Genomic DNA, 288,358 nt, shown 5'->3' with positions numbered 1-288,358 from the left:
TAATAAAGGGGCATTTTAAACTACTGCATAGTCATAAATTTGACAACTTAAGTAATGGACCAATTTCTCAAAAACCAGAAACTACCAAAATTCAACCAAGGTGAAACAGACAATCTGAATAGTCCTATAACCATTAAAGTACTTGAATTCATAATTTAAAAACACTAAAAAAAAATTCTGCAGGCCCCTAGTCTTTCACGGGAGAGTTCTACCAAATCTTTGAATAAGAATTAATACCAATATTATATAAAACAGAAGAGTAAACACTTGCTAATGCATTTTATGAGACTAATATTACCCTGATACTAAAACCACACAAAGACAGTAAAGACAGAGATAGAGAGAGAGAGAAGAAAAATACAAACCAATATCTCTCATGAACTTAGATGCAAAAATCCTTGACAAAATATATTCAGATTGAATCCAGCAGTGTATAAAAAGAATTAGACATCATAATCAAGTCAGGTCTATCCCATGAATGCAAAATTAATTTACCATTTGAAAATCAATCATTGCAATCTAGTGTATCAACAAGCTAAAGAAAAAAAATCATATGATCATATCAATTGATGCATAAAAAAGCATCTTGCAAAATCCAATACACACTCATAGTAAAAACTTCAGCAAACTCAGAATAGAGGGCACTTTCCTCTATTTGATAAATATCATCTACAAAAGCTTACAGCTAACATCTTACTTAATATTGACATACTGAATATTTCCCCCTAAATTTGGAAACCAACTAAGCATGTCTTCTCTCCCCACTCTATCCAACATAGTCCTGGAAGTTTTTGCCAATGTCATAAGGCATGAAAGAGAAATAAAGAGCATAATGATTGCAAAAGAAAAAAAAATAAACTGTTCTACTTGCAGATGACAAGACAACCTGTGTAGAAAATCCTAAGTAATCTGAAAAACAACTCCTAGAACTAACAAGTAAGTTTAGCAAAATTGTAGGATAAAAAGATCAACAAAAAAAAATCAATCTGATTTCTAAATAATAATAATGAACAGGGAGAAAAAAATTAGAAACACAATAGCATTTAAAATTACCCCCCAAAATGAAAAGATTTGTTTTTTGTAAGATCAGAGTTCTTTAGCTATGAAACAAACCCACAGCATGAGGATTTGACCCTGGCTCTGACATTTATTTTCTTTGTGATCTTGAGCAAGCTGATCTTGCGTTAGTTTCCACATTTAACATGGAATTAATAGTATTGCTATCAAAGTTATTGAAATGATTATATCACTCAACAGATGTAACTCACTTAGATGGAGGTCTGACTCCACAGTGTTTGTTAATACTACTTCTTAAAACAGTTCAAAACTTCCAGCCAAGTATAAGTAAGTAACCGTTGTTCTACTAACAATCCAGGCACTCACAATCACATGAATTAACATGCTTCTTGTCTTAGTAAGCCCTGGCTGCCATAACAAAGTACCATAGTGGTGGCTTAAACAACAGACATTTCTTTCTCATAGTTCTGGAAGCTGTGAAGTCCAAGATCAAGGTGCCAGCAGATTTGATTCTTGGTGAGAGCTCTCTTCCTGGTTTGTAGACAGTTGACTTCTCTCTATGTCCTCACATGGAGGAGAGAGAGAAAGCTCTAGTCTCTCCCTTTTTTTGGAAGCGCACTAAGTCTATCACAGGAGCTCTACCCTCATGACGTCATCTAAACCCAATTACCTCCCTAAAGCCTCACCTCCAAATACCACAATGTTGGGAGATAGGACTTCAACATATGAATTTGGGGGCACAAACATTTAGGCTGTAATATTTCCTAATCCAGGAGGCTTCCATTGTCTACCACTCCTTACGAAAAGTCTGCTCATTATTCAAGGCTTTGTTTAACAACTGATACTCCAAGAACTGGAGTCAATCTGGTTTCCTACATCTATCTCCCTTTCTGTTAATTAGTCCATTAATAAATATCTTTCAAACAAACCACATGTATAGGACTAAGTAGACAGATATCTATATAAGAGAGACATAGTACTTGTCATTCAGATCTATTTGGGAAATATATGAGAGGAAAGAATTATAAAACAATGATACACCATAAAATAAAAACAATTGACAATGTAACGGAATCACAAAGGAAGTGTAATGATGGAAGCTGGCCAGCGAGATTCCCAGAGAGGGTAATTTTTGTGACTTTGAACAATCCCATAAGGCACACATGCATATACTCAACGTTTAACATAATCAATTTAAAATATGATTATGTGAGAAATATATTTTTAAAAAGAAAAGTTTAAAGAAAATACCTTACTCATAAAGTGGATATTGTTGAAGGATCTATGTGCCAGAGTATTGTCATGTAGGGCCACAACGAAAAGGAGTTTGCCAGGGGTTTATAAAGCAAACTTTTCAACTATGGGTCATCTCACTGTTTATCACAATTAAAATCAATTAAATTAATTATCCTAAATATAGTGAAGTCAGTTGAGAAAAACATAATTGAATGCATTGACAATTAGAAAAGAGACTTCCCCACACTGATGTACACTCACCTTTAATAAAATGATGTGGAATCTGTTTTACTATAACTTAGAAATAGCCAATGTCTTAAAATATAAATACACACTATCTGAAGTAAAACATGCATCAGCCAAGAGTAGTCATCAGTCAACTTCCCCATTTACAGAATAACAGGGAAAATGATTGCCTTAAACTATAACTTCCAGTGAGGTTAACATTAGTTTGGGGACGTCATTTCATGGTCATAAAACGTACACTTTTTTTTTTTAATCTGTGGAAAGACAAAAAAGGAGTAAACAAAAAGATAAAGAAAATTAAGTGGATTGATTCTGATGCATAGGATGGACAGGTATCTATATTCAGGTAGATTTTTTTTTCCAATATGGGGAAATATTAAAAAATCTAATATGAAATACCAATTCAGTAAAAAGACCATGAAACATATGAAAAATATTGTTATTGATCCTTTGAACAAATAAAATATTAGTCCAAAACAGTCTCTGTTCCCAGTGAACTTCCTGATTGGCAGACACCTACTCAGAGCCCCTCTATTTCTGATTAGACTTAAATGGGTGAGGGTGTTTTACGCACTAAGGACTCCAGAGCCAGAAGGGCTGAAAAGCCGGAGGGGCAGGGAGAGTTGTCCTGAAAGTGGAGTCTGAGTGGTCTTTAAGGATGAGGGTTTGTACATCTGTTTGAAGGTGGAGAAGGCAGTGGGACCTGAGAAAACAGTGTAAGCAGAGGTTTGGAGACTCAGAAGTGATCGTTCTCCACAGCAAAGGAAAAGTCTGCAAGATGAAATGTTGTATGTAACTATGCAAATGTAATCAGTGGAGCTATTTCCGGAACTGTGCCCACAGAGGAACCATGTCCACATTTACACAGGTGTAGGGCAAAGAGGTGTAAGGAGAAGATTTTCATTTTACTTTTTGTTTCCTTTTGTTTCCTTCTTTACAAGATATCTTAAAATATTCAAGATTGATTTCGCAAGCAAAGAAAAAGGTCCAAACAGTGCCAAATCTATTTTTTCAGAGAGTGTCTTCATGGTGGACTACAAAATCTGTTACCAAGAAGTACAACATTCCAGGTATATATTAGAAAATAAAAAGGAAAAATGCGTAATATTGGTGAGTCAGCCAAATAGCATATGTTAATTTTTTCTAGAAAGATAAATATGATTCTCAAAGCAAAAGACATTTGAAAGCAGTGCTAGCAGAAACCACCACAGAGTGTCTAGCACCTGCATAAGACATCTCTAAAGGTCACCAGTATGGGTTCCTCTGTCCTTCTGGGTGTATGAAAATCTACTCTTCCCGCCTTCCTTTGGATAAGTAGGACGGTGTGATGACTTCTGGCCCTTGCCCTGTGAGTAGAAATGATATATGACTCTTCTAGGCTGAGGCACTTACTGCTGTAAGACCCTCCTGCTCTGCCTCTGTCCTTGCCTCCATAGCCCAGGAGGCCGCATGTTCCAGAAGTTGTGGCTACAAGGTGGAGGTGCTTCCCACAACCTAGGTTCCTGAGCGATTTTCTGGAAGCCAGCCTCCCACCTCAATCTCTTGCTAACCCTCCATGACTATGTTTCCTGGAAAAAAAATTATTATGATTTGCAACTAAGATTTGGGGCTTGCTTTTCACTGAAACAGAACAAAAACTCTCTTGACTAGTATAACAAACTATGATTAAATAACATGCAACTTTTAAATAATTGTTAAAATCTATCCCTCATAATAAAATTATTTTCCCTAAAATAGAGGAACATCATTTGTACAGATAAGCAAACTTTCAAATGTTGAGAAGTAATTGTGGGGGAAAACTGAGATGCATAATCACACAATTTCCACTGTAACTATGTAGTTGGCTTTTCCTTATTTTATAGTAATATTTCCTTTATTTTACGGAAGAGAAAACTGACGTATGGCAATGTTAAGAAAGATTTGTCAAAGTTCACATGGTTAATAAGGAATGAAGTCATAGTTAAAACCCATACTCCATTTACTTTTTCTTATTATACACACTACACCACAGGCAGGGGGTCTAGAAAAGAAAAAAATCCTCTAATCGGAGTTAACATCTCTAAACATAGTCTCTTTAGACATAAAGGTATATCTCCCTGAATTTTTAAATATTTTTTATATTTTATATATTTTTTAATTTATATATTTTTATAATTTTTAAATATTTTTAGAATATTAATATTAAATAGTTTATAGTTTAAAATCTTGAAATAGCTTCAGTGCTTTCCATGTATATATAAAGGTAGATAAATGCATACACAGATACGTATACATACTGCACTTGAAAGATTAAAATAAACTATAATTTTCCTTGTTTTTTGAGGGATTGTTTTTACTATTTTTAATCTTTAAAAGTACCAGTATTAAAAATCCTGCATGTTCCACGTGTCATGTTGGCCCATATGAACACTGATGGTTGACTCATTTGAATAATTCATCTGTCAACCCAATAGAAAAAGCATGGTTTCTGGGGTGAGAGAACCCTGAATTTGAATGTTAGCTGCACCATAGTCATGTGATTTGGGGCAAATGACTTGGAATCCCTACGTCTCAGCTTCCTCATCTGTATAACAGGATAACAATGCTTATTTGAAAAGATTGTTGTCAGGACTAAATATCACATTTTTTCTTTTCTTTTTAACAAAAGAATTTACATTGTGCCTGCCTCATGTAGGAAAGTAGAAACTGTTTGAATTAGGCTGTTTTCAAATTTGCTTAAGAGAATGGACAGTGTTTTAAAGTCCATTATTTAGGAACACTCTTGAAATGTTGATTTCGTGACTCATCATCGCAACTGTATCAGAGGAAATTGGATAAAAAGTATCCTCTGTCATCTCTAATTGCTACTCCATCCTTTTTGCATATTTATAATTCCCATGCAAGTGTTAGCGATTTTTCAATAGACAATACACAACAATCTACTTGTGGTGAGGCATTCCTTCCTGTTCAAAGGAGTGTTTTTAATCAATTGCCTTTAAGTGAACATTGGTAATCCTATAGATGCAGAAGATGGATAAAACGGCTATATGAGATTGTGAGAACTATTTTTCCATTTAAATTAATAAAAAATGAAACAATTTTTATCATCCACCAAAACCCATGGCCATTAAAAAATTATTATATGCTGAGATTTTGAATTAATGTTCAAACAGAAGAGTTGACACTCTTTAAAAGCAAGCAAAACCCTTTTTGGAGTTTGGAGACTGAAGACAAACCTACCTTGCTCACTAGCTATGAAACCCTGGGTAAGTCATTTATCTTTTCTGAGTCTCTGGGACTTGAAAAGGAAAACAAGGTAATGCTATTTCTACTGCTCGTCTCACAGCCTTATGCATAAAGCACATCTAAGGGCTTTGCCAATTAAAAGTTATTATACAAATATGTATGTTTTTTTAATCTGTCTAGACTTTGGGCACTTTTATCATATTTTCCTGTACCAAAAAAAAAAATATTAAAAGCATGGGGTATTATAAGCAGATTTTAATTATTTTCATTTGATATCCAAATTGAAAATACAAGTTTTATTTTCAGAGGACACTGCTTTGGCTGCTTTGGTTTGATAATTTAACTTGACATAAAGTATAATGAACTTCAATGGATATTTGTTCTTGCCCCTACATTTTCTTAGTACTTGTAGTTTGGAAATTCTCCCTTATTTTTTTTTTTTGCTGATAATTGTCAAAAAACCTCAGTTGTACTGTGGCATTTTTTAAGAAAGTAAGACGAAAGGGTGATTGATTTTCATTTTCTTTATTTTAGGGGATGATTATGACATGAAATTATTTCTGAGCCATGTGGATAAAAGAATTGAGAAAAATAAGGTGCTTATTTATTCTAAGGCTGATAGGCGAATCACCTTCCTGTTAAGTACTTGGTCATAACTCGGATTATTGTTCACATATTGAACTTTTATTTCTAAGATAAAATTTAATGAAAGTGGCTTTGAAAAATAATTTTCATTCTCCATCATTTTCTATTATTCTAATCCAAATCCTTTTTGCAAGCCATAAATATGGAATTCTCATGTTCAGATGGCTGCTTTTTGTGTTTAGGGGACTATATTTGAATACTAAATTTTATCTGAGCTCTGAGCTGACAATACATATAAAAATAGCACAGTGAACTAGTTCTGAATTTAGGAAGAGTATATAATTGTGCTTCCATTTTCTTCTTGTATTATTCAAATTGCCATATTATATAGACAAAGTAATAAATTTTTAGTTGAGCTTATATATTTCAGCAAACCTAAAGAATTACATTTAGAGAATGAGGATGAGACACTGAAAATCAGACTTGAAAATCCAGTCCTCCAAAATGTCTTCAGAAAAATTCTTTGGCAAGCACTAGCATGGCTTTTTAAAACTTCAGAGCACAGGTTTACAAGTCTCATACGAAACCAAGTCCAAAGCTGCCATTGCAGAAAGGAGGCATGCATGAATATACAGGAATCTAGTCTTCTGACATTTTCTGCCATCAGTGGTCATTCAGGGGTGTGATGTGGTCAAAATACATTTGGTATAAATCAAGAAATGTAAATTTACTTTTCGCAAAATACTTGTTTATTTTGTTTATTGCAACTGCACTCAAAATCACTCTCTTTACTTCTCTTATAGTGTGAAAATTGTCTATTACAGCACACACTTCAAGAGAAAGCAATATAAACAAGCAAATAAACAGAAAGCAGAGCTTACTGAAAATCTGTTGTACTGGTGGAAACAAGAAGCCCTGAAATGCACATAAAGGATTCTAAATAAACCTGAAAGAAGGTTTGCTAAAGGCCGTTGATACATGACAGAAAAGTAGGTGTAGCAGATTTCCTCAAGAACTTTAACTTGCTAATTCTGAGACTGAAACATCCCACATTTTCTGTAAATATGTAATTGTTTTAATTTCCAAATGTTAATACTTTGCTTTAAAAGCAAAATTCTCTGGCCTGCCTGGTGGCGCAACAGTTAAGTGTGCCCCTTCTGCTTCGCCGGCCTGGGGTTCACGGGTTCGGATCCTGGGTGGGGACCTGGCACCGCTTGGCAAGCCATGCTGTGGTAGGTGTCCCACGTATAAAGCAGAGGAAGATGGACATGGATGTTAGCTCAGGGCCAGTCTTCCTCAGCAAAAAGAGGAGGATTGGCAGCAGATGTTAGCTCAGGGCTAATCTTCCTCAAAATAGATAAATAAATAAATAGAAACAAAATGCTTTCCAAGCATGCCCTACCCACAGCAGGCACTCTGAAAACATTGTTTGATTGTTGGGTAGATTTCACTTAGGGGAAATCAACTAGAGGTAAATAGATTTCCAATGAAATGATAACTTCTTGGCAGGAAAGAGAAGATTGAGAGCAGAGGTGTATGGATCCTCCTGACCCCTCACCTCCCTCTTCTTTGGAGCACTGTTATCTAATGCCAGTGACTACAAAGATTACATTTCACGGACACGTCTTTTGTACTCTAGACCCATGAATCCAAGCACGTAAATGATCTTAGATACACTATTTCTCAAACTAAATATCCAAAACCAAACTCTCAATTTTCCCAGGCTAGTCATCATTTCCTCTAGTTTTTCGACTATCACTAAGTTTCATACTATTTGCTTGGTTACCTACACATAGAAAATCTAGGAATCATTCTTGGCAACTTCATTCTCTTTATCTCTTCATAAATCCATTATCAGTTGGCTGATACGTCTCAGACATATCTTAAATTAGTCTACATCTTCTCACGTCCCATCACCTTGGGGTGGGCTGCTTCCACTTTCCTTCAGCACTCAGATTAAATGTCAAGTGCTTTTCTTGATTACTTTAAATCAATGGGACCCCCTTGTTATTCTCTCTTGTAGTGCCCCGTTTGTTTAATTTCTTGTGATTATGAGTCTGTAATAATTTTCTTATTTGTTTACTTTTACACATATATCCTTCCTGGCTTTTAAGCTCCATAGAGGTAAAGCCCTTGTCTATTTTCTTGTTTATCTAACCCAAAGCCTGATGCACAGTTTGCACATGGTAGCGTTTTCTGAAAAACAGGTATGATCTTTCTTCATCCATGTTTTGCTCCAAAAACTCCCCTACACTCTATAGACAGAGTAAATGTTGAAAGAACAAATTGGATCATGTCACTGTCCTTATTCTTATTTATGCCACCGTATGTTGGGTTTTCTATTTCTTGAAGGCCTTGCCACTAATAGAGTAAACGGCACATCCTGCAGGAAGCCTCTTACCCCCTGGCTAGATTAGGCCGTTCTTCCTCTCTTCGCCCCATTGTATGGCACTTTGAATTTATCTTTCAAAGTAATGATTTGAGTTGTAAGTCTATAATGCCTTTGTTATTTGTATAGTGTTCTTGCTCACTGAGGGCAAGGACTGTGCTGGTTTTGACCATCAATATTTCCATTACTGCAAGCTCCATGCCAGATATGTAGGTATAAATGAACAATTGTTGAAATGAGCTCATGGGATTTTTAATAGAACTTCAGGTAAGATTCTTTTTTCCTTCTGAAGATAAATTTTTACTTTTTAATTTGAACATTTGTTACACCTGATTTTATGGGCACCAATTATTTACTGTATTCTGGAGCCACTTCAACCTACTATCATCAATTGTCGTTTCAGCTTAAAGAGGTTGCTTTTGCTATTTCTTTTGAATGATGTTTGTAGGTCTCCTCCTGATGAATTTCTATTTTCCATAATGAGAAATACTACTTGAAACCGCTTTTATTTTTATCACTTATAAATGCTTCCCAAGTGTGTTTTGTAAGTGCATTTTCTCCCTTTAGTCCTCATGTTAACTAACCTTTGGGGTAGACACTGCCTCTATTTTAGAGATGAGGAATTTGATTCTTGAGATGCAGCTAACTGGGATTTGGACCCATGTAGGTGTGACCGGACTCCTAAGTTGTATTCCTTCTCCGTATCCATTCTTGGGGTTAGACTAGGAAGCTGGAAAAAGTAAGCTCTTTGAAAGATTGAGGTGTAAGCCACGCTTCCCGCACCACACACAGGAATGGGAGGGTGTTCTAGTTAGCCACTTTATTTCTTTTCCTGTTTATGTCCATTCTTGGTAGTTTGCACAGCTGCTTAGTTCTTGTTATCCTCTGCAGGCAAATCTAAAGAAGGCTCTTTGGGACTGACAATGGTATCCCTACAACGCAAATATGATACCCAACAAGAATCTCTACAAAAGTCTCCACATGGGCAGGTAACATGTCAGGAAACACTCTCCCCCTCCACAACCTTCACACAACACGTATTATGGAGATGATAGAACAAAAGATCCAAGAAGGTAAAGAAGGCATGGCAGGTTGACCACAAATTTATCAATTTCTTATGTTGAAAGTCTAAGTCTACTGATGAGCAGGGTTAGGAGCCACATAGCAACTGTCTTCTCATCATTGTAATCTTGCTGTCCTATTCATGGGGAGACTAAAGGGGATCTGTTTGGAGTGTTTGAGAAGGACAGCAGACTGCAGCTGAAATTGTTGCAACTCCTGTGATGGTTAATTCTTTTTGTCTATTTGACTGGACCATAGAGAGAGTTTCCAGATTAAACATTATTACTGGGTGTGCCTGTGAGAGCGTTTCTAGATGAAATTAGTGTTTAAATGGATGGATTCAGCAAGTAGATTGCCCTCCCCAATGTGAATGGGCATCATCCATTCTGTTGAGAGCCTCAATAGAACAAGAGTCAGAGGAAGGTAGGATTCATCACCTTGCTACCTGCCTGAGCTGGCACATTGGTCTTCTCTTGTCCTTGGACTAAAATTTATGCCATTGGCTCCCTTGGTTCATAGTCCTTTGGATTCAGATCAGAACTATACCACTAGCTTTCCTGAGTCTCCAGCTTACAGATAGCAGATCCTGGGACTTCTTAGCCTCCATAATTACATGAGCCAATTCCCCATAATCTGTCTTTCTCTTTTCTTCTCTATTTATATTTACAATATTGATTCTGCTTTTCTGGTAAACCCTGACTAATACAAGTCCCTTCTCCATAAAATTAGTTGAGAGGTTCAGGGTTAAACACCATGTACTTAGTTATGCAAAAATCACACAACAGAATATGAAGTAGATAACTCTATAGAACATGCAGTAAATTCATGTTCAATTTGGCAGTGTTATAAAATTACTAGATAGTGAAAGAGGAGAGGCATATTATATGATAATCTCATTTAACTCAGTAAAGATTCAATGGGGGCAACATCAGTTCTTTTGTGCAAACTGAAGAATATCTCTAGCTGTTTAGTGCAATGGACATGGGTCCAGCAGTGGACCTCTAGGTTCTTGGGACTCACTGGCTAGTTTTCATACTCCAAGTTTGTTTGCTATTCTAGAGCTTTTCGTCAGCGTGTGAAAACCTTTCTCATAATGAGTAACATATTTTGTAGATATCTGGAAATAATATTGAAAATTACAAAGTGCAAAATGTTTCCTTGAGTAGAGTAGTGATTTTTATTTTCAGATAAGTGAATTGATGCCTATGTCAGTAACCACAAGAAACTAGTTGTAAGAGTTCTGGTGAAGTCACCTAGATTTCTTGAGTATCAGTTTCTTCAACTCTTAAATGAGCAGACCAGTTAATACTAGTTCTCTTCCATCTAGTTCCTTTTATGTTTCAAAGATTAATGTCAAAATGAAAACTTCATACTAAATACAAATTTTATATTATACATACATTCTTGATATTTTCCTTGACAAATTTGATTATGGTGTGGTAGGCAGCCTCTAATATAGCCCCAGGCTTTCCCCCTCCTGGTCTTCAGGCCTGTGGATAGTCCCCTCCCACTTGAGGTTGAGCTGGACCTAGTCACTCACATCTAGCTAAAAGGATATGGTACACGCGATGTCACTTCTTAGAATAGGTTGCAAAGAGATGTAGCTTTCAGCCTGGGGTCTCTTTCTCTCCTGGTCTTTATGAGGGATGCCAGCTGCCATGTTGATAGCTGTCCTATAGGGAGGCCTACATGTCAAGGAACTGAGAGAGGCCTCTTGACAACAGCCAGTGAGAAACTGAGACCATCAGTCCAAAGAAGGACAAGGAACTGAATCCTGCCAAAGCTACATACTCCAATCCCTGCCCAGTCTTCAGATGTGGAAGCCCTGACCAACAGCTTGTCTATACTTCATGAGAGACCTTGAACCAGAGAAACCCAGCTCAGCTGCTCCAGGTTTCCTAACCCGCATAAGACAATACATTTAAATGTTTTAAACTGTTAAATATGGGGGCAATTTGTTACATGTTGGTAGATAACTAATAAAATCAGGTTCGTGCATGAAAAGAGGACTTGGATCTGTCCCATTCAGTGATTTTATTCCAGGACTAAATTCTGAGGAGAGGAAATAAGACACAGACAGAGGTGCACAGGTTTCCTAGCTCCTTTGCCATTGGTTTTTCTATTATCTCAAGTAGAAGCTGATCGATTTCTCTTTCCAAGGGCTGTGAATAATTTATTACTGAGCATTTAAAATATCTATACACATGAAATATAGATGTAGTTTCTTCATCCACTGTGTGCTATGCACTGTGTGGTTTCTGGAATACGGTGGTGAATTTAGCCCAGCCTGAGTCTTCCAGGAGCTCATAGTCCCAGGAAAGAGAGAGAGGGGGCAATTGTAGCACCAGGATAGAAGGGCAAGAACAGGGAGAGTATAGCGTAGTATAGGGTGCTAAAACGTAAGGAAGAGGAACCCCTCATACCTTCTTGAGGGAAGGAAATTCACAGAAGACTTCCTGGAGGAGGAGGTCAGTGAAATGAGGTTTTGAAGAACGAACATTTAGTCACATTAAGGAAGGTGAGAGCTCTGAGAGATTCATGTCTGAAGGGTTATGTGCACACAAGCATGGCCCATTCTGGAGAGTTCAAATAGTTCAGATGGATGATGGAGCAGTATGAATGACCAGATTGAGAAATAAAGAAGGTTCAGCTTATGAAGAACCTTGTATTCATTTATGTAGAATTCACCTGAAATTCAAAGGCAACAACTGCAAAGACCAGAACCAATAAGTGTGACAACTGGTCACAGGTAATAGTATGTGAGTCAGCATTGGCTACTTGGAAAGACTCTTCTTGGGAGTGCTCAGCAGCCCTGTGACCAGTGAAGGCAGAAAGCCGTGCTCGTCCAGGCTCAGCCTTGTAGGAAACTATGAAGCAAGGACAAAGAGCTAGGAGAGTTCAGGTATTGATGAAAGAATGATTGAAATGACAGCCTATTGGAAGTCGTCAGAACAGGAAATAACTTCAGAGAGGAATGAATCAGTGAATAAAAAACGATGATGGAGGCTAGGGACTAGAAATCTTTATGAGACAAAAGAAGAGTTATGGTGGGAACAGATGAGTGAGAACGTCAAGGCTAGGAAGTCATGGTCAGAGTTTGAACTTCCATAACTATTTTAAAGTTGAGTTTCAGATACATATGTAAATAAAATCAGTATTATCTCACATTAAGACTCCTTCGTATCAGATTGCATTTAATTTCATACAAATTGTTTCATGTACACTAAAATAATAAGAAATGTGTTCTGCTCCTGTAATGCACAACTTCCATTATTCTGATGGTTCATTTGATTCATCTTCAAATTCTGAAAGGTCATCCTGAAACCTAAAAGCAATTTGATAAACAACCAGCATTTGAGAATGAATATTAAACTAATGTCCTGTGCATTGTTCATATTCTTTGACAGTGTGTATAAATTTTACTTTTTGTCATGTCGTTTAAGGTCTGTGGGCAATGAATTATTTGTAGAACCTAACCATCCAAGATTATTTTCCTTTTTAGGATTTCTTCTGTCATTAACCCATTCAAATGACTATTCACCAGCTGAAAGAGAAAATGAATATCTGATTAATATCTGTTGATTAATGTTGTTCGCATTTATTATGAGTTTTTTCCCCATTGACCTAGCAGACATGCATTATTCCATACTTTTGTTTTATCACATTCCTCTAATTTTCTTTGCCAATCAACTTCCAAGTTCAGAATCTACTAATATTCATTGGCAATATTGCAATAACTCTCTACTTTTGTGCAGAAAATTTTTCCTCACAAAAAGAAGTGGGTAGGTGCTCCATGCTCAAATAAAGTTGGAAAGCGCTAGGTTAAACTCAGTTAACTGAATAACTTTTAATGTTCATTTTGAACTTCCAGATATTAAAAACTATGCTTTCCAAACTTATTTTGTTGATTTCCTTTTTCAATAAGATTCAAGTGGGTCTAGAATTCCCTGGGGATAGCTCCTTGAAAAGCTGTCCTAAATGCTTTTTCTGACTACATCTTTTCCCCACATCAGTCCCCAGTTTCTCCCTTCTAAAAAGCATCTACAGTTCCTCGCTGCCTATAGAAAACTGCTGATACTATTTAGTAGACATCTACAATTTGACACAATCTTCCTCGTGTTCAATCACATGCCACCAGACACCCTAGATTTCAGCCACAGTAGTCAACGTTCAAATACTTCATCAATATTCATACAACCCTACATGCCACTTCCTGTCACTGGAGTGACTTTTCCTAAATCCAGAGAGCAAACTCACACTCAGCCTTCCATTTATGGCGCAAATAATCTTTTCCTCTATGATCCCAATTTTCTTCCCACTTTAGAAAAACAATCCAAAGTTTTAATTTCAGACTACAAAACCCTTAAATGTCCCTGGCTACCTCTCCAGCCACATTTTCTAGAAATCCTCTTTCACCAGCACAACGTCCCTTCTCATTTCAGACCCTTTTACTTTTATTCCCTTTTCCTAAAATATTCTTCACCGCTTTGTTTTCATTCTACCCCCCTTCACTGCATTTAGTCTCCCCAGAAATACTTCCTCTTCTGAGAGGACTTTCTTTCTTCCTCCCTATTAAAATTGCGTCTTCTTTCTATCCCTCTCTCCTAAACATCTCCTTTACTATTATTATTGATTAATACCATGTTTTATTTGTTGGCTTATTGTCTCCCCTACAAGAACATAAGCTCTGTGATGGCAGGGACTTGGACTTGTGTTCAATTTGGTTATCTGTGATCTTTCCACCATGGAAGAGCTTTTGGCCTAATGAATATTTTGGAAATGAAAAAACAAATAAGTGATTCAAGAAACTACAAATTAGGAAAAGTAGAAACCACTATACTAAACTTTCCCCTTACTGTGGTCCATTATAATATAGAGATATGAGAGACAGAGAGAGAGAGAAAGACAGAGATCAATAGATAGAACTTGTACTGGACATTTGAGGACTTTCTTGCTACTTGACATCTATTAAAATCTTTTTCTAGTAACAGCATCTCAACTCATTTTTAGTATTTCTTTTCCATTATATTCAGTGTTGGTATCAATCAAATTGGCCCGCCCCACTCAAGCCAAGATGTGGGCATCTGAGCCAAATCAAACCAATTGGACTTCCTCTCACAAGGGAAACAATCTTGAACAGAGTGACATCTGGAATGAGAAAAGAAATGGTTTGGCCTGATTCATCCCAGTGAAGGAAACTCTTAAAGTTGCCCATGTTTCTGACCAATTTTTCAGCTGTAATTGAAACCTGTGGATTTATTGTACGATAATTGCTACTTTACTAATCTAACTTAGGATAGTTTTTGTTGCTTGTAAAGCAATGACCCTTCTAGTTGTGTATATCTATCATTATTGTGTATGTTCTTTCTGCTTGATACATTGAGAACTTTGGGTGTGGAAAATGCTGTCTTCATCTTCAAAGATATTCCATTTGTTTCTGTCCAGTGATGTATAATAGGCTCTTAATGACTTTGTGAATAAAAACAGTTAAATAAATCGTCACACATTCATCATTTATATATCATCATATATACATTTAGGGTAAAAATAAAGTTATTCCAGAGGGGACCTTTAAATAATTTTGATAAAAATGACAAAAATAAAGCTAAAAGATTCTGAAATAAATTAATCATCATTTATTGAGAAAGGGATAATGTGCCTATAATATTTCATAGCAGATAAGACCTGGGTTATATTTTGTGTCCTTAGTCTCAGTAAATATCATATTTTCTTTCCCTATCAGAATTTCTTAAACGGAGAATTTTAATTATGGAAAAAAACTTCCAAATTGATGAGGTGGGTCATATGGATAGGTGATAAATTAAACCATGATGTCCAAATATTATATTTGAAGCACATCTCTTGCACACAAAAACTGTATAATTTTGGCAAAGTACTTAAATCTCTAAGCTTCAGTTTCCTGTACTATAACAGTTTTCAATAATGTTCTCTGTCTAAATAAAAGATATTGTGGATTAAATAATATAAAATGCAAATAAAGCACTGACCAGAGGCCTTGATATTAAAGAAAGCTTTGTTAATGGTGAATTTATGTATAGAAGGTATATGATATTACAGAAATGCTGCGCTCAATTTCTGACAATTCTATGGATTAACACTTTTTTGATAAATGTGTACAGTCAGTTTTTAAAACATCAATAGTTTAGATGTCAAGTATACAGAAAGCTTTTAGTGTTCTTTAGAATATTAAATAAATTACTCAATTCTATGTTGCATTAACTTTGCTCCCACCTTGGTGGTTGCAGTTCCATGAATTTATGATGGAATTAATATTGGTCTTGGTTTGTATTTTATTATTATGTGATTCAAGAAGTTATGGGGCATCAAAAGTACACAAAATGAGATATGGGATTATTTAAAATACTGTGCAATTCAGAGAAAAATATGTTCCGTTATTCTGTAATCTCAAAACATAATCGTCATTTCATATAAATCCTGTCAATTCAAAATATTCCAAGTTATTGTCCTACAAGTGAACATGATATTAGAAAAGTAACTGTATAGTTCTGGAGGTTTGACAATCCGTAGCCAATTTTGTGTAATTTTGCCTTCAAACATTCTCAAAATTTTCAAATGTTTTGGGCAATTCCAAGTTGCATTTTCCTTAAAATATAAGTAGATCATAAAAAAGTGATACCTCAAAATTCTTATTTAACTGAACACTTCATTTTTAGATTGTCATGGCAATACATTTATTGCACTTTGATTATGTGTTTTCTCTGATGCATTTATTTACGTATTATTAACAATTGTGAAAATATGATAATAAATTGCTGCCCTTTTGGGTATCAGGTTTATATATCTAACAAACATAGCCATGTTTCCTTTTGAAAATCCTACCATTAACTCACATTTAGCATTTATTAAAATCAATCATCTTACCTTCCATCTATGCCCCATATGTTCTCTTCAGTCAATGAAACAACTACTCCCCAAGATATTTGTCCATGAAAACCTTGAAATCTGGCACCCATATTTAAATCTTACCATTCTCTAATTGTCTATATTCAGGAAATCTTTTAACTCATTAGTTCTTGCCTTAAAATCTCTCTCATGCTATCTATTCCTTTTCTTTCTAGAATCCCAGCTTTTTAAATAGCATTTCAGCTGTTCTCCCAGATTTCAGTCTTTTCTACTTCCTATTCTTTATGTTTACCACTACCAGATTCTTGCCAGAGAGTTTTCATCAGCTTGCCTTGTTCTCAATATGAAATAACCCGGAGCCAATTCCACCCAGGTTCACCTCCCTTCTCTGATTATGGGGATCCATAATCTACATGCAAGGGCTCCCAGGTCTGCTTCTCCCTCTTTCCCCTCCACGGAGCCTTGATCCCAGGAAGATAAGACCATGGAAGGTCCTGGTAGCATCTGAGCCATCAGGCCTGTCCCTCTGCATACTGTCCTTTCTGAGCCTACGTGTGCCAAATCTCACATTACCTCCCTCTCAGACCCAGCCCACATCCCACCAGCTCATATTCTCCTGCTTTACCTAGCTCTGCAATTATTTAATTGAATCATGGAAAAGCATTTTTTTGCCAACTCTAAAATTCTTAAGATGGTTTGAATGTCCACACGACCTCAAATAAGCATATTAATAATTCAGTGGTATATTTGTGGTCTTTTTGCATATGTATACATCTCTATTTTCTTCATGACCAAAATTGTTATGATTGAATAGAAATTTCTTGCGTACTGATTTGTTCTTTTCTTTTTTAATAATACACTTACTATTTCCCCAGCAGTTTTAGGAATGGCGTGAGGGCTAATGCTTGTTTAATGGCTTCTATGTGAGAAACTGTATACTATCTGTTTTATAAAGTATGAAATTTCAGATTCCTAAATGAACATTAGATATCAGTGACTATGACTATTAGAGAGTTTGGTGTGACTAATATAATTAGGCAAAAGAAAAAAAGAGAAGCAGAGATTTCTTTTTAACCTCCAAACTGAAGCATTTTACTCTTGTTTAAAGACTGCACAGTTTTAAATTTGAAATTTTCACAAATAATTTGCACAAATGTTAAAAATTAACCCAACCAATATATGATAATAAAACTGGTCTGAAATCATATCACAGATTTCCAGATTTAGATCAAAGTGGTTTACATAGTAAACCAAAATGAAGGAAAAATTGATACAACTTAGAAACTTTAAACTCTGATTCATTCTTATGCTTTCTGCTTTTCGATTATATATGTCTTCTATCACTATTTCTATACCTTATTTTCATGAATAAATTAATACATAATTTATATAGTTTTGACCCCTCCCCTCAAAAAAAAACATAATCAGATTTTTCATCAATTACAGCCTTGTGTATGAGACTTTATGGGGTTTTAGTTGTCTTCATTCATTTGCTTACACAACACAGAGGGGGACTTGTATGCCATGTTGTTCTACCCCATAAAATTTTAAATGATGCTCTTCATCCATCATATTAATAGTCCAATTAAGAGTGCATAGCATGCTGTGGTTCTACCTGATTTACCTCCCCTGGCAAACAAGTGTACAATATTTCTAGTTAGATTCACTATATTAAGATTATTGGGGAAACTAAGATTTAAACTCACAGCCTCCACTGTTAATAATGCTAAATATAATGTTTTCGTGCAGCAAGATATGTATACAGTAATCTTTATCAGCAGTGCATCTTATACATGAAGAAACCTGCAACAAGGTCTTCAGAGATGATATGAAACTAATTCGTTCTTCAGTGCTAATTACAAACTATTAAAGATGTGACATTTTCCAATGTGTCTAGACCTTTCATAAGGGTTTTGATAACAGCACTAAGTCAATTGGTTAAAATACTATCATTTGTCTACATGACTCTCTTTCAAAGTAAAATGTTTCACATTATTAGGCAATGGGGTAGTCTTCACAAAGCTAAAGCTTAATCTAAGTAATGAGTAACATTAATCAAAGTCCAACAGGACTAATCAGACTTCAAACAATGCAACCATTTAAAAAGTTTGCTAATGAGTGTTTCAAGTGGAAGTGAGTGATTTTATTCTTAGGTAAAATATCACTATTCATGAGCATCCACTGGAAACATTAAACGCTAGTAGAAAGGCCACTGCTGCAGCCTTCCACAATTAGCTATAAAAACTTCAAGAATGGTCAGGAATTGAATATATTTGCATAATATGCAATTTTAGTGCCCAGTGGATTTCTGAATAGGCGTCACCTGTCAAACTTCATCTTAGGTTAGCATAATGTTTTTCTTTAGCCACTGAGGGAAGTTGAATCCATTTTGCATTACTTTTCTGTGTTTAGCATTGAACAAACAAAAAGAAATGACAAAGTTCCAAATAAATTGAGTTGGAATTTGGCTAAAGTCGGAAGGAGAATAAGATACAATGAGAGGTGGGGAGTAATTGTGTCCAAGTGTTTTCTGCCCATTATTTACTTACTCTTGCTTTCATCACTACGGTAGGAAAACAGTGCCTCCCCCACAAGGTGTCCCTGGACATTTATGAATATCCCTGTTCCTTGAGAATATGTGACCTTACATGGCAAAAGGGACTTTATAAATGTGATTAGATTAAGGATGTTAAGATGGAAAAATTATGCTGGATCATCCAAGTAGGTTCAATGTAATCAAAAGGGTCCTATTAGAGGGAGGCAGGAGAGTCAGAGTCAGAAAGAGATCTGAAGGTGCTACACTGCTGACTTTGAGTGTGGAGGAAGTGGTCACCAAAGATTACAGGCAGTCTCCAAAACCTGGAAAAGGCAAGGAAGGAGACCCTCCCCTAGAGGCTCCAGAGGGAATGCAACTGAAGACATCTTGATTTTATCCCGGGGAGAACCATTTCAGACCTCTGACCTCTGGAACTGTAAGATAATGAATTTGTATTGTTTTAAGCCATTGAACATATGGCAATTTGTTACAGCAGCAATAGGAAACTAATAATAGCACCCATATTGTATCAACCTTTGTGTACATTATCCAACTGAACGTCTTCCATTTGTATCTAAAAAATCCCTTTTATTATCACCATGATCTTCCTCAATTATCTTCCTTAAACAAATGTTTGGTGAGCACCTAAGGGTACTTAGCATTGCACTGTGTTGAGGAGAGCTTGGTGGTCCATGTGTTCAGGCCTTAGGAGAAAGGATAAATCCATTCTTGTGGGGAAGTCATCAAAAGTTTTGTTGACAGTGATTATTGCTGTTGTTTTTACCATTCTCCCCTTCTTTCAATTTCATTAAAAATATTGCCAAAAAATCTTTTCTGCAAAATGAGTACTAAACACCTCAACTTAGTGTTCATGGTCCCCCACATCGTGCTTCCAGCTACATGGTTCACTGCATGTTATAAACACACTGAAAATACTTCAAAAACTAGAAAAGCACATGGTCTGAAACAGAAGTTTTAGGTACGCCTCTTTTCGTGAGATCAAGCCCATGTGGATATACAGTGAATTCAGTTCAAGAAGTGTTCTGATCATTCATTTTTTACAGGAGTGCAGTTTATTTGAAACTGGAGACACTGAAAATCCAGGAACCTTGATTATAACATATAGTAGCCACTTTGGATGCTCTTCTACAGCCACAACTCCAGAGCAGCTCTCACCTCAGTCTGAATTGCCTTTTTCCCACCGTCCCCATTAACCACACACTGCAGAGTTTAATATCTTTAAAATGTCTTTGATTTATACTGGCTCAGTCAGAGACCTATCAAGGGTTGCTATGAGTTCAGTGACTGATGAGTATTTCCTCTTAAAATCAATGGCTACTCTTCCACATCCAGGATGAATTGATTAGACATCACTGATGTTACTGCTCCAGTTCTAATTAGATCATTATATCTTAACTAATAAAGGGATCTACCTATGAATGCCACTAGAGTACACGATCTGGGTCATCTAGCCATGTCAGGGCCTCACTAACTCTCCATGGATATGCTTCCTCATCCTAACAGTAATGACTATTTTACTTCAACGATCTCCATTATATAAAAGTTTTCCTAGGATTCTTGGAGGAAAGCAATGATTCAAAATGCTGAGTTAGTCGTTAATGCATTAAGTCACCAAGAGTTCCTGGTTCTCTCCCTTCTTGCTTTATGGTAGGATTGCACCACAGAAACCCTTGGAGGTCTTGTAGGTTTATGTCGCAAGGTCTAGTCAATAAGTTTTGAGCAGGTTTCTGGCTTGAGGGTTCTGTCCCTCAAGTATGATGACTGATCATGTTCAAGATGATGCCTCATCCATCAGCCAGAGTATAGTTCCCAAGATATTTACGCAGAATGGCCCATTTCAACTGCAAAATATACTGAGATGCATAGGTGATAGAATATGTGCTTTTCATATTCATTTGTTGCGAAAATAAATGATGAAAAACTACCTACTAGGAATTTAGAAATGCATCACATATTTCTATTTCAAGGTAAGCTATATATGCACTGTAAACACATTTATGGACATGAGGAAAATGGAAATGCATATGTATGAAAGACATTATTCAACCTTGTAGAGAATGCTTAGAATGTTCATGTTTAACAATCACTGGCAAGATTCTATTGTCCACCAGAAAGATTTGGCCTTCATTGACACAATGAAAGGATCATACACCTTAGTTAATAGCTGTCCAGGAGCTCTTTCCCATGGAGCATGGTGTAACTCTCTGAGACTAAGTTAGCTTGAGAGACTCCATGTCTTAATCCTTCTCCCATCTTATTCTCTCAGTGTGCTTTGGAGAAATGCTTAGAATTGCATGTAGGCAAGCTAATCAGTAACCAGTAGAAAGAATGGCTGAGAGCAGAAAATTTAAGTACTCTGCCCAAACTGTTCCTTCTCTTCCCACTAAAAAGATAACTAATATTTTCTTAGATTCCTTATGAATGTTGCACTCAGCAGACTTGAAACCTTTGTCTATAGAGAGGTACCCAATGGTCTGTGGTCATCCAGCACCTGACACTCCTAAGCCCCCTCCCCAAGCCTGTTTGCCTTATATAAGTCATTTCCAAATCAATTCCACTTTAAGATTTTTTTTTAGGGCGATAGTCCACCATCTTCCAATTAGCTAGCTCATCACTTAATAAAGTTTTCTCTCTCCACTGCTTTGCCTCTTGAAGGATTGGCTTTTGTCTTGCAGTGAGCAGATCAAACCCTTGGCCAGTATCATTTCCAAAATTCTATTCTCAATATACCCTCCTGGACTAATCAATGTTAAATGTCTAACTATTCCCTTGAATCTTTAGCATTTTGGCTATTCCCTAACCACTTCCAGTAAGGTATGTCCTTGTCAGAAAACTTCTAAACAAATCTGCTGTCTTCTTTATTTCCAACACCAAGAGCAGAAACTCATGATCTCCTCTATGATCTTTCACCACTTTGCTTGTTTTGCAGTTAGCATGATAAAAATAAAGATGACACTTAAGGAAGTTAACTAGCAACTGAAGTCAAATCCCCCACTTTGACATTTTCTCAGCCCATTCACTCAAAATATATTCATGGAGCACCTATGGTACCAATATCAGAGAGGATTAGAATTGGGAGATGGACTTTAACTTCCACTGGCCAAAAATATCAAGTTTCCAAAATAAGACAGACTAACTAACCTCATAAGACACAGATTGCAGAAATGAGAATATTTTTTATTGACTTACCATTAGAAGTATAGCTATCTATGGGCTGAAGATGGTCAAATTCTTTATTCAGAATGAGCTTCCCCTATATGGTAGACAACTTATCATCAGGGTGGTTTATGCTGAGCCAGATTTAAATGGTAAAAGTTGTACAATAATAAAGGCTCATACTAACAACTGCAATATATCCATCTGCCCAAAAGTGAGAAATATGCTGAGCTGAATCAGCAAAAAATAGATGAATAGGGCACCCACATCACTGAGCTCCTGAATAAAAGTGGCTGAGTTCTCTCCCTGACACCCTTTCTTTCCAAACACCAGGGTCCAAATTCATCTCTCTTCTTCTGCAAACACACTGCTTCTTCAAACATAGATGCAGGATGGCTGGGAAAGAGGATCAATCTACACACAAATCTTGACTTGATCTTGACTTTGCTTGTTCTGCATTTACCATAGAGGATTTCTGCTTTTGTATTAATAATAATATCAGCAGCAGCAGCAGAAGCATCATCAATGCATGTTAAAATTGTTGATAACATTTGTTTAAGTCCCAGAATCTTAGAAAACTAGCTCTATTTAGATGTTTTAGGGCATATTTTGCCACCCTTTTTCTCTCTGTGGAATACAAATGCCATTCTAACATAGCCCTCTATTTGTTCAGCTTTGGACTAGACTTCAAATTTTTCACAGCCAAAAATATATAACTTTTGCATACTACAAGTGCTAAATAGAGGTTTGTTATTTTAAATTGAAATGGAAGAGCAACACCATCAAAATGGTGAAATAGGAGCTTTCTGCCATTTTTGGCTCAAAGAACACCAATTTTGACACTCACTTACTGAAAAAAGTGCCTTTATGGAAGTCCAGCAGTCCAGTGAAAAAATTCTAGCACACTGATGGAGCAAAACAATCCAAATTTGAATACATTGTAAAGGGTAAGAGGAACAGTTTCACTTCCCCACATCACCCCTTTTCCAGGATGGCCCAGCTTAGTGCCAAGAAAGATTTTCTTGGGCCAGGATTTCTCTTATGTGGGAAAGCAAGAGTATGTGTGTGAGCACTTATCTTCCCCAGGTACGTGGGTGCTGCCAAAGAGACCCACTTCTTTCTGGCTCCATCCACAAAACTGAGGTGGGTTGCACAACTGTAGGGTGGAAAGAAGCTGGGAGAAAAACAGCCAGGGCTCTCAGAGGGCATCAAGGTGTCATGGATCCAACTTACTTCTTAGTGGACTCCGTCAGGAAGGCTGCCCAGGAGCCACCAGGGAGATCTTACCTGTAGAATCCTCCACTGTCTGACAGGTACCCACGATGTTCCACACACTTCACTCACACACACAACCCACCTTGTGACTAGCTCCCTGTGCATACTCCTGAGGAGAGCAAGAGTCAGTCCTTGTAGGTGGCTAGTGAGTATATGCAGAAAACCAGCATATGGTTGTAACCAAGGATACAAACTTGAGAATTCAGAATGACCCAAGGGAAAGTAAGTGGAAGGCTGTTAGCAGCTGTCCTGGCTTTGCAGAATCAAGAAAAGACATATAATCTTAAGAGCCCACCCCCCAAAAAGAGATAAGAAGAGGTGTGAAGTGGGTGTATGTATAGAAAATGTCTGAGAAAGCCTCACAATCCCTAACAGGACTTTAGAAGGTATTTCTCTCATGAAATCAGATAGCAAAGACTGGAGGAGGTGATTGTTTCTTCAAATGTGAAGATGGCAACATAAGACTTCGAGGAACATGAAAATCAAGGGAATATGACACAACCAAAGGAATACAATAATTTTCTAATAACCAACCCGAAAGAAATCAAGTTTCAGCATTTTCTTAACAAAGATTTCAAAATAGTTATTTTAAGGAAACTCAGTGAGTTTAAAAAAAACACATAAAGACAATTCAATGAACTCAGGAGGACAATAGACAGATAAAATGAGAAGTTAACAGATATATAGAAAGCATAAAAGGGAACCAAACAGAAATTCTGGAGCTGAAGAATACAAAAAATGAAATGAAAAATGCAACAGAAAGCATTAACAACCAACCTGATCAAGTGGAAGAATCTGTGAAGTAGAAGACGGATCATTTGAAATTATCCTGTCAGAGGATAGTAAAGAAAAAAAGAATGAAAGTGAAGAATATCTATGTGAACTGTGGAATGCCATCAAGAGAAGCAACCTGCAAATTGTTAGTCTCAGAAAGAGAATAGCTGGAGAAGGGAGCAGAAAGTTTATTTAAAGAAATCATGGCTGAGAACTTCCAAAATATGGGCAGAGATTTGGACATAAGTTCATGAAGCTTATGGGTCTCCCCAAATTTTCAACCCAAAACAATCTTCTTCAAGACAATTGTAATAAAATTGTATAAAATCAAAGACAAGGAGAGAATTTTAAAAGCAGCAAGAGAAAAATCTCTTCACATACAAGCGAACTCTCATCAGCAGATTTATCCACAGAAACCTTGCAGACCAAGAGAGAATGAAATGATATATTCAAAATGCTGAAAGAAAAAACTGCCAAACAAGAATACTTTACCCAGCAAAGCTGTCCATCAGAAATGAAGGAGAGATAAAGACTTTCCCAAACAAACAAAATCTGAGGGAGTTTGTAACCACTAGATCTGCCTTATAAGAAATGTTAAAAATTCTTGAAGCTGAAGTGAATGGACACTATTCAATAATACAAGAACACAGGAAAATATAAAACACACTGATAAAGGTGAGTATACAGTCAAACTCAGAACACTCTAATAATCTAATACAGTGGTATGTTAATTACTTAACTCTAATATCAAGGTTAAAAGCTGAAAGTGTTAAAAATAACTATAGTTACAATAGTAAATTAATGGATACACAATATAAAAAGAGGTAAATTGTAACATCAAAAACATAAAATGTTGGGGGATGAGTAAAAGTTTAGAATTTCTGTGTGTGATCAAAGTTAAGCTGTTATCGGCTTAAAACAGACTGTTTTATCTATAAAATGTTTATGTAAACCTCACAGTAACCACAAGGCAAAAACCTACAGTAGGTAAACAAAAGAGAAAGAGAAGGGAATCGAAGCATACACACCAAGAATACTCAATAGGGAAAGAATAATGTCTTCAAATAGTGTTGGAAGAACTGAATATTCACATGAAAAAGAATGAAATTGGACCTCTATCTCACATCATTCACAAAGATTATCTCAACTTAGATTAAAGAATTAAATGTAAGACCTGAAACCATAAAACTTCTAAAATAAAATATCAGGAAAATCTCCTTGATGTTGTTCCCAGAAACTACTTTTTGAACATGACAGCAAAAATTCAAATAAACAAGTAGAACTACATCAAACTAAGAAGATTCTGCAGAGCAAAAGAGATAATTAACAACATAAAAATTCAACCTACGAAATGGGAGAAAATATTTGCCAAGTATATATTGATAAGGGGTTAATATCCAAAATATATAAGGAACTCATACAACTCAAAAGCAAAAAAAAAAAAAACAAATAACCTCATTAAAAAATGGGCAGAGAATTTGAATAGACATTTTTCCAAAGAAGACCTGCAGACGGGCAATAGCTCCGTGAAAAGAGACTCAACATCACTAATCATCAGGGAAATGCAGATCATAGCCACAATGAGATATCACCTCACACCTGTTAGAATGGCTATTATCAAAGAGATAAAAGAAGTGTTGGCAAGGACATGGAGAAAAAGCAACCCTTGTGCACTGTTGGTGGGTGTGTAAATTGGTACAAACACTATCGGAAACAGCAGGGAGGTTCCTGAAAATATTAAATATAGAACTATCATGTCACCCAGAAGTTACATTCCTAGGCATTTATCTGAAGAAAACAAAAACACAAACTTGAAAAGAGAGGTGCACCCCTACGTTCACTGTAGCATTGTCCACAATAGCCAAGACATGGAAAAAACCTGTGTCCAATGACTGATGAATGGATAAAGAAAACGTGGAGTATATATAAAACGGAAAATTATTCACCCATAAAAAGAAAAATATCCTGCTATTTGTAACAACCTGGATGGACCTGCAGGGCCTTATGCAAAGTCAGATAGAGAAGCACAAATGCTAAATGAACTTACTTATATGTGACATTGAAAGGAGCCAAACTCATAGAAACAGAGAGTAGAATGGTGGTTGCCAGGGGCTGGAGGGAGGAGGCAATGGGGGGACGTTGTTCAAAAGGAGCAAACTTCCAGTTATAACATGAATAAATTCTGGGAATCTAATGCACAACATGGTGATTACAGTTAAAAATACTGTATTATACACATGAAATGTGCTAAGAGAGTAAATATTAAATGTTCCTACCACAATAAAAGGTAATTGTGTGAAGGAGGTGACAGATGTAACTAACCTCATCGTGGTAATCATTTCACATGTACATGTATCAAATCACCATACAGTTCATCTTCAGCTTACACAATGTCATATATCAAATATATCTCAGTAAAGCTGGAAAAAATTTAAAAAATAATAAAATGGATTGATCTAAAACATGCAAAATTCTAAAATTGCAATCATTTGCCCAGTTTTAAATGGAATAGTTATAGAAAGGAAATATTATTGGGAAAACTAAATCAAGAATACAAATGGCACCATACATTTCTGGATTTCAGTAATAAATGAGTAAGTAAATATACAGTAATGAAATGAATATAAGAGAAGAAAGCAAAATTAAATGTCACCCGGGTCTTTCCATATTTTTCAAGTTTTGATAATTTTGGTGCTGATATTTCCCTGAGCTTTGGAAGTTTGTATAAACTATTTTAAGAAAGTAAGTATTACATCATCTTGAACCAATGCGCTTATCTTCTGACTTTGTTAATTGCGTGAATAGTATTCTAACAATAATAAACAAAATAATGTGAAAGAGATATAGCCACCAGAAATACCAGTTCTTTTACTTTTCCAGTGGGTGCATGCACTTTAAACATTAAAAGTTGTGACATAAACTTTTGTCGTATTTTTTCATTTGGTATTATATCAGAAATGTGCCCATGTTAATGTGCAGTCATTATAGTGCTTAATAGTTTCACAATATTTTAAGTACTCCATAATGTTATATCATATTCATGTATCATAAATCACTCACTTAATCTCCCATCTTTCAACATGGATTTTACTTCATTTCCACTACATAAATATTTCTGCAAATTATATATGTGTACTATATATTTTCTAAAATTAAATATCTTTTGAGAAAACTCTCCAAGGAAAATAACTTTGGGGTGTAAATTGATATGTTTCTTATTTTCTACTTTACAAATACAATAATTTATTCATTCTTCCATAGCTTATCATGACAATATTTTTGTCACTGCAGTATTTGCAGCACTAGTAAATTTGCCACACCTTTCATTCATGCATGCTTCCCACCTGTACCCACCTGGTCCTTGAGAACGGAGTCTTCAATCAGTTCCCTTAACAATTTCACAGGGAAGAGGTAATGATCCCAGCAGCAAGGTGGAAGAAGGAGATGTTTACCTTCAGTTCTTAGCTCCTACTCCTAGTGAGGGTGTTTTAAAACTTACTTCTTGGAATGACTGCTCTGAGAAGAAGCATGTTACCTTGAGTCTCAGTTTCTAGGAGTGGGAAGATCTCTTCTGAACATAAAGGTATTCACTCTACAAGCCTTTCTGGGAAGACTAAGATCTTGTAAAAGGAAATGAAGAATGCAAAGACAAGACAAACCATAGACTGGAGATGAGAAGGGACCTCCCTGTCCTCTCTCTTAGATACAACACTAAATGCACAGGAAGCAAAAGCAAAAATGGACAAGTGGAACTACATCAAACTAAAACCATACTGCTCAGCAAAAGAAAGAGTTGACAGAGTGAACAGGCAACCCAAGGAATGAGAGAAAATATTTTCAAACCACATATTTGATAAGGAGTTGATATCCAAAGCAAATAGATAAACTCAATTAAAAATGAGCAAAGGATTTGAAAAAATGTATAATTTTTTCAAGTAGAAGAATTAACCTACTCTTTCTTTTATTTGATACGACTGTTTTAATATTCAGTGATTTCATTTTTTATTTTAATTCAGTTATTTGGAAATATGTAAATGATCTGTTTTCAATTTTTATGGCATCTTTTGACATTTATTTGTAATTTTTTCCATTAATTTAAAACTTATAAGTGTCCATCCTTTCATTTATTAAAGAGAAATCCATCTTCCCCAGTAAAACAGAGTAAACATTTCCTTTAACTTTAGTTTATAACATGTGCTTTGTCATATAGCAAATCCAGAGAGAAGGAAAGAATGTTGTAATATTCCTTCTATTACAGTTTTGTCCCATTGATCTATGTGTCACATTGTTCATGTTCACTTATATCACATTGATTAAATTATTGTTTTATACTCTGTTTTAAAATCTGATAGGGCTGAGAACACTTCATGATTTGCATACTACATATACACATATAAACACATATAATGTACATGTATATGTGTGTATATATACGTATATTTACTTTCTTCTGTTTTTCCCAAGACGTTTATAGTCATTTGGTTGATTACAAAATAGAGCCTCTTGGAGTTTGTACAAAGGTATACATATATATGTGCATGTATATGTATGTATAAACATGCATATGCATATATACATATATATGTATATGTACATAATTGTTTTGTTTTACTACTATATTTTTCTTTAATGCTTGCATTAACTTTTATGTATCTTTATTCACTAAGATCCTCTTATGTATAACCAATGTAACCAAATGAAGTTTGATTCTTTTCTTCTACAAGTAATGTATATCTCTCATTACATATATTTCTAAATAATATTGGCTTCTATTTATTTTTAACATTTCATCCTTGCCTTCTAATTAATTATCATCAGATGCATTAATGCACTTGTATTTCAGCCATCGTATTTTTTCCTGCTCTCTGGCTGCTTATTTTCCTTAATACCCAGTTATTGTTTTACGCAGGAAATAAAGCAGAGCCATATCTTACTGACAGCTATGTTCTAAAATCAAAGAATGAAGCAAAAAGAAGAGACAGTCAAAATAAGTCTAAAATACCCTCTAAATAACACATAAAATAGATGGTACATGGTTTTGTGAATTATATCTCAACCCATCCAAGTAGCAGCAAGCTGACCATCACTAAACCGGGTCACCACTGCCAGGCAGAAGACGGAGTCACTCTGGGGCCGGCCCGGTGGCTCAGCGGTTAAGTTCGCAGTTCCGCTTCTCTGCGGCCCGGGGTTCACTGGCCCGGATCCCGGGTGCAGACATGGCACCGCTTGGCACGCCATGCTGTGGTAGGCGTCCCACATATAAAGTAGAGGAAGATGGGCGTGATGTTAGCTCAGGGCCAGGCTTCCTCAGCAAAAAAGAGGAGGACTGGCAGTAGTTAGCTCAGGGCTAATCTTCCTCAAAAGAAAAAAAAAATTAAAAAGATAAAAGAAGGAGTCACTCTGGCTTGACAGTGGCACAGATATTTCCAGAGATTTTACTCAGTTAATTTAGAGATGATCCCTCAGTTTTGCTCTTTCTCTCTATTTCACCCCCCATCCTGGGGGGGTGAGTAAAGAACTGGTGTTGGTGGTGGGGAGGTGGGGAGGGAATTGATGGAGGAGGATCATGGGTAAGTGGCGGGGAGGGGATGCCTCCTGCAGGCTCATTCATCCCAGTGTTTTCAGTGCCACATCTCATTCCTGCGCATCAGCAACCTGCTGACTAACACCTAGGTTAAAACCTCTCACTAAGTGATGGTTCCTACTTTATGTTCAGTGTGTGTTTGCCCCTTTTTATGTCCTTCTGTGATTTTTCTGAGCTTCAGGGAGAAAGCAGAAGCAAACAGGTATATGCAGTCTATCGTATAGAACTAGCAGCTTCTATCTCCATCTCATTCCTTCCTTGATTCTCCAGTACTTCTTTCTCTCATTTGCTTTTTGGTCTCCCTTTTTGCCTTATTTCTCTCTCTTATTTGCAACTTTCATACTATTTCTTTTCCTAGTAAAAACTTTCTTAAAATCATATTATAGAAGCAACATCTTATCGCTAGGTAGGGGGGTGGGTTATGTGATATGGAAATTAGTTAATTTATTGGTATCTTACCACAGTGTAAAATAACTTATGGTTCAATTTCTAAAACATCAATTGCCAAATGGGAAAATAGTCAGATTGTTGTGAAAAATAATGGAGAGAAGACAATATCCAGAGATGAGTTTACATCTGTTAATTACTACGTCAATGCTCATCAGCCAAAGACCACCAGGAATGCACGTGTCGTTGATTAAGTTGGGTTTGTTACTCTTTGCTGTGAGAAGGAACATACACTATGGGGACCTGTTAGAGAGATCCAGAAAACAGTTATTATATTTATTGTAGATTGGTTGTCTTACATGATTTTGCTCTAGACTGGCTGCTGTCAAGAAATAGGGGTTGTTGTATGAATGAGGATCTTCAGAATTCTTACCTAGAAGGGAGGAAAACCAGACCAAAGGTAGACTCCTAATTGGTAAAGAAGCAAACTTCACTCATAGTAGCTAGGAGAGGATGTATGTAGTCACTTTTTTGGCCTGGGCAATGTTCGTGTTTTACCTATGTTGGGCACTGTTACAGACTGTCTCGTTTTTGTCCTGACCAATAATGGTCATAGGGCAGCCTTGTTCAAATGTTGATGTTCTGTGAAACAGGAATTCACTATAACCTAGCTGTGAGTGCCAGACAGGCCATTTCATAGCACACCAAGACCTCGCTAAATGGATGCCTAGCTCCTGGATGCCAGGGGCTCCTATTCTCTCTCTCTCAACTATTTCAAAAGTTCAAAAATACATATTTAATATAACTCAATTTATTCCTCTTTCTTCATTCAAAGCCCTTCACTAAAATGATTGAGTTGATTATATTTGTCTGCTAGGGCTGCCATACAAAATACCACAGACTGGGGGGCTTAAGCAACAGAAATGTATTTTCTAACAGTTCTGGAGGCTGGAATTCCAAGATCAAGATGTCAGCAGGGTTGATTTCTGGTGAGGCCTCTCTCCTTGGCTTGCAAACAGCTACCTTCTGCTTGTATTCTCACACGGTCTTTTCTCTCATACAATCTTCCTCTTCTTACAGGGAGCCCGGTCCTATTGGATTAGGGCCCCAACCTCAAGACCTCATTTCACTTTAATTACTTCCTTAAAGACTCTGTCTCTAAATACTGTGACATTGGAGGTTAGTACTTTAACGTATGAGTTTTGGAGAAACACAAATCAGACCATAACAAGGATTGTAATTTTTGTCTCGTTTTAATTCCTAAAATAAGAATGTTTTACTAATAATCAAAAGACAAGAGCAGTTATATTTAGGTGCTAATACAAGACAGTGGAAAATTATAGTCCAGTAAAAATGGGCATAAAATCTAAACCAAAGAAATCTGATTTATAAACAAGTAGACAACATGAAAGTCCAACGAAATCAAAATTCTAAACATAGAATACATAAATGTAACTATTTCTTTTGTAAAGTGATTCAGAAGTTCACTTTGGAAATAGGCCTTAACATCTCAATCTGCTTCTGCGTCTACTAGTAGCAGGCTTCCTATGGACCAGGCATTTGTAGGTGTAATGCGTCTATCACTTAACCCTTTCTCAGTGACCCTCGTATTTTATAGCACTGACAGCTGACGAGACATTTCCAAGTGCAAACGTCTAGTACACGGCAGAGCCAAAATTTAAACTCAGTATTTCTGGCTGCAAAACCACATCCTGCCAATTGCACAGAGAAACGTGCAGACAGGAAATTAAAAACTGTAAATAATCTTTTGAAAAATTTTAATCCCATAGGAAATGGATACATACTTTTATAATTTTACCATCAGAATTAGACATTATCACCATCTATAATATTTTTTGCCTTCTAAATAGTTGATACACTTGAAAAATGTTATGGAATATTAATACCTTCATATCCTCAAACAATGTCAACTCCTCTAGTATTTGTTACCAATGGTACAGTGACATTAGAATTTTAAAATCAATATTTTGAAGAGTCTAACTTGATGTCATAAAGTTAGCAAAGAAATAGTTATAGCACTTTTCCCTCAAATTGCTTTTGTTCTCATTAGAGAAGAAATGTGTTTTTTTAGATGAAACTTACCCCAGAAAATCCTGCTAGCCTAACGCAGCATCATTTGCAATTATCTAGTAAGATGCAGGCCCCAGATTAGGCAAAAGGTAGTATGATTCAAGTTTTCTGGGACTTATAGACGTAGCTTTCTAGTACTTTGAATGATGTTCCACATAAAATACGGCCAATTTTCTGCAATTACCTTAAACACAATACTATAGTTCCTTATTTAACATGAGATTACAGATGCAATGAAGAGTGTGGTCTTTGGATCAGAAAGACCTCAATTTGATTCTACAAGAGTTTTGGGTTTTGTTTTCCATAGAAACGTACTTTTGGAGAAAATATTTTTGTTTTTGTTTTTGTTTTTGTTTTTGCAGAAGGTTAGCTCTGAGCTGACATCTGCTGCCAATCCTCCTCTTTTTGCTGAGGAAGACGGGCCCTGAGTTAATATCCATGCTCATATTGCTCTACTTTATATGTGGGACACCTTCCACAACATGGCTTGACAGGCAGTGCGTAGGTCCGCACCGGGGATCTGAATTGCCAAACCCTGGGCGACTGAAGTGAATCCTGCAAACTTAACTGCTGTGCCACCAGGCTGGCCCAAAAATAATTTTTATAAGCAATAGTTTCTACATGTGTAAAATGAGTTTAATAATATGCATCCTTCAAGTTTATTGCGAAGTTTAGATGAGGTTGACTCCTAATAGCACCAGCTCAGTAATTGGCACTTAGGAACGTCTATAGGGCAGATAATACCTTGTCTTCATTTTTGTTATCTGCTTTATGCTCTATTTCTTCTTATTATCATCACTAGTATTGATTCTCCACCTTTATTCCCATTTTTATCATCACCATCATCATTACTACCATCACCACCATCACCATCATCATCCATCCTCTATATTAAGCTCTCATTCTGTTCTAGGCACCATGCTTAGCACATCATAAACAGAATCACATTAATCCTCACAACACAGAAATGTCATGAAGTAGAACATCCTATATGAGAACATCAAGATCAGAGCAGTTCATTATTTCACCCGAGTTCCATAGCTTGTTTGCATAGATTTCTTCCCTTTGACCTCAATGCTGGAGTATCCCAGGGTTCTAGGATTGATCCTTTTCTGTTAGACTTCTCTATATCATTCCATCACCTATCTTTAGTCTCATGATTTTATATATCTTTTGTACACCAACAGCATGTATGTGTATATATACATCTCGGCCCAAATAATTCACATCAACTTCAGACTCATATTATCCAACATCTCCTTTGGGATATCTAATATATGCATCAAATTTAATCATGTACAAATAAACTCTGAATATCCCCCTCAAAAGTCAACCTACCCTCAGTTTTTCTCATTTAGATTAATGGCAATGCCATCTTTTGATCGGGCCAAAAATTTTTGACTCTCCTTGATTCCACTCACACCCCATCCAGTCAGTCAGCAAATACTATTGCTTTAATATTCAAAAGATACACAAGGTGTGACATTGCATGGCTAGCTAACAAATATCTCCTCTAAGCCACCTTGTATTTCTTCTACATAATAGCAACAGCTCCCTGCTAGTGTCCCTTTACCCTCTCCCCTCCCTCCACAGTCTGTTTCCAAAGCAGTAGCCCATGTCACCCTGTAATAAAGTACACTAGTTTATGTCACTGTCTGCTCATCACCTGCCCACAGCTTCCCATTTCAAACAGAGTATAAGTACATTTGCGTTTTTTAAGGTAAAGTTGTCTAGAAGCCCTAAGTCATCCAGCCCTCGCTTAACTCTGACCTTGTCGTTTACTTATCTTGCCATCACCAGATCTGTTCTTGCCATGCTGGCCTCTGCTGTTCCTAAAATGTGCTATTCCTCAAATACGTGGGCATATTCCCACTCAGACCTTTGCATTTGCTCTTTCATCTCCTCTTTTCCTGAATATCTGCATGGTCTTCTTCCTCACGCCCTTTTAGTCTTTCCTCACATGTTCATTTCTCAATGATGATTTTCATGACCACTATATTTAAAGTCCACATCTGCCCATGCAAGCATTCCCTACCCTACTTCCAACTTAACTTTTCCACAGCATATATTACTTGTTAAAATTTCTATAAGTTATTTATTTATGCATTTGTACACTTTCTCTTCCCTGCTATACTGTGAAGACCTGGGGTAAGAGTTTTCTGTCTATCTTGTTCACTAGTGGATCCAAAGAATCCAGAAGAGTGCCTGACAATCAACAAATATGCTTGAAATAAATGCATGGTTGTTTGTGCTGAATACTAGCTGAGGAGTTACTGCTGACATTGACACATGGGAAAACCACTGCAGGAGTTAGAGGATGCAGCAGAGCCATTGGATACATGCTCTGGAGAGATAGCTGTGAGGACAGTGTAAAAGATAGATGACTATGGTTAGAAATTGGAAGTCTGGAGTCTGGATTATCATGCTATTGCAATAGTCAAAATGAAAACATACAAGGACATGGTTTAAGTCCAAAGGTGCAAAAACAAGAGTAGATTCAAGTGGTCCTATGGAGGTATTATTAAACAATTTGGCAAGTGGTTGGAAATGAAATATCAAGAATATGGAAGAAGATGCAATCATGGTATAATTTCAAATCTTAGAGATATTGAGGTCAGTACTGCCATTAACAATAATAGTAAGCAACCAATCCATTAATCAATGAATCAAAGGAAATGTAGATGTGGAGAACAAAGACGAATTCAATATTAGGCAATTGTTCCCTACATAAAACAATTTCACCCTTCAGAGGACATAGAGAAACGTCTGGAGACACCTTTGATTCTCATCACTGAGGTAATGGAGGAATGCTACTAGAATCTACAATACACCTATGCATCTACATCCTACAGCACACCAGGTTTTGTATGGTCCAAGATGGCAATGGTTCTGAGGTTGAGAAACCCTAGTACTAGATATGTTCAATTTGAGATACCTACTATGCATTCACATAAAACCACTCAAAAGTCAAATCTAGAATTCAGAAGAGAGATTCTTTCCATTAATATAGTTAAATATTTGTTGGATATGTGTTTCTGATGGTAGTTGTGAGAATAGTTAAAATCATGAAGAAAATGCAGTTTGAATATGAAGTCAAAGCAAAACTTTAGCAAACATACTTATATTTACATGGATAATGAGGGAAAGTAAGTCAGATGGAAGGACAGAAAATTTGGATGAAATGCAGGAGAGAGATGGGATAACAGTTTGAGAAAAAAAAAGTTGAAGAAGACTTTTTAAATGGCAGGTGAAATTATATGTTTGTTTCTTTGCTTGAGAAATAAGACTGTAATGAGGAATAGGCAAGATACAAGGCACAGTTTGATCAAGTCTCCAAGTGTCAAGACCTGAGTTACTGATGTGCTGGTGGTACCATTACTCTAAGTGAAGGAAACAAGAGCAGAAGTAGTCACCAGGGTAAAACTCAGGACAGGAAGAGAGACAACATAGGGTAGAACAAAAGAATCCTACCGATTTGGGTGAGATGTGCCCTCTTTTGTTTGTTGATTTTTATCTCCTTGACCCTGTGTTTCCCCATCTGTTAAATGGTGATAAGTAATACTGCAGGTCTGTGGTCAGAAACAGATGGGATGGTGTATATGGGGTACCCATTTCTTTCAGATCCCCTCCCTCATCTTCCTCTTGAGTCTCCTTTTCGTCATGCTGTCTGGGGAGATCTGGCTGATGGCAGCCACTGGTGGAAGATTAGAGGAGAGGAAGAAGGGAGAGGTTGGGATATTTCTCCTCCTTCCTCTTTGTTTCTGGGAGAATCTCCTCCAGGGTTCCAACTTTTGCTATACTCCTACCTCACCCTCTGTAGCTTCAGCTAATGCAGGGCAGCTATGTCCTCCACTGCTCTGGCACCTGGGCTATGGGAACACCCTGTCCTCTCACTCGCCCTCACCCATTCCTCGGCAACATCCGGGCACCCTGGAACACCTTATTGTGTGCTGTTTGGGTTCTCTGCTTCACTGTTCTGCAGACCATCACATGGATTAAGCTCCCTGCTTTGTGAGACTCTGACTAATACTCAGGCAACTAATAAAATGATGCCAAAGTCCTTTTTCGAGTGTATTGAGTTGGAAATATTAGCAGTAAGTCCATGTGAGGATGTGTAAATTATTGAGTGCTTGGCTCAGCTTACATTTAAGTGCCTGAAATCAGTACAGCACTTAATCATCAATAAATAATGAATTCATCCCTGAGTTACTCATGTTTTATATTTATTATTTTCTGCTAAAGAGAAGCCAACAAATTGTTTAAAGTAAGAGATGATCTTTTTGTATATAGATTCACAAAAATTATACCCCTTAAGTTCCCAGTGGATTTTGGAATCCACAGGCAATATTTTCAGCCACTACAAATTTCCAGTTCTTCAAATGATGTTTTTTACAAGAGCATTCAATAAAAGCTAAGGGCAGAATGCACAATTTCCTGGGGAAAGTTGTCTCTGTACATGTGTAAATTGATTAAGTCTACGAAAGTTGCTTTCTGATGCTGAAACTGAGTATGGTGAGGCTCTTCAAAAACCATGAGAAATTGCAAACCTTTTCATGTTGTTCTTAAGAATCCTTTCTGGGGAACCAGAAAAGCAATGGAGTTGTTTGTCAGCACAAGAGCCGTATATGTAGTCTTAGCCAATTTTCCTTCAAAACTATAATTTTGTTTGGTCTAATTCTTTTATTTCAGGATTCTTAAAATAAAAATAGCCCCAATGAACTCTTTGAGAAACAGGACTTAATTCTTATGCTAAAGCCAAAATATGAGTGGAGAGGTTTTCCCCAGGGCCTAATGTGATACACTGCTCCTCAAATTCTGGTTTCCTCCGGTCCACAGCTCAGAGAAGTGCCCCATGATATTTAAATAGGAAGGATCCGCCCAACGCAGAGAGGTAGCAGGTGCAGCACCTCACAGTTGGGACCTACCCGAGCCTTCCTGGATTCTGGTACCTTACCAAAACCCTAGGGTTGGGGGACACAGGGGTAAAGTCAGAAGTTCTCAATGGAAATGAAGAGCAAAGGAATATTTTTTTCTTTTTCTTTTTAGTCTCCCAATTTAATTGGAAGTGTGGGGCCTTAGGTATTATCCCAACTCCCAGCACCCCCCTCACAACAAGTAGACATTGAATCTCTCTGAATCTCTTTGCTCATCTAGAAAATGACAATGAGAGAAGGGTCGTACCCACTTGATCACCTTCAGTGAGAAGCAAATATCGTGTAAAAAATACTTTCTTTCCTAAACAGTTTTCGAAAGCACAGTCAATAGTTTTATGATACCAAAAGAGAGTCGCATTTCGGAGGGATCAGATTTTACAACACCTTCTATTTGTGAGATTCCGCTTTCCTTACTGGCCCCACACCCAGGTAACCCTGATGTCCTGTGGTTTGCTGCCTTTCCCACACCAGTTATGGATCTGATTATGCAGGGCAGATGATTACCCAGTTATGGTTCACGGGTCTTGAAAAGCAGATTTAAAGATCACGGAACTACTTTGTTAGCTGTTTGTCACCAAGGAGATGACGGCGTAGCATTAGGCAGCACAATTAACAGTACACTTGATAAGGTGAGATAAAGCGTTTTCACTCTGCCTGGGCCAACACTCGATTTTAGCATCTGTGATTTTCCATTATAGTTGATTAAACGAAAAAGAAAGAAAGAAAGAAAACTCTGCTGAGGTCATGGCAGTTATTTGTGATTGCAGGTATTAGTGACTGTATCACTAATTGAGAAGAGAAAAGAACCCTGAGACCACAATTAGGAAAGAGGAGGTGGTGATTTAAATTGCTTTCCGGCGGCACATTGTGGGAGTGGGGAGATTCATGCCTGCCATGGCATATTACTATGCTCCTGAATGGGTAGCTAACATTATCCCTGGAAAATGGAGATTAGCTTGTTGTGTTGCCTGCAGGAGCAAATTATGTCCCAGAGAGAACCACCCATGAAAAAGAAGGCCTTGGCACTGGAGGTGCTTGATTTCATTTTTCTTGAGGCATTTGCGTGGTTAAGCCAGGCTGGTGAAATCGGCACAGAGCAATTCTATATTTCTTCCATTATGCTTCAAAGCCATAAGCCATCGAGTCCAGCAACGCTTCTGCCCGGCTCCTTGTCTTGGTGACTGATCAGATGCCCTTTATAGCTCATCCTCCCCCATGCCCATGGTGACTCTAGCAGCCCTTGCAGCTCTGAGGAGAGGCCATCCCTCTGTCCTGGTGAGTCTCTTGGTTATTCCACTAGTGCTCTTAATCCCTTTAAGCCAGGTCTGTCCGAGAGAACAGGAGCTTACGTGACCAATGCAGCTTGTCAAGTCTGCTTCACTGCCCAGGGACGTGGACCAGGGCCTATCCCAAGCTTAGCATGTACCTATTTTAATCCCGATTGACTCTGTCTTACTTATTTATACCTCCACCTGTCCTCACTCTTCATTTCATCTTCTCAGGGGCTCGCTAGTTTTTCACAGCAAAAGAGGTCTTCCCTGGCCACCGGCGATGGCTTGGCCTCTGCTGCGCATTGGCTTCACAGATCCTTTTCCTATTCATTCTCCACACCCTGCCCACCTTCCCCCAGGCTCTTCAGCCTGGGCCCTGTCTTTCCAGACACCCCTTCTATGCACAGGGCTCACCTCACATGCAGTACCAAAGTGGGGTTCTTTAGACACAAGCAGTTTGACCATGAGGACTAAACTGATGCAGTGGCAAATGTCCTGACCCAGGAGCTGGGGAGTCTGAATTCTAGTCCAAGTTCTGCACCAGATCACCTATGCACCATGGGGCCGGGCACACGCTCTGGCAAAAAAGCATTTCCCTCAACTACAATAATGAATCTCTAATGTCTCTTCTAGCTCTAAGGATCCTAAATTCTCTATCCATAGACCTGGAGCTGAGAGCAGGCAAATGCCGTGGGGGGTCCATCAGCTGTGGAAGAGGGATGGGACTTTCAGGGCAAACTTGTGGGGACAGTTTGTGTTGTACTAGCTCACGTCTCTGTCACCAAGAGGATAAGACCCAGCCTCTCAGCCCAAAAAAATGGAAACTCAGAAACCACTTAAGAAGCTTTTAACTCTAGCCCACTGGGGTGGTTGGTAAAGAGAAGGGAAAAAGCATATCCCTGTCTGATGTGGTTGTAACTACCGCCCAGCAGGGCCCTCCCAGCAGTCCAGGGCAAGAAAGGGAAGAGAAAGAAGAACAATCATCATTTAGACAGGAGAGGGGGACACCAGAATGCACACACTGCAGGTTGGAGGGGAAATGCAGAGGCTCCAGGGTGTGTGGTGACCAGGCAAAATTAGAAATTGTGTTTGAGGGGAGAGTGGAACCTCAGTCCCACTGTCAGCAGAGTGAGGGGACCGCAGAACCAGAACCAGAGATCTCTGTGAGGAAGAAGGGCACAAAGTGAATGGAAACTGTGGATTCAAGGCAGAGCTTGTGAAGCTAGTGGAGTCTCCTGGCAGAAGGCCCACAGCCCAGCTCTCCCACCTGCTGGGACAGGACCTCTGTCCGAATCAGCGTCTCCATCCCTAAAATGAGGACGCTAAGGAAACCCATGTCAGAAGGTCTTCTGAGGATGAAACAAATTAGTCGGTGTAAAGTCTTTAGGGAAACAGCTGACACAGATCTCTCAGTCATCATTAGTTCTGATCATTTCTGAGGACCCGGCATGCCTCTGCAGGCTGTCAGCCAGTAAGCTCCAGGTCCCTAGCCTGGTCCTTTGGAACCTGAATGATGCCCCTCTCTCTGTGCCGTCTGCTGTCTCTTGCTCCTTGCTCTCATCTCTTTTAATGTTCTACCTGCCCTCTCTAATTCTTTTCTCCATCCAACTCAGTGGTTGGTTTTTCTTTTTTTCTTTCTATTTTCCTTTTAGTGTCTTGGGGCACTTTGAGAGTCCGTTGAAAGCTCTGGACCTCCCGTGAGAAAGTTTGCATATGCAAATATTTACAAAATTGACATATGCTAGCATTAAAATTTTTCCCACTGACCTATTTCCTATGATTGCTAGATGGATTTGCAACTTACTGTTTTGGCTTTCATCTTCCTCACTGACTCAACTCCCCTCTTTCTCTATAACATTTGCACCGTCACCATTCACCCAGACAGGGGGATCCTGTAACACCAATGTGCCGTCCTGTAGGCATTTGACGTGTTGTTAAGAAAATGTACCTCATCAGGACACATACCTGCTGCCGAGTGCACAGAGATGACCCCTTCCCGCCCTCCCTAATGGTACCCTTCCTCTCCAGACGGGACCCTTCCCTCCTGTCTTGACTGAGATGAGCAGTGTTGTCCTGTCCCGAAAACCTGACCGTAGAGCAGAATGTCTTCATCGGCAGATGGTTTGATTAAGCGTCTGTCAGCAGGTGAGGTTCCAATGCTCATTACCAATAACAATTAAAACCCGTTTGAAGAGAACACTGGTTTGCAAGAGAGAATTCTAAAACCTTGTGATAGTAGAACTGAGATAAACAGTAACAGCTGCTCTCAGAATAACATTCATACTCATAAACCAAACATTTTCTATTGTAAAAATCATTATCTTGAAAGGCCCTCCTGATAGGCCTTGTTTGCGTGAAATCCCCATAGCACATTTAGGGTGCTCCAATGTTCCTCTCACTCTCACTCCAGCTTTCTTTCTCAATCTCTTTTACTGTTGTTAATAATAGGGTATAACTTGTAAGGCCTTAAAGAGACCATTATTGCATTCATATCGTTGTTTATGCCAACAGGTGCTCAATTTTGTTAATAAACATATATCTTAGAATTTTACCTCTGAATTTCATCTTAAATTTGCTGTCATCTTTTCTTATCACATAGAATAATGATGGTCTAAAGATCTTTCGTTTCCTTTTGTGATTTTGCTTATTTTGAAAGAGAGTATTCAGCTTTAGAGTCGCCCAGACAGCTGGATTTGTTGTATTTTGACAAACAACTGCACACAATATTGTATCATTTCAGAAACATGGTTTCCCTCAATTCCAGAGTATAGCTTACACAACGGTCCATATGGTGAAATCGATCCATTTGAAGAGCAGCACAATAGTTTGTGGATAGCCAGATGCATTGAGCCAGTTCAGGCCAATTAACACCAACTGAAATGCCAGAGTCCTTTGAATTGTTAGTCAAGCAAATGCCATGTTTCTAGTGGCTTTTGATAAGCTGAATTAATATAGCAATTATACTCAGGCTCTTGGGACTCTTCTGTTATTGCCTTTGAAACAGAGACAAATAGCTGAATTGCCCACTCAGATATGCATTTTAATATCTGCTCTTCAACATTAGACCTAACTAATAGTCTTAGCTAAGACTATAATGACTAGCGCATAGCCAGACCATAACTGATGGGACAATTATGCTTTTATTTTGCTTGGGTTTTGGATTTTTAAAGATTTTTTCCTCCAAAATTGCTGGTTAAAGATCAGCTATAGTATCTTCCGTTCCTATGGAATTTTACTCCACTTGTAACCTTGACAGCATCAACTCAAGAAAAGCATTCCTAATGGTGAAGAAGTAGATTCTTAAGCCACTATCAGCCTAGATTGTATGTTTTCCCCTGGAAAGAACAGAGTCCAGGGGTGTCTCCTTGGTGTAAATTTCTACTTCCTTAAGACTTCTACTTCCTTAAGTTTCTACTACCTTCTGTTAGGAGGGCTGACTTTGGTGCAGCTCTTTCATACTCTTGGACTTACCCATTCCAGTCTTAATTAGTAAAAGATAAGGATAAACACAAGAATTGGATTTCTCTTTTTTTGCTTCCCTGATCATAACTACTCAATCACTTCCCCACCCTCGGTGAGCATCCTTCCACTGCCCTCTTACAGTTGTGGGGTAAGGGATGGGGATCTGATGGCAGCTCATGGGCAGCCTCTGTCCCTCATCATCCTGATCTTTCAATTTCCCTGTAGTTTTATAATATCAATAAGAGTTGGGGAAAATATAATAAAATAGCTAGACAAAATTTTTAAAAAGTGAACAGAAATATAGTGGTAATTAGTTATTCCCATATTTGATAATAAAATTGTTCATAAATAGATGCATGTATCTAACGGCTTCATTTTTTTCTAATTTTCTTCTGTTTTTTCACCTTCTAGAACTGATTAGCTAACAGGAAAATGCACATATAATCCTAATTTTAGGGCGACTTTGAAAATAAATGTAAAGCATTATGCTCACTTCACATTTGTGTTAATGTTTAGTTCAGCCTTCGAATGACCTGATTTTGTTCCCCAAGCAGAGCTGTGGTTATGGGGCTTATGATCATATCAATGAAGTACACAAGGCTTATAGGCAGTAAAGGAATCCAATTTTAGGTAAGGATTTTTGTTTCAACAACAACTCAGATGTTTAGTGCCAGGTCAGAGAACATTTCCAGTCAGGTATCTCTAGCCTGGACCCAGGTGCACTGCTTATTGCATGTTCTTGGCAATTTGACCTTCTACAATGTTGAAGACCTTCATTGTCTATGAAATAATGCTAGTGAGACCATCTGCTAATGACCAATTACCCGTTTCAAGGAACAATGTGTGGCTCATTTTTGGAAATCTCTTAAGAGGTACAGAGCCCTTTTGAGAAATCAGCCTCAAATATGAACACCTTCAATGTAGGCTTTTTTGCTGCCAGGGGTATTCATTAGCACTAATCAAGTCTGAAGTGTCAAATGATTTCTTTTGTCAAATATAATGCACCATTAGGTTTTTCCATGAATTGATTGTAATCACCTTTATGGTGAACTTCAGTATGTAATTTAAACATAACTGTTGTCATCTGAAACCTTGCATTTTCAGGTTATACAAATCCGCAAACTTCTGTGTTCCCAAGTACAGAGACACCAGTGTTCCAGGTTCTGGGGACGTAAACCAAAATCCATCCATGGATGAGATGAGACAAAAGACATAAAGTATCTCATTTCCAGAGCTCATCTCAGGCTGTGAGAGGAAGGATCATCAAACAGAAATATCAAGTAAGAATTATCAGATAAGTAAGAAGAAACATAGATTCGTATAATTTTAGAACTTTGAGAAATCTTAGAGACCCTCAAGCCGCTGCTTCTCAAACTCACTCTAGTGACGGACTTGTTTTGCTTTCTATTTTATTTAATTGTTTATGTTTAATTTTCAACCTCAGTCCTTCAATTGCAGGGAACTGAATTCTGTCAACAACTTGAGTGAGCTTGGAAGAAGGCCTGGAGCCCCAGATGAAAACTCAGCCTGGCTGACACCTTGATTTCAGCCCAAAGAGCCCCTGAGCACAGTACCCAGCTAATCCTCACCTGAACTCCTAATAACTTGTGAGCTGATCTTTCTGTAAGCAGAATAACCATCTACTTGGATGTAGGATACTAGAAAGTTGTTAAGTTTCTAAACATGCTCAATATCTGTATTTGCAGTTTTTTACACACAAATAACGAGTATTTTGAGGACCGACGTTTTCTGTAGACCTCACAGAGAAGTAGTTTCAATTTATTCTTTTAGAGAACTGAGGCACAGAGAGATTAACAAAGCTGACCAAAGCTGCTCAACAGCCTTTCACTGCCAGGGCCGAGTCTCAGTGGAGAGAGCATACTATACCCCTGAGTGTCTGCATGTATGATTTCATTTCATCTTTAATCCTATGAGGTGGCTACAGAGATGAGAATTTTATTCTGAAAGTATACATCTAAAAATGTTAAGCAATTTGTCCAAGCCTCACTATGGAAAGTGGGACCCAAATCAGGTCTTGGAACAAAACCCTATGCTTAAAAATGCTTAAAGGAAGTCAAGTAAAATAAAGAAAGAGAAGATGCTCTTGGATTTGTTATGATGAGATTATTTATGATTTTACTGAGTTCTTTTTCATGTAAGTGGATGTATTAGTTTTTCTTTGAAGAATAACAAATTACCACAAATTTAACAGCTGAAAACTGCACACATGTATCATTTCACAGTCTCTGTGGGTCAGGAGTCCAGGCTCACTTTAGCTGGGTCCTGTGATCAAGGTCCTACTGGGCTGAAATCAAAATGTTGATCAGGGCGGAGTTCTCATCTAGAATTCAGGGCCCTCTTCCAGGCTCATTCTGGTATTTACAGAATTCAGCTCCTGTGGCTATAGGACTGAAGGCCCCATTTTCTTGCTGGCTGATGGCCAGGTCCTAGAGGTACAAGCCCTAGCTGAATACCTTCCATCCTTACCTATGTGGCCCCTTTCTAGACCCTTCACACTCCCAGTCTCTCCTTTTCAGAAGTCATCTGGTTATGTCACCTCACCCATAACATCTCCCTTTTTATTAACTCAGTCTTCAGGAGTGATATTTCATCCTATTCCCCGGTTATTTAGAGAATTTGGTCACCAGGGGCAGGAATCTTGGGGCCATCTTGAAATTCTGCCCAATACAATGGATCTGTTAGATACGAGATCACACATCACTGAAATCTTTGTCCACCTCCTTCCAAACGTTGCTAAAGCAGAAACTGTGGGGTCCCTACTTTTGTCTTTGTCTTATTAGTATTCTTGTGCTTGCACTTCATGTGCAACTAATGTAAGCATCTGCTGAGTGAAAGCATTTAAATACATGGAGCTACTGTACAAGGTCCTTTGTGACCCAAATCCCATACTAATTGCTATCAAATAACAGAAATAAGTGACCAATTATACTATAGTATACTGGAGCATATGCATTACAATATTGATAGCATATGAACTTTGTGGACATATATGATGCTTAAAAAGTCATAAAATTGCCTGCACAGTTCATACTTTATCCAAATTTGCTTCATTTTGATCTAAGTGAATATTATTTTCAAATAAAATAGCGCCTAGAAATTAAGGAGCACCTGTGATGTTCCAGACACTGTGCTAGCCAAGAACTATTTTAGCACCACCCTTCATATCAACCCTACAAGGCAAAGCTATATCTACACATGACAGCTGAGGAATGTAAGGTCCACGGATCTGAACTAAGTACTCAAGTGTGCGTTTGAATCCAAGCCTCTCTGGTCTCAAAGCCCAATCCCCATATCCCCTCACTGAAAAGACGGCTTTGAGTTTCTGTAGCTCTGTGTTGCTCACTGTCCACTTGACCCATAGATGCATAGCTACATGGGCAAATGGGAAGTATGTGAATGATTATTACACACACCAGAAGTCCTGTAGTCAATGAATAGCTTTTGTTTTTGATAATTAAAATACACACACAAACACACACACACACACACACACACACACACACAGCCTTCTCTTTTCCACCCGCTACTACATCAGAAAACCATCATTTACTAAGGACCTTCAAATCAAACAGTTCTCTGTTTCTCTATGATGAAAAAAATATCAGGTTTCCTACATTTATAAGCTATATTCCTTCCCTAAAATATATATGTGTCTGTAAATAATAGATAGCACTGGACTTTAAGAAAGAAGAGAGAATGACTCATATTTTCTTTTTCACAATAAAGTAATGAGCTACAGTTCCTGGTGAAATACATTTCACAGAAATGCTTTGTAGAGGATAATTAAGGGGCTTGGGGAAAAAGCAATATGAGATAAAGTACAGAGAAGTAGCAGAAAATGCATTTAGATCAAGCCCAAAATGACCAACCTGTGAAGAGGCCCAGGGCCCAGGTGCCTAGCTGTGCTTCTAGAAATGCAGATCTCTCTTGCGCGCGCTGGAGCTGGTGACTCTTAGAGGGGAGTCTTGCTCCCCTGTTTTGTCTCACTCTTATTTTGGGCTCATCCCTAACTTCTGGATTAGGGCAAGGCCTTCAGAGCTGACTCAGAGAAAGTCTGAAGAGAAGGGAGGGTGACAGTTGGATCAAAGTCTACAGAAAGGTGAAGTTATTTTTCAGGTATATTATGAATTGAACTGTTTTTCCTAAAAAAGATATATTGAAATCCTAACTTCTAGTACCTCAGAATGTAGTTTATTTGGAAATAGGGTCGTTGCAGATCTAATGAGTTACCATGAGGTCATACTGGAGTTAATTGTTTAGGATGAACCCCTAACCCAATATGTCCCTATAAAACCTATATATAAAACCCTGTAACCCAATGGTGTCCCTATAAAAAGAGAGCCACGTGAAGACACAGAGAGACAATGATAGAACACTATGTGATGAAGACGCAGGAACGGAAGTGCTGCCGCTGCAAATGAAGAAATGCCAACAGTTGCCTTCAGCCCCTGGAGCTGGAAGAGGAGAGGACAGATTCTCCTCTACAGGTTTCAGAAAACAGGGCCCCACTGACACTCTGATCTTGGACTTCCAACCTCCAGAACTGTGAGACAGTACAATTCTATTGTTCCAAGTCACATGGTGTAGGCGACTTTGTTGTGGCAGCCCTGGGAAACTGACACAATTGAGTGCAGTGTTCGGGCCCCAGCCCCACCCCAACTCCATTCAACAACTTTGCTCTCGACCACAGAGAACAGTGTGTGATTCCATTAAGAGGGAAAAAAACAATCTTCCTGTCAGCATTTCCTACAATATTTAAAGGACAAGAGAGCACTTTAGGGGTAGATAAACAAGAGGGAGAGTTGGGATTCTCACCTTCATCCCCAGATGACGATCTCCTGGGCTCATTGAGGGAGGACAGATGGAGAAGGACATTGATTAGAACAAAGAGGACAGGGGGCCCAAAAGAGAGGCATGAACCCTGCACAGAGAAAGGACATGTTTGCAAAGGGCATTGAGAAAGGCAAGGACTGGGATTGAGATCCACTGAGACTACATGAGCTGCTGCAGCCTGGCTGCCTGAGCTGCTCTTCCCAGCTGGGTTTGGGAAGTTGGCACCTTGCTCTTTTGCCAGTGCTTCATCTGGTGACCACATGGCAGGGCTGAAGCCTGCCTGTGCTCTGAAGTTGTGTGAGACCCCTCTTGAACCCAGGCAGACAACCCTCCCGCTCCCTGAGAGTTCCCCAGGACACCCATAAGTCCACAAGGAATAAGGTAGGACCCGACAACTGTTGAGTGGTGGTGATAGGAAAGCATGAAGCCCCACTTGACTGAGGGAGAGCAGACCAGTTTGTGGTCCCAGCACAGGCTGGCTCAGTGTGCCGCCTATTTTCCCAAGCTTTAATGACTCAGGAACACAAGAAAACTCATCTGGAAACCTGGGGCCATCTACGAAAACAGGCAGTGACTACAGGAGAGAGATAATAGCCCGGAGAACTGTTTAAATTCAGCAATTTTGGTGTTTTTCCCACTGATGCACATGACTATTTCTGCTTAGTAATTAACAAGAAAACTCCCCAAACAAATAACGTTCTCTCTTCAGAGGTAGCAGAAAATGGTTTGTCACTGTTGGTTGCCCACCCTGCAGGGTTCCAGGGGCCAGGTACCCCTCCACAGCTCGCAAGTCAGCAGGGTGGCTTCTAGGAGAGTTTTCTTCGTTCTTATGAGATTTGAAGGGAGAATTTTCTGGGTTTTTTTTTTTTGAGTTTGTGGGAAATTTCATTTTTATTTCCCATTACAGATTTTAGATTTATAGAAAAGTTACAAAGTTAGTACAGAGTTCCCATACACCTGTTTCCCCAATGTTATCCTCTGACAATACCACAGGACGTTTGTCAAAAGGTAGGAACTAACACTGTGAATGACTATTAACTAAACTCTAGGGTTAATTCTGATTTCACCAGTTTTTCCACTAATGTCATTTTTCTGTTCTAAAATCCTGTCAAGGATCCCACACTACATGCAGTTGTCACATCTTCTTTGGTCACCTTTGATCTGTGACAGTTTCTCCATCTTTATTATTTTTCATGACCATGACAGTTTTGAGGAGTATTGGTTCAGTATTTTGTAGACTGCCCCTCAAACTGGCTTTATCTTATGTCTTCCTCATATTAGACAGGGCATATGGGGTTTTGGAAAGAATACCACAAATGCGAAGTGCCCTTCTCATCATATTATATCAGGAGGTAAATGATATTCCCGTGATGTCACTCATGATATTGACCCTGATCAACTGGTGAAGGTGTTTGCAGGTTTCTCCACGTAAAGTAGGTATTTTTCCTTTCCTTGCTCTGTTCTTTAGAACTGAGTCACTAAGACCAGCCTAGAAGAGAAGAGAGATTTACCTTCATATATTGTTTGGAATTCTTTTGTGAGGAGAACTTTCTGTTGTTGTTGTGAGAGGAGGCGATGCCTGGAGTTGCCCCTGCCATGTTGCCATCACTAGGGGACAAAGAACAGAAGATAAAACGCAAGCAGAAACTTGAAAAAGGTCCAGGTTCCTCATGACATCATCTAGCCACTGAATTCATCCACCTACCTCATGTTAGGTGTGAGCTTTTAAATATTTTTAATGTTCCAAGCCATTTGAATTGGCTTACCATGCAGCTGAAAATACACCAGCCTGTGGGCACTTGTAGGGACCTCCTTGGTCAGTCCTGGAGGGAAGCCTGGCAGTACAGTGCACAGGAAGTGCTTACAGAAGAGGAGTAACAGGAAAGAGTAGCCCAAAGGAGGAAGAAGGACTCTAGGAACCTAAAAACGTGGCGTCTGGGTGTGGTCTACACTCCCATGTTCCAGGGCCAACTGAGTCCTCAAAGCAGAGCACACAGAAGGGACTTATTGCCACATCAGTGGCAGTCACACGTGAGGTGCCATTGCTAGGCACTGGCTTTTCACTAGAGTGTGGAGAAATCGTGGAGAGAAGAGGGCCCTGGGAAGGTAGAGAATAATGAGTAATTTCTGAGCAATGCAGATCAAGGCAGAATGAACAGGAGAAACTCTGAGATGTTCTGAAAAACCGTAGAACTGTCTTTCAGCCAACACCCATCTTGACAGTAATGATTCCAGAATTAGAACATGGCACCTCTCAGTGAGCGCCCTCAGACGCCACTTTCTGGCTTCCTGACAACCACAGACTCTACGGCAGAGCATCAGGAGTAGATTCATTAGTGACAGTCCTACCTGAGAGGCTGAAACTTTTTCTAAAGTTTTTTCTTTTTTCAATCTTGTTTTCATTAAGAGTTTATTTGTTAATCTGAAGCAATTATTCTTCAAGAATTGTGCAGAGTATATCTTAAGAGAAACACTTGATATTGCAAGGTGTTTCTAATTCTTCGCTAAGTACTGTAACTTCTTCAAGAATTCACAAGAACTGAAAGGGGCTAAGTTAGATCAAATAAATCTCTGTATAGAAATACCTAAGAAGCAAATAAGAGAACACCTCCAAATGTCAAGACTTCTTCTCAGGAAAAAGAAAAATAGGAGTGCTCAGAATACCAAGAGAGGGGACAAAGCAATTATTGGTGATGAGAGGAGGCCAAAGAAAGACGAAAACATGCAAGTTGTGCCTGGAGAATACATGGATTTCTCTGAGATAAGAGGGATTTCTCTTCTGCTTTATCCTTTTACATCTCCTTAAAATAAGAATAAAAACACAGAGGGGAAAGCTGACAGAAGTTTTTATTATTTAATTAGAAATGTTTAGATCCTTTAATTTTCAATTTTCCCAAATGGCACTTTTTGCAAATTACAAAAAATATTATGTAAAAATTATGGTCTTTCTTACAAATGCTTTGTTCTCTGCTGACACTCTATTAATAATTTTTGAGAGTGAACCATTTTGTGCTTTAGAAATACTATCCTACAAGTTGGAAAGGATTTGTAATTCTTTGGACTTTAAAACTCTTTTTCTTATAAAAATTCTGTTTTTTTCCTTTAATACCAGCCACTCTAAGCTGAATTCTAAAGAACAGAAGCCTAATTTAATTATGTTCATTGAATTCCAGTAAGTAGATTTTCACTGACTTTTACTCCCATTTTTCAAAAGTTAACTCTACAAGATGGAGAAACCCCTGAGACTGGCTAACCAGGGAAATAATTAGGGCCATCTTGTGCCTCCACTTTGAGTTTGCAGTATAGATCTGAATTTTCCCACTAAAGCTGTGCTCATCTTTCCCTTGCTCAGAACCTCTATAAACACCTGTAGACACCCTTCATCTGTCTGCCAGTTCCAACAGATTTCAGCTCAGCTCCCAGGTAGTGCTAGAGATCCAGTTCTAGAACCTAACTCACAAATTCTTTTCCATCCTAAGTTTCAAAGCCTCGGGTCTCTGAAATGCCCAAAGTGCTTTCTAATGCAAGAACTGAGACAAACCAATGGAGAGGGATTGATTCTGGGGAGTCCCGACTATGAAAGGGGCTTCCAGGACCTCCCGTGAAAGACCCAGGGAGAGTCTGAGGGACAGTAAAGTCGCCATGCTTTGCTCTTACAGTCATACAGTCATACATTTCTCATTTAATGAGCATTTCCTGAGTGCCTTCCATATGCACACACTGTGACTACAGAGCAAATCCCAGACCCCTACTAAACCTACCCGGCTTCCAAACCTCATCTAATATTGTCTTCTTTCCTCTATCTCTTACAGTGTATATTCCAGAATTATCAGAACAACTAGAGCTTCTTGAGCATGCATCTCTCTCGTATGTCTGTCTTGGCAGCTGGATTCCCTGTGTGGAATTCCTTTTTTACACCTTCCACTCCATCCCCCTGTCAATATTTACTCTTCCACCAACCCCAGGGCTCAGACATCTCCTCCTCCCGAAATTTTCTCCAATTACGTTCTGCCTTCAGAGAATAAATCACTGCCCTCTTGGGAACACTAACACATGGTGCTTCCACTCCTGAAACAACCACATTGATTTGTGACTCTGATTGCTCTCTCTTGTGGAAATGTTGGTTTTCATCTATCTTTGTGTGTCTTGAACTTCAACCAGTGAATGGTGCAGAGGAGTTGTGTGAGAATTGTTCAGTGAATTGAATCAAACTTTGAAACTCAGGGAATGGATTCCTCCAGTTCTAATGCTTCCTGCCTTCACTGCTCCAGTGTACGTCCAGGCCAGCCACCTCGTGCCCTCCTGCAGGGTGAATGGGTCTGCCTCTAATGCCATCGTCCTGGCCACACACTGGAATTCTTTGAATGCTCAAACTGTTAACTACTTTTCCGCTCCACACTAATAGAGGCAGAGGTTGTTCTAAGTTGAATTACTTAGATTCCTTGTGCCTCAAGCTTCTAACCAATAAAATGGGGACAAAATATCAGTATCTGCCCCATACAGTTGATGTTAGACCTGAAGGAGATAATACGTCTAAAGCACTTAGACTGGTGCTGGCCCACAGTAGGTCTCATGTTTCAATAAAATTTAGCTTGTATGTGGCTCAATCATTACAATTATTAGAGATTAGAATTAACGAGCTCGTGCTTCTTATGCAATTCCATGAAACTTGCTAATCCAGAGAGCAGCTCTGTCAAACACAGATCACAATATCTCTGACAGTTTACAGCTGCATGTCCTGGTCTGCCACAGAAGGCTGGTTTAGACATGTGCATAGGATATATTTTGAAATAATTATCTAAAAGTAAACATCCCACGAGTTGCGAGGAGACTGTAGCCTCTCTTCTCTCTGAGACTAGATGTGACAATTCTTCAGAGACAGAGTATAAAAAATTTTCTCTCCAAACTTCTAGAAAAATGAAATATCAAGGGAAAAGAAATGTTAGTTTGTGTGATTTTAGCTTAACCTTCCAAAAAGGTTGAGTAAATTCTTTAATCAAGCACAAGAATATTGCAAGGTGTATCTTTTTTTTTTTTTTTTGGTGAGGAAGATTAGCCCTGAGCTAACATCTCTGCCAACCTTCCTCTCTTTTGTATTTTAACCGCTTGGCCATGGGGCCAGCCCCACAAGGTATACCTTTTCAATTCTGTTTTTCAGATGAGAAAATAAGGGCTTTGAGAGGTTCTTACTTATCAGGATCCTGTAGTTTCCAAGCCAAGGAAGCCAGGTAATTCAGAAGCCAGACTCTCCGCATGGCTGACAGGAACACAGGCTATCTCAGGCCTTTCGGAGGTGAGCATATCACCTGCATGCCTGGTGATTCAGGCATTTAATTTGCAGTCTGAGGTGCTTGTGAATATGAGATTCAGGGTAGTCTGCTCTGCCATAACTTGGCCTCCTTCCTTCAAAGCCCCATGCTTGTTCCACGTAATCAGATTTCTGTATTGCCAAAGACACTTCAATTTAACACATAGCACAAGAACAAACTTCAGGGATGTTTTCCTCCCTGTTTTAGCTGAGTAAGCCTAAGTGTGTTAGTTTCAATGAACGCAATCGAAAAAGCAATTGCTTGTTTTCAGAATGGTTGCCCTCAAAGGCACTGCATAAAAATTGACTTAACTTGGGAATCTTTCATCAAATTTCATTTTAAAATGCTTTTTTTAAAAAATATTAACAAGAGACAGCACAGTACCATGGGCAAAATCCATGGAATCTCTGGAATCTCTTGAGTTTTCTTTCTCCCTCCTTGAACCCTCAGGCTTCTCAAAGGACAATTCAATGTAATGTAGCCATCAGAACCTAGTTTGTATTAAACACATTGCAAAATAAATAGGACTTGCAAGACTTTTCAGAGAGAAAAATAAATTCCAAAAACCGAATGCTGTAGTTTTTCTTATAGAATGCTAGAAATCATCAGGCGCAGGAGAGTTAAGCCGCAGTCCCTGATGCAGTTGTCCTTTGTCCTAAGGGGCAGAAGCTAACTTCACCTGCTTCCGGAAGGGCAGCATCTGTATACAAGGATTCATCTGTAGACAAGTGTTCTCCTATGGAATGGGGACAATTTGTCACGTACATCACAACCTTGAGAATGTCATTACCCAAAAGAGAAGTGGAAATAATTGCTCCCACCTCAGTAGCTCGGAGAAAAGGAACTGTAAGAGAAGGCATTTGTGGGAACAAATTGTTAATAGAGCATACACAATGATAAAGAATCGTACTTACAGCATGCATTGCAGAGATCTATCAAATATCTATTAAGAAGAGAAGCAGCTACAAAGATTAAAATATGCTTGAAAAAGCTGGGTTGAGTCAGGAAATGTAAACATCCAAACAGCATTTCTCAAAATGTAATCAATGGACATGCAGCTTCAGAATCATCTGGAGTGGTGGTTAAAATCTTAAATTTCTGGGTTCTAAGAAGGACCAAATGAATCTAAGTAACTAAAGATGAACTCAGAAATGTGAGCAAGCTCTAAAGTGCCTCATGTGCTCAATAGAGTTTGGAGTCCACAAAATCACATACTCAGTACTAGCAATTTCTGAAAGAGAAGGTAGGAGTATCAGAAAGAGTGCAGCATAGTCCTAGGATTTCCAACTGCCAACAGGGCAGCATTGCACCACAGATCCCACCTATACACACCTTCCTTGTTTAGAGAAGAGTCTGTACAAATGTTGACTGGCAGCAGTTGGTAAAGAGTGGAAGAATAAGCACACAGTAGACAGAAGGCCCAACAGACAGAACAGTTCTCAGAGGAAAAGGGAGAGAAAGCAAGTGGTGCCATGAGCCTGGAGCAGGAGGAGCCCTATCTTGTGACTGGGGAAAGGCAGGAAGGAAGGGCAGACACAAGCCAGTGGGAAGTCGGGTGGCGGCAGCAGTTAGGGAGGGCTGGATGACTTCTCTTTTCTGTCAAATTGAAGGCTAAACCATCTATTGAGAGAGGAGAAGTTCTGAAATGGACACTTTTCAGAAAGAAAGCTGACTACAGAAAATACCACAAGATGCCTACACAAACACTGAGCCCTGGGGCCCGATGGGAGATTTGGAGGTTGAGCACATTGATGGTCCAGTTCTCTGTTGTGGAAATAGGAAATGAACTAGAGAAAAATATAAGGTAAAAACTGATACTTGACAATATATACTTGATAACAGTGGAATGGGACAGCCGATAAATATTGAAGCAAAGGGAGAAGATTACTGTTATAGCCTTTCGGATGTCCCCACAGTTTCAGGGGGTCTTACTGCAGATTTTAATTGGGCTCTGACCCAACAGATGATGTATTTGAAGGATCTTAACTGATTGAAGCCATTATTCACTGACAATTTTTCTCATTGGTGTTAAAGGAGTATTTTTCTAAATTAAATGAAATAAATAGAAAATATGGTAACAATGCTTTCAGAGTATTGTAATGTTTCATATAGAATACAAGAATCATTATCAATCTTTTGATGGCTTTTACATCAAAACGTTATGACTTAAATTACACAAGATGAAAATTTTCCTATCTGCCTAGTGTGCCTGATAGTAATTTTGGATGAAAAGTGACGTATAAACAAATAATAAGCCAAATGCAGTAAGCCCTGGTGGACAATTAAGGGCAAAAACCAACCACACATTTAAGAAAGTCCAGGATGAAAAATGACCCTATTACTTTTACATCCATGCTGTGCACCTGATGAACCAATTTTAATTAAAAACAGACACAATAATATTTTTAAAGAATGTAATGAATTCTCAGCAACTACAAAGTTTATAAAGACTGTGGGAATGAATTCAGAAAAAGGACAACCAATTTTCGAGTAAAATCTTGTTTGTGTTCATGCTCTACTGAGCATTCCTAAGAGTGATGAAGGAAAAAAGTATTGAAACAACATATATAAGAGTTTGACAATTTATGCTTTTAGTACAGAATATGTCACATGATTCATTTAAAATGAAATAATCAGTTGTAATATGCAGCTACTTGAGCATATCCTCAATTCTACTAAAACATCAAACAATAACATGTTCCTGCAAATATTCTGTGTCCAAGTTCCTACTGGAACTAGTCTGTTCCAGGAATTTTGGAAACATTGATATTCTGTCTCCATGCCTTTCCTATAAGTGGAAACTCGACTCTCTTCCTCCCACTACCCTTTCCACCCCTGGCTGTTCTTTGCATGTTCCTGAGGCATTTGGCATTTGATAGCGACGTTTGCTTTCTTGTTTTCTTACCTAAACCATTTATGCATGGGCACTGCTCTCCTCCTATAACCAAACTTTGGTGCTCCTGTGTTATAGGTAAGTGTTTTTTTACTGGGGACGGTGGACGTGAAAGGGATAATCCTTTTCCAGTCTGCTTAATTGCTGAAGTGCTCCTCTGGATTTGTTTTTGCCACTGTCAACAACATCTCCTAATCATTGAATCCAAAAGAAACACTTTAATTTTGACCTTGCTTCTTGGCCCCACTCAGGTTGGCAGAGATGATGGAATCCTTTGTCTCTCTACTCCCCTAGATTTCACGCTAACAGGTTTTTCTGGTTTTCCTTTTGCTACAGTTCTTCTAAGTCTCTTGCCATATCACTTGAGTTTTCCAAGGGTTCTGACCTCAACCCTTTTCTGCATGCTGATGTCTCCTTAACCTACCCAACACAGACCTCTCTCCTAAATTGAAGAATTGTAGGTGACCACTGCTTCAATGCCCTTCTACTCATATAGTCTGCAATGACCTCAAACCTAACCTGTCTAAAACCGACCCCATACTCCCCCATCTCCACTTGCCCTCCAATCCTGCATCTCCTGCTCTTTCCATTATTTTACCATCAGTAAACATGCATGTAGAGCTTACTCTGTGCCAGATATCAGGCATTAAGCCTACAAGATCTTCTGGGAGAAATCAGTCCCTAATCTCTTTTGACTCTTCTTTCTTAACCAGTCTCTTCACGGCTTTAATCCCGGCTCTTATCAACTCTTACTTGGATTCAGACAATAGTTTTCTAACTTGTTTAATCACTTCCAGTCCCCCTCTTTCTGGCCACAAAGATAACTAAGTAAAGGCAAAACTGATCTTGTCATTTTCTTAATTAAAACACTTCACTGTGCACTGGAAAAGCTTGTGCAGCGTGTAAACTGAATATGAAATGAGTTTCTCTTGGGCGTGCATGACTGTTTTCTAAATATATGTAGATGCTTTTGTGATTAGCATGTGACATGTATTTACACATAAGCTTAAACTTTTATTAATTCATAGCAGTTCATTTTTCTATATGTTCTAATGAATGTGTATGAGAAGTACAATTACCGTCTGTAAGTCATTTTTAAAAATGGATGGAACCCTTTGAGTAATGGGAATTTCCCAACTCTTTAGCGTGGCCTGTCTAACCTCTCCTTACCTGTGCAGCCTCACCCCTTGGTGCATCCATTTTCACATCCTTCACTCCAAATATGCCAAATCTCTAGAACATCCCTAATATGCTGACTCCTTGTGGGAGGTGGACATAAGTGCTTGGCCTTCTCTAGAGCATCTCGCCTCCTTCTTTCTTCCCAATTAAGAGAGCCTGTTTTGTTCAAGTAGAGGGCAGAGATCTGTTCATCCCAGGGAGAAGAAGCCCTGCCCGCAATGAGACCAGTCATTGCAATCCCATTCCCACTAGCCCAGGATGAGCCCATGGTGGGCATGTGCCCCTGTCTGGCTATCCTGAGCTAAGGGAAGTTGCTGGGTCTCCAACAGGGTTGGAGGGGTTGTTTGGGGATCTCTTTTAGAATAAAATGACAATGCCTCATTAGGAGAAATATTCTATTTGCCCTCACCTTCTCCTTTCTTCTCTGAATGTGGTTGTGATGACATGTTTGCAGCAGCTGAAAAGGAAAGGCCAAAAGCAAGACAAAAACATCAGCTCCAGTATCACGGATTCTCTCATCCAATGTTTGGAAACTACCTGTTGTGAACCTGAATTACAGAAAACCACTATTATTTGGGGTTTGTGTAATGTACATCTAGGTAAACCCTAACTAATATGCTTCTCTTGCCTGTTGACCTTTGCACATGCTAGAAATACTTATCCCACCTTTCCTCTCCTAGCTAGATCAGTCTCACCATTCAAGAACCCGCCAAGTCAGCACATTCCTTCCAGAGCCCCTCCAATGCACTATAGTGCTTACCACAGTGTGTTGTAAGAGTCTGTTTCATTGTCTGTCTCCCACAGTGGCCTATAGTGTCCAGTAACTCTAGCGTTTAAGCCTACTTTTCATATACTCGTTGAATTCCTTTAAGCCAACAATATTAGATCCAGGCAATAGGGGCCTTTACCATGGACCCCTTGATTTAGGATTCCCAGTTCTGGCTCTCCCTTAAACCACTCCCCACTCCACAGAGAGGAGTCCTTCGGACCAACAAGACATGACCACTCAGACATATGCTCATCTTCTAGACCACAAGTGCAAACTGGCGACCCCAGAATTCCTTGACAAACCAGTTCTGAGCCCAGTTCCAGGGCCTTTACAGGCTTCTTCCAAGGTTCCACACTCCTAAGAGCTGAGAGCACAATAGGTGTGTGCACGCCTAGCTGGGGGGATCAGGCAGAGGAAGCTATCTACGGCAGGTCAGCATAAATCTCACACATGTTGCCTAGGGTGTCCAAACAGATGGATGTGAGGTGTGCCCCCTGCAGAGAGACAGAGCATCGGGGACAAAGAGAAGGAGTGCATTGCTGCATTCCCTGAACCAGACCTAACTTCCAAGTCGTCATGTATTTGTCAGGGTAGTAGGATGGAACATATTTTGTGCAACAGTCATTAGCTTAATCAATGATACAGTATGTGGGCCTCAATGTGCATTCTCATCATTGTCCATAAATATTAGGGGAAGGCATACTTGAAATTGTTAACAACTTAATGTATACAACCTGACTATTAAATAAATGAATGAATGAATGCATGGATAAAAAAAGAAATAAACATTAAATATATGTATGCACTAATTCAGCAAATACTTATTGAGTGCCTGTCTGTGTGTGTATATGTGTAAGCATGCATGCATATGCATGTGTGGTGATGAGAAATTATTGCAAGCCTTTCAGCCATGGCGCCTACCATCTAACAGTGAGGACAGAGGTTGAAAATAATCATAGGAATAATATAATTAATTACAAGTTGTGCTAACAGCTACATAAGAAAAGTAAAAGGAGGTAATAACAGGAAAAACTGTTGGAGGATTGACTGTTGAGAGATCAGCACGTGAAGAAGTCTGAGCAGAGAAGAGGGAAATTGCCTCTGAGGAGTGCAGAGCTGTGGGTTCAAGAAGCTGCACCGAGGTCTGGGTAGGGAAAGTGCATTCAGCAGGGCAGAGGGGGAGAAGCCAGGCAGGAGAGGGACTGGAGGCCAGACCATGGAGTGTGACACCACTACCACCCACATGGAGGACTTTCATGTCATCTTAACTACAATGGGGCTCTGGAAGATTTTAAGTGTGTGATAATTGTTTCTCTTAAAAATATCCTCCAGGCTCCCACTAAAGGGAGCATAAAATGATACAATCATAATTGTTCTGGAGGAAAAAAGAAAGAACCAAGAGCAGACCAAAATTATTCAAGAGTATCTGAAAAATAAAAAACAAAAGATTAGATTGTAAACAGAAATAAATCAGAAAAAACTGCAATTTGAGGCATCAAAGTTAAACGCAAGGGAGCTCCTAAGAGTCTCTAAGATGTGGGACAGGGCACTTCTCTTTGAGGCATTCCAAGGAGTGGGCCACTTGAATTCCACCTCCACCTCATGTGCACAAGTGGAGGCTTGTCCCCCAGGGCAGGCTGCGCCCCAAAGAACGACCTCTGAGGAAAATGAGCGACTGGCCAGGGCCATGATTTCAAGGTGAGTGTTGGGGCCAAGGGAGCAGCAGTAACAGGGACCTCAACTTCAATAACAGAGTCAGAGGGCAAAGGAAAGGAAAGGAATACCAACCCAGCACTGCCCAGGCACACATCCTGACACAGATGCCCACTTACCCATATGGCCACCTCATGACCTTGGACACTGAGGAGAATCCTGCTGGCATTCCTGCCTCACCCATGTCCCACGGAGGAGAACCTCCCCGACACCCACCATCTTGCAGAGGGAGGCCGGTGGGGAAACAGACTGGCACACCACAGGGAGGACCCACCCATCAATACCTCCATGAATCAGCAGAGGCCCCCCCACTAACATGAGAAGACCCTCACGGGTCCCCGATGTTAGGAAGACCAGCATGAAAGAGATGTACCAAGAGAATAACTCTGCAGAGAAAACCAATACAATCCAGTGTCCTCTGAGTGATGTGCTTACACATTGCACCCACATCAACAGCGAAGACTGTCAGCTGAAAGGAGAAATCTGAGATTAAGACGCGTTCCTGGGAATGAAAAGCTATGATTCCTAAATATAAACAAACTCTAGTGGGTGCAATGACTAGTAGAGTATGTAGAATTGAAGATCCAGTGGTATAATGTTGAGGAAATCTACCAGATGCAAGAGTGAGCAAGAGAGAGAGAGAAAGAGCAAAAGAGAGAGAAGGAGAGGAGAGAGAATATGAGAAGATTGAGGCAAAATACATAACTGGGAGATCCAAGATCATTTTAAAAGGATTTCAAGAGAGTAAGTGAACAGCTAAAGAGAAGGAAGAAAATTCAAAGAGAAATGTTTGGACAATATTTTCCTTGGGTGAAAAATGTTGACCACCACACACAAAAAATAGCAGAGCAGGATAAATAATGGGAAAAACCCAAGCCATCACCTAAACACATGGGATTGTGAGGAATGCATTCAGCTGCCAGGGATCCACAACTCAAAGGACAAGGATTTAAACAATAGAGAAGGTGCTCTGGGAGAGGCAGTTCTTTTGTTTCATCACGCAACAAGAAGGCTGGGCTTAGCCATCTGGGGCTGGCCCAGTCTCTCCATGGTGGCACCAGGGACCCAGGCTCAGCTTGCTTCTCTCCTTCTGCTCTGTCATCCTTAGCTTGTAGCTTTTCTCCCTCCTAGTCCCAGGTAACTTCTCACATCCAGGTACAGGGGCTGTCTTCCAGATATCAGGAAGGAGAAAGATAAAGAGACACTGACACAGAGCAGACTCCCTACCTCCAATATTTGGAACCTCTCCCTTCCATAAGGTCAGCCCAAGTGGCTCTGGGTACAGGAGACGGTGGAGGACAGCGGCAAACAGCCTCTGTTCTTGAGTCCTACCATCTTGAGTAGGTTACTACCTGAGCAACAGATTCTCAGGGGTAGAAAGTAACTACCTGAGTTGCTCCCTTCTATCACTTACAACTGAAGGATCTTGAATAAGCTACTTAATCTCATAGAAGTGACCCCTGATGGATACACCTACCACAGAGGATGGTTTGCCCAATGAATTTGCTGTCTTATTTACATTCACGATTCTAAGTCTAATTACATTACTCGAGAAACATTTGGTTCTGCAGAAAATAGTATTTGTGTAATTATAATATTATATTTCTTAGATTTTATGATTGACATATAGACAAAGCAGAGAAGATATAATTATAGAATAAAATGTAAATGTTTTAAATCTTAGCAATACAAAAATAAATAATGAATAAATTAGCAGAGAGAAGGAGGGTATTAATGTCTTTGTATTCCATATCAGGAAGTCAAATATATTATTGAAAATCAGCAAATAGAAAAAAGTATGATGTTTATTATTTAAAATTACTCTTTCTGGAGTGTGAGACCTGTATGGGGCGAGGGAAAAGATTTTTACTTCTATATTGCCTCTAAACTGTTTAATTGTATTTTATTAGGCAGCATATGATAGTTTTATGACTTAATAATAAAAAAGTTTTGATACAGGGCTTACCCGGTGGCTCAGTGGTTAAGTGTGCACATTCTGCATCGGCTGCCCTGGGTTTGCTGGTTTGGATCCCTGGTGCAGACATGGCACCGCTTGTCAAGCCATGCTGTGGTAAGCATCCCACATATAAAGTGGACGAAGATGGGCACGGATGTTAGCTCAGGACCAGTCTTCCTCAGCAAAAAGAGGAGGATTGGCAGCAGATATTAGCTCAGAGCTAATCTTCCTCAAGAAAAATCAAAAAAAGTTTTGACATAGAATATACGAAAGAGAAGATAATTCTGCAATCTTGTGGATCATGATTTAGGGACCCTGAGGGGAAGCAGGGAGACGAGTTTCACAGTCATTGGGCTGGACCAGGTCAGAAACCCTGGCGAGAAGCCAGCAGAGCTGAGGAAAAGTGGCTCTTTGGAATCCATGTTGCCTTCAGAGGAGGAACATAGTGATGCAGGGGATGCAGAGGCTACAGAGGTGACCCACTTCCTTGTCGCATAGCTGTGTAGGAGGAGTCCTGCTTGCTTAGACTGGGATCACAGGAGATGAATAAATATAAGAATGAAGGAGGAAAGCTCCATTTCAGAGATGTTCTAGGTATACAGTAAACGGCTTTGCAGTGTATCCATGTTGTTGCAGGTGTCTCTCCTTGTCTGTTTGTGGTTGTCACCTGGCTTCCTGGAGTTACCAAAGTATTTTAGGTATTCGATGGATTTAAAACCTTGCTCTGGTATTTAAACTGAAAAACAAGATAGAACCAACAAAAACTCAGATTCCCTGGCTGTGGTCATCTCATGAGTTTTTCTTAAAAGTGCTCTGTACAATCAAAGCTGGAACTCTAAACCTAATAGTCACCTTGCTTTCTTTGCACACACTTAAGATGGTTAAAAAAAGAAAAACTGGATGATGCAATAGAGATGATAATTACTGAAAAGTGATAAATAAGTTCTCAGAAACAGAAAAAGTCAGCAAAGAAAAATCGCAACAGCAATAGCTGGATCTTAAATAAAAGGGATAGTCTACATATAGAACTTTCAAAGACCCCTTAAATCTTCAGAGCCACACTGCCCTAATGTATATATTTAAATAAATTAGCATAAGCATAAGCCTATAAGAGACTCTTCCTAACAGTATGCTTTATTTATTCCCAACTTAGTGCTGAATAAGTCTCCCCTGGAAGCCCAGGCACTGAGGGAAACGTAATACTGCTTATTCAAAAGACATTTGAATTTCCTAGCGTGAGAATGTTATTATGCAAGATATATTGTGCCATACACAGTATTGCACCATGAAGTTAATCCATGAAAGCAGTTTTTGAGAAAGAAGAAAGTAATTTGTAGTTACTTAGAATGTGTGTTATAGTCCTTTGAATCACCTTTCCTTCTGTATTGGAAATGCAATCTTTGGAGGACTCCTGAAGACACTGAATTCCTATTAGGGATGTAAACAAACTTCAGGCGAGCCTTATAACCTCAAACCATACATAAGTGCTATTGTGTCTCAGAAACATTGAGGCATCCAAGATAAATTGACATAAACTACAAAATGCTGGTGTATTTGTCTACCAAGTGAGTCACTAGAAAACAAAATGGGAAGGCAGGACATCAAAAAAAGAAACTCAAGCTAAAAGTGGATGCATTTCATCTGTATTAGAACATGGTTCTGCTCAATAGTTTCAAAACGCTTTGTAGGACTCAAGGTAGCAGATACAGTGGTTGGTTGTCTTATGGACAATATGAGCAAGCTAATTTCTGATGCAAATACATCCAAAGCTTTATTTCTCTCTCCTCTTAAGGCAGACTGACAAGCCTGACCTTGGTTCCCTTCTCCTGCTACCAGATTGATTCAAAAAAGCTGATTGACAGGGGCTGCCCGCAGACACTGTGGGCAGGCTTGTGAGCAGGGCTTTGTAGAGTTCTGTACATCCTATCTACTGCCTGCAACTTATAGAGAACTGCAGGAGGCCACATCCAGGCATCAACAATTTTGAGCAAATATAGTTCTAAAATTTTTCCATTCTCCATGGCCCTTTTTTTCCATTGTGTGCACATATATATCCCAAATATATTTTTTCAAAATATGCTCAGTTAAATGGCTAATTCAGTGACCAATACGTGTAAGATACAATCTAATTACTGTCTATAGAATTCATCAGTCTACACAAAAATAAGAAAAATAAAATCCAAAAGACATAGTTTTGGGCAAGAATAAGCTTAGTCAATGACCTTTCCTGAAATGAGACGTGTTCCTAGGGCCTTCCACCCTAACTCATTGTTCCTGGGTAACAGATCGCTGTTCCTGGAGGTCGCTTGTCTCACTTCACTGCTGAGATCTTGTGGATCCGGGAGCCAAGAGCGTTTCCAAAATGTGAGGTTATTTCGTTTTGCCTCCACCTCTTTGTTCTCCACTTGTGATCATTCAAGGTCAAGTCAGCTACCACATCCCTAAGCCCAACTCATCATCACTGTAATGAGTGTAAACAATGCATTTACCTACAGAAGATCAGAAAGCATTGCAGAAAAAAGCTATTGGTATAGTCAAATTAAGTGGTATTGCTGAAAAAAAAAAAAAACTTAGGTAAATCAGAAAATATATGTTAAAAACGTACTCAAAACCCCAACATCTAGTTAAAGGCTGAAGTTAGGAAATTGAGTTAATTAAAGCCTAAAATAATTGCAATGCAATTATATTTGACTAGATGTTTACAGATCAGACAAGGATGGTAGTTAGAGCCATAAATTTCTACTCCTTGACCAGTTCCAGCCTGCTTCTCTAATCTTGAAGTCTTTACTATCCTATTTAAGTAAATTTGATGTTTTAACATATCTTTAAAGACTTGTTAGCCAATGAAAGGAAACTGGAGGCCACAAACACATTTTGTTAATAGATATTAAATGTGCATCAGATCCATCAAGTTTAAAAAAATCACATACAAACTGTGTATTTTAGGGAAATTTTCTTTTCAAAAAACGTTTATCCCACTGCTCTGAGAACCATGGAATCAACTGGGGGTAAATGTATACAGTGGCCTCACAAGGAGGCCATTTCCTCTACTTCTGGATAGTAAAGAGTGAAAGAGGAAAGGGAGAAAGAGGAGGAGGAGCTTCATACAATGGTATAAATGTTCAAAATAAAAGCAATCCCTGACATGTACCTGTATTTACAGAACAGCCAAAGGGCCCCAGTCATCTCCTGTCACAACATTTCCAAGTTATAGCTGCTTCTCTCCCCTCAGCTGCTGAAAATGCCCTCCTCTCCCCTTCCCTCTCCTCACTGTTGAAGATAGTCTAGCTTCCTGGGCTCCTCTGTCTCCTACTTCAAATTCTTCGATGCCCAATTAAACTCTACCCCAGTCCCGCACGCTGCTATGACGGGGGAGAACACTGTCTCAGATCATCTATAGCAAGTCCGTGGAGACAGGAAGGAAGAGAAGAGAGAGCTCAGCCTGCTGGGATTGCTTCAATGCATCAGGGGGAGTGCTTTCTCTTGGCCATGCAAGGCTGTGGGAAATTAAAGAAAAGAGCAGGGGCCAGGCCTCGTCCATAGGGTCAAAAGATTAGAGTTGCTATCTGTAGGGCACAAATAATGTGCTATTTTTAGTTAATAAAATGCCTGCACAAACCTGGGAGATTTGATGTTAGTTTTTATGGCTCTCCAAAGGCAATATTCAGTGAACATTTTCTATGCCATTTCTTAGTATTTTCATTTCATGAACAAAATGCAGTGACCCCCTGACCACTGCACATTTCTGGTGTCAAAGTAGATGTATTATGATAATTAAATTCTAGTTGTTAATCTCTAGACCTAAATGCATGTATATTTGAGCCACCCTAAAGTATATTAAAAACAGCAAAGGCTGAAAAAGAAGCAATAGCTTACTCTTTCTAATTTAACTTGGATAATTATATTTTGGTTACATCATGATAACATTATCAGTGTTTTACAAATGCCCTTTAGAAATGACATTCTAGCCATCTTCGTACTCATTTCATTGTGAGATAAGTCAGGAATGAATTGAATTACAAGTATGTTCTCCAGCCCCTTGCCATGGTGATGTGTACAGCAAAAGTCCATGGCCATGATTAGCCCTGCTTGGTCTTCAACTTTGTTCGATGATGAGAGATCACCTTCTCTTGTGGTCTTCTACCCTTCTAATTCTGTCAAAGCAGAGGTGAATGGTACATCTTTAAAATTCAAATAGAGTCTGCAGCCTCCTCACATGTCCTAGGTTATCAAGGCATCGTATGTGTGTGCATGTGTGAAAATATCATCATTACCTACGCAACTGCAAGGAAGTGATAGTAGACATCAAACTTAGGTCTAAAGAAGAAAGCAAGATGACAGAAGCAGATTTTCTTTATTAGAGCAAGACTCTCCTTGAATATGCCTTGCTGGTTTTGTAAGCACAAGAGCAAGTGGAACGTTGTCCCTGGGTGCCTTTTCTCAGTGCCAACTAGCAAAGCTGGACTCTGAAGAGCAGATAGGTGAGTTTGCAGAGGGACCAAGGAGCTCCAGGGAGGAAAGAGCTCTTCCTTTGGAACGCAAGTCCTCTGGGATGGGTTGGATTGGACCTGATAAGGGCCACTGGAAGGCAAGGGTTCCAAAGGAGAATTTATGATAGAGGAAGGTAGACTGGATTTTTGACTGAGACCAACAAGAGGGCCCCCAAAAGTTGGCCCACAGACCTGATGTCCCCATGGTCGATTCGATGACTCCCAGGCTGGTTAGTACTTTCCCTTGAAAGAGTAAAGAATACTGGTGCTGACCCCATGGCATAGTAGCTAAGTTTGCATGCTCCACTTTGGCAGCCCAGGGATTATGGGTTCAGATCCCAGGCGCAGACCTCCACATTGCCCATCAAGCCATGCTGTGGTGGTGTCCCACAAATGAAATAGAGGAAGATTGGCACAGACGTTAGCTCAGTAACAATCTTTCTCAAGCAAAAAGAGGAAGATTGGCAACAGATGTTAGCTCCAGGCCTATTTTCCTTATTAAAAAAGAAACAGAATACAATATCTCCCATCACACACACAAACTCATCTCAAATGTTGGAAAGGCAAGAGTAGTAATGATTTTCAGTAAAAACTGAGTAGTAATTATTTCCTGTAATAATTGTGAGGGACTAAAAGGCTGTGCATATGCTGTGGATACTAACTGTCAAGTTGATCTATCTAATCACAAGTACTTTAATTGCACTACATTTTGGCTGATATAATTTCATATTATTTCCAGTTATTTGTAGTTGTTGAATTTATGTTACTGTTATTTCTATTGTGTTGATATTTAATTCACAAAAATTGATTTGTTGCAAGAAAAAGTGGGTCACTAATGTGAAAAATTAATGACAAAAACAGCGACTAAATTTTTACAGTTCCAAATAATTTTATAAAAACAAATAGCAAACAGGACTTCAATGTAAATGGAGATTGTGAAGTTGTGACAAGAGAAACATTCAATGTGAAACCTACCACACAAACAGAATTAAAAAGAATGTTGTAAAGCCAGCCCTGATGACCTAGTGGGTAAAGTTTGGCACTGGGTTCTCTTCTTCATCACAGAAACACACCACCCATCTGTCAGTTGCCATGTTGTGGTGGCAGCTCACATAGAAGAACTAGACTGACTTACAACTAGGATATGCAACTGTGTACTGGAGCTTTGGGGAGGAAAAGAAAAGAAAAGAAGAGAAAAAAAGAGGAAGATTGGCAACAGATGTTAACTCAGGGAGATTCTTTCCCTGCCAAAAAAGAAAAAAGAATGTTGGGATTAGGAAGAATAAATACAAATAACTGAAAATTGGAATTTATAGGACCAGCAGTATATTTTCCTATAAACTTCAGTGCATAACCTTTTAAGAAACTGCATTGCTATTAAAAAGTAATAACAAAAAATTAAAAAGTGTCAATCAAACCATATATCTGATAAGGAATTAATATCCAAAATATATAAAGAACTCATACATCTCAACAACATAAGTACTGACAACCAAATTAAAAAATGGGCAAAAATCTGAACAAACATTTCACCAAAGAAGATAAATATATGGTCAATAGACACATGAAAAGATTTTCAACATAATTAATTATTAGGGAAATGCAAATCAAAACTACAATAGGATATCACCTCACTCTGATCAGAATGGCTATAATTAACAAGACAGGTAATGACAAGTGTTGGAGAGGATGTGCAGAAAAGGGAACTCTCATACACTGCTGGTGGGATGCAAACTGGTGCAGTCACTATGGAAAACAGTATGGAGATTCCTCAACAAATTAAAAATAGAACTACCATATGATCCAGCAATTCCACTGCTGGATATTTATCCAAAGAACCTGAAAACACGAATGCATAAAATACATGCACCCCTATGTTCATTGCAGTATTATTCACAGTAGCCAAGATGTGGAAGCAATCTAGGTTCCCACCAAGGGATGAATGGATAAAGAAGATTTGGTATATATACACCATGGAGTACTACTCAGCCATAAAAAAGGATGAAATCTTGTCATTTGTGACAACATGGATGGACTGTGATGGTATTATGCTAAGCAAAATACGTCAGAGGGAGAAAGTAAAATACCATATGATCTCACTAATAAATAGACGATAAAAACAACAACAAACAAACACATAGAAACAGATATTGGATTGGTGGTTACCAGAGGAGAAGAAGGGCTTGGAGAGGGCAAAAGGGGTGACTAGGCACATGTGTATGGTGATGGAATGTAATTAGTCTTTGGGTGGTGAACATGATGTGGTCTACACAGAAATGGAAATATAATGATGTACATCCAAAACTTATATAATGTTATAAACCAATGTTACTGCAATTAAAAAAATTGACAATAATAGTAATAAAAAATTTAAAAGTTTTAACTCAATCATACTTTTTTCAATTATTTTATTGGGATCATAATGGTTTATAACATTGTGTCATTCTGGGTGTCTATTATTGTTCATCAATTTCTGTATAGATGTATGGACTTCATCATGCTCACCACCAGTAGTCTAGTTTTTGTCCATCACCATACAAAGTGCCTCTTTACCCTTTCTTCCACCCTCAGCCCCCTTCCCCTCTGGTAACCGCTAATCTTTATCCATGTATTTGTTTCTCTTCCACATATGAGTGAAATTGTGCCATATTTGTCTTTCTCTGTCTGGCTTACTTCACATCATACCCTCAAGGACCATCCATGTTGTTACATATGGGATGATTCTGTCTTTTTTATGGGTGAGTAATATTCCTTTATATATATATATATATATATATACACCACATCTTCTTTATCTATTCATCCATAGAAGGGCACTTCTGTTGCTTCTACATCTTGGCTATCGTGAATAATGCTGCAATGAACATAGGGGTGCATAAATCTCTTTTGATTGTTGATTTCAAGTTCTCTGGATAAATATCTAGTAGTGGGATAGCTGGATCATATGGTATTTCTATTTTTAATTTTTTGAGAAATCTCCATACTGTTTTCCATAGTAGCTGCACCAGTGTGCATTCCCACAAACAGTGCATGAGGGTCCCCTTTTACCCACATCCTCTCCAACATTTGCTATTTTTTGTCCTGGTAATTATATCAATAAATGAAATAGAGTTCAATCATAATTTTTATTTTGAATAAATATGAAAGAATTTTTCCCATGTAAATCAATAAATTGTGTTATTTATGCAAGGAAGAGAACAAAATTACAGAGCAATTATTCAGTGTTCTACTTCCTATAGCAAAATTATACTGTTGAGAAGTCGAATGTGAAATATTCACAGCGTTAAAAGCGAATGCAGCCCAAGTTCTCTTAGAGAGGCTCGACCTCAGTGGCTTCCAGATTCTCTGTGCAGTCCCTGTAGGAAATATACTGGCTGATGTCAACATCAGGATGATTTCTTCTGGCTCCCCAGGATGACTACACTTTTCTTCTTCCCCCAGTAGACTTTTCTTTCTACAAATAGTTCAGTTAACTTTCTCCCCAAATATGTTTATGGCAGGATTATTATCACAATTATTTAATTTTATTAAATATTATGGAAACGTGAAATATGGGTGTAAAAAGGAGTTGTTCCAATGAAAACCAAATTGAATGCTTGGGGAAAAAAATGAGTAAATAATAATCGCTAAAAATATTGCTGCCAAATTAGATAGACAAGTGTGAAGATGTAGGGGGCAGAGGGTCATATAAATTTAGAGATGCTGTGCATGCTCATTGCTTATCAACTACATTGAGATCCTCAATGCACTTTAAAGGGTTCAGAACTGAAAGTCATCATTCATGGGTGTCGTGTGTAATAAAGTTTATGCTGAGAGCTGGAACGGACCCCATAATAAAAAAATACACATCTTGTCCCTTAACCGAACATTCACAAGGGAGGTCCACTCATATTTTTAAGTTAAAATAAAATGTAGAATTATGCTAATAACATTTTTATTCCATATTTTAATGGGCTTTTTCAATTAAATGAACAACTACTGTGATGTTAACAAAATTGGATAGACAGGCTTTCACTGCAATGCATTCACAGAGATTCCATACGAATCATGGGAAATATTATTTTAATAAATAACCTGGTTGTATATTGACTAAGCAAATGACGCCCAATCTGAAAGAGTAATTACCGTCACATAGGCATATGGAAAGTAATGCAATATTGCAGCCTGATAAAACAATAGATGTCCAGAGTACAAAATCAGAATTTTGGTATGTATGAGGGAAACTTGACCGATCACTATATTATCTGTAATTTTTGGAAACCTATGCAAAAGAAAAATTCATGCTAAAGGAAAACCAACACTTCAGAGGAATGCGTGCTCAGGAGAACCTACCCTGCAGGAGAACATATGCTCTAGGAGAAGATACGCTACAGCTGAACTCATGCTACTAGTGCACCTATGCTCTAAGATAAATGCATGCCATGGGAGAAATCTATGTAATAGGAGAAGCCATGCCGCTGGTGAAGCCATGATACAGGAGGACCCATGCTATAGGAAAGTCATGCTACAGAAGAACATATGTTGCAGGTGAACACATGCTACAATGGAATTCATGTTACGTGGGAAAGTATGCTCCAGGAGAACCAGGCTCCAGGAGAACCCATGCCATGAGAGAAGGATACTGTAGGAGAAACGATGCTACAGTGCAATGCATGCTTAAGAAACTCTGTGATCTTTCTCACAACATTAAAAATCATGATCCCTACTACAAGAGAAGGAATATTTTTCTTTTAGGTAAAGATTGCATTGTGAGCACAGACATGGACTTTATTACTACAGTCATTGTCACAGGTCCTGACTGAGCAGCCATAATGGAAACTACCTCAATTATTGAAAACTGTGATCATAGTAATAAAAGGGTAACTTTTTGTGTACTTACTAGCATCCAAGCAATGTTCTGTGTACTTTACATAGAGTCACTCATCATAATTTCAAAATAACCTTTAAGGTACATACTATCATTATCCCTATTTTATGGAGGAAGAAACTGAGGCAAAGAAGGATGAAGTAATGTGTTCAAAATAACACAGTGAATAAGAGATGGAGCTGGGAGTGGAAATCAAATCATCTGGCTACCCTGTGTCTGCTTATGACTGTAATGCTGTGTGTCTCTCTCAGCCAGTCCAGCCCTCCCATGCAGCACAGCCTGCTGGACAAAGAGATGGACCTCATTGTGGCGCCTCCTCTCCATACTAGTGCACGATCACCAGAGGACAGAGCTCTTAGAAGGAATGTCTCTGAAATCACCTGCAAAATCACTCCTATAATTTCTAGTGACGGGCGCAAGTAATATTTCTCAGCAATAAATTCACCCCCTTGGAGAGCCCAAAGAGCCTGTATCAAAATATCATATTTTCTTAATGTTGAGACAAAGCTCAGAGGGTTTCTTAAGAAGACTGAAGATTGTGGTCAATAGTTTTATTGTCAAGTATATGACAATTTTCAGTGCTTAATGATTTTCTTCTTTCGTTAGACCAAAAAGTCTACCACAGATTATTAGCCATTAAACCAAAATAAAATAAAACACAAAAGTATGTCTAAGAACCAGAGCAGAAGTAAAGAAATGATTTGCAGAGAAAAATATAACAGGAGAGTGGGTGAGAAATCTACCCACCACTGTCCCAGATTGAAACGTCTCAGCCCGCATTTTTAAATCTGATACATCTGTCAACTCAGTTTCTGATGAAGGGCTAAAACAAAGCTCACTGAGAAGTCAACATATATAGCCTGGACATTTGCACAGAACCACCAGACCCTTGCTGCGTTTCCACTCACTCAGAATAGCAAATCAGAAAAACAATGGTTGTTTAGAAACAAAGAAAAGAATATGAAAGAACCGTACATGGGGCCTGACCTAGGGCTCAAAATATCCCCGGCTGAACCAGTCATAGGAATCTTGAAGAGAGATTCTAAATAATATCTTCTCTCTCCCTCTGTTAGTGATCCTAGTCATTAGATTTTTACAATATTAGGTATTATTCTAATTATATTAAATATTATGATAACTACTTCTTTTTTTTCTTTTGTATATAACCAAAACTTTATGCTCTGGGTGGCCAACTCAGCTTATCATGTGGCTGAGTCTGTAAATCCCTCTGTATGTGGCTCTTGGATGGATCACACCTAAGGCCCAATTCCTTCAAACAAGTACCTCCTCATGTAAGTCAATGGAATAGAAGAGGGAGCGGGGTTGTGGCCTGACTGCCTAAATCCCCTAAAATGAGAACATATTTTAGGAAAAATAGCTGAATACATGTGTATGACTGAGGATGACACTGGAAGAGGGATCACTCTCTTGTGTAGACTGCCTGTGGCCTCCATGAGATATTCAGCAGGGGCTGAAGATGCATCAAACTCTCTGGCCTGGATACTATGTTGCAGGACAAAGGGGCTAAACACAAAGGGGCTAAAAACTGGGTCCTCTAGATCACGATGGTTGATCCTATGTCCCAGGTCTCTCTACAAGATGAAGTCCAGATGCATGATTGGCTTCTTTGGACCAAATTAAACTTGGGGTTCTTAAAATAATCCAAGTGCCCCATGAGAACAAAAGTGGATCTCACAATAAATTAAGAATATGGAAACTCAAGAAGCTAATTAAAAGACATGACCTATTTGCAACCTAAAGTCAACCAACTTTGATAAATTCATGTGTATATGCAAATAGTAACAATGCACTGGAACCTGCTTACACCAGTGCCCATGAGTCAATTGTTCATATTGCCTCTCAATTCCATTTTGAGTGATGTCATATGGGTACTTGAAATCAGCCACTAAATCAGTAATTGCTATAAAACAGAATTTTTTTCCCCAGAGAGAAAGCTGTTAAATATGTTACCAGCCCACTGCAGGAATTCATCTCTCCATCACTTTCTCTCTGTGTTTTTGTCTCTGTCTCTCCATGTCTCTCTCTGTCTCTCTGTCTCTGTCTCTCTGTCTCTCTCTCACACACACATGCACATAGACACATTCACACAGATGCTCTGCCTTTTCCAATTGCAAGCATTGACATCTGTGGCTGGAAAGCTTAGCCTATCAAATTACTGGGTTAATATTAACCAAGGATTTTAGCATCCTTCACAGATGCCACCAAGAGGAGTCTAGAGTTCATCTTGCCATTTTAAATTCCCACTATGTTTGAGGCTACCTTGCCAAAACACAAATCCCTCCTACCACTCCTCTTTGGCCCAGAAGATGTTTCCGACAACTCCTAAATCACATCTCTCCTTTCTACACAACTGTCTTGCACTAATTCTCCATTAGCTTGGAAGGGCTCTAACAACGTGCCAGCCCTTGTCAATATTATCGTCCCTTCTCCTGCTCAGCTAGGCACCGTGGGAGAGGCCCCAATGTAGCATTTCCCCTGCCTGGTGAGCACTCCTGCCACATCCCAAGCAGGGAATCTGTCCTGGAAATCCATTACACTCAGATCCAATGCATAGCCACTGTGCCACTTGGAGTTATCTGATTTAGATTATGCATGCCACTATCTAGAGACAAGTTCTATAGTTTAGCATGCCCCGAACGTCTCTAGCCTCTCTCCAGGTTTATTCTCCTAACCCTCCTATCTAGCACTGAGTTGTCTGTATGATGCCTCAAAGCTGAAACTGCCCAGGTTACAAAATAAACTGTCATCTCTCTCCAACTCTCACTCTGTGACTATCTATAAACTATGAAACAAATCAAAGTCCTACTCAAATAATTGACAGAGAGCAGTAACAGGACGTGAGTAAAGGTTTTGTGTTATTGTTGTCATTTCTTAGTAGTGAGTGCCTCTTGTCCATCTATGACACGTCCAGCCCAGTGCTCAGGGGTCTGGAGAAGGCTAGAAGGTGTGTGGACATTGCTCTCTGCCCTCGCAGTCTGTTCTTATGGCAAAGCCAAACTCACAAAGCAGAAGAACACAGAATAATTTTGGACCTTCTGGTGGACTGTAGTTCAGTCCTCTGTGGATGTCTTAGTGTTTCCTTCACTTTGGGTTCCTCTAGTTCCCTGTGGAAACTTTTAAGAGACAGGTATTTCAGAGTAAGTTGACCCCTCCACAAATTGTCCATTTAATTCTATAATCACCATTTGTTTACTACTGGCAAAAAAAATATTGCATTTTTAATCAAGAGATAAGCATCGCTGTGGAGATCCACAGAAGGAAAGTTCATTGTGGACTCTAGAAGTTGCTGAACCAATAGCCTCCAAGGACATATGTGGTTTCCTTCCCCTGAAGCTCACCTCCCCCATCTGCACCCACTTCTTCCTTCCTGCCCAACACACATTGATGACCTGTCTCCTTCTAAAAGTCCTAATCACTATTTGTATCTTAGTCATTGTTTCACCCCCATTGCCTATCAGTATTTCTTAGATTGTAAACTTTCTTAAGACGGAGAACATAGATGCCTTCTCCACCTTGTGTCCTTTGTTCCTAGCACTCCACCTGGCCCAGAGAAGGTGTTCAATAAATAGTAATTCAATAAATAGACCAATTACCAGTGGAGTAGATACAATTATGGATATTGTATTCTTTATTTTAAAAATTATTTCTAGGGAGCTGGTCCCATGGCCTAGTTGTTAAGTTTGGCTCGCTTTGCTTCAGCAGCCTGGGTTTGGTTCCTGGGCGTGGACCTATACTGCTCATCAGTGGTCATGCTGTGGGAGTAACCCACAAACAAAATAGAGGAAGATTGGCACAGATGTTAGTTCAGGGAGACTCTTCCTCAAAAAAAGAAAAAGAATTGTCTAATTTTCATATTATTTTGATGATTAGAATAATTTTATTTAAAAACTGTCAAGGTGAGTCCAGAGTTTGGTAAGTGGGGCAGGAGAAGAGCTGGGGGAAATGTCTAATTTACGTAAGATCTATGAGAGATTCTGGAAAAGGTACTGACTGTCAATTCCCCCAGGAGGCCACCGGAATAATCAGATGTTCGCTCAAATCTGTGTTTCTTAGTATCCTACAGTGGGGGCCACTACTTAAACTAGGCCTTAGTAATGTCTCATAAGGGGGATCTGAGAGGAGAGTATTGAGACAGTTTTAGCCACTAAATGGTGGCATTCCATTATTGTCTTTCAAGGTGGAAAACTGTTTGGGATTGGTTAAGTTCATGACAGAATACTTTAGGATTGCTAGACATACCAAGGCCAGGGGGGTGAAAGAAGCCTTAATGAGTAAACTGTTGTTTACAATTGAACAGTTTGGCCAGGTAAACGACGTATTGTTCTGATAGAAGAGTTATTTACACAGAGGCAAACAGTTTCTTCCCACACATTAGTTTTCAAGAATTTTCTAAAGCAAATTGTAAACTTACTTATTGATTTCTAGCCTTACCCTCCTGGGAAATAATTTCCAAGAGCAAATATGAAGGCCATGTTGACAAACGTGACCTTAGTTCTGAGTCCTGATAGTTAAGCTCTGTGGATGAAAATGATCTTAATTCTCAAAATAAATATATTAAAATCTCTCAAAGTGAAGGATAAAGAGAGAACATGTCCTCATAAAAATCTGTGAGTTAATCTCTTTTAAATACATAAAAATGATGAGAAGAAAAACAAGGAGAGAGAGAAGAATAAGGAGGGGATGGAAAATAACAACAACCAGAAGAACAAGAGCACTAAGAAGGGAGAGGAGAAGAACGATCATCAGCAGCAGCACTGTCTGGGGAACACAGGAAGGAACACGCGGCTGGGTAGATGTCTGTGTCTTTGTCTGTCTGTGGGTGTCTAGGATTAACCCTCCCCCACCACACCAATTCCACAGCCTGGGAAGGTTCTGAAACCACTTAAAGAATCCTGCAAAGGCCTGGGGATCTAGGGTTCATCCAGCTGCACTAATTTCACCCAAAAATGAAGTTCAGGAAGCTCTATCACACAAATTATTGGTGAACTAAATAGAAGAGCAAATATTTCAGAAGAAAGGTGGCTGTTAGGTTACATTCAGCAGGTTAAGCATTTAAATGGACCTGTAGGCACTACCATTCTTAAAATGTTCCTCAAACACCATTTTCCGTGAAGTATACTTCCTCTCCATCCTACTGAGTCTTGTCTCCTCTTTATCTTTCTAATTTTCCACCCTCTTCCTTGCTTCATTTATGTGTCCTTATTCTCCCTCACCCCTTTTCCAATAGTAAAACTTTTGCTCTTCTGTTCTCCTGCATATCAGTTTATGTAGTGGCATGTCCTTGGAGTTTCACTATCCTTTAAGTGACTGATCAAAATAATTTCTGAATAAAGTTTTCTTCTTAAGATGCCTTCCTAAGAAGATGTCTAAAGATGTTAACAGTTTCTCCATATCATTACATAAATTTTATTTGATAAGAACGCAGAGAATTACTTAACCACTAATTTGGCCAATTAAAGTAGCTTTTCTGGCATTAGTAGGAGAGGATAATTAAACAGTTTCAGACTCTGTGTTCAAGTGGTTTTAAATGCTGATCTTTCAAGGTGGTAAATTGATTGGGATTTGACCAAGTTTATGATAGAATAGTTTAGGACAGGTGACACAACAAGGTAAGGTCTGAATGAGCTCTTAATAAATAAATTGTTGTGGGGAAAGTGAACAGTTTGTCAGGAAGCTAAACGTTGATGGAATCATATTCTTAGTTCCAGGTTTTGTGTTTTTGTATGCCTTCATGACTGCTAATTTGCAAGTGAAGAAAAGTTAAATCACCCCTCTAAATATTGATGCAACTTTAACATGGGGCGTCAAGGGTAACACTCTCTCATGAAATATCAGAGGACTGTTAAGTGACATCAAAATACACACAAGAATATTTACTCTCAACGTTATTTAATTTTGTTTTGAAATTTGTAGCAAAGCCAAAATATAAATGGTGATTTACTTATTAGGAAGATTAGATTTCTAGATAATCCCAAAGTGTAAATAATGCTATTATAATTTTAAGATACATCAACAAAACCTTAAAAAAGATAGATATACAAAAATCTATGAACTTTCTTCACTGTAGTAATTACTAGTTTAATTATATTTCAGAAGAGGTTCTATTTAAAATTTTAAAAATATTTCAAAACTGGTACTTAAAAATGATTAAAGAAGACAATTTAGGTGATACAACCAAATTTTGTTTAACATTTCATGAAGTGGACAGTCTCCATTCAGAGACCTATAAAATGAGCTGAAGGCAGGAAGCTTTCATAGGTTAAAGAATAAAAAACAAGGAAGAGAAAGATAGAAAAATAACTGATTGGTGGGACCACATTTGTTGACGTAGTTTAGGGAGGGAAGGACCAGAATTGGCTTGGCATTTGGGGAGTGGCTGACTGGATATACTGCCTCTCTAGTCAAGCGGAGCAGTAAACGGAGAAATTTAGATCTAAGTTTCACTTTGCTGACATGGCACCGTAAGCAGGAGCAACACCATCTTGGACCTAGAAAGTGATTTCAACACTGGAAACCAAACCATGAGAAATGTATGTGAATGTAGGTGCACTACCAGAAGAAAACTATGAGACTTATATACACAAAAAGACTATATCTTTCAAATGTTACTCACTTCTTTATATTCTGACTGCTATCACTTAATATAAGCTTCCTTTCTATCTCTCTCTCTGTCTTTGTCTCTGTCTATTTGTCTCTCTGTCTCTCTCCCTCTGGCTATCATAGCAAATGCTCTTATTTGATATCCTAGCCAAATAGTTAAACACTTTTTAGTAGGGATCACTTCACTTACATACGAAAATTTTTATCATAAGTTAGGGTGAAAAAAGCAAAAATGAAATAATGTGTGAAATAACATTAACATGATTGCCATTGAATGGTAGAATTATAGCATCTTAAATTATTTATTTATTTTCATACTTTTCAAATATCCTCCAATGAACAAGTATTGCTTTGAAAATTAGAAAAACTAACATTAAAGCATGTTAAAATTAATTTTTGACAACATTTTGATGTGATGCATGGATACACAAAATGCAGTATATACATACAATGGAATACTATGCAGCCTTAACAAGGAAGGAATCCTCTCACATGCTCCAACATGGCTGAACCTTGGGGATATTATGTGAAGTAAAATAAGCCAACCACAAAAGGACAAATACTCTACAATTCCACTTACGTGAGGTATCCAAAGTAGTCAAATTCATAGATAGAGAAGGTAGAATGGTGGTTACCAGGGGCCATGGGAGGGGGAAAGAAGAGTTGTTGTTTAATGGATATGGAGTTTCAGTTCTGCAAGATGAAGAAGTTCTCAAGATCTGTTTTACAATATAAATATACCCAACGCTACTGAACCGTACACTTACAAATGATTATGCTAGTAAATTTTATATGTATTTTTTACCACAATAAAAAAATTTGGTGTGATTTGATGTTACAAATGTTTTATCTTTGTGTAATTTGATAGAACCTAAAACCTTCCAGATTCTATATAAGTAAGTATTATGGTAGACACACTTTTGGAATTTAAAAGATTCTTGTTAATTCTTATTACTAGACCTAAGACAAACTAAATTAACAAAATTAATCATATATTATATTAATTATAATAGTATTTTACTTAGGTATATAGCATAAGACACCTGTAAACTATGATGATTTAAGCATGAATTTAGTCCTAAGAATTATATTGTAGTATGTTTCCTTACAAGGGAACATTTTTCTTGTTTGTTTGCTGCTAATGGTTACTCGGCTGAATTTTTATGCTTAACATCTATCCTCATCTGTCTGTTTTCTATTCTAGTCGTTTCTTAAATTAATATCCTAAGGATAAAAATGATAATCTTGAAGATCATAATGCATGCATTTGGATATGCACTTATAATCACACGTGTGGACACAAAAAGGCTTTCCCTCCCGGGTGCGCCATGCTCTTGTCCAGGAGAGCAATTCTCCTGCAGCACTGTAATTTCTCTGCTTGGCATTGCTTTTCCTTTGGAGAGAGCAGAGACCTGTTTATTGGCTTGCTCTCCACCCAATGAATGCCTGATACCTCCTAAACGCCTTTAAATACGTGTTCAGTGAATCAATTAGTATAAGTTATCATCATCTTAATCTCTATACTGGGAACAGCCACTAATTCAATACGTCATTTTTAACGGAATGCAGTCATTATCATGTTAAGTAGAGATTCCTGAAGATAATATTTTTCAGAATGTTTAATGGAAAACATATTGTTCTGAGAAATAATTGATCTTTATCATTTGACATGGTATCATTAATTACTAAAAGCTAATAATCCATTCAGTGTTTGAATAGGCGTCAATATTGAATAATGAAGAATATTAATAAATGGAGAGACAAGTATCTGTGTGTGTGCACATGTATGAAGGCTTTGGAGATTTGGGGACATGGGGAGGTCTGACATAGAGCCTTATTTACCTGCTGGAAAGGCGGCATAGATTGCATTCACTAATTAAGTACCACAGGTCACCCTGGCTTAGCAGGAAGGATGTAAATCCTTTCTTAATCAGAACACAAATGAGGCTGACTTCCCCATTTCAGCTATTGATTGTTTCCCCTCACTTTGGGGAATATATTTGCCCATGATCTTCTGCTTTAATGGACATTATCTCCTCATTTTACTAGAATTTACCTACTTTTGTGCCCTGAACACTTGCTCCTAAGAGTGCCATCCAATTACAATGCAGAGAAACAGTTACTGGGAATTCAGTAATGAGAAAAATTGGGGGGAGCTGAAGCCGCTAAGACATCACAGCCTTCATACATGAAAGAGCAGAATAGCTCTTCTAACCATCTGGGCCAATGTGTATGGTGGGAAATGAAAGAAAGAGAAGCAATGGGTTGGAGCCTGAGAAAGTAATGGACAGGGGTGTGACACTGGTTTTGCTGGGCAAAACATTCTCTGATATATTTGTGGTTGAAATCCTTACTCGACAACCAAATAGGAAAAATGTTTGAAGATGTAGCAGGCTTTCTGAATGCATCTCTAGAAATCTATGGCAGAATTTTCATTGCCATTTCTAAAATTACTATTCTTTCATTCTTTTTTATCATCAGTTTTGTTGAATAAGGTAGAAACATCTTGCCTTTCTATCTATACTGTTATGGGCACATGCTAGAAAATGAGTGTGATTTCTTCTTGGTAGAAAACGATATTTCCCCAAACTCTCTTCTTTTGTATTATCATATTTATTATAATTATTTATATATTATAATTATACATAGTATTTCTACATAATATACATGTAAGTATAATTGTGCATGTATCTTAAATATAAAACATATTTAAATTTTATATTTATACATTATAATTCCTAAATTATCATGTAGATCTGAAACAGTTTAATTTTTGTGCAATTTGCCCAACTACCTCTCTCTTTAAAAAAATAAAATCCCTTTCATCCATAATCTAGTATTTCCTAACCTGTGATACCAGGATACCTGCTTATGTGAAGACTTCTATTTGTGTATATATTCTAATGGTTGACAGGAAACACTATTGCCTGGGGCCCTTTTATCTATCAATTAACAAATCCTTCTGTAGAGCTTACTATATGACAAGTACTTTACAAATATTGACTCTCTTTATCCTCATAAAAATCCTATCATGTTGGCATAACCATAACCCCCATTTTACAGATTAAAACAACCAAAAACTAAACTTGTAGCACAGATGGTTGAAGGAACACGCCCAAGGTCACCAATGTACTAAGCAGCCTCATTAGGATTTGTCCCTCAGAAACTTCCTCCCTGCGCAGGCCTAGCTCTTCTCTTGGCTCTGTTGTCCAGGCATTTCTAGCCTGGTGCATTGAGAGTTTGGGTTGATTCTTTCTTTTCTTCTTTGGGATCCGCCATTCTCTTTAGCTCTCAATATTCCCATATGCAGTCAAGGTAGTGGTGTGCGGCCCACATCCTACCATCTCAACTGAGACATCCATTATTTTATCTGCTAGAGAGTTGGGGGCTGACAACTCTCAGCTGAATCTCTCTGGGAATTGCCTTCAGCCAAAGTGAAACACCTTGCCCAATGCCACAAGTCCTCCTGAGGGGCATCCCAAATGCAATGACTGTCCATGTCTATCCAGTGACCTGTGCTCCCTTGTCCAAGTTTGGGAGAACTCTGAATGGTTATCCCAGATTCATGAGATCTGCTGCGAATTTTGAAGACATTGCATTCATTCAGCTCTTCCTCTGCCCAAGTGTACGTAAGTCTCCCACAGGCATTGAGCTCCAGGGCACTCCCCAATAAACTTCCTGCAGGCTAATTCCAAGATAGTTGGAATCAGGAAGCCAAATCTAAAGCGGGATTTTGCTGCTGGATAAAGGAAGTAGCCAGACACTAGCTCTGCAAGGGCTTAACTCATGCGTATTAGAAGAATAAATTATAGTCCCCACTGTCACCACAGATGGTTCCAGTGACAAAATGGATATTCATGTTTTCCGCCACCAACACCATTTCCTCACCTTTGGCTAGCTCTTCAGCGGGTCTAGGTTGCTTGCTAAACCTACTCCAAGAGTTTCAAGCCCTTAATTGCCTTTTTTTTTTTTCTTTGATAGGGTGTGGTTGCCGCAGTTTCTCATACTTTTTTTTTTTTTTTTTTTTTTACCAAAGCATGGAAGCAATACCATGGGTACAAAACGTATTCCTCTTTTCCACCATTGTGTAGCACCAATCCTAAATTCTCATGGTAAATAGGGTAAATTATACCCATTAGTGTAGTAACTTCTAACTTTGTCTGCTGGTCTACTGGTCTCAGGAACCCAAATTGGCCAGGTGGTAGCATCAAATTCAATGGAATCCTCATTGCATATCCCAGTGGAAGAATTTCCCTAAGAGATTCGTCACTGGTTCCTGCTGTTGACAGGTTGAATATTCAGCCTTAGTTAAAACAGGTTTAGTGAGACAGAGCCCATGATGTTGGGTCCACGCATAGCTTCTAACTCTGCCTCTGTGGCTTCTCAGTTCATAGCCCACAAGAGTAGTCATCCTGCCCATGAAACTGTGGAATGTCTCATTCTGGTGAATGCTCTCTGAAGGGAATTAACATGAGACACAAAGATCTGCAATTGTATGCTTATCCATATTCAGGTTCTGTAAAATTCCTTCCTGGATATATTTCCTCTGATTTTCTGTCTTGGACTAAGGGAGTGATGAACTTTCATTAGATTCTCCTTGGCCCTTCCTATCCGGATGACTTTTACTCCATAGGTCAAAGAATCCATGTAGTGTATCTATCCTCATTATACTCTAGAAGAATGTCATTGTAAGTAGATCTCTGGACACTTTAGATCATTGTGACATGGACTCGGGCCAGAAGTCAAGTTAACACCTGGGTTCCCTTTAGATTACAATCTAATTTGAGTACTATGATGTCATTTTGAGTATCTGGTATCTTTTTTAGTTGTTTATACAAACTAGTTTACCAGTGCATAGTTACCCTGGCAAATAGCTGCAAATCTCTTTTGTCAGTATTAGGGGATGCTTATCATTTTTACGTGTGAAGGTGTGCAGAGTACTTCCTCAATGGAATCTGTCCCCCTCTGTAATCGACGGGCTTTGTTTCTATCAACAGGAGGTGAATATTCAATTTTTCATCACCGACTCTCTCTCTGTCTCTCTCTCTGTCTCTCTCTCTGTCTTTGCTCACCAAATCTCCACTTTTGTTTCTAATATAAAGGCAGTAACATCCTATCTGGCTCTTCCTACTCATTGATCTATTAGCCTCCACCATAGATCCCCTGATTGCTGTTCACTATGGTCATCATTTCCACTTTGCCTCTGACAGTTAAGTGCAACTATTTGACTTCTGCTATCCCATTCTGGAACCTCATGTCATCATATCCTATTGTCAATTTCTGCCTGAAGATGACAGTGCCTGCTGAGAGTCTGGCTTCACTTAACACATACATCATCCAGTAAGACATCTGGTCTCACATAATAAATCTGATAATCATAATAAATTCTAATGTTGCTACCTCCTTTAGCCTCCTGACCCCTTCCTCAATACTCTGCCAAGGAAATTAAAGAATCTGCAACTCATTTACTGTAGTGTCTCTATATCCTATTAGCATGTTAGGATCAGCCCCATGGGTTCCAGCCAAGACATTTATTTCTGAGTCATGGACAAGGGCTCCCACGTTAAAAATTTCTCCATTATCCAGTTTTAGTATTTGGTCCATTCCACCCCTGTTCAATACCCTCAATGTGTTCTTCCACATGTGTTCTCAAATTTCCTGCTGGTATATATTGGATAATTCCTTCAAGGACTTTCATGTATGAGCTCTTTCCTCCCAGACCTACCATTGCATTTCCCTATTCAGCCTGTACTGAGACCTGATGTTTGTTTTAGGCCTGGAGGCAATGAAGGGTCACAGAATATATCTTACAAAGGACTAGTTTTATCTTACAGGCACTTTCCTCATTTTATATCTCCAAATAAGAGGAGGCTGCTATCTTCTGGAAAGGGCTGCTTCTAACTCATAGAAGGTTCAAGGGGATCCGGATTCAAGATTTTCAGCCTTGTGTTCCCAAATATCCCCATTCCAGGTCTCATAGTTCCACTTTTTCTTTCAAAGTTCTTAGTTTATTAATCCTCTTATGAAAAATCTGCACAATCACCAGAGATAAAGTCATGGCAGAATCTTTACTCCTTCTGTTGTCCAATCTCCAGCTCACTTTTTGCCAGCACCAACATTCGCCTTCTCAGCCCCTCTGACTTTTCTTTTTTCCTTTTTGCTGTTTTTGTGAGGTCTTTTTCTTCTCATACAGGTCATGTCTTGCAAGTTTATGTTTGGGTCCACTTTTTTTTTTAATTTTTTTTTAAAGATTTTATTTTTTCCTTTTTCTCCCCAAAGCCCCTGGGTACATAGTTGTATATTCTTCGTTGTGGGTCCTTCTAGTTGTGGCATGTGGGACGCTGCCTCAGCGTGGTTTGATGAGCAGTGCCATGTCCGCTCCCAGGATTTGAACCAACGAAACACTGGGCAGCCTGTAGCAGAGCGTGCCAACTTAACCACTCGGCCACGGGGCCAGCCCCAACAATTTTTTTTTTAATTTTTTTTTAAAGATTTTATTTTTTCCTTTGGGACCCCTTTTTATTATCAGGACTCCGATTTTGTTGTAGGAGATACCCTGAGGCTGGAACTTTCACCTCTTTTGTAGCTCTGAAATTGTTTCAATTAAATCCTCGGCTTGATTTTCAGCAAGGTCTTCCCTGGAGCTGTAGAAGATGAGGGTCTCCTTTAAATATGGCCATAGAGGATTTCTGGCTTTCAGAGCACACCTGAGTTGTTATTTGACTGTCCCAGGAGCACATTTTATCCCAAGACTTCTGAAGAGCTAACTAGTCAATTTCAAAAACCTTAAAATTATTATTTTCCCTCTCATACTGTTCACCTTCCACAGCTAACATATAACCTAACTCCTCACTTGCTACTTGAATCAATTCCCGGCCCTCATAGGTGAGAGGCACAACAATTGTGATGCTGCTCCATGCTAGGGATTATCATCACCCTACTTACCTCAGGGTCTTTTTGCCTTCTGACTAGAGAATGATCCAGCTATAAACTCCTACTTAATAGGCCTATAAAGTCCTAATTACTAGGGCTAATTCTAGTACCAATCATCAGCCTGGGTTCCCCTGAAGATTAGAATTTGAAACATTTGTGTGGGTTGTTTATTTGGGTCATACTAAGAGGGATGGAGGAAAGCCAGGTTGGAAGACATGCCAATGAAGTCATGTGTTATGTAATTTTCCACTGTTTGGGGCAACTAGTCCTGAATCCTCAGAACCCACCAAAAACCTTTGTGAGATGTACCTAAGAACAGTTCCCCTGGGGCAAAGTAGAAGAAAGTATTTATCCATTGACTCCATCATCCTTTAGCTGAACATGCCTCACAGGTGTTGACTCCCCTGCTCTAAGGGGAAGCTGGCACATCCCCAGAGCAGCCCACTCTGGGAACAGAGGAGCCCTGTAGCAGGAAGTCAGGGAGTGTGGGACAGACCTGAGGTCAGGGGCTATCAGCTGCATTTAAGCCAAGCTGGACTTTGGTAGGCATAGGCTAGAGAAGGAGGAAGATTTGAAGTGGTGCACAAGACACCTAGCGTTGATACTTGAGATGCAAAGACAAATAGGCTACCAGATATTGTGGGTAGAAAGATGTGTAAAAGGTGTTAACTCCTCTTGGGGAGTTCATACCTAAAACAAGACAGACTGTCAGATCTAAAGTTAGTTGTCCGGAGAGGTGACAACTGCATCGACCCAGAGGTTCAACTGTGAGTCCATGATCATAGTGCTTGTGTTAGTTTCCTGGGGCTGCCACAACAAAGTGCTGCGAACCGGGTGCCTTAAAACAGCAGAAATTTATTCTCTCCAAGTTTTGGAAGCTAGAATTCTGATATCAAGCTGCCAGCAAGCACCATGTTCCCTCCAAAAGCCCTAAGGGATAATCTTCCCTGGCCTCTTTGTAGTTTCTGGTGGTTGCTGGCAATCTCTGGTGTTCCTTGGCTCAGGGAAGCACCACTCCAGTCTCTGCCTCCATCTTCACGTGGCCACCTTTTTTCTGTATGTACATCTCTATGTCTTCACAGAGCTTGATCAGGACACCAGTCGTTGGATTTAGGGCCCACCCTACTCTAGTATGACTTCATCTTAACTAATTACATCTGCAAATCTATTTTCAATTTCTATTTCTATTTTCAAATAAAGTCACATTCTGAGGTTCCAGGCAGACATGTGTTTTGGAGTGACACTATTCAACCCAGTACAGTCCTATATGGAATATAAGATGGGCGGTGAGGATGAAGGTAGAGCAGTTAACCAGTTGTATTTGACAAAACATTCTAATAAAACTGTTGGCAGTGGATTCGTCCACATTCCAGATGGGTCTAATATGGAGCCGCAGTATTTAATAAAACAATACCTCTGTTAAGTCTATGTCCTTGGCAAAAGATAAAAAGCAATTTTGCAGAGCTAAGTAGACATCCATAAACAATCCTCTCACCTTTCAGCCCACCTATTTTCATGAGCCCTTTTCACAATAGATTTTCCTTTTGGCAAAAGGCACTGACTGTATAAAAGTTATTTAAGATTTAAAAGTTTTTGGAGTGAGAGTCCAGGCCACAGCTACCTGTTTTGCTTGCCTTTATTCACATCTAATATTGTTAAAACTGAAAAAGCAGAACATCTCAGTTTCTAGTGCAAGCCTCAGACTATATATCTGAATATCACTTTTACTGAAAGAAAGTAATAAGGTAGAGCTTTGCATTGGCTCTAACTAATCTACTTTGCTGAACTAAATTGCTTGAGATTTAGCACAGAGCTTTGCTGCAATATTCTAACGGTGAAAAATCAGGTGCAGAGCAAATGAGATTAATGTCTCCGGCAGCGCCATATATTTCCTTTGCTTAACGTGGAGCATGCCATATTTCCTCTCGTGGTGCAACTTCAAAGAATTATCATATTTTAGAGTGAAACTAATTGTCAGAGAGAATGGAAGTTCATTTCCACAGACGAGTTAGCTCCTTGGGCCGAGAAAGAAAATAGTTTTCGTTTATCTTTATTTGCATTCTCAAGGATGACTAGAGAGACATGCATAAAGACGGCTGCACTTATGGCTGCCCAGCTGCTCAGGCAAACCCTTTGTCTCAATTTCTGACACATCTATTGTTAAGATCTGGTACTCTCCCCAGCTGTATTTGTACCAGAGAACAAAGGAATGTAATTTTTAAGTTGATTGATATGATGATGATGATGATAACTAATAATTAAACAAAGGTACAAGACGTCACGCTAGGCACATTATACCATAACTTCAATTAGCAATCCGAAAATGCTTATGGATTACATATTATTCACAGTGTTCTATAAATGAAGAATGCTCAAAGAAGCACATAATTACTCAGGATGTGAAATAAAGCCCATCCTCTTTCCTTTATTCTTCTTTGACTCCTAGTAAAGAAAGGCGCTATACTTTATGTTAGAGAATACTATTCAAGCATAAGAGATTGGCCAAAGGTCAGAACTAGAATATCAGAACTGAACTTGAGGCCTTAAAAATCATTTATTTATGGTCCCTTATTTTTGAGATTAGGAATGGAAGGCCAGAGAGGTGAAGGGACATGCTCAAAGTCACACACCCATTTAGGGGAAATATCCTAATCCAGTGCTTAATCAATTAATGTATTGTAGAGGACCACAATATAATTTTCAATGATGCCACACCTATATTAAATTTCCTATCCAGGATTAGGTAATTATACAATAAATAAAAGAGTATAGGTGTGATTTTATAGAAGATTGGGGCTGCTTCTGATGTTTTGTGCCTGAAATTCTGATCTAGAGAGCAGATAATCACCGAATGCCTCTGGTGGCAGTTGACTGGATCCTTACTGGCTCAGACCTCCTTATCTCAGGGAACTCCTTCTACCACCATCCCCACCACTTGGTTGATGTCCCTAGGGCATATCTTCCCTTTTTTGCTGCAGTTTGAAAGCCACTACAGTAAAGTATTTATGTAACTGTATAATCTGCTTAACAAAGATGGAGATATCACTTAAGCTAAAATGCAGGCTGCCAAGGCCCACAGTGGGCTTTTGTACCTGATGCATAAAAATCCAAATTTGGTGAATTTACATCAGAGTAGCAGGGAACAATGTTTGAAGAAATTACAATGTATGTGGGAAGATCAGTATCCAAAATCAAACTGTCCATGGTAATTTATCTGGATATACAACAGAGAGAAGACACTGAGTTTCATTGTGATAACTATTTGTTTGGCAAGGTCAGACATTCTTCTGAAGCTTTTCTTTCTCTTTTCCTGAGTGGAGAAATCTGTTTGAATCAGAGAGTTCTCTGTATTTCATTTCCCAGCATGACAACAAATTCTTGGAACTGGTATCCAGAGGCAGTGTCACCAGGAAGCCAATGAAACTCTAACTTCAGGGGGTCTCACTTGCATGGCTCGTTCCAAGACCCCTGCAGCAGATTCTACCAACTTGTTTGCTTGCCCATATGTTATCATAAATTTTCCAAAATAAAATAGGTTAATTACAGTAAGTTGAGATTCCTATCCCTTGCCACTCTGCCATCCCTTCTTCATACTTCTCTTCAATGCTTCTTGTGGTGCTGGAGTAACTGTGGACATTTTTGAAACTTAGTTAAAGGAAATGTGATTAGAGAAAACTGAATTTGGGCTGGGTGTGATAGATTTATGTGGTTTTCAGCTGCTTCTGTGTTTAATTGAGCTATTGTTAACACATTACTGTAGCAAGGACTAAAGGGATGTATCTATTGCCCTCTCTGCTAACTCTCTCAGGGATGTGACACTAAAGTGCAAGGCTAGATTGTGTCCTTTGGTACATGACTAATGGAAGAGAAAAGGAATTTGAGATGTCAGAGATATAAAAACACTCCTTTGGAAGTTGCCTCTCCATCCTCTCATTTAACCTATCATTGGTTATTTTATGCAGAAAAAAATACATGCAACTGGCAAAATGTGAAATCATATGAAAGAGCTTCTCAAGAAAAGCAGTGACTGCTTGACCCACTCCTCATCCCCACTCCAACTTCCTAACACCAATCACCAAGAATATTATTGCTCCCAGTCTTCTTTTCATGTTTGAATCTATATGTTGGCTATCAATTTCATTAAACACTTATTAATTATATATAAAAGATTGGTATTTAGCCTACTTTAAACATTGCCCTCTCCCTCCATAATTATCAATGAATATTATTTTAGTTCTACTTGAGGCTCTAAGTACCATATTTTTTATATCATCCACTTGAAACACAATTATGCAAAAACTGTCAATTCGTTTTCCACACTGAGAATTAATCTATAGATGAAAAATAGAAGATATAAATATCACTGTAGAATAGAATACACACAGTAACATCCTTTCAAAGTAAAAATATATGTTTAGCTAACAAGAAATGGACAGTAGACGAGGAGAAGAAAAGAGGAAGGAAGGCTGGTCCCTGTGGCCAGTGCAGCTTAAGAGACAACACTGTTTTAAAAAGCCATCAGGAAGAGGGTAGAGTGAAGCATATTTCAAATTAATGTGTCTCTTGTGGCTCCAATGTAAATATGCGTATATATATACACATGGATATTCATACGTGTGTATGTGTGTGCGTTCCTTCCTCACACAGCTTCATCTTACCCCATCTCAAGACAATTCTACAAGATTCTTAGCATTTTGTCAATTTAGTCATCTATTCATGTTCTAATCTCATTTTTGACTTAGTATAATATACAGAAAAGTTAAAGATAGCATTCCCATCTTAAAAAAAAAAATACCAGCATTGCACAAAGTCTTCTGGCTACATAAATATTTCAGTGGGTCACATTTAAAGTTACCTCACATGTAATTTTAAATAATGAAGCAAAACTGCCATTGTCAACTCCATTTTACAATGAAGGGATACGTAAGCATCGTGCTTCAGCACTTCCTAATTCACAGTATAGCCGTACCCACAGTGGCTCCCTCAACCAGCCATGAGAGGTTGCTGATGCAGGAGTGGCTGTAATTAGAGACCTGTGAGAGCACAAATTCCCTGTGTTAATCACTTGCAGCTAAAAATCTAGATTGAGCTGTGCTTTGGCCATGTACAAGTCTTCACTTTCCTTTCCCTTTCCTAATGATCACATTAATTGTAGCTATTTTAAACATTCACACTGTTAGAGAACAAAAGATGCTGTAAATTGCTGATATTTTGACTGTTTGAAAACACAATATGACGCGATTTTTAAAGGACATTTTAAAAAATGGTTTTGTTAAATTAAAGGGCAGAACCAAATTATGCTCTGGGAAACTGAAAAGAAATAAATGTGTTTTTTTTCCCTTAAGGATTTTTAAATGATAAGGGTTGATTCATACTGTTCCATAAGTCTATTATTTGCAGGATTTCCCATTCTATTGAGAAAATGTTGAGCACCTTATTTGATTAAATCAAAATTGCAAAAGGATCTTTTTTAAGGAAGAGCTGGAAAGAAGGGTCAGGTGAGGCAAAGCTTTTTCCTTGTGAACCTAAAGGAAAATTCCATAAGGTCAAAGGAGACTTGAAGCATATTTTTGTAATTAGGAACCTTGAAAAACAATGAATTTTTCCTCACATAAAAATAAGCTATTTATTACATTTTACAATGGCATAAACTTGAATAAGCTCATTACTGCAATAATAGTATCCATGCATAATTGATGCATGCTATTTTTCACAGTACAGAACAAACTTATGAATGCTAACTTAGAACTCATTCCTCTTCCAGCTCATTCTTTCTCCAAACCCTCATGCTTCCTCATTACTAAATAATCTCAGGGTTTTACCTAGCATGTTCTAAGCTTCCTTTCTCAGAGGAAAAGCAAGAGAGCTTGTAGGCTCAAGAGTGAAGAAGAGTAAAATAAGCTTACTCAGAGAAACTGTGTTCTTTGCGCTCAAGAGGCCAAGCTCTTATTTGTTCCTTCAAGGAAGCTGCAAAAATCTAAGCAAGAACAGTAGGATCTCAAATATTAAAAGCTGAAAGGGTATTTCAACTCATTAAACTGGAATGCTTCTGTGCTCCACAAATTACTCCTGTTTCTGCATCTACACTCTTCCAACTTTCTGTCATTGTCTTGGGACATACAGCCAGAAAAACTCACCTGCTCATTGGACTGTACTTGCTTCATGCTGACAAAGGTGGGATACAGTTGGGCACTTTAAAATTTTATTTCTGAGAGTATGGTTGTTATTGTGAAGACTGTCATAAAAGTGTATAGTGCATTGTGAAATTACAGACTTGAGATGTGCCGTTCAACGCTCCTTCTCAGTGCTCCTCAGTATGCACTTCTCAGACATCAAGATCGTTTTCTGCCAGGCCAGGAGCAGAGCAGGAGAGAAGTCCATGATGTACACATTATTGGATAACAGTTATTTATCTATTTAGTCATTCAGAAAACTGCTGTTGACTGGGTCCTGTGAGCCAAGCATTAGGCTGGATCTGACTGAGAATGCAAAGTTATGTCAAGCAACACTCAATGGGAAATAGAGCACTGATAACTGTTATAAAAACTAGAAATTGATCAGCACTTGGTGCAGCATTTGGGAAACAGTAAGGCCTTATTAAGTTGCAATGGCAACAATGGCGGTGATAGTAATGGCGGCAAGCACAATAGGCCTAAATATTATTATTATTATCACTTTACTAAGATCCATACAAGTTTTAACTAGAGAAGGAATTCAGACAGGAGGTCATGTAAGCTGAACTTTAAGAAATGAGGAGATGAAGGAATGATTGAATAGAGAGTTTTAGCAAAATGGGCAATAACGTAAATCACAGAGATGAAAAAGTTCATGTCATGTGGAAGGAATACTGAGAAACTCAACCTGATGACATCAAAGCCCTGAAAAAACAGAGACTTGGAACCATGAAACTGGAAGGCATTTTGTACCAGGCAGTGGTTGCTCATGAACTCGAGGCTAAGGAGCTTGAATTATAGCCAGTAAATAATATGGGACCATTGAGAACTCTGGTGGAGAATGTGAAGAGCCATTCAGATTCCCCTTCAATGGAAGACGCACTAAGGAGGGCTGTCGATAGAGACCCTCTGGCTGTCAGCCTCTCCAAGGATTGCCCAAGCTGCAGGGAGACTCCCTGCCCAACATCAGAGACTGGCTAAAGTGGCTGGAGTAAAAAGGTCTGGCCATCTCAAGCCAATGGGAGATAACTTTTAAGGGTCATCTAGATCCAGAGCTCCCTGTGGGTCAGCTGAGGCTGGCATTGCGCTGGTGTTGCATCTCAACTTCTCCCTGCATCCTCACCCACTTCTCCCACTCCTTTCCACAGGTGCTGATCCTGGAGGCAGCCCCTAAATAACATCTTGCACCCTAAACTCCACCTCAGAGCCTGCTTCCTAGGGTGCCTGACCTGCCACAAGTGCTCAGAGCTGAGGAGTAACACGATTAGAAGTTTTATAAGAAAATGTTGAAGTGGCAACAATGAGCAGGGCCAATTGAGGATTATGAGTGTGGGGGTCTATTTTAAGATTTTATAAATCTAGGTAGATGTAATGATGAGCCACATAAAGGTGACACATAAAAAAGAAATCAACAAGGAAGAATATTCCAAAATTAAATCGTCAAAAGGCTTTGTGATTGATCAGATATTTGGAGAAAATAGAGGAGAATCAAAAAGTGTTGAGACTTGTGTGACAGAAATAGTACAATCAGGAGAAAATGAGAATGCAGAGGAAAGGACAGAGTGGGAGAGTATGATGAGCTCACTTACAGTCATGTTGACTTCGTCATGCTAGGGGGATATCCACAGGCAGATGTTCATTAGTCAGTGGAACTGCAAGGCTAAAAGTTGAGAACGGGAATAAGGTATAGACAAAAAATGAGTCATTTAAAAAAATATTTCATCATGCAGACAATGGAGCAACGTGTGAGAGAGAACAGCTCTTTGGGGATTCTTATACTTAGGAAGCAGGAGGAGGAAGCAGAGCCAGAAAAAGACAAAGAATTACTGATTAAAGGTGTATGAAAAGGACAAAGATGAGGAGAACACAGTCTTCCAGAAGCCAAGAGGGCAAATTTAGATACTGCAGCAGCATGAAGAGGCCGCAAATATATCTTTCAACCAGATGCGTGACTAGGAAGGACAAGGTTAGTGACCTGGAGAAGCTGGTTACTGTACAATACGCACGGGTATTTTGAGAAGAGGTCAGGATAGCAAGGGGAAAGAACTGCTAATGAATGAGTAAATAATGGTGTTTGACAATCATAGATTTGTAGGTTTGAAAGAAGATGTTTTTGAGGAAGGAGGAGGAGAAATTAATTCTTCAAACTTCATTCTCCATGGGCATCACAGAAAGCAGTGAGAGGAGGAAAAACCTCCCAGCCTTCTCAGAGTGCCTGCAGCCACAACTTAAATGGGGTTGGGGCGGGATCTGGCGGGATCTGGCGGAATGGGCACCAGCTTCTCCCCGCTTCGAGGTAGCAAGCAGGTGCAGGGGCCCTGGGAACCCTGCCAGCCGGCGGAGGCAGTGCTGGGGAAAAAAAGAGGAAGAAATGTTGAGGGACAGTAATTGCAGTTTGCCAAAGGAGAAGTTCAGAACATAAAATAATTGAGGAGGAGAGCAAGAGAACTTTGGAAAATGTTGCAGTGGCTATGACTTCCCTTGTAGAGACAATATTCATAGAGATATTCCAATAAGGTTTAGAATTCCTTTATAATTACTATTGCCTGATGTGACTCTAAGCAACAATTTGACCACTTGGGGACCCAGTGTTTCCATTTAAAATGTAGCATCTGTATTATTTGTAGGCAGAGGAGACAGGCAATATGTAGGGCCAAGAGATTGAGGACCAGGCGAACATGGAAGGGGAAGAGACTAAACACAAGTGGAGGACTTGACTTTTCAGAGGGAGAGAGATTTCTCCTTTTCTGAGAAAAGAGAGAAAGAGATTGGCTTGTGTGGTTGGGCAAAGAGCCCCTTGTATTTTCCTGCAGATATAACATAAATGGAGCATAGTGCATGAGCAATGCTTCACAGTGGTGTAGAGACACAAAGATGTCATCTGTGTTATGACATAACAGGGAAACTGTACATTAGCAGAACTACAAATGAGAGCATGTGGAATGTGGAATGGAAAGGAAACGTGTTCTATGTGAGGACAAAATGCCACTTCAGTAACTTTTTGAAGAAAAAATCTAATAAAGCATTTGTGGATCAGATAAGAACTGGGCGATGCTTAGTGTCCTCCCTCCCATCATATAAACAAGTGGTTCTCAAACCTGGCCAGCTGCTCCCCCTCTGAAATCAATTCAGGATATCTGAAGTTGGGTCTAAGAAACAGAATTTTTAAAAATTTCCTCCAGTCCTCAAGTTATTTGGCTATGCAGCTGAAGTCAAGAACTACTGACATAAATATAGGAGAATTATAAGGTTTGTCAATTATGAGACACTTTATATTTGGGTGTAAAGTATTATTTAGATCGAATACAATAATATGAAAAAAGAACATTGTATCAGCTAAGTCCATTAGAAAAGTCATTTTCTGTATGAAAATATATGAAAGATAAGCAAGTATATACAAACTATCCTCTGAATTTTTCTCAGTATATTATAGATCTCAATTTCACTAAAAATTAAGAATGGCTATAAAGTGCCCTGTCTTTAAGTAATATAAGTAGTTTACTTTGATATCCGACACCTTAAATTCTCTAACAGAGAAACATGCTCATTTAATTTGTATGTTCAAGTATTAATAAACTAAAGAAAACAAAATAACCAGTGGAATGTTTTTCACTTAGTTTGATGAGAATGAATCAAGAATAGGATTTGATGTCACACTTAAGATCACATGCCAGTCTCATGCTTGTCAGCTTCCATGAGGGTTGCCAAAACACTTCATTTGTTTAAGCTCATCTCTTTAACCTCATTTCCTCATCTATATAATGGACAGTATGATATGACCCTCTGATTAGTAAACCAGGCACTGAAGGCAGAGCAACTAGTACAGCAAAAAATCTACTTCTTTCTTCCCCTTCCTGAGAAAGGATTTACTTGTCCCTAAGATTGTAGAGAAATTGTTTCTAGAATTATCTATAGGTTTATACAGTTTAAATTTCTTTATCATTGAACATATACATACAGACTAGCAACATAATTAAATGCAAAGATTCATGGTTAACACGGTTAACATGTACATACATTTGGCCATTTGTCTGAAATAAATGGCCATGTTAGATCCCAGGCTAACTCAGGTCTCAGACTTTACTTTGTCAGTCTCTCTTTTTCTGTTTCTCTGCACATAGCAGAATAGACATTTCATAAGTGTGGAGCTCTATGATGTCCAGAAACATAACACATCTGTGTAACCAGAACTCAGATGGGGAAACAGAACATGATCAACAAGTCAGAAGACCCCTCATGCCTCTTCCAGGCAGAGACCGCCATCTCCCCTAAGGGAACCACACAGTGTGTCTATTTTTCCTTTGCTCAAAGGCTCCCTTTGCACTCTTTGTTTGCAAGATTCTTACACGTTTTGATTCAACTGTGATTCTCATTGCTGACAGTATTCAAATGTGAACATACCATGAGTTAATTACCCACTTTACTGTAGAGGGACACTAGGATAGTGGCCAGCTTGAGTAGTGCTCTTACAGACATTCTAGTACAAGTCTTTTCACGAACATATGTACTTACTTCTATTTCATATCTCCCTTTCATTCTCAGTCACTTTTAAAGTTACCATTTCTTCCACCACACTTAAATGTTTGTATTTTCCGGGGCTCCATCCTCAACCAACATTTCCTCTTCCTCTACTGGTACTAGGTGCAGTCACGCTGAAATTTATATACAGTGAAATGCATAGGTGCTAACTGCAAAATTTGATGAGTTTGGAAAAATGTATGTATATATACAAGTAACTACCAAGATAATAAAGATCTAGAAAGGTCTGTCATACTTACACCCTCCCTATAGGCAAACATTACTTTGCTTTTTGTGATCATAGATTAAAACTGGTGGTTCTAGAACTTCATACAAAATTTAATACAGTGATAGAGACTCTTTTAGGCCAGTCTCCTTCCTTTCAACATAATGCTTTTGAGAATCCTCCATATTGTTGTGTTTTACAGTTCATAATTTCTATTATTGAGAAGCATTCAATTTTACAAATATACTACAATTTTTATATCCGTTCTCCTATTGATGGACATTTAGATTGTTTCTAGTTTTTGTCTATCATGTATTAAGCTGACCTAAACATTCCTGCACAAGAATTTTTGTGGGTATATATTTTCTTTTACACTTAGTCATGATAAAATTAACTTTTTTATATTTGGTTTGCTAATATTTCCTTAAGTATTTATTACATCTGGGTTTATAAGAGATATTGGTGTGTAATTTTCTTTTCTTATGTCTTTTTCAGGCTTTGCTTTTGGGGGACATTCTGTATATAAGAAATAAGTACTGAAGTCTTCAATTTTTCTGTTTTTCTGAACAATGTTTGCATAAGACTGATAATATTTTTTCTTAAATGTTTGATAGAATTTACCAGTGAAGTTACCTGGGTCCAGCTATATTTTTTAATGAAATGCTCTTTGATTATGAAATCAGTTACTTTAAAAATATACAGATATTCATATATTCTATTTTATCAGTTTTGAAATGTTCTTTTTAAATAAATTGCCTATAGTATTTATATTGTCTTGTTTATTGGCATCAAGTTGTTCTTTATATTCCCTTGTGATCCTTTTATTGTCACTGGGATGTGACTAGATAGCAAGCCTATGATTTCTAGGTTTTTTTTTTTTTTTTGAGGTAGACTGGCCCTGAGCTAACATCCATGCCCATCTTCCTCTTCTTTATATATGGGACACCTGCCACAGCATGGCTTAATGAGCCTACACACCTGGGATCCAAACCAGCAAACCCTGGGCCACTGAAGTGGAACATGAGAACTTAACCACTGCGCCACCAGGCTAACACCTCATTTCTGGCTTTGATACTTTGTGTTTTCTATAAATGTTTTTCTTGACCCATATTGTTAAATATGAATTTTATTCATCTTCTCACATAATCAACTTTGGACTTTGTTAATATTCTATATTGTTTTCCTATTTTATAATTCATTAATTTCTGCTCTTATTTTTATTCCCCCATATTTTATACCTCTATGATTTTTCATTTTTCCTTAGCTTCTTAAGGTAGAAATTTAGATAATTTAGTTAAATATTTCACCATGTCTAATAAACATTTAAAGATATATATTTCCTTAAACACTACTTTAGCTGCATTCCCTAATTCTCTATATGCGTATTTTAATTACCAGTTGATTGAAAACACTTTCCAGTTTCTCTTATGATTTCTTCTTTGAAAAATTAGGTTTTCTAGAAGCTTACAATTCCCAAATATTTGGGTCTTTTATAAATGTCATACTGTTATCGATTTCAAAGGATTTTCCTTAAAATCAGAAATTATATTCTGTAAGATTTCAATCTTGAAATTTATTGAGACTTATTTTATGGTCTAAGTTATGGTTTATTTTGATGAATGTTGAGTAAGCCCTTAAAAGAATTTGTAGTCTGCAGTTGTGTGTACTGCTCTATAAATATTAATTAGGTCAGAGTTGTTGATGGTCTTCTCATATTTTTTATAATCTTAATGATTTTTTGTCTAGTTGTTCTATCAGTCATTGAGAAAATGGTATTAAAATCTCTAACTGCAGTTTTTTATTTGTCAGTTTCTTTTATTTCAGTTAGTCGGGCTTTGCTTCATCGTTCTCTATTTTTAGGTGCATACACGTGTGTGATTGTTATGTGTGCTTAATGAATTAACCTCTTTATATTATGAAATGTCCCTCTTTACATATTAATTGTATTAGTAGGAATACTCTTATGATTAATATTACTAGAGTAAGCAGAATAATAGCACCCCCAAAATGTACATCCTCTGATTCCCAGAATCTGTGAATATATTACATGGCAAAAGGGCTTTCGCAGATGTGATTATGGTGAGGACCCTGTGATAGAGGGATTGCCCTGGAATATCAGTGTAGACCGAATTCAATCACCTGAGTCCTTAAAATCAGAGAACATTTCCCTGCTGGGAAAAGTCAAAGGGAGTTGTAACTACAGAATAAGAAACAGAGGAATGCAAAGTTGTTGGCTTTGAAGATGAAGGAAGATTATCCAAGGAAGTCGGACAACCTCGAGAAGCTGCAAAAATATTCTGGCCTAAGCTGCTAAAGTAAATAAATAAAAGAATGAAAGACTACCAAAATGGTAAAAGCATTTATTCCTATGTGTGAGCATTAGGTATAATTTTATATATTTTCTTTGCTATATTAAAACAAAATAAAAGAACTTTTAGAAAAGAATACATATTATCTTTATAATAAAAAGTTATAGCAAATAAAAGTAGCGTTAAATGGATACAACATTTAAAAGACATTTTAAAATAATGAGGTAAAGTAAAAATTCTAAAATTGGAAAAAAGAGAAAGATTCTCACCTAAAGACTGGAGAAAAGAATACAAACCTAACACACTGATTTTTTCCCAGTGAGAGCCTTGGCAAATTTCTCATCTACACACCTTTAAGATAATAAATTTGCATTGTTTTAAGCAACTAAATTTGTGATAATTTGTTACAACAGCAATATAAAAATGATACAATTATTTTGTCTAATACTAACATAAAAACGTCAGTTTTCTTATGTTAATTATTTACACGCTATGTCTTCTCCCTCTTTTTACTTTCAATCTATTCCTGTCTTCATATTTAAACCGTTTCTCTTGAAGAATTTTGTCTTGTTTTTTAGATACTCTCTAAAAATCTCTGCCTTTTTATTTGGGAGATTTATTCCATTTATATGTAACATAATTATGGATATAGTTGTGAGAATTTCCCACAGTGCTATTTGTTTTCTATCCTCCCATCAATTTTTTGTTCCTCTACTTCTCTTGTGCTGTCTATTTTGTATAAACCAGATATTTTAAATAGTTTATTTATTACTCATCTAAATATATTTAGCTCTTTTTTTGGTATTTTTTGTGCTTGTCTAGGCATTAAATTATGCATCCTTAACTTATCAGAATCTACTTAGAGTTAATATTGTACTATTATATGTAAGATAAAAGAACTGTGCAACAATATAATTAAAAATACGCTTCTGCCCTTCGTAACGTTATTGCTAAATATTTTACATTCATAGACATATAACTTCACAGTAAATTGATATAATTTTCATCTTTGGCAGGTTCTTTTTAAGTTAAGAGGAGATGAAAATGTTCTCTCTTTTACTTACCAATGTTTCTAATACTTTTCATTCCTTCTTGTAGAACTGAGTTTGCGCTTTCTATCTGGCATCACACTCCTTCAACCTAAACAGCTCCTGAAATATTTCTTCTAATGCAACACTGCTGACAATGAATTTTATCAGCTTTCATTGATCTGAAAATGTCTTTATTTTGCTTTCATTTTGAATGATATTTTCACTTTATATATAACTCATACTTGACAATTCTTATTCTTTCAATGCCACAAAGTTGTCTCCCATTGTATTCTGGCCTCCAATGATTTTGTTGAGCAGTAAGTGTTTATTCATATCATTGCATCCCTCTATAATATCATTATTTTCCTTCAAATTCTTTCAAGATTTTCTCTTCGTCACTGGTTTTCAGTACTTTAACCATGATAGACCAAGGTGTTGCTCCCTGTGTGGAATTTGAAATTAGATTTTCAGATCTAGAAGTGGAAATTTTTATCAAATTTGGGGGACATTTGGCTAATTTCTTCAAGTTTCTTTATCCTCCCCCTTCAAAAACATGCTTGATATTGTTTTATGGAGTTACTGAGACTCTGCTAAAGCATTTCCATTTTTTCTATCTTTTTGAGATTTTTTTTAAAAGATTTTTTATTTTTTTGCCTTTTTCTCCCCAAAGCCCCCCGGTACAGCGTTGTATATTCTTCGTTGTGGGTCCTTCTAGTTGTGGCATATGGGACGCTGCCTCAGCGTGGTTTGATGAGCAGTGACCATGTCCGCGCCCAGGATTCGAACCAACGAAACACTGGGCCGCCTGCAGCAGAGCGCGTGAACTTAACCACTCGGCCACGGGGCCAGCCCCTTGAGATTTTATATGTATATATATACACACGTATATTTATTTATACTTATATATATATATATATATATATTCACCTGTTCTAAGCTCACTCATAATTTCTTTATTTATTTCCATTCTGTGGTTAATTCCATTCAGTATATCTTTCATTTAGACATTATACTTTCTATTTCTATATTTTCCAGGTTTTTTATAGTTTCTGTTTTTTTATTAAGATTCACTCTTCACTCATTATGACCATTTAAAAAAAATTCTTGATTATATTTATAGTAGCTGCTTTAAAATCCTCAAATGTTAATTCTAATATTGGAGTCATTGCAGGGTGATTTTCTGCTTACTGCTTTTTTCTTTAGCATAGCTTATATATTCAGGTGTTTTTCACATCTAGTCATTTTTTTTTAATGTATACTCATCACTGTAAATGATTCATTGGATATATTATAGAGCTCTGAGTTCTGTGGCCTCCTGTGAGAGTGTAGTTTTTGTTCTTGCAGGTAGGTAAAGCACTGCCTTTGGAAATTAGTACTTTGGAATTGTATAGGCTTAAAATTGCATTTTATTGGAATGGCTCTGTTTTAATGGTGAGCCTGGAATATTTACCAAGCTCTTCTAATTTGTTAGGATTCAAACTCCAAACTCTATCTCTTGTGATGGGTAGCTGCTGAAATATTTGCTCCAATATTTTAGCCTTATAACTCTAGCTAACCATTGGACTCCTTGGAGGTTCCCTCCATGTACATAGTTCAGTGGTTAGCCAATGCTTTGAGAAAAGTTTATATGTAGATTTGTGGACTCTCTGTCTTTAATTCCTTTCTTTTGGGGATTCCAGTCTTCAATTTTCAGCTCCTCTCGTCTCCATAATCTCCTTCCTTTCAGATTTCAAGCCATAAAGGCTGTGACTTTCCACTCGAGCTCCAGTATTTCAACACTGTCTTTACTGGAAAGTTTCTTCAGGGTAAAACTCCACTTTCTTCTTTCAATGGTCAAATTATCTCCATATTCTTCTTGCTTTGGTTCACTTTCAAGTACTTACAAATAGCCTGGTTTTAAAAAATATTTTGTTCAAAGTTTATTGTTGTTACCTGCTGTAGGATGTGTCTAATACAACTAAAATTGGAATCTTCCAGATCATTATTTCTACCTGCTTCTTGAACAACTTCTTCTGGATGACCCATAAGTCTTTGTTTCACACTCCACATAGCATCTTTTCTCCCCCATGTACCCTTGGTAAATATCAAATTTACACAAACCATTTATTTACTCATCCTTTAATTTAAATAACATATATTTTCTAACTGCCTAAGTGAGTCAAAAACTCTCCGAAATTATGAGGCTCTAAGAGTGAGCAAATCAGACACATTGTTATAGCATGAGGCTTACTTTCCCTTGACATTGTCCCTCACATTGAGCTAGTCACCGAGTTTTATTGATTCAATTCTGAAGATCCTTGAAATTGGTCCAAATTTTTACGTCCTCATAGCTATTTAATTCTTCTCATTGTTATTTCTTGTGCAGACACTGAAAATGTCTTCTAATTGCTCTCTGAAGCTCTAAACTCCTCTCTCCCTTTCCAAAGAACATCTTCTGTGTTTTTTGAGTGATCTTTCTAAAGACAAATATCATCATATTACTTCCATTTTTTAAATAATTCAATTCTCCTCGATTACTGGCAAGGATAAAATCAAATGATTAGTAGATCTACAAAACCTGTGTGATTTAGCCCTTTCCTTCTTATATTTCTGGCTTTATTTTCACTATGTTTTATATTCACCTTATACTAGTCATATTTAAATAGTTAGACTTTGCCAGCTATGACATGCTTTCCAATATTTTTTAAAATGTTTCTTACATATTTGCACATTCTGTTCCTTTTTGTTATAAGGCTTTTTATCTACAGCAATAGTTTAATATGTGAGTACATTCTAATAATCCCTTTGAATTTCAACCCATGGTCTTTCTTTATTGAACAACCCACCCCTCTCCTCCAAGCAGGCTGAATGAGAGCTTCTGTCAATGCTATGCCTTCTCTATCATAACCTGGCACTATAACCTAGTGTCTCCTGGTCTATCTTGCAAACCAGAAAAATAGCCAAGGACGGCACCACATTCATCTCTTTTTTATTACCAGATAACCCAGGGTCATGTCCATTGCCTAATTCATTGTTAAGGAAATGGAAATTTGGTATAGAACTCAGAGTTGAAGTCCCTGACAAACGGGTCAGTCTCATCCAACAACTAACTTTGCTTTACTCAAAACTAAGACAAAGAATTGGTTTCATAATATGTACTCTGCTGTGTCATTTTTATTTCTTTATAGGTTGGAATTTGCTGTAAGGTGGCCTTATTTTTCCTTCAAGATTATCTCTCTGCCCAAGGTTTATGGGCAAAAACCAAAGCAAAACCCATGGTCATGTTTTCCTTCATCAGGTCATATCCATTTTAATCAGACCTGCTGTAGGAATATCACTCAGATGGACCCTCAGGCAAGGATATAATTTGTGGATGTTAATTACTCCCTATTCATGCTTTTTTCCAGCTTAAGCAATCATTTTAGTAATACTTTTCCACTAACAAATTTATCTTCCCATGGGTTTCATTTTAATGTTTTCTCCATGTGTGAATTGAACACAATTTAGACTGGGAGGGCACTTAGAAATCATCTCACACAGGGCTTCTCCAACTAGTGGGCACGTGGTTGTGTGCCTGGTGGGGCTGAGGCGGGCTGGGCAGGGCAGATCTGAAACGCTACAAGAAATGTCTGTATGAAACATGAATGTTTCCCAAAGCTTTGGGAGAAGGAGGAAGTCATATCATTTAGTTTGCAAGTAATTTAAAGAAACATTCTATGTTAAAAAATGTTTATATTATGAAGTCGAATGCAAAATTCACATTGGTAGTTGATCAGGACGTTTCAAAGAAATCTGAGTGTGCATAGGTTAATTTAATAGTACATCTTCTGTCATACGCACATCCTTCTATGACCTTAGGTATTTAAATGAAAGAGTTTGAGAAAGACTAACCTATTCTTTTTTTCTTTCTTTCTCTTGCAGAGAGTAAAACATGCTTAAAGTAGTGTAAATTAGCTTGTGTTCTTCAGCGTTTTTAACGACTCGGAGTCCAATCCTCCATCCACTCTGTTCTGTTTATTTCTGGTTTGAGAGGTTTTCTTTAACTACTGTGATACAGAGAACATTCTCTTGGAGAACATTTCCTTTCCTCTCAGGCTCTAGTCCTTGCACCTCACAAGGTGCCTAGGGCACACTGGTGTTAGTACATCATCTCTATTTCATGGTAGAGAAAATTTTGGCTCAGAGAAATTTAAAATTTTGGAAAAGATTAAAACTTTAATGTGCAGCTAAGATCCAAACCTCCTGTCTCATTCCAAATTCCAGGCCTTTTCCAGAATGCTTTTCAGTCACAACAAAAATCTTTCTATATAAACAGTAACACATTTGTCACCAGCAAGCTCTGTGTTTATACTGTGTTTGTACACTCAAGGATTCACTTCGAGTGGGGCTCCCATGGGCTATTTATTGAGTGAAGCACTTAGATTATCCTCCACCTACCCGTCCACAGCAGCTCGGCTCACAGGTGACAGGTGGTACCTAGGTTTGCACACTGTGTGCCCACAGGCTCCAGATGAATATTTCCTGTTGAAATTAAGGCATCTGGCACTCCTTTACTTTCTTTTTGGACCTTAGAATACCATTCCTTGACTTTGCCCTAAATGGTTTCTCTCTAATCCACAGGAATGGGATAGGCATGAATTCATTGAAGGTTTCTGAGATGGAGCATGTTTAAAACAATTGTGTAAATTTGTCATTTAAAATCTGTAAAATAGGGTCCAGCCCGGTGGTGTAGCAGTTAAGTTCACATATTCTGCTTTGGTAGCCCTGGGTTCGCTGGTTTGGATCCCTGGCGCAAACCTAAGCACCATTTATGGAGCCATGCCATGGCGGGTATCCCACATATAAAGTAGAGGAAGATGGACACAGATGTTAGCTCAAGGCCAGTCTTCCTCAGCAAGAAGAGGAGGATTGGCGGTGGATGTTAGCTCAGGGCAAATCTTCCTCAAAAAAATAAAAACTATAAAATCAGTAAAGTATTCTTTCTTTTGCTTAATTCCTGAAAGAAAAATCCTCATTCATGTATAACCATAGATATTTTATTAAAATAAAGAATTCCTTATAGTTTAATTTGCAATTATGAGTCCATTTCTTTGCTTAATATTGTGAAACATAACAGTCTCTCCCAAACACATGCTAATAGTTAGCTTTAAAATTGCAGTGATAATCTGCTTAATAAACCCAAGTGCTAGGTAAACTGACAGTTATATTCCTGCAAAGGATAACAAGCACAATCAGCTCTGCACAGGCAGTCGCTTATCTTTTAGAAGTTGTGAAAACGCCATAAATGTAATGAACATTTTATTTAATATGCATGATTTAGAAAGTCCAGCCATGTACCTGAAGCAGATTTTTTTAGGCAGTGCTAAATGTGGAGCTCCTTCAAGGAAATGGGCTGTTGTCAGAGGAAACTCTCACACACTCTGTGGGCAAGGGACTTTGGAGAAACCTACAAGGACACGTATTTTATGCTCTGTGGGTATAGCGAAGAGAGACAAGTACCATATGCTATTTATTTCTCCAAGTAGGTTTATCTGGGTCTGCCATCTTACAGGAACTTTAACTCCTGAATTATAGAAAGTATGGCTCTCTGTATTAAATGTCATCGTTCCCAGAATGAAGTAGAGACTAGGACTCAAGGCTTAGAAAAGTTTCCTAGACTTTACTGATGCAGCGTAGTTATGTGAGTTCAGAATAATATAGTTCTCTCTCTTCATTGTTTAGTGTCACTAAATTGGACAAAATCAACTTAGAAAAAGAGTATGGATGTAGCAGAAAAGACAATCTTGAATTGAACACTGGGAACTTCCCACATTTCTTCTTGACCTCAAGGGAAGCAACAAGCAAAGGACACTAAAAGAATAGCATCTAATTTGGCAGGAAGGAAAACTGAAAGAGAGCAGGGCATTGCAGAAGCCAAAACCAGACTGTACTTCAGGATACAGGGAGTGGGAATCTGCTTCAAATGCTGGTGAAAGGTTAAATAAAATTCGCGAAGAGAAGTAGTCATTGGCTCAGGAAAATAAAAGCCACTGAGATTTGGACAAAAATATTATGAAATGAATGAAAGAGATTTTAACAGGTAAAAGAAGCAATATGTGAGGAAGTGTAGACAAACTCCTATAGAAAGCTTTCCTATGAACAGAGAGCACAGCAACACTGGGACCTGAAGGGATCCAGGGAAGGACAAAAATCTCTTAAATTTAATATGACTTTTGTTCTGCAGTTTGGAGTTCTCAGGATCTCTGTCTATGTTGTCTTTGACTTCAAATAGTTTATAGACTAATATGGGATATTTAACAATGCATTTGAATAAATAAAACAGAGAATGTGAAAAAAATAATTAAGGAGGTACAGATAAAATTCCATGGAACTACTTCTAGGGTGGAAGTAGGGAAGAGGGTGTTCAGGACGTTGTTTATGGGAGTTGGCACTGAAGGTGAGCCCTGAAGTACTGATGATGTCGTACCACATCGGGAAATGAAGGAAAGGAAAAGAGAGTTGGAGCAGAGTGCAGCACATTTGCTTGGTGTGCCTCAAGCATAAGAATATTTGAAGGGAAATAGAGGAAGTGAAACTGGACAAGTACAAAAGCAGCCATATCATGGATGACTTTGAATGCCCATATGGGAATGTAGACTAAAGAGTGCAGGCAACAGAGACTATCGGGCGCAATGGAACGATGAGATAAAGCCTGTATTTTAGTGGTTTGAATATGCATTAAGGATGTACAAGTATTGTGAATACTTATGCCGTGAATCTTGAGCTTTATTAACACTGTCAGCTTAAATAACAAGTCCTTTTGGTGTAGTAGCTTAGGCTAGGAACTAGAATCACATTGCTTCGATCTATAACCTGTTTCCTCCTATTATTACCTATATTGATTTGTTGGGAAACTTTCTCATATTGTCAACACCTTATCCAGTATATTATAAATTCCCAAAGAAGTGTTAACTATTGTGATTACAATATCCCTCCCAAATCCTTAAGAGATGTCCTTTACTTCCAAGATGCTAAGTGAGAGGATGAGGTTCATGTAACATTGTTGTAGGAGGTTTGAAAAGAGACAATTGAGGATAGTGTTGCAGGTCAGAATAAGGAATTAGGACTAAATTCAATAGATAACAGGGAGCTATTGATTATTTTTAAGAGAGAAAATGACACTATCAGCAGTGTTTTTAATGCAATAAACCTGCCCGCACAGCATTGTATAGAAAGAATCTATTCCCTCAAAGATTCCTTCAGCAAATATATATTGAGCACTTACTGTATTAAGGAATGGATTTACCGAATGAACACAAAAGACATAATCTCTGCCTTCTGGACCTCATAGTATATCAAGACTGAAAAGGGAGAGACGGGGGCAAGGGTACTAATGCACTGACTTTTGAAATAGTGAAGTTGACAGGGGCAGAGGATGTGAGCTATAGGGTAACTCTTAAGAATACAAAGAAGGAATAGAAAGAGCTCAGCAAGAATTGAGCTCTGGCAGCAGCCTATTTGCTCTCTTCTTCCTCTGCCTATGATGAATGCAGGTCGAATTGGCAGAAGGTCCTTTTGATTTTAGATCAATGTAATCTCCACAGATCTCCTATCTGGATAGAACACCTTGCTTACCTGACATGAGGAACACACAGGAAAACAGAAGATTCTATATAAAGCCCTTTTGCCATAAGGAACTCTGTGCTGAGGCATCAGCCTACTTCTCCAGTCAAGTCTCCTGTCTTACATGCATTCTTATAAAACTGCAAGAACTAGAATCTTCTCTGGTTCCTAACTGATCCTCTCTCCATCTAAATACTCTTACTCTCTTCCCCCCTACTTATCTAAGCACAAAACATTCTAGTCTTTCAAATTCTGGGTTAAATTTTATATCACTTTAACCCCACTGAAATTTAGAACATTTTGTTATATCTTTCTAAAAACAAATTATTTTACTTGTACCTTTCTCATAGTTCTCAGCATACTATTTACCGATTCTTTTGGTGTCTCTCTCCCTACAAGATAAATAGTTCCTAAGAACCTAAGACTGCCATTATATTTGCATCTGCGTTCACGTACCTAGCACAGAGTTTTCCATAAAGTAAGAGAATTGAGCAATGAAAAATGGAATGCTCACATTTTATATATTATATTGTTTGTATTAAAGTTTCACTTTAAGCTATTGAACTTGTGCTATTGTTAAACTCATATTACAGATAAGAAAACTGGGGTTTAGAGATACTATGTAACCTGTCTAATATTCCACAACTAGAAAGTAGTAGAATCCAAATGATCTGACTCCCAAGCAAGTTATTCAAATTCTAAAGGTCCCAGTTTCCTTATATATAAAGTGATTACTGTGTAGATGTGCCCAGTTTTGATCTTGGTATTTTCATATGGCATTAGGAAGTATAGGATAGGTTATTCTGCCATAACGATCATAACTAATATCTCACTCATAATGCAACAAAACCTGTGTTTTTCACTAGTGCTGCATTTCCATTTTCAGTTTGTAGAGCACCGTGTTAATTCCTTCTTACTTTAACTTTGGAGCAGATAAGTAGCAAGGCAGAAAGTTAAGACCAATGATTAAACGTTTTCACCCAGAATTGACACCAATCACTTTCTCTAACGTTTCCTTAGGCGAATGAAGTCACACTGCCTTGCCTAACCTCAAGTGTATGGGGCATTACAGTTGTGCCCAGAAAGAGACATAATTCAGATCAGATATTGATGAAGTTATATTGTCTTCCATACAAGTAAAACCTCCTTTAAGCCTTAGAACAATGCCGTGGGGTGAGGTGGTTATCCGTAAATCATAGTGAGCAAGCCGAGCACAGACAAGTAACCTGCTTACATGAAGGTGGGCCATATATGGCGAGCCAGAGTCAAACCTAGGCAGTCTGGCTCCAGATTTCCAGTTCTTATCTCCTGCGCTTACTGTTTTCTCAATGCATAATAAATCTAATCTACCCCATGCAGGGCCCGTGATACTTTTAGGAGCCTACAAAAATGTTTTATGTTTTAATGTATTTTTAAATCATAAGAAAAAAGTGAATATAATCCAACCTGGATTATATATGCCATTATATTAATATAATCACAGAATAATTATATATATGTAAATGCACACATGTATATATGTATATGTATATACAGTGTATGCTTGTGTGCGTGTGTGTACAGTGGTGGTCTAACAAGGTAAAAGTGCCTAGGGCCCATCACATTCACTATGTGGCCTTCACTTTCTGTCATTCATTGTGTGACTTAAAGAAGTAAATGCATTTAAACTTTTAGGAAAGTGCCTGGGACAAATGCAGATTATTGGATTTTATCTTATAGTGTACACAATTAGATGCATTAAAAGTTTATAAACAGGGAAGTGAGATAATAAAAGTTGAATATCAAAGTAAATCATCCCTGCTCACTGACGAACTGTTACAACCACTGACATTTTCAGACTCACGTTCAGAATGGGATGAAAGAATCACATCCTTCTAACATCGCTAAGGTGGCCTCCAATCTTTGCCTCTTGGTGTTCTCACTCTTGTGTAATACCCTCTCATTGGGTGTGAGCTAGAACTAATGACTAGCTTCTAAGGAATAGAATATGGCAAAAGTGATGGGTGTCACTTGTGAGGCTGGGTTACAAAGATACCATGGCTTTCATCTTGGCTTGTCCCCTCTCACTCACTTGATCACTCTGAGGAAGGCCACATGCCATGTTCTGAGATGCCCTGTGGAGAGGTGCGCATGGCAAGTAACAGGGAAGACACCAGCAAATATCCAGCAAAGAAATAAGACCCTCCGTTCAACAACCAGAGATGAGTTGAATCCTGCTAACAAACATGTAAGTAAGCTTGAAATAGGATCCTCCCCATGCCAAGCCCTCACAGGAGACCACAGCCCTAACCAGCACCTTAAGTGCACGCTGTCAGAGTCACCCAGCTAAGCATGCCTGATTCCTGACTCACAGAGATGATGATATAATAAATGATTTTTGCTTTAAGCCACTAAGCTTTGGAGGCAATTTGTTAGGCAACAACAGATAATTATACACCACTTGTTGTTGCCTCCAGGATGAAAACCAGAGTCAAGTCTCAGCACAACCCACTTCTGGAGAAGGTAGCTTAAATGACAAGGGAATTTCAGCCACTGGAGAAATGTATGTGGAAGTGAATTTGGAGGCTCCTGGACTTGTACAGAGGGGTCAGAATATAAATCTGGATATGGAGAGTACAATGACATGTGCTATATCACTCAGGACTTGGAACTCAAAGTTCTAGCTAGGACCCCTGGAACTGATCTTATTGAACTACTAGAGTAGCTTCTTGAAGCTTGGACACAATGTTGACCTATAACAAAAGAGGAGGAGATGCTGGATTTGCCCCGACATGGTCTTGGGGAAAAGACGTGGAGAACCTGGCAGAGCCTGACCTCCCAGAGACTGTGTGACTCAAATCCACTAATCCATATGATCAAGTGGCAGTAGCAATCCAATGTTTAATGAAAATGTTATATTTGGAATAAAATCTATGTAGTTCCAGGAATAATGAGGAAATTTCATGAACAGGTACTCCAAATGCCCATGGCATCCACTTGTTTTGCACTGAAGCCTGTGCTTCAAAGGATACTTATTTTGGGAGATTCCCAATGCCCAGTTGACAGAGCAGGGAAGAATTATCACCTAGTTCACAGATGTCTTGACATAATAAGTTCGTGTCAGCAGAAGAAGGACTCTGATACATTACAGTCCTGCTCAGTGATGGCTGTAAAAAAACAATAGTAAAGGAAAATCCCCTGAAGGACAGTATTGAGAGACGTTCACTTGATTCTCTACTTCATATAGTGAGAATTGGGCTGAGCTATGAAAACGCAAAGTCCTGGGCAGTGGTTAAAGTCATGGCTAGTTGCTGAGAGACATAGAAGGAACAAAATTCAAAGATCAAGTCCAGGAAGGACTGAGGACGTTGGTCTGTGAATGGAAGAGTGGGAGTAGGCAAGAAGCAAGTACATTTCATGTCTCACGCTAATGCCCACCAGAGAGCATCTTCTTCAGAGGAGGATCCCGACAGCTAGGTAGACAGAGTGGCTCATCCTGTGGATGTCATCGAGCCTTCTTCCTTGGCTATGCCATTGCTGTACTATGGTCCCCACCATTCACAGAGTAGGCATGGTGGCAGAGATAGAGATATAAAGCCCAATGTCATTGTCTCTATCTCTTTCTGTCTCTCTCAACACATCTAAGATAGTTACTGCTGGGGAAGACTTCCCAAGATGCCAAGAGCAGAGACTGGGGCTGAGCACCATTCTTTAATCAAATCAGTCGGCTCATGGATCTTTTCCAATCTGAGGTGGAATTTGTCCTTATTGAGAATGATATACACTTTGTATATGTACATGTTTGCATTTAGTTTTCTTCATTGACTGCAGCGCCTCAATCAACAGTACTATGTGAAGATCTGGGGAATGTACATTCCAACACTGCATCCACATACAGCATTGCCCATGACCAAGGGGCACATTTTATGGTAGAAGAGGGATAGCGGTCTGCCCAGTGGCGAAGCGGTTAAGTGCGCACATTCTGCTTTGGCGGCCCGGGGTTCGCCGGTTCACATCCCGGGTGCGGACATGGCACTGCTTGGCAAGACATGCTGTGGTAGGTGTCCCACATATAAAGTAGAGGAAGATGGGCATGGGTGTTAGCTCAGGGCCAGTCTTCCTCGGGAAAAAAAAAAGAAGAGGGATAAAAATGGATACACAATGCACTGGTCTTATCCATCTGTATCATCCGGATACAGCTGCTCTAATAGAACTGTGCAGTAACCTTTAAAATTTCAGTTATGAGGTCATCTTGGGGACAACAACTGCAGAGTGGGGTGCTACACTCTAGAAGGCAGTAGCACGTCCTCACAGGCCAAAACAGTGATCCATGTGAGGAAGATGAGCTTTCCATCTCCCAACCTTAGGCTCCACTGAGTTAGAGGTCCTAATTCCTCACAAATAATGTGTCTGCCAGAGGGAATCTTTAGTGTCCTATGGAATTCATCTGTGGCTAACACCTCGTCACTTGTGTTACTAAGTTGGCAGGGTCATCACCTCTGGTTACTCTGAGGGGTCAGGCTTGCTGCCATACCATAGAGGAAGGAACAAACTTTTCTGGACCTGAAGGATAGATTCCCTGAGCATCTTTTGGAGCTTTCTTGCTCAGGGATCACAGAAAATGGTCCAGTGCAGCTATCCGTTGTTCAATCAAGAACAAGACAACTGATTGTCTGCCACCTCTCCTTTCAGGAAAGAAGTGAAGATGTCTCATTTTCACAAAAATTGAAGCCTGAGTTATATTATGGGAGCCAAATGTAACAGAGGCCATCAGCAGACTATGTGCGCTCTCACACAGCACTCTAGACCCACTGGGGCTTCTGTTATAGTTGTTGTTCCCGTGACCAGCCCTGCAGGCACTGGGCAATTCCATGCAAGCACAACCTGACAGCACCTCACTGCATTCCTCTTCAGATCCAAACAGTGGGCCCAGAGCACCCCGCTCTGCACCTGTGTGTGTGCAAAACAAGAAGCACATGGAGTTAGACCTCACTTTGGGTTTAACTTACGGGCGATGGAGTGGGTAAATAAATTCTTCTAAAGTTCCCCCTCTGGATATATGTCTCCATACTTCCTGCCTTTCTCCTTTCCTTCACTCTCACTTCCACAGGACTAATGTTTCTTTATAAATGAAGAGACAGTGCATCTCTTTCCCTCAGCCTGCATTTTTTCTGAGGTGCCCCAGGCTGGGAAACCCTCCAATGTTCCCACCTCATTCCAGCCACAAGTCACCCGCTATGATGTTATATGTGTGTCTTCCCTCCTAACACTTGTCTAGTCACAAATTATGTGTTTGTTTCCTTGATGACAGAGACTAGCACTAATCAGTCTTGTACACCCCTGTATTCTCAGTGGCCAGAACAATTCCTGACACATTGTTAGCTCTCAATAATATTTGTTGAATGAACAAATAAATCCTCCAACAACTACGAGAGATCAGGACTCAAAAGGAAGCACCAGTGTCCCATTCCCTCTGTCTTCTAAGAAGCTAAGGAAATGACATAAGTGTACGACCTCTGCTGTTCTGCTCTGAGATCCCATAGTTCCCATTAGCTCCACCCTCCCCACTCCTTCTCATGACCCTGACTCCTCTTTCCTCAGAATGAGCTGCCTCTTCCCCTCGTGAGTACTTAATGATAAGAGAGAGTCCAAATGCACTGTCAACACTCGCTGTTTTGATGAGAAACTATTGGCCCTCAGAGCCTCATACAGACTCAAGCTTAGTGGGAAAACTTGTCACAAACTTTGGAATTGCTTCGGCATCAGTTTAACAATCAAGTAGGGGGAAAAAACAATGTTTAAACACTTTCATTTAAATAATATTAAATATTAAGTGACTTGTCTCTAACTATAAATGATTAATAAATTTCCCTTTCCAGAATGATTTTAATAATGCAGCTGAAAATCTCTACTTGCACCTCTAAAACAAGTTATTTTCAAATAGGAGGATAGGAAATAGTTATTTTGCAAGCACACACGTTCCTAACACAGCCAGGTCAAATCCCAAAAGTCCTCCCAACTTATGAAGAATTTCCAAAGGATTACCCTGAAAATAGAGTGTGACCCCTGAAAAGAGGCCTCAAAAGAACCTGCTGAAGACCCTTTGTGTTAGTCTCAGCAGAGGCAGGATAAGCACCACATCCCAGAGGCCTTCCATTTTGATGAGTTGCAGCCTCTTCTCCTGGGGAACTATCCGAGATTGGTTTCTGGTAATGGTCCATTGCTGCCTCCTCATGACAGGACTGTATTTAGGCTCCTGTTTTGAGACCAAGCCTGGGAGTTGTACTACCTTAATATGTAGCTTTGGACACTCTGGGTAGAGAATAACCTTTATAGAGGGGTGACAGAACTTTACTAGCAGTTGGAGCCTTAGATTTGCCAATAAAGCAAGAAGATGGCTGAGCTGACCGGTAAACATGACAAGGAAGTAACTTGTGAAGTCAGAAGCCTGGGGCTTAAGTCCCAACACGGTCTCCCAGTATGACACTAGATGAGTTGTTTTTATTCCTTTGATTTTAGTTTCTTTACAGAAAGGAGATGGAAAGAACAAAGTTACAAGATAGTAGTGAAAATTAAATATGACGTTGTTCTTCCAAAATCTTAAGTGCTGTCCAAATTTAAGCTCCTCTTGCTTGGCTATGACCTAACCCTAAGGAGGAGAATGTGATTCATGGAGATCAACAATTTTTCACTGTGCAAAACATAGACTCAAATCCTCTCTCTTCCATTTCCTAGCCATGTGACCCCAGTCAAGTCACTCACCCTCGCCGAGCCTCAATTTCCTCATCTGTGAAATGTGGTTAATGATAGCACCTAGCCTATAGCCTATAGCAGTGATTTTAGAATTAAATAAACTACCAAATACTAAGTGCTTGGTGGCGCCTCACACAGATCAAGCACTATATAAGTGTCTGTTACTATTTTTAAGGAACAATTGAGAAGCTTCTCAATATTCCATGTAGAACAAAGAAATTCTTCAAAATGTTACAGAGGCATATTTAACTCTTAAAATCTAAGTAATATTCTCTTAATCCAACTTCTATGCCAATTTTTCCAAGCATCTACGTAATCTTCCTGTAACACAAACGCATGCATGAAGTAACAGGGCCTCCCAGGATGGAGCCCTTTGTAACTTGCTGTTCTTACTCCCCGCTCTCTCACAAAGCCCACCACTCAACCATGGGTACCCTCTACCCCAAGAACAAAGCAAACAATTTACATCTCACAGAAAATGCACTGCTATCCTATGTCTCTGTCTTTGCATATGCTGCCCTCTCTGCTTGGATTATTCGTATGCCTAATAGCAGCCTCCAAAATATTCCTTAATTTAAATTCTGCTCAATTATGACTCCACAGTGAAACCTTTCCTCAAGTCTTCCTCTGGATTATTGTTAAATGTTGGGGCTACCACAATAATTTTTTCAGAGAAAGTATCTTACTCAGTATTGTATCTTTTTTTAATGTTATTATGCTTATTTATTTGGTCTATTTTTCTGTGACATATGGGGTGATCAGAGAATGTGCTCTTTACCACCATATCTCCTGTGTACTAGAAACATATTGAGGATATGAGGTATGTTATAAAGTACCAGCTTATAATTGAATATACAATCATATCAGTGTTGAGTTCAGTTTTCTATAACATGATACCCAAAATAACATAGAAGTATATTTCTCTATTTCACAAAACAAAGTTCAGAGGTGATCCACCCCAGATTGTTTTGGAGGTTCCATAATCATCAGTGACTCAGACTCCTTCCCTCTTTCAGCACCATCATCCCAGAACATGGCATGTGTGTTCAACGTTCCTTCATAGTCCAAGATGGCTGGGGATGCTCAGCCTTCATGACTGCCTTTCACTTAACAAGAAGGACAGGGGCCTATTCCTTTATGGTGATTTCTAAGAATTCCTACACATTTTCCCTTATGTTTAACCAGCCAAACATTCTGTGAGGCTACATCTAGCATCAAAAGAGTCTGGGAAAATTTGGCCTTTATTTGGTACCAGAATAAAAGTGGGGTTGTGTTAATAGAAGAAGGGAGAATTGATATGGGAGGCAATTAGTAGTCAATGTCACATGATCCATAATGCATGTACCATGTCATTTAAATGACTTACCTATACAGGTCTTACTTTCAAGATTGTGAGGGCCTTGAGGACAGGCACCTCATTTACTTATTTTTAGTGTCAGTAGATTCTAGTTCAATGCCTGGGCACTTAGGAGACATTCTATTTACTGAAGGAGCGATCAATAAGATGAATAAATAATTTAATCAACAAATAGATGTTTGAAATTAAAAGAGAAACGTTTTGCAATTGCACTTCAGTAGACTCATTCTACTTGAGTTTTTTCAATTATTGAATCTAATATTTATTACCATTTCAAGTTTAACAAATTGTTTAACAGGAGATCTGAGATCATTCTGACATTTCAAATGAGAGAGACTTTTTCTTTGCAAACATTACAGGGCTATAAATTTTCATTAGTTAAGTTTGCCCATTCCCTAATGTGAATGTGGCTTTTTTTCTTTTCAAAGGTTAATTGTGTTTTTCAAATGTCTACTTTTTTCCTGACTCACATAGGGTACGATATTTAAACACAGTGACCTCATTCTTTTTCATATCTTACTAGCATTTATTCTAATCTTGTTACTGAAGATATCTGAACATAATATTCCAAAATCTAACTTGGTTGCTTTCAAACAATGCTGACTTAAATTTATCTCAAAATTCTAAAGCTTTTGCAAGAATATGCTGTTTCTCTTTTAATATAAACAGAAGCGTTTTATTGAAACTTGCAGCTATAAATAAGGTGTGAAGGCAAGGCATAGATCCTTCTAAATCTTTATGTTTTAAAAAATAGAAGTGTAGAGTGCTGAATTTCAAATATATTTTGATTTGAAATTAATTGCTGACTTAGATCCCAGGGATTTTATCATCTGTGCATATTTAACTAGAAATGCACTTGGAAATGTAACAAATTTCATGCATCATTAAGCACTTTAAATAATTAATAGTTGATTATTTTCTATTTTAAGATGGCCCCATTTATAATTCTGCCTCAGTGATGAGATTGACCTTTAGGTTAAAATCAAATTGCTCTTCTATTTAGAAAATAGTTCTTTACTTAGAGAGTGTAACAAATGGTACTGTCAAGCCTTATGCTATGTAAAGGGTGAAAGGCTTAGCCAATGTTACATAAACATTAAGTAAAGAGATCAATAATCATTGTAGTAATGCAATGTTCAAATTGATGTTTTTAGTGGCTGACCCCGGGGCCCTTTGCTAAGTCACTGACCGTCATTTAGTAAACAAGACACATCTCATGCCACATGCTCTTCCTCTGAGCAGGAGGACAGCAGCAGTCATGATAAAGCCAGGCTATAGAGAAGGCCACCCTTCCACCTGCCATCCCACCAACAAGGGGGTCAATTTCCTGCCTTTGTGCTTTCCCTAATTGAGGGTTGAGTAGAACCTAGAAAGCTTTTAGAGCAGGCTTTCACAGAATGGGGTTGAGATTCTTCAGACAGTACTCTACTCCTGTTTAACGATAAATTTTCCAAGTCTATCTCCACCTCAAAAGGAGTCTTCAGAAGCCAGCCCGGTGGCACAGCAGTTAAGTTCACACTTTCTGCTTCAGTGGCCTGGGGTTTGCCGGTTCACATCCTGAGTGCAGACCTAGCACTGCTGTGAAGCCATGCTGTGGCAGGCGTCCGACATATAAAGCAGAGGAAAAGGGGCATGGATGTTAGCTCAGGGCCTGCCTTCCTCAGCAAAAAGAGGAGGATGGGCGGTAGATGTTAGCTCAGGGCTAATCTTCCTCAACAACAACAAAAAAGAGTCTTCAATAAAATACCTTGTAAGCCTTTGTGACCAACTGACTTTATACTTCAGAGAAAAGGACAACCAAGTAAGTAGTTCCTAGAGAGGTCTTAACATCACAGAAAGGGACAAGAAAGTAGGAAGTTCCTGGAAAGAAGTCCTAATGTCATGGTGCATGTATAGCTAAACAAGATTTTATGGAGCCCCATACAAATTCACTCCTCTCCACAGTTGGGCATTAAACAAAGCTTCCATTTAAGCAAGATGCATTAGCTCAACTTTAGGTTCCTCCAAGCCCCGAAGACAAAAGGTCAAAATCCAAATTCAGAACAAATCAGCCAACCTTACACTAGTATCAATGAAAGTAAAACATTGCTCACTAGTTTGATCTCTACATGTTCTCATAAAAACCCTGCTCATCACCTTTGAACTAAATCCAAAGTTATTGTTTCCAACACATGCTCCTGTGGGTGTTCATCTGGGCTGTCGTGACTTTGGGTCCACAAAACCAACAAAGAAAATTGGCCTGGAATGGATGTCCTCAGTCGTGGGAAAGACTTCCCACAAGTGAAGGGAGAGAGAAACTGCTTTGCTGAATTTGACAACTACATTTACATAATAAGCTCATCGAATCCTCTTAATAGTCCTATAAGGTAAATCTGATCATTTCCAATTTCCAAATTAGGAGATGGTGGCTTAGAGAGCTTTTAACAATTATAATATTCATGCAAGTAAATGGCAAGAACTCTGCAATTACAAAAGATTTGGAAATGATAGATGAAGAAGAAAGAAAAAAATATAGCTTAACAAATAAAACAACTTCACAGATCACATCTCTTGTAGTAAGCAGATGGTGAAATTGGAATGAGATAAAGAAATGCATGAAATGCAGGGTCCAACCTATCCTCCTCGGAGAGGATTTTTTTGTCCAGGTATCAGAAGTGTTTCTACACATTTCTCTAAGAATCCAAGGTACACTTCAACCCGCAAGTTGTGAAACACAGTTCTAATAATGGAGATAGTTCAGTTTATTGTACATAAATATTTTAGAGATGGTCAGTTGAAAGGCTAATAGAAAAGTAGCGTATGCTTGAAACCACATTCTTTGCCTTGGCCTTCTGGACTTATTATGTACTGTAGGTTGCTTAACTTTACCCATGTAATGTGGGGAACATATCAATCTTGGTGCAGTGAAATTGTCTTGAGGGAAGTATTGACTTTTCATGGATGTAATTATTTTATGAATGATCACAATATTTGAAGCCTTAGAGTGATATTTCACAGTGAGTTATGGTGCTTCACTGCATTAATATTTTCACAGATCCTTCAGTCTCCAGAAAGTTCCAGAGCTGGGACAGCAGGTATCATAACTGCTGGCCTGAGGGAGTGTCATGGAAGGCAGATCACGGAGAAATCTGATATTAGATAAGCAGAGATTACATTTGGTGCATATACTTGCACTCTTTCCCAATGCAGCTCAGGCTTACATGTGAAAAATGGATGGATTTATTACAGTGATAAACGTGGATCTCAGAACACTGGAAGCTGAAAGGCCATGGAGCACACAAGCACTTCCCCTCTTCTTCTCACCTCTGCTTCTTTCTGTGCACCTGGTTGTTCTTCTCTCCTCCTTCTTCAGAATACTTTTCTTTCGATCCTGCATCACAATGTGGAAAATTGTGTCGTATGCATTTTCCATGAAAACAATAAAAATTACCAGCCAGGCTGAGACTCAAAACTGCTAGCTCCAGATCCAAGTTCCCAGGAAGGGATTCTGATAAGCCCAGCTCCAGGTGAGTGCTCCATCCTGAGCCCACTTGCCGTGGATTCCCAGGGATCAGAGAGGCTGGCAGGATCACCCTACACCAACTTGTATCCCAGAAACAGAGACTGTGACCACAGAATGAGCTCAATCCTTCCAGAAGCTCACTTATAAAAATACAAATGTAAGTTGTTTCTGAAAAACTTGTGTGAATTAGATATGACTATACACAATTTTTTGCTCCTCTCCTAGCCAAAACAACCGAAATGAAGAAAGAAAATCATAAATAGGAGGCAGGTTGCATTAAGACTGAAACTAGGAAAGGAAATACTAAATATCAACTTATTTCTTCTGGGTACAGATGGGACAATGTTGCTATATTTTCCCGGTGAATTTTGAGAGGAAATCCTGATGAAACCCCAAATTTGAAAGAGTGGCAATGGGAGAAGAAGAGGTTTAGAAGTCATTATTCTCATGAACCTACTTAGTTCTCCAGAGATGATCAGTAGTTGGAAATGGCCATATGGAGTCAAGGTGCAGCTGCACCAGAAGGCATGTGAGTATGGGCAATATTCTCAAATAGAACTTCACCAGCATGGGGGAGAATTTCCTCAACAGTCAAAGACAGCCCATATGACTCTTGTGGCCATTGGCAGGAAGAGGGAAGCAGAAACAGACAGGTAAATAAATATAGGATCAAGGAAGAATCCGTCCATATGGTAGTGGGACAAACAGGACTTGAAGAAAGAAATGCTTCTGTTTCAGAATCATTACCCAGGAAAACATTTCATTATGATATCTATACAAAACTGTGAATCAAAAAAGGGATAAATATATAATCATTATCACTTAACTAATGCCACAATGAGCAGAAAAAGGAACCATCTCAAATGTAATGGCTTAAAACAGTAAACATTTATTCAGCTCATGAGTCCTATGGGTTGGTAAGAAAGGTTCGACATTGCTTCTGGTCTAACTGGGTGCATTCCCACATCTGGAAGTTGACTGGCATCATTTGGGGTGATGGATGCACCTTCCCATGTGTCTCATCACCTGGCCAGCTACAATGAGCATTTTCCTTGGAAGAGGCAGTGCTCCAAAGCAGAGGAGTCCAAGGCCCCTTGTGACATAGACTCAGAATAACACAGGTCACTTCTGCTTTCATTTCTACTGACCAAAGCAAGTGACAAGCCCTACCCAGATTCAAAGGGTGGAGGTAGATCCAACCTTTTGATAGTAGAAGCTGCAAGGTAATATTGTAAAGGGTGTGGGCACAGGAAGAGGTGGAAAATTGGACCTAGTTTTACAATCAATATACTATGACATAAAGAAATTGATAATGAAATTTTAAAAATAGATTTCTTACAAGAAATACTTGATAGAAAATATCTACTAGTTCTGTGAAGTCATATAAATAAAATATGAATTCTTCAGAGTAAAAAGAGATGGGTGAGATCTTAAGTCAAGAGACAAAACATTTATAAAAAGAAGAGGCTGACTTAAGGAAAAAGTAAATTCTGTCCCTCCATAATTTCAGATGCCTATAAAAGTGGTCAAAATACAATTGCAGATGCAAATAACTGAGTCTCAGAGGGCAAGTCTGAGAGTCTCTTACAGAATGGAGACATGGGTCAGACATGAACAATAATTAAAGGAGAAAAGATTAAAAGGGAGACCTGAGGGGCCAGCCTGGTTATGTAGTGGTTAAGTTTGCGTGCTCCTCTTTGGTGGGCCAAGGTTCACAGGTTCAGATCCCTGTTGCAGACCTACACACTGCCCATCAAGCCATGCTGAGGTAGAGTCCCAAATACAAAATAGAGGAATATTGGCACAGATATTAGCTCAGGGCCAATCTTCCTCACAAAAGAAAAATGGAAGAAAATGGAGTTCTGAAACCAGAGCTAGAACATCCTCATAATGTTCCTACAAAGTGAATGTCTCAAATGGAGAGAAACACTACTAAAGGATTTAATAGAAGAAAATATTCTTAAACTGAGGAAAGACCTAAACACACTAATCCAAACAAATCACTGACTATTGAGAAAATGATAGTAAAAACAAACTAAGGTATAATATTGTACTGTATATATACTCCACAATTCTTGTATCCATTCATCTGTTGATGGACATTTAGGCTATTTCCATGTCTCAGCTATTGTGAATAGTAATGCAAAAAACATGAAAATGCAAATATCTCTTTGAGACTTTGATTCCATTTCCTTTGGGCATATACCCAAAGTGGGATTATTGGATGATATAGTACTTCTATTTTTAATTTTCTGAGGAACCTCCATATTGTTTTCCATTGTGTCTATACCAATTTACATTCCCATCAACAGTGCCCAAGTGTTCAAACTTTTCCACATCCTTGCCAACACTTATCTTTTTCATTTCATAATAGCCATCCTAACAAGTGTGAGGTGATATTTCATTGTGGTTTTGATTTACATTTCCTTGATTAATGATGTTGAGTAATTTTGTGTATATCCATTGGCCATTTGTATGTGTTCTTCCAAGAAATGTCTATTCAAGTTCTTTGCCCATTTTTAAATGAGCTCATTTTTAATTAATTAATTTTTTTTTTTTTTTTTGCTATTGAGTTGTGTGAGTTCCTTATATATTTTGGAAATTAACCCCTTATCAGATATATGATTTGCAAGTATTTTCTCCCTTTCTATAAGTTGCCTTTTCACTCTGTCGTTTCCTTTCCTGTAAGGAAATCTAAACATTTCTGACAATGTGGATGGACCTGGAGACCATTATGCTAAGTGAAATACGTCAGTCGCAAAAGCACGAATACTGTTTGAGTCCACTTATATGAGATATCTAAAACAGTCAAACTAATAGAAACAGAAAATAGAAAGATAGTTGCTAGGAAATGAGAAAAGGGGGAATGAGGAGTTGTTCAATGGGTACAAAGTTATTGCTATACAAGATGAATCTGTTATAGAGATCTTCTGTAACATAGTGCCTACAGTTAATAAAACGTTATTGTGCACTTAAAATTTTGTTAAGAGGGTTGATTCATGTTAAATGTTCTTACCAGCAAAGAAAAAAAGCAAAAGGACAAAAAGAAACTTTTGGAAGTGTCTTGATATGTGTTCCACCTTGATTGTGGTGAGGACATCATGGGTGGATGCATATGTCCAAACTCATCAGATTGTATACATTAAACATATGCAGTTTATTGTATATCACAATACCTCAATAAAGCTGTTAAAAAAAAAACTTATGTATTTCAATAAAATAGAAAACTACACAGCCATAAAAAACAAACTAATCTAGAGGAAAAATATGATATTAATAAATATAAAAAATCATAATTAACAAATAAATCAAATTATACTCGTTTAAACAGACAATACAAAAGTCACTAACAAGGAAAAATTAAACATAAAATACACAACAGAAGGCAGTAAGTCTAAAGTGAAGTTAAAGATAAGTCCTTTCAAATTTACAAAGAGTAGATAATTCCCATTCCAAATCATAAAAGGGAATTTAAAAATGATAATTGAATGTCTTCCATTCTGTTTCATAAATCCAACATAAGGCTAACATTAAGCCTAGTCAAAGCAATGCAAAGAACACAATATCTTCAAATATATATGTATCCTGACTATAATTTGACCAGATTTACTTTAGCGTTATATCACAATAGTGATATATTGTGACCATGATATAATAATTCAAGATAATTCAATATTAGCAGAAAACTAATAATATGAATCCTCATAATAACAATTAAAGGCATAAAAAGCATATGACTGTTTTGAATATCCTGAAAGACATCTCATAAAATTCTATGTCTATTACTTGCAAGTAGTTATGAAACTAATAATAAATTTATGCAACGTTAACATGATAAAGAAAAATTATAGTCAAAACCACAGAAATCATAATTAATAGAGTCTTAGAAAGTACCAAGACAATTTCTACCACCAGTGTTGGTTAATATTGTTTCAAATACCTCTCTCTCTAGAAGTCAATATAAGTAAGAGGCATAAACATTGAAAAGGATAAATAATCATCACTACTTATAGATTTATGATGCACACCAAAAGAACAAACAGAAAAGCTCTTAGAAATAATGAGAGTTCAAGAATGAGGTCATAAGCAAAATAAATATGAAAGTAAGTGTTCTTTATTATAGCAATATATATTTTGCACATAAAATGATCCTTTTCAAAAATTTTCAAAATACTTATAAATATAATTCAATAAGTAATATGTATATCATATGCAAACAAAATTAAACAACATTTCTGATAGAAATCAAAATAGATTAAATGGATAGACATATCAAGTTCCAAAATGGGATCTTTCCATATGGTAAAGATTTAAAATCTCACTTCAGAGTGCTATAATTTTTAAGACAATTTTGATAAAATCACATTAAGATTTTTCTGGAATTTGTCAAGATTATTCTAGTTACCATGTGGAAGAATGAATGGAGAGAATGGAATGAGAGTTAGGTTTTGCTCATATTAGATGGATCAGAGGTAGGCATAGGATTCCATGGTCCCATTTTAAATTAAAAGTATATATATGCATATATATGACAGGAAAGAAAGAAATGGCAAAGAGTGATTAAAATAACTCAATCATTTATTTACATTGAAAACAGGACAATCAGATTCAGCCCAGTAAATGTACACATTTTAATTTGTCAGTAGGATATTAAAACTTAGATAAAACATCTCTTAAAAATATGGCACCTCATCTCAAAGAACACCCACATCCGGGAACTCAAAGTTTGTAGAAACTTGGGCACAAACCTTATGGGTTTTTTCTACATAAACATTAAAAATATATGTAACACTGTGCCAGAGAATGTGACTGTAACACGCTTTCCTTCAAATGTTTCCTGCATGCCTACTGTGTGGAGTGCAGTCCTCGCAATTGGTAAAAGAGTAAGAATAACTTTCCTTCTCAGCAAGTGGGTAAGATTTATCAAAAAGAGCTCTATGCAATTACGCCAACATACGTGATTCAGAGAAAGGTAACAAAGTTTCTTTAAGGGGAAATACGGCTATTTTAAAAAAATTAATCTACCTAGGATCTCTCTGAAAATGAGTAAATAGGCATGATGACATAAATCATATTTTCCTTTGGCAAAATTTCAACTGGAAAGCTATAAAATGAATTATCAATAAGGTTTAGAGTAATGTTTTATCGTGAATAAGGAACTGGAAATTGAAATATGCCCCGGCCACTAGATTAATCTTCCCTTGGTATTCTATTTTATTCCTCTCCTCAAAAATCAATGAATTCCCACCACCTGGCAAATGTTGTTTGAATTACCTGGTCAGGTGTTTAACATCCTTGATGCACTGACTCTAACTTCTCTCTCCCTAAAATTACCTCATGCTGTAGTCCAGCACTGCCCAATGGAAACATAACGTGAGTCATATGTAATTCTTAATTTTCTAGTAGCCACTTTAAAAGAGTAAAAGGAAACAGGTGAAATAAATTTTAATAATATTTTTATTTAACCCAATATATCCAAAATATAATTGTTCCAACATGTGATCAATAAAAATAAAATTAATTATGTATTATTCATTCTTTTTTGTACAAAAGTCTTTGATATCCAGTGTGCATTTTATACTTACAGCACATCTCAATTTAGACTAGCCACATTTCCAGTGTTCAGCAGCCACATGTGGCTAGTGGCCATCATGTTGGACATGTGGCTGCTGAACACTGGAAATAAACCACTAATTTGATTCTTCCTCCCTTCCACATCTTCATTCATTATATACGCTGTGTCTTCATGCACAAATTGCTTATGGTAAAGCAGCAATCACCATTCTTTGAAGCCTGTTTTATAAGGAATCCCTTTGTGCCGTGTTCTGTGGTCCCCCAGCTAAAAGTCCAGAGACACAGCATTTCGGGGTGGGGGGGTAGTTATTGATGTTCTAGTTCATATTCACTCATTCATAATCAGACAAATGATAACTGACAGTGGTCTCCTCCAAAATACACCATCTGTTGGTCACTTTTATCATCTCAGCATTACAGCAACTATCATATTCTGTGTACATACCTAGTTTCTCTTTTAGAAGGCAGGAACTATAGATTTTTCATCTTTATAACTATAGCACCCACCATCCTCTCCTCACTACGCACTATCCTAGCACAGCGTGACTTTTCTTTTTCTTTACGTTTTTAATAAATGTTCCTTAGAAGAATATGATAAATAAAAGTAAACAGTTTGCCCCCTCACACAGTGCTGCTAGGTCTGGCTTCTACGGTTTTCTAAATGGAAAGGAATATACCATAAAGTACCCTATTTTGCAGATTTCAGAGGTAGTGAAATGCCATGCTGACAAGGATAAATTGCAGGAAAAAGAAAACTCACAGGGCTCAGTGAGTGAGCAGAAACCTAATAAATAATCTCCACTGTGAGGAAGGGGGAGATAATGCATCTGAGAAGAAAATCTACCCTATTTATAAAATGCTGTGCTCTGAGCTCTCATTTTCAAGGAAATAACAAAAGTAGAAAGAGACAGGCTGCTTTTTAATCACAACAGGTCCATAGGTTACTAAGTTAGCTTGAAAAAGCTAGAAAGATTGACCCACAATTATTCAAGAATTAGGAAAGTACTATTTCACTGAACAAAGGCTCAGTTTGAACTTATAACCAGCCAGCTGCAAAGAGGTTAACAGAAATGGCTCAGAGGAGAAGTCAGTGGTCAGAAACTCAGAAATGGACGTGCCTGCCAGGTGGGGTCAGCCCTGGAGAACTGAGGAGTGAACACTGATGACAGAAATACTGTCAGTCCTCCAGAGAAGACGCGGCATCGACAACAGGAGGTGGTAAGAAAAGCAGCCAGGAGGAAGTCTGATTCCTGAAAAGTGAGTCCATTGAGGCTCAGAAAAATTGCCAATGCCCTATGACCTCCACAGGGCTGTGAGTTTGAGGTAAGTCTGCGGGTTATTGGTGTTGCAGATTTGGTGGATGAAAAAAGCAAGCAAAGCCCCGTTCTCTTAGCTAATTTATCAAGAAAAATATGAGATATCAGAAGGAAATATAAAGTCCAAGGAAACAGAATAAGCTCCAAAGGGGATGCTCAGACACAGAAATGAGAGAGAATCCAAGTTATTAAGAAACAAGCAGAGCCAAAAGAGCAGAGGTTTCAGCCAATAGCTTAGATACTCACACCGCATCACACAGGTTTGATGCCAGAGTGTCTGAAGCTGCAGGTGGTGGCTGTGTGGATTTGATTGTAAGGATGCAGGGCTTTGGGGACACAAGGGGTCAAAAAGTTGGTGGTAAATGCCATCTGTATCTAGACTACTTCATTCCTAACCAAAGGCAAAATGTAATAGATGTAATCACAGGTAAAGACAATAAAAATATATTTAAGGCATTCTTTCAAGTGAAACAGCATCTTGGCAGAGCCAACTAAGTCCTCCTTGCCTATTCCTCTCGCTAGTGGCAAAATCCCACTTATACCACCCAGTTTTGATGGCAAAATCAAGTCATAGGATATCTAGAGTACAAAGTATCCAGAACTCTTTACACTATTCTGGAGCAACATCATATGACAGTAGCTACACTGAGAGGCTGCAGGTCCCTGCTGGAGTTTCATCAAAGAGACATCAGATAATAGGGCTTCTCACTACCATGTTAGGCATCTTATATACAAAGATGACCTTGGGTAGCCGAACTGGAAAGAACACATAAAAGTCAGTCTAAATATAGGACTGGGAACAGAAATCTAGTTTCCACTATATCTGTAGCAAACACAAATAATAAACTACATAGGGTTTAAGTTTCCTACTAGGAAAACCACTGTTTATATCTGTATCCTTAGTTCCATCAAACTGGGAGGTGCCTAAACAAATGACGTAAATTTGACTCAATTATCTTTTCAGGTAACAGATAAGAAAAAGCATCAAAAAGACACCTAATTGAAAATGAAGGAATTCAAAGAGAATGTGACCTGTCCTTTCATGACGATACAGAGAGCCTTTTATTCAAGAAAGATTAACTTAAAAATTTAACTACAACAGATTTCCTAACAATTTTTATAACATAAAATAAGAAAAACCTCAGGTTAAATATATAAAATTGAAACATGGTTTACATAGTAGCTCGTCAGATGTCCAGAATACAAACCAAAAGTATTAAGCATACAAAGAATTAGGAAAATCTCGACTTTCATGGGATAGGACAACAGACACCAAGACTGACTAAGACTAAGACCACACATACATTGGAATTGTCTGGCAATCAATTGTGAGAATGCTTGAAACAAATGGAAAAATATAATGTTTCAGCAAAGAAAGAGTGGAAAGCAGATCCAAATGGAAAACTTGGAACTGAAAAATACAATAACCAAAATCAGAATAAATAAATTAATTAATTAATAATAGATAGATGAATGATAGATATGAAAAACAGAAGATGGAAGAATCAAACTATCTGATATCCTGTGAAGATTCACTGTACAGCTACAATATGATGTTGGCATAGAGATCACAAAATGGATCAATGGACCAGAATAGCACTCAGGAATTATGTGTACAGAAAAACCTGTACACAAATGTTTATAGTGACTTTATTTGTGAAAGCTAAAAACTGGAAACTATTCAAATTCCTTCAACTAGTGAATGGATGAAATATCTGGGAGAAGTCCCTACAATGGAATACTAGTCAGTAATAAAAATGAACAAACTATGGATATACACAAAAACTTGAATGAATCTCAAAGGCATTCCGTTGCATGAAAGGAGTCTTACAAGGCTATGTATTGTTTGATTCTATTTCTTAGATATTCTGAAAAAGAAACAACTATAGAGACATCAAACAGAACAGTGGTTGCCAGGGGTTAGAGGTTGGAGAAAGACGTGATTATAAAATTCCTAAGGGAATTTTTTGGATAATGGAAATGTTCTGTATTCTGATTCTCGTGTGGTTCCACAAACTTATATGTGTGTTAAAATGCATAAAACTGTACAACAAAACAGAAATGTCAAATTTACTGTATGAAAATATAAAAATCTTTGCCAGCTTGTCACCCACTTTCTGACATACATGTGTCATATTTAGGTATATAAGGTAAGTGCTACTCTCTTTACCAGATACAACGGAACAATTGTCATCAGTGGAGTAGATTGATAGTGACTGGTTAGGGTCTGTGCAAACCAGATTATGATAGAAAGATAGAAACAAAATAGCCATATGAGAAGTGTACTGCTGTGCCTGCCAGGTAAACTGTATCTGATAGTACTTAACAACTAATATATAGAGAAAGCAATTTCCAAGACAATCATTCCATACCAAATGCCAGTGCCTTTGTAGATTTGCTCCAATAAAGAGACTGCATCTAAACAGGAGCTGCTGTTGGTGTCGCCACCTGATAAAGTTTAAGATAATATGCAGACATCTTCTAAGACACGTTTACCTCCTGCTTGGGCCAAATATGAAAGTTAAAAATTGATGCAAAAAAAAAGAATCTACAATGTAATTTTTAGGCATTTATGTTGGCACGAATCTTTGTAATTCCACAAAGTATGTGGCACTGTTTTTGTTTTTGCTATTCTTGGACAGAGGTCACAGTCATGTGACCATCATCACTGTGCTCAGGTGAAGTTGCCTCATGGCACATGCAAATCTGTTCTCCAGGTAGAATTCCACACCAAACAGCAACATGTAATTATGAAAAGTAGTCTAGATGCCAGTGATGCTGTAGATATATCCTATTTTCCAAGGGGAAGGAAAGCATTACTGCAGATTAAACAGTTAGCAACTCAGTATCAGAATCCCAGTTTTGAGGGTGCCTTTCCTTGTACCCTTACTGGCGCCAAGTGTTGATTGGTAGAGTGAAGACCAAAAGGAGAAATTAAGGAATACTTGGAACTGAACAGCAATGCAGGACTTTTCATATGAAAATTGTAACTGTAGCACTACTTAGTGACATTTATCAGAAAACTAGAAATATTGAAAGCAGCTGAGGTAACTTTTCAATTCCAGAAATTTGAAAAAGGCCAACATAACAAACCTAAATAAACATAAAAAAGGAAATAATAAATTTAAGCAGAGAAATTATAAAATAATTAACAAAATTCTATAAATTTAACAAACCCAAAACCTGATTCTTTCAAAAGATCAAAAAGACGTATTCATAAAGCTAAAAAGAGAATAAACAAATAAATAAAATTTAGAATAAAGAAAATGAGAAATAAGGACGAATATAAAAGTAATAAAAATTACAAAATTAGATATGAACAACTCTCCAACAATAATTTTTAAACCTGGATAATATATATAAATATCTAAGGAAAAGAATAAATCATCACCTCAGAAAAAGAAAGAAATAGAAAACTTGAATAGACACACAAGTAAATAATAATATAAGGTATTCCTTCAAAAAAGCCCCAGGTAAAGACTTTATTATAGTAAATTGCACCAAACTTTCAAAGAATTGATACTCTATATTGTACAACATTTTTAAAAAAAATTATAAAAAGGGAAAGCTGCACACTCAGTTTTTCAGATGAGAATAAAAGAATAATTTAAATTCCATAACCTAAAAAGGAAAATACAGAAAGAGACAATGAGAGAAAGAGACAGGGAGGAAGAGAGAAAAGAAGGCCCGAAGGAAGGAAGGAAAGAAGGAAGAAAAAAATTATTTTGACAACTGGTTAATGTTGTTTCACTTATGAACAGAGATGCAAAAATTGAAATTAAGATGGTAGCTAACTGAATCCAACAGATTCTTTTAAAATAAACTCTACTAAGCAAGTTTCTCACTAATGCATTGATGGTTAATATCCAAAATATCTATGATGCAAACATATTTGCAATACACTGAAAATATATATTCACATTTATAGATATTTCAGATATTAACCATCAATGTATTCCTGTGTTACTTGTTTACATGAATCATAAAATGTTATATATATGAATTTAACTTCACTAATGGCATAAAAAAGAAAAAAACATTGGGTATAATGCAATATCTCCTAATGATCTTTAAAAATCAGAAGCATGGAGAAGAAGAACTTCCTTTTCTTGATGAAAGACAACATCCAGGAGTCATAAGATACTTGCTGGACAGGTTTAGATGAACTTCCTTTTTTATTTTCAAATATCATTATCATTTTCTCATATGTGTTTACATTGATTTGTTCAAAGTCGGTGTGCATATTTCATTTTATAGCTATATTTCTCAAGTCACTTTTACTTTATAGGCCACTCTTTTTTTTTCCTGACTTTTTGTTTTTAGAGAAGTTTTAGCTTTAAAGAAAATTTGAACAGAAAGTAAGAGAGTTCAAACATACCCCCTGGCCTTCTCCCCATCATTAACGTCTTGCATTAGTGTGTTAAATTTGTTAGCATTGATGAGCCAATATTGGTATACTCATTGTTAACAAAAGTAGACAGTTTACATTTGAATCGCTCCTTGTTTTGGACATTCTGTGGGTTTTGACCAATGTGTAAGATATGTACTCAGTATGAAAGTATTTACGGAATAGTTTCACTGTTCTAAAAGTCCCTGTGCTCTACCTTTTTATCCCTTCCTTCCTCCTCACCCCTCAACCACCGGCAACCACTGATCTTTTTACTGTTTGCTAAAGTTTTGCCTTTTTCAGAGTGTAGTATGGTTAAATTACAGTACAGTCGTGTGTTGCTTAACAACAGGGCTACGTTCTGAGAAATGTGTCATTAGGCAATTTCATTGTTGTGTGAACATCGTAGAGTGTACCTATACAAACCTACATGGTATAGCCTACTGTACACCTAGGCCATATGGTACTAACCTTATGGGACCACCGTTGTATGTATGGGCCATTGCTGACCAAAGCATTATGCGGCACATTACTATATTCAGCCTTTCCAGCTTGACTACTTTCACTTAGCAATATACATTCGATTCCTCCATGTTATTTTGTGGCTCGATACTTGCTATAGACTGAATGTTTTTGTCCTCTAGAACTCATATTCTGAAGCCTAACCCTCAATGTGATAGTATTTGGAGGTGGGCCTTTGGAGGTAATTAGGCTTAGATTAGGTCTTGACGATGGGACCCTCATGATTGCGTTAGTGCCCTTTTGAGAAGAGGAACAGATCTCTCCTCTGTGTGTGTGTGTGTGTGTGTGTGTGTGTGCTCTCCACATATATGTGCACACAGAGAGAAAAGGCCATGTAAGCAGTGAGAAGTAAGAATGCAGCCTTCTGCAAGCCAGGAAGAGAGCTCTCACCAGATACCAACCCTTCTGGCACCTTGGTCTTAGACTTATAGTCTCCAAAACTTGAGAAATAAATTCATATTGGTTAAGCCACTCAGTCTACTGTATTTATCATGGAAGCATGAGTTAAAACAACGCTTCATTTCTTTTTATTCCTGAATAATATTCCATTGCATAGATGTATCATAGTCTCTCCATTTACCTATTGAAGGACGCCACGGTTGCTTCCAAGTGTTGGCAATTCAGCATAAAGCTGCTGTACCACATTCATCTGCAGGTTTTAGTGGGGACAAACATTTTTGACTTATTTGGATAAATACCTGGGAGCACGTAATTGCTGGATCATCTAACAAGAGTATGTTTAGATTTGTGAGAAACTGGCAAACTATCTTACAAAGTTTTACCATTTACTTTCCCACCAGCAATGAATGAGAGTTCATGTTGTTCCATATCTTGCTGACATTTGACATTGTCAATTTTGGTAACATGTCTGTTCAAATGTTTGCCTGTTTTTCAGTTGGGTTCTCTCTTATTGCCGAGTTTCAAGAGTTATTTGTGTATTTTGGATTACAGTCCTTTATGATATATGTGTTTTGCAAATATTTTCTCCCAGTTTGTGGATTATTTTTTCATTCTCTCAATAGTGCCTATCACAGAGCAGAAGTTTTTAATTTTAATGAAGTCCAACTGAATTTCTTCTTTCATCGATCATACTTTTGATGTTGTATACAAAAGGCATTACCAAACCCCAAATCACCTAGATTTTCTCCTATATTTTAGAAGATTTTTTTCTACTATCCTTTAAAAGATTTACACTTTAATTCTTTTTTTATTTTTTTTGAGGAAGATTAGCCCTGAGCTAACTGCTGCCAATCCTCCTCTTTTTGCTGAGGAAGACTGGCCCTGAGCTAACATCCATGCCCATCTTCCTCTAGTTTATATGTGGGATGCCTGCCGCAGCATGGGGTGCCAAGCAGTGCCATCTCTGCACCCAGGATCTGAACCGGAGAACCCCAGGCCGCTGAAGAGGAACGCGCACACTTAACCGCTGCACCACCGGGCCGGCCCCAAGAAGATTTGCACTTTAATGTTTTGCAATTAGGTCTATGATCTATTTTGCATTTACTTTTGTGAAAGGTGTATGATCAAATTCTAGATTCACATTTTTTTCCGTGTGCATGTCCAGTTGTTCCACTACCTTTTTTTGAAAAGACTATTCATTCTCCATTGAATTGTCTTTGCTCTTTTATCAAAGTTCAGGTGACTATATTTTTGTGAGTCTGTTTCTGGGCACTTTATTCTGTTTCATTGATCTATTTCTCCATTCATTCACCAATACCATACTTTCTTGAATACTATAGCTTTATACTAAGTCTTGAAGTCAGGCACTATCAGTACTCTGACTTTGTTCTTTTCCTTTAATATTGTGTTGGCTATTCCGGGTCTTCTGCTTTTCAATACAAATGTTAGAATCACTTTGTCAATGTCCACCAAATAGCTTGCTGAGATTTTACTGGGATTGCATTGAATCTGTAGATCAAGAAAAACTGATATCTTGAAAGTATTTAGTCTTTTTATAATGTGTATGGAATATGTGTCCATTTATTTAGATCTCTGATTTCTGTCATTAGGGTTTTGCAGTTTTCCTCAAAGAAATTTGATATATATTTTGTTAGATTTTTACCTAAAAACTTGATTGTGTTTGTAATTTCAAATTCCAATTATTCATTCTTTGCATATAAGAAAGCAAATTACTCTTACATGTTAACTTTGTTTCCTGAAACCTTGCTATAATCATTTACTAATTCCAGGAGGTTTTCATGGGGGCAAGGACAGGGAGTAAATTCCCTGGGACTTTCTAGACAGGTAATCTTGTCATCTGCAAACAGAAACAGTTTTATTTCTTCTTTCTCAATCTGTATGCCCATTATGTTCCCTTCCTGTTTTATTGCATTCGCTAGGACTTCTACAACAATGTTGATAGGAATGCTGAGAGCAAACATCCATGCCTTGTTCCTGAATTTAGTTATAAAGCGTCTATTTTCTCAACATTAAGTATGATGTTATCTGTAGATTATTTTTGTGGATTTTCTTTATTAGTTTGAGGACATTCTTTTCTATTCCTAGTGTTTACTCTGAGTTTTTATCATGAATGAGTGTTGAATTTTTCAAATGCCTTTCTGCATCTATTTATATGATCATATGATATTTCTTCTTTAACCTACCAATGTGATAGATTACTTAATTGATTATAAATTAGCCTTGAATACCTGAGATAAATCTCACTTACTCTGGTGTGTAACTCTATTTATATGTTGTTGGAATTGATTTGCAGTACACTTGATGATTTTTGCATCTATGCTCATGAGAGATTTTCTTGCAATATCTTTGCCTAGTTTTGGCATTAGGGTAACACTGGCTTCATAGATTGATTTAGGAAGTATTCCTTCTCCTACTTTCTGGAAGAGATTGTAGACAATTAATATAATTTCTTCCTTAAATATTTGGTATAATTTACCAGGGTACCCACTTGAACTTGGTGCTTTCTGTTTAAGGAATTATTGATTCAATTTCTTTAAGATATATAGGACTATTCAAATCTTCTATTTCTCCTTGAGTTTTAATTGATTGTGTATTTCAAAGAAGAGGTCTATTTAATCTGTATTATCAAATTGGTACACATAGAACTGTTCATAATATTCCTTTACTATCCCTTTAATGTCCATAGAGTCAGTAGAGATGGCCCGTTTCATTTATGAGCTTTGTAATTTGTGTCTTCTTTCTTTATTTCTTAGTTTACATGGCTAGAGGTTTATCATTTTTATTGATCATTTCAAAGAATGGTTTCATTGATTTTATGTATTGATTTCCTGTTTCCAAATTCAAAGATTTCTGCTCTAAATTTTTCTACTTTAGCTTCTGATTAACAATTCTGTTTTGAATTTAATTTGTTCTTTTTCTAGTTTTCTAAGGTGGAAACCTAGATTATTGATATTAAATCTTTCTTCTTTCATATATGAATTCAAAGCTCTAAATTTCCAGCTTTTGATAAGTTGTGCTTTCATTCCAATTTAGTTCAAAATATTTTTTAGTTTCTCTTGCATTTTTTTTAATCCATGTGTTATTTAGAAGTATTTGGGGATTCTCCAACTGTCTTTCTGTTATTGATTTCTATTTTAATTCCTTTGTGTTCTGAAAGCAGACTTTGTGTGATTTCTATTTTTTTTAGTCTGTTAAGGTGTGTTTTTTGGCCCAGAGTGTTGCCTAATTTGGTGAATGTTTCATGTGAGATTAAGAAGAATGAATATTCTGGTCTCAGTGGATGAAGCTGAATCCAGTTGATTATAAGTGCTATTCAATTCAACTTCTCCATTACTGATTTTCTGCTCACTGGATTTGTCTATTACTGATAAAGAGATGTTGAACTCCTCAACTGTAATGGTGGATTCATCTATATCTCCTTACAGTTTTATTAGAATTTTTTCCTCACATCTTTTGATGCTGTTGTTAAGTTCACACACATTAAGGACTGTTATGTCTTCTTGCATGTCCTTTATTATGTCCTTTATTATCATGCCATGCCTCTCTATATCCCCAATAATTTTCTTTTCTCTGAAGTCTGCTCTGTCTGAAATTAATATAACTACTCCAACTATCTTTTGATTAGTATTATTATGGTATATCTTTCTACAACTGTGTCTTTATATTTAAAGTGGGATTCTTGTAGATAACATACATGTGGGACTGTTTTTTTAATTCACTCTCACAGTCTCTGTCTTTTAATTGGTGTATTTAGACTATTGATGTTTAAAGTAATTATTGATATAGCTGGGTTAGGATCTCCCATGTTTGTTACTGTTTCCTATTTGTTCCTTTGGTCTTTGTTTCTTTTTTTAATGTTTCTTTCTTTTCCTTCCTTCTCTAGTTTTAACTCAGCATTTTGTCTGATTTCATTTTTTTCCCGTTTTAGCATATCAATTATACTTCTTTTTTTTAACTTTTCTTAGTAGTTGCTCTTAAGTTTACAACATACATTTACAACTAATCCAAGTCCTCTTTCAAATAACACCATATCACTTCCTGGATTGTGCAAGTACCTTATAATAGAGTGTTCCCAATTCCTCCCTACCATCCCTTATAACATTACTGCAATTCATTTCACTTATACATAAGTTATAATCACTGAATTCATGGTTGCTAATATTTTGAACATATTGTTATCTATTAGATCAACTAAGAATAATAAAAACAGGGGCCGTCTGGGTGGCACAGTGGTTAAGTGTACATGTTCTGCTTTTTGGCAGCCCAGGGTTCACCAGTTTGGATCACGGGTGCAGACATGGCACCGCTTGGCAAAAGCCATGCTGTGGTAGGCATCCCACATATAAAGTAGAGGAAGATGGGCATGGATGTTAGCTCAGGGCCAGTCTTCCTCAGCAAAAAGAGGAGGATTGTCAGTAGTTAGCTCAGGGCTAATCTTCCTCCCAAAAAATAAAAAGAAGAAGAGGAAAAACAAAATATTTTGTTTTATTTTCATTTATTCTTTTTCTCACACTCCTCCTTTCTTTGTGTGTATCTAAATTTTTGACCTATATTATTTTCCTTCCTACTAAAGAATTTCTTTTAACATTTCATTCAAGCTAGGTCTAATGGTGACAAATTCTCTCAATTTTTGTTCATCTGAGAAGGGCTTTATTTCTCTTTCACTTTCGAATAATAATTTTGCTGGATATAAAATTCTAGGTTGTTCCTTTTTTTCTTTTAACACTTTAAATATATGACTTCACTGTTCTTACTTGCATTGTTTCTAAAGAGAAGTTTGGTGTAATTCTTATTAAGGCTGCTCTGTAGCTAAGGTGTTTTTTTCCTTTGGATTCTTTGAAGAATTTTTTATTGGCTTTGATTTTCTGCAGGTTAGATATGATATGATTAGGTATAGGTTTCTTGCTATTTGTTCTACTTGGTGTTCCCTGAACTGCCTGTGTTTATGCTTTGGTGTCTATCATTAATTTGGGAAATTATCAGTCATTATTGCTTCAAGTATGTTTTCTCTTTCTTCTTCTGATATTCCTATTATACACATACTACACCTTTTATAGTTGTCCCACAGTTCTTGGATATCCTATTCTTTCTCATTTCCCTCCTCATATGGGGTCCATGGGTTTTTAACTCAAACTTTTGCACATGGAGCCTCCAGCAATTCATTAATCACAGTTTACATTTTCTCACTGGGTACTTGTTCCTGTGCAGGTTTCTGCTCCGGGGTTTTTGTGCTGGTGAGTTGTGATTCTCTGTCCCCGCCTATTTGTTTATTCAATTTTGAGGGCAGCAGTATGTCGTGTGTGCTAAGTTCTCCAATGGATCTAAAAAGAGTTCTTTATTTTCAGTTTGTTCAGCTTTTTTCTTGTGTGGACAGGAACAATAACTTCCAACTCTTTATGTGTGTAACAAGAAGCTAGAAGTTTCCATGTGCTCCTTTAAAATGCAGGGAAAAGACAAGATACCTATTAACACTGCTGTCATTACACATGACACTAGAAGGTTTGGATAATACTTTGAGACCAGCAAAAGAAACAAAAATGATATGGAGTTTTAAAAAATTATGTAAAATATCCATTATTTATAGATATTTTTGAGCAACTACAGAAAATATATCAGAGTTTTAATATATTATTAAGAGTAATATGAGTACAACAAGCTTGCTAGCACTGATTCTTAATCAAGAACATTCCTCTACATCTTCAAGAGCAAATCAAAAAAATATATCCAGGAACTAAGCTCACAAAGAAAGTGCACTATTTGATGAAGAAAATTCTTAAAACCTTAGACTACAAAGAAAGAAAAAGATATCAGTTAACTCCAAATTAATCAATAAATTTATAATTTAGTGAGACCATATTAAAAACTCAGTTGGATATTTTTCAAATGCTCAACAAAATTATTTAAAAATATATGTTAAAGAATTCAAATCCATGAATAGCTACATTAGTCTTAAGAAGATAAAAAAGAAATTGATTACACAAGAATTTAAGACAGAATATAATGTAAAAATAATGTTAACAATAATAAAACAGTGTGTTACTGTGGGACCAATTAAAATATAGACTCTTTTTGAATATAATAGTAGGCTCAGAAATCAATCCTCAGAAAATAGATAAAACATGATAAATAATAAATGTGGCACCAACAAATCAACAGGAAAGGAAAAATTATTAACCAGCTTGTTTTGGGAAGACTATTCACCTCACATGAAAATTAATCTGGGTCTATATCTTTCACTAACTACAAGGTGGATGCAGAATTAAAAACTTAAAAGTGAAAGATAACATAGAATTAAGAGCAAAAAATATAGAATAATATCTTTGTGATCTAGAAGTAGAGAATTATCTCTTCAGTAATATTAAACACACAAACCGTGAAGATAAAAAAAATTACTGGAACTTACTATATCAAAATTTGAAATATCTGCTCAACCCTGTGAGACAAATATGAGGCTGTCTGACAGATGATAAACTGAGAGGACATAACTGAAATGTAAAAGCTTGACAAAGATTAATATTTAAGAATATATAAGAAATTCCTAAAAATATAAACACATACAGGAAAACTAATAAGAGTGCAATTCAGCAAAGACAGGAAATAGGCAAATAAAAAAAGGGAAATCCAAAAAGCTAAAACATTCAGAAAAAGATGCTTAAATTCATTAGTAGTTAGACAATTTCAAAGAAAAGCAACATTAAGGTATTATTCTCCCAACCACCTAAAGCATGGCTTCCTAGCCAAATCCAGTTGGCTGCCTATTTTTTGTACAGTCCACAAGCTGAAGATTATTTTATGTTTAAATGGTTGGGGGAAAAAAATCAAAATTAATATTTTATACATGTGAAAATTATTAAAATTCAAATTTCAGTGTTCACATATAAAGCTGTATTGGAACATGAACATTTTTTTAAATTTTAATTTAACAAAAAAATATTGTCCACCAATCTGATTGACAAAAGGAAGAAAGATAATTACAAATTTGTTACAATATATGGGAAAATGAGGGCATCCATGTACCTTTGATAAGAATGCAAACTCGTGCATCACTTTTAAAAAGCAATCTGACAGTATGTATTGAGATTATGTACATGTGTAACCTCTAACTCAAAGTCCTTCTCCTGAGTATGCCCCTACCAGAGAAATTCACAGGTCCATAAGGTGACTTTCGTGGGACTCATCTTGGTTTCAATATTTGTAGTATCCCAAGTTGGAGGCAACTTAAATGTTCACTCCTAAGAAAATAGGAAAATGAAATGTCATGTTTACATGACAGAGAATACCATGCAACAATTAAAAGCAATATATTCTATCTACATATGGCAACATTAGTGGTCTTGAATGCTTAGAGTTATACTTAAAGAAAAAATAGAAGAAGATCTATAGCACAATAGCATTTGCAAAATTTAAAAACATATACGTCCAAAACACTAGCGTATTCACTCAACAAAGTATTGAATGACTATTATATATCACACACAGTTCTAGATGCTGGAGATTATCAGAGAACAAAATGTATATATACATACATCTCTTGTCCTGGCAGAGAGTACATTTTAGTGATGGAGACTGACAATAAACTAACTAAAATAGATAATGGTGGAAAGTACAAGGGCTACAGGCAATAACAGAGCAGGAGAGGGCTGAGCAAGCAAAGAAGATTGAGAAGCAGCAGCCAGTGAGATAAGAGGATCATCAGGAGACTGAAGTAGGCTTTTCCAGAGAGGAGGTGTGGTCAGCTATGTCGAATACTGCTGAGTGTGAACAGGAGGAGGACCAAGTAAGTGACCTCTGAGAGTGTAGCACAATGTCACCAGTAAAAGTATCAGGAGCAGATTCACTGGCATTTGAAGACTGATGTCTTGGAGGAGTGGACTATGAGAAGACTGAGGTTAAGTAAATATAGTAAATATGTGCAACTCTTTCAAGAAGCTTTGCTGTGTAGAGAAGCAAAGAAGCAAGGTGACAGCTGGTGAGGAATCTGTGCTCAAGCGTGAGGCATGTTGTTTAGTTTTAATGTGGGGTGTTACAGGGTGTCTGTCAGCTGAAGGGAAAGAGAGAATCAGTGATGCAGGGGAAGAGAGGATAATCACAGAAAGGATAATTCACAGGAAGGGGGAGGCTTAGTACCCTTAGTATGACAGCAGAGTCGTGGAGAAAGGGCACTTTGTCATCACACCAGGACGGGGCACAAAGATGTGGCTATGCATGCAGCAGAGTCAGGAGACTTGGTGGAAGGAAAATGAGAACATTCTCATCAATTTCCTTTCTTTGTAAAATATGGGGTAGGACATAAGCCATGACATAGCAGTTTTAGAGAGTCGTATTAAATATCTTCAGCTCTTCAGCTGTGAATCCTGGAGTCTCAGCCCAATGGTGTTCAGATGAAGTGAAAAGTCTTCAGAGGTTTGTTTCTCCAACCTCACCCCAGAAAGTAGGCTTTAGGAGAAGGTCAGAGAGCCTTGTTCACACATGGCCCATGAACAAGGCCTCATTTGTGGGTAGGGGATCCACAGAGAAAAGGAGAGAATCATGACAGGGGAAAAAAACATTCAAAAAGGTTATGGAACAAGAGGGGCATGAAAAACCAAACCAGCACCTGTTCATTAAGAACTTCTCACAAACAGGTCACTATTCCATCCATGGCAGCAACATATAGTAGGTTTTGGAATCAATGCAGTGGGGTCAAGATCAGCATTTTGAAAACTGAAGAGAAGAGATTATTCAAAAAGGAAAGTATGAGCATGGATCTCACCGTTACACACATATGTGTGAGTACTGTGTCATGATGGAAGGTGTATTTAGACTCCCAGTTCTTCAAAAATACTGCTGGACGGGACACTCGGATTTAGAACAATAGTCTCTAAATTCTTGGGAAGACAATGTCCCTTAGAGCTCTAGGCAGCAGATCAACTCAAACGCTGCATCGTCTAGAACACCCTTCTTCCCACCCCCAGAAACCTTACCCACAAGACGCAATTTTGTTTCATGCCATTAAATGCCTGTGGCAATGGTTTACACTCCTCACGTTATAAATGCTGCCGTTTTCAGTTTTTAAATCCCCTCTGAATTTTATCTGGGATGCGTTTTATGATTAGAAAATACTGCTAGAAATATAGCATTGCAGGGTTCTTTTTCCCCTAAATTATTTCATGTTGCAGACATTAGCTAATGGGGTCAGCTTGCGTGGGTTGTGACAAGCTGAAGAGAGCAGCAGAGAATGGGACCGTTTTGTGCTCTCTAGAGGAAACTGGGGGGTAGTTTTTCTTTGTCATTCCAAAATTTTGTTTCTTCTTCACTGTCTCTCAAGCTGCATAGAGCTATCCTTTGGGTTAGTCTGAATTGAAGTGGACATATTCAGAAGCTAGCTTTAGAAAAAGAAATAGAATGAAATGTGTAGCTTTCAAAGACTTTTACCATTCTAAATGTTTCAGCAGAGAAGTGGTAGCCATTTAACTGTAATGGCTTCCCTTTTGCAAAGTGACCCTTTCTGGCAAAGTATTACCTTTCCTTACACTGACACTCACATATTTTCCATAAGGATCACTATAGAACTCTATATATTGACCCCATTTGTGATTTTTATTAGTTGTCTCTGCATTTTATTTCCTCCTTTTTAAAACAGAAAATGCAATAGCTATGTTGCTGTAACCTATTTACACAAATTTCCATCCTGGTTACCGCATTTTAGATTTTCTTTAAAGGAAACTGATCACTTTTATTTATTTTAAAACTGCCGAAAAGCAGGCAATGCATGTGTTGTTTTATACCACAGCAGAAGCGAAGAACTCCAGTCATTTACCCATGCCCACCCAGTGTGGTACTGCCGAGGCATGGAGCCCCTGTTCGCTGGGTTTATGGGGAACACTGTGTTAATGTCAGTCAGCTGTGCAACGTTTCCAGGCTCATGGCAGACACCTGTTACTTTAGCCACAGCTGTCTTTGAAACAATGTTATACTTAGAAATAATCAGAAGCGCTAAGGCAGCAAGTTTTGCTCTAGAAATATGGAAGAATGTTCTAAGTCAAAGGGAAGGAAGAAACAGCATTTAAAAAAACAAATTAGTTAGGCAGAGGGAGAGGGATTCCTTCAGAAGATACATGGATCCTGAAGGCTTTAGTTTCCAGAGGCTGGCACTGCATACTGAGTCTCTTCAAATATCCTCCCTCCTAGACGTAACTGAAAGCCGTCTTCCACCCAGGCAAGGTGGTTGCTCACGGCAGAGGCAGCCCATTCTCCCCCAGGCCCCTATTCCGGAGCCAAGAAGTGTGATGTTCCTAGCTCACTTCTACTCTTATGAAATCCCTTTCCTCCTTTGCTGAAAGCCATGACACAAGGACGCATGGATACAGAGCCCTGACCTTCCCTCACCCCGCACAATCCCCATTCACCTTCCTCTGTACTTCACCTCTCACATTCATGCTGAAAGATTTCGACACCTGTGCAAAGAAGCCATTCAACTAACCTTATCGTGGTTCCCTGAAACTCTCCACTCCAGGCACTCTCAGACTCTAAACAGCAGTCACTCCATGGCCACGGCCCATAATTTGTCATCATCCACAACTGATCCACACCTGGAATCCTAAAGCCCAGTGTTGTGCTCTCATCACAAACTCTGAACTTCCATCACACGCATATCCTTACTTCCATAGCTTCTGCTCTCCTTCTGGTTCATCAGTTCTTCCTCCTCTTGACCCTTCCTTGTCTGGAGTCACTTCAGGCTCTCTGGCTGCACTGTTTAACATCCGTCTTACACTCATGGTTTTCCACGTGAACCACCCTCTTGGCAACACTGTCGTCTCTTTTCCACTTGTCTTTCTCTCAACATCTAATCATCCATCATTTGCTCTACCACTCAAATCCCTGCCCAGATAGAGACAGATACAAATGTGGCCAAAGATACCCTTTTCTTCCAAACTCAGAAGTGGCCATAATCTCATTTGTACTTCCCTAGTAAGGTTCTATTCCCCCGTTTGACTCAGTGGCTATTTTAAATATACATGATTTCCCTCCAATCTCCTTCTATCAATCTCTTTACTTCAAGCAGCAGATCTACATTTTTTATTTATTTTTTGTTTAAAAATAAAATATAGCTATGAAGGAGGGCTTCTGCATACAGATGTGCAGTACTTGCATTGCACAAAGGCAACTTGCTGAGGGGTGGAGTGAAAAATAAAATCCAATGTATATTGAGGTAGAGGGCTTTCTCAGTTTGTGTAATTTGTCTGAAGGGAGAGGGAGTCCTTTGGCAGTTGTTCCACCCAGAAAGGATGCCTTTTTGTAATTTATGCAATTCTGCATCAGGAATTAATTTCTCCTCACCTCCCCCAACACACACATACGCACACACACAGGTACATGCATGCACACGTATTTCATCATTCCCATCCACATCTCGTTCTCTTTCATCTCAGTGAAGGTCGAATTTCTCGCCTTGTTTTAATTTATCTGCACACATGGGTTCTCTATCTCATCACCTTGACCTTTGTCTGCAATCTTCCTCCAGTGTTTATTCTCTTTCTCTCCTGTATCTTCAAACCTTCTAGCAGGATTCATTTCCAAAATAATCTCTACACTAGGATACAACGTGCTCAGTAACTTTTGTAACAGAATGAATCCCTGGGATAAGGATTTATCTGTAACACTGACCAGGTTAGGGGATTTGAAAATGAGTCAAAGTGGATTTGCAGAGAAAAAAATTGTCAGTCAACTCGTTTTAAACGTGCATCAACAACATTGTCATAATGTCATGAAAATGGTTTGTGGCAGCTTAATGTGGGAGAGTAAGAACCAGAGCAATAATGTGCTTCCTTGTTCCATGAGGGTACTGACTCAGTACATCCTCTGAAGTCGTTTGCACGACATGTTTAGAAATATGAAAGGGGCTGTGTAGTGAGAGACTGAGCTCGTGTGTGCTGGAGGGGGGATGGAAGAAACAAATAGAATCGAGGTTTTTAAATTCAGATAAGCTGTAAATTCTTAGTTCCAAAATTCATGGGCCTTTTCTCAGTTTTTTATCTGCCTTGACCTTCTTGTAGAATTTGACATTGATAATTTTCCCCCTCCTCCTTAAATGTTCCTTTCCCTTTGAAGTCAGGGACAATTGTCACCCGGCTCTCATTCTCCCTGTCTGGTCATTCCTCTTCTCCACTCTCTACCTCTCTGGTTTCCTCCTCACATATCCTAACATGGATATCATGGAAGAGTTGGCCTTAGCCTGCATCCTTGGTTCCAACCTATGACTCCAACTACCACCTTTATGTAGTGGAATTCCACTTATACGTCTCTCATCATGATCTTCTTCTCATCCAGTTCCAAACGGAGGCCACCATTTTGCTTTTATTAATAGGATCAAATCAACCAACTTGTGTTTCATTTCTAGTAGATAGGTCTCTACCTTGACCAAGTCTGGGATCCCCTCCTTCTATCCCAGGGCATCACTTTTCTTTTGACGGTCACTCCAATCAGTGCTCCTGTTCCTGCTAAAGGAATCCCTGGAGGTTCACGGTCTGCACCTGCTGGCCTTGCTGCTCTGTCTTTGTGAATGGAGCTTTCTCTCTACTCTCTGTGCCAAGTCTCATTGTCCTGATAGAACACAGTGTCTGGGAACCGCATTGACACCTGTGCTGTGCCACAGAATGCTCCACATATCAGCTAAAATGAACAAACTTTCTGCCACCACTGGAAACTCCTGTGGTCCGCTCAGACATACCCTATCTGACGCCAATGGCTCCCTACAAGATAGGGTCTCTCCACAGGAGCCTTCTTAAAGCAGAAACCTTCTTAATTTCCCCCTCCTTCTATTTCTCTAAGTAAAATCTCACTGCTGCCAGATTAGCCCACCTGGGGAATGGCTGTCATCAGAGAATCATCCTGTTCAACAAAGTGTTATGGCCAAAATGTTCTAAGTGTCTAACTAGTTGACCACAGTTTCCCGCTTTCTAAATCTTTCCATTTTTCTAATCCACATGAAGACATGATTTTCTTTTCTGTTTATTATTATAACCTCTCCTTTGGGTCAGAGTTTATTGGATGAGGCATAAATACGTGTGTCAATTTGGGTCAGTTCTCCCTTATGAATCTTGAGTAGGAAAAGAGAATGCTGGGTCTGTCTCTCTGCATGGCTGAGTCTGTGCTCAAGTCAGATGGAAACAGACTGAGTGAGGTCATCCACCTCATGGGTGTTACTCAAAAGATGTTGAAGAATAGCTTTGACACAGGACAGAAATAATGAATGCTGTCAATTATTCTGCCTTTAAAAATTTCATTTAAAAGTGAGACTATTTCTTCTTTAATAATCCTCATATTGTGCCACCTGTTTAAATACATCATAGATCACTGATAGCCCCTCAGCGTTTGTTTAGACATTCAATGAGCTGGGAAGCATCCATCATCCTATGCCTATTTGCTAAGTACCTACAGTGTGACAGGCACTGTGAGAATACAGAGGTGCAATAGCCAAGGATTTTATGCAGAAGAAGCTTATAGTGTAGAATGGGAGAAACAGCACATCGTCAATATCAAATTCTCTCTATTTCTTTTACCATCTGAGTTCACCAAAGAATGGAGTTTCCCTGGAAGATCATATCAAAAAAAGTTATGTATTGGCAATTTCTACTTACTTCTTGCCTTTAGAAAGTAAAAATAAAATGATACCTTGGGACAAAGATATCAGCAAATTCTGTCATTAAGATATCTGCCATTGACTCGAAACTATTCAGTAACTATAAACATCTGAGAGATCAAATCCAATCTCATGCTTTTAAAAATTCAAATAATTTCAATTGTTTAGCGTTTGTTTCTTCATCCGATGCAATGTGTGTATCTATCTAGGAACCAATGGATGCAGAGGGCTGAAATGTTGTAGACTAGTCTACCAAGACAGCCTCGGATCTCTTTACTGCTTTGTGAATTCTTAATTACCCGCCAGGAAAGTAGGCACCAAAACAAAAGGGAGACCCCTTGAATCAAACTACCCACTGCTATGGGAAACATTAACTTCATAATCAAACACTTGTTTTCTCTTCTTCCATTGACTCCCTCAGGATGAATAAGAAAGGAGAGATTTTCCTTCTTTTATATTTGCCAGTTTTTACATCTTTAGCATCTCTGATGACCAGCTCCAAATGATTTAAGTGCCCCAATAAGGAACTCTGGCCTCCATGGTCAGTTTAAGGGCAAAGAAAGGGATACATCCAGGCACCGGTTCCTGGGAATTTATCTACATACAGACTAGCAAACAGGGAATTCTGCAATAGAGAACTGGGCACAGTTGTGGCCCATTAAAAATAAAGTCAGCATACGTACATCTTATTGTGAGGGCATAACAGAGTTCCTACAAGCATTGACTCCCAGGACCCTGAAAAATACCCATACCTATTTCAGAATTCAAGAGAAGGCTGCATGGATTTTTCTAGCTGCATAACTCCTGTGATGGATGATAACAGATGGAACACTTGGAAATAACAGGCACAGCTGTGGCCGGGCCAACACAAAAGAAGAAAGAAATCATTACATTCCAAGTAACTACTTCTAATTATGTGCTTCTTTTTAATATGGGAAATGGTATTGTATCTGTCTTCTAAATACTGAACACAAAGCATATTTATTTCCATGTAGGACTTCAAGATGCTATCCGTCCTATGCAAAAAGACACCCACCACTCCAATTCCTGCTATTATTAGTGTATTAATATCATTACGATGTGCCTTCTTTCTAGAAAATGTGGTCAAAATTTATTTATTCCAGCCATTTCTTCTTCTGAAGCTCTTACTCTAGGGATGAAATAGAAATATAACTTTTAAAGAAGCTTTTTTTCCAGATGTTTCTTTTGTCCTTTTATTTGGCACCACAATTCCTATTGCAAAGCAGGGTAGTGAAAAAAAATCAGAAAACCATGGATTTTAAGTCTAACCCTGACATATAATATTGAAGGAAATTTATTTAACCTCTCTGAGATGCATTTTAAAAAATCAAAGAATAGCATTAGTTTCCTTACAAGTTTAGTTTGAGGTTTAAATACAACAACGATTATTTGTCAACCTTTCAACAGTGAGACAGATGAGTACTTAATAAGTATTTGTCAAATATAGGAATAGATAATCTTATTACTATAATAACTTTTACCATCTCTATTTCTCTTAAGAATATTTTAGGAAATGAGTGTGCCTCTTTCTTCATTGCACTCATTTTCCCCTTTGATGACCTAAGATCATGATAACATGGATGGGGTATTCAGCCAAGTTGGACTTCAGCTAGGGTGACATCAAGAGTCAGCTGTGCAGGAAGAGCAGGGACAAAGTCAACATTCCCTGGGATGTTTGGCTATACTGGATCTGCACACTAATAGAAATATGCTCATTGACTCCGGACAGCATATCATAATTGAGAGGATGCTATCTTTAAAGTCAAACAAACCTAGCTAAAAGTACTGGCTCTGCAATTCCTGTATCATCTTTGCCTTGTAGCTTCAGTGCTCTGAGTTTCTATTTCCTCAACTGCTCTATGGGGATTGTGAGAACTACCCTCTAAGTGGCTGGATGCATAAACTATATTAAAATTCTAGCATGGTACCTGGCATTTAAGTCCCCAGTCAATGGCGGCCATTGTTATTGTTGATTATACTCATCTCAACTTTACTTTGATTTTGTGCCCCAAATAAGCTTCCCTCCCAGTCTCCTCCTTCTGGATCTATTGGTACACCACACACACACACACCACAAACACAACAAACACACAAAATACACACATACATGCACACAACACTCCATATACAACACACACTCAGATCACTTGTGACACAGTTTCAGATCTAAGCTCTCCATGAACAAGCCTCCATCAGTGTGGTAGAATTGAGTCATTCCATCAGACTAGGGAGTCTGTATGCCATATACAAGACCCAGCCCACAATGTCCCAGAAGACAAGACCTAAGCAGCCATGTTCCCCCAAGCTGCAGACTCTACTCAGCCTCTGAGCTATGGAGATGCATCTCACAAGATTGCACCTCACCCTATCCCTGCGTGTTTTCTGGTACTCCCACTTCCTCCAGGTCTGGAACTTAGTCCAATGTCCAAGGCAACCTACCACCTTATCAGAATTTTGCCAGCTCTTCTCTGAACTGGACCCTCATCCCATATCCCAGCTTAGGGTCTGGCATCCTGCCATCTTGAACAAATCTACTGGGTGGAGACCTGGTTAAGTCATGATGTTCTTCTCTCTGCCAGATTCACCACCATTCCAACCTGACTTCTGGCTGCTGGGGTAACCAGTGAGCCCACCACAACTTGGATGTTACATCTCAAAATTTTTTGTGGGGGATCCTGATGGAAAAACTTTTTGGGTGTGGATGGGGTTATGATATTTATATTGATGAAATTACTCTATTTAAAATGTAGTTATTCAATTTTTCCCCAAGTTGATGATGTCTAGAAAATACAAATTTTGCTAACAGAGACTAATTAACCATATTTATTCATATTTATTTAATAAATCTACTCAATATATTATAAATTTCTAGTATATTCTGATTAAAATAAATTTCCTGGTATGTAGCTAAACTTTTCCACCATCAGAAGCAAGGAAAGCTGCTTGAATTATAAAATACATAATTGCTATCTAAACTCCTCCTTACTTTTCCTTTATTAAAAATAATAATTAATATTTATGTATTTACTATGTGCCAGGTCCAGAACAACTTTGAGAGCCTTATGTGAATTACCTCATTTACTTCTCATAAGATGTACATGAGGCAAATACTATTATAATCCCCATTTTACAAATGAGTAATCTTTTGCTAATCCAAAGTCCAAATCTTTTGTCAATTATCTCTCTCTTTATTTCAGGTATGACCTCCTCTACTTTGAATTCAATACCAATAAGAGACATTTGTTTATTACCATATTCTTGTATTTCTTCTGAAAGTTGATGTTCACAGATATACAAATGAATATGCAAAATTTATGCAAAAACATATTCTGTTCCTGACCCAAAAATTCCCTTATTTTATGCCTAAGGTTGTTGAAAACATAGGTTTTTAATGATAGTATAAATGTATTATTCAACAACTTTGCAGCATGCAATGTGAAGTGGACAAGCTTTGTTTAGTACTAAAGGTATGAGAACTCTTTTTGGACCAAGAGGAAATTACACTGGGAAGCCAGAGGCTGCAAGTACAGGACAATGAGGCCAGCAGGAGCGAAAGCTAATTCAGGAGCCTCTGCCTACTTTATGGCTGGGAGCTCACCAAGCAAATCACACCTGCTCCTTGTAGCTCAACTCTGCTGATTGTGTAGGGATGTGATGACAACTAGGAAGCATCTCAAGGGAAAATATATTGAGAGAAGAAAGGACTGCAGCGTACAGGCAACATTTCCATTTTTCTTGGTTTCTAAAAAGGATTCACAGTCTGGATGAATAAGGAGGAAATGGAAGGTGAACAGGGTTATAAAGATCATGCTGCGAAAGGTTTGTTTTTCTGGCCAAGGCTTCAGATACAGGAATCAATGCCTTCTCATGGGCAGGCATCACACACAAACAGCACAGTTTGCTGACCTAGAGGCCACCTGATTTGATCAAGCGGTTTGAAAAATAAACCTGGACATGATAGAGAAAAAACCTGCAACAAGATAATGCAGCCAGATGAAGTAAACTTCATCTTCTAAGAAATATAATTAAGATGCAAAAGATGCCCAGTGTTCCAGACAAAGACAGGAAGGTAGGCTGCTACCAAGGACACCAAATGTCCATACAGGGGAAGGAAATAAGAAAAGTGATCTTAGGGCCCCATAAAGAGGTGACTGGATCACATAGGAAGCACAAAGGCACAATGAGAAGAGGTATATAAGTGGAAGTAGCTATGGGGAGAAGGGAGAGAGAGAGAGATTTTATTCAAAAGTCATAATTGTGTAGGAAGGAAAGCAAACTGATTCCATATACCAAGAAATACATGAGCATGAAAATGCACGGCCTGAAAACATCTCCTTCTACAGGCAGATGCAAGAGCAGAAAAGTACGTAATAAATGGTACATTCCACATACTGGCCCCAAATTCGCTAGGAAGCCAAGTAGTATCTATGTGGACCTTAGAGATTATTTAGTATAAACCTCCATTGACTGGCTTGATACTAAACAACTCCAAGCTCTTCAGAATTCCTCTCATTACTGTTTTCATGCTAGAAATGGGTAACTTCTGTACCCAGAAGAGTACCCTAAGGTAGCGAGAAACAGTAAAACATTTCCCTTGTAATTTCCAGAATTCCCTATGTATCTTTCCCATTGTACCAGGAGCCCGAAATTTTTCTTTTGATCATACACTCCTAGCTTAAAATCATCTGGGAAATTCTTTCACTCTCTTTTGCCAGTTATATGTGGATGCTGTAGAAATCCATCACTGTTTCTATCCATCTGCTCTGACCACCTTACTCTCATACGACGGGATTCATCCTCCAGGAGTGCCCTGAGACTCTGCATATTCTCCTAGGAAGATGTAATCAAATCCCGGAAACTCTGGTGGCAAGCACTGCAGGGGTCCATTCCTTTAGTCTAGCATCCAGATGTACCAGAATATTCAACTGGAGGAGAAGCAGCACCAAGACCATTAGAACAGAACAGATTGCGTCGTCTCAGGGGTGCCTCAAAGGAAACCAGCAGCCTTTATACACTTGAAAACGAAAGGACAGAATCAATCAATACATCTGAACTTGCAGTTCAAGGTTACTCATTCAGCCAAAACCTCTTGCACATTTTAAGTTTCTTTAAGTTCAAAGGAAATTTGAAAAAAAGGTCAAACTTTACATTTTCACAGAAGGTGGCATGTCTGCAGAGTAATTGTTCTTTGGGATTACGTATTTTGCACCATTTCTTCAGAAAACTTTATTTTTATCCTACTTTGTCTCAGAATTGGTGATAAGATTGAAATGTTCCAATGTGATCCAGAATTCAAAATCTTGATGCATATTAGTCTCTTTGGGATGTTTGAATCAAGTCTTTCTTGTAATAAGTCACATCCTCCTTTTGATTTATCTTAACTTGTTCTTTTACATGAAAGGCAGCTTGAGGACACAAGCAGGATAAATGTCCCTCTTTGGACAGAGCCAAAGACTCTCCAGGCCAAAACCTCTCCCCAAGCTGCCATTCTGATAAATGCAAAAGTACTTTCTGAGATGATCATTACACCAACATCTTTCATCCACGGACATCTCAGTGCAGATGAGGTTATCAGAATAGCAATAACTGAAACAAGAGCCTCTTCATAATAAGCACAGGAGAGGATTCTTTTGAAAGGAGAGATCATCAGGGAAGCTAGTGTGTTTCTTGGTCACCCCTAAGAATTCTGGCTCTCAAGAAACCACAGTAACTATCTACTGAGAGGCAAAGAGAGTGATGGCCAAGGCCATGTCTTCTGGAGTTGGACTGGGTGTGAATCTTGCTTAACTCTTTGTGTCTCAGTTTGCTCATCTGTAAAACAGGGATTAAGACTGTACCTCTCTTATAGGCTTTTTTCGAGAGATAAATAAGTTGCAAAGTATCAAGAACAGTGACATGAAAATAATGAAATGCTACCTAAATATTGCTATCATTATCATCATCATCATCATTTTCATTAAAACCAGTAATGACACCATATATTAAGAAGATTTTTAATGTGGGTATTAAAATGCAGAAAGGTTAATTAACTTAGGGACCCCGAAGGTAGCCAAAAAGAAAATGACAGTGATCCAAGAAGGGTAAGCTGATGTGGAAATTAACTGGAGACAGCAGTACCATTTTGAGAAACCAGATTTTTTTTTTAACTTGAAAGAGCACCAGATTAGGGATTAGGAGAAGCGGGCTGTCAGCTCTGGTCTCCCCAAGTTCAATGCATAAAAACGACATAATGCTCAACTCCCTTTCTTCAGTTTATTCATTTTTGAAATGCTTTTCTGCCTCATAGAACTATTACAAGGATTTAACAATATAATAAATGAGAAATACTCTAAAAATTAAAAATCACTATGGAAGTAATTATAATAGTTAATATTTGCTGTGACCTTAATTTCCTAAAAGGCTGGTAAATTTTTAACTCTTTCCCTTGCTAATTAATATGACATTCACAACATTCTGATGAGACAGAACTATTATTCTCCCCATTAAACAGATGAGTTCTGGGGTGCTGAATGGCATGCCAAAGGTAATTGGAGGTCCATCCAGCATTTCAACTCAGTCTGTCTCCAGCCCCTGGACCCCAACCACTGCAGAAACTGCCTGGAGGGGAGCCAGTCAGAGAAAAGTTAGAGTTAGTAACACACTCAATACCAGGTTATAGTCTAAAGGTGACTGAATCACCAACCATTTTGGTTGAAATTATGCTGTCCCTCATGAACACTATTCATCTACAATATGATCTACTAAAGTGTGATTTCGTTATCTGAACAACTCTGAAAATATATCAGTAAAACAGGTATCCAAACCTTGATCTGATTTCTAACATAGCTTTGTATAGAAATATTCAGAGATAGTCATAGGAATTGCAGTTTGCTAGTGAACTTTTATGCAGTTTTCAGTTGTGTAGAGTTGTCAAGTGAGAATAGCCCATCATTTATCAAAGACCCAGAAAACGTTTCCAATACAATTGATTTACTTTCTTCATAAGAAAGGTCAGTGCCCTTGCATTCTAACAACATCTGAAAGTATCCATCTAATTAGACCTTAAAAAATCTATGAGAAGAATTCATTTTACCTACCTGTCATCAGAGTTTCGATTGTTGAACTTTCTAACAAATGAAAAGTAACTGATGAAATTAGTCAGCAAACAAGACAAACATAATGGCAAATGCTGAATCCATCACTTAGAAGCAGCAGAATGTATCAGCCAAGATTTTTACATCAAGAAAATGCAGCTGCTCTGCTCAGCGGGCCCTCAGGATCTAACCCTGCAGGGTGTGTGCTCAGCTATGACTTTGACTCCAGCACTTGGAACAGTGACACTAGCTTTGCATTTCAGGCCAAAGTAGTAAAAAAAAAAAAACATTTAAGCTAACAAATACTGCCCAATTATGCCATCAACATGTTCAAACAGGACTTCATGGGTAAGATGGACTCCAAAACAGTGCAGGTTGCACTGAACTAAGTGAGGTAAATATGATGGTAGGAGGGCAGGAATTATCATGCTGATAAAGGCTGAAGGGCTCCTCATGTGTACTGCCTCTGGGAGGTAATTATGTATTATTGGAAGAACTAGATGAAGTAAAACATGTAAATCAATCAAATTAGTCCTGGAAATTAATAAATGCTCACTAAACCTTAGATTTATGACCATATAAAAGAGCTTAAGTCATCCCAGATGAAATAATAACTACGACACAAAATAAACTGCAAGAATATCACAAAAGAGATGAGTGGACATGAGTAATATTGATTTCCATCTTCAACATTTGCACTAAGCCTTAAAGGATATGCTGAAAGTCAAAAGCAGAGGTAGTCTCAGGCCATTTGGGGCAGAAGAAGGGCTTGGATGTGAGGGGAAAGAGCACGTTTTATATGGATATCATCTGGCTAGACTCGGTTGTGGGATTTGTCGTCACGGCAATATTAACTAACATTAAAACTGTCATAGTAGGTGGCAGGTCTTTTTCTGACTGCTTTAAATATTAAATTGTTTAATACTCAATCTACTCCGGAATATAGACACTATTATTATCTCCATTTTACACATGAAGAACTAGAGAGAGCATAGAGAAATTTAGTAAATTGCCAAAGGTTACAGCTAACATTTGCCAGAGTTGGATTTCAAATGGAGGGAGTCTGGATCCAGCCTCTGTGCTCTTCGCCACTGCACTCAATTACCTCTGAAATAGCAAACGGCAACACTGAAATTCTTTAGAATCTTCATTTTCTTGTCATTTGTCTAAGAAGACCATCTTACCTGGGATAGGAAAAAAGGATACTAAAGGATCCCTTGGAAAAGTACTGAGAACCAAGTGTGTGGTTTTCCAGACTTTGAAACGAGGGTGTAGCTCTTTCACAATTTAGTCTTTGTTCTTTATGCAGATCTATTTGCGTAAAGAGTGATGATTAGGAAATATTGAATGTCATGTGTCATCAGTTCTTGTACCCTTGAGGATATATCACTGTGGTCAAATTGAGTATTTAAAAGCCACTAAAAGGTCTCTGACTGAGCTATAATGAGGTTCAAATAAATAGCACTGCCACACTCCTACCCACATTATTGACTTGTAGAAAAGACCATCCAGATGTGCTACAAAACAACCCACATTCTGGATTTTTAAAATTTATTCTGATGTGCTTTAACTTGTCCTTCTGTCTTTTATATATGTTGTTAACTGAAAGTTAAATCTAAAGGCTTGGCTTGATTCAGGTAATATATTTTAGAGAGGATCCTCACAGGAGCTGTGATATACTTCATTTGCATCACCTCAGGAGGCACATGTAGTGGCATAAGGTCACTAATAGTGAGGGTGAGATTAATCTCTGGGTTAAATCAACGACAGGCAGAACCTCTCCAGTGAAGTTACATTATAGCCCTCAGGGCTGGTAATAATATGTGAAGCAATAACTTTGCACAATGTGAATATTTCATTTTCTGACTAACTTTCAAATAATGATTTTATCACCTTTTGATGATGACTATCTGATTCAATTATTCCATTAGGATTTGTTAAATGGCCATGATTACATTCAAGGATTCTTTTTGTATAAAGAGCTTTTGCTTCAGAAATGGACATGTTGGTTACCTTGAAATACAGTTTTATTAGAAAGGCAGTTTAATACTTATTTCTTTCCTTTACATTATCAATTTTCAAAGAAAGAACTCAGTGTAGTAGTCACTTCTAATAGCGTCAAATATATTTTGTTAATTTGTGTGTGTGTGGCATTCTATTTTGTGAATATGATTATAGAATTAAGGAATACACATACACACATATTCACACACACACACCTAGATAGAAATTTTTTATTGTTTTCATCAATTTCAGTCATCATTTTTGAAGGGAAGGGCTCAAACTGTCCCAAATTTGTCCTGAAGAATCTCCTTCAAGCTGATTCCTAGGTCTTTTTGTTAGAATACCATTCAGTTTTATGAACTTCTTTGCTTTCCAGTACAGCAAGATTCTTCTCAAAATTAAAAGAGACAGAAGAGGCTTCCACTTCTAGAAATAAAGGAGCAGACATAGTTTTTACTATCCCTCCTATGCAACTAAAGTTAGTCTCGATTAACTTTAAGTACAATACTCCTGGACACCATATACAGAACAGACATAGGAAGATTCTAAAAGGTGTAAAGAAGAAAGTGACTGGACAGGAATCTCAGGACTCAGGCAGCTGCGCAGCCGTGATTTCTTTTTTTTTTTTTTTTTTACTCATATACTCCAGACTCTGAGCTGAAGAAGATAGCTAATCAGAAACATTAAGAGTTATGAGAAAAATAAATGAAAGTCTGCTCTTTGTATCCAAAGGGACAGGAAAGAGACAGTTTATCAAAATAGAGAACTTTTACATAATGTTTACATAATAAACATTCTACCACAGAAACATGGGGAAAACTGCAGTCTCACCCCTTTCCATGTCAGCAAAGGCTGAGTGAGGAACCTGAACTTCTATCGTCACGAGGCTGCCATGAAGTACCCCAATACCCATGCCAGACTGTAGCTGGAGAAAGCCAAGTAGAGAGGCAGGTTTTTCATCCCCATGTGCTAGCAACAAAAGCTCTCTCCTCCCCCTGGGGTAAGTGAAAACCACATGGGGAGCTGAGAGTTCTACATGCTTACCCAGTGGGATAGTGTCAGAGAAGGCCTAGTGAAGCCCATGAACTTTCGCCATCATCCAGCAGTAACAAGGCCCCTCTATACAGTGTGAGTGGAGACCACATGGGGAGCAAGAACTCACACCCGGCAGTAATGAGAATGCCCTCGCTTGGGTGTCAATGAAGGCTAAGTGGGGAACTTGGACTCCTACATCCACATGGCAATAATGAGTCAGTACCCAACCCCCTGCCATGCCAAATAAAGCCATCTAAAACAGAATGTTTAAATAAGAGTCAGCCTCTCATAACATAGTATAAAAAAGTCCAAGTTTCAATTAAAAATTCACTCATTATGCTAAGAACCAGATGATCTCAAACTGAATGAAAAAAGGGAGAATTAATATATGCTAATACCAAAGTGATCTGGATAATAGAAATATCTAACAAAGGTTTTATAGCAGCCATCATAAATATGCTTCCACAAACAATTATAAACCTACTTACATAAAAAATTATAAAATCTCAGCAAAGAAATAGAAGATATAAAGGTGAATCAAATGCAAATGTTAGAACTGAAAAATACAATAAGCAAAAGAAAAGGCTTAGTGGATGTACTAAACAGAAGAATGGAAGGGACACAAGAAAGAATCAGAAACTGAAAAATAAAACAAGAAAAATCAGTGCACGCAACAGAGGGAAAATATACAATAAAAAAATAGTGAAGAGAGCCTTTCAAGGGCTGAAAGAAAAGGACTCATACCTTGCAAAATAGTTTTCAAGATTTAAAGGAAAATTAATACATTCTCAGATGAAGGAAAACTAAGAAAATCTGTCACCAGTGAGTTTCTATAAAATAATTGGTAAAGGAAGTTCTCTAAGCAAAAAGGTAATGAGAAAAGGAGAAATCTTGGAAATCAAAAAAGAAGAAAGAGCCTGGTGAGCAAAAATATGGGTAAATAAAATAGGCTTTCCTTTTTTTTTTTTTTTTTGAGATTTCTAAATTATACTTGGCAGTTACAGCAAAAGTTTAACACTTCCTGATAAGATTCCAAATGTTGACAGAGGACATTTAAAGCAATTATAAATGTGGGAGGATAAAGGATGTACAGGAAAGTAAGACTTATATGCCTCACTGGTGAAATGCTGATACCAATAGAGATGTTATACATATATAATTTTATACCTAGAGCAATCACTAAAAATGCTATACAAAGATACATACTAAGAACATTAAAGAAAAATAAAAATATTACTGTAAAAAATGATCAAATAACTGACAAAAAAGAAGGACAAATAAATCAGATGAACTAAAACAGAAAGAAAAATAGAAAAGAAAACATAAAATAGAAAACTTAAGCCCAACACATCAATAATTACATTAAAGTTAAAAGATCTGAATAAACCAATTAAAAGATAAAGATTAGTAGAGTGGGTTACAAAACATGGCCTGACTATATGCTGTCTTCAAGAAAGTGACTTCAAGTATAACAATCTGCACAGGCTGAAAGTAAAGGGATAGAAAAAGATACATCAGAGAAATATTAATCAAAGAAAAGTGGGAATACCAATACAGTAACACATAAAGTAGATTTCAAAAGTTACCAGAGACAATGAAAGACACAGTATAATGATAAAAGGGCTGATGCCCCAAGAAATGATAGCAATCCTAAATTTATATGCACCAAACATAAAAGTTTCAAAAGACATGAAATTAGAACTGATAGAACTGAAAGGAGAAGTAGACAAATCCATAACCATAGTTGGAAACTTCCACTTTCCTCTCTTAACAATTGATAGAAAAACTACAGATAAAACAAGAAAGAACATTGAAGAGTGCAAGAACACCATCAACCAAAAGGACCTCAATAATTCAGAATTAAAGAGAGATGATAGGACAGATTTTAAAATATTTCAGCAAACAAACAAAACAAAAACCATATGGTATATACAGATAAAAATGGTATCAATTATTAAATCAACAGATGAGTACATTTATTATTACAGTCTCTTTCTTTTCTATATGCTTGAATATTTTCACAATGCAAGTCAAAAGATAAATAATAAATGGTACTTTCTCTATAACTAGTCAGTTGTTTTTGTAAGGTAACCTACCTTTGATTATTAAGAAATACTACACAAACCTGGTAGATGTTTTAAAAATGTTTTAGTAAAATGGAGGTGTTCTTCTTTGATCTTTTTAATATAGAGGCCCACAGGTTTGCAAATTTTGCCGCCTTCTTTTAAACAGCAAACGTTTATTGAGTGTCTGTTTGGACAAGATGAAAAAGACAAAAGCTTTTTGTTAAGGAGCTCATAATCTAATCAGTGAGAAAAATATGTGAAACAATATTCAAAACACACTAAAAATTTTGAGGCAAACATGTACAATGTATAGTAAGTACAGAAGGAATGTAGATATCAACATGCTTCAAGGGAATGGCAATGAGTTGTGTGGTATAAGGTACTTGACACTTAATTTAAATTTTGTTGGATGATAGGCACTTAACAGACAAAAAGAGCAGAAATAGAATTCTAAGTAGAAAGAAAAGCACATGTAAAGACCAAGGCAAAAGATATGACCAAAATCCAATGAATTTTAGACAATATTAATATTGCTGATTAAAAAAGAGTGGTTGTAAATAAGGCAAGATAAGTAAACATTAATTATATCAAGGAAGAGCTTATATATTATATACTATGATCAACTCTTAAAGTCTGCAATCGTCTTTTTGTCTTCCCAGGAAGAGGAGGACAGCCATCTGAACCTGTTTGTGTACTAACAGGGAGAAGTTGTTGTTAGTTCTCCTGAGATATATATGGCAAAGCCATGGGAGTTTTACGTAGGAGTGAGAATTTCAAGGCTCCTAATTTCTTGCAGCTAAGGACTTTATGTAGTAATGCATGAAAGGCTTATGATAGTAGATAAATACTGTTTTAGCCAGGTGTCACATCTTCAAGGGAAGCCATGAGACATCCCATTTTATTTCCCATGCCTTCACAGATCCCACCTGCTAGTTCTGATTCTCAAGGAGATAGAACCCTAATAAGCCTATTTCCCTACCTTGTCTTTCATCATTAAAATAAGTTTATTGGATTTCAAACGATGAGTAACGCAATCATAAATCTAAAATGTTTTTGTCAACTAGGACAAAATACAGTTCAATGAGTTTATCCTGGAAACAATCGGAAATCATAGGAAATTATTGAATGTAATAAAAATGGATTGTAGAAAAATCACCCTTGGGGGTGATGTAAAGAAAGAGTTGGAGGGTTGGAGATAGCTGATAGTATCATAACTATTTAAGTGATTAATGACAAGGGACTGAAATAAGGCAGACACAGTGTAAATGTAAGAAGGTGACATGTTTTAAAGGAGTATAGAAGGTAGAATAAATGAGATTCACTGATGGAATGCAAGGGCGAGTCAAAGCATGGCTCCCACACTGGAGGCTTAGGTGACTGGGTGTTGGTATTGCTGTTATTTAGGATAGAGCATATGGAAAGAAAAAGACATTTGGGAATAAAATCAAGAATGTTTTTTAATAGATTCATTGTTGAACTTAGGAAAATCAAGGCTGAGATATACAGTATGCTGTTAGTTCTCAAAAGGGAAATCTGAACTCAAGGCTTCCTTTTGAAGGTTTTGAGCGTATAGGGAGTGGTGACCACCTGGTAATGACACTACGAGAGAAATGAAGAACAGACAAATGTTATCCACAGTGCAGATATTTGCTTGGAACATAAAAATAATAATAATAATAAGTACAAATCAGCTTTTATTGTATGAACAATTGTCAATAAGGAGACAGAATAAAACAATGTGTGTTGGTTACAGCAGTGACACAAATGCACAGTAACCAAAAAGAAATGTAACAGGAATTATGCAATGCCTTTCAGAAGGCATGTGAATTTATCAGACAGCTTAGGTTAAGTTATATGGTGAAAATAATCTCTAAAATCTGAATGATTTATAGAAGCAAAACATATATTTCTCACTCATGCTACATATACATCACAGATCAGCTGGGCTGCTATTCCATTAGCCTTTGAGGGTCCAGGCTGAAAGAGCAGATCCTGTCCAGACGTTTCCACCACGAGAGGAGGAAAGGGGACACAGCACAACCACATGATGTCTTGAAGCTTCATCTTGAATGTAGCAGCCTCACTTCCTTAGTCTAATGGCCAGGTCTGACATCAATGGAGCAGGGGCATGTGGTTATTCCACAGAATTCAAACAACTCTAAATTCCCACCCAAGTCACTTTTAAGCAACATTGTTAAATTTTACAGCAAACTGACTTTTGAATAGAAAAAGTAAACTTCACATAAAGAAGAAAAAAGAAAATGGGTAATTATTTACAAAATATATAACACAAATTGTCACCAAAGACGTAACAGCAATTACCTAGAATGTGGAACTTCTAAGTCACCCTACCTTCTTCATTGCTATCCTCCCTTAGGTGACAACTAATGGGAGAGGAAGCAGATTTGTCTGCATTCGTAATCCACCGCTTACTCAGCACCAGGCCTCTGTATGATGATAGCATCGCAGCTTTTCTTTATGCTTCTCTATACATATTTATTGTTTTTGCAATTAGCAAGTATCATTTTCAGAAGAATAGTAATGGTTTTAAAATTGTAAGAAAATTATCAACACTCCCATAGATAGATGGGTGATTATTATGAGTGGAAGCATCACAAATTAGGAAACAGGAAGAATAAAAAAATATGGAAAATGTCCGAGAACATTTGTAATGAAAGCATAGGAATTTAGGCACAATGAAATCCAATTTTATACCTATTAAATTAACATAAATCTAAATACATGTTAGGATTTAATTCAAAACGAGACACACAGAATCACTCTAATTCCTTCCCAATAACATTGCAAATTGGCACAATTTTTAAAAACATAATGGGAATATATTTCAAGAACTAAGAGAAAGTTATTAATTTTTGACCCATTAATCCGACTCCTGGGTATTTATTCCTAAGAAATAATTCAACAGACGGTTTCCCAAGAGCTTACGTTATTTGCCAACACACACATTGATTGAAACCTAACTCTCCGGTGAAAACCCTCAGTCCTTCCAAGCGGAGCTGCTCATTCCCCTGCACGACCTCTAGAGGCGTTTGAGGAGCCAGCAGGGTTCACTCCCTAAGGCTCCTTCAGTGCCCACCAAGGCCAAGCTTAAATGCCGCTGATTGGGAGGAAGCAATGTGGAACACGCGGAGCGCGCAATGACAGCTTCCTGAATGACTTAATTAAAGAGCTCACCATAAAGAAATTATCTTAATTATAAAACAGTAGCACCCAAGACTGTTATTGGTGGTATAATTGGCCAAACTACTGAGTTTGAAAAATAAAGAAAAATTAGTTGAATAAAGAGGAGTTTGAAAGGTCAAGATCATTATCATGCAGCCATCCCTAAGAGAGATGCTTCTGAGGTGAATTTCAAAATCTATTTTCCACGCGAAGTAATCACTGAGAACTAGTTTCCTGTTCAAAAGAAGAAACACACACACACGCAGACACGCATCCCCTGGTCAAAGCTCTGCAGAACAGAGGGTAACATCTGTAAACCAGGGTGGTGTTATTCTTTCCTTTAATGTTCTGCGGAGCCATTGCCTTGGAAAACGGAAGCCAGAGGCTTGGGTAGGACCCTGGCTGACATAGGATGTGGGTAATGCTTCTGCTTCCTGCGCCTAACTGCACTCTGCATCTCTGAACCCCCCGTCCTAGATGCCACCATCTTCACAACAAGCAACATGCTGACCAGACCCTTTGAAACATTCTGCACTTTTGAACATATTTCACTTTTAAACTTTTGATTAATTATAACCAAACTCCATCTTGTACTACCAAGTGACAAATTCCAAATATCATTAGCCCAAATTTTTGAAGAAGTTACAATATTGCCCACACTCTGTTATTTTTCATTTTATTTATTTAACGAAGCTCCGTTCCTTATCTCAAATGAGCTCTATTCTCTGCTCCAGAATCAATTCTTTCTTTTTAGCATCGTCATTATCTCCTACACATGCAGCGGTGCCTGGCCTGATAAATCTCTTTGTGTAAATGGTTCCTCCCTCAAGACTCCCCATCAGGCTGCCCACGGATTGATAATTTTCCAAGAAAATGCCTGAACCATTCACTCTTTCTTCCTTTGCTTTAAATTAGCTTCTTACTTCTTTTTGTTTCCCGTTTTTTCAAATGATAGTTAGAAAGCGAGACAGATTACAGGTGCCATGCTCTGTGCACACAACGCAGTTCCATTTTACAAGTCAATTGATTCTTCTCTAAGTGACTTTTCATGAAGAAATTGTTCAATGAGTTTTTCCATAATATGCCAAAACAAAGAGTATGCCTAAACAATTAATTCAAATATTGCTGTTAACTAATATTGACTTTCTGAAACCTTTGAAACTCTTGAAATTCTTTATTGAAACCTAATGTGTGCTACTAGAAGAGCACAGTCACCAAAATGGATGATTCTTTGTTTAAAATTAGCTTTAGGTTATTGATATTTTGATTTCACTGTTTAATTGTCAAGGGATCGCTGATTTTTAATCAGTGACTTCTATACTTCCTAGAGTCCCTCATTTCTCCTGTTAAGTCTTTTTCATTCCATTCATTCTTATCACCATAGCTTTTAGCTCTGCCATTAGCTGTGATTTCATTTCAGGATGCCATCTGTTTGGCAAGCCATAGAAAACAATGAAGTAGCCACCAATAAACTTTGTCATGACAACACCTGTGAAGAGACATATGCCCTTACATGTGAAATTTTGCCAATCCTTGAGCAAAAGAAAAAAGTTAAGGGAATAGCTTCCAGCCTGAGGGACCTCAAATTGTGGCTTTTAGTCAGCTGCAAGGATAGGCAATGAAGCAAGCAATCTCTTGTTACAAGTTCCCATTGGGCTGCCTGGAATACATCTCCAGGTCTGGGTAAACATGAGGGTGGATCTGTAACCAGTCAAGTAGCTTTCCTGTTCCAGCCACTCTCCATCACAGTGAGAAACACGAAGGAACATTCAGACCATAAATGATAAATTAAAGAAAACACGTATTGTATTTTATGGCCTCGTCAGTCTGGGATGAGTTGTTCAGCGTAAAGCTCAAAAATCTCTTAATGAGAAAACAGAAACATCATCAGTCATATCAGCATTAAAGTTGACTTGGAGGAGGGCAATATAAATAATTCCAAAAGTTTATGGAATACAACAGTTGCTTCAAAATCTATAAATATAATTAGTACCTAGATTTTCCTTTGACCTTTTGATATATTTCATGTAATGAACTTTATCTAGGAAGTAATATAATTCATTCTTCTAACAGTGTATAAGACAAATATATCCATTGACTGCTACTGAATACTCATTGTGTAGAGGTACTCTGCTAGGTACTTTCACAGAAAAGTCACCTACCCCAGAAAGCATTATTAAATATTTGAGCTATGAAAACTAAGATTCGCAAAGTTTCCATAACTTGTCATGTGCCATATGACTGGTGGGAATGGCACGAGAAGGGAGTTCTGTCCAGTGCAAAAGCTCATTATGCCAAGATTCTTCTTTTCATCATTTTAGGAGGACTCGCCATATACTGAAAAAGTAACTTAGTAGAATTCATGTATTTCTCAATGGTACTTTAATTTGCATACAGGGAATAATTTTGGAATTGAGAAAAATGTATATCTAACCATCTTACCTAGTGGTGATGCATTTTAATGTGTTTTCCTTTTGTTCCTTCCCTCCCCCTAATATTAATTGCCACTAAGATTGGGAAATAAGTAAAATTTGTGGTTGCCTCCTCCTCATCTCACCTTTCTTACTACCGGTTTTCTCTGTGTCTGCTCCCAGGACCAGATGCAAGTAATTATTAAGTCTCTTCATTGTGGCATGGCCCAGCCCTAGGTCCACCCATCACACCAGGTCCGGCCTGCTCCCTCTTGCCAAGTTTCTGCTTCAACAGGACTCTGACATCGGGAAGCTCATCTCTTAGTGGTATTTTACAGAGCTTAGCTATTTATAGTTTGAAAAGTATCACATACATTACCTAGTCAATCTCTATCCAACCTGTGAGATAATCTGGTATAAGCATTATCATTTAACAGGTGAAGAAACAGACTAAAGTAGGAAGTTACCCAACATTTAAATATGGAGTGGAAACTCATAAGTTCAAGACAGGTCTTAGAACTGCATCTCCTAAAATTTCCATCACTTCTGATTTATTCAAGATGTTAACAAGTGAAATTGGCCTAAAGGATGACTTTCAAAGAATTCCAACATGGGACTCTGTAGCCTGTAGCCTGATGTTCCCAAAGTGTGGTCCCTGAACCAGCAGCATCCACCTCACTTGGGAACCTGTTAGACAAGCAAGTTCTTGGGCCCCATCCACATCTGCTGAGTCAGAAACTTTGGGAGTAGTGCCCCTCATATGTGTTTTCACAAGCCCCGAAGAGGATGCTACTGCATGCTAGACATAGGAACCATGGATTTAGCCATATGAGTGAGTAAGAATTTAGCAGCCAGGAACTTGAGTCAGGTCATTGTTTTGAACCTGTCCTACCCGTAAGATCTATAAACATGGGAAGATTATATTAGGTTAAGATGGCCTTTGACTTCTTTACTCTGGATGTCCAAGGTAGGGGAACTGATGACAGGATTGGCAAAGGAGGAAGAAAATGCTTCTGCAGCTCCAGTGGAGTAAGGGACTCGTGGCTCCACAGACTGCTTTTCTTATGCACTGATCTTTAGAAGGAGGTGCTTAAGCTCATCTTATTGCTTCACCATATTCAGAAAGTCACCACTAAGGGTGTGACATAAAGTAGGTCACTACGTGTTTTCTGAATCTTACTCTACTCCTCTTGAAAATCAGAGATTTGACCAATTAGTTCTTAAAATATCTACACTATGATGTGAACGGCATTCCCTGTGAAGTATTACTGCCCCAAATTTAAATATTAATCTAATCGAGCATTTAGATCATGCTTAGCAGTTGCAGGAAATCAGGGCATGGAGGAGCAAAGTGGACGGCACCATGGGGAAGCACCCAGTCAAGTCCAGAATAGGGGGTAGTTAACACAGTCAATACCCTCCACAGTCAATACCTTGAAATAAAAGTAGGGTAGCTATTTTAGAATAAATTAGTTTAAAGAAATGTAATAACAAATGTCATGTGATATGTGAAATTTAATTTATTCTTTGTTTTAGAAACACTCTGTTAAGGGCAGATAGACAGAAATATAGATGTAGATTTATAGAAATATACATATAGTGCAATTATTGCAAAATGTCCATGATTGTTGAACCTAGATGGGTATAGATGATCATTTTACTATTTTCCTCAAACTTCCATTTGTTTGACTTTTTTCAAAATTAAATGTTGATGAAAAATAGTAAAAGTAAAGAAGGTTATATAGCAGAAAGGATTTTTAAATATCCCTCCTCTGTCTATCTTCCCCAGCATTCCATGAATAAAGAAACCTGGATAAAGAAAAGGACAGAGAGGTAAATGCACTTTTGCTGAACTACTTCATCTGTTTTTTACCCCTTATTCCACGGTAATCAAACCAAAGCCCCTGGCTCTGAAACTATGTCTCTTCAACTAGCATCATGGATCCGAGGGGCCTGTGAACAGTCTAAACCGCTGCAAAGGTCATGGAGGTGTTTTCCTGGTCAGCTGCTTCAAGGTCTCTTGACCCCTTCCCATCCTGGGCCTCTGTTCTCCATGTTTCCTTCTTAGACAACAAAATATAACTGGAAAAGTAAGGAGACCAGAGCTCAAGGATTTTTGAGAACTGGTGACAATAGGCATGAACATGCACCAGGAGAGAGAGATTGGAGGAGGTGGGTGTCGGCCTTCTCCAAAAGTTTTGGGAAATAATATCATATTAATTTTAAAGTGTCATCAAATAAAAATCTTACTTCAAACTCGTAAATTTTCCTTTCCCAAATGGAAAAATTCCAAATATTTGGGGTTTTCATGCATAGGGCCATAATTTCTACTAACATAAGATCCCATAAGCTCTCCTTACCACTCTCTTGGGACACATTGCTTCATTTTGGACTCCGTAAATCAGTCGTGTATTAAGAAGAAGGTTTGTGACACTGAATAGATTCATAGTGCTCTCTGAATCTACCTTTTCACATCACGCTACACAAATTAAAATTTACAAAAAATGAAACAAAGGATGTATGTAGACAGACATGTCTGTCTGTGTGTATGCATATCCTAAGACAAGATATGAATGTAGGTCTATATGCACACATGTATGTGTGTGTGAATAAAATCTTTCTTTTCACCAGCTGTTTTTGTTTATAAATTGAAGGTTTGAGGAACAGAGATTTTCTTAATGTCTTAGGTTTTGGATTGTAGTGTTACTTTGCTTCCTTTCTTTTTTGAAATTTCCCCTAAGCATTTATTATTTCACTGAAATGTAGCAGATTAAGATGGCAAAATCTCCAGATACTCCACCACAGCTTCATAAAATAACAGGGTACAGCTGCCTGGGCTTTGTCCCTGAGAGAGGAGAAAATAACAATCTTGAGATGAAAGCACAGAGAGTTGCTAATCACTTTCTAATATTCCATGCACAGAAATATTGATGCGATATCCAAAACTAGACCCGCCAGGCCTGGGGTTTTACTTCTGCATCTTAGTGGAATAAAAACAGCCATGCAAATGCTCAGACTGTGCTTGGTGCCTCTCCCTTTCCTAATGCATGCAAAGTGTCACTTTAATCTCATCTTCCAGAGAATTAAGTCCCATGGACTGCTCTAGGTTTTAAAATTTTCCTGTTAAAGTGTGCTCATATCTCAGACGTATTTTTCTACTGCGACTTTTAAGGAATATTCCAGGGAGGGTTAATATGAACAGGCACACAGATCATGATTATGGTAACTTTGCTTTTGGGTGTAACTCAAGGAGTCCTACAGCGCATTTCCCTGTGTGGGTTTTTTTTTTCCTTGTCTCAAATTGGGATGAGACACTAAAAGCATCCCCTAAGAGCTAAAACCCTATCATTGTTCTTCACTGGCTAAAGAGGTGCTGTATGTGCGTTGCTAATGATAGAAAAAGGTTTAAATATTATCTCTTGTGGAGGAGAAGTTTATTCTGTAAGAAAACCTAATATATATTTGATATCATAAAGCAGTCCATACTTATTCAATTGATTTTTAGGAAGGACACAGTTTATGCTTAAAAATGTGCAATTTCTGATCCAAGGAATGAATTATTGGTCCACCTTTAACTGAACACACTGATTCTAACTTTATTTTTTCCAATAAAATAGAAGATTCTGCAAGTTGGATTGATTCTTCCCTTTTTTTCTTGTCCAGGTAGCCACATATTTCTGCTGAAATAGAAAATTGCTGGAGTTGATATTCAAACAATGACACCAAATCTATAGAAACTGCATTGACCAACTCTGTTCCAAACCTTTCAGGAAAAAATTTTAACAAAATAATGGAGGAGGTGCTCATTGTATGATGGTATCCAGATAGGAATTCAATACTCAGTTGCCTCAATTTCACTGAAATAGCAATTATCACATGAAAAATATTCCAGTAATCATCAGCACACATTTCAAGCCTGCTGTGTACCACCTCTGATAAGTTATTTATAAACATTTTCTCAATCAGTTATGAACCTTAGGAGATAGTTTCTAATTTTACAGATAAGAAAACCTATGTATGGAATTCTACCTCTTTACATCATGCACCTAGAAGGTTGAAGAATGGATTCACACCCGGATCTGTCTGATTTCAGTTTTGAAAATTTTAAACACTGTAAAATGCCTCTCATAACCTTAAAAACTATTGCTAGACTCTAAAAGGAATTTCTACAAATGTCAATATATACAAAGCTGAAAGGTAAATTACTATAATTTGTAGCTTACACCGGTAAATTTTCATTTTTCTACCTAGGGGATAACAAAGCCATTGGTGAGAAGGGTGATAATTTAATTTGTCTCATATTACTTCACACAACTCTCAGAAAGATACAGCACTTCAAATCAAGTCAACCAGCCATTGAAAGCTGCCTCTCTTCTGGTCAGGTTTTTTATCTTCTGTCTGTATAAATCCTTATTCTTATACATCAATTCTTTTTTTATTTGTTTGTTTTTTAATTTTATTGAGGTCACATTGGTTAATAACGTTGTGTAAATTTTGGGTGTAAATCATTACATTTCAGTTTCTGTATAGACTGCATCATGTTCACCACCAGAAGTCTAGTTTCCATTCGTCACCATACATATGTGTCCCTTTGCCCTCCCCCTATTCCCTTCTTCTCTGGTAACGACCATTCTATTCTCCATATCTACATGTCTTTCTGTTTGTTTATCTTCTACTTGTGAGTGAAGTCATACAGTAATTGTCTTTCTCTGTATGACTTATTTCACTTAATACAATACCCTCAAGGTCCATCCACACTGTGTCAAATGGAGCAATTTCGTCTTCTTTATGGCTGAGTAGTATTCCATTATATATATATATATATATATCTCACATTTTCTTTATTCATTCAACCGTTCATGGGCACTTAGGTTGGTTCCAAGTCTTGACTATTGTGAATAATGCTTCAATGAACATAGGGGTACTCGTATCTCTTTGAATTAGTGTTTTCATGTTCTTTGGATAAATATCCAAAAGTGGAATAGCTGGATCATATGGTATTTCTATGTTTATTTTTATTCTTCTTCTTCTTCTTTTTTTTTTTTTTGATGAGGAAGGTTGGCCCTGAGCTAACATCTGTGACAATCTTCCTCTATTTTGTATGTGGGATGCCGCCTCAGTATGGCTTGATGAACGGTGTATAAGTCTGCACCTGGGATCCGAACCTGTGAACCCCAGGCCGCCAAAGCAGAGTGCATGAATTTTACCACTACACCACGAGGCTGGCCCTGGTATTTCTATTTTTAATTTTCTGAGAAATCTTCATATGGTTTTCCATAGTGTCTGCACCAGTTTGAATACTCACCAATAGTGTATGAGGGTTCCCTTTTGTCTACATCCTCTCCAACACTTGTTATTTCTTTTCTTTTTAACAATAGCTATTCTGATAGGTGTAAGGTGATATCTTATTGATATTTTCCCAAAGAAGATTTTTAGATGGCCAACAGGCACATGAAAAGGTATTCAACATTACTAATTATTAGGGAAATGCAAATCAAAACTACAATAAGATATCACCTTATACATTATTCTTCATACTGAAATCCCAATTCATTGAACATCTCCAGAGATGGAAGTAGATATCTTAATACTTTATGTTCAAGGTTTGAAAGATAATCTGTAATAAATAGGTTTAATAAGTTTGGCAATCTAAAGATGATAGTTTTTTCTGTATGAAAATAAATAAGGATATTTTAGATTCTCAAATAACGAATTCTTCACAATCCTGTATGGCAGGAGAGAAACTTTGTCCTCAGTTCATCTCCCACATGAAATAAACAAATGAGAGATTGCAGGAATTTGACCAAGAGCCTCACACACCACCAGCTTTAGAATTTAGCTTTAAAAGGAAGAATCTAACAAGAACAGGAGCATAATGAGAATCTGGCCTCTGTCTAGGAACAAGCATGGAGCTGAATGCAGCACTCCTCTTCAGGAAAGATGAAAGTGGCGATAGTGGGCCGAAATATGCTGAGTCTATAAGGGAAAGAAGTAGTGTTCATGATAAATAGAAAAAGCATTGTTCTCCAAAGTATACATATCCACATAAAACAATATTCATTTCAGGCTTTCAAGAAAGTCTGAAACATGATTATAAATAAGTAACGTAATGTTACACAGACCATATTGAGTCCACCAAACCTGGGCATAGCCAGCCTCCAGCCAGATGTCAAAAAAGAGAAGGTGTGACTGTGTCCATCATAAAGTGAGGGTTTGGGGGAGGAAGAGTAAAGAGAATGGTCAGAGTTTCATGTGGCTTGACACTCATAAAATCACTTCTGCTGTAATATCCAAATGGGTTTGTATGTACCTTCAGCAATGCACTGATGGTTGTGAAAGATGTTCCTCATCCAGCTTTCTATATATCACATTGCCACCCTAATTTGTCCATAGTATCTTGTGATACAATATCTTCCATCTGCTTGAAATTTTATAAAGTGCCTACGATGTGCCATTACTGATCATAGTCTCTGATAATATAATAATGAATACAAAAGACAAAAGTCTCTGTCCTCGTGGAGTTTGCATCTTGATGGGGTGGGAGGATGAAGTGGGCACAGAAAGTTAGCAAAACTTGTGTAAATTTAGAAACTTATAAGTTTAGGGAGAAACATAAACCACAGAAAAAGACTAAGAAATCTCAGGAAGTAAAAGTTGCAAATTTTAAAATGGTCTTAATGCAAGTCTCACTTAGAAGGCAACATTGAAGAGGGATTAGAAGGGGTTTTGGGAGAAACAAATTCTGCTGGTATCTGGCGGAAGGCCATCCCAGGGCGAGGCAAACAGAAGGAAGAGCTCTGGAATGAACAGGTGCTTGCCAGGTTTGAGAAATGGCAGGAAGGCCATGTGGATATAGAACACTGAGCAAGGGGAATCTTAGTAGGAGACATAAGAGAAGTAAGAAGAAGCCAGACAGTCTAGTGTCATCTAGGCCTTCCAAAGACTTTGGACATTACGGGGTTGAAGTGGAGTGACACTGGAAGTTTGAAGGAGAAGAGTGACATTTCCTGAGGAAATTAAATGGCTGCTATGCTGAGAATAGACTGGAATAGAGGCAGAGAGCACGGTCATAAGTAGGAAGACCAGTTAGGAGATTACTACAATATCCCAGTTAAGATATTATTGTGGATTTCAACAGAGTCATGGTGGTGGTGGAAGAAATGGCCAAATTCTCGACATGCTGTGAAGGTAGAGGATTTGCTAATGGATTCTATACAGAGTATAAAAGAAAGAAGAGCAAAATGATTTCAAGACTTTTGGTCCTATCACCAGGAAAGTTGGAGTTGCTACTAACTGAGAAAAGGAATAAAGTGAGGGTGGGAACACAGATTTGGAGCAGAAAAATCAAGAAATTTCTTCCAGTAATGGTATAGGTGAGATGCCAAACTAAACATTTAAGTGGAAGTGTTGACTGCACAGTTAAATCTATGAGTCTGGCCTGCTATGGAGGCCCCTGGCTGGAGAGGAGAGACTTTCCAGTGTCAAGAATTTGGAGAGATGGGGGTATAGTAAAGTATACAGATAATATAGATGGAAAAGAAGAAATGAGTGAAGAAGAGGGAAAATTGGTAGTGTGGTGTCCTAGAAACCACTCAGTGAAAGATTTCAAGGTGGAGGGAACCTGTGGCTGTGTCCAGTGATTATTTTGGGGCAGGTAAGATGAGGATTTAGACATCACCATTGGTTTTAACAACAAGGAGGTCTTATTCGCTGTAGCAATGGTGGTAGTGAATGCCATATTGCAAGAAGTTTGGAAGAGGAAAAAAAGAGGAGAATAAATTTTCATTCATTTTGATTCTTTGAGGAGGAAATTCAAAGATAATGAGTACAGATAACTTTCTTTAAAAGCTGTTGATAGATGACAGCAGAGAGATGGGGAGGGAAGTGGAAAGTTAAAAAGAATGATCCGTTAGAGAGAGAAAAGATGCTGACATCAAAAGGTGAGGGGAGAATTGCTGATGCAATGCCCTTGACTAGCTGACAGAGGGTGGGATTCAGTGAACCAGTGGAAGGTTCTGGTGAGATAACAATGAATGCATCACTTGGAGTAGGTGACTCTCCAACGTGAACTCTTACGATCTTGAAGGCTAGGCACCACAAGCTAGAAAAACGTATGTGGAGAAAAATGGGTAATGACTATTCTGTGGATAGTTACCAATGTTTCCTACAGTTAGTAGTTTTATTATAGTCACCAACATTATTATTATCTAAAACATGAGGCAACCAAAAGCTATGGACCAATGTCTAAGAGTTTGAGAAAAACTGACAAGTCGTAGTTCACCAGCGCAGGCAACAAAATGTGCTTCCAGATGTCCAAAGGCCTGAGATATTAGCTATGAATATACCGTCACGAAAATATTCCTAAGGATATTTGAGCTTACAAATATTTGACTCAACCTTTAAAAAACAAAACAACTAAAAATGGTGGTATTGCAATATAAAACGAGTAACAGTGACCATTGCAACAAGCTAAACAAATAATGACTAAATAATTGATTGAGCACGCTTCCAAACAGAATACAGACAAAAAGTAATTCTGGAGAGAAGAAACACAATTTAATATTAATAAATAAGATCAGCCCAGCTCATACAAACTAGTATTCATGACAGGTCTAAGGAGGTAAAATTTTCTTATATTTGGGATTATATATGCATTTCGTTCTTAACACTGATAATTTTTAAACTATGGGCTAAATCACATGGCTCTGTGGATGTTAAATTATATTCGTAATCTTTTTCTGAAAAAGGTCTTTAAAGTAACCCATAAAAGTATTGAAATGCCAGTGTATGCTTTCTAAATTTCAAGGAAAAATAGAATACTTAAATAGTTAAGGGGAGCATACATAAGCAGATAAGAAAGAAATAAAAAGAATTAAAAGAAATAAAAGTCATCAAAAAAAATAACCAAAATAGGACTACATACATTCTTTTCTCTTTTAATATGATAGGCGTGTTCCCTAAAAACATCCCCAAATATTACCATTCTACTATTAAAAATTATGTTAAAGACTCAATCCCATTCACGATCACAACAAAAAGAATAAAATACCTTGGGATAAATTTAACCAAGGAAGTGAAAGAACTATATAACGAAAACTACAAGACTTTCTTGAAAGAAATCGATGACGACATAAAGAGATGGAAAGACATTCCATGCACATGGACTGGAAGAATAAACATAGTTAAAATGTCCATACTACCTAAAGCAATCTACAGATTCAACGCTATCCCAATCAGAATTCCAAGGACATTCTTTACAGAAATTGAACAAAGAATCCTAAAATTCATATGAGGCAACAAAAGACCCCGAATTGCTAAAGCAATCCTGAGAAGGAAGAACAAAGCCGGAGGCATCACAATCCCTGACTTCAAAGCATACTGCAAAGCTACAGTAATCAAAACAGCATGGTACTGGTACAAAAAGAGGCACACAGATCAATGGAACAGAATTGAAAGCCCAGAAATAAAACCACACATCTATGGAGAGCTAATCTTCAACAAAGGAGCTGAGGGCCTACAATGGAGAAAAGAAAGTCTCTTCAACAAATGGTGCTGGGAAAACTGGACAGTCACATGTAAAAGAATGAAAATTGACCATTATTTTTCACCATTCACAAAAATAAACTCAAAATGGATCAAAGACCTAAAGATTAGGCCTGAAACAATAAGTCTTCTAGAAGAGAATATAGGCGATACACTCTTTTCCATCAGTTTCTAAAGAATCTTTTCGGACACCATAACCCCTCAGACAAGGGAGACAATAGAAAGAATAAACAAATGGGACTTCATCAGACTAAAGATCTTCTTCAAGGCAAGGGAAAACAGGATTGAAACAAAAAAACAGCCAATTAATTGGGAAAACATATTTATAAGTTATTTATCCAACAAAGGGTTAATATTCATAATTTATAAAGAACTCACACAGCTCAAAAACAAAAAATCAAACAACCCAATCAAAAAATGGGCAGGGGACATGAACAGACATTTCTCCAAAGAAGATATATGGATGGCCAATAGACACATGAAAAGATGCTCATCATCACTAATCATCAGGGAAATGCAAATCAAAACTACACTAAGATATCACCTTACACCTGTTAGAATGGCAAAAATATCCAAAACCAAGAGTGACAAATGTTGGAGAGGCTGTGGAGAAAAAGGAACCCTCATACACTGTTGGTGGGAATGCAAACTGGTGCAGCCACTATGGAAAACAGTATGGAGATTTCTCAAAAAGTTAAAAATAGAAATACCTTATGACCCAGCCATCCCACTACTGAGTATCTATCCTAAGAACCTGAAATCAGCAATTCCAAAAGTCCCACGCACCCCTATGTTGATCACAGAATTATTCACAATTTCCAAGACATGGAACCAACCTAAGTGCCCAGCAACTGATGATTGGATAAAGAAGATATGGTATATATATACAGTGGAATACTACTCAGCCGTAAAAAAAGGACAAAATCGTCCCATTCACAACAACACGGATAGACCTTGAGGGTATTATGTTGAGTGAAATAAGCCAGACAGAGAAAGACTAACTCTGTATGACTCCACTCATAGGTGGTAGTTAACATACAGACAAAGAGAACTGATCAGTCGTTACTAGGGGAAAGGGGGGGGGGGTGGTAGAGGGAGGACATTAAGGGTGAAGTGGTGTACCTACAACATGAACAATAATAATGTACAACTGTAATTTCACAAGGTTGTTAAAACTATCATAATCTTAATAAAAGTAAAAAATTATGTTAAAGAGATGTATCATACCATGGAGAAAAATCATGCTCACATTTAAGCAATTGTAGAATGTATTTCAAAACAATACAATTCCAATTTTATAAAATGTGTAAATATATACACCTTAGCCCCATAAAATAAAAACATTGATTTTTATTTTACTCTTAATCTTAGGATTGCAGGAGGGTCTTCTTCCCCTTATTTTTATTTTTTGGTATAAAAATTTACTTCAGTAAACTTGCAACAGGAAGTTTTTTATTCAGGAAATAAATGTAATTTTGTGAAACATATTTTCTTCTGCCTACAAAGAACAAAATTGTAATTTTTGAATAAGATACTTCAGAAATACCGTGTTAATTACATTGCAAAATTAAAATATACATTTATGTGAAATGCTCCTTTGTATCATATAAAATATATCTGTAGTGATAGATGTTTTGACTCAGAGGTGAGTGGACTTTGTTCTGAGTCACACAAGAAATGTCCAAATGTGTGACATTGTGAGTTGACTTTGGATTGGGTTTGGACTAACTGATATTGGTACTCTTTCAACTGTGGTTTCAACTAACTCTTTCAACTAACAAGATTTTGTTTTGGTCCCTCTTCCTGTCCTTGCATCTAACTTATAAAGAAGAAAATAAAATCTATAACATCAAATCCCTCCTGTAGAAACCACATTCTTGAGGAAAGTAACACCATTTGTCCTTCACCACACTTAAACCACAGCATGACTCTTGGGGTCTTGGAACAGAGTTGAGAGGATGGGAATCCACTAGACATGAAGTCAAGTAGCCAGAAATATAGGGTTAATAAGCTAATTAACAACAGCAAAGGGCACGACATGAAAATATTAGAAAATTCAAGGAGGCTTCTCTTTTCTCTACAATCAATTCAATCAGATTCTCCTCCAAGTGAAGAGGGCGATTCTGATGCAAAGGCTTCATTGACAGAGTTTTAAAGTCTGTAATGAGATAATACCATACCTTAGAAGACACATTCAACTAAGCCAGTCTGTTGTTCAAAATTTTCAGTCCCCTCAAACAAATTACTGAGCACTCGACAATGATGAAATGAAAGCTATTCTCTTGTATCCACCACAACAAATGAGGATATAAAGTTTAAATCTTGAAGACAGGGAATGATACGCATTAAAAGAAAAAGAATGACTCTATTTTAAAATTTGGAAGAGATACTAATAGTAAAAGCTGATATGCCGCGTTTATAAGGATTTTAGGAACAGCCAGAACTACAGTCATTTGAGAAAATATATTTGTAATGAATTAGAACCAATCTAGAACCTCTAGGCAGGCACATGGTGGCAGAAAGTCAGTTGCATACACCATGGACTATGCTATCCCAGTAGGCGTTATAAATGCCCGAAGAAGAATATGTTTCCCGGATGGACTCACAACATGCAAACCTAGAGTCCACTGTTACTCCTTTGACTAGAAGACCTTGTACGCTTAGCATTTGGGGAAATAAACACTTTGAGTAAAGCAGCATATTGGGAGATTTTAAATGAGTGATGGAAAATGAAAAAGGAAGGATAGGTAAAGCATATATTGATATTGCTTTTCTCCTCTCCATTTCTTATTAGCAGAGAATGCTATGGAACCCTTCAAGAATTTACTCTAGTAACTGGAATAGCCTTCACTCCAATATTTTTCTAGACACTGGATGAATTTCATCATTCTAAGTTGTAAAATTCACTTTTCTGCCTGATAATTTCCCCAGGAAAAAAGACAAAATGTCCATGATAAGAAAACTCCCACTTGGGAAATATTTGACCTTTTACCTTTATCTTCTATAAATTGTGCCTTAAAATATATGCCAGCATAAATATATTTCTAAAAGCCCAGCTGTTTAAACATATTTGCAATTTAATGTGAAGAGTCCCCAATGCATTTATATTGCAAGGTGAAACTAATGTCAAAATTAGTGTTGGTATTATCACTGGAAATCTTATAGTTATTGGAATAGTGATAACAATCTTGATTCCACTTGTCCTGTTTTGATATAAAATAAGGAGGAAACCACCCCAGTAATACGTTTCAGTTCCTCTACTACTACATAACAAAGAAAAACAATAACGTTTCATTGTTTTGTGGTTTTTTTAGGATTTGCTCTGATCTACCACCAGTTGCCAAGCTTCCTCTCCCCAAAGCCCCAGTACATAGTTGTATATTTTAGGTATAAGTCCTTCTAGTTCTACTATGTGAGCCACCACCACAGCATGGCTACTGACATATGAGTGGTGTAGGCTTGCACCTGGGAACTGAACCTAGGCCACCAAAGCAGAGCACACCTAACTTTAACGACTAAGCCATCATTTTTCTCTTTTTTTTTCCTATTTCATCTTTCTTTGCATTGAAATTATTTATTCAAATACATATTCTAAAATGACTATATTAAAGTCTAAATGTAAAATGACTATAGAATAAGCCTTGTAAAGGCACATTTCCTCTTTCTCTCTTTTGCCTCTCTGTGTCTCCTTCTGTATCTTGCTGGCTCTATACTTCTACCATTTCAAAAAGAATTCGGAGTAATTCAGGGCATGGTTACAAGGAAACCAAAAATCAACATCAAAGACTACCAAATGCAGTGTAAAGGGAAAGAGGAAGAGGAAAAACATATCAGAAAACTCTGACTCAGGAGAATTAACGGTTTCAAATAAATGTTACTCCGAGGCAAGTGGGAAAATAAGGGTGTTTACTCACTCAACATCTCCATTGATTTTTTTCCTCCCTTCAAGCCCTCTGAAGGCAGTAGTCAGACCTGTCCACTGCCACTCCTCCAGAAATCATTGCTGTATAGCTATGACACTGGAGCATTAATTGAGCTATCCAGGTGCTAACTCAGGACTCAGTAGGAGCCCCACCGCCCACTTCTTCTCACACTTAACCTACAAATGACTCAATTTAAAATATAAAGGACAGATTTGTTTTGATATAGCTCCACTTATCTATTTTTGCATTTGTTGCTTGTGCTATTGGTGTCATATCCAAGAAAGCACTGTGAAGACTAATATCAAGAGGATTTCCCAGTAAGTTTTCTTCTGAGAATTTTACAATTTAAGGTCTTATGTTTAAGTTTCTAACCCATTTTAAAATTATTTTTATGTATGGTGTGGTATAAGGGTCCAATTTCATTCTTTTGCATGTGAATATAAAGTTTTTCCAACACCATTTGTTGAAAAGACTATCTTTCCCCATTGCGTATTATTGGCACCATTGTCAAAGATTCATTGAGCATATATGTGTGGGTTTATTTCTGCACCCTCTCTATTGTGTTCCATGGGTCCATATGTCATAAACAAGTGGGACCATATGACACTAAAAAGCTTCTGTACAGCAAAGGAAACAATCAATAGAATGAACAGGCAACCTATGGAATGGGAGAAAACATTTGCAAATCATATGTATTAGTAAGGGTTCTCCAAAGAAACAGAACCAATACTATGCAAGAGATTTATTATGAGAAATTGGCTTATGTGATTGTGTAGGGTGAGAAGTCCCACAATCTCTATCTGCAAGCTGGAGGCCCAGGAAAGCCAGTGGAGTAGTTCCAGTCCTAGTCTGAAAGCCTGAGAACCAAGGGAGTCAATGGTGTGACTCCCAGTCCAAGGGCAGGAGAAGAGCAACATCCCAGCTCAACAGGAAGGCAGGAAACAAAAGAGGCAAATTTCTTCTCCCTCCACATTTTTATTCTACTCAGGCCCTCAGTGGATTGTATGATGCTCATCCACACTGGGGAAGGCAACTTATTTTACTGAGTCCACTGATTCATACACTAGTCTCATCTAGAAACACCCTCACAGACACATCCAGGAATAAAATTTAATCTGGGTACACTTGGCCCAGTCAACACATAAAATTAACCATAACACCATATATCTGATAAGGTGTTAATACCCAAAATATGTAAATAGCTCCCACAACTCAATAGAAAGAAAACAAATAACCTGATTTTAAAAATGGAAAAAGGACTTAGATATTTCTCCAAAGAAGACATAGCAAACAGATAACAGGCATTTGAAAAGATGCTCAGCATCACTAATCATCAGGGAAATGCAATCAAAACCACACTGTTATAACACCTCACACCAGTGTGTATAGTTATTATCAGAAAAACAAAAGATTACTAAGTTTTGGAAAAGATGTGGAGAAACTGGAACCCTTCTACAGTGCTGATAAGAATGTAAAATAGTGCAGCCACTAGGCAAAACAATTTGGAGGTTACTAAAAATTTAAAAATAGAACTACCAGATGATCCAACAATCCCATTTCTTTGCATATATGCAAAGGAATTGAATTCAGGATCTCAAAGAGATATCCACGTTTATTGCAGCATTGTTCACAAGAGTCAACTTATGGAAACAATCCAAATCTCCATTGACAGATGAACAGGTAAAGAAAATGTGTCATATACAGACAGGAGAATACTATTCATCCTTAAAAAATATAGAAATCCTGCCATTTGTGGCAACATGGATGAACCTGAAAGACATTATGCTAAGTGAAATAAGCCAGTCACAGAAGGCAAGTATTGCATTATTCCACTTATACGAGGTACCAAAAATATTCAGACTCATAGAAGCAGGGAATAGAACAGTGGTTATCAAGGTCCTAGGAGAGGGGAAACAGGAGTTGTTCAGTTGATACGAAGTTTCAGTTATGCAAGAGAAATGAGTTCTAGAGATCTGCTATACAGCAAAGTGCCCGTTATCAACTGCATTGTACACTCAAAATTTTAAGATGGTAGACATCATGTTAAGTGTTCCTACCACAAAAAGAAAGAGAAAAAACAAAGGGACACAAGGAAACTTTGGGAGGTGATGGATAGGTCTCTTACCTTAAGTGTGGTGGTGATAACATGCGTGGATGCATACATCCAAACCCGTTGAATTGTATACGTTAAATGTATGCAATTTATTGCATATCAATTATAACTCAATAAAGCTGTTTAAAATAAATATGCAGATTTCAAGCTGCCACATGCTCTGTCTGTCACATAACATGACTTCTACAATATCTAACTTTAAATTAAAAAAAGAAAGAAAAACTGAGATATTGATGAGAACTTTTTTCCTCAACTTCCACATAAATTTGGAATTATTTTTTCTATTTCTGCAAGACAATGCTATTCCAAGCCTTGTACACACAGTGTACCAAACCATGGACTCAAGAAGAAACTCTACATGAGTTATAATGTAGGCTGGACTGCGTTTAACAAAGAAGCAAATCACCATGGTTTAAGCGAGCTGGAAGTCTACTTCTCCCAGAGGCAAAGATACTGAAGGAGAAGGTCTGGGGCTGCCTGAGCTCGCTTCCTGCCTGTGTCCCTCTAGCCTACTGGGGGTCCCCTTCTGCCTTTGCTGGTCTTTGGGATGCCCTCCTGCCCCCTTCCTGGTTTCTCAGATGCCTCCATCACTGATATACCAACCTCCTATATTGAATTTCTTGTGCTTTTTATATTCTGAGGGTTTCAATAGTCATACCTTGCTATCTTCCAAGGACCAAGTTTCCCTCCATTTTTAGTCCCTCGTCCCTAGAGTAGAAATCTGCAAACTGAGGCTATGGACAAAATGAGACCAAAAGCCTCTTTTTGTAGATAGAACTTTATTGTAACCCAACCACACTCATTCATTTCACTGTTGTCTATCGCTGCTTTCATGCTGCAACAACAGAGTGGAGTAGTTACCAATGAGACTGTTGGCAAAGATTCTCTTCTTGACCCAACTCTAGCCAGGCTCCTCTCAGCCTTCTTCTCAATTAGGCCTCAACCTTGGCCTATAAAATCTTGAACAAATACTTGACATAGTTTCCAACCTCTCAAGGAGACATCTCAAGTGTGATCCCAGCTCACCTGTAAAGTGCCTGGCTGAGAAAACTCAAGGCTGCCAAAAGAATTTACTGTTTGTTCCCATCCACACCTGAAGATCAGGTGCCTGGACTCCCAGTCTTGGTGAGAAGCGAGGAGTCTAACTGCAATAAGCACCAGTTAACAAACTCAGATGGCTTTCATGTGGACCAACCTCTGCTTCACATTTTCTGTAATTTTTCACTTCTCTGATTCTGAGCCCTCACTCCTCCTACTCTCTCTTTCTTTATTCTCCCTTTAAAACACCCAGTCGCCTCTGCACAAATCAAAGTCAAGTTCAGTTTACACTGGACTTTTTTCTCCATTTCAACTTTGTATTACCAATTGGAATCTGTTCTCAACACTTATCTAGCTTGCAGCTATGTTAATCTTTGACATTGCACAACCTACAAAGCCTACAGTACTAACTGTCTTGTCCTTTACAGGAAAACTTTTCTGGGCCCTGGCCTAGAGTAATGCCCTCAATTCTGGTTGTATGGGATGATTCACCAGTATGACATACACACGCAAGTCCAAGGATGGAGGAAGGGAAGAAGAAGGGGAACAACTGCATCATTCAAGGACGTACCCCGGGTGCTGCACGTATTTGCTTCAGTCCTATTTTGTCGGTCTGAATTTAGTCAATGTCCACACTTAGCTGCAAGGACACTGGGAAATTTTGCCTTTATTGTGTAGCCATGAGCCCAGGTACAAAATTGAAAATCCTATCACATTGTGAAAAGGTGAGACTTGTAATTCTCATTTTCATTCAAACAAGAAACAACCCAAAGCAAGGACATTCAGTGCCTTGCATGTTTTTGATGCCAAACAAATGTTTTTATTAAAAAGTGACAGTGATCCTTTTAAAAGTCAGCACCTGATGCTGTTTTCTTGAGCCCTGACATTCTATAATTGTACACAGTGTCTACTACAAGTTGTTCACTGAATTTTGATTACTTTACAATTATACTGGAATCATATTTGTGGAGCTTAAGCCAGTAAAATCCCCACAGCATCAGGACACAAAGAGAAAGTGGTTAAAGATACCTACACTGAGCCAGCAACAAACCCATAATCCTTGACCCTGGCTTATGCACAATAAATAACGCTTCCATCTTAATTTGTTGAACACAATTTTTTTTCATTATGAACCTACTATAGCTGGAATTTAAAAAAACAATTTGGAAAATGGATGAATAATAAGAAACTATATTTTATTACATTAACACAAACACCCTAAGAATTTTGGTATATTTCTTTTTTTTTACTTCTTCACCCTCATATACCTCTCTTTCTATTCATAATTGCATTCAGAGTATTATAACATATATAAAAACTGAACACAGGTAATATTGTCATGGGGAAGCACTTACAACTTATAGTGGTGGTCTCTTTGAATCTCGTGATTCTAGTGTTTGGTAGAATCTGAAGAGATTTTATTTAAAAATGATGCACTCCATGACACAGGAATCAGACACAGACTGACTCCCAAAGAGAATGGCTTTATAATTCCTCTCTTGCCAATTCCATTTCCATCCCAACACAACACCAGGATTTCCCACATCTATATGACTAAATTCTCGTTATATCCCTCTATGCTACCATTCAAGAGAGGTGACAACACAATGACATTTTCAGACAAAATCTGGGAGAGTCTGGTGCTTCACTGGAAGACAAACTTTTTCTCTACCCTCTTAGTTTCCATCTTCGGTTCAGTGATTAGGGGTCTGTGACTTAAACGGAAACTGACACCTTAAGAGGAAAAAATACCCACGAAGTTTATTCATATACCTATGGGAATGAATAAAAGAAGTAGTTGTCTAAACAGCTACCGATGTGGGTTCATTTACCTGGCTTAATGGGGCAGGGGAGAAAAGGGTTGTATGAGAAGAGAAAATGGATTTCTAGGAGAGCAAATGGGAAGTAAGAAAGCTTGTGATAATGTTTGTTTATGCACGTGTGAATGGTCTTCTCTATTTTATTCTTCTATTCTGGCCATAAAGTTTCTCTGGAGACGGCATTCATGGCAGACTCACTTAAAGGAGTTTGTACTCTTGGTGAGTTAAGGGAAGCTCTGAGACGGCTTCTCTCTGCATCTATTGATCTCAAATATCTTTAGTGTAAAATAATCTTTATATCAATTCTAGGGGTCTGAGTGTTTCCCCAAGTTCCCCCATCTGAAATTTCCCTAAAAGTTTCACAAAAAGCTGGGTAGATTGCTATGGAGAGAAGATTCCAGTTAGAAATTGTGAGATAAGTGATCTGCAAAGGGAAAGAAGAGCACGGATTAGAACAAGGAAACAAAAGGAACAAAGATCAATGGGTAGAGCAGATTATAAACCCAATTTTCATGTCAAGAGGACAGCCAGATTTCTAGATGTTGGGTTCAAAGGAGTTTTAGTTAGCATGGTAGTGGTGGTGGCCTGGTCACGGTAATTTACTGGAGCAGAGTATGGAAGATGCGATGTTCTGGTGAAATTCTTGAGTGGCCCGCACCATTGTGGGGATAAATCCTTTGAAGTTTGTCGTAAGCCATCCAACTTTAGTTTGCAGGGCTTTGAGAAAAGGTCAGTTTTAGTTTTTAATAATGTCAAGTCAGGAGAGTGGGAGAAAAGTTGGAAATGTTAGTCAATAACAAAATGTGTTTGTCACATAATATATAACACATAAACGTAAGACAATAGGATCCAGTTTGCAAGAGGTGAAAATAGTTCAAAAACAGTAAATATTAAACAATAAATCTGATAACAAAAAAGAGTGTGCTATAGTTTTCTATTGAAACATAAAATTTTTCACCATAGTCGTCTTTAATTTTTGATCAAAGATAATGAGAGTAAGATTAATCATTTGCAAAATAAGTTTAATCCCAGTAAATTTTACCTGCTTATGTACATAAGTGCATCAATAACAGTGACCAATCATGTAAGTTTTTTAAGTGTGTTTTGTTGGAACTTTTATGAGAAATCTCAGATTGGACTTTTAAAAGCCACTCAAGGTTATGAAGCCATGTCAAGAATTCATCATCAGATTTCATCTACAGTACCTATAGATTGGGGAGAATTCCTCTCTTCTGAAGCTCCCCTAAATAAACTAAGATTCCTTGGCATACCAGGAAGTGAACTTCCTTACTCATCTGTAAGGCTGAGAACCCTGTAGGCCAGGTACCCAGACAGTTTTACCAAGAGGGCTTTGTAAGCATTGACTTCATAAAGTCAACCCAACTTACTTAAAACTGTGTGTTCACACCTGATTTTACGCCCATCATTTTCAAATATGACATTCCAATCAAAGCCTTGGTTATGTAACCAATGTTTCCAATTATATCCTGCTATAAGGAGAACAGATTCTTTATTATCTAGTTTAATTGAGATATAATTGACTTATAACATTGTATAAGTTTAAGGTGTCCAACAATGATTTGATACATGTGTATATTGCAAAATAATCACCACAATAAGTTTAGTGAACATCCATCACTTCATATAATTACAGATTTTTTCCTTGTGATGAGAACTTTTAAGATTTACTTTCTTAGCAACTTTCAAATGTACAATACAGTATTGTTAACTAAAGTCATCATGTCATATATTACATCCCCAGAACATACTCATCTTACAACTGGAAGTTTGTACCCTTTGACCTTCATCTCCCCATTTCTCCTACCCCCACAGCCCTGGCAACTACCATTCTACTCTCTGTTTCTATGAGTTTGGCTTTTTTAGTTTCCATATATAAGTGAGTTTATACAATATTTTTCTTTGTGTGTCACATTTATTTTACTTATCATTTTGCCCTAAGGTTCATCCATGTTGTCACAGATAGCAGGATTTACTTCTTTTTTAAGGCTGAGTAATATTCCATTGTGTATGTATATACTACATCTTCTTTATCCCTTCATCCATTAATGGACACTTAGGTTGTTTTCACGTTTTCCCTAGAATGAATACTGCTATGGTGAACCTGGGGGTGCAGATACCTCTTTGAAATAGTGATAGTGATTTCGTTTCCTTCAGATATATATTCAGAAGTGTGATTGCTTGTTCATATGGTAAGTTCTACTTTTAATTGTTTGATGAACCTCCATACTGCTTTCCATAGTATCTGTATCAATTTACATTCCCACCAATAGTGTACAAGGACTTCCTTTAGGAGAGCATATTCTTATTGAACTTATGGAAATAACTATATTGCCATAAAATTAAGAATACTCAAGAGTTTCTGAATTCTGGAGGGATCAAGTAGGGAGAAAAATAAATGTTTCATTTCTATTTATAAAAGTATAATCCACTAAGTTGCTATTAGTTATAGACAGCTTAAGAAAAAAAGCATTCCTTAAATGCAGACAATAAAACACTAAAGAACCAGCAATATTCCAAGCAAAAGTCATAAAAGAAATTGCAATTATTTTTATCAGTCTATTCATTCTCATGTGATTCATTTAAATCTTGTTTGATCTTGGGTTAGTAATTTCAGAAACCCATCAGTTTTTTATTAGTTCTGGAAATCCTTGCTCAATCCGGTAGTATGATCACAAAGTTAACATATTAATGCCTGAATCCCAGAAGCCTAACTGCACAGTCTTCCTGTGGGTCTCTGAGACAGTCCCTTCTGTTGAAAACAAACGATTTGGCCTATAGCTGATGTAAGTGCTTTCAGAAAAGCGTGAGTAAAATAATAACTATCTGTTACTGACAAAAGTTTTAAAATAGTCATGATTAAAGATCTGATGAGAATTCATTATAATTCAATTAACGAGGAAATTTGGCCATCTCTGTGTCATAGAATATTTTAAGATAACTGGAATTATGACTGATAACATTATCAGAACATATCATGGACAGCAAGGACATTGACAAATTTCTAGGAACTTTATGTAATTTCTAAAATACTTATATTAATAACATATATTCATAAAGGTAGAACCTAGTGAAGGTTAAATATTTCTTCTTCTTTGACAGTTTAGCATATCGAATAAACCTGATTTGTTTAACATCTTATTCTTATGAGGTGAGAGAATAAATCCTTTGAGATTTTTCAAGGGTCCTCTGGGAAATCCTAAACTCAGTTCAAGGTCAAGAAGTTTTTATTTAGAATTTGGTTTGGAGAAGTTGTCAAAAATTCAAAAGTTTTTAACATTTGACTAAATGATATTATACGCCACTGTAAAACAATATTTAGCTATTCATTTAACCAAAATAACAATGAAATATTTCAAAACTAAATACAGGAGGTAACATTATGGAGAAAAATGCTCTTTTATTATTGAGAGGACTAGTTTTGCTTAATTAATCAAAGAAATAGTAAGGGCAACATGAAGCATAAGAAATTATTTTAAGACGTATTATCTTTGTTTCCTATGCAGATTACTCAGAAGGTAAAGAAAAACCTTTTACAATCTCTAAGAGCAAACCAATAGTCCAGGAAAACTATCATTTTAACAAAGAAAACAAAACTTTCATTTTGCATTGGTTCACTATTGATATTGAAGCTCATTGTAACAGCTTATAATAAATCTGTTCATCCTTAGCTAGTTTAACCATACCAGATGAACTCTCTCTCTTTCTTTTTCTGTAAGCTCTTTACAATTTTATCATATCCAGTCAGGTTTTTCTATTTTATTTTCCTCTTTCTCATTGTATAACAACCTTTAATATCCTCTAAACAATCATCTTAGGACAAAAATTCTATTTTAACAAAAACATATCCTTCATATTTCATACCTTTATACTTTTCCTTGTCAAAAACTCATCTTATTTTTCCCTCATACTTTGTATATAAAGATATTTCTTTTCACCCTTATTACGTTAGTAGTTTAGTTTACATACAGTAGCCCCCCTTATTGGCAGTTTCCCATTCTGTGGTTGCAGTTACCTTCGGACACAGACATTGTCTGCTCCGGACATCCCACAATTGACGTCATCATGGTTTGCTGATCCTCCTTCTGATGTATTGTCAGAAAGTCAATGATAGCCTAGCGCTACATCACAAAGCCTATTACCATTCATCTCACTTCATCCCAGCATGTAGGCATCGTATCATCTCACACCATCACAAGAAGGATGACTGCAGTACAATAAGATATTTTGAGAAAGAGAAAAAGACCACATTCACATAACTTTTATTACAGTATATTGTTAAAATTGTTTTATTTTATTATTAGCTATTGTCATTAATCTCTTACTGTGGCTAGTTTATGAATTAGACTTTATCATAGGTATGAAAGTATAGGGAAAAAATAGTATAAATAGAGTTCAATACTACCCACGGTTTCAGGCATCCACTCGGGGTCTTGGAACATATCTCTTGTGGATAAGGGGGACGACTATATATTGATTATAAATATTAATCCTTAGCATTCTTTATTTTCCAGAGAAAACTAGGGAGCAGACAACTGAATTGTCTGTTGGATATCAGCATTCTATAGTACATTAGCAAATTTACGAATATATCATTTCATAATCTCTAAAGGCTATGCACCTTTACAGTACAATTTACCAATGTGGCAAAGAACATATTTATTAATAGACCCAAATATCTTTAAACTCTCTGCAAAAAATGAGGAGCCAAAAGTATAAAAACTTACATTCCTTAATTAATATTTCAGTACATTATTTATAAATGATGTAGATATTCAATAAATAGCTATCATTTTGCTTAACCTAGTATAACTTTAAGGTTTTGAGTTACCAAAAGATTTTGAAAACTACCTTTTTTTGTTTTTTGAGGAAGATTAGCCCTGAGCTAACTGCTGCCAATCCTTCTCTCTTTTCTGAGGAAGACCGGCCCTGAGCTAACATCGGTGCCTATCTTCCTCTACTTTATATGTGGGATGCCTACCACAGCATGGCTTGCCAAGCGGTGCCATGTCTGCACCCAGAATCCAAACCAGCAAACCCCAGGCCGTCAAAGTGGAACGTGCGCACTTAACCACTGCGCCACCAGGTTGGCGTCTGAAAACTACCTTTATGTAGACATATTATAAAACACAATTGTTGAAATTAAAGTTTGTCAGAATAATGACTCAGTTTGCTTAAAATTAAATCTATAAGTTTTATAACCTGAAATATCCAGTAGATGTAATATTAGCTAGTTCGACAAGTAAATCTGACTATAATAAAAATTGTATGTCTGTACTGTATTTAATACTGACAACTCTGAAGGCATACCTGTTTTTATTAAACCAATAATATTTAACTAGTTTTATTTACCAAAGATTTATCCAAATCACGTGAACTTGGAAAATATTCGAGTTAGTTCACATATTTCTGAGAGTTTTAGGAATATTTAATTTATAAGCACTTATTTTTCTCTAAGCCAATTTAGAACAGCACTCCTTTATTCATGTGTTAACATTATCTGGAAGTAGGAAAATATTGTGTATATATGCATGTCTATAAATAACATACATACATAAACGTATAGACAGATGCATGTAGAGAGTTAATGGCTTTCATTCTAAGATTTTAGCCATGAGTCAGATATAAATACAGAACTCACTAATTTACATAAGAGTTGGTTCTCATCTTTGCTTTGTTTTGTTAATTCAAATTACGTTTCTTGCAGGTGGAACAAGTTTCCTTTTGTTATCTGTTCAATATGAGAGCTAAAGCCTTATACCAATATTTGTGGGCATGGCTCTTCACATATAATCTTACAGAGGGTGTGATTTTAGTCCCATGTGGTTGTTTTAGTCAACTGAGACATTAAAGCAAGGTACCTTTCTGACTGGGATCCAGAGTAATAACCTCAGATGTTTACATTTCAAGAGACAGCTCTCAGGCCCTTGAGAAGGCAGTTCTGGGTAGTACAAGATGTACATCTTGTAAGAATGAGAGAAAGTAATAAAAGAGAAAGGATCAAAGCTTTCTACAATAGTTGTTCTAAAAAGGAGTTTGAGGGAATATTTCCCTAGTACTAGGTTTTTGGCTGAAACAGCAACAAATTCTCCTGGCAGCATCAAGCTTTTTCAAGTAGACATTTTAAAAGAGGGGGAGGGTTTATGATGAGTATGGATCTTAGTCTTTGTTCTAAATCTGATTTATGCTCCTTAATTTTGTTAAAGGAATATTTTAGGTGAGCCCTGATACTTTTTTACCTTCTTTTAATTTGATCTTCTCCTAAGTACCAATAGGACTTTGTTTAGGGTGAGAGCTCTCTAAAACTCCTTTAAAATATAAAAGCTCTCCCAATTCAAAGGATCTGTCATCCAGCCACTGACAATTTAGAAACTTCAAAGGTATACCTGTTCCAAAAAGTGACTTAGAACTAATCAGAATTTTTACGGCTTAACCACGGACACAAGAGGATCCGCAAAAGGGGATCCATCCCCAAAAGATGCAGCCCTCATGATCCAAAGTTATCCCAAAGATAGTAGAAAAAAAGAAACCAAGCTGCAGTAGGAAACAAAGGCAATGAGAAAGGATTTAGGTTTAGGCTGTCCCCTAGAGCTGGCGACAGTCAGTAGGAAAGTGTCTCAGGCACAGAGTCTGATGGCTGGCTACCTGCAGATACAGGCTCAAAAACTGGTGCCCTTGGCAGGTGGAAAAGCAGAGAGAGAACATTCACAGTGGATCATACCAAGCTCTCAGACACAACAGCTACCTCTGGGAGGGAAAGGATGTATGACAAGGGTACTCAAGCCCAAAGTCACAATACCCAAAGAATTAGTTCCTACAAGTGTTTTCTCCTGCCTTACAGTCAAGGAACCACAGGCTGAGTGGAAATGCCTGTTCTTGTTGCATAATAACACAGGGTCATGAAACAAACAACAGCAGGCTGTTTTTATTTAAAATTTTGATATTTTGTCACCATAGATGTTTTGCATTAATTTTGATTTTTCAAAATATTGAATTAACGTATTACTTATTCTGAGTGCTGAGTTTTCTGTCACTCTCTTAAATTTTATGCCCAAAGTGAGAGCTGAGGGGAAGAAAAATTTTCCCTTCTACCCTTTTCAGTTCTGTGGTTGGTCTAAGAATTAAATTGACATAAGACAGATTTATAGGAGAAAAGAAAACTATTTTAATTTCATACATAGGTGCAGGAGCCCCGCAAAGATTTGATACTCAAAACGCAGCCAGATGGTTGAGGCTTATATCCCAACCCGAGCGAAGGAAAGGAACAGGGGTCTGGGGCTTCAAAGGCAGGAAGGCAATCCAAGGGAAGGCGAGAAGAAGAAATGTTGGTGAGCAAAGGTTACCAGGCTGTGCAAAGAAGTCTCCCAGTTGAAAAAGTGCTCTCTCCTGAAAGCTCTCTCCCTGGTACCGACCTCCTTTCTAAGGTAAATTTCCTTTATGCGTGTAGATTTCTCTTACAAAAGGGGAACTTCCACTCTCTTTTCAGTGCTTCTCCTGTGTCAACAGTGTATCAAAATAATTAACTCAAAATTGTCTTTATGCCAAAGAGGCATATTTGGGGATGGTATGGTCTGCTGCCCTTCCGTGCCTCCCTCACCTCACCCGAGCCCTAGCCGCATCACGGAAGATTATTCCTCAGCAAGGAGGAGCTTGTACCAAGAAGAAAGGAGGGGGAATGCAAGGAGCCATGGTGAGCAAATAAATTATTAGTAAACAGGTAAATAAACCCAAAGATTCGTTGATTATAAGTCCTATAATAATTAGAGTTACTATTTAGAAAGGCTAAAAGCGAAGTAGAATTAAAATGCTACACAATAACGACATGAAAGATGGGAAGAGAGTGAAAATTATGGTGATATTGCTTAACTTTATATTTTATTAAATCATTGTTATTTGAGAATAATCCAATATAAAAATAAAAATAAAAATCAGCAGAAGGAAAACCTATGTATGTGGATAAGTAGATAAAATTTAGTTAATTTAATTAGACAGGAAAGAAAAGCAAGAAGCAAAGGAAATGGATGGAAAATCGAAAGTGTAAAATATACAAGGTAGGAATAAACCCACTGAAGATAGATCCCTTTGTGACGCGAGTTGTGAATCACAATTGATCTAATTGCCTTTGCCAGTAATGCTTCAGGGATGTATTTGTATTCCATTGTTGTATAGCAAGTCTTCACAAATTTAATGGCTTCAAACAACACACATTTATTATCTCACAGTCTCTGAGGATCAGAAATCTGGGCACTGCTTTGCTAGGTTCTCTGCTCAGGGTCTCACCAGGCTGAAATCCAGATGTCAGCCAGAGAGCTGGGATTTCATATAAGGTTCAGGGTTCTCTTCCAGCTCACTCATTTTTGGCAGAATTCATTTCCTGGTGGTTGTAGAATTGAAGTCCCTCATCTCTTGCTAGTTATCAGGTAGGGGTTTCTCTCAGCTCTAGGGGCCAACTGTTGTTCCGTTCTCCCCCCTATAGGCAGTTCATAGTGTGGTGGTTTGCTTTCTTCCAGGCCTGCAGCTTACCTCCCTGACACTTTACCTTCTTCTAAAGGCTTGTCTGATTAGGTCAGGCTCACCCATGATAGTCTCCCTTTGGATTAAGTCAGGGTTGGCTAATTTATAGCCTATTCACAGGAATGACATCACACCATGATCAAAGTTCTGCCCACACTCAAGGGCAGGGGATCATATGATGTATGTATACCAGGGGTGGGAATCTTGGGGCCATGATAAAATCCAACCTACCATTAGTGTGAGCATAAGACCCAAAAAGAAAATATAAGAAATAAAAGTCAAATGTTTTGGAGATGTGGGGGATCAGAATCAGTCGCCTCAAAATGCATCTGTTTGGCTCATTTTTAATAAGAAAAGACTCTAAAAGAAACTTCGACCTTCACCATGCCTCCCTAAAAGAATTTAAGATAAAAGGCCTCTCCCCAAGACAGTCCATCACCATAGATAACTCTGGGTATCAGTAGACTGTGAGGGTCCTTGCTAAGCCCATTCTTATCTACCAAACATTTTCTTCTCCATTTCCGCTTGAATTGCCTTCTTCCCCTTTGAAGACTCACACCGCTACCCACAACTTCCTCCTTTGTCTTCAGCTGAAGATGGTATATAAGCTGGCAGGTCGGCCATGTTGGTGAGTTATCTAGTTTTCCTGGGTTTCTCCCACGTATACATGTTATAAAGCTTTGTTACATTTTCTCCTGTTATTCTGCCTCATGTCAATTTCATTTGTAGACCAGCCAAAAGGACCTAGAATGGGTAGAGGAATTCTCTTCCTCCCCTACAGAGACTTCTTATATTTTCCTCTAAATGAAGATTCAGACACTGATGAGGAGAAATTTCCCCTGATTTCTTGATTTTTCCACTTTACTGTCAGGGGAAATGATGCTTGAGCTGCAGCCAGCCTATAACTCTGAGGGGAAAGTTTGGAGACCATGGCTGAGCTACTCTACCCACCCAGGCTTCTTTGACCTGACACATGTGCTAACAGATGACATCTCATGCAGTTGGGTAACCTATTACTCCAGCAGCTAATATACCAAGTGATACGGAAGCATATATAAAATAAATTACAAAGACATCCAGAAAAAGTGAACACCAATTTCCTGTGTGTGGCTAGCTGTGCAGTGGGAAGGAGAGAAAGAATTGGAGGGAGGGTGTCTTCATCAAATCAGATATTTTACTTTTTAAAAATATGACAGAAAGATTTTAAAAATGTTAACATTCCCTAAATCTGAGCAGTGGGTTTTATGAGTCTATCATATTATTTTTGGTGTTTTTCTGCATTTTAGAGTATTTCATAACTTAAAATAGAGCATGGTTGTTGCAGAGGAGCTTATATCACAGCTCTGCAGAGTACTTGCAGAATGACCAGCCACCTCATTCCTCCGAGTGTCAGCAGCCATAGCTTCACATGGGCACCTGTGAGAGATGGACTGGATAAGCTGTGGGAGACAGAGGAAAAACAAACTTCTCCCGAGAGCATTACTCCAGACTATAGTATTCTAAATAGACTAAGACCAGGAATGTTGGCACTCCATTTATCAACAATTTTATTGAAGCATAATTTATATACCATAAAATGCTTATATTAAGTGTGATATTTCATGATTTTTAATAAACTTACTGGGTGATGCAGCCACCATTACTCTCCAGTTTTACCACATCACTCCAATAAAATCCCTTTGCCCATTTAGAGTTAAGCCTCTTTCTCATGCTAAATCCAGGCAACCACTAATCTACTTTACATCTCCATAGACTTGCTTTACATGGAAAATCATATAAATTCATATCATATAAATTCAATCATACAATATGTGATCTCTTGCCTCTGGCTCCAGTGACATAGCATGCTTTTGAGGTTCACCCCATTACAGCATGTATCAGTACTTCATTCCTCTTAATTGCTAGATAGTATTCCATTGAATAGATATACTACACTTTGTTTATTCACTCACCAATTGTTGGACATTTGGGCTATTTTCACCTTTCGGCTATTATGAATGATCCTATTATGAACATGCACAGACATATGTTGTTGTGCTTCCCCACTTTGGGAAGGTAGTTAAGAGTGAAATTACTGGGTTATCTAGCAAAGAGAAAAAACAAAAACGGATATCCTTAAGCTTTCTGCACCTCTGCTTGTTTAGAGAGGACTATAACTGGTCCAAGATTGGAGGTATATTAACTTACCAAGTTGTGTCTCAATTAGCTAAAAAGAGGAATAAAACTACTCTGTAGTTAATAAGGTTTTCAGAGCCACTTCCCTAAAGACTTTGGGGAATGTATGACATGTGGCAGATTTAAAATTTTCTGGATTAATATATAATTCGTTTTACTAATAGGCATTCAGTTGATTATTCTGCAGTGTGTAATCTACTTGTACATTTAACATAAAATGATAAAAATTTTCAATGTTTCTATATATTCTTTTAAATTGCTGCTTAAAAATCTAGTGAATAGACATGGTATTTACTTAATCATTTTACTATAGATGAGTATTCAACTTATTTCCCTTAAAAATTATGAAAAAAGCTTCCAATATCATCTTTGTGCAAGCAACTTCCCCATGTTTTTGGATAATTTCCTTAGGAAAGAAACATCCAAATGCAGTTCCTGAGTTGAAATAAATGTGCACTTGATGGCTTTTGACCCGTACTGCCAAATTGTTTTCCAAAAGGTCTATACCAGTTTATATCTGCCACCGGCACTGTGTGAATGCCAGTTTCATTACATCCTTGCCAGCACTGGCTATTACCTTTTCAAGCATGGCATTCTTAGAATTCTCCTTTTTCTAAATCACAACAAATCAATGTAGAAAAACAATCAGAGGTCTCCTGTCTCATTTTTCTAAATTTGGGAAAAGCCCACAATCACCGTCTGATTCTCAACTCTCAAAAAGGGCATATATTCTTAAAAAAGTTCAGATTCTTTCTTAGAAATATATCTTTCTTTCCCTTTGCTCCATCTTTCGCCTCCCTCCAGCTTGCATTCTGAATAGATCTCCGACTCAGACTGAAATCAACTGTTTATCTAACATCATCTCATCGTCCAACCAGATAGATCTTCCCAAAGATCTACTCAGTAAGAAAGGATCTACTCACTAAGAAAATTATCAGAAGAGTAGCATTGTCTATTTTCTCTTCAGGATGCTAAGCAGACAGTGGGGCAGGTTGCTCCCTAAAGTTTGAGTCACATGTCAGTAATGGCTGTCCTAGAGCTGTGTGAAATGATAGGACCCCTCAGCCTCTTCTAAAGGTGGCTCCTTGAGGTGGCTATCAATGGCCCCACCTCCTGTGGCTATTCTTAAAGGCCACACAGCAACTCATGGTGGTATCTCTCAGTGGCTATTGAAACGGACAAGGTCTAGCCTGGAACAGCATTTGAGCCCCAGTGGCTGTGCAGGTCAGTGATGTTCTCCAGTATCATGTCTCATTTTCCACTAGGTGGACTTCACCCACAAGCTCTAAGAGGGCACCTCTCTAGAATTACCAGGAGGCATAGCTGGACAGTGCCCAATAGATTACATCGTGCTCACTCAGCAAGTGCTGCCCCAGCAGCAGCATTCCCCCTCCCTACCCAAACACTGCTGAGGCAGGACGAGTGCTCTGATTTTCCCTTAGATTGAGGTCAAAACTCTCTCTCCCCCAGGCCATCGAATATAGATACCAATGACAGTCACAGCCTGCACATGTCTGTCAGTAAAGGAGGACACTCTTGTTCAGCATAGAAGGACAAACTCAGCAACCTTTGATCTCAAGGCTTTCCAAGATAAAGAGGAAAGTAACTGCAATAATGATCATTACCCAATTTTTGTAAAACTCAACCCAAGATCAGAGAACAGTTCACGACAATGTAATTCTAGAGTATATTAGGAAAAGGAAAAATAAAGGAGTATTAATGAGAAAACTGCTATTTTTGGAATATCCATTAAGTGATAAGCAGCATTTTTTAAATGTCTTCATACGCATTCCATCTCTTTACACCCTGATGGTAACCCTCCATTTCCAAAATGGGGAAAATGAGGTTCAGGAAACTTAAGTAGCTTGCCAAAGTTAATTTAGCTAATAAATGATAATAATAATGTAATGCATACTAACCAAAGGGGAAATGCCTGGTCTGTGGAGAGGCAGGAAGGTTGCAGAAAGTGTGATCTAAGAGTTAGGAAGGCTTCTGAAGAAAAGCCTGAGAGCTCACAAGTAGTTGACCAGATTGCAGATGGTGACCCTAAGAGGAGAATCACACAGTGCGGTGAAGTGCATGCTCCTGACCTTGACCCCTGCCTCCCTTCAAGGGGGAGCAAAGCTGGAATAAGGTTTGACTTGGGAACCCATCAGGAAGGCCCACCCCTTGGTGGCTCGGGCCTTGGGTCATTGCACATCCGTTGGGTGCCCAATTTAGTTCTCATTAGGTGGTGACGAGCCTGCACACCCAAATAAACTGGGTAATGGGACTTGAGGTCAAGGCTGAAGGTCTCAATTAATCAGAATCAAGACCTCAGAGTCTGAGGAAACTGTGATATTATCAAAGTCCACACCCCATGGCAGACAGTCAGACATCAGTCAAATAAGAAGTTTCATCCAGGAGTATTAAAGAAATAAAAGGTAAATGTCAAGCAACACTTTTAGCCTGCTTAAATATTCATCATGTTTGAGACAATAAAAGCAATTGGAGCATTACAATTGTTCTGTGCATCCACACTCCACTGAAGTGTTGGTTTGTGAAATAACACGTGCACTCTTGTTTTCTGAGTATCCACATATTATGTCTGGATTAATAGCCACAAATAAACAATTAAATGATCTAAGAATACCTGCTCTGTTGCCTCACCAAATTGGAATTGATCTTTCTTTCTCAATCTCAATACCTAAAAATCGATTTCTTGTAAGAAGTCATGTACAAACAATCCTTGTTCTAACTCTGTCTTCATCTCTTTCTATATGTGAGGCCCTGGGAAGGTCATTTTATCTCAATGAGTTGGGGATCTTTTACTAATAATACAGTGATAACTGCCGTTCTCATAGATACAGTGGTTTAGAAGCCATGAATATAAGGACCTGGAACTTAGTAACACTGAATAAATGAGAGCTAGGAGAGCTGTGGCATTGTCGAGTTCACTCTATCCATAGAGGGCTCTTGTCTGATTCCCTTCAAGTATCATAGAATCAGTTTACAAATGAGGCAGCCAAGGTGCAGAGAGAAATCAGAGAGCTAACTGGTGAGAATCGCGATAGAACAGTGACCGAAGCTCATCCCTTTATATTCTGTGATGGCTCTCAGAGCAGAATGCAAATACTGGTGGCTCCAGCCCAACAAGTAATAGATGCTGTGATTTTTTTTTATTTAGTCATAAGCCATAAAATTAGAAGATAACAAGAAATAAAGCTTGTGTTGTATACAGTGTTGAGAAAATTCCTTATACTCAGTTTTCTCAGAGGTAAAAATTGTGGGGTTTTTTTTTAAGGTGATAAAAACATTTTAAGATTGACTATGGTGATGGGTGCACATATCTGTAGATGTACTAAAAAAACACTCAATTATACACAGTGGGTGAATTTTATGGTATGTGAATTATATCCCAACAAAGCTGTTAAAAATAATTAAGGAGTTTGAATAGACAAAACCAACACTGACTTTCTCAGCCACATGAGAAAGACAAGGAGCACACTACAGTATAAGCTTGAAATTGAGGAGTCTAAATCCTAACCTCAGATGGGCCTGGTTCTAGCTTGGTGACATTGAACAAATTAACTAACCCAGCTGTGCCTCAGTCTCCACATCATTTAAAATTGGTTGGTGTGAAGGTGGTAAATAACACCAGGGCATAGGGTTTTGGTGAGTACAGCAGTCCCCCCTTATCCATGGGATATACAATACAAGATCCCCAGTGGATGCCTGAAACAGAGGATAGTACCGAACCCTATATATATATATATGTTTTTCCTATATATACACACCAACGATAAAGTTTAATTTATAAATTAGGCACAGTAAGAGATTAACAACAATAGCAATAACTTCTCTTTGGCATATATGAATTGCCATCGTCACTACTCTTGTACTTTAGGGCCACTATTAAGTAAAATAAAGGTTACTTGAACACAAGCACTGTGATACAGCGAGAGTCAATCTGATGACCCAGACAGCTACTAAGTGACCAACGGGTAGGTAGTGGGTAGAAGGTGCATCCCCTGGACAAAGGGATGAGTCATGTCCTTGGAGACAGAACAGCAGCAATTTAAAACTTATAAATTGTTTATTTCTGGAATTTTCCATTTAATATTTTTGAACTGAGGTTGACTGCAGGTAACTGAAGCCACAGAAAGAAAAATCACAGATAAGGTGGGACTACTGTATACGTATGAGAATGCCTGGCACTCAAAACATGTCAGTTTTCTTTATTGGTATTAAAATTCTAAACTAGGGAGTTGGCTATATTGCTATTTAAAAGTCAAGTGTGTTTCCTAAGAACAGGACTCTTGCTATCACTGCTGCACTAACAAGCCACGATGCTACACTGAGACATGCACGTATTTTCCTCAAGAGTAGGGCAGATGACTTAGCTTTGTGTAGCTTTATTTATTCAAATGAGATTTAGATGTGTGTCTCCCAACAACAAATTAGGATCATGCAAAGGATCACTCGTCAGATCTTCTTACCAGTCTAAACAGAAAACAAAATGGCAGGACAGTGGGTGTGGTGTCTGGTCTACTTCATATCAACATGGCCCTGGAGCAGCCTTGGGCGGAAGGAGAACTTGCTCCCGGCCCAGAGAGAATTGCTTTCAAACCTGCAGTTCACCTCCTATCTCTTCACCGTCAGGGAAGTGGCTTACTCACTCTGAGGCTCCCATGCTTCTTTCTAAAATGCTTGTAATGATACTTATCTTATGGAATTATGGTGGAAAATATATAAATATTGCCAGCACTACATTATATGTCAGTTAGTATTTGCTTTCTTCCTCCTCAATAAAAATGCAAAAATTGGTCATCAGGTATATGATATAAAAATTCACGGGTTTATGTGGCATTATACAGACCAAATTGTGTCATATTTGATTGATTTTGCTTTTCAGCCATGTGTGTGGAGGCTGATTTTAGGTTCTTTACCTGAAATACGTCATACGGATTGGGAAATTAAAAATCGTTGCTCTTGAGAAATCTGTTAAGGCAGAGGAACGAGTTGGAATGTCTGCTGCCCCTACTGGGTGTTGACTCTTGTCGAGAGTCTACCGTGTCAGTTATGTACTAAATCCAGAAGAGAATTTCCTTTTCCATTCCAGGTATCTCTGTCCTTTGGATTTACTTTTCTTAAATTCTCAGGGGAAGAAAACATAAAAACTCCCCAAACCTGGAATCTCTATATCTTTTACTGAAGGTACTAAACTGTCCTTTTTTTCTGTCTAGATATGAAAAAGATATGGTCTTGCCTCTGGTGATATCTGATCTGTGGGAGAGAAGCCGAAATAACATTTGGAACACAAATAGACTACAAATGATTCGAGCCCTTTGAAAATCGCTCTCCTGGTATTGACTCACTCTGGGAAGGAAGGCCTGTTGGCCGACATACCAGCCCTGGGCAGATGAACCTGAGGCTACAGAATCCCTGGGAGAGGCAGGAAGACTTGGAGAAATTTTAGCTGCCAATAGCACTTAGTACCATGCCCCCCAGTTAGGCATGCTTTCACTTTGTTCCAGCCTTTGAAAGGCTTTCCATTTATTTTGAACACACTCCCATTTTCAAGTGACAAGTTTGAAAAGAACAAAATCATTATTTAATACAGTAGCTGTGATCAGCAAAGATATAACAACACTGTGCCTTTTATTTTTCAAAGCTCTTGACTAAACATTATCGTATTTTAAGCCTCTTGCAAACCTGTGAGCTAAGTATCTTTACTAGTCTCTCCACGGAAGGAGAAAGTGAGACTTTGGCACCCTCCATGAGTTGCCACAGCCCAGCATTTGGAAAGCTGGGGCAGAAATTGACCCCTGTCTCTGATACCTGCTTAGGATTATCGCACGGTCCCAGCAGCAGAGCTGGAAATGTGCTAACTGTCCATCAGTGTAGGGGTGGTCAAAAATTGGAAGCACGAGTTAGAATGTGGCACTAATGTGGAAACATGTCCATCTACACTGCTTTGGGGAAAAAGGAAGCCATAATAGAAGAGGGGGGTATAGTATGATTCAATTTCAGTTAGGGAGAATATTTCTATCTTTTCATTGTTTTTACAAGGATGTCTTAAGGGATGCTCACCAAACACCTAAATGAGTATGTGATTCTCTCTGGAGTGATAAGTGTAACTGATTAGGGGTTTGGGGACAGAGGAATTGTTAGCAGCTTTCACTTATTTCAAGTGATAGAGTAATGGTGCCAAATCCCTCAGGGCTCTGTGCTCCTGCGTAACCAGCCAATAGGATGGGAGTTCCTCCAGTGTGTTCACGAGTAATGATCATTTTGAATAAAGAAAACTACTTGTGTTGAGCCAACAGGGCACTGAGAGCCCTAGCAGAATATCTGTTGTTTCATCACCACTGCCCTGCATGGGAGGTATCACTGTGTGGTTGGCATTAACATAGGAGATCATTGCTCTTCTGTACAAATTCTGGGGGGAGAGGAGAGAGATCTGTGCATTTACAGTTTCTCCAAATAAGGAGCCGACACTGGAGTGTACACAGTAGACCAGGCCCTTATGCCGCACAGCAGGGCTGTCATCTCACTTTACATTGAGGAATCTGGGACTCAGCCAATGAGCACCTTGAGTCATCCAGCCACTAAATGGCAGAACCTAAACCCAGATGCACGGCTGTGGTCCACACTCGGGCTCAACTATGGAGATAAGAGCTTATATGAAGAGGGAATACTTATGGAGAGGAAGATCCTATCCATGATCTCACTTCTAAACTTCTAAGAAAGGACCCAAGGTGAGGAATTGCTCCAATCTCAGGGAAAATCTTGCTCCAGTAGGCCCCACCTCAACTCTCATGGAACAGTAGTGTAGCTGCCTATGCATTCATCTGTCCACTAGCTGGTCTGGTAGACATATAGCCTCTTTTTTGGCCATTCTGCCTGGGATCACTTTTATGAATCTTAGATGGAAGCATAGACCACCTCCCACTTCGGAAGTTCACAATGCCAGACAATCCTTCCCCAAGGCAAAGACAAGCAGCCTGGGTTGATTACTCATGTCCCGACCCTGGCTGAGACTAGAAAGCCAGTCATCCAAAGGAACAGAAATTGCACAGAATGCCCTGGGGATCAGGGGCAGCAGTGGGAATGACAGTGTCCCTTTTCCAGGAGTTGCAGTTGAGGTCCCCCTAGAAGCTGCATCTCTTGCTTAGTACTTGGGGTGTCAGTGGGGCAAGCAGTAGATTTGAGGCCATGCAAAGCAGGAAGTGGAATATTCACAAGAACTGATTTGTAATATGATTTTAGACTTTGGATTCTGGCATGGTCTTCAAACATGCATCTGAAGCTCTCCTAGAAATTGTCTAAGCCATTCAATATTTTATAATATATTACTGTTCTGCTGAGATTAAACAAACCCATTGCTGTAGTTTACCACCCAGATTAGCTGCTAACTGCAGATTTATTGTGTGAGTGATAAATATGAATCAATAGTCAATTGTCAAGTTCTTCTACCCCTTGACAATGTCAAACCAAATGCATGTGAACATAAAACCATATTTATTTGCTTTATGTGTTCCTATTCCCCAATCAGCAGCAAAAAATAATCTTGATGTTCCTAGTAATATGAATCATTGATTTAAAACTCAGTCTCTTTCTGGCTAAAATTTACTCCAGTTCATGTCCTACTACGCCAAGCACTTTTCTTCACTCCTCTACTCTTCTTATTATGCCTCCTAATTCCTCAGGATTTGCATATATTTATCACAGGTGGAAGTGGGCAGGGAGAGGGAATTTGCTTAGCTGGATGGGCACAGTTTGGTGGAAACAGGAAATAGTCTCCATCTGATCTGCATCTCGGGCCGGAGGGGATGTGGAGAACTGCTGTGGTCTACAGGCGCACTCATTTCTGATGCTGGCTCTATCACGTGGCAGCATGTTGGGTGGTCTCAGGCACTGAGCTGGGCTTTGAGTGCAGTCTCCTGATATATGCCAGCCTAAGATTGTTGGACCAAACCTCCCACTGACCTCAAGTCGGGGAGTCCTCTCACCACCCACCATACACTGTCCCATAAGAAGGTGGGGTTAACAAGAAGAGCCAACCTTCTCATGGCACCCCAGAGCCCATCACTCCAGAGAATTTACAGGATCCTTGTGCACCCAAGTTAGCCCCTGAGGAAACGGGGTAGTTCTTGCCCCCTCCCTCTGAGTGGTAGAAATTTACTATGTCTCTACCATTCCATCCTCATGCCCAGGCCATCCTAGGGCTTATCAAACTCCACAGAAGGTCTGGGGACCAGTCTTTTTTGCTCAGAATCATGGCCAAATCTCTAAGGAAGTTCTCGGGGTCCTCCCTGCCTCTGGTTCTGCAGTAGAATCACCCGGGGAGTGGGCAGTAGGAACATAAATCAGTGATCCTCAAATGGGATCAGCGACCAGCAACATGTGCATCATCTACACACTTGTTAGAAATGCAAAACCTGCACCCCACCCAGGGCTACAAAATCAGGAACTCTGGGGTCAAGCCCAGCAGTCTCCGTTATCACAAGCCCTGTAGGGAATGCTGCTGCCCTCTAGAGCGTGAAAACCACACACATAAATCATCACTAACCTGCTTCTCCAATGCCTGTTCCCCAACACAGACATGTCTGTCCTGAAGCCTCTTTTCCAATTTCCACCCTGCCTAACTACAGAGCTATTTCTGCTCCTTGCGTCTTGGTGATAATGAAGAAAGAATGACTCCTTGTGTTTGGTTCCATCTGAACTCGGCTATGTGGAATATTCAGCACCCGTGTACATGCATGTGTGTGAGTGTGTGCATGTGTGTGTGCTTCACACCCATATGCACGTTAGGCAGTGCCAGAGAAGATAGGGAAGCAATACTCGTTTTCACATGCGCTTGCCACAAGCTAGCCTTCTCCATCTCACTCAGTTACATCTTGTTGATGCACACCTAAGAAGTCCTGCCTCCCCTTTTTCAACCCCAACCTGACCCAGGTCTCATGACAGAGGTCACGTGACAGTACCTAGCTACTCAGGAAGCTGTCTGAGCCCCAAGAGATCTCCTGAGGAGAGTTTCTGGGACATGAATGGAGCACTAGTCCCACTTTTCTCTCCAGGATTTTTATGCGATCTGTCCTTTCCTCCAAGTTGCAGAATTAGGGATATTAGTAGGAATGGGGGTACAGGAGGAAAAGGATGTGAGCCTGACGAAGACTCCTCTGCCTCCTCTTTCAGGCACGTCTTCTGGGAGCAGAGATACTTCTGAGCCTGGTGGAGAAGGGAGCATTGAGTTCGCCTTCTGAGGGGTTGGTTACGGGGCAGAACGAAGGGGCATCCTGGATATATCTCATGATGAAATATAGAAGAACACTTGAAAGTGAGCAGGAGTTAGGATTTAGGTTGTGTCCATTAAAAAATGAAAATGAAACTGAGACGTGTGTAGGTGGACATTGGGGGTGGTGGACACAAGTCACCTGAGTCCTGAAGGTTGAATTTTCCTCTGATAAAATCCCTTAGTACTGTCCCTAGGGTTCTGTATGCACCCAAGACTAATTTAAATTGCAACATGGGACAATATATGGAAACAGAGGAAGTTGAAATAAGGCTTTTGGAACTTGTATCTGCACAAAGCCATTGTACATGGAAAGTATAGAGAAAAACTATTGGAATCATTTCAGGCCTTGAAAACTTATAATTACAGGTGAGTGGCTATTATGTTATTGGAACAGCCATTATAACTGAAAGGTACAATTTGAGATAATATATGTGAGGAGACTAATAGACCATCAGGTTTCTACAGCACGAGCATCATAATGCATCCAATTTCAAATTAAAGGTTAGCTTCCTAGGTTTTTTCTTGATTCTCTACCTCTATTTTTAAATAGAGCATTCATGTGAAATAATGGCATCATTTTTCAAAAAAAGTCACAATAATTTTTGGTTGTGCATTTTTTACTACCATTTAAAAGTGTCCAGGTCTTTAACATTTTAGGAAAATAAACAAAATCAAAATTACCCATCAGGACATTCTCCACATGACTGTCACCTTTAAGTCACTTTTGCTAATTCAATAGAGCTATGGCATGGATAATCCAGATGGGGGTTAATATAGAAATCACCTTTATTTGCATTTAGAATTTACATTTAAATGGAAAAACGTCTGATGCTTTGGAGGTCTCTGAACACTGGATGAAGAGTGTCAGCAAGCATTGCAGTAGAGTGAGAGAACATGGGCAACAGAAGAACCAAGGGAATTGTGTCCTGGACTCTATCACCTTGTCACTGGGCCACATGGCTAATATCCCTAAGCCTCTGTGCCCTTGTGAATCACATCTACTTTGTAATTGTCCCAAGGATTACTTTGAGACTGGGTGAATTATAGGTTGATTTCCCAGGTGTCCATCCCCTTGGCAGGCTTGCATCCTAGGTCATTGTGAAGAAATCTAATTCAGATCAGTCCCTGGCCTGTTACAAATTCTTGATATGCAGCTCCACTGTTTCAGAAGATCACAAATATACCTATTCTCCAACTTCTCCTTTCAAAATTCCATGCAAAGCATTATATGTGCTTTCATGATTATGCAAACACTGACCTAAATAAAGTTATCTTTTACTTTTACATTTATTTTTCACAGCTTCTTGGGTTGATTGAAGTACTTAGTTTGTTCTAGGGTGGCTTTCCCAGGAATAGTGATGAATTGCAGGTTGTCAGAGAAAGTGAAAGAGAATTGTGGCAACAGCCAGATTTCATTACATAAGCCACAGTGATAGGAAACAAATCTAACTAAAAGAGCAGTGGGGTTGAGAATAACACTGATTATGAATGATTAAGAACTAAAATGATTTTTGTGGTAAGATGTAAGTTTATTGCAATACATTGTGTTTTCTGTATAAAATTAAATACAAAATCCCCAGAATGATTTATGATAATCTAAATTTTCTTTTTGTGAAAATCGTCTTATGCCTAGATACATAACATAATTCTGAAAATAATCTTAAAATTGTATTGCATTTGGTTTTCTTGAGCTACATCAAGTGCCTATGTAGCGGTAAGCATTTTCCCATGAGGCAAGAACAACTTAAATATGTCAATATATGAAGATCAAAGTCAGAGACAAAGATAGCCTAAAAAAAGTGACTTAGGAAATCCCCATCACATTTTATGTTAGATGCTGCTACAGAGAATGAGAGACAAGCTGGAGGCACACATCACTAGGCATGTTTGTGATTTGATGGAAGGATTTACTTTGTGAAATATTTAAAGCAAATCTTTATTTCAAAATAATTTTGTATTATATACAAAGCACAGATTGCAAAACAAAAATTTTATAGCTCTCTTACAATGCGATACATCTGTTCATTTCTAATATGAAGCCACAGCATGGAAGGGAAGAAAGCCTTCTCAACAAAATATTTAACCTCTTCTGTGCATGTAGTGAGTGGCAGACCCAATGAAAAATAGATTCTTTGCTTGTGCCAGTTGTATGGATTTTGTCAATGTGCTCCAGGTACTCAGTTATTCATCCTCGTGTCTTAAGCACCCCTCTGTGTCGGGCACCAGAGAACATTTACTGTGATGGTTAATTTTATGGCAACTTGAGTGGAACACAGGGTGCCCAGACTAACCATTGTATCTAAGTGTGTCTGTGAGAGTGTTTCAGGACGAGTAGCATTTGAATCAGTGGACTCAGTAAAGTAGATCAGCCTCCCCAGTGTGTGTGTGTTGGGGCCTGGAGGGGGGCCCCTCATCCAATCTGTTGAGGACCTGAATAGAACAAAGCATGGAGAAAGGAGGAATTTACCCCCTTGTTCTTTCTGCCTCCCTGCATGAGTGGGAACATCTCATCTCATCTGGGATTTATGCAGTCAGCTGCTCTGGTTCTCAAGCCTTTGGACTGGGACTAAATTGCACCCCTGGCTTTCCTGGGTCTCCAGCATGCAGACGGCTGACTGTGGGACTTCTCAGCCTCCATAATTGTGTGAGCTAAGTCCTCCAAATAAATAAATAAATTATATTACATTTTATATAAACAAATATATTATAAAGAAATTACACATATGTGTGTATGCGTATACTTATATAAATAAATACATATATAAAACCTATTGGTTCTGTTTCTCTGGAGAATGATGGCTAATACAGGGACACAGAAACCAACAAGTAGAACCCCTATCCACAGGGATGGAATGATTAAATTCTTTCCTTTCTCTTTCACCTCCTTCTCTCACTCAGTCACACTTGCTTACTCCTGGATGACAGCATTTCTTAATTAGTGTAAATAATTACATGACATTCATTCAACTAATCATAAAAATTTAAAACATGAGCTGATAGATAATAAAGGTATAAAGAAAAATTAAATCTTGTTGTACAACCAAGAAATTTATTCTTTTCCAAACATATATTTTATCTTCATGATGAGAACATTTTGTTCTCAAAATCTTTAAAAAGGAGAATGTTTTCTACCCACAGTCAAATAAAAATAGTCTGTAGAAATGGCAAAGATTATCCACAAGGTCACACAGTCACGATTCACATACTCTTTAAACATGGATTTATATTCACACATGGTATTCCATTTTCAGAACACGTTTAATAGGCAATATGGCAAAGTTACAGAAATACTTGCAAAGCTTGTGCACTCATAATGTACAAATAACTATGGTGCAAATTAGCTGAATTATTCATTGAGGTGCAGTGCCAAACAACATTATCTAGACTTGAATTCCTTACAGGTTTAGCTCATTTTTCAAAAACAAGAATTGACAGTTCCTTATGATGCCTGAGTGCACACTAAATTCGTGCCTGTATAATGCTAAAGGATTTGTGGGGAAAATCAAATATTCAGCCAGTCATCGCCAATGTTTCTCCATGCAGGACCAGACTCTTCTGGATGAAGACTTTGGACAAAAACACCCAGTTGACTGACTACAACGCTAAGGTGAACCCAGGGAAACAGGATCCATTTTTGACAGTTTTATAGGATATAAGTAAAATCTAATTGGTTTCATATGTGAGAAAAGAGACAAAGAAAAGATGAGCAACTTACACTGATAACATCTCCAATGACCAGAAGAGCTGGGTAAGGGGTCAAGCAAGAGCAGTGTCCTGACCTGTACAGATCCCTACTTCTGTCACTTCAGGTGTTCTTTGTAGAAGGAAAATGAGTGGTTTGGGATAGGAAATTTCTTCAAAGTGAAACTAGGTCATCTTTCAAAAAACATCACAGAGAACTACGTACAACTAATGCTTCCTATGTTTTAGGAGAAGCATCCAGCTAAAGATACATTTGATGGGGTGACACCACAATGCTGTGAGCCCAATTCTCATCCTGACTTCTTTATGTGTAGGATTTGGGTAGTGCTTTCATACACACCCAGCCCAGACACTTCTCCCCTGACCCTCACCCTGGCATTGGGGGCCTACAGGACTCAGTAAAGATGTCAGGTAAGAGTATCTGAATTGAACTGGAGTGTGGTAGATTGTCTCTAAAGATGGTCTCCAACAATCACTCCCTGGCACGTATGTGGATGCAGTTCGCCCTTCCCTTAAATCTGGGTTGACTTTGTGACTTGACTGACAGGGTGCCAATTTTAGATGTAGCACTTAATAGGTCTGGTAGCTTTCACTTTTACTCTCTTGCGTCCTGGTCTCCGTACTCTAAGCAAGTAAGTTGAGGCCACTGAAGGAAGAGATCGCTTATGCAGCACTGACTTCCCTTATTTTTATTGCATGGAGGGGTGGGGGATGAGTCCTTTTTGAAAGTTTCAGACCTAACTGAGCTTCTAGCTGACTGTGGAGGCATGAGAAACCCTGGCCAATGACACGTGGAAGAAAAGGACTGCTCGGTCGGGCTCAGAAAACTCACAGAATTCTAAGAAATATTAAAGTGCTGTTGTCTTAATCGACTTTGTTACGCAACAATAGATAACTTAAACAAGCAGCATCCAAGTGTCATAACAACACAGTTGTAATATTTTGGATGATTTTGCTTTGGGGCTTCTTATTCAGAATTGCCATGCCACCTGAAAGACAGCGCCAGAGGTTCCTCCAACTATATTGTAAGCATTCTGAGACAGAGTAAAGAAAGGCTGTCTCCTAGAAGCTCAGACATCCCCCACCCCTCCATGCAATAAAAATAAGGGAAGGACTCTTTAGGGGGAAAATGTGGAAAACAGAAGACAAAAGCCTAGTGAAACAACCATAAGCACATGCTGGGTTCTAGCCTCATGATGCTACAGAAAATCAAATCAATGGAAGCTTCCAGCTGGATTAGTTTTCACCATCCCATACTAGGAAGATATTTTCATGGATGCCAAAATGTATCACATGTATCTTTTGGAGTTTGATCCCCAAGGAGTGTGAGAAAATTGATAGTGCAATCATCAACATTAACTGCACAAAAGTATAGTCCTGTACCCTCCCCAATCTTGTTTCCCTTAACCAGTCTTAATAGACAGGGATGGAGAAGGTGTTGGTTTTGTCACTCTAGGAAGTGAAGTAAGATTGTCATGCATGTTTATGTTCTTTCTTATGTCTGGTGCCATCTGTCCCCAGCATATAATATATGCCATGGCTCCAATGACATTTCCTTCCTCAATGGTGTCCTTTTGAAGCTCACTGATTATATAGCAGGCCAAATTTTACAGTGGCTACTTATGAAAGTTTCAAAGACCTAGAGATGATATTGAAATGTGATCTATATCAAGCTTAATGTTCTATTTCATAGCAATTTTAAAGGGAAAAAACTATATGCCCATAGTCCCAATAATGTTGAACTCTTAGCTATCTTATACAGTGACAGTTTTTTCTAATCAGTGAGCAGTGAGCAGATTAACTCATCAAATAAGAACCTCAGAGACGATCAGAGCTAAACCTGGCCCCCTTCAACACAGTGACCAAGGGAAACAACACTGGTCTTTCATCCAGGGTACGAAAAGACAGAAGACATATGTGCAATACCACAGAAGCTTTAAGAAGAGAAGGTAACAGGACTGAGATCCAGTCTTTGATTCATTAAAAATTTATTCAGTGTCCCCATTGTGCTTTCTGTGTGTGTAAGGAAGACAGGAAATGTGAATTGTATTGAATGGATATTGTCCTTGCCTTTGAAACTCACCAATTGGAGCTGGCCATTTGGGCAGCTAATAATGAAAGAATATGTCAAGTTATATCATCCAATTCAGAAAAAAGATATTTTCCAATTATATGACCAGCTCAGTTCTGGTACTGGGAATTTTCTATAAGGATTCTAAAAGATACAGATACTTTAAACACTTATGACATAATTTGATACATGCTTAACAGAGGCAGACACAGAATGCTACGGGACCACAGGGAGGGACTCATAACTTAGCTCATAGAAGTCCAAAAGATTTTCCTTGAAGAAGAAATGTACATTCTGGGTCTTAAAGGAAGATTTGGAATTGGTGAGCAGAAAATGGAGAAAAGATATATTGGGTAGAGACAACAGTGGATAAAGGAGCATGTAGCATGCAGATAGGCAAATGATTCCTCATGGCTGTCACATAGAGTGAGCTTGAGAATGGCAGGATATGAGTCTGGCACAGTTTTATGAGGCTTGCCCCAAAGGCCTTGAATATCACACTGAAGAGTTTATGGAAAAAGCAATGAGGGAGATAAATGAACAAGACATAACAGAACTGCACAGAATACTCTATCCAACAACAATGGAATAAATCCACATTCTTCTCAAGTAAACATGAAACATTCTCCAAGATAACCATATGTTAGGCCACAAAATAAGTCTCAATATGTTCAAAAACAGAGATAATATACAGGGTATCTTATCTGACCACAACAGGATAAAGTTAGAAATCAGTAACAGAAGAAAAATTGTAAAATTCACACATTTGTGGAAATTAAAAACACACTTTTGAAAAACTAGTAAATCAAAGAAGAAATCAGAAGGGATATGAGAAAATATCTTGAGACAATGAAACAAAAATAAAAAACAACATGCCAAAACTTATGGGACACAGCAGAAGCCGTGCTAAGGGGGATATTTATAGCTATAAATGCTTACATTAAAAAAAAAGATCTAAAATCAATAACCTAACTTTACAACTTAAGGAACTAGAAAAAGAAGGGGAAAAAAAACTATACTCAAAGCTAGCAGAAGGAATAATAAAGATTAGAGCAGAGATAAACAAAATAGAGAAGAGAAAAACAATAGAGAAAGTCAACAAAACCAAATGCTGGTTTTTTTGAAAAGATGAATGAAATTGACAAACTTAGCTAGATGGACTAAGAAAGAAAGAGAGAAGATTCAAATTACTAAAATCAGAAATGGAGGTGGGGACATTACTACCCATGATATGGAAGTAAAAAAGGATTATTACAGAGTACTATGAAAAATTGTACACCAACAAATTGGATAACCTAGATAAAATGGAAAAATTACTGTACACCAAACCTACCAAGACTGAAGTACAAATAAATAGAAAACCTAAATAACCTATAACTAGTAAAGAGATTGATTCAGTAGTTAAAAATATCCCCAAAAAACAAAAGTCCTGGACATGATGGCTTCACTGGTGAATTCTACCAAACATTTAAAAAACTAGTACCAATCCTTCTCAAACTTTCCAAAAAACTGAAAAGGAATGACTATTTCCCAACTCTTTCTATGAGCATTAACCTAATACCAAAGCCCGACAAAGACACCACAAAAAAAGAAAACAGGTCAATATCCCTTATGAACTTTGGTGCAAAAATTCTCAATAAAATGCTAGTACACTAAAAGGATCATACACCATGACCAAGTAGGAATTATTCCTGGAATCTGAGGATGATTTAGCATATGAAAATCAATCAATGTGACATACACATTAACAGAATGGATGAAAAAAACTACATGATCATCTTAATTGTTGCAGAAAAAGCATTTGACAAAATTCAACACACTTTCACGATAAAAACATTCAACAAACTAGTAATAGAAGAAAATACCAAAACATAATAAAAGTTATGTATGAAAAACCCACGCAAACATCATATTCAATGGTGAAATAATAAAAGATTTTCTCTAAGATCAAGAAAAGGCAAAGACGTCAACTTTTTCCGCTTCTATTCAATACATTATTGGAAGTTCTAGCCAAACTAGATTGTCAAGGAAAAGAAATAAAAGGCATCCAAGTTAGAAAAAAAGTAAAATCGTCTGTTCACAGATGACATGACCTTATATGTAAAAAACCCTAAAGACTCCACACACAGACACACAATGGGTAGAACTAATAAACAAATTCAGTAAAGTAGCATGATACAAAACAAACATGTAAAAATCACTTGGATTTCTACACGCTAACAATGAACTGTCTGAAAAGGAAATTAAGAAAACAAGCCCGTTTACAATAGCTTCAAAAAATTATTTTGGAATTAACTAAGGAGGTGAAAAACTTTTACAATGAAAACTACAAAATATTGCTAAAAGAAATTATGGAAGACATAAATAAACGGAAAGACATCCATGTTCATGGATTAGAAGATTCAATATTGTTAAGATAATATTACTCAAAGTTGCACAAATTCAGTCAACCCAAATCAAAATCCCAATGATATTTTTTTGCAGAAATAGAAAACTCATCCTAAAATGTATATGGAATCTCAAGAGACCCCAAATAGCCAAAATGATTTTGAAAAAGAACAAAGTTAGAGGACTCACACTCCCTGATTTCAAAACTGACTACAAAGCTACAGTAATCAAAACAGTGCGGTACTCGCCTAAAGACAAACATATAAACTAATAAAACAGACTAGAGGGCCTGGAAATAAATTCTCACATATATGGTCAAATTATTTTAAACAAGGGTGCCAAGAGAGTTCAATGGAGAAAGAAGAGTTTTTACTCCAAATGGTGCTGGGAAAACTGGATATGCACCTGCAAAAGAATGAAGTTAAATACTGTCTTAGTTTGTTTGGACTGCTATAACAAAATACCGTAAACGGGGTGCCTTATAAATAACGAAAATTTATTTTTCATGGTTTTGGAGGCTAAAAAGTCCAGGATCAAGGTACTGGCAGATTTGGTGTCTGATGAGAACTCACTTCCTCACAACCGTCTTTTCTCTGTAACCTCAAACGGCAGAAGGAGCGAGCTAGTTCTCTGGGGCTTCCTTTATAAGAGCACTAATCTCAATCATGAGGGCTCTGTCTTCGTAACATAATTACCTCCCAAAGACTCCACCTAAAATTTCAACATATGAATTTGGGGGGAACACAAACATTCAGACCATAGCAGACCCTTACCTAACATCATATATAAAAATTAACTCAAAATGGATCAAAACCTAAACATAAGAGCTAAAACTACAAAGCTGCTAAAAGAAAGCATAAGAGAAGGCTTCATGACATTAGATCTGGCAATTATTTGTTGGATATTACACTAAAGACATAAGCAATAAAATAATAAATAGACAAATTGAGCTTAATCAAAATTAAAAACTTACGTGCATCGAAGACATTATGAACAAAATAAAAAGACAATCTACTTAATGGGGTAAAATATTTACAAATCATACATCTGATAAAGGATTAATATGCAGAACATATAGAGAACTTCTAAAATTTAACAACAACAAACAACCTGATTCAAAAATGAACAAAGGACGTGAATAACAATTCTCCAAAGGAGATGTACAAATCCCAATAAGCACATGAGGAGATGCTCAACATCACTAATTGTCGTGGAAATACAAATCAAAACCACAGTGAGGCACCACCTCACACCTATTACAATGGCTCTATCAAGAAAAAAATAACAGAAAATAACACGTGTTGGTTGTTGGTGAGGATGCGACGAAATTGGAAACCCTGTGCACTGTTGGTGAAAATGCAAAATACAGCTGCTGTGGAAATCAACATGCAGTTCTTCTAAAAATTAAACGTAGAATTACCATATGACCCATCAATTCCACTTCCAGGTATATACTCAAAAGAGTTGAAAGCAAGGTCTAAAAGAGACATATGTACACTTGTGCTCATACCAACATTATTCACAATAGTGGTTATGTGGAAGCAACCCAAGTGTCCATTGACAGATGAATGGATAAACAAAATGTAGTGTATACATACAATGGAATATTATTCAGCCTTAAAAAGGTATGGAATTTTGCCATGCTACAACACAACTAAACTTTGAGGACGTTATACTAAGTAAAATAAACCAGTCACAAAAAGACATGTACCATATGATTCTACATATACGAAGTACCTAGCATAGTCACATTCATAGAAACAGGAAATAGCATGGTATTTGCCAGGTGGGAGGAGAGGGGAATGGGAGTTATTGTTTAATGAGTACGGTTTCAGTTTTGAAGGATGAAAAGAGCTCTGGATATGGATGGTGGTGATGGCTTTACAATATGGATGTACTTAATATCATTGAACTGTACACTTAAAGATGGTTAAGGCGGCAAATTTTATGATATGTGTATTTTACCACACTAAAAGAAAGTTATTAAAAGGGGGAAAAAAGCAATGAGAGAGAAATGGGGAGTTTTTAAGCAAAGAATGAGACTTTATTCTGTATTTTAGGAAGATCGTTTTGTCAGAAGTATGGAGAACAGATTGAAAGGAAGTAGGACAGAAAAGATTGAGAGAAGGCATAAATAAAATCTTGAAACTAGGACCATATTTTTTGTGAGAGAGAGGAGAGGGCACACTCAGGAGGCTTGTGTGATATAATTGGCAGGAATTGGTGAGCAGCATAAGAGATGAGAGAGTGGAAGAAGTAGATGAAAAGCTCTCAGGATCTGGTCTTGTAAACTTTCAAAGGTGAAGTCAAGAAAGGAGCTGACGGAGATGTGGAGTTGGGGGTTTTACATGAGCTTGAAGGGATGTTACCCAAAGGAAATTAGCCAGTAGGATACTGGGTATACATTTCTTACTCTCGTGCTCAAAAACATCTTGGCTTAAGATACAGATTTGAGATTCATGAGCATATTGACCGTAAAGATCTGAATGTGAGAGAAATAACCCACAGAGGCCCAATGACTTATCCAAGATGGTCGACAGAAGCCAAAAGAAGTGTGCCGCCTCCCCTGGAACACAAATCTCTTACTAAAACTTTTCTTATATATTCACTTGAATTAAATCTTAAATTTTACGTGACATAATGACCAATACTTTTCTAGAAACTATTTTTGATACTACAAATCTGCAAGTCCAAATAGTTTTCAATGAGGAAACAAATCTTTTGAGGGGGCAAGAATTATAAACTCAATTTTAAAAAGAAAACATTCTATTAACCTATGTGGATATTGCATGTTTCAGAGTATAGCAAAAATCTCATGGCATACACCCTTATGAAACATGGACCTGGGTAATTTTTCTACCTGAGTCCAGAATTTAATAGGTGTAACATTCACCTATTGGGAACGTCTATCTCTATTAAAAGGGCAGGGATTGGTAGAATCTTAGCTGTATCTATGATGAGGAGTTTAGGCTGCTTGGAGGCAGAGCTATTGTGGGATACATTTCCCATCGTAACAAAATTTTCGCTGTCTGGATTTCAGAGCTAAGCCTTAGTGTGTTTCTCTTGTAGACATTATTGTAGTAAGCAGTCAGCAATTGCTCATGGAAACATTTGTTGTTAACCACCATGAGAAGGGAGTGATTTTCTTGCCTGCACAGGAGTTAACTATTGAGTACCTGATAAATATTCTTGGAGTCAAAGCTGTAACTAAGACACACCCATAGCATCACGGTCAGTTAGACCTCCATGGTTTAAAGGAGACCATGGCAGTGGGGGAGGGAGTTATCTATGAAGCTCAGATGCAGAAATTGTCAGATCATGTCAGCAAATACTGTAGGGAGGACTCACCTCCTGCCGTTAGCTAGCTTTTCATCCAGGGATAAATGTCATGTTGAAGAAGTTAAGTACAACTTCCTGGAGAGGAGACCAGTGTGCTGAAGAATCCGAGGGAAGGACTGGCAGAACTTGGGAGGCTTAATGTGGAAAGGATTGGCTCAAGGGTCTTCACATATCTAAAGGGCTGTCATATGGAAGTACCAGACGAGGCACACTTTCATTCAGCCTAAGGCAGAGTTTGAACACTAAGAGTCCACAGTGAAGAATCGCATTCCGGAGCAGCGATTGACTTTTCTTCAGGACCACTCACACTGCAGTATCAGCGCCGGGGTGCAGAGAAGGATCACATTTGACTTTTGCTGACTCCTCCAGTATATAGTCTCCTCCTTCACCCCCAACATCTTTGGCAAGAGGATTATATCAGAAAAATAATGTATCCTGTGCAGGGACTTTTTAAACCTACGATTTGTTTTTTTAAAGGTCAACATTTGTGGTAGAAGAAGATTTTGTGGTTGCAATTAACAAATAAAGTCAAGATGTCGAATTATTTTTTTAATTTCAAATTTCCCATCTCCCTCAGGAGTATGATTATACCATAGAATTTTATAACCAATATTGTATTGGAATCACTGATCTCATCCAATTACAGTTCTGTCTCTTATCTTCTGTGTGACCTGAGGTGTAAATCTCTTAACCTCGTTTGTAATTTGGAAATAATTATTCATGACTTGCATAGTATTTTAAAAACTAAGACTTACAAAAATAAAAAAGTATTATCTGAAGGTGTGAAATGATAAGTTTAAAATAATCTTTTCCCCCTTCAGTAAGCATGGCATTGAAAAAATACGTTTGAGGCGCTTGCATAAAAGGGCACACTTTAAGTGAATGTGCAATGTTGCTGCCTACAGTGATTTTGCCATCACAGACTTCAGAGCTCAAAAAAAGCCAGGAAAGCAATGTTTTTCAAATACTTGCATTAATTAAAATCCCTATTGGAGAATCTGGGTCAGTTTTCAGGTTTATTTTTCAAAGAATGACAGTTACGGTATACAAAATTTCAGTGGAAAATAATGGGCAAAAATTTTGGTCTCTTTTAAGAACAATCAGGACTTTTAAATGAATGGAACCCAGTCTGGAAATATGCAGTTTTTTAGCAGAAGCTGTGAGTTGATCATCTGGTGGTTGTCCAGTATTTACAAATAAGATTAAACTTGGAACCAGAGGCAGGTGACACAAACCAGTGGTGTTATATTTCTCTTGACCGGAATTTAGCATCATAGGGAAAGGCATATTTTTGGAGGCCCCTTCTGTGAAATAAAGCCACGGGAGGCATTTCAGAGGAAAACTCACATTCAGATTCTAAGAGAAGAACTAAGGATCCACTATTTAAAGCAACTTAAACACAGGCAGAAATGAACTACTAGCTGGAGGCAGTGAGTGTATGCAGAATATTTCAGGGCAATTCAGATAGAGTCAGGTAGAAAAACTGGGGTCATAGATCGGAGTGGTGGTGAGATTGTTCTATAATAATAATTTTTTAAAACTCTACTGTTTACATGACTAGAGCTCCAGAGAGTTCTGTTTCAATTTCTTGGCATAAAGTACAGTAAAAACAAAATTAAGAAGTCAGAATTCCACGTCAATTGGCTAAAAGTTTTCCAAGTTTCTCATTCTTTTAAATATTGCTTTTTGTATCTTTCAATTTGGACATAAATTTGGATTTATACATATTTATTGCATACAAAACAAATGGTCTGGATCTCTCATTTTAACACAATATAAGATTCATTGCTATAAAGCCTCAAATATATCACTGTCATTGGCACCAGACACATCAAATTTCAAGCACTATACTCCCAGAGATTTCTAATTTCTAGGGGTTTTGCCCTGCCATTCAACTAATTCCTTGCATGATCAGAAATTCCTATATCCTTTCCTCTTTCATGACACTTATAACTCTATCCCTTATGGTAGTCATTTAGTCAACAACCAATCTCCCCAAGGCTGGACACTGAGGTAGGTGTACAAGGTTAATACATAGGAAAGACACCCTCTTTCCTTCCCCAACAATTTAGTAGGGGAGATGAATTTCTAAGCATATAGTTAAAATGTCAAAGTGAGAAGTACTATTATTTTTATGGTAATATTAAGCACTATGAGAGCACTGAGAGGAGAGGTAAAGCTTTTTAAAGCAGGGTGAGTAAAAACAAAATACGAGGTGATAACAATTGAAGAGGATGGTAAAAATATGTAGAGTGCATCAGACAACTGGAAGGAGAGCCTGCATATGTGAAGAGCTGACACAGTTAAAGAATATTACCTGTTCAATCTTGGCAAGTACTTTGGTGTAACATGAACTAACTGAGTATTATCAAGAGCAAAAGGCATAAAACAATGCTGGAATCATAAGTTCTGTACAGTGCTAAGAAGATTTGAAATAGTGAGTGAAGGAAGCATTTTAAGCAGAGTATTTATGCAATCAGAATAGTATTTTAGAAAGATGGATTAAAGAATTATGTGCCTAGAGGAAAATAAACCAAACAGGAAACTATTGCAATGGTGTGGGCAGCGAGACTTAGAAACGTGGGGAATGGGGAAGAAGAGAAGGAATGGATTCTGCAAATGTGATGTGAAGAATGTTAGATTTGGGTGTGGGAGAGCTTCTGAGCTTGTAAAGAGGCAATTTGTGGGGGAGGGGCACTTTAATATCTCCTGTGCAGGGCCAGGACTAGGCTGACGTAAGCAAAACTCACCTCAGGTGCAAAATCTAAGAGGGCATAAAAAACTCAATACCCAAGATATATATTTTAATGCAATGTTTTTAAAAATCAATATTAATGCAAAAATCCATGATGAATATAGCAGTCAGGGTTCTCCAGAGAATCAGAAGCAATTGGATATATAGAGTGAGAAACAGAGATTTATTTTAAGGAATTGGCTCACACGATGATGATGGAGGGTGAGAAGTCCCAACACTTTCAGTCAGCAAGCTTGAGACCTCAGAGAGCCAATGATGTGGATCCAGTCTGAAATGGCAGGGCTGAGACTCAGGAAGAGCTAGTGTTTCAGCTGGAGTCCACAGGCAGAAAAAAGCTGATGTCCCATTTGGAAGGTAGTTCTATTCAATTCTATTCAGGCCTTCAACTGATTGGAAGAGGCCCACCCACATTAAGGAGGCTAATCTGTTTTACTCAATCTATTAATGTAAAAATTAATCTCATCCAAAAACACCCTCACAGAAACAACTCGAATGATGTTTGATGAAATATCTGGGTACTCTGTGGCCCAGTCAAGCTGATATATAAAATTAACCATCACATTAAACAAAACATAAAAATTTAAAATAAAGACAAGATCAGTATTACTGAATTTTATTTTGCCTCAGGCATGACTATGGCTTGGCATGGCACTGCTCCTGTCTTTTAATATCTCCTACTTGTCACAATGTCTCTTGAAGGCAAGCACTAGGCAATATTAACTCTATTTTCCCAATGATTGCAATGTATCATATACAGAGAAACAGTTCAGTAACTATATTTAACACATAGTGATGCAAGCTAATTTGTGTGGGAAAGAAAGACTTTCCATCATGGCATTAGCCACACAAACTTAAGACCAACAATCCAGAATCCCCTTAAATATTCCCTTTGGATGTTTCACCCAAAATGCATTTACATTCTGATATATTTTAACTGTTAATCCCAGGTTTTTCCTCTATTTTCTATGAATGTAATTTCAGTAGCAGTAACCATAGAAATGGCAGGCTAGGGAGGCAGATTCCCAGCAGAGTCCTGCACATGTTATCCCACATTACTAGGACTGTTATCTGTACTATCTAGATTAGGAAATGAAGGCTCAAGGATTTTAATTAGCTTGGCCCTGATTGCATATTTAGTGATCGGCATTAATATGACATGTCCCTAGTTCCGTCCAACTCTCAACCTTAGAATATTTCCATTACTGCCTCCGCGATAATCTCCCCAAATATGTAAAACAGAAAGTAACCACCTGGCATTGTTCTCTTCAAATGTAAATATGCATTTACTTTTGAGAGGTCTGAAAACCGTAAACAACTAATTTCTAATTTTGATTCGTATATCTACACTATAATGCAATAGAAATATGATTAAAAAAAAATCCGGATGCAAATCAAGTGCCTTGCCCCAATAAATTAAATGTTACCTGAAGTCAACTTAAAATAACCAACTATTCAACAGCCCTGTTCCAATCAGGAAAAGTAACCATAGCAACGTAATTATTAACATCCACCATTCCTCATCCCTCCATTTTGATTCTGAAAAGGTAATTTGGTTGAATTACTTATTTATGTATTTTTTACAGTCTGGCTTTCTATTGATCTTAGCTTCTAATTCAATCAGACAGCTTTTCCCCCACCACATATATTCCGAAGTGAAATTTAAAAATCAAACCTCTCTTCAATCTGCCTTGTCACTTCCTTTCCGTGATTCTGACTGCCTGAGAGAGAATTTGGTAAGCATTGCCTCTTCACATGTACACCTGGGGACAAAAGCGTATCAGTATAAAATTTTGGAATATCAACTGATATGTTTTTCTGCAGAATTTCCTGTTGCCCTGTGGCCTTGCCGTAATCAAAATCTAGACCATAAGCCATCCTTTGCTTCAAGGAAATGCTTTTTACAAAATGAACAATAAAGTAATAAATAAAATAGGCAAATATTTGGCTTTAAAATTTTTAAAGCTGAGATCCAGGCATAAGACATAAAGGATTAGATGTGACCCACATGAATCACCTCCCAGGGACTAACAACAGAAACGTAGAGGATTTCAGTTTGGAAAAGAGATGATGAAGTCCCTGACCCCCACAAACCAACAACATCAACTGTCCAGACTCGAATATATCCTTGGCTAAAAGCTATGGTGGAGGCTGGGAAGCAGTTCAGCTTAGTGTCACAAATTTACCCAAACAACGGAGATTACATCTCCAATACTAGTTGGAGGGGAGTCAAAGGATATTGAGAATAAGTATGGAACACATAAAGTAACATTTCTTGCATACCTAAGCTTTGGCCTGAGATTTGTATCTGCTGTAGTAAAAACACCCCTCTAGGGTCATTATGAAGGTGAACTGAAATAAAAAGTAAGACCTTTCTAATTTTTGTCAAGGATAAGTAATCATAATTCTGGCTCCAACTATAGTTTGTATTCATAGCTGAAATTACCTTTTTATTGATTCTTGTTCCCAGCCTCAGAGCCCTCATACAATGGGCCAGAGTGCCATTTCTAAAATGCACTAACATTATCCCTCTCTCCCTTAAAATCATTCAGGATAAAGTCTAATGAGACTCTTATATTCCTATCCTACCACTTGCCCATGCATGGAGCATGCAGCGAGACTGCATTTCTTGCCATTGCCCAATCCACAATTCCACACACAGCTGCCTTTACACATGCTTGTCTCTACCTGTGATACTGCCCCAGCACCACCACACATGATGGTGATGCTCTTCCATGCCTTAGCATTTCTCTCAAATATTGTCTCCCCTGAGATTCCATGAACAAATCTCCTTCCTCCAAGATAGACCTGAAGCAGATTCTCTGTGCTATTGGAGGACCGAAGTTGTCTTCTATCTTAAGGCCTTAAAACACTGTGTTGCAGTTTATTTTTTTCTTACTTTAATGACTCTTTCACCAGACTATAAACTTCATGGAATAAAGAAAACAGTTCTAGACTTTTCTATACCGCCTTAACCAGCACAATGTCAGACCTACGATAAGTTCTCAGAAAAATGTTTTCAAATCAATTTCATTAAAATGTTTTGAATAAAACAGAAAAACGCAATTGTTTCTAATGCTGGATTTTTTAAATTAGGGAGGCTAGAGGGAAAATTAAAGGCTGTAAAACAGAATCTATCCTCCCCTCAGAAATGTCTTCACAAGTTTATTTTGTACATTTGACTTTAATTAGGTGACTTTAATTATTTAACATTCAAGTTATTATACACATTAATGTGGATTCCTAACTTCATTTAAAGTGAGTTCCAGCAATAAAGGATTTTGAAAATTTCCCAATTTTAATTCCATAAAGAGATCACGCCATCTGGAATCTTTCCTTCTCATGAGTCTCCACCCCTCAGAACCACCCTATTCTTTCTCTCTCCCCATCCTGAAGGATCTCCACTGTAATACAAAGGAAACTCATCAGATATGCAGGATTTTGCATCTACGTATGGCTTCATCCTTGAAGAAGAAACAAAATGAAGCAGGGTATTTGGTGGCCATAACTGGGAGGTTTTAATTTTTTCAAATCATTTGATGCACAGCATCATTTATGATGTTATCATTTAATTCCCATATTTCTGATCTTCCATCTAAATTTGTCTGCCTTCAGCCTAAAGAACATCCTTTATTTTGTGTCAAATAGTGATAAATTATCTTAGTTTTTGTTTTCCTGGAATTTTCTTTATGTTACCATAATTTTGAAAAATATTGTAACTGCATTTAAATTGTATATTATTTTATTTCTACAGCTGACACATGTGATTCCATCATATTTTTCCTTGCATAGTTTCTGTTGAGAAGATGAGTCTAAAACGCTTTGCTCTATTACACATTTGAATTGTTTTTTCTTTCTAGTTGCCTATAAGAACTTATCTTTTACCTTTGTTTTTAGAAGTTTTACTGTGAGGTATGTCAGGTTTGATTTTGTTTTGTTTTTAATTCTGCATGAGTTCTGTAGGAATCCTTCAATCTGTGAGTTGATATATATCTGTAATTTGAGAAAATATTGAGCCTTCATCTCTCCAAATGATGCCACTGCCATCTGAGACGCCAATTATATGTATATTGGACCTCTTAACTAGGTTCCATATGTTTTGTATACTCTTTTTCTGTATTTTCTATTCTTTTCTTTTTGATGTTTCAGTCTGGAAATTTTATGTTAACTTATCTTCTACTTCTGTAATTTTCCCTTCAGCTTTATCTGATATGCTTTTAAAATCATCTACCGTGTTCCTAATTTCAGTTATTATATGTTTAACTTGTAGAATTCACATTTAGTGTCTTTTCATACATTTCAGATATCTAATGAAACCGTCTATCTTGTATCTATACTCTTGAACAGACTAATCAGTTATTTTAAAATCTGTCTCATATCAGATTTGGATGATCTATGGGTTTGATTCTATTGTAGAATATGTCTTCTGGTCCTGTTTCTACACTTTTTATGAAATAGAAGACTGTGTATAAAACATTGTAGTGGTGTCAGCAACATGGCAGAGTGAGCTGTTCCCTTTTTCTGCCCCCCTTTGAACTACAACTAAATGGACATTCATTAATCAGTGGAGGATACCCACAAAGCACATCAGAATGCCTGAGACATCCACACAGCTATACATCTGAAAATGGATGGACTACCTACCACTGGGGAGATGGTGGAGATAGGTGAGCACTCTCTGGCTCCCAAATAGCCCACGTGCAACAAGTCTCCCAGCTGGAGCACTCATAGCACTGCTGCAGCCTCAAGGATGGGAGCGTGCCTTGGAAACAGGTGACAGCAGACCTGAGCCCCAACGTGATTTTTCCTGATCTGCTGAGAGAGTTCACAGAGCCATGCTGTCCACAGGAGTGGCTCAGGCTTGGACCCAGTGGGGTGGCCCTTGCCACTAAGCACAAAGTCTGCTGTGACCTAGGCACAGATGGCAGTGGAACTATGGGCCAAGGCAAATGAGCTGCTGGCTGCCTTGAACACCCATGGTAACACTGCAGCCCCAAAGAGGAGACTGCAACTCAGCAGGACTGTGGCAGCAGGTGGCAGCAGCCCTGAACCCCTGCACGATCACTCTCTGATCCAGTGGGGAAGCCCACATTCAGACCATGATGCCAGGGAGTGGCTCTGGCTTGGACATATTGGGAAGGTTCCCTCCACCAAGCACAATGGCTGATGCAACCTAGGAATAGACCTTGGAGCAGATGGTGGCATATCTGTGGCCCAGAAAAACAAGGTCTCTGCTGACTCAAGTGCCCACAGTACCACTGCAGCCCCAAAGGAAGGACCACAACTTGGCAGGACTGTGGGAGCAGGTGGTAGCATGCCCTGAACCACGAAGTGATTGTTCTTTTGTGCTGTGGCAGGGTCCACAGTCCCACCACGGTCCTAGGGAGCAGCTCTCACTCAGACCCAGTGGGGAGGCCCCACTCACCAAGCACAATGGACAGGATGACCTAGGAGCAGATGGCAACAGGGCTGCAAATCCAGATGAATGAACTCCCAGCTGCCATGAACACCCATAGTATTGCTGTGGCCCCAAAGGGGGGATCACACTTTTATGGGACTGTGGGAGTAGGTGGCAACAGCCCTGAGCACCCATGTGATTGTCTTCTTATTTGGTGGGAGACCCAAAAGGGCTACTGTGATCCAAAGGAGTGGCCCAGGCTCAGAGAGGCTCAGTTGACAGTGATCATGGCAGACTCAGATTACACAGCCCCTGCCCACCTCCTGCCAGTGGTGGCAGGTGGAACCTGTGACCAGATAATATCATGCAATGGAACAAATCCATTCCATCAAATGATATGAGGAAATACATTAATACTCCATACCAGAAGGAAAAAGACAAACACCCGGAAATCAATCTTCAAGGCAAAGAAATCTAAAATCTAAATGACAGAGAATTCAAAACGTCTATCAAAAAACCCCTCAATAAGTTATAAGAGAATTCAGATAGACAGTTCAATGAAATCAGGAACAAAATTAAGGAAAAGAGGGAATTCTTCACCAAAGAGATTGAAACTATAAAGAAAAACTAATCAGAAATGTTGGAGATGAAAAACACAATGGACGAGATAAAGAAAAATCTTGAATCCTTAAATAACAGAGCTGATATTATGCATGATAGAATTTGCAACCTAGAGAATAGGAATACAGAAATGCTTCAGATGGAGGAGGAGATAGAACTAAAACTAAAAAGAAATAAATAAGTTCACCAAGAAATATCCAACTTAATTAGGAAATGCAACATAAGGATTATAAGTATTTGAGATGGAGAAAGGAGCATAGAGCTTGTTCAAAGAAATGATAGCTGAGAACTTCTCAAATCTGGAGAAGGAGATAGAATTACATGTAAATGAAGTCAATAGAACTCCTAATTACATAAATGTAAAAAGAGCTTCTCCAAGACATATATTAGTAAAGCTGGCAAGTTGATGACAAAGAAAAAATATTAAGGGCATCAGGGCAGAAGAAAATAATCTACAAATGAACCCCTATCAGGCTTTCAGCAGATTTCTCAGCAGAAACCTTACAGGGTAGGAAAGAATAGAATGATATATTCAAAATTCTGAAAGACAAAAAGTTTCAGTCAAGAATACTATATCCACTGAAAATATCCTACAGATACGATGTAGAAATAAAAACTTTTCCAGATAAACAAAAGCTGAGGGTGTTCATCACCACAAGATTCCACACCCCCCACACACACACACACAAGATTTGATCAAGAAGGCCTTTATATCTGAAAAAAAAGAAAAGTTGACAGAGACTTGAGCAAAGAGGTGAATAGGCTGACAAAATAAGAAAATTGCAACTCTCTATCAGAACAGATTAGCAAACACTTAATTATAACTTTAAAGATAAAGGGAAGAAATACATCAAAAATAAATGTAATCACTTCATGGTAACCACAAATTAACAATACAAAATTGAATAAGTTGTGACGACAACAACATAGAAGGGGAAGAGGAAAGGAATGAAACACGCTTAGACTAGGGAATAAGAAGCTATCAGAGAACTGACTGTCTCACCTGCAAGATCTTTTATCCAAACCTCACGGTAACCACTAAACAAAAAATCAGAACAGTGACACAAGTGACGAATAAAAAGACAACTAAGAAAACCATCATAGAGAGCCACCAAACTGACTTGGCAAGCTGAAATACACAGGACAAGAAACAAGGGAAATACAGAACAACCGGAAAACTAGGAATAAAATGGTATCATTAAACCCTCATATATCAAGAATCTCTCTAAATATAAATGGATTGAATTCCTCAATCTAAACACACGGATGGCTGGATGGATTAAAAAATGAGAGCCAACACTATGCTGCCACCAAGAAAGACATCTCAGCTCTAAAGACAAACACAGGCTTAGAGTGAACGCATGGAAGATGAGACGCCAAGCTAATGGCAAACAAAAGAAGCAGGTATTGGCATATTTATATCATACAAAGTGGACTCCAAGATAAAAGAGACAATGAGAGACAAACAGGGGCAGTATATAATGATAAAAGAGACTCCATCAAGGGGACATAACACTCATAAATATATATGCACCTAACACTGGAGCACCAAAGTACATAAAGCAACTATTAATTAACCTAAAATGACACATTAGCAACAACACCATAATAGCAGGGGAACTTAACACCAGACTTTCACCAATGGATAGATCAACCAGAGAGAAATTCAACAAGGAAATAGTAGAACTAAATGAAAACCTAGAGCAGATTGACTTATTAGATATATAGAGAACACTTCATCCAAAATCAGCAGAATATGCATTCTTCTAAAGTGCACATGGAACATTCTCAAAGATAGACCTTATGTTGGGTAACATGGCAGGCCTCAATAAATTTAAGAAGATTGAAATCATATCAAGGATTTTTTCCATCTTTAATGCTATGAAACTAGAAATCAACTACAAGAATAAAAGCTGGGAAGGTGACAAAGATGTGGAGACTAAACAACTTGCTTCTGAAAAACCAATGGATCATTGGGGAAATTAAAGGAGAAATCAAAGAACATCTGAAGATGAATTAAAGTGTAAATACACCATACCAACACATATGGGATGCAGCAAAAGTACTGCTATGAGGGAAATTCATAGCAATACAGGCTTATATTAACAAACTAGAAAAATCTCAAATAAGCAATCTTAAACCTACACCTAAAAGAACTAGGAAAAGAAGAACAAATTCCCAAAGTCAGCAGAAGGAGGGAAATAATAAAAATTAGAGCAGAAGTAAATGAAATTGAAAACAAGAGTCAGTAAAAAGGATCAATGAAACTAAGATTTGGTTTTTCAGAAGAAAAAATTGACAAACCCTTGGCCAGACTCACTAAGAAAAGATGAGAGAAGGCTCTAATAATAAAATTAGAAATTAAAGAGAAGAAATTACAACAGATACCACAGAAATACAAAGGATTATAAGAGAATACTATGAAAACTATATGCCAACAAATTAGAAAATCTAGGAGAAATGAATAAATTCTTAGACGCATACAACCTACCAAAATTGAATCAAGAAGAAATAGAGAATCTGAATAGACCAATCACAAGTAAAGAGGTTGAAACAGTAATCAAAAACCTCCCCCAAAATAAAATTCTAGGCCAAATGGCTTGTCTGGAGAATTCTACCGCACATTCAAAGAGGATTTAGTACCTATCCTCCTCAAACTATTCCAAAAATTTGAAGAAGACAAAACACTTCCTAACACATTTTATGAGTCCAATATCACCCTGATCCCAAAGCTAGACAAGGACAACACAAAGAGGGAAAACTATAGTCCAATATAGCTGATGATCATAGATGCAAAAATTCTCAACAAAATAATGGCAAACCAAACACAACCATACATCTAAAGGATCAAACACTATGATCAAGTGGGATTTGTACCACCAACACAGATATTTGAACATCTGCAAATCAGTGTGATACACCACACTAACAAAATGAGGAATAAAAACCACATGATCATCTCAATAGATGCTGAGAAAGCATTTGAGAAGATCCAACATCCATTTATGATAAAAACTCTCAATAAAATGGGTATAGAAGGAAAAGAACTCAACACAATAAAGGGCATATATGACAAGCCCACAGCCAACATCATACTCAACAGATAAAAACTGAAAGCCATCCCTCTGAGAACAGGAACAAGACAAGGGTGCCCACTCTCACCACTCTTATTCAATATAGTATTGGATGTATTGGCCAGAGCAATTAGGCAAGAAAAAGAAATAAAATGCATGCAAATTGGCAAGGAAGTTGTGAAACTTTTGCTGTTTGCAGTCAACGTGATTATATAAAGAGAAAACCCTAAAGAATCGGTTGGAAGACTATTAGAATAATCAACAACTACACAAAGTTGCAGGGTACAAAATCAGCTTACAAAAATCAGTTGCATTTCTATTCTCTAGTAACAAGCTAACAGAAAGAAAACTCAAGAATAGAATCCTGTTTACAAGGATTGTAACAAAAAGAATGAAATATCTATGAATAAATTTAACCAAAGAAGTGAAAGATCTATACAATGAAAACTATAAGATATTACTGAAAAAAATAGACGATTACATAAAGAAATGGAAAGTCATTCCATGCAAATGGATTGCAAGAATAAACATAGTTAAAATGTCCCTACTACCTAAAGCAATCTACAGATTCAATCTAATCCTAATCAGAATCCCAATGACAGTCTTCGTGGAAATTGAGCAAAGAATTCTAAAATTCATATGGGGCAACAAAAGACCCAGAATAGCAAAAGCAATCCTAAGAAAAAAGAACAAAGCTTGAGGCATCACAATCACTGAATTCAAAATGCACTACAAAGCTGTAGTAATCAAGACAGCATTGTACTGGTACAAAAACAGACATACAGATCAATGGAACAGAACTGAAAGTCCAGAAATAAAACCACACATACATGGACAGCTAATCTTTGACAAAGGAGCTAAGAACATACAATGAAGAAAGGAAGGTCTCTTCAATAAATGGCATTGGGAAAACTGGACAGTCACATGCAAAAGATTGAAGGTAGACCATTATCTTTCACCATACACAAAAATAAACTCAAAATGGATTAAAGACTTGAAGGTAAAATATGAAACCATAAAACTCCTAGAAGAAAATATAGGCAATATCCTCTTGACATTGGTCTTTGAAGGAGCTTTTCAAATATCATATCTACTGAGGCAAGGGAAACAAAAGAAAACATAAATGGAACTTCATCAGACTAAAGAGCTTCTGCAAGGCAAAGAAAACCATGAACAAAATTAAAAGTCAACCCACAAAGTGGGAGAAAATGTTTGAAAATCATATATCCTATAGGGGGTTAATCTCTAAAATATATAATCAACTCATACAACTCCACAACAAAAAAAAACAAACAACTCTATCAAAAAGTGGAAAGAGGATATGAACAGATATTTTTCCAAAGATATATGGAGGGCCAAAATGCACATGAAAAGATGTTCAACATCACTAATCATCAGGGAAATGCAAATAAAAACTACAATGCCATATCACCTTACACCTATTAGAATGTCTATAATTACCAAGACAAAAAACAACAATTGTTAGAGAAGATGTGGAGAAAAGGGAACCCTCATACACTGCTGGTGGGAATGCAAACTAATGCAGCCAGTAAGGAAAATAGTATGGAGATTTCTCAAAAAATTTAAACTAGAAATACCATATGACCCAGCTACCTCATTTTTGGGTATTTATTCAAAGAACTTGAAATCAACAATTCAAAGAGACTTATGCACCCTATGTTCATTGCAGCAATATTCACAATAGCCAAGATGCGGAAGCAACCCAAGTGCACATCGACTGATGAATGGATAAAGAAGATGTTTTATATATATATACATATACAATGGAATACTACTCAGCCATAAAAAAAACGAAATCATCCAATTTGCAACAACATGGATGGACCTTGAGGTTATTATCTTAAGTAAGATAAGCCAGACAGAGAAAGATAGACACCATATGATTTCAGTCATATGTGGAAAATAAGCAGATACATGGACAAAGAGAACAGATTAGTGGTTACCAGAGGGGAAGAGGGATGGGGAGCAGACAGAAGGGGTAAAGGGGCACAAAAATATGGTGACTGACGATAATGTACAACTGAAATTCCACAATGTTGTAACCTATTACGACATCAACAAAAAATTTGCAGTGGCTCTAAATGATGTTGTCTTCTTCCACAGAGCATCCTGTCTCTATTCCCTTAGCAGTCAGCTGGAGTTGGGGCAGATCACCTTGACCCTATCACGGACTGAGTTGGCCTAAGATCAGTTTTTAGATTTACTTTTTATCTTTCTTTTCTTTTGAGGAAGATTAACCCTGAGCTAACATCTGCTGCCAATCCTCTTTTTGCTGAGGAAGACTGGACCTGAGCTAATAAGTTGTATGTGGGAAGCCTGCCACAGCATGGCTTGACAAGAGTTGCATCAGTTTGCACCTGGGATCCAAACAGGTGAACCCCAGGGAGCCAAAGTGGAATGCGAGAACGTAACCACTGTGCCACCAGGCCGGCCCCAGTTTTCAGATTTTTAATGGCTCAGCCTACTTCTGTTTCACCTCTGCTTTTAAAGCATAGCTCTCCATGCATCCCAAGAGATATTTTAGAGTGGGTATTAGGACCCCTTTTCCCTGGATAGTCCTGAAATCTAATTTCATTTTCTCAGAACCATGAGATTTTCAAAATCTCTAATTAGATATTTTAGCAGCATTCGACTAGATGTTTTAGTCTCTCACTCAGTGTAGATAAATAATCAGCAAATCTATCAAGAGAAAACAAGTTCAAAAGATGCCAAATTTACTCATAATAAGAGAAATACAAATTCAAATTATACTTAAAACCAATCATCTATTAGATCAGCAAAACTTCCAGAAGTTTGACAAAGCTATGGTGAGGCTGTGATAAAACAGCCACAGCCACATATTGCATGATGGAATAAAACCTATAGATGATATTTTGGCAATATCTATAAAAATTACACACACACATCACATATACAGAAACTTTTTGACCTACAAATCCTCCTTCTAGGAATCTACCCTGATGGTAAATCCCATAAATATGAAGCGTTATATGAACAATGTTATGTTCTGTGACATGGTCCACAAAGCAGAAGACAGGAAACAAGTTAAATGCTTTTAAAAAACAGACTCCTTGTATATATGGTATATTCACACAATGGTGTACTATTCATCTTAAGAAAAAATGAATCTCTATGTAATAATATGAAGAGAGTCCCAGGATATATTTTTAAGTGAAAAAGCTGGGTGCAAAACATTGAATATCTAATCCTTTGTGTGTTGTAATAGAAAGAAAAATATAAATATACCTAATTTATTTATTTTCACAAAAAAATTCAATTCTAGGTGGATAAAGAAAAAATAATAATGGGAGTCAGAACAGAGTGAATGGTAAAGTGATGGAAATAAGGATTCTCTGAGTATACTATCGTTATATTTTTGAGTTTTCAATGGAGTGAATATTTTACACAAAAAAAGTTGAAATCAGAAGAAGAAAAAAGAAAAACAAAATTGAAAGAAAGATCTACATATGTCAAGTTGGTAACATAATCACACAAGAAAGAATTATTTCAAGATATTTTGTAATACAATGCTTTGATACATTCTTACAGTCTTAGTGGGATATATTCAATATGCAAAGATAAATACAAATAAATTCGAAACCTCATTTGACGATTTTGTTGATAGTAGCATTATTATCGTTTTATAAATATGTATATTGTGAGCAAAAGTAATAATACCAATTTATGAAGAACTTAAATATCAGTGCAAAAAACAAGGTAAACATAAAATCAAAGAAATTCCACAAAAGTACACTACATTGTTAAATTTGAATTGGGAATATGAATATGAATACATTATTTTTCTATTATATATATATTTCTTAGCTCTAACCACAGACTAGGCCTAGAAACAATGTAACCTCAATACCAACGAACCCCCCAAACATGCAGATTTTGGTTTCTAAATAACATTCTACACTAAAAGGAACCACGTCTGGGTGGAAAAGTACTAGGTAAAATTTGCATATCTTGTACCAGAAATCAAGGAGGTGCTCAGACATAAATTAGTATGTCCCAAGGATAACCTATTACTATCTGCCTTTTCATATAATACAAAATGCACTTTAGAGAAGGAGCAACACAATTTCTTTGCCAAAAAATGTTTAATTTGAATCTAATATGGTCTTTAGACCTAACTTACAGTTTATAGGAAATAAACGACATATAAGAAAAAACAAATGACAACCCAACTAATATATACACACAAAGAGAATAAGGCAAATATAGCAAAATATTAACAATTGTTGAATCTGAGTGGTAAGTAAATGGGTATTTTTACCATTATTCCTTCAACTTTTTTGCATTTTGGAGAAACCTTCTAATAAACATTTGGGAAACATAAATAGGTTATCCTGTAATCATCTCTTGGTGATTCAGGCTCATCACGATATGCAGTAGAAGTTGCTGACTACTCCTCTGGTGTTGCAAAAGTGAAAGAGACACTGGGACATCTCAAATACATCTGTTCCAGTAGTGGAGAACTGGGAGCCCCATATCAACTTCCTTTTCCATGTTCCAGTCCCAAGTCACACCTTCACTACCTAGAGAGAAATCATCCTGCCACACATATCCTCACTGCCATCCTTCAGTGGATCCCTGTCACCTAAAGAACAAAGCCCAAATCCGGAACTGAAACAGAATCCAGTTCCCAGATTTATACATCTCCTCCCTTGTGGCCACACTCTCCCCACAATGGACCATGCTGTAACCAATGACTAAAAGTCTCCCTTTCCCCTAAAACACTCTACTCCTTCATCTAGTGGGGGCTCTGTTCATGCTTTCTAATCTGGAAAAAAGTGCTTTCTTATCCTCCATGGGTTACATCTCTACAACATTTAAAATTCATTGAGGATGTTTCTGCCTCGATTTTGTGTGCCCATTAGATAGCAATTTCATGTGCAATTAACAATAAATCTCTCTATTTCTTAAATAATGACCTCTTCAAAAGTAAGGACTTTGTATTCTTGACATCTAATGTTAAGGATGGTACATAAATGCCCATTGCTTTCATTCTATTATATTCAACAAATATTTACCTAGCAGGTGGCAGACAAGCAGTAGGCTAGTCATTGGCAACTGTCAACAATAGTGAATGAATGAAAAGATGCTCTCAAACTTGGTTCAGAAAGCCACGCTTAGAATCCTCATAACTATAATTATAAAAAAGGAAGTCATCTGCTGCCCCCAGGCATTTTATGAGCGTGCAATGCCTCAGTTCTTTAACATACTCATAGATGCCATATGCACAGTTTGTGAGATTCATACGCAGATGACTCAGGACAGCAGCAAATGATGATCTGAAATCAATGCACCCAGTCAACACGGCATGCAGAGCTACTCCAATGAAATGTTTGTTTCCCCAAAGAAAAGCCTTCCCTTTTGCAACAATGTTGACTTGTACAGATATAATGCTTCCTTCAAGAATGCAGAAAATGAAAACTGTGCTTATTTAACAAACATAATTGGCACTGAAAATGCATAAATGTAACATTTTGGATGCCTTATTTTTCCAGTAATATCTATTCTTTCCTACAATATCGTGGGCGTAACTATTTTCATGATTCTTACCAGAATATTTTAGAATTTTTTTGCTACATTTCCCCTCAGAATATCCAGCTGGCATTTTCCCAGCTCATCATTTTCAGTGATCTCTTTGAATGTCTCCTCTGCAATGTAGGGTGAGAAGGTCTTTTGTTGCAGGAGAGCAGGGTTGGAAAGGACAGGCACAGAACTATAAAACAAAGGCTAAATAATAGTTTTCTATGTTTGTTTATTTCAGTTCAAAACAACTTTTTGAGAAACCACTTAAAGCCTCACTCTTTACAAAACATAATGCCAGTATCTGTGAGACACAAAAAGCAGAGCAAGGAGTGACCCCTTCCTCCACTCTGGAAACAACCACATGGTAGTAGAAGAAATAAGATGACAGATAGACAATAGATAGATGGATGACAGATAGATAGATAGAAAGATAAATAGATAGATGATAGATGATAAACAGTTGAAAAAATGGATAGAGGGATAGATAGCTGACACACGGCAGACCATAATGGAGGATCTAATACAGAATTATGAATAAGCGATAGAAATGGAGAGAAGAAAGGAGTAACTCAGCAAGGAGACATTATAGAAGGCTCTTAAGATTTTTTTTTTGCCTCCCTATATTCAATTTGATAAGATCTATACCGTGGAGACAGCATAAACATAAGAAGACTACTGTGATTAGGAGGCTTAGTTCTAACATGTTTGGAAGGAATCAGGTATTTTAGGACCACTCACAGACCAAATCTCCTTCCAGGCCACAGCCCCATTCCAAGTGCAGAGCTGCCAAAACAGTGCATGAAAACAGTTAACAGAGAATCAGATGCCATTCTCTAATTTGAAAATAAGAAAGCAATTATTAGAAACAATGAGTGAAAAACAGGTGCTTTTTTGGGCTACTTTTGTTTTGCTTTGTTCTCCAATGATAGTCCCACAACTTAAAACATCCAAGAAGAAATTGAGCCTAATTCTTACAGTAGGACCCAGAAACTACAGAATCCAGTATTGAAACTGCAAATGTTGTGCGCTGAAGCAAAGGTTCCTGGGAGGCTTTTGCTTTGAGGTTGGCCTGGTTCACCTCCCCACCTGCCCCCCACCCACGCTTGAGCAGCCAGGCCCAGGGGACAACTCGGTGCATGTGGGGAAGATTTAGGAAAACTTGGTTCAGCATCAGAGAACATGGGAGTGAGCTGACTTCCTTGCTGGTTTCATTCTTCATAAACGAGCTTCAGGCGGATAACGATAGGAAATGGAAGAGGGCTTCCAAATTCTGCCATCTGATAGAGACTGAAATGTCTAGTAGAGAAAAGAACAAAGAAATAAAGAGGATAATTTGGGCAGAAAAGCAGATCAGAGGCTCCAACTCTGGTAAACTAAGAACAGTGATACCTTAGTTACAAAAAAAATGTCATTAATAGCAAAATAACTAAAGTTGCCAAGTTTTTTAATGCCTTTTTAGTTCTAACTAATATTCCTCAATCTTTCAAGGAAAGTATTATGCAACCCATGTTCCATAGGAGAAACACCAAGGTGCAGAGTTTAAGTCACGTACCAAAGGTTGCCCAGATGGCAAATGCAGGGCAAGGATTCAGTCTCAGATCCGGCTCCAAATTTCATTCATGCTCTTTCTCTTGGGAAACTTCCCATCTTATGAAGTTACGTGTGAATGTATGTGTATGAACATGTATGTAGATTTACATGCACATACCTATGCACAGGCATGTGCCTTTTGATTAGTGTGTTAACATATGAATATAAATCAAACTCCAGATATATGATTTACAGAGAGAGAGTGAATTGCTATAGAATAATTGCTAAGAGAGCAGGATATAAAGGCCAACTACTCATTTTTGCCACTTATTATTTGTGCTATCTCAGGGAAGCCCTTTAACCTCTCTGTGACTCAGTTTTATCATCTGTAAAGTGTAAATAATGTCAGTACCGATCTCAGAGGATTTTATGATTAAATGAGCTTTTGTATCTAAAGTGCTTACAACATTCTCTGGCACACTGTAATTGCATACGATTGTTAACTATTGTTATCATTGTTGTTATTATTGATGTGTTTCATTGATAACCGGTTTTCTGTTTCCTTTTTTCTTATCATTCCTTGTTTAGCTATTTTATTTAGTTCCCTGTTTTATCTTCCATAAAGAAACTCCAGCAGGTTTTGTAAACTAAATTTATGTGAAACAGTGATGGATTTAACTACCTCCCAGGATAAAAATCTCAGTTTTATTGCCCAGAATAAGGCCTCTTCACAACTGGGAGACACCTCAATATAGTAACACAATTGACATAGTGCTGCATGATTATGCCATTGTGGGCTTTTATTCATTCGCCAAAGAATGAACAGTGGTCGCAAGAAAGAGGAGGGTCTGTCCATGCATTGTCCACAGTGGTCACCTCAGAACATGTGCTCAGCACATCTTCCCAAGGCCCCTGGCTGGACTCACAATTGACCCACAGCGGTCACAGGCCATTGAGCTGAGTGTGAACAATATAAATTCTTGTATGTATGATTCCAGAGTCCAGTCTGTCAACTTTAATCTCCAGCTCATAAAACCTGCCAAACCTATTTTCTACTCAATTAACTATTTACTGTTTTCAGTTTCCCAATAATCCAATGCATCTCAACATCCTCCTCTCAATATTTTCCATGCATGCATTCAAACAGTGGGATCCCTGGCAACCTGAGAAAGATTTGCTGAAAACTCACAATAAAGTGATTTCAGCTTTACAGCATTAGAATAAGTCTCAGACAGTAGAAAACTATGTTCTGAGCAAAAGTGGGTTTCATGATTTTCAGAATGAAAATCTTTTATACATAAAGCAACCAGATCCAGGTACTTAGAAGAATGCCATAAATTGACTGAGTATAGTACAATGCAAAAAAAGGCAATTAGTCAGATAAATTGTCCAGTCTGCCTTGAAGCTCAACCAACCTTTCCCTTGTGAAAAGATGAGTTTGATGTCCTGTGCATCGATAAGTATAAGGCAGCCTCAATAGGTGTTGGAAGTTCATTCCTAACTATAGCCAACCCACACACACATTGCATACACATAAAGGCATGTGCCTACACACATGTGTGCACTTCCACACACACATGTACACACACACGCACACACACATGTGCACACAGCATTAGAGAGGAGACAGTAGAACCTACACCCTTCCCTGCTGTCCCACAATTATTTCCTAGGACATGCTGCTTATTCATAGTTCATTATTTTTCTAGATTACCTCTTTCTCCTTCTCTCATCTCCTCTCTTGTAGTTGTAGAAAAAAGTCTTAAAGGCAATTTTCACTTCTCTTTTTCAAGGCCAAAGTTATTAACAGGTTGGACCATAGAAAAATTGCCATTTTGTAGCTAAAAATGGTTCAAAATAAACAATTTCAAATGGTTCAATCTATTATGTTGCTTACTTTCAAATACTGAAATATAATTTACATATAGTAAAATACACAACTCCTAAGTGTACGATTTGATGAGGTTTAAGAAATGTGTAATCTATGCAGCCAAGATACAAGTCAGTATAGAAAAACTATTCCATCACCTCAGAAAATGTCCTCTTGCCTTTCACAGTCCTTCTCCTGCCCTCCACAATGACCAGTATGGTTTTTACCAACAGTGTTTAGCTTTGCTTGTTCTAGGACTTCATGTAAATAAAATAACACAGATTCTTTTATGAGTAATAGTCCATGGAATGGACAAACTATAGATTTTATTCTCCCACCATTGGATGTCTAGATTGTTCACAGTTTGGGGTTATTGTACAAAACACAGATAAATAAAAACTTCTATGAACATTCTTGAATAAATATGTAGATATATGCCATAATTTTTCTTGCACAAATACCCAGGTATAGAAGTGATGAGTTAAGTTTATAAGAAACTGCCTATTGACCAAAGCAGTGACATCAGTTTTCTGAAATATCTCTGCATTCTCATTAGCACTATGCTCAAGTTGCCGTTGCTGCACATCCACACCAACATTAAGTATTGTCAGTCTTTATAACCGTAGTCATTCTTGTGGGTGTGAAGTGGTATCTTATTGCATTTCCTTCACAAATAATGATATGAGCACTACTCGTGTGTATGTTGGGTATTTATATTTTTTCTGATATTCCATTTAATTTAGATTCAAAAAATAACTAATTGCTTTTTGCACATGACTAAATCAGCAGCATGCAAACTCCGGAGCTGAAAGTGAAACAAAAATGGCTATATAGTGGAAGAATTGCTATTTCTACACACGAATTGAAATTAATCAAAAGGAGGTCTGCAGAGCAAAATGAACAAAGTGGAAAGTTGACAGTACTGCAGGGATACTGAACTTTCCAGTTATGTATTAGATTCCGTTCCTGAGTCCCAGTTGTTTTCCTGAATGTGTTTTCTGTTCCACAGTACACCTTCTTTAGCTGCTTAAACAAGCTCACATTAGTTTCTGTTATGTTCAATCAAAAGCAACTTAAATAATGCCAAAATTATTTGACTACTAAATTTTTAGCATATACAAGTATTCATCTCTTTTATTTACTGTGTACTGGGAGCTGCAGAAAGGATCTTTCCCTGAATATTTTACCTATCCTAATTTAATAGCAGGTTCCCATCATTGAAAAGAAATTAAACCTTCATGTATGACCACACACTCCTCAGTAATATTCCAATTATATTTGAGGATATATCTAATAATATCTCTTCTGCAGATTTTTAGGGAAAAAATGGAGCAAATAGAAATAGATTGAAAAATAATGAGTAGGTAGGAAATATTTTCAGGTCCTGAATTTTTGCTTATTTTGTTCATTTTTTATATGTAATTGGTGATTTTATTATGTGATAGGATAGTTTTGCAAATTGTAATTTCTTTGCTTATTTTATCTTTCAATCATCTGCTAACAAAGACAGTTTTATTTCTTCCTTTCCAATCTGTAACATTTTATTTCCTTTTCTTGTCTTATTGCATTACCTAGGATTTCCAGTATGATGTTGAATAGCGGTGGTGACAGAGAACACCCTACCTTGCTCCTGATCTTAGGGGGAAAGCATTGAGATGCAAGCTTAAGACATTTTTTAGATGTTCTTTACCAAGTTCAGGAAGTTTCCTTCTATCCCTAGTTTACTTAGAATTTTTTTCATGAATGAATGTTGAATTTTGTCAATTTTTTTCTGCATCTATTAACATGATCATATGATTCTTCTTCTTTGGTCTATTGATGTAATGAATTACAATAACTGATTTTCTAGTGTTGAACCAATCTTGCATACCTGGAGTAAATCCCACTTGGTCATAGCGTATATTTTTTAATATACATTGTTGGATTTGATTTACTAATATTTTGTTGGAGCTTTTTTTTTCCTCCTCTCTACTGGCTCTTTCCCATTTAGCATTTAAACCCTCTCAGGTCTCTATTTTTTTCTTAAAGATTGGCACCTGAGCTAACATCTTTTGAGAATCTTCTTTTTTTCCTTCTTCTTCTTCTCCTCAAATCCCCCCAGTAAACAGCTGTATATTTTAGTTTTGAATACCTCTTATTTGGGAGGACACCTCATCATGGCTTGATGAACCATGCCATGTCCATGCCCAGGATCCAAACCAGAAAAACCCTGGGCCACTGTAGCAGAGTACATGAACTTAACCACTCCTCCACGGGGCCAGCCCTGAGATTTTTACATCAAAGTTCATGAGAAGTATTGGTCTTTAGTCTTCCTTTCTTGTAATGTATTTGTCCAGTTTTTGTATAGGGTAATGCTTTCTTCATAGAGTGAGTTAGGAAGTATTCCTCTGCTTCTATTTTCTTTGTACATGATAGAGAATTAGTACCATTTCTTCCTTAAATGTTTGGTAGACTTCACCAATGAAAATATCTGGGCTTAGTACTTTCTGTTTTGGAAGGTAATTAATTTTTTATTCAATTTATTTAATAAATTTAAGTCTATTCAGATAGTATTAATTTGTATTTTCTCTGTTTCTTTCTTGGTTATCCTGGTTGGGTTTCTAAAAATTGTATTGATCTTTTCAAGAACCAGCATTGGGTTGCATTGACTTTCTCTGTTGTGTTCCTGTTTGCAATTTTATTGATTTCTACTCTGATTTTTATTTTCTCTTCTGTTTACTTAGGATTTAATTTGTGCTTCGTTTTCTAGTTTCCTAAGGTGGAAGCTTAGATTACTGATTTCAGATCTTTTTTCCTTTTCTAACATTCACATTCAAAGCTAAAAATTTCCTTTTTATCACTGTTTTCACAACATCCCACAAATTTTGATAGGTTGTATTTTTGCTTTCATTTAGTTCAAAATATTTTTTATTTCTCTTGAAACTTATTCTTTGATCTATACATTATTTAGAAGTGTTTTTTCTTAGTTTCCCAACATTTGGAGATTTTTCATCTATATTTTATTATTAATTTCCAGTTTAGTACCTCTGAGGTCTGAAAGCACGCTTTATACAATTTCTATTCTCTTAAATTGTTGTGCTTTATGGCCCAGAATGCGATCTAATGGAGAATGTTCCATGCAAGCCTGAGAAGCATGTGTACCCTGCTGCTGTCAGATGAAGTACTCTGTAAATGTCAATTAGATCCAGTTGATTGATGGCACTGTTCAGCTCAACTATGTCCTTGCTGATTTTCTATCTATTGGATATGTCAATTACTGATAGAGGAGTGTTGAAGTCTCCAACTCTGGTGGTGAATGCATCTATTCCTCTATGCAGTCCTATCAGGTTTTGCCTCATGTTTTAATCCTTTTATCATCATGCAATTCTCCTCTTTACCCCTGACAGTTTTCCCTGTTCTGACATCTGCTTTGACCGAAATTAATATACTGACTTCAGTTTTTTTTGGTTGGTGATAGCATGGTATATCTGTCTCCATCCTTTTACTTTTAATCTATGTCGTTGTATTTAAAGTGGACTTATTACAGACAAAATACAGGTGTCTTTTTTAAAATCCGCTCTTTGTCTTTTAATTCATGTATTTAGACCACTGATGTTTAAAGTGATTATTGGTATAGTTAGATTAATATCTACCATATATAGAACTGGTTTTTATTCATTTCCCTTTTTCTTTGTTTTTCGGAGGGAGGGGGGAGTATTTTTTTCTTTTTCTTCTACTCTTTTCCTGCTTTCTCCGATTTTAGTTGAGCATTTTATATATTCCATTTACGATCCTGTCTTAGCCAATAAATTATACTACTCTTTAAAATTTTCTTAGTGGTACCCCTCGAGTTTGCAATTATATATTTATGACTAACCCAAGTCCCCTTTCGAATAACATTATACCACTAAACTGGCAATGAAAGTACATTATAAGAGAGTAGTCCCAATTCCTCCTTCCATTACTTATAATGTTGCTGTAATTCATTTCATTTGTAAACATATTATAGTCACCAAATACATTGATGCTATTATTTTTTAGAGCAATCTCCTGTCTATTAGATCAATTAAGAATAAAGAAAAAGCCATGGCCGGCCCCGTGGCCGAGTGGTTAAGTCTGCACACTCCGCTTCAGCAACCTGGGGTTTCACTGGTTCGGATCCTGGGCATGGACATGGCACTGCTCATCAGGCCACGTTGAAGCAGCGTCCTACGTGCCACAACTAGAAGGACCCACAACTAAAATATACAACCACGTACTAGGGGGATTCAGGGAGAAAAAGCAGGGAAAAAAAAAAGAAGATTGGCAACAGTTGTTAAAAAAAAAGAAAAGAAAAAGAAAAGAAAATAGGTCTGGCCTCGTGGCCGAGTGGTTAAGTTCACATGCTCTGCTTCAAGGGCCCAGGGCTTTGCCAGCTCAGATCCTGGGCACAGACCTGGTACCACTCATCAAGCCATGCTGAGGCAGCATCCCACATAGCAGAGCCAGAAGGATGTACAACTAAAATATACAACTATGTACTGGGGGACTTTGGGGAGCAGAAAGAGAAAAAAAAGATTAGAAACAGATGCTAGCTCAGGTGCCGATCTTAAAAAAAAAAAAAAAGAACAAAGACAATAAAAGATTTTTTTAATCTCCATTTATTCCTTCTCTAATGCTCTTCCTTTATGTACATCTGAGTATCTGACCTATATCATTGTTCTTCTCTCTGAAAAACTTCTTTTAACATTTCTCACAAGGCAGATCTATTGGCAACAATTCTTTTAAGTTTTTGTTTGTCCAAGAAAGTCTTCATTTCTCCTTCATTTTTGAAAGGTAATATTTTTGGATACAGACTTCTAAGTTGTTGGGTTTTTTTCTGCAACACTTTAAGTATTTTACTCCAGTCTCTTCTTGCTGGCATTGTTTCTGACAAGACTTTCAATTTAATCTTTCTCCCTGTTCTTTTATAGGTAAGGTGTTCTTTATTCCCTCTGGCTTCTTTCAAGATTTTCTCTTTGTCTTTGATTCTCTGGAGTTTGAATATGATATGACAAGGTGCTGATTGTTTATGTTTAGCCTGCTTGATATTCTGTTGGATCTGTGTTTTGGTGTCTGTCATTGATGTTGGAGAAGTCCCAACCATTACTACTTCAAATCTTTGCTCTGTTCTTTTCTGTCTTTCTTCTGTTTCTGGTAAGCCTATTATACATATGTTATACCTTTTGTAATTGTCCAACACTTCTTGGATATTCTGTTCTATTTTGTTCTTTTTTCTTTTTGTATTTCAGTTTTGAGGGTTTCTATTGATATATCTTCAAGCTCACTGATTCTTTTCCTGGCTGTTCTTGCATATTGTCCACTTTTTCTATTAGAGTCTTTAATCGTCATTATTTTATATTCCTGGTTTGATAATTCCAAAAATTCTGCCATATCTCAGTTTGATTCTGATGCTTGGTTTGTCTCTTCTCTGTGCTTTTCCCCCACTTTTATCATTTCTTGTAATTTTTTGTTGAAAGTTGTTCATTATGTATTGGGTAAAGGGAACTGAGATGGATAAGCTTTCAGTGTGTGTTTTTGTGTTGATCTGGCCAGGATTTTGCTGTGTTTATTCTTTGCTGTAGCTGTGTTTTCAGAGGTTAAAGTCTCCTCTAGAGTGCTTGTTTTCATCACTCTATTGTCTTTGGGTGTTCCTAGATACTCCTTAAATAAGGTCTGAGGCTTGCAAGTCTTTTAGCTATAATCCTGTGTTATTATATAGGAGCCCACTGATGTGGTGCTAAGGTGTAGGGGGAAGAGAGAAGCATTTTATAGTCCTATATTAGTCTTCATAAATTACTACCACATCAGTCTTTTTAATCAGCCTGCATTGGGTATTTTCTTTCCCCCAAGTTAAAGGCTGCATGGAGCTGAATTTGAGTATTTACCTTCCCCACTGTAGGTTAAGCTTTAATAAAATAGTTTCCAATGAAGTCAGGCCTTGTTAAAGCAGAATAGAAAGGCTAGGTGTATTTCAAATTGATTGCTTTCCCCCTCCCCTCCCCCTCCCAGAAGCTCCAGGGAACTTTCTTCTGAATGCCATTGTGAGAAGATGGCAGGGATTCTGGAGGTAAACTCGTGAAAGTAGGGGCCCCATAAAACTGTGCCCCTCTGGAGTTTTTAACTCTTGACCACACTGATCATCCAGCGATTTGTGAATCACAGTTTTAAGTGTTCCTGCAGATTTGGGCTTTAGCTGGGGGCTCTGCTTCTGGATTTCTCCTCCCCATATGTTGTGATTTTCTGTATCTTCCTGTCTATCTTTCAAGTTTTCAGGGAAGCAATTTTCCCTGTGACCTCAATTCTCTGATGGATCTAAAATAAAAATAAATTGATTTTCAATGTGCTTGGGTTCTTTATTGTTGTGAGGATGGGAGAGACAGCTTCCAAGTACCTTCCACATAGGACTATAACCAAAAAATTCCCTGTTTTCAATCAAATACCTAGAGCTATGTCTTGTAACACCCAGAAATTTTTTCTGAGCTAGCATTTCTCATGATCTTTTCAGTAAATTGACTGGTCTCAGGTAAGATTGTTGCACCAGCCTTAAAACCAGGGCTGCTGCTTCCCAAGCCAGTTCCATTTCTTCTATTCATGCACCCAGGTCTACTGAGAGTATAGAATTAAATCTTAGAAACCAGCCATTATGTTGAGATGTTGGGTCAAATGAAAGCACCAGTGTAGTAAACGCTTTATTTCCAACCAATCGGCACATATCTTTAGGGTGCTTTTATGTGCCAGGCACAGATTTGTGTGGAATCTGATGGAGTGTCTTATATAGTAAAACTAGAATGATGCCTGCAGCCTATCATGATAAACTAAAGAATTCCTCCTAATTGGTTTGTATTCACAAAGTTAGGGTGGGCCATTGGTCAATAAGCCAAAAATGAGATAATGATTGCCCGGTTCTTCAAATCTCAAATCAGTAGTCACTACAGCTGCCAAGTTTCCCAAAGGTGAGGGCAAAGTCTTTTGTGGTCACTCTTCTACTCCCTGTACTAGTATCAGAATGGCAGGGAACACCTTCTCACAGCTCTTGGTGAGTTAAATAAATGAAAGAATGAATTGAGAAATTTTTATATCCAATCAGAATCATGTGAATATTAGCCTGATGGCAGAACCTTAGAATTCCAGAAATTGAGACAGCGTGTCAGCATCTGTGTTTTTGCAGCAAATTCCTTTGGAAGGGGAAAATTAGGAAGGGATGAAATGACACAATAAACTGTTATTATTCACAGCCATTGTACGTCCCAGAGGTCTCTGAGCAGATTTTTAGTAGAGTAAAGAATGTATTGTCAGCTTTATCAATGTGAAGAGTTGAGGAAGAATAAAAGTTATCAGTCCCAAAGCTGACATAAGTCTCTCAGCCAAAGCGAGCTGAAGCAGGTATACACAGCATCTACTATCCACTCTCAGAAACCTTACTCACACTGCAACCAGGGATTCTATGCTGGGGTCCATGGATGAGCTTCAGGAGTCCTGGAACCCCCAGATATTTTGCGTGTACATGTATTTATGTAAGAAGGACCATGACTTTCATTAGCTGCTGAGATGATTATGTGATGTAGAAGAGTATAACAGTATACGAAGCAGGGAAATGCTCCAAGAACTTGTCCTGACCTTCAAAAGTTCCCTTCTTCCCTTGAGTAGATACCACATATCAGAGAGTGTATTCTCTGAGAAAAGAGAGACAAGGAGAGACAGACAGACAGACAGACCTGCACAAACCTCATACTGAGCACCAAGGAGCCTCATCCCTCCATCTTCATAGCCTGACTCTTGAGGAGGTTGGAGAACAGACCCAATAATTAGCAGAGGAAGTTTTTGAGGTTTAAGTCTGTTTGAGATCTATTATTAGCTTCCATTTATATGACAGATGATCAAATCTTCCATTTTTATTTTGAGACAAGCTATCTATTTAATGTATTAAATTGTCATCAACTAATGAGTAATCATTGTCATTAAACAGCTGCATCACAGAAATAATAGACAGAAAAACTCAAAATCTATAAAATTTTAATTTTCATCATGGTTAACTTAGGGACTCGTCTATGGATCCCAACTCTGGTATTTTCAGTAACATTGCATGGAGTCTGATTCCTCCCTGCTTTCTTGTTTTCCCACAATTTCTCACACTCCCTCTTCTTTCATCTTTAGTCTCTGGGGCAAAAAAGGCCAAAATCTCTTGACTCCCTTCACTTATAAAAGGGTAAGACTGTAAAGAGAATCAGATATAACAGACTCGAGCATACGGCTCAAGGCACCAGGAGAGAAGGTGTTTTTGCAAAGTTAGCAAGGTGTGGGAAATCATCAGACCAGGAAAGGTCAGCAGCATCCTTAGCCGTGAGAGCCAAATGTTGGCTCACTAATTGGACCATTTACCTCTCAGAACTGTGACAAGGTTGCTCATACACAGTTCTCAGACCTTTAAACACCTCAGCTGATCAGGTGGCTTACAAACCAAAAGATGCTGTTAATTAGTGCTAACTGATTGCACCTGACTTTACATTTGCCCATCAGTAGGATGCCCTCCCTCCTGAGAGGTGAGGAGTGTGTTGTATATTTGGTAGGTAGCAAAAAAGAATTAGAGAGAATTAGAGAGAAAAGGATATGAATTAGAGAGAAAAGTATATGATTTTAGCAGGGAAAACCAGTGCCCATGGACTTTGTGTCTGTTTCTCTGACTCCCTGAATTTCAGTCTTTTGTTGGGACAGTTTCTCCATGCACACTTATGAGAAGTTGTCAGGTGAAGCCAGGGTCTCTTACCAGAAGGGGAGGGGGAACGATAGAGCTTGTCAGGAAGCCTCAGCCACCACGGTCTTTGAATATTAGTCAGTGCAGTTTCCTAGGAAATTCAGATGCGTATGCTACACATATCATGTATTATTAGGCATTTTATGTCCTTTAACCCTGAACATAATATTTGTAAATTAACAGTTGGGTACATGTTATAAAACTCCAGCTCATCACAATCCTGGTTTACCCCTCATATGTGATTGAAGGCATAAGTAGCATATTCTATTTTCCTTGTTCTAATTGTCACATTCATTAACAGCAGTTTGCCCCTGGCAAGATATTTCACGTGAGTAGAATGAATTTTGTGTGTTTGGCAAATGTATCCCTCTGGCATGACTAGAAGTACTTGTAGAGAACATCATAAGTGCATAGCATTTGAATAGATGTTCTAGATAAAAATGATGTACAGGTAAGTCCTCATACCTACAACTTTTAAGAAAGCTAAAATCTCATTAAGGATATAGACTTGTCAAGAAAGAAAACCCATCCAGTATCCTATTATGCTACTGGTGATCTCAGACATAGGAGATGGCTACACATTCATGGGGTCTGATGTCTTCCTCCTAGTGATTTGGGGTTGAGCTGCTGTGCAGAAGCATTTTAAGGTAGCTTTGGGAGAATTTTATTTGTAGGGGCAAATTATACAAAAAATTGCAGATAACACTTTATTAAAAATATTCTAAAAATCATAAATGGACACATCTTTCTGGAAGGCAATTGACAGCAAATATCAAAATTCCATATATATGTACATATCTATTTCTTCCAGTGGGTATAACTTTCTCACTAAAATATATAATATATATTTTATATTATAATTTTTTCATGTCATATGTGATTTATGTAATATATCTTAACATAGGCAATATACACTATACACACACATATACACTTGTGTTTGTATGTAACTTTTGATCTAGACAAGCCACTTTCAGGAATCTTTCCTATAGTAGTAATTTGACAAACATGCATAGATAGATATAGAAAAAAACTCTACTGAAACGATATTATAATCATGAAAAACTGGAAATCACTCTCCACCAATGGAAACAAATAAGTCATGGCTCATCCGTCCAAAAGAAAAATCTTCATCCACAAGGGTGATGATGCAGACTTATTTATCCATATGATGAGATATCCAGAAAATTTATTTGAGAGAGAAAAAAAGATTAAAATTTATCATGTATCATAATATAGTGCTATTTATGTTGAGAGAGAAAATATCTGAAAAAAACTTTATAAGATGTCAATCTCTGGATGGAGATTTTTTAACTTTCTCCTAATATTTAATGTTTTTGAATTTTATTTATAATCATAAGTAAGACAGTGAATATATTTCCATTTTAGAGAAGAAAATCCCACATAAATATATAGAGCTTAAAATAGCAAAATAATGGAAAATAACGGGGCAACAGAAGTTTTGAAATGCTACCTACACTTGGGTGCTGTCAGCCTCACAGCCTGCAGTGTGCAAAGGCCCCTTCAGTCCTGGGCAAACAGGGGTTATCACAGTCTGTTGTTTTGTACCCTGAACTGAAAAGTCAACACACTCCCAGAGCTGTTTAGTCATCACACATTTCTTTCAAGCTTTGCAGCTTAGCAACCATTCTGCTCAGTGATTTCTTCCTTCACATTTCAACTGTGTGAAATGACTCCCATTCAAATACCTAGGTTGTGCTCCACTGTTTCCATATAGAAAGTCACACCCACTGAAAAAGACAGATGGACTATGAAAAAGAGCCTTCCAGGTAAGATAGCAAAGTAGGCAAAGGCCTAATTCCTGTTCTCTCAGAAAACCATTGAGATAATAGAATATAAAGAGAGGGAAAACCCTCGTGGACACTGGAAACCAGAGAAGTGAGACAGGCCCCACCAGGAAATGTAAGACATTTCTGCTGCATGTAAGACCTTCAGCTGCAGGGTAGAAGTGAAGAAAAGAGAAAGCAGCTTCCCAGGAAGGAAACAGAGACTTGGCAGAAGCCCACCAATATCCCTGCTCAGGAGATGCCAGAACTGAAAGTGAGGAGTGCTGGGAGCACATCTGGACCCAGGAACAATTCTGAGAGTGCTCAGCCTAGGCTACAGGGAGGTCCACAGGTCATTCTGATGACTGTACATGGAACTGACTATGTCCCTACCTACCTGTATAGTACCCTACCAAAGACACAAAGAAAATTCACAGAAATGAAGATTCTTAACAGAAAACGAAGTTTATAGTAAATTTAAACTTTTCCCTATCAATGAACAATCTGGACAGAAGCTGTCTGAGTCCTTGTTTGAAGAGCATAGGCATTCTTCTCCAGAAGAATACATTTGAATGAACCAGCTGTGAAATAAGGAGCAAGTAAAGAAGTTGATGCAGAGCTCTCTATAGATTTTCTCTGAGAGAAAAAATAGGAAATGTGACAAACTCTGCATCACCTTCTACATCGTTCAAAGGCTGTGGTGTATATGAAACTCTCACAGACAGTCATGAAGGCAGAGCCATCTGAGGTCAAGAAAGATCCAGTGGAAATGAAAAATTCTAGTTGCCAAATTTAAAGTTGCGGTGTGGGCAAGAATACTTGATTGGACACTCGGAGGCTGAATTAGGAAAGGAGAAGACAAGTATAAGAAATCACCCTAAAGCTCAGGATCAGGGTACAAAAAGCTTAACAGGTAAAAGTAGGCATATAAACATATAAAATAAACAGGAAAAACAGAGCCAGAAAATCCATCCTCAATATAACAGGAAGCCAAGAAGTAGAGAAAAAGGAAAAAAACAACAATCAAAACAATAAGTGTGCCACTCCCCTGATCCAAAGCCTTCCAGTGGTTTCCTTTCTCACTTAGATGAAAAGCAAAAGTCCTGGCCCAGCCCACTGGCTGTCCACTGAGAGGCCCCCCTTCCTCCCTGACCTGTCTCCCTCCCTTGCTCACTGAGCCCAGCTGCAGTGGCACTTCACTCCTGGAGCTCATCAAGCACCCCCTTCTGGGGACTCTGTATTGCTCATGCCCAGACCCTCACCTGACCCACTGCCTCTCCTCCTCCTGGCCTCCCTCAAACTCTCAGGTCCTGCATCTGCACATCTCCCTGCCTTCCAAGAACCCTCTATTCCACTGGCTCTGCTCCACTTGTCTTCACAGCACTGCTCATAGAGAACACACAATGTACTAATGTGTTTGCTTATTTTATGTCTCTTCTCAATTACCCCATCAGGGTAGACATGTTATCTGTTTCATTGCCTAGTGTAATGGTTCTCAATCGGGCACAACTTTGCCCCCAGAGGAATATCAGGCAATATCTGGAAACTTCTTTGGTTGACACAACTTGAGGGGATCTCACCTACTTGGTGGGGGCCAGAAATGCTACAAAACATCCTACAAGGCACAGGACAGGCCCCCCAATGAAAAATTATGCAGTCAAAAACATATATAGTGCCGAGATTGAGAAACCCTGTCCTATGACATTTCCAGCACCTAGACATAATAGACACAAAGTATCGTTGAATTAATGGATGGATGGATGATGGATGGATAGATGGATTAACGGATGGATGGATGGGTGGATGGATGCATGAATGGATGGGTGAATTGAAGATAACTTCCCTGAGCTGAATATGGCCTATGGAGATTGGAAAAGATAACAAACTGTTAATTTAAAATAATGGGGGGGGAAATATATTTCTATATTTCCATAGATATTCTGGCACTTTTAAATTCCAAGTTTTAAACAATTATAGGCATTGAGATACGGAAAAAAGTTATCAGTAGATAAGCAGACAAATAAAATGAGTCTCAGATTCCTCCACAACACAACTGTCAAAAGACAGCTCATAGATGTCTACAGGTTTGGTGGGAAATGACTGGGAGTAACGTATTTTACTCCCAGTTAAGTGCTGCTATGTGTGGCCGTGTAGGTAGGGACAAACGTTTTAACTTTCCGAAAGAGTAATATCTCAAAGATGTGATCTGGTTAAATGAGAAATAAGTCAAATCAAATCATTCCAGATTGGGAGGCATTGGCACAGAAGAGTGTCCCAGAGCAACAATATCTGTTAAGTATAGAGTTGTATGACTAAGTATTGTTAACATGTAAATGCAACTTAATGCAAATGTAAAAAGTAACAACTGAATAGGAAAAATAGACAAAATCTGGAATAAAATCTGTATGTGAGACTACAGCAACAAAACTGGGATTGAAATCATATAAATATAAAGAGCATTGCAAAACTCGGAAGAAAATGTGATCAATATTTAACAAATCTCAGGTAGGAAAACAGCTTTCTAAGTATCAATACAAACAAAATAATTAAAAAGTGAAAATGTTACAAACCCAATTATACAAAATTTTAGGACCTACATGTAAGAAATTTTATAAAAACAAAAGGCAAATTACAAACTAGAAAATACGTTAGCCACATATGGGTGTGTGTGTACACTTGTAAGGATATGCTAGTATCCCTCAAACATTAGAAACAAACCTCTTCAGAATAAATAAGAAAAATATGAGCATCTGAGAAGAAAGCTGAACAGAGGAAATAAAAGCACACATAAATTCAAATGGCCAATAAATATTCTTAAAATGTTCAACATCTACGAGTAGTAATTACACTATTTCCTCATACTATTTGTCCTACATAAGTGGAAACTTTTATAACAATTGCAATAATAATTATTCTCAGTATTATAGAGTACGAGTAAATGGGCACTCCATACTCTTTCTATCAAGTATAACTTAGGACAAATTGCCTGGAAAGCAATTAGGCAGCACCAGGAGAAAGTCTCAAAAAACAGCATACACTTTGATGAAGGAGTTTTATTCTAGCAATTTGTCCTAAGGAATCAATCACAGATGTTTAAAAAGATGCATGTGCAATGCTGTTCTTTGCAGCATAATTTAAAATAGTGAAAAATTGGAAACGATCTAAATCGTTGCCAATAAGAAATTGGTTTTTAAAATATGGAACATATAAACTATGATGAAATTCAAGAGAATGATTAGCAGTCATGTACAAGAATACCAAATGAAATAGGGAAATGATCAGTGAGAGAAATAGGCTTAAAATAATGTAGAGTTGGACCTAAATTTGGTTAAAATATGTGCAAATATAATGCTAATTTTTATATGTATAAAATATGTACAAGGAAAAGGGCTGAAATTAAAGATAACATGTTATTGAAGATTCTCTAAGTCAACTTTGCAAAAGAAGAGGAAAGTGGAAGGACCTCCTTGTCAAATGTTACGATATATTACGACATCTTGATCAAATACATATATTTATACAGGCCTTCAAGGACAGTCTGTAGGGCAGTGGAGTCAGGTAGAGATGAAGAGCTAGAGTGGTTTGTATATGAAAATTTAACATTTGATAAAATGCCATCAGAATTAAACAGAAAAAGTATGAGTGGTTTAAGATAATGTTGAGAAAATTGGTTCATTGAATGGAGAAAAATAAAAACGTTTCCTACCTAATGTCATCCATAAAAGTGAACTCTGGCTATATTAAATACTTAAATGCAAAAGGAAATTTTCAAAGTTAATAGGAAATATTGTAGGAGAACACTTTTCTGACACAGAAAGGAGGAAGGCTTATCAAGGAAAACATCAAAGGTACACACCATAACAAAGAGAATGGGGAATTTAACTATAAAGTTTAATGAGTTCTCTTCATTTTTAACAGCTTTATTGAGTACAATTGATACACAAAGAACTGCACTTATTTAATGTGTATGGTTTGATGAGTTTGGACATGTGCAAATGCCCATGATACCATTGCCACCATCAGAGTAACAGACATCCGACACTCCCTGAGTTCTTGTGTCCCCTTGTTTTTGTTTTTTTTCCTGCTTTTGTTTTGTGGTAAGAACACAACACAAAATTTACCTTCTTTACTAATTTTAACCTTATTGTTAACTATAGCCTATGTTGTACAGTAGATCTCTACACCTTACTCATCCAGCACAATTGAAACTTGGTACCCAATTGAATACTTTTTATTCAATAAAGTTTATAAAAACATGTCAAACTGGGAGAAGATATTGTTAATACCCAAATGAAAGAGATTAATCTCTGGAATAGGAAATAAAATCTTGCAAATAATAAAAACACAATTATTCTAATTTTAAAAAGGGTAAATATTATAAAGATAATTCACAGACAAGTAAACCTAACAGTCTATAAAAATATGAAAAGATGTTCAGATTGAAGAGTAATCAGAGAAATACGCATTACAGCGAAAACATATCACTATACACAAATTAGATCCGGAAACTTAAAAATCTGGAAAATGCCAGTCTCAGCAGGAATGGAGGTATAGAAAAGTAAGCTGACGTGAACTGCTGGGAGAAGGCAGACCGGTGAAGACATTCCAGAAAACAGTTTGGCAGCACTGAGTCAAGTTAAAAATATTTGAACCATAATCTACAAAATGCTTAGTACTGAGCATAATTCCTAAAGATAGTCTCACATAAAGGGATAAGAAAATATGTAATAAAGCTAGGGAGGGGCTTTACCAAGTTGCCAAGTACAGGCATGCAATTATACAAAATGTTTACAGGTAAAATTAATGAGAAATATTCAGGCAAAGACCATCAAAAGAATACTACTGGAGCAACATTCATAACAGATAGAGAATTGAAGAAAAAATGCATTTCTACACATAAAGTGTCAAAAGATAATGATAAAATCTTCATAGAATTGTTAGATAAACCATTGTAAACCTGTACGCATGGAGTAATATATCATCAAAATATCCAACAAAAAATCACAGAACTACAAGGAGAAATGGACAAATTACCATAAAGGGAGGATTTAACAGAGCTGCTTTTGTATTTTACAAATCAAGCAAGCATACAAATGAAAAAAGCTAGAGAGCTGTAGAAGATTTGGACAACACTAACAAGTTTGATCTAACGGACACGGTGAGAACACTGCACCCAGCAGTTAAAGAACATGCATCACTTCCAGGCACGCATGCAGTATTTACCGAAAGTATGACCAACCACCAGGACATCAATGAGGCCTCAATAAAGTAACTCCAAAAATCTGGTAGGAAAAAAGGGTGAAAATAACAGACAAAATTAATAATATAGAATGGATTCGATTATGTATATTATATTTATAATACTTATAAATATAACATAAATAAAACATATAGTTAGATATTATATTTTAAAATTTAGGTTTTTATAATAAATTTTTATTGAATATTATAGAATATCTAATATTACAGAATAGACTACTGAGGACTGATAAAGAAAAAAATTTTTCTTTGAAATGAAAGGCATAAAATTCTATCACGAATGATTAAGCAAAAGGTCTCAACAAAAATGAGCAATTTTAGAAAAAAAATCTGTAAATGCTGTGGTGGAAAAGATAAGAGGGTATTATTGTGGGGAAAGAGTGTACACAGCAGATCTGCTTTTCTCAACTCTTGCTTCTCTCTGGGGACACCTGGAGCCTTGGCACTGTGCCTTGCTCAAAGTCCTAGAACTTAATCTCTGGATTGTTCAAGCAGTCAGGGATTAGGACTTTATTCTGTATGCCCAAGGCAGTGGATCAGGATGTCTCAGGCTGGCAGTATCATTTAAAATAATTGCGAAGCTTCACCAAGTGCACCTACTTTGTCATAACACTATGACCCGTCAAAGAGCTACTTTAAGGCTTTAAAAGAACCTTGAACTCCTAGATCCGAGTGGGCTTCCCTGGGTGAAGACATCTCACACCTGTCTCCGTGGCTTGCAGCTGGAAAGCAAAGCATGACCGTGCAATCCTTGCAGGGAGGGGCTATCTACTTAGAAGCCTGCACCTGACCATCTAGCCTTTGCTCATGGGTATGTTTTTCTTGCTATTCCTGAACTGTATCCTTTGCTGTGATAAATCCTATTGTGATTACAACATTATGCTGAGGCATGTGAGTCCTTCCACTGGATCACTGAACTAGTGGATGGTTCTGGGACCCCCCAAAACCATTATAAACAACTTTATGACAACAAATAGAAAAACCTAGAAGAAATAAATTCTACACAATATAGCTTTGAAAAACTGACTCAAAAAGAAACAGAAAACCAGAGTAGTCATGTAACAATTAAAGAATTTGAATCTGTAAATATTCTGACAAATAAAACACAAACCCAGATGATTTTACACGTTTACAAAGCTTCAGGTAAAAGACAAATTCAGAGACTAGAAAAGGAGGAACATCTCAAATTGTTTTATGTCATGTGAAACAAAGCATACGGATATGGTGCCAGCCAGACTTAGGTTAATTCCAGATCTACCAAGTGATAGGTTTGTAACTCTGGAGTAATTTACCTAACCTGTAATAGTTTTCCCATGATCCTTTCAACAAAGATTTATCTGGCACCTACTAGTTGTCAGGCATGTTTCTAGGTAGTGGGGATACATGACAGAGCAAAACAGACAAAAGCCCTCTTCTTCACGGAGCTGGTGAAGGAGCATCCTGCTGATGTCTTGGGAGCAAGCATTCAGGCAAAGGCCACCTGTGTACGAGCCCTGGGAGGAGACAGGGCAGAAACAGACATGGATACATATAGGAATGGCAAAACAGTGTTCGGAGATGAGGTCAGACAGGTTATAGGCTGCACTTGGCCTTGTTTGGTATGAGTGACAAAAAGGAGACCATGATGACTCCAAGCTTCTTGACATGAGCAAATGGAGTGGATTTTAAGTGACGGAAAGGACTGTGAGAGGAGTTGTTTAGGCAAATGGTCTGAAATTCCATCATGAACATTTTGAGATGCCTAATCCACATTCAAGTGGAGATCTGAGTTGACTGTTAGATGCAGAATTCTAACATAATTTGAAATGTCATGTGTATATAGTACAGTCACGTGTCGCTTAACAATGGGGTCATATTCTGAGAATCATGTTGTCAGGCGATTTCATTGTTGTGTAAACATCATAGATGTACACCTAGAACCTAGATGGTATAGCTTACTACACACCTAGGCTTTATGGTACTAATCTTATGGGACCACTGTTGTATATATAGTCCATCACTGACTGAAACATCATTACACAGCACATGATGGTACTTATAGATGGTACTTAAAGCCATGAGGCTCTATGAGGTCACCAAGGAGGTAAATATAATTGGTGAGAGAACAAATCTAAGGACTTAGCCCTAGGGTACTCCAGCATTTAGAAGTCAGGAGATGAACAGGAACCACTTGACTTGATCCTGATTCAATAGGCCACAAAGTAGGAAGAAAACCAAGTGAACGCACTGTTGAGGTAAAGTGATAATAAAATGAAAGATGGTGATATTATCTAATTTAAAGTATTGTGAATTCCATAAAACATGTAAATTACGTTACGAGTTTCCATCCCTTTTTTATTTCACTTACATCCCCACACAGAGATTGAGTTTGCATTCTTTCTATATGCTTTTGTTTGTCTCTATATGACAAAGCATCCTGTTTTAGCAACTAGATGAAAAGTAAGTACTGTTTAAAACTGCTTTATAAATTATTATGATTCATTGACAGTATTTATCTAGAAAAATATAACTATTCATACCTTTGAATAAGTAGTTCCACCTTTTAAAATAACTCATGTTATAGATAATAATTATATGTACAATATCCTCATTTCAGTATTATATATTACCATGTAAAATTGGAAAGAAAACACAAAGGAAAAAAGGAATGTTTAAGGAAATTAAGGATGTTCACTCATTAGAATTAAAAATGATGATTGCAAAGGCTGTACCATATGGGAAAAATTGGCTCACTAGAAAGTGTAAAAAGCCTGTAAATACAGAAAGAATTGCCATGACAATTACCATTACAGAAAAAAAAAGAGAGAGGCAAGAGGCATAGATAGAAGTTGAGTGATATTTCTGTTACCGTAACGTAAACATAAATATCTGGTTTTGCTTATCCCTCCTGTAGTAATTTATCAAACTGTATCTCTGCAACTGAAACACAACCACGATTTTCACAATTGCAATACATTAATAGTTCAAAAAATACAATTCTATGCTTAAGAGATGGTTTGAGTGATGATGTGGCGTAACAATTGAACCTGAGTCATACCTCCCAGGAAAAGCTATATAATTGTCACTGAATACAACATGAAACTGTTCATAAACCAGTATAAAAGTCTGACCGTGGTGTTTCAATTCTACAAAGTCAGGAATATGCACACAGCACTGAAGTCCCAAAGAGCATTATGGCTTATGCACATGCAACACCTCCTACACAGTCACCTTCAGGTGGAGCAATGAGGTGCAGGAGGCGCCCTGTCGCGGGGCTGACAATCTCCTCCGTTGCTGCATCCAAGCCCACTGGAAAGCTTGAGCAAGACCTGTAGATTTACGTTTCCAATAAGAAATCAAATGGACTTAAGATGCTAACATATTTTTAGCTAAATAAAAGATAGAATTCCTGATTTACTTACATAAGTAATTCAAAATATTAATAGTTCCAAGAATGAGAGAAGAGGATGAAAAAGAAAATTAAAGGGAGAAAGAGAATCAGTTTCATACTGGTGTTGTCAAAAGCAATAAAAACCTCTAAAACAGGTCTGAACTGACAGCACTTCTCCTTCTATAACTGCAAATGGCAATACTAAAAATTCTGAGATAAATTCAAGCAAAAATACAACAAGCCCACGTATGACTTGAAATCTGCCAGTGGGGAGAAAACTCAATAATTCTTATTAAACCCACAGCTTAAAGTAAGCTCTGGCTTAGTGGATGGAGAGTTATTTTATGAAATAGGAGTTTGAATAAGAACAGGAGACAGTACATAATGAGGGCATGTTCTAGAAGTGGGTTTGCCAGAATCAATTTTTCCAGATTGGAAGGTGATCCTCGTGGTGAATCCCTATAGAATGTTTTATGACTCCGCTTTCTACTTCCAAAACTCCTTTTCTTCCTACTTATCTAGGAACGGAAAACTAAAGTAACAAGTGAAAAAAACCACAGTAAAACTGACTCCAAGAAGACTTACATTAGAAATTTTAAATAAAGGAAATTTGAAGATTTTTCTCAAATTAGTACAGACAGCCATGAGTCAAGTATGAAAGACAACGTTTGAGGCTTAGTTGGAAAGTATTTTAATATTAGGGTTTGCTCCCCTGATCAAACATCTGTATCTTGTTAGAGTAACTGGAGAAAAATGATTGTGGCTAATGTAATTAGAAAAGGAATCTTTGGAAGCTTATTGAGTACAAACAGAATCAAGAAGAATGGTAGAAAACCAGGATCACAAAAGGACAGGAATCAGGGTGGCTCCAGGAGTCTTGAGAGTAGGACTTTAATAATAATTAGAATAGCATTAATAACAATAGTAATAATAATTTCTATCTATTGAGAGAATACTATGCAGCAGGTTTTATGCTAAGCACTCTGCATGCATTAAGTGACTTAATTCTCATAATTACCCTATGAGATAGTTACTATTATCCCATTTTAAGATGACAAAACTGAGACATAATCATAAGTTCCCTACCAAAAATTCAACAGCTTGTAATTGGCAGGAAGTCACACTCCAGAGCCATTGTTGTTACCCACAGGTCCTCAGTTTCTTTTGATGACAGGAGCTAAGACATTAATTGACTCCAACATTCTTTTTATTCTACCGCTGCATTCAAGGCTCCAAGTACGAGGGGAACATTGGATTCTGGAGTCCAGGGAGCATGCCCTTAAACAGGGCCTAGGGTCTACTCTACTTTCAAGCCTACCTTATGAGGTTACATCAAACCTGATACACATGCGATTATTTGGCCTAATTAGCTCCCTTGGTTAAAATAATGTATTAATGAGTTCAAGATAATAGATTCATCCTTCACTGAAAAAATTGGATTTGACGCACACACACATACACAGATCAGACAAATGGTGCACACCAATCCCTAACCCCATATGGCTATGCCTAGAATGTGACCAGTGAGAGAGAAAGCAATGAGTTAAGGAAAAGCAACCAGGATTCACCAGGTGCCCTGTCCACCAAGCAAAAGGCATTGTGCTTCACAAAGACATTTTCATGCTGTACTCAAAATACCTGGGAATGTAAATGATTAACTACATTTTATAGCTGAGGACATCCTATGTAGAGACTAAGAAGTTGCCCAGGATGACACAACCAGCTAGTGGCCTCAGCATGATTTCCACCTGGTGTTTTCTGCTTCCAAAGCTCACATTTCCATTGCCCAGGTACGGCAGCGTGTGCATCTGTCAGCAGTCATAGAAAATTAATGCCACACACTGTTGGTGGGGTGCTGGGGCACCTTCTACAAGAGGGCTGAAGCTCCAATCCTAACTTACCATTTTAATTTCTTCTACACAGAGTGAAGCTGGTGAAGTCATCAGAGTCTCAATGCTTAACCCAGACGGTCCTAGAAAAAGTCAGCGGAATTGTGAAGTGCGAGCAAATTGGAGCCTACTAGTTTTAGTGAACAAGTACAGTTTAATTACCATGGAAATAACTAGTATAACTCTAGGCTCCAGCTTCCTGTCTTTTCCCTTGGTGCTCAACACTTGCTCTATCACTGAGCACTTTAATTACTTCTGAGACTTCTGGGCTATATTTAAATTTCTCTCTCAATTCTATTTGTGGCACTGCTTTTAGATTACAGGGTGTTGGCGCAAACACAAGTTTAAAACCAAATTCAAGCCCAAAAAATGCATATGTAAAGGCTTCTGCATCAAAGATCCCACGGAGGTAAAGAAGGATGTGCAATTAAGGACCTAATTCACAGGGCAACTCCAGCTGAGAGGGAAGAGGAGGGTAAGGCAGTGGAGGGTTTCAGAGGAAGTGTCTGAGTGGACTCCACAGGCCCAACAATGAAAGCAAAATAAGCCGATGCCGCCATCTGCTCTCCGGAGAACCATACCAACCTCAAGCCGCGAGAGGAAAAAATGGCAATAAAATGTTGAAGCCGTAGAAGTAAACATTTAAATTGAGCTTACAAACCAAACTGCATTAGGTCTAAAGCACATCTTTCTTTCTCCTCAATTTCACTCTCCCTCTGGCCTTCCAGTTGGGCTTTTTAAATTTAACCATAATTAGATATTTTCACTACATTTTCCTGTAATCTAATTTTTCCAGTTCTTCAGAGCTCCTAAAAAGAAATGTTTTACTCTGCAGTTTAAAGAGAAAACTGCATACAACATCTTCCACACGCTGAAACAGGCTCTGCCAGGCAGGGTACAAACTGTCCCGCTAGGACGGGAGGCAGGAGCATTGGGGAAGAGAGATCTTCCACGTGACTCACCACTGGAATTTCGGGTGTGGAGTCCCCTGTGGAGGTGGGAAGGGGAATCTGTGGGAGGAATGGTGCACCCTGTGTTGCCTGCACCCCTCTGCACCACTTCAGTGGGTCTTACCTACTGCTAACGTGCCCATTCTCAAGGTAAACCAGATCCAGCCAACTCAGGCCTCTCCACAACACACTTCTGACCCTTCAACATGACAAATACTGTAGTTCACTCTGATTCAGCAAGACACAGAAACAAACTGCCCTCCCCAAACTGCAGAGCCATGCTCTCCCCTCAGCTGAAGTCAATGCGATTACTTGTTAGCATTTTTCCAGTCATCGGTTCAAACATCTAGCCCCTCTCCTCTCTCCAGTCTTTTCTTTCTCTGCAATCCCTTTTACACATTTGGTTATTCCAGAACATTCTCTCAGCTTATTCCCTAGTTAGTTGAGAGTTCTGACCACTGTTTTCATCTTAACAGTTCACCTAGGTCATCAGCCCTTTTCAGATAAGAAGAATATCTAGGACAGCACTATTTAACAAACATATGAGAGCCACATATGTAATTTTTAACTTTCTGGTAGCCGCATTAAAATATAAAAGGAAAGAGGAGAAATTAGTGTTAGTAATAGGTTTAATTTAACCCAATATATTCAAAACAGCATCATTTCAATTTGTGATACTGGCCACATTGTATGTGCTTAACAGCAGTATGCGGCTAGTGGTACCATATTAGACAGAAAAGACCTGGAACACACTGAACTCTCACACTGTGGGACGGACGTCACTTACATTATAATACAGGTGTCATCATCTCCACTTGACAATGAGAAAGCTGAAAGTCAGAGAATTCTTGCAACCACCCCCAGCAATGCACAGCTTGTAAACTGAAGAGCTGAAATTTGAGCTCTGATCCCAAAGGGCATGCTCTTTCCATTCCTCATACATCTCTCTAATTCCAAAGAAGACAGACTCACCAGCCTGGTCCTGTAGCCAGCTACTTCAAAGATGCAACCATCCTCAAGAGCTTCTTCTCTCCTGACAGAAACTATGCATTGATCATTCCCTTCAATCTCTCTGCTCTTGACAGAGAGAAGAGGAGAGAGAGAACTTAACGTCTACAAACTTGCTAGCCCAATGCAGAGCACTTTCAGATCTGTTTGACAAGCTTGCTACTTCACCTTGGCTGCCTCATGTCTTGACGTTTCTTAGTATCCCTCATGTCGGTGTCATGTGGCTTATTTTTCTACCACTCTACTGAAACATTTTTGGAGATTTTTGGTCATCTTTTTATACCATATCAAGTGGTCAATTCTCAGTCTCCAGTTTCATGGGGGACTCCTTTCCTCTTCAGAATAAATCTCATAATTTTTTTCACCTCCACAAGAAAAACTACAGTGCCTTGAAACTAATAGGTGCTCAATAAATATTGGTTAGCATTTTTTGTAAGTTATTAATCACATGAAGTTTTTACTATTTCTACTGAAAGGTATTTATTAGACTTACATCTCAATTTGCTCTCAATGAAACTAGATCAATTATAGATACATAGGATTTCTGGTTTAGGAAATATTCATCAATCTGCTTTGCTCTCTAAATATGTTTATTTAGGGAACTCTCTTAATGAGAGCTCATCGGGGATTTGTCTAAATAAATGTCATAATCATTTCTGGTCTTAAATGTGGCTATTTCAACTATGGTCACAAAACATATTAGATGGATTTGGATAGAAAAAAATGGAAAACCACTTATTCAGTTCCTAAAACACAGTATTTTTCTTATAATAGTTTCATACATATTGATAGTTTAAATTTTAAAAAAAGTATTTGTGAATAGTCTTTGCCTAACGAAGTTTAGCCTGATGACTCTCTCGTTACCCAGCAGCCGGAGCCCTATGTTCCCAGTGAGGGGAGAGATGCCCACGTTGAGAAAGAACCCACACAATTCTCAATAGAAGCACCTTATGCTGAGGACCTTGTCCTTTTCCTTCATGAGAAAAATGCATGCTCATGTTCATACACCCTGCCCTCCACCTCAAATACCACTGTGCTTTCATCAACTCAGTGTCTACCCAGTATTAGGGTCTCTGTTTCCTCCAAAGACCAGGACTCCCCCAGAATCCTTGCTCTCATATGGCCTAGGCTTTGGGCCCATCAGCCTCTCTATCCCTTTATCACAACTTCAATCTAAGTCCCTCTAATATTTTTCAGGCATTTCTTTCCTTCTCAAACACCTTTTGATATAAGTGGTTCTCTGGAAGGGCACTGACAGCCAGTGGGCTTCCTCTCGGCCTTGATGTGCTTTCAGGTTGCTTACCAAGTGTGTTCCCGGATTCCCAGTGCCTTACTGAGTGCCTAGCATATAGTTGCTGTTCAATAAATAGCTCTAGAAGGAATCAATGACTAAATGGATTAATGATTGACTGAATGATTGAACAGTAGTCTTACAAGATACTCAACAATAAAGAGTCCCATGGACAAGTGACTTGGGGACTATTCCTACCCATACCATCTTAGCACAATGCACACTGGCAAGTTGAAGGAGCAGAGCAGGCAATCCCAAATCAGTATGGCTCCATCAGGACACTATCGGGACCAATAAATAAGGAAGCTGCAGGATCTTGAACATAGTAAGGGCCAAACAAGCTAAAGTTTTCAGTATTGCTTTCAAAGGTAGGCCACACTGTCCTCCACACACACTGCTATGAGAACACGGAGGTAAATCATGTCTCTTCTCTCCTCAAAAATTGTTCTTGTCTCCCTAGAGCCCACAGGAGAAATTCCAAATCACCTGCAAGTTGGTTGCAAAGCCTCTGGTATCTGATCTGGCCCATGTGCTGAGGCAGGCCACGTGGAAGATCTTCTGTGCTGAGCACAAAAGCTCCAGGGTTCCCAGATTTGCCTTCAGGTCAACAGCTCACTCAGGGCCCAGAGGGCCGAACCAGCGGACAAAGCGGGTTCATACGTGGAAGGTCTGGGTCTGAAGGAATTAATCAGTTTTTTCACTCATGCAGATAAGTGCTATATATGCATAATACATATATCGAATAGCACATTATATAATATTATGTGGTATATCCATGTACATATAAACATACATGTGTATATGGTACGTGTGCTCGCATATATAATACATAATTTAAAAACAGGATCCATGATTAACATCCTTACTGTTCCATGATTATTTCCATTTCCAAGATTAGCCAGTCCTTTTGACATTAGCCAGAGTCCTAATAGATGCTATTTTAAAGGAAATTGAAAACAGGAAAATCTGGTTTTACCACACTATCATTTAATTTTTTCACAGACAAATGTTCTATTAATTTTAGTCTATGCAATGAACCAAACAATTCTAATATTCAGTTGGTTTGGAAAGCATTGAAGAAATGTACAGAAAAGTGCCAGAAATTTGATCAATTTCAAACAACAAGCTGAGCAATATAAGAAGACTGTGGGAGGACCGGGTGGGCCATAGTTCCTTTCTCTCTGAGAGATAGACCAGGCACAGGAGGGTCTTTTGTTTTAGGATTCAATTTATAAATCAAAATGTAAATATTTTTAATGTTTTCTGCTATAATCTCTGGTTATGACCAATGACAGCAAGAGTATCTCTATCAGGAGATAAGGAATGAGAGGGTAGAGGGAGGTAGTCTGGGAAAAAAAACATAGGAAAGGAAAGGAGACAGGGAGGAGGAAAAGAAGAGGGGGAGAGAGAGAAGCTTGCAGCAAGAAGAAACTGCATATTTTCAGTCTTGATAAAATGCAAGATAGCCACTGTCAGGAAATAGGGAATAGGATGATATGATCAAGACAAAGGATTTTAAACAATACGATGAAACTTTGTAGTTGAACGCAGCTCAGTATGATGCTAGCTTAAAAGAAAATGAGGGAGAAAGTAAATGTATTTTTATCGTTAAGATGTACTTCAATTCTTTCAATTAATGATTTGAATGACAGTTGTGGATGACTAATGAGCTGCAGATGTCCGGCTCCAAAATTGCAAGCAGGAAAAACACAGCTTATCGGTTCTTTTTGAGAAAAGGTAGGCATATATCTCCCCTTCTTTTCTCATAAACTCGCTGTCTTTGTGAAATATCTCTGGCTCCATCTTCAGAGAAGTAATGTGTGTGCATCTTTGAGAGAGAGACAGATCTGTGAAAGCCCAGACTAGTTTACCAAAGCAACTCAATGCCCAGCCTCCCTCCATGATGTGGACTAAATTCCCGGAGTGCCCAGACGGCAAGGAGCAGACTTTCTTTCCTAACTATAGTTTTCTTTGCTGAAATTATTCATGCAAGTTGATAATATATTTATTTCAGGGATAAACACACAAGCTATTTGGGAAGGAATTGTGTAGCGGGGGATATTGTAGGACCAAGGTCATGCCTCCAGAGTTTACTGGAGTGTTTTAAAGGGAAAAAAATAGCAAGGCAGGTATGGTGGGTAGATAGTCAGCTCAAAGTGCTAAAGACGTTTGGATGGCTATTAATCAGCTTTGCATGCCGGAGGCTGAACATTCAGCAGCCCACCCAGATTCAGAATTAGAAAGCTTCACTCTAACATTCTAACCAACATGTGGTTCAGAGCACGCAGCAGTGGCCACTGAAGGACCTGCTCAAACACAGATTAACAACTAGCAGCAGTGGGAGTGCCAAATGTTCCTCATATGAGACGATTTGGCTGACATCTTGACAGCCTGCTGCCTTCAGCCAGCCTTGCAAAATATCCACAGGAATCCACAGGAATCAGGAATTTTGAGAGAAAGGGTACGATGTAGTTCAAGGTCAAAGAATACAGGAGAATAGAAATCTAGGTTTTCTTTTCCCCTCCCGAGGCCCACTCGGAAACAGATTAAAACTGTTAACTTCACAATTATGAGCCTAGCATGGCTTTTAGTGGCGCCTCATATAACAGACCAGGGAACTTTTATAGGAGATCTTTAAAAAGCCATCCCATGGTGATTCACCAAACACTCACAGGCGATAATGAAAGTGCCTGAATGCCTTACTATTTCCAATAACAAAAATTTAAATCCAAGAGAGTCAATACTTACATTATTTATTCTTTTCAATAAAAACTAATTAAAGCTACTTAAGTTTTTAGTGATGGGCCTGGGAATGTAGTCATTCAAGTGCAGATTTAGCAGGCCATTAATTGAGTTCTCGATAAGGATCTGAATGAAGAATGAATCAATCGCTTCTGGATATGAGCTCATTTGGCCCCACTGTCTACAAACTGGCAGTGAAGGAAGCCTAAGATTTTGTCTTCTCTCTGTCTTCTTATCTTTCAGCCCCTGGGATACAAGAAAAAAAAACACAACATTCTTTCAAAGGCATTGCTGGGAGCTCTCAGAGATGGCACTTACATTAGGTTTGTTTTTAATTCCTCAGCTGGGTCATTATTTCTTGAGAATGTGAATGATGGCAAATGCCAATCAGAAATTAAAAAGAGAGGAGAATTAGTCACAAGATTTAGGTCACTTTTAGCTCCTTTTTTTCCTCTAATGCTGCCTACAACACACTCCAGTTCTATTTTAAAGATATCTTTGCATTCAGAAAAGGATATGGCACAGGGTTGCTGCTGGCTGCTGTGAAGGAAAATTCAAATTCTGGCAAACTGCTGCTTTCATCTGGGCCCTGAACAAAGAAGCTATTTTGAAATTCTGATTGCATCTTGGGGGAAATCAGACGTACCCCAAAATTTAGAACATAAATTTAGCTTATTGCCTCACATTCTGCATGGAACAGCTGATGTCCCCAGGGAAAAGGTAGAGTCCCTGTACCAACACAACGTTCTAGAATTCAGATGATATATAGATCAAAAGCAGTATCTCTCTGGTGAAGCTGTGCTTGCTGGTCCAGGAAATGTGCTCTCCAGCTCTCGCCAAATGAGCACCAGCAGTACTAACTATAGTGCGATGCTGGGAGTGGGGGCACCGATTGAATTTCACAGTAGTATACTTCAGCTCTGCTTACAGGATATTCCCCCAAGTAATCCAGCTTCTCCTAGAGGAAATATGCACTTAGATAAAGATCAAAATGATCTTTGCTTCCTAATTGTCCATTTTTACTCCTGCTCCTCAAACAAGTGCTGTGGAGGGCATGTCTTTTCCTTGAGAATGCCAGGTCTTCCTTGGCCCAGGAGAATGCCCTGCTCTTCTGAACACACTGGACTCCCTATGCCTCCCTTTCATTTGGAAGAAGCACGTGATGACTCGTGATATTTCTTACACTGCTTCACAACTGTTAGCAACATGCAATGCTCAGGACATCCCCACCCGCGCACTTAATTACATGTTCAACTTCTGTCTGCCCCACTGGATGGAAACAGAGAAGGAAAGGGACAGTGAACACCCAGTTTAGTGCATTATCCACAGAACCGAACACGTAGGAAAATAAAAAATGCTGTTTGAATTTATAAAGAAGTAAATCATGCAGCTAGTTTTTACCCCATGATTACATGTACAATGTAACATCCTTGAGGTTAGTAACTATCTGTAATAGCTTATATAATTTCATTTTATTTATCCAGACCAGTACAGTATTTTGTAATCTCATGTGCCCAGAACATGATTTTGATTGGCTATTTAATTGAAATTATTTCTCCCATGTGGTGCTGCAATTTTTTTTCTAAAATGGTTGTTCCAATACAGTAGTCTTTAGTGTTATAAATTCCTTCTATTTGGAAGCAACCCTAATTGCCCATGGTATTTTCAGTGAGAAAATGTTGTAAAGGCACAAATTTAATCTCAGTGTCTGGGAAACAGTGAGCAAATCCAGTCAACAGCCCAGTGTTCACATCTCAACATGGTTTTGTTTTTCTTATTTGATGTAGGTCCTCATCTAATCATCACAACAAACGGAGAGAATACAAACAAGTGATTTTTTCAAGTTTGTTCTTGGAGATCTGAAAATGTAAAGGTTCTAGTTCAGTTTGCCTCAAATATAAGCAGATGCAATAAACTACATTCTTTAAAAAAAAAAAAAAATTGGCCCTGAGCTAACATCTGTTGCCAATTTTTTTTTTCTTGTTCTCCCCAAAATCCCCCAGTACATAGTTTTATTTTCTAGTTGTAGGTCCTTCTAGTTCTGTTATGTGGGACACTGCCTCAGCGTGGCTTGACGAGTGGTGCTAAGTCCATGCCCAGGATATGAACCGGCAAAGCCCTGGGCCACCAAAGCAGAGTGTGCAAACTTGACGACACAGCTATGGTGCCAGCGCCCTAAAATACATTCTTCAGTGCCTAATTGTTTGCAGCTCTTTTCTATCAGAGATAGAGACATGTTTTGATTATTTTGCCCACTTTTGAAGAACATAAAACATTGCATGCATGCAGTTGTAGTGACAAACAGCTCAAACGAAAACAAAGTGGACATTTGTGCTGCTATACACATTTAAATAGTTAAGTCCCACAGGGAAAAAATCCCTATGGTTCATTAATGTATATCCTACTAATTGAAGGTAATTTCCATAATTCTGATAGTATCTGGCTGACTGACTTTAGTGCAGTGTTTTTCAATCACAGCACTATTGACATTTGGGCCCGATAGTTCTTTGTTATCGTCTGTCATATTCATTGTGGGGCAGTTAGCAGCGTCTCTGGTCGATATCCACTAGATGCCAGTGGCACCTCCTCTGTAATCACAACTAAAAATGTCTCCAGACATTGCCAAGCGGCTCCTAGTGAGAGGGGCAAAATCACTCCAGTTGAACACTACTGCTTTAGTGCTGTCTTGTAGAAAGGATGCAAAACAAACTATGGCCATGAAAAAGCAGACAGCTGTGCTAAGTATCTTATAAGTGTTGCTACCATCATACTCTAACATCATCCTATTCCAACTAGTCAGCAAAGAAAGCCTTAGGACCACACCATGGCAGACATCTTCCAGAACAGCAATTGCACCTAAAAGAAACAAAGTTACATTTTTAACAGCCCATGATTAAGATTTTTTCCTAAGCTGTGCTGGAATGCTTAACAGCCATCACACAGTGACTATACGTGCTACATTCTGTTGTGTTCTTAAATCATTTTATTTAATACTCTCAAAAAGCTTGCAAAGAAAATAATGTCAGTCACTGATTATACATGGAAAAAAAGCTTGGAGATGCTAAGATTTGTCCTCGGTCACACAACTGGAGAGTGACAAGAGGGGCTTAGGGTTCTGTACTGTCTGGTTTCAAATTTCATTTTCAAATGTCATTTTTATCATATGATCTCTGTTAGTCTACAGTTGGGCAAACGGGATTAAATTTGTTGACACAGGTCCTGAAATTCAGTCAAGACGATGGTGGTGAAAGCCACGGTGTATGGCATGACAGAGGCAGGGACATCTTTCCCCAAAGGTAGCCTATTTCTCCTTCCATCTCTCCTCACCTCTGGTGGCCACCAGATCCAGGGACCCTTCTACAACACCCCCACCTGCCTGGAGCCTGTTTTCCTCTATGTGTGATCTCAGGAGAAATAGCCTTGGCCGGTAGAAAAGCACAGCCTGAAAGTTGACACCTCAACTGTACTGGGGAAGGCGAGGAGACCTCGGGCCCTTCATTCACCCTCTTCTCCCCAGGCTCACCACAGGGCTCCTCCCCTGAAGGACAGGAGGATGCTCTTGGCTCCAGAGACGCGCAGCCAGGTCAGCTGCCTGATGGAGGGAAGGATTTTCTCAGTCCTTTATACCAAGTAGTTAGTAACTCCTGATGCCTGGTTTCCCACCCTAACCTTCCAGAATTTGAGTTAATGGGGTATTCATACTTTAATTTAGTGCAGTATCATCTGAATTCTAGAATGTTGTGCTGGTACAGGGACTCTACCTTTTCCCTGAGGATATTAGCTGTACATGCAGAATATTAGGCAATAAGCAAAATTTACTTTCTAAACGTTGGGGTATGTCTCCTGTTGACGGCATCTGCAGAGACACAGGGACTGCTAAGAAGCCCTCTCTCCAGCACCCCCAATTGCTCTGTCACCTCAACCCTGATCACTGCTTTGAGTTTCCCTCTTTATTAGCATTTTTTTCTCCTTTTCCCATAACTTGGATCCATTAGCTAGAGATCAAAGCACGAGATTTTCTGTTAGGACCAGATGAGAGGACTTGCCACCGTCCCCTAAGGAGGCACTGGTTTACTGAGCACCAGAGCATCAGGGCCAGGCAGGCTTTTCAGCCTTGAGGAAAGCTCCCCGGAACCCAGTTCCTCCCCTGAAAGTGAGGAGGCTGGGCTCCATCAACCAGAGTCCTTTCAAGTTCTCAAATTATGTCTGCAGCCCATCAGGCTCTGCTCATTGTGCTAATTAGAGTAAGCAGCCCAACACAATCTGTCTGGCTAATGATGTTATGTGAGATGGACAGAGAAATCAGGTCATGAAATAAGCTTATTAATGATCATTAGCATATGTGCCTGCAGCTGTGTACCTGTTTTAGCTGAAGGCAGACCAGCCTGTGCTTCTCTCTCCATTACCTGAGCGTTGAGGGCTGAACAGAACTCCATTAGCACTGAGTCCACACAGGCAATTTAGATTGCATAATGTGTTTAGTTCTGTCATTGCCCTTCAATCTGAATATCTTTTGCAAATCTTTCTCCTCATTCTATGGCTATTCTTGAAAGAGCGCAAGCCCTGGCTACTCAGAGTGGGCCCTGAACCAGCAACATGGGCATTGCCCTAGAGCTTGTTAGAAATGCCGACTCTCAGCCCCACCCCAGAAGCAATGCATCAGAGTCTGCATGCATTTTAGCAACATCCCCTGTCAATTCAAACAAACATCAGAGTTTGGTTCAGGCCATTGTGGTAGGGGGGCTGCTGTCCCTCTATGAGATTTTGGTGGCCTTAATACAATTTAACTCCCAATGGAAACAGTTCTTACAGAGAAATTGCAATCCTCAAAAATTCACATGATGAAGTCCTAACCCCCAGTACCTAGGAGTGCAAACTTATCTGGAAAGGGGGTTGGTCATTACAGGTGTAATTAGTTAAGATGAGGCCATCCTACAGTAGAGTGGGCCCCTAATCCAATATGACAGGTGTACTTATAAAAAGGGAAAATTAGGAGGCAGTCATGAACACAAGGAGATCACCACTTGAAGATGAAGGCTGAGATCAAGGCGATGTTTCCACAAGTCCAGGAACACCAAGGATTGCCAGCAAACCCCCAGAAGCTAGAGGAGAGGCCTGGCACAGATCCTCAGTGCCCTGAAAAGGAACCAACCTTCCTGACACCTTGATCTTAGACTTCCAGCTTCCAGAACTGAGAGCAAAAGTTTCTGCTGTTTAAGCCCGTCAGTCTGTGGTCCTTTGTTAACAGCAGTCCTAGCAGACTCATACAACAGTGCAGGGCATTGAGCGAGACACAGCTTCTCTAGGCCAGGATTTCCTCTCTTAAAAATAGGGGCCAGGGGTTTCTTTTCCCAAGTTGCTGTGGGCTTAGAGGAAGCATCTATAAAGAACCAGCCAGGTGCCTGCACACAGGAGAACCCCAGGTGTGGTATCGGTAATTCTTTTGCGAGCTGAACTTCTCTGGGGCAAAATCAGAACAGATGACCATGGCCTCCTGTTTGAGAACAGCAGTCTGGGGAGTAGTTCCTAAGAAATCAGCTGTTCAGCAAGACGTTTTCAGGCTAAAATCAATGAGGATGTTAATATGTATTCATAATATAGAGAGTTAATATTGACAAATGGAAATGGCACACAATAGGATATATTGGAGTATATAAGGAAGCCATTTGGTGTAAACCTAATTCGGCCTGACTGTTTTTCCAAAAGGGCCTGACTGTGGCTGTTGAGCACGCATTGCATATCTGCTTTAAAACATTTCCTATGGCAAGAACAAATGCCCTTAAGATAAAGGTGCAACTTCCCCCCACATTGGCATTTCCTTAGGGATAAGCATCTTTCCTTAGGCTAGGAACTGATTGCTGTGCTCTCCTTTGACCACCCAGCTTACCTGTGACCACCCAGCTCAAGACAACAGACCTGCCACCCTGCTGTGTTCACCGAGACAGCAGACCTACCTGCTGTGTCCATCAATCACCGTGCCGACAGAGCAGTCTTGCAACTGTTGTAAAAGGGACATTTCAACCATATGTGAAACATCCCATTTGGGGGTATATAACCACTTTGTGCACCCCACTTCTTCCGTGCCCTTTCTTCCTTTGGGAAGAAAGGACCCGGGCCATGGTCCTCAGATTTTAGCCCAGAATAAACTCACCCAAATTTTCATTTATGGATTGGTTATGGATTATTTTCATCGGCAATATTAAAACAAAATCACTGTCCAGGTGAATGAGACTGTCTTCACACTCCCCAACCTGCAAGTCACTCCAGGGGCCTCGCAACAGCATCAAATAAAATGGCCGACGTGTTCACCTGTGTGTAGATTCTTTTGCTCCTGATTCCTCCAGAAACTGTTTAGAATACTGGGACTTTCCTTCTCTCCACTCTTAACCACCACCACATGACTGCACAACTCTTTCCACACCCTGCATTCCCAGGATGCAGGACTTCCATTGCTAAAACTGGGAGAATCTCAGGCAAAATGGGATAAATTGTTCACTGTTAAGGGTGAATTTTATTTTCCCTCCAAATTCACGTGCTGAAGTCCTAACCCCCAGTATCCATGAATGTGAACTTAATTGAAGGTAGAGTTGTTGCAGGTGTAATTAGTTAACATGAGGTCATCCTAGAGCAGGGTGGACCCCCAACCTGACATGAGAGGTGTCCAAATATAAAGGGGACATTTGAGACTGTCATGCATACAGGGAGAATGCCATGTGAAGATGGGTGTTATACTGCCAAAGGCCAAGGAATTACTAGAAGCAAGGAGAGAGGCCTGGAACAGATCCTTCCCTCACAGCCTCAGAAGGAACCAACCCTGCTGACACCCTGATCTTAAACTTCTAGCCTCCAGACTGTGAGACACTACATTTCTGTTGCTTAAGCTGCCCAGTTTGCGGCACTTTATTACAGCAGCCCCCGTAACCCAGTGTAGTCACCCTAATTGATATCGACTCCAGAAGTCTGAGATAGTCCAAACTTATAAATATTTTCTCAGAAGTGCTGCGCTCCATAATATCAAAGAGACAATAAGAAAAGAAACAAAAACTCACATTAAGAAGAAAGCTTCCTTTCTGCTCTTCATTCCGAGTCCTCTGTGGTCAGATGGGCTCCTTCTGAGATCCTTCGTTGCCATCTCCTCTCAGTGCCTTGGCCTTCTTAGAGGTCGGATAGGAGCTGTACTTGTCTTTTCTCCATTATCCGAATTCTCATAAAGCCCTTCACTACTTCAGCAGGATGGAGTCAGGGGTGAATGATATCTGCAATAACAATAAAATATGAAGATATATTTCACAGCCCAGGACAAGTTGGCAGAACCAGATTGTATTAAAATAGGCAGCTCTGTATGTTAAGAAACTGTAATTTTACACCTCCAGCAGAGGTGCATTTTTTGCTGGTTACTCTTTCACAGTGACTCAGACCCTAATTTATTATTTATGTGGTTTGAAAGGTGCCAGTTGTTTGTCATTTTAAAGAAAGCATTGTTACATACCAGTATTGTGCTGGAAACTTTAAATATATGAAAACAATTAATCCTTAAAATAAATATACAATTTTTATGCCCATTTAAGACATAAGAGATTGAAGATCAATAAAGATAAGTGAACTACCTAGAGTCCCAGGGCAAGTGTAGAAACTTTTTGTTCCATGTTTTCTTTATATGAATTGTTCGAGTAAGAACTGTCTTACTTACTTTTGTATACTCAGTCCTAGCACCATTCTTTGCTCACGGAAGGCACCCAGTAAAATAGTGGTCAAGTCCATGGAACTCAATGGATAACATCCAAAGGACTAAGTGTTGCCTCCCCCATCCCTTCCAAGCACTAGGGATGATAAATTCTCATTCAAAGAATGGAACAGAAGGCAGCCCAGCTGTGGTGCACCTGCCGCGTGGACTGTAGGCAGATGTGACAGTTCTGGGCCACCAGCAGCTGTAACAGGCTCAAGGGCTTTGGCTTTGGGTAGTTTTAACAAGTGACCATGAATGCCTAGACAGTGATGGGGGGTTTTCAGCATCAGAAGCAGCCAGGTCCCACAATGCAGGGGTCTGACTCCTCCACTGAGGGACCCTCTCTCTCTCCCGAGACACTGTGGAGGGAGGGAAGAGGGGACAAGGGTTAAGGGCATAGACTTTGGAATTCCAGACCCAGCTTCAAACCTGGCTCTGTACCTCGGTTTCCTAGTGCGTGAAATGAGGTTACAGTGGTATCTGCGTCTCAAAGTGCTTCTGAGGATTAAATTGTGTGCCTTGCAAGGACCCTGGTCCACCATAAGCACTCAGGCAGTTAGTAGCACCCCCTTCTCCTCTCCTACCAGGGAGGGACTTATTGGACCCAACCCCTGAGAAACGACCCCTCTGCACTCTTCCCTGTATGCCCTGAACACACCCTGCATCTGAAGGCTTAGATCCCACTGGCTCTTCCCTTTGGAAAAAGAATTTAAAACTTTCTTTACTTAGAAATCCAACCTTGATTTACTCGAATATATGAGTGATCATTTTTGCAGAGATCTTGAAGATCCAGACTGCCTAAATACCACAACACCCCAGCCTGTTGGGCTCCGTTGCCACTCCAGACTGGCCGCATCAGGCCAGCCGGTGCCACAGGCTGCATTTCAGTGGCTGTGCTTTCCGCCTGCCCCTTCCAATGACATTAAGACGTGTTCCATTACTGAAATGTACAGAGAAGAAATGACTCATCGCTGTGCTTATGATGTCAGTTCCACAAGCTAGAGTTCCACTTCCTACAAGCGTTCTTTGCTGTGTTTGTTGACATTAGGAAACCCATTCCTCTCTTTCCCTAATAGTTCACAAACCAAAGCAAGTGAGAGGAACAGTCCACGTGGGCCTTGCAGGAGCCTTGTGTAGAGCGGCCAGCAGCGCAATCTTATCCCTAGGTCTGATTTTCAAGGAACAATAGGCAATTGGTTTCTTAGACAGCCAATGTAATTTGTAGCATTGTTCTTGGGAACAGATTTAGATCCAAACAAAAATATAGGTAACCTTCTGAATAACTGTTGGAAGAAAATGGTGTGTTCTCTCAGGTTCCTAAACCTTTGGGCATCCAGACACCAGTGTGCCTTGAAAGTGTATCAAGTATTGACTTCTCACAGTATAACTCAACAATTTTTTTTAAATCCTTCTCTCTAAAAGAGAATTTCAATGTCAGGGTAGGATTTTTCTACTTATGCTTTGTAGTTACATTTTTTATGGAACCTGTTTCCCTAGCTTAGGAACATGAACTGTCGAGGCATAAAGATTCTTCTTAAGTAAAATGACAAAAGAGAGCATGCATCAAAATCGCCTTGACCGTTTGCGGTCTTTCATCATGGCACGTTCAGAAAACATTTTTCTTCATAGCATATATTTAAGCTTGTCAGAGGAGGGATTCTAGTAATACTAGGTATTATTGGGTTTTGCAAGAAGACAATAACTTCAGTGAAGCCAAAATTTATATCCTTTGGCTCAGCTCTAACTTATCTGCAAAGAGTCCTTATGTAAAAGAACAATGGCCCATAAAACCAGATGTGTCTTAGAACAGATCAGTTAGAACAGGCTGCCTATCTCCACATCTGTTCTCTGTGCCATATTTAGGGTTACCTGCCCCCTTGTAAGGAGGTGCTGAACCCCAAGCTCTGGGTCCTCTCCTCTGCATCATAATCTTTATTCTGTCTCAGAAAGCCTTCTCCATAGACAAACATAGTGCCCTCATCCCCGTGTCTACTTACATGGTAGCAGTCCCTTAACGTAACAAAGTGAGAATTTCTCTCTTCTTTTTATTGATGTCTTTTCTAGTCCTTAAGCAGGTATAAAGCACTCCCCACATGCCTGATTCATTGTCACAAAGCCAACCTTTTCTTCCTTTTTCCTCATCCTAATTCTCAGCATATCATATGCTGTCTGACAGTTGATTGTCCTTGTTCAAAGTTTTCTACCTACGTTTCATCCTAAAATTCAAGCTCTTACAAAAGTAATATATGACACTACCTAAAAGATATGTTCCCATTGGCTAAGCCTGCCAGGTTACTGTAAGGCAGTAAGGCTTCACGGTAGACTCAGCACATGGAGACTTTGTGCTATATTAGCGCAGTGTGAGCACTTAGATGGGAGCTACTAATGCAGGGTGAGCACTTCTATGGGATTTACTAATGCAGTAGGAGCACTCACTTGGGAGCTACTAATGCAGTGGGAGCACTCACATGGGAACTACTAATGCAGTGGAGCACTTACAAGGAGCTACAAATGCAGTGGGAGCACTCGCGTGAGAGCTATGAATGCAGTGGGAGCATTTACATGGGACCTTAATTTGGGCTCAACCCCAAAACCATTACATGCCCAGTGGAGGTGTTTGGACAAGTATTTAACCTAACTCCCAGTTGACTAAGCTTTGGAATCCATGAAATGATATATGTGAAATGTGTAGAAGTATTTTTTACATATCATACAAATCTAAAATATATTTTTCATGTATCATACAAATATAAAGTTACTTACAGTGCATGTACCTAAGGGCCATTTATGTGTGTGTAGTTCTAACTATGTATACAGATAAACCATTCCATGATATTTTGGAAGTTATTAATCCATGACATACAGGTTATTGCTACAAATCAATCGAAATCTATTCAACACCTAACACAAATGTTACATTTAGTCAGGTTTCTAAATTTAACTTTAGAGTAATATTCATGTGAAATTCCCCACTACCTTTGAAACTCATTGGTAGTCACAATATGGCATCCAAAAGAGATGAGCTAAAGCCTACAATTTTATAAGTTCTAGCTTCTTGTGAGGGAAAATTCTGAGAACTGTAATGTGCATTCTCTGAGCTAATTTCCAAACCAAGTCATATAGTTAAGACGTAAACTTATATTTCTACACAATTGTTTGTGAGTCTAGAGATGTATACCAATTATTAATGCTTTGAAATTAATAGCTTGGAAGATAGAAACATCAACCAAGTGCCTGTCTTCATTTGGATCTAGATGGCTGCCTCTGGATATGCGACATTTAAAATTAGCTTTCCCTCCCCTCTTAAAAACAATGTAGTGAAGGAGATACAAGTCAAATCAGAAATTGGATATTTAACAATCACTTTTTTCTTTACGTTGTCTGCTTGTGAAAATGTATATACAAAATCTGCGAAACTGTAAACTTAGGCAAAACTTTCAATGGGAAGGCATAAAACATCTGTAAACGTGACATTCAAGAATCCAAATATCCAGGCTTTGGGTACAGCCTGTCCTGAGTAAAATGCTTCCCTCATTCTCTAGGCAACCACTCACAAGTGTCTGTGGCACCATCAGGTAAATGTCATAATTTCTCTTTAGACCTGACAACTGATGGTGGTAAAAAACAATGACACACTATTTTAGTTTCAGGGTCTAATCAGTGTATGACCTCCTGATTAAGAGCAAACATCCCCCAGTGAGTCACATGTAGGTCCTAGTTCTGTCTCTGCCACTTGGTACACTTTGGAACTTGGACAAGTTTCTTAATTTTTGAGTCACAGTTTCCTCATCAGTGAAATAGAGGTAATATGAAATACCAATACCTGGTCACCAAGTTGTTGCAAGAATTAAACAAGATATTGCATGTAAAATGCCTAGAAAGTTTTGAAAAGTCTCCGTACACAGTAGCCATGACTATAATTATCTGTGTCCCATGGATCCCCTATCAATGGATGTCACAAGTCCCAGAGCCATGCCTGTAATAGCAAAGGTTTGGTTACTTCCTCATCTGGCCTTTCTCCCCTTTTCATACGGAAGGTTGCACAGCCCCTGGAGAATAGCTACTTAGCTCCTTCCTGAAGGGTCTCTCAGCCAATGTGATCCCCAATTATCCCAGACTGGAAACAACTTTTCCACTCTTCACAGTGTCTGCTTCCCTGAGTAGCATGGACATTTTCCCTGAGAATAAAAGTTTAATTTTTGACATATTATTTCTTGAAAAACAAAAGCTTCTCCCAAGTAGCCAATCAGAGCAGAGTAGCAGCCCACTACACGGCTTCTGTTGCCCACTGGGAAATAGAACTGTGGACTGGGCCCTCATAAGCCACTTGGGGACCTCGGGCATTGTCTCTGTCTCTGGACCTCACCTAACACACAGCAAACATCTTGAAGTGTTCCCCCATCCCACATTAATTATAATTGATATAGAGTTCTATGAGTTGAGTTACAGTTAACTGGCTGTGTCACAGCTATATTTTATAGGCAGTTAAGCATTCTTCAATTTTTTAAAATTATTTATTGAAGTCATATCGTGTTACAACATTGTGTCAATTTCATGTGTACATTACTGTATTTCAGTTTCTCTGTTGACTACATCATGTTCACCACCAATAGACTAGTTTTTATCCGCCACCATGCATATGTGCCCCTTTACCCTTTTTTCGCTTCCTCACCCTCTTCCCCTCTGGTAACCACCAATCTGTTCTTATCTCTGTCTTTGTCTGTTTATCTTCCACATATGAGTGAAATCATAGAGTCTAATTTATTTTGCTTAGCATAATGTCCTCAAGGTCCATCCACGTTGTCACAAATGGCACAATTTTGTCTTTTTTATGGCTCAGTGGTATTCCATTGTATATATATACCACATCATCTTTATCCATTCATCCATTGATGGGAAGTTGGATTGCTTCCACTTCTTGGTTATTGTGAATAAAGCATTCACTAATTTTGATTTTGGAATCTCTTTTCATGCTTTTGAGCCATTTTCCCAAAGTACTTTTCACACACACATTTTTCCACAGTAACATTTTCTTAGGACTTTGAAAAGACCACATGTATGTTGTGCCTTTGACTAGAGCTAAACAAAGAGCCATCTGCAATGCAATAAACAACTTGTGCCAGAAAGTAAATCAATATACTGCTTCCTTCATTGAGAAAGTTTTGCCTGTTAAAAAATAAAAAAATAAAAAGTCAGATGAATTAAACAGTATCTTTAGTGAAATGACTGTATTATATTCTGGCAGAAGTTCCTTATGGCATTGCACACTGGTAACAAACAGATCCTGCAGGCAACCAGTCCCCAGAACACATGTTGAGGGTCAATGCCTTAGACAGGACAGCTTTTCTCACTAAATCAACTCTGAAATGCTCCTTGGTCACATCCAGATATAGTGCTATCGTGGCCGATTTTATGCCTCACCCTGAATATACATAAGCACATTTACTCTAAAGCCCTAATCAATATTTCTCAAAATTGTGTGGACCTAAGAAGCATTCGGGGAGCTTGTTGTGAATATAGATTCCAGGGCTCTATTCCTGTTAATTTAGTGGGGTTGTTCTAGGGCTCCGGTATTTGCATTTTTAAAAAGTACACCCAGTAATTCTAATACTGTGATCCATGAGAAACACTCCCCTTCAGGCTACGCTATCAAAGGTGCCTCTGATGCTTCATAAATGATGACCCCCCTGGTCACCCGCAGAAGATCCTAGAGAAATGTTGAGGAATAGCAAAGACACAGACAGACCTTGAGGTCACCAAGAGATTGGACCAATATCAGCAACCACCATCCATCTTCTAGAAGAATTCTTATTCAATGAAAAACTAAACTACATATTGTCGTATTTTTCTGCCATTTACAGCCAATCTTAAAATATAATTTTAAAACATTTTCTCCTCGGAATCATCCCTGATTTCTCTCTCTCTCTCCACATGCTGACTTCTCACTAGAATGTTTTCCATTTCTGCTAAACATTTTGTCACCTCGTATCATTTTCCTTGTGCTGCTCTGTTCTCTGGATGGCAATTTTTCCTTCCCAATAACATTTTAAGTGATTTTGGAAGCGTCTACATAGTACCAGCAATATTGTAAGCCCTATCTTGTATCATAAAGGCTGGACTGGTGATTCAATTCAAAATGCCCGCCTCTCTCAGCTTACCATGTGCCACTCTCCCTGTAGCCCTGAACACTCAACCACAGGCGTTTTAGAATTCCTTGAATCCACCTTGCTGTCGCAGGGCTGTTACACATGCAGTGTCCCTTCCCCTAGCACACTCTTCCTCATGTGCTTTCCCTTCCCAATCCCCACTCATCCTTCAGGTTTTACTGTGACTTTATCCTACTCTCAGATTAGGTACCCCTTTCACATATTCCCACAGGACATTGAATTTTCTTGATCTTACTTATCATACAACTAATTACTGGTTAGTCATCTGTCACACCCACCAACCGACACAGCTCTACCTACGAATGCGGGGAAAAATTGGATTATGTCTATGTTGCTGACTGAATCCCTAGCCCCTAGTCCAGTGACTGACACATGGTCAGAAATCATCAATGCTGAATGGAGAAAAGGATAAACGAACAAACGGTTCAAGTTCACAACCTCTGGCTGTGACTTTGAAAATGGTACTCTGTTTCCTACCATCCTTTGGAGTTGTCCCACTCTTCAGAGATGATATCCCTGAGACCCAAACAGCACATTGGATCAGGTATATCTTTCTGAAAACATTTCCTGAGCCATACGGAGCCCCAACTGCAACAGCATCATAGAAGGAAACCATCTTTGAGGCAACAGAACTCAAGAGGCACGATCAAGCTCACAATTAATGGTTCTGAGCAATGTTTGAAGGTACCCAGAAGAACACTGATGAAACCTTTGTGTTCATTTTCCTATCACATTTAGGAAATAACCCTTTTGACAGTTAAACAGATTATTCATTAACCCCATCACTCTCACACTGATTCTTTATTATAAATATCTGCAGGAAAATATCCTCAATTTTAAACCAAAATCCTATGAAATGAATGGAGGAGTTGAGGAAGACAGTCAAATCAGGTGAAGACCTAGGACAACGTGGACCACCAGCAGGGACACACCTGAGTGAGCAACGGAGTGGGTCTAGAGTTAGATGACTTTGGAGAGTCTCTTCATTCTTCAGCCCCCAGTGTTTTCATGTCCTCATTTGTACGATAATCATGTGTGTCGACTCAGGGCAGGTGTGGTAGAGCTGGATTCTAAAAGATGTCTGAGAGTCTTTCCTAGTCTAACATTCAAGAGTGTTAGTTACTCTTTCTATGAATAGGATCAAACTGTCTGAATTGTCTCAACGAACACACTTTTACTTTTATATTTTATTCTGCACACCAGAAAAGGAAAGTACAGTCATTCCTCCTTACCCATGGTTTCACATTCCATGGTCTCAGTTACCTGTGGTCAACTGTAGTTGGAAAATATGAAATGGGAAATTCCAGAAATAAACAACTCATAAGTTTAAATTGCATGCCATTCTTAGCAGCATGATGAACTCTCATGCCATCCCACTCTGTCCCACCCAGGACAGGACATGACTCATCCCTTTGTCCAGCAGATCCACACTATATATGTCTCCTAACTGTTAGTCACTTAGTAGCCATCTCAGTTATCAGATAGACTGTCTCAGCATCACAGTGCTTGTGTTTTACTTTACTTTACCTTGCTTTACTTAATAATGGCCCCAAAGCACAAGATTAGTGATGCTGGCAATTGGGATATGCCAAAGAGAAGCTGTAAAGTGCTTCCTTTAAGTGAAAAGGTGAAATTACTTGACCTAATACGGAAAGAAAAAGCATAGTAGGCTAAGGTTGCTAAGATCTGTGCTGTTTTATTACAGTATATTATTAATTATTCTATTTCATTATTAGTTATTGTTGTTAGTCTCTTACTGTGACTAATTGATAAATTAAACTTTATTATAGGTATACATGTATAGGATAAAACAGTGTATACATAGAGTTTGGTACTCTCTGCAGTCTCAGGAATGCACTGGGGGTGTTGGTATGTATCCTCTGTGGGTAGGGGGGACTACTGTAATGACCTAAAATGTGGCAAGTCAAACAATAATTAAGGACATTACAAAGATCTCCCCAGTTGTACAAGTATGGATACCTTGAACTGAGTATTTTTCCCAATAATTTCCTTGGGAATGCATGTAGTCTTGTGATCGTCATAGACTCCTCGAGGCAACTCTATGTTTACTCAATTTTGGGCATGCTTTCCTAGAAGAGATTTGAAGCCACTTTGGTTGAACTAACTTTAAAAATACTGCTGCTACCAGTGAAATGCATTAAAATTAAAAAATAAATACTGCCCTTACCACATTGTAAATAGTTTACATATCACAATTTATATTTGAATATGAAAATGTTTGAAGACCTTCTTAGCATGATTAAGAAGAGACAAGGAATAAAACACATTGTATCATAACCAGCCTCATTTCATAAAGAACATATTTTCTCATAATGATTTTCTGACAAAATTAACTAATGCCCAGGCCAGTGCATCAAGAAATAATGATATTCTCACCATCACACTTTCTGACTAGGATAAGACTTTCAATGCAGCTTTGCCTCTGAGGAGATAATTTACTGACTGGAAAATGCGGCAGTTATATATTTCATTTTATAATAATTAAAATTACTTTTTGACTTCTACACAAAGAATCAATGGTATTTCTTATTAAATTTAATCTTGAAAAGAGGGAAAAAATCCTTTTATTACTAGACCCGAGTACAATATGCTTCAAAATTTCCTCGAGTGCTCTCAGCACCCCATGGTCAATTGTGAGGAATAATAAATGGTTGGATATCAATTTCCCTCTTATGGGGCCTATGCAGGCTGGGAGAGGCGTAAGTCAGCAGACAGGATTCAAGAGTGTGTCTCCAATAACAGCCCAGGGCAGGGTAATATATCAAAGTTAGCGCAAAGTAGGAAAAACTGACAGTTCAATTTCATATCAAAGTCCTTGAGGGAAACTTGATTGAGTGAAAATAAATACCATCTACTTTTTATTGTATGTGTAACCAAGGTGCTGTACAGTCTTCCTAATAACCACAAAATTATTTTAAAGCTGAGGATATTGAGGCTCTGAGTAGTTAAAACTCATTGGTTATATGGGAATTGAGCCAACGTGGAGTAATCCCAGTCTCTCTGCCACTCTGGAAATCTTTCTAGCATGCCGATGATGCCTCCCCAGTCCAGAGGAGAGGAGGCCAAACGTGAACTCCACATGGGAAGAGGACAAACAGGTTCACAAGGAGAGGCAGAACCAAGCCTCAGGTGCAGGCAGGAAATGAATGCTCATAGAAAACATCTAAGAAAATCCTGAGCCTTTTGCTGCAAAAGAGCCTGAGATGCCTGCCACAGGTTGTTCTGAACCTCGGGTCCCCAGTCCAGGGATGTTTTGGCCGGGTTCAGACACCAGGTAAGGAGCCAGAAACATGCAACCTGAGCATCAGATCTTAAAACTTAAACGACCAGGCACTGCTGACATTTTCTACTGAGCGTGTAACCAGAGAATCTGAATCCTCATAGGAGTTAGGTTAAAAAGAAGGAGAAAAGAACCAGCAGTTCTAAACACTAATCAGTGAAACAGATTTTGCGATTGATGAGCCCTTCATCTTCTGGAGTGGGCAAGTCTTGTCTTCCCTGAAGTCTGGAGCAATTACTAGCTGAACTGGCATGGTTCTGTTCTAGGAGTATGTAAGGTTTCACATCTAAAAGTCCATTTTTAAAATTCTTTTATCAGACCCCCTACTAGATTACTCTCCTCAAACATTAAAAGAAAGAAGATTGAAACATGGAATGCTCTGCAGTCAGAAGAGCCACCGATGAACAGTAAGGTAAGAAAAATTATTCCTCGCTCAGTTCCCTTGAAACAAGAATTCTTTTACATTATTTCTTTTTAAACTAAAAATAATACTTCCTTTTTTCTCCTTTTCCTTGCAACGAAAGCAATAAATATTCATTAGAGAAGAATTATAAAGTATAGAGAATTTAAGAGAATGACAGAAATCCACATTTTACTACTCTGATATGTAACAGCCATACTTCATTATATTCTTTCTTTGTGGATCTTTGCTTCTGAAAGGTTTGTGTTCATTTAAAAGAATGATTAGGAAGAAGATAATTCATCTCTGGTGATAGGGCTTGAGGAGAAATACAGCTGGAGAGGAATTCTTGGCAGCAGGAATAGCTGACAGACCTCTAAGGGTAGTGGTGGCCAGTATTAAAACATAGAGTATTGGCTGCCTTGTGATAATAGCGTCACCAACCACCTCCATTTGCCCCCGACCTTCAGCAAAATATTCTCTATACAATGCCTTCTCTTAGTGACATTTTACCTGGAAAGAAAGGGAAAGAGGCACAATAATCAACTTTTTGGTTGAATTGAGTTGGAGAGAATTTCACACTCACAGGAGCAAAGTTTCAGAATGGAGATGGAAAAATCAGTAGAAAAATCATATTGACTAGAAAACTGCAACCCTCAATGGATCTTTAATGGTTTGGGGTAGGATCTTAGTCTCCTTATTCTACAGAAGTATCTTAAGACAGATTTCTGAAACCATTCCTGGGAAGATGGCTCTAAAACAGTGTAGGACCTGGGGAAGCAAATGTTGCTAAGAAATCTCATCCGGTCTCAAGCAGCCCAATATTGAGGATGGTACCCTAGTAAATAAAACACAGCTCAGCAACCAAAAATAACTCAAAATACTTTAAATGTTCATGCAGTCTTTCAAAGCAATGCCCAATAGAGTTTGAATCTGGGCTATGACCTTGGGAGAGTTACTATCTTCTCTGCACTTCACTTCCTCCTTCGTAAAATGGAGATGGCAACACCACACTCACACTGTGGTTGTGTACATACACCAATTAAGGGCATGAGGTGACTAGCACAGTGCCTGGCACCTGTTGGGTAACTCACCAACATGGATCCCTCCCCTCCTTTGGCAGCAACTGAGCTGGGATTTGCTAATACTCACATGGCCTTCAGCAGTGTTCTCAGAATTGCCATTTCCCCTGGTGTGAACTTTCTTGTTTTAAATCTCACCTCCCTTGGCTCAGATGCTCAGTGCCTTGTAAGGCGGTAACATCATAATTTAATATTTGGCAGCAACAATATGCCAGTGAAAGAAAGCTTAAGCAGAACGTTGGGACTCATCAGCCCCTACTTGGACTATCATTCTGTACACTTTCAAATTTCACACTTTGGAGACATCTAAATCAAATGGAACAAGTTCAAGGGAAAAAGTTAGTAAGAAGCAGCTCCCAGTTGTGCTACATGTGAAAGATTTGCAGGAATTGTGATGAAGAGCAAAGAGGAAAGAAGACTCAAGAGACTATAGAATCATTGTCTTCAAGGACCATAACCTGCTATTGATTCTCCAGTACTCAATATTCGGTAATTTTCAATTGGAACATAGTGGTGTGTTCTGTAAGGGTGAATTATTGACTCACAGGATGGCTTCAGAAGCCACTTCCTTAGTTGCAGCCCCAAGAGAAGTACAGTTCTGTCTCCCTGACACCTAAAATCCGGAGGGTTTAAGAAACAGAGAGACATTTGAAATTGAAGGAAGATGGCCATTCTTAACAATGCCCAGGGATCCATGGGGTTGACATCATTGTAAACTGTGACAAAAAGGAAGCTATGCCATTACCTGACTACAGGGATGTGTCATGACCAAAAGAGCAGTGATATAAAGTAAATCTCATGTTGATTCTGATCCAAATTCTCTCTGAATCATTTTTATTTGCCCTCCAAATGACTAAAGACTGAGGGGGAAAAAAAGACAGTAATCTTACCTTGATCTCTATTATCTCAAAGGCTGGAACCATTATCTCAAGGGTAAGACCATTGAGTACAAGGCACAAGCGAACGTATTTATGCTCAATGTAAAACGGAGCCAGAGAAGTGGAATGGTAAGCTAAATTATCTCAGTAGGAAGTGAGTTCATCATTGGATGTATTCAAGCAGAGGCTGTGTGCACATGTAGCAGGAATGTGATATAGAAGCCTCAATGGCCTCATATACCCCAGCTGGATAAGCTTGAGGTTTTCATCTAAGTCTGAGAAGTTATATAATTCTAAAGGAGGAAGCTCAATAGAGGAAACTTCAAAGGAAGTAGCAAAAGAAGACCACAGAATTGCAGGTCAATGTTGCAGGGATCTTGGATCTGTCAAGATCCTATGGCATCCCCCACACGGCACTGCCACAGGTTATAGGAATGGGGGTATTTTACCTACTACTTCTATCTACTGTGTCATTGGGGACCATATGTCAGAAAGTCAGTCACTGATGTCTAATCCAGGAAAGACACTGACTCTCCAAATTCCTTGGTCTAGGAACTTTAGGCCTGAGAGAGATACTTTGAAATGCATCGATCCTGCCCTCCAGAATTTGTGTCCCACTGAGAAAAAAATGCATTGGGGATTCCAATATATCCTCATATTTATCTCCAGATTACAACTCCTACAGAGTAAGGAACAACAGAGTGTTCTGAAGAAAGGGGTGTGGAGGCCAATGAACAGACCAGGTTATTCAGTTTTCAATGGAAAATATGAAAGAATAGTGACCTCTCTTTTAATGAACAAGGTACGAGAGTCCTGATTCCTTCTCTGCCTGTAGGGTCTGTGCATTTGGATTACTCTTCAGCCTGTGTCCTCAATATTTTCTAAAATTCCCAGTAAGATCATTCATGGAAAATACTGTCCTTTTTTATCAATATTTCAACAGATTTGAAGTTCAGCCTGGGCCTGCCATGCTGAGGAAGATAAAACAGGGCCCATGATCCTCCCTGAGCTGGGATGCTCATCTGAATGCCACTTCCACTGGAAGAATTCAGAAATCCCTGACACTCGGGCCATTTCCAATTTGCCCACTTCTAAACGAATTTCCTCAGCTCTCTATGAGTATTTTGTCAGCCTCCAAACACCAGAAGCAGGTGTAGGAAGCTACCAGAAGGAGGAATCTAAGACAGCTGTACGACAACCTCATGTCTGCATGTATGGGCTCACAGAAGAGCCGGCAGCACCACCTGAGTCCTGCCCTGCTGAAACAGACAGCTTCTAGGAAACAAAAAGGCATTTGTTACCCCATGTTGTTTTTGCATAACTCCACTTGCCTATGAAATTCGGCATGTGTCCAGTTCTGTTTCCTTGTTCTTATCCAGCACAATGAATACATCATTCCATGAGCCCGCAGCTTAGAGCCGATTTCACTATCATCATTCGTTTAGGGCTAATAGTGTTTACTGAGGCTTTCACAGGGCTCTTTGTGACATGCAGCAGAAGCCAGCCTAGCAACTGTAGCTAACGGGCTTGGAGCAGAGCTGTTCCAATGCAAACTCACTAGCTCACAGCATCTCAAGGCATTTGGCTAGTGTGCTCTGAAAAATCAAAACGTTCTAACAAAGGAAAATAAACTGCTAGTGACAAAGACAGACGAGGAAAATAACAGGCAACACATGGAGAAGCGTGAGTGTTTTCAGCAGCCTTAGATGAAGAGGTGGGAGGAGGGGAAAGGAGGCCATGTGGCCCATTTATCAGGTCACAGCCATGGGAGTCCATGTCTGGACAGAGTCATTAGCATTTGGTAATGACCGCCCACAGACATCTGATGTGACTCAGTGATGTTTGAGCAGGGCCTGGACATGCTGCTGCATGTGCCCTGCCATCCATCCACCCACCCATCCACCTCTGTGGCCACCAGGACCACCCTCTAGTCGAGAGGCAGGCACCAAGCCCACTGTCTGTCCTTTCCAGTCTGACGATGCTCCACCAGGCACTGCAGCTGCCCAGAGCTCGTGCGCTGACTCGCTGAGTATCCTTACCAAAGCCATTGGCAGGCCAGGTTCCCAGACTGTTCACTCTCATGTCAGTACAAATTTAAATGTGTTGTCCTTTTTACCAAAAATAGTCAGATTTTGTTTTTTGGTCGTATCTCTGATGGCCAAATGAAAAGACACCTTTCCTATCAGTGGCAATTTCAGTGGCCTGTGTTTTGGAACAGGGACTGGGCTCTGATTCCATGTCCATCAGTGTTCAAAGCAAATGTTCACAGGAGTCATCTGCATGCCTTCAGTCCCACATGAATTAAAAAGGAGTCTTCTAGAAAATCATATTGCATTAGCTTTTCCCAGATTTTTCAGATATGTTAGATTTTCGTTGTTCTCTGCCCTTGGTCCTATCCTACCCAATTCTCAAGAGACCAACTGCATCTGAGAAGTCAAGATCGGTCCAGTTCCTCACTCTGTGTCTAATGTGATGATTATGTTTGATTTTCAAAATCCTCACGGGCAGACTATTTTCTGATAAAGGGCGGCTATCGGGGAGTCAAGGGCAGCACAAAGTGACTCCCACTCTTACCCAAACTCCTTGAAAGCCACGTGCTGGAGCATCCCAGGAAAAAGATCAACTCCCACAGGGAGGGAGGAGTGTGGCCCCCAAGCTCTTGGGTCTCTGAGACTTGGACCTCAGAGGTCCAGAGCCTCTCAGCTTCGCACAAATGTGGTCATTGCTGTGTGACAGAAGGTGATTTCATTCCCTGATTGTACCTAAGATCTCCCGCCTGTCTCCTTGATTTAATTTCTCTGGCTTTCAGTTTCCTCATCATTAAGATTGGAATAGTAATAGAACCTACTTCACAGAGGTGCCGTGAGGATAAATGAGATAACGCACAAGCCTGCAACACTCAGCCTTTTGCCTGGCAGAGAGCCAGCACTCCCTCCTGGGTCAGCTGGTAGTGCTGACTGCCGTTGCTTGGCTTGTCCATGATGCTGGAGACCGGGCCAGGCAGGAGCACACAGTGTGAATGCAAGGGACTGCTCATCACCTGGGGGCTCCTGTGGCATCCCCAGTACTGGTCACAGAGCTGTGTGGAGATGAGCTGGCACCTTCCTCCCTGCCCCTCCCATCAGCTGCCTGTCATCCCTGCCATGCTAAGTGATGTTCTCGCAATCCCCCTTCCCACTCCAGTGTTACAAGTTGTGCTCACCTCCCAACCTGAAGAGGAATTTCTGTTATAGGCTGACAGGAATCTAATCCTGAGGGCTCAGAATCTGTTCTGTCTCTCTGAAGGTGGAAAAACCCTGCAGATCTGGGAGAAAGAAATTTTCTTCACAGTGGGCCTGCAGGCTGGGAGGCCAGGACAGTGACACACTGCCACCTAAGGGTGGCACGTCCAAGGAGCAGAGCCTGGCCCGATGAGCTGTGCTACAAGGTGCTCTCTGCTCTGCTGCATGGGCTAAATAGAGTCAGTGAGAAGAGATGCATTCATCAGGAGAGAGGGGAGAAAGGGTGAAGCCCCAAAGCTTTAGCATTCAGAGAGTCTCATCCAGGCCTCTTTACTGGGAGAAAGGACTAGACAGATGTTTGTGCCAACAGTAAATCAACATGTAGAAGAGAGAGGTACCTGCCCAACCCCACTCAGAGCTTACTTCTGGCTGACCCTGGTGGGCTCTGTGACCTGAAGATCGAACCTCTCCACCCTTCAATTTGCTTGTGTGGGAATGCAGACAAGAGGAGTAAGTGGGTTAACGTGGCAATGACGCTCAGAACAGTCTGACCCACACACAGCTCTCAGTGAGCAATGCAATCAAAGTTACCTAGAGCTTCATGTTCTTCAAGTGTCTAGAAGGCTCCAAGGGGTGTCTGATATGTGGGACAGACGCATAAGGCTTCGGAGTGATGAATGGAGCCGCTTAGCTCCCTTAAACCTTGAGACACAAGGCATCCATCAGCAGAGATTACCCAGTCCCGCATCTGTCAAGAGATGTGACTGCTTTAGTCCCAGCCAGGGTAGACTGAGCTGGGACTGAGCTGGGCAGGACTAGTGCTGGCATTTCCCATTCAGATGGCACAAAGCCTGAGCCAATGGTCCCTATACAGGCAGGTCCCTGAGAGCAGCACTCTGCCTTGAGGTGGGGTGGTCCAGAATTGGAGAGCAAGGAAGTTCAATAGTGGGTGTGGCCTAGAGAAGCCTGATGGTCTGAGGACCAGTCAGTGGGGGCCATTGCCTGCACTGTCCACAGCAAGCAGAGTTACTGAGAAGTCTTGAGGGGGCTTCGGTCCTCAAACAGGTACACTTACCTTGCAGGGAAAGGTAACTGGAAAATGCACTGGGAAGGAGAGTGAGGCAGAGGTGCAGGAAGTAGGACCCAGGGCCAAGCTGTCACGACCAGGCGCATCAGAGTTTGTCCTGGGAAGTGGGTGGGGTAAGGGCCATGTGGGGCTGAGGTTTCAGGGCTCAGCGGGGAACTGCAGTTCCTGACAGGAATTGGGGCAGCACTTGTGTTATGGGCTCAATTGTGTCCCCCTAAAATTCACATATTGAATTCCTAACCCCCAGTACCTCAGAATGAGACACAGCTGTAGCAAATGTAATTAGTTGAGGCCATCCTGGAGTAGGGTGGGCCTCTAATCCAATATGACTATTGTCCTTGTACAATGGGAACTTTTGGAGACAGACACACAGACAGGGAGAATTCCATGTGAAGATTGGAGTTAACATTGCCACAAGCCAAGGCATTCTCAGAAGCTAGGAGAGAGGCCTGGAACAGATTCTTCCCTGGACCCTTGAGAGGGAGTGCGGCCCTGCCAACAACTTGATCTCAGACTTCTGGCTTCCAGAACTTCAAGACAATAGCTTTCTATTGTTTAACCCACTCAATCTGCAATCCTTTGTTATGTGTACTAGCAAACTAATAGACTTCCAAAATTAGTTCAGTGACTAGAGCTGGATTAGGGGAGGAGTGGATGCGGCCTGTGTGGACCCAGCAGTGGGGACCTAGGAAAGGCTCCCTTGGCTGTGGGACAAAGCACCCCTATTTACTTCTTGATGGGGAGGGGCAAGGTTCTGGAAGAGCATGTGGGACCAGAAATATCACCACGGTATTATTTGAAAACACCACCTGCCACAGTCTGCCCTCTGGGTTTGAAAGAGATTTACATTAATGTATTAATACATTAAGAAAGTTTTAAGTGAGTGACTTTTGGAAGTAGTCAATAAAAGATTATTTAAAAAAGTAATTTGCTCTGTTAACCACATGACAAATGAAAAAATATATACTAACTTTATTTAGCAAAGAAGAAAAGATAGTGCCGTAACTCTATCTTCAGGCACTTTTCCCACCAACAATCAGCTCTCGCTGTCAATGAGTTCATTCAGCCTTATACTTTATTCATACTAAGTCTTGCCTCCACCTTTCTTTTCTCTGTGATCTCATATTTAAATAAATTTCCTCTTTGGTCAAATACTTTATGAAAGTAAATGCAATGTGCCGTCAAATGACCTGATTGTTCCGGAAAAATTTGCTTCCACATTATTTTGAGAATCAGGGCTCCTGTAAACTCTGGGCATACAAAGTTTACTGTTTTAATAATGGCATTTTAACCATTTTCAAATTCAATCCACCAATTCTGCTTATTGTGGCACTAAATTATGTCCTCTGCTTCCGTAAGAGAGTAAAGATCTATATTCCTCTTTGCCATCCAAGTCATATGGCAATGACCCAACACCAATCCTCCAGGTCCCCTGCTCCCCGCACCCCCAACTTTCTGAGGAAGAATCAGCCAGTGAGCAAAAAGCTTAAGGAAAGCGAGGACAGAACACTTCTGTTGACTTTTCCATAGGTGCTGCATGCACACTGAGCAAAATAAAAAAGATACATGTAGATCCAGAGTGGGGTGTAAGTAAACCTTCCTCCCCTGAGTCTCAGTCATCACATTCCCTTCCTCGGGGCAACCAGTATTAACTGGTTATGTAGCTATGCATATATGTATGTGTGTGTATGTATATATTCATACTATTGACATAGGAGAACAGGCGTCACTCGCTGACCTGTGCAATGTTCATTATTTTGACAAGGTTTCTTAGAGACTCTTCATTTCAGTCCCTAAGAAGCTGCCATGTTTCTGTTAATGGCTGCCTGGCACTCCATGGTATGAATATAGTGTAGACCTGCATCTAGTCTCCTCTGGTGGACATTCTGGTTGTTTCCATTCCTTGTAGGGCAGCTCTTACTCATTTGAGTGTCTGAGTGGCTTTATCGGGAAGACCTTGTTGAGGAAGGGACGGAAGGCAGACGTTGGAAAGCATTTCCACTCCCCATGGAAGGGGTATCCTCAGGGGGGTTGTAGCGTCTAGGGGAGCCCTGTGAAGTGCCCACGTTTTTCCACTAGAACTGGACCAGAGAGTAGGACAGAAGGTCTGGGGAAAATCTTCTCTGTCAGCTGTTTAATAGACCCTCTGACCCTCAGAATTCTAACCACCCGGTCAGAGATGGCGTGCTCTGCAGGGGCTACCACTCCCTCTCGAATCTGTCTGAAGGGGCTGAGCCATTGTCCTGCTTTGGGTTAGCCTGCGTGTGCAGTCAGGCGCAGCAGCCTTGTGCAGCCCATCGGGGCCTGTCACTCGAGCTGATGCCGTGTCTGCAGACACTGTGAACCAGTGCCTGGGTCAGGGCCTCTGTCATCTTCTTTCCTTCATTTCCTGTGGAAAAGGATCTGGACTCAAACAGAACTATAAGTTCAATAAGACTGTGCCTCAGTTTCTCCTACTAGAAAGGAAGAATGAGGGAAGAACAATTGCTCCCTCCTGATATGGCTCTTTGTGTGAGGATTAGTTGCACCTTGAAGTTCACACAGTGTCTGTGGGTTAGGGTCAGGGTCAGGATGAGGGCTAAGGCTAGGGTTAGGGTTAGTGCTAGGAGTGTGGTGACTGCACAGTGAACATTCTCTGATACTGAAGACCTGCCCTTCCTGCTCTGAGTTTAGAAAGATAGCAGGGGAGAATTGAGAACCAGGCTGAAATAGCCCTATCTGGCACCTTTCTGAAGCAGGCATTGCCGAAATTACCCTAGCTTGGTCATCTTCATTAATAGTTAGCCTAGGGTGTTGTGAAGTATCTGGGATTTCTTTCTTTTCCTGACTTATTTTACAGAACAGGTTATGAATTTAGATCCCCATATAAAGTTTATGGCTCCCAAATTCTTAGCTGTTTTTCAGCCTGGAGCTCTGTGGTCCACAGTCAGTCTCAAGAGTGTTTGGTTTGCGGAATACGGAATTTAAAGTGGACCTGTGCTCTGCAGCCTGTCCTGCCCTGTCCAGTTCATGTCAGTCCCACACCCCAGGGCCCCTGTTGCAGGGGCTTCCCGCAGGCCTGCTCCCTGTTTGGTGTCAGGGTCAGCATTTAGGACAGGGCTCCTCTTCTGTTTCCTAGGGCCCAGCACACATCCTCTGATGAACTTAGCTGTGGGCTCGAGCAGACTTTAGTGAAAATGTGTGGTGCTGGCAAGTTATGTTAGGATGGGGAACTTTGGTCTCCTGGTTTGTCAGATAAAGACAAAGCACTTACCCCACTCTGCTACATGAGAATTGAGAAGATGATCAAGATACAGGAAGCTGTTCTGAGGCTGGCGTGTGATGGGGGACAGTCTCGGTCCTCTTCCCTCACTGTCACCCCAAACAACTGTCCAAATGCTTCAAATTGGACATTTTGTGTTCTGGGGTCTCTCCTCAGATCCCACAAAGGCCTCCATGCCTCCAAGGAGAGCTATTAGTCAGGTAACTTGATATGAGCCTCGTTCTTGACATAAAGAAATGAGATTGAAGTAAAGAAATACACAAAAGCAGAAAATTCAGCCCTGAGTGGCTCTCGTCTCCAGCTCTGTAGCAGAAAGCCTTCTGACACCTTGTTGCTTAGACAGTGGGAAGCAGGGGAGTGGCTGCTGACATTTTGACGGGCTGGTAAACATTTTCGAAGCTGCTTGGCCATGCAGAAACAATTTTTTTTCTGTTTATTTGATAGAAAGCATTGAGAGCCCTCAGGGTTTTAGGGAGAACTCAGAGCTGTCTGTGGAGTTTCTTTGAGCTCCTGTCCAAAGGCTGCACAGAGGGTGATTAGCTAACACCAGTTTCCCAGAAATGCAGCTAGATCAGGGGATGGCAAGATTCTTCTTGCAGGACCCCTGATAGGTGAGCTGATTCAGTTTGGATTCATGTGTTGTACCTAATTTCCCAACACTGCCAGGGAGCTTTCTTTCTAAATTAGGGCTTCACCTCTTTTGGGCAGGGTAATCTGGAGCCATCCTTTTGTAGCTTTGGGGCCTTAGGGGCTGCATTAGCCAAAATCTGGGGACAGGAGGGTTAGAAATGAGACCCTGAGAGCTGTGACCTGGTAGGGACTGGCAACTGTCAGCACGAGAGGCGGGTGTGAAGTGTGTCTCCGTCTCTCCATCACTCCCCGTCTCTCACTGTCTGATTCCATGTGACTCATTAGGTCACTTGGCAGGGGCAAGAGGACCAAGTATCAGCTGCCACCTCCTCTTCCTATGTCTATCTCACACACTCTCCGTTGCTATCCTCTCTTCTTCTCACCCAACTGACATTTTTCTCAGCTGCAGATTTGCAGTCTTGTAACTCAGATTCTCAAGGAGACACCTCGTGCAAATGGACTGGTCTTATATTTGAGTAATTCTCCAATAATCCTATATTGAGGTACTGTGGAGAATAGTGCCATACAATAGAAACAGATGTAGTCACATGTGTAATATTCCAGTAGCCACATTTAAAAAGTAAAAAGAAACAGGTCTAATTAATTCTAATAATGTATTTTTAGCCAAATATGTCCAAAATGCTATCATTTCAAAGTGTAATAAATATAAAAAATATTAATGATCTTTTTTAATAGTAAGTCTAAACTCAGGGCATATTTTATGCTTACGACGCATCTTAATTCAAACTGGTCACATTTCCAGTGCTCAGAAGCCACCCGTACCCAGTGGCTGCCCTATTGGACAATGCAGCTCCAGGAGCAGGAGGAACAGTGCTGAGTAAGACAAGGATCCTTCTCCCCAGAAGCTGGCAGAGAGCGCGAGAGTAGCAGAGGTTAGGAACAGGAGCTTATAGATCACAAGAGCCTGGATTTGAATCACAGCTCCAAGACTGCGTAGGGACATGACCCTGTGCCAGTTATTTAACCTCACTAAGACTCGCACAACCCGCTGTGTTAAAGGAGGTCACTAATAGTGTGTGTGTTGTAAGATTGTTGGAAGGATTAAATAAGATTTTGCATTCCACATGCTCAGCCATCCAGAAGTGCCCATACCTAATCTGAAAGGTGCCTCCATCTCTGTGCCAATGTCCCATGTCTAAGGACCTCCCTTCCCTTTTTTTTTTTTTTTTTGAATTGGTACCTGAGCTAACAACTGTTGCCAATCTTCTTTTTTGTTTATGTTTTTTTGTTTTTCTCCCCAAATCCCCCCATTATGTAGTTGTATATTTTAGCTGTGGGTCTTTCTAGTTGTGGCTTGTGAGATGCTGCCTCTACCTGGCCTGACGAGTGGTGCCATGTCCGTGCCCAGGATCCAAACCAGAGAAACCCTGGACTGCCAAAGCAGAGCACGTGAACTTAACCACTGAGCTACAGGGCCAGACCCCTGTCCATCTTTGTAAGAGGCATAGGTGTGCTATGGAAAGACAGGACCTTGAACAAACCCTCAATGGTAGGAAGACACTAAGTAGGTAACTGTATCAGCCCCCAGGGAGATCTGAGACCCTCAGAGAAGATTGGCGGTCCGCACCTCCACGTTCCCCCATTTGCAGAAAGTCCTAGTTCTAGAAGTGTATTTATAGCACTGTTTTATAGCTGGATGTTTACAGGAAGATTTCCCCATGTATTTCTTAAGGCTAAATATTAAGTCCTACTTGCTCTTTTTCTTTTTTAATTGTATTAAATGTCTTTATTTTTTTCACATATATTTCACTTTATTTTTCTGTTGTGTACATCATAAAATATTTTGCATTCTGTGTAGATTACTTCATGTCCACTACCCAAAGACTAATTATAATCCATCACCCCCCATTTGTGCCTAACCACCCCTTTCACCATCTTCCCTCCCCACTTCTCCTCTGGTAACCACAAATCCAATCTCTGTTGCTATGTGTTTGTTTGTCATTGTTTTTATCTTCTACTTATGATTGAGATCATATGGTATTTGACTTTCTCCCTCTGACCTATTTCACTTAGCATAATAC

General features: G+C 38.4%; 2 long non-coding RNA genes across 3 annotated transcripts; one reads left to right on the top strand and one right to left on the bottom strand.

Annotated features, from left to right (window-relative positions):
* Positions 1 to 155,241: 155,241 nt before the first annotated feature.
* LOC139082784 (uncharacterized) lies at positions 155,242 to 279,578 on the bottom strand. Of its 2 annotated transcripts, none has more exons than XR_011539015.1 (3): positions 265,612 to 265,722; positions 247,277 to 247,335; positions 155,242 to 155,373 (listed from the first exon to the last, which is right to left on the bottom strand). It is a non-coding gene; the product is annotated as an uncharacterized lncRNA (long non-coding RNA). The 2 variants fall into 2 exon arrangements; XR_011539014.1 differs by lacking the exons at positions 155,242 to 155,373; positions 247,277 to 247,335 and adding exons at positions 258,569 to 258,808; positions 279,448 to 279,578 and having other exon boundaries at positions 265,612 to 265,818.
* Positions 256,281 to 260,503, top strand: LOC139082782 (uncharacterized). Its single transcript, XR_011539013.1, has 4 exons — positions 256,281 to 256,487; positions 257,473 to 257,557; positions 258,806 to 258,885; positions 260,350 to 260,503. It is a non-coding gene; the product is annotated as an uncharacterized lncRNA (long non-coding RNA).
* Positions 279,579 to 288,358: the final 8,780 nt, after the last annotated feature.

Source organism: Equus przewalskii, chromosome 4 (genome assembly GCF_037783145.1).
Source record: "Equus przewalskii isolate Varuska chromosome 4, EquPr2, whole genome shotgun sequence".
In the NCBI taxonomy this organism is placed as follows: domain Eukaryota; kingdom Metazoa; phylum Chordata; class Mammalia; order Perissodactyla; family Equidae; genus Equus; species Equus przewalskii.
The sequence above is the reverse complement of the archived record's forward strand: the minus strand, read 5'-3'. Positions and strand labels throughout refer to the sequence as shown.